We start from the raw sequence: 288,358 nt of genomic DNA, 5'->3' as shown, positions 1-288,358 counted from the left end.
TACTGTGAAAAAATGGTAAGAGAAAAGAATCCATTTATGCTCCATTTCAATGAAGATCTTACTCTGGTGAAGACTTTTCAGGAATGGGTTGCAGTCCAGTAAGACCTAAGTCTGGACCTGAATATGCCATCTTTGTGTTACTTGACAGTTCATGTTTCATGTGGCAAAAATTGCAGTGGAAAGTACATAATACCTTCCAAAGCCCCTGTCATTTGCCCAAATGACATTAATATCCCTACTAATCATGGTGATATGATATGTAAGACCTAAATAAGTTAAAAAAAATGGCAGACCAACATGGGTACTTAAATGCTAAATTTAAGAATGCTAAAACATAAGGATATATAAAAAATGAAGGTTAAGTATTTTTATAAGATGCATTCTATGCATCTTATATGCTAATATGCGTACAGTGATGTGAAATCTTCCCACTATAGAGACTATGCAGTAAAGGAGAGTTGGGAAAGGTAAGAGATTACTTTAGAAACTGGAGACTAATGGACACTTGGAAATAGTGGATGGCTTCTACACTCTGGGATACCTTTCTGTTTGCCCTGAACCTGTACTGGTTCCTGATAGTAGGGTCAACTGCTGGTACTAAAGGTACCAGCAATGACTTGCTGACTGAGTGTGGTCTGACAGTGTCTGAATGAGATCAGGCTGATAGCCAGGAAGCTTTGTTTGCTTTGTTCCCTGTTTCTCAGCATACAAATTTGTGTATCCCATATATATGCATACCTCTGCTGCACAGACTTCTGCCAGGTCAGGGAGAGGACGATAATATGACAATTTGGGTTCACGCTGCCACAAATTAAACTTCAGGAATCTCTTATTTTCCTGGTGATTATGTGTGTCCTTGTGAGTGATCATAATAGTTTGTCAAATGCCTAGAAGTCTCTTCCTACAGGTGTTTTATTATAGCCCCCTCCCCCCACACACACACTGATGAGGCTACCCAGTAAGGTCTCACACATCTGGTCTAGCCAGATATGAAGCTCTTATATGACCTTAAAGAACTCCCTAATGGAGGGGGTGGATGGCAACAAAGAGACAGTACAGTAATAGATAGGAAACTTGCTTTGCATATAGTTGATCTGGGGTTTGATCTCCTGCATCCCATTTAGATACCTGAACCCTGCCAGTAATGATTTCTGAATGCAGAACCCTGAACACTACTGGATATGGCCAATGCAAAACAAAAAGTACTCCCTGGAAAACAGGCACAGTGAGTTTCAGCCAACATTTACAATACCTTAAAATATTTTTTCAATCTAGAACTCAACCTTGGACTGCTCACATTAAGGCAAGTGCTCTAGAACTGAGCTCCACGACTGGCAACATCTATAGAATGTTAAAAGGCTCTCGTTCCAGAACATTCTGTGCAAGAACCCCTGATAACTGGAGTAAAGAGGAAAATACCTTTCCGCATGGAAAGTTTCTGGCCAGGGCCGGAGAGATAGCACAGTGGTAGGGCATTTGCCTTGCATGCAGAAGGATGGTGGTTCGAATCCCGGATCCCATACGGTCCCCCGTGCCTAACAGGAGCTATTTCTGAGCAGAGAGCCAGGAGTAATCCCTGAGCTTTTTTGGGTATGACCCAAAAACCAAAAAAAGAAAAGAAAAAGAAAGAAAAGTTTCTGGCCAAGGAGCAGTGCATGGGTTATGACTTAATTGGAGCTGATGACAGGGGTTCTAAGACTGTTGGGATATACCATGAATAAAGTGACTTCACTTCCTGTTGTCCCCATACCTGTAACAATCATCTATGCTACTGACTTTTCACCCTTCATTATACAACACCACGTGTGCACATTTACCCCAATGCCATCTCTCCACAACCCTCTGTGAAGACTTGCTCCAAGATTTAAGACATACCTGGGCACAGAACCAAGTCCTCATTCTTACGTTTTTCTAAGTCAATGGGCTTCTTAGCCATTTTTCTGCCTACACAATGGGACTATATGATAGCACCGGCATCCTAGGGTGGTACAGGGATAGCACATTTAAATTTTGAAGAAAACAACCGTAGATAAAGAGGAATGGTCAAGAATCTCATGAATTTAGGATTTCCAAGCTCCAAAGCAAAAGCATATGGGAAGGCTCAAACCTTGACTTAAAAAGTAGCAAACACTTTTCACCGAAGATTGCAGCCTGTGCTCAGCCAGTTCCTGCCTTTCTACAAGCCTGTTTCCCATTTGTACAATGTGAGGTTAAATTAAAACTTCAACCGTGAATTAGCATAGGGGTGACCATCCTGGGTGAGGTGGCACTCATAAGTCTAGGACAAAAACTACTCAGGTAAGACCTAGTCAGATTCTTGCCCAAGCTGCTGAGGGCCTACCTTCAACCTCATGCCACAGTTACCAACCCCCGCCCCCTGAGAAAGCCCAAATGAAGCCAGGGTCCCAAATTTGAGGTCACCGATATAAGTTCATAGCTATAGGTTCCACCTCTTGTCAGATTCGGGGAAATATATAGAAACTCTAGGGCATTACCTCTTTCCCGTGAATGGTATCCTACAAAGAGGTTTCCTTGTTCAAACGTCTCCCCTTGAGTTCGGCCTGGATTTAGTGGATCACTCCATTGGTTAAAAAACATCAGTTTTAACTGGTAGCTGCTTGCTTGCTATAGCTGATAATATATCAGATATGCTGGGGATCAAACCTGAGGCTTCCCCATGCAATTTGTGCTCCTCAGTCCTTTGAGCCATCTTGCCAGCCTGTACAGGAACAGTTTTTGTTTTTTTTTTTGTTTTGTTTTGTTTTGTTTTTTTGCGTTTTTTTGGTTTTTGGGCCACACCCGGTGGTGCTCAGGGGTTACTCCTGGCTGTCTGCTCAGAAACAGCTCCTGGCAGGCACGGGGGACCATATGGGACACCGGGATTCGAACCAACTACCTTTGGTCCTGAATCAGCTGCTTGCAAGGCAAATGCCACTGTGCTATCTCTCCGGGCCCATGTTTTTTTGTTTTTTGTTTTTTGTTTTTTTTAATCACATCCACTGTTAACACATTTCCCTTAATTCTCAAGGTAGCTTTTCATTTTATTGATGGGCTTTTTTGGCATTATTTCTGGTTATCTGTAGTCTTGCTTTTTATTTTTGTTTTTATTCTAGTAGCTTTTGGTGACAAAAAAATAATCTTCATTTTCAGTTATGAGCTCATTTATTTATTCTTTGATCTATACATATAGGATATCTATATTCTTAAAACTTTAGCTTAAATTATTCTGCTTTTCTAGATCTAGAAGGTATATGGTTTGTTAATGATTTTAGATCCTTTGTCTTTCTCACTATGGGTCTTTATTGCACTGAATTTTCTCTTAAAGTAGCTATTGCTCATCTTGTATATTTTTTCTATTTAAATTTTAAGATATAATTTTATTGCTCTCTTGATTTTTTCTTTCACCAAGAGCTTCTTTAGAAGCATTTTATGTTAGGACTGTTTATATTTCTTTTGTCCCCTTTTTCTTTGCCCTCGTCCTTTTTATTTAGTAACTTTCTACAGTTATATGCTCAATCTTTTCTCTTTCTCTTTTGTATTTCTACTCTCCGAGTTTTGGTTTTGTTGCTGCTTGTGATCCACATGCTAAATTTCAAGAGTCTATTTTCATTAAATAACAGCTTTGAACATATCTTAAAACTAAACACTTTATTCCAGAGATGCTTTATGTTTCATATAACATTTACATTTTTAAATTATGGATCTATTAATAAATTATTATAGGTATATTTTTAGGTATATTTCTTTTTTGTTTTTTTTTGGGGGGGGTCACTCTCAGCGGCATTCAGGGTTTACTCCTGACTCTGTGCTCAGAAATTGCCCCTCGCAGGCACGGGACCATATGGGATGCCTGGATTCGAATCATTGTCAGTCCTGGATCCATTGTGTACAAGGCAAACACACCCTACTGCTGTGCTATCTCTCAGGGCCCAAAGTATATTTCTTTCAGTACACTTGTCTTTAAACTTTCCACAATACATGAATAACTTTAGATAATATTGACATAGGCAATTTATGTTACCTAAGCCAGATCCAAATGTGAGCTACTGGTGGTGTGTTCTGGTGACAAAGTTATAAACTGACAAAGATCCACTTTCAAGCCCATTTTCCTGGATACAGTGAAATCTCTCTGTCTCACTAGTCCATCTTCTGGGATAGCACAGGTACAAGCACTTTCTGTCTTGCAATCTACCTTAGCTTGATTCTGTTATTTCCTGTCATCACCATTCATTAATAACTTTTCATAACAACCATTTTAAATGATATTTCTCTATCAACACTTATGATTAGACTCTGCATTTTCTAGTGGTATTCAGACCTCATTCTTTATTTCCAGAGTGCCTTGTTGTGAATAAAGCTATATGCCCCTCTCCCTGTTCAGATTGTCACATTCAGTCTCTTTGGAGTTAATGGTCCTCACCAATATTCACTTGCCTCATTTTGACTGTCAATCTTTTTTGACAGTATTTCCTGGGCTCTATCTAGTTCATTATCAAGTGTGTTCCTGTGAAATTTATCCTGAGTAAAGGTGCAGTGAACCCTAGAGAGTGGTTTCCTTGTAATACTGATAAGGGAAAAAATAATTTCCTGGAAAGGAAATTAATCTATGAATTTTCATACTCTTGCCAAGTCTGCCTGGGCTTTTTTTGTGTACTTGGGTTTCCTTCCACCATTCCCGGAGAGATTCACTGACATATCTTCATTTCCCAGTATAAGGAGTGTGTGAGTAAACCCTGCAATAAGTCCATGAAATTGGAGATAATATTTTGCAAGCCATAAATATAATAAGGAATTAATAGTCACAAGACATATAAAACTCAAGGTCAACAAAAGAAATTATTTCAAAAATAGACAAATGACTGAAATAAGCATTTCTCATTAAGAAATGTAAATCATTAAGAAAATGTAAATCAAAATTATACTATAATGCCACTTCACATTAATTAGCATGACTATTATAAAATTTGTTTACAAAATAAAAATGTTGTCAAAGATGTGGAGAAATTAGAAGTCCTGTACATTGCTGCTTGGAATGTACAATGTAGAATTCAGATACTATGGAAAGGTGTATGATAATTTATAAAGATATTAGACATAAAATTACCATATGATACAGTAATTTTTGCTTTTGGATATATGTCCAAAAGACTTCAAAGGAGACACTTGAATATATATATATATATATATATATATTTTTTTTTGGTTTTTGGGCCACACCCGGCAGTGCTCAGGGGTTACTCCTGGCTGTCTGCTCAGAAATAGCTCCTGGCAGGCACGGGGGACCATATGGGACACCGGGATTCAAACCAACCACCTTTAGTCCTGGATCGGCTGCTTGCAAGGCAAACGCCGCTGTGCTATCTCTACAGGCCCTTGAACAGATATTTGTACACGCATATTCATAGCAGTATTCTTCACAATATCCAGACAATGAAAATAATCAAAATATTTACCAACAGATGAATATACAAGCAAAATGTAACATAGTCTTTGAGAGGAAGGAAATCATGACACATGCTACAATGTGAATGAACCTTAAGGACATTACCATAAGTAAAATAAACCAGTATAAAAGGACAAATACTATTTCACCCATTTGAGTTACCTGGAGTAGTCAAAGGCATATAGACAGAAATCATAAAGAGGGTACAGAATTGGTGGAGTAGTGAAAATACTGGGTTCATGGGGGAGGAGAAGGGAGGGAGTGTAATGGGTACCAATTTTTTTTTTGAGGGGGTACCAATTTTCTGGTTGTAATTGTTGCACAATCATGTGAGTTTACCTAGTGGTACTGAATTTTATACTTAATAGTGATTAGAATTATAACATAATTTGGGGCCGGAGAGATAGCCGAATCCCGGCGCCTCATATGGTTCGAATCCCGGCGCCCCATATGGTCCCCCGTGCCTGCCAGGAGCAATTTCTGAGCCTGGAGCCAGGAATAACCCCTGAGCACTGTCGGGTGTGACCCAAAAACCACACACAAAATAAGAATTATAACATATTTTAATAATTTTTTTTCAAAATTCAGTCACTGTGATGTACAAAGCTGTCAAGAATAGTGAAGATATTTAAGTGAAAGGACTTAACAAACCCAATGAGCACTACATTACTTATGTCATCTCTCATGTTTCCACCAGATGGCAGTGTCTTGCTGTTTAATGCCAATGACAAGGCTCTATTTAAAAAGTATTAGCCTTCATCAGGACATGTTTTATACTAGAATTTTATTTATTTATTTATTTATTTATTTATTTATTTATTTATTTATTGGTTTTTAGGTCACATCCGGCAGCACTCAGGGGTTACTCCTGGCTTTACACTCAGAAATTGCTCCTGTCAGGCTCGGGGGACCATATGGGATGCCGGGATTCAAACCACCGTCCTTCTGCATGCAAAGCAAACGTCTTACCTCCATGCTTGCTGACCACTGGTCTAAGGCACCAACCCAAAGAATGCTCCGACCAATGAGTAACACGCATATACCGAATAAAATGGAACCTGATTAATTCAACACTTACCCATTAAACAAGGTTGCTATAGTTCTCCAACATCACATCCTCTACACAGAAATCTGAGTGAGGTCCAGGTGCTTCCACTCTTCCTGAGTAAAGCCCACAGTTGCATCCTTAAGTGATATTTATTTCAGGAATTCTGTTCAATTTGAAATGCTCAGAATTAGGTGCCAAGAAATGTTTATGGAAAGTAATCCATGTCATACTTGCTGTTTACTGATTACCAAATTGTTCACAGAAGTTTATTTTGCTTTATACTTACAGGGGAGACAAATCATAACACATTCTGTCATTTCATAAAGATACAATTCATTTGGAAAAATATCTATTCTTAAAATATGGTGAAAAATTTTTATTCAAGTGGTATATAATCTGGTAAGAAGGCATGCAATTTTATGCTGTGAGTGTTATGGGTGAAAGTACACATTGATATTAATAAAAATGAGGAGTGACATTATTTTATGAAGCTTAGCCAAGCTTAAGGAAAATGAGCAATTGAATAAAGAATACTGACTGTGCCTTTCTTCAAAAACAAAGAACCCTGGCACAAACATATCAGTGGGGGCTCGGAGAGATAGCACAGCGGCGTTTGCCTTGCAAGCAGCTGATCCAGGACCAAAGGTGTTTGGTTCGAATCCCGGTGTCCCATATGGTCCCCCGTGCCTGTCAGGAGCTATTTCTGAGCAGATAGCCAGGAGTGACCCCTGAGCACAGCCAGGTGTGACCCAAAAACCAAAAAAAGAAAACAAAACAAAACAAAAAACACACAACATATTAGTGGGACCTCTAACATACTGAACAAAAGAACAAACGGTATAGAAGTCAATAAATACAGCCTATATCTGTGATGAAAGGGGCTTGGAGACATTAAGGGAATAAATTAATGAGTAATTTTAATTAATGGTCTCAAAAATATTTCAAAAATATTTAGGGTGATAAGTTGTACTTTAGAGAATATTTTTATCATTATATTAGGTTTATAAATTATAGAAATAAACTGTCAGTATCTTTAATGTGAATTTTATTATTATTTTTTTTTTTTAGTAACACCAGGCAGTGCTCAGTGCTTACTCCTGGCTCTGCACTCAGGAGGAGTTTGAGGGAAGCATATTTGGTGCTAGAGATTAGGCTCATATTGGTAAGTATGCAAGGCAAGCACCTTACCCACTGATACTGTGGTCCTTTTATGTGGATCTTAATTTTACTTTTATTTAGTCATACAGAAAAACAATGTGATATTTTATATACTTGGAGACAATAATTAGAATGTGTAAAAAATGGGAAGAGTTTTAAACTTTAACTTTAAATGTATGCAGAAAAAATAGAAGATCAGAAAAAATACTAGATCATATTTTTATATTATCAAGAGTGCTTGTCTTCCTCAGGGCTTACTGTTTCACAGAAAAAGAGTTAAAGAAAAGATCTGAATGTAGACCCCATATTACCAGATTATTTACAGAAAGAAATACCCTGAAATAAAAAGAGAAAGAGCTAAAGAACAAACTATCACTACTTACAGATAACCATTATAGTAGAAACTAGGATGCAACTAGAACACTGATAAAAGGAGATAAACAAAAAAAAAACAAAGAGAGGAAGAAGGAAAGAAAAAGGAATAAAGAGAAAAAAACAAAGATAATACTAATACTAATTTCCCATCCTAATATACAAAGTTTTTTTCAAATCTCAAATAACCCATTGAAAAATGAAGTAGGGAATGAGCAATTTACCTAGAGAATGAGAAAAAAGAGGAAGAGAAAGGAAGGAAATAAGAAAAAGAAAGAAAGAAAATTTGGTCTTCTGTTGTGAGCTATTCACAAAAATTATGTCAAGAGAGATTAAATGCTTTTTTTTTTATTTTGGACCACACCCTGTGACACTCAGGGGTACTCCTGGCTCTGCCCTCAGAAATCACTTCTGGCTTAGGGAACCATGTGGACTCGGGGAATTAAGCTACTGGTCCATCCTGGGTCAGCATGTGCAAAGCAAATGCCCTACCAATGCACCATCGCTCAGGTTCTGAGAGATTAAATACTTTAACATGGCAGTCTATAATATCAACACAAAGAACTATAAAGGGCACTTTATATGCCAAAAAAATAGAAGAGAAAAAAATTTAATCCAATTTACAACCTTTTTTTGAAAGGATTTTGTTTGCTAAAATATCATTATATATTAGTTTGACAAACTGAATTTTTATTTATTTATTTTTTTTTGGTTTTAGTTTGACAAACTGTTATTAAAACTGCCAGATGGCAAGAACCACAAATTGCAATGCTGACATCAACATGTTAAATATCAGGCACAAAAGACACAAGACAAATATGCACCATTCACTGCTAGTGCCACATTTCACTGCATAATTGTCACATATTTTTGTTTGTTTTTTTTTGGGGGGGTCTATCTGGCAAGTGCTCAGGGCTTCCTCCTGGATTTGTTTTTTTTGTTTGTTTGGTTTTTTTGGTTTTTTTTTTTGCTCAGGGGATCCTATACTGGGGATCAAATGGGTATCAGGCAAGTGCTGTAACCCATGTACTAATCCTCTGACCATCATCATATTTTACTAGTTTTTTATTTTTTTGTAAAAATGTGGGGTATGACCATAATGCGAAGCTTTTTATAAAAAAAAAACACTGTACAGCTACATAGTAGCAATGATGATGTATGAGATATGGTATTCAACATAAGGTCTGGCAATCCTAAGCACACTAAATGATAACGGGCTAATTAATATAGATCTTTAACTTACCATTTTCTGTGAAGTTTTAAATCTCATACTAATTTCCCATCCTAATATACAAAGTTTTTTCAAATCTCAAATAACCCATTGAAAAATGAAATAGAGAACGAGCAATTTACCTTGGACTTGTTCATTTCCTGCATTTTTAGGAAAAGATAGGGTAGATAATTTTGAAGATATTATGGGTAGGAAGAAAAGAAACAGAATGATGAAAGATCTAACTTACCTGGTAGCTTCTGAATTCTGCTTTATAAAGCTACACCCACCCACCAGACAGAATGCCAGTAACCATGTAAATCACACTTTATTGTTTGGCACTGGACCCTACACTATCTAACCCTAGATCTAAAACAATATTATATGGGTCCGCTCACCAATGGTCCCCTGGAACATAATGTCTCTGGAAGGATCCCTCGCTGCTGGGTGTCGGGGACTGAAGTTGGTGGCAGGTCCTGATAAATCGGTCATCTGGTCCCATTGTACTTCCAAGGCAACAGTGGCAACACCTGGGCAGGGTGTCAATCTTCTGACAATTAGTTCAACAAGAAGTCACCTCTGTCTGTCCCTCCTTTCCCTTGTTTCTCTGCTAATTTGGTGAGCGGCCCTTCCTCATTTTTATTCTATTCGTTCACATTACAATGACTCAATTACTAAAAAAAAGTTCTCATTGGTGGCACCCAGCACCCTTGGGTGTTTTTCTATGAAATTCAGATGCCTGTTGGGTCCGCCCAAGGTTTTTCTCATAGCATTATCATTGATCCACACTGGTCAGCTCCTAGGTACTTCTCCTTAAGGCTGGAGCTTTCCTAATTAGTATATTTTTTCTTCACACTGGCTTGCCTGGGAAGGGTCCAGGCTGCTGTGAGCAAAATATTTTCATCTAGTTAGGCAAGAAAGCATGACTTTTGAAAAGCATCATTCAGAATTTTTTTTTAACACAGATATAAAACCATCACTCCTGTTGAAAACATTCGTTTAGTTGTAAACCTATTCATGGGTGCCTGAGCTGGAATCCTTTGAGTCCATTAGCTATTTCCAGGCATTCATTGCAACCCCAGAAAGGAGGACAGACTTGTTACAGGAGAATCCAGGTCCAGACCCTTGAAAACAGTAGCAGATGCCCCAAGTGCTGAAAAAGGAAGTAGGCATGCACAAAAGATCCCATATCCCAGGAGAAAAATCCCAGCAAAGCAGTTGAACTTCTTTGTGTTCAAGCTCTGCTATTTGCCTTTGGATTGTCAAATAAGTGAAGCCCTATTAAACATGTGGAAGGAGCTTGAAAGGGGCCCTTGAGATACTCATCCAAGAAATTTTGAGGCATGATTGTGGAGAGAGCTTGCTAAATTTAGGGATAACACTGCAACAGGTATGTAATTTAGACACAGTTGTCAAGGAAACCTGCACATCAATTTCACATTAAGTATTTTTATTTAATTAAAAATCGTGGTTTTGCAAAGTTATTGATAGCTGAGGTTTAGGCATGTAGTATTTCACCACCAATCCCACCACCAGTTTACTCCCATTAGAGTGAACCCATACTTCCTTCCACTCCTCTACCAATCTTTTCTAACCCCTGCCTGCCACATTGGCAGGCACCCTTAAAGTTTGGTAGTTTCAGTATAGATCTCATGTTTTCAGTATTGTTGAATCTGTGCTTTGGATGTAAACCATGCTCTCATTCTCTAGTTTGGGTTACTGAATAAGGGCCCCCTCCCCCATTGCTTTAGCCAATTCCTTCTGCATACTCCCAAGAGAAGCAGCAATAGCAAGATTACTAAAGAAAATATTGTGTCAGAGAGAAAGAAAGAGATCAGAATTTGAAAACAAGAGAAAAATAATCACAAAGTTGACAATGTCACAAGAGAGATTTCTAATAGCTAGTTTGGGGAGTAGTAAACACAAAATTGCTTCCACCACAAGATGGGGTAAAAGGAATGAAGATTATACTTAACAAGGGAAAACTAGTATAAATTAGGATAATCATTATGGAAAACATTATGGAGGTTTCCCCAAAGTATTAGAAATAAAGTGATCCTGTTGCCAGTGATACCACCTTCGAGGGTAGTGGACCATACTCAAGGGTGCTCAGAGGTTACTGCTAGTTTTCAGCTCAGAAATTACTCCTGGCAGGCTTGGGGGACCTTACGGGATGCTGAAGATTGAACACCGGTTTAGCTGAGTGCTAGGGTAAACACTTTACCCACTGTGCTGTATCACTCTGGCCTCTGCAGTATAGTAAAACTCGATGATAAAGGAGAAGGAAGAGGAGAAGGAGGAGGAGGAGGAGGAAGAGAAGGAGGAAGAGAAGACAATGTCTGACATGTTAGTAAACCCTTTGGACAACATTTTTCAAGTTTTTTTTTATTAGAAATTTGACATTTTTTGGTATAAAATTCAGGTATAGTATTGTAGAACTAATTTCTATAAAATTGTGACCAATTTATTTTTAATTATCTTAAGACTGAGAGAGCAGAGACATTTATAGTTCAGACTTGTCTTGCTGTTGATATTTTGCTCTCTGACCCTATTTCACTGGATCCTAAGTGTTATCTAGTTGTTGGAACCATTTTCCTCTCTCTCTCTCTCTCTCTCTCTCTCTCTCTCTCTCTCTCTCTCTCTCTCTCTGTTTCTCTCTGTCTCTGTCTCTGTCTTTCTCTGTCTCTGTCTCTCTGTCTCTCTCTTGGCCACCCACCTGGTGGTGCTCAGGGGTTACTCCTGGCTCTGCACTCTGAAGTTACTTCTGGTAGGCTCGGAGGACCACATGGGATGCCGGGGATTGAACCTTAGGTTGGCCGTGTGCTATCACTCTGGCCCCAAGGGACCATTTTTTTCTATGTTAAATTTTAGAAAAAACTACATTCAATAAAAAAACATAATAAATTGATGAAGAAATGACCATATCTCGGATATATGCAGAATAAACCAGGTCAACTTTTTTTCTACTGTGATTCCTTTCCAAAATTTTTTTTCTTTCTCTAAACTCCAGTGGTGTTCCCTCTCTCATCCATTTTATGTTTGAAATTTTCACCTTTACCTGGTTTGGAACATCTTGGGATTTTCTCCAGTTTAGAAATGCTGCTCTAAAACAATGTAGAACAGAAATGTTGTGAGTGAACATTCTTGCTATATTCTCAATTTCAGGAGAAAAGCATTCACTTTTTACCAGTAAGAAAGATGGTAGCATAATAAAGTAATAACAAATGGCCAAAAGCGACAGAACCTGAGAATGATCCACAGAACTGAGCATTTTACAGGGAGAAAGTGGAGGAGTGGACATATTTATTTCCAGGTGGACGGCCCCTATGACAATGATAGAGGGAAGCATTCACTCTGATGGGGGGCATGGGTTTGGTTCCATGTATACAAGGAACCTTATTACTAAAAACACTGTACATCAATGTTCCTGTTTGATGCTGCAAAATTGCTATCTGAAAAACCCATCCATATATCTGTGTGTGTGTGTGTGTGTGTGTGTGTGTGTGTGTGTGTGTGTGTGTGTGTGTGTATATATATATATATATATATTCCTTAGTAAACTGAGTCAAAATAGTTTATGCCATTAAAATAGTTTGGGTAAATTTTAATCATTAACCTTTCCTATTTTTCCTTAGAAATTGCTAAAGGCGGCACTCCTCTGGTTTTTGGTTTATGCATATTCCTCATCACACCCTTAAGGTATTATTTACGTGCCTTGAAAAGCTAAAGTCGGCTGCTATAGAATATAATAATATTTTAATGCACTCCACTACTTTACTTAAATTACTCATCAATATTCATTGCACCACCTCACTGTGATTTTCGGTTTCAAGCAATCAGATCACGGATGATCATTTCTCATCCTGAATATCACTCAGCGAGTGTCAAGAAAAATCCTTAGGCATTTGAGGTTTGGAGAATGTTGACATCCACAAAAATAGGGGACCGAGGCTTCTGGGAAGCGTAGTTCCAGAGTGGGCTGCGATGCCTCTTGCGCATGAGCAAATCCATCAGCTTTCAGTGTAGCCATTTCAGCTTCTCGCCTTGGGGGGGCTCGAAGGATTTAGCGCTGGCAGGTTTGCAAGGTTCTTTTGGGACCGTGCAGGCGGGGCCTGGAAGCTGAGCTGGAGAGGATCAAAGGCCAGATCCCAGCAGGTGATTTTATGGACTCGCAGCAGGGTAGAGGCTGGGGCCAAAGGGAGGCGGATTTCGCCTGCTGGGCGGACTTGAGAACTTGCAAAACCAATACCCGGGTCTGAAAGCTTCTCAAGGTTGGGAGGGAAATTGAGGAGAGGGCTGGCAAGGAGCCTAACCCCGGAGGCCAGTTGTTAGTGTTTGGGTTCCTGGCACTTCGGAAACCTTGGTCCTCGACCTGCCAGAGCGGGTAGGATTCTTGGAGCATATGTGGAAGGGAAAGCGGGATCTGATTGCGTGGAGGGAAAGACTGTGCGTGGACCCCAGAACTGCCAGGTGCTGTTGTTGGGTGTGCTGGCGGGACCTGCTGCTGCAGACGTGGCATTGAACAAGCTGCAGGGAGCTGCGTTCATTTGCAGCGCCTGGCGAATGGATAGATTCATATCAGCACAGATGAATCTGAATTCATCCGTGAAATGATAATAATCTCTAGGGTTGTTTCTGTATTCAGTAGGTGAAGACATTATAAAGCATGAAGACAAGAAAAGGAGACTGCTTTTCTTATCAGAAGGTCTGGATCTTTTAATCACCCGAATAATCATTGGGATTGGTATCCATCGCCTTACATTTTAGTCAGAGCACTAAGGATTCAGAAAAAAAGAGTTGCGTTTTCTCATTTTATTCTGTAGCTCATTCAGTTTCCCCACACGAAAATCCACAATATGGGTTGTAATAATTTAGTACATTAACACCACCTGAGCAAAACTGTGCTGTGGCAGGGGCCTAGTCTTACTCTGTAATCATCTATTTCCAAAATTTCTTGATGCTATCCTAAAATTCTCTGCATAAAGCTTAATTAGGGTCCTTTCTAAATTCTTCAGCCTGTTAGAAATTAAACATGTAAACACCTTCTTCACTTGAGCCCTACATTAGCTAAATTTTTACTGGGAATGCCCTGTAGATTATAGACTAGTTTCTAGGGAGGATAAATGCGACGTTTTATTTTTTTTAAAGGTGGAAACTAATTTCATTCATGATCCGTATTATGAAAGGAATATCACAATGCCTTTGATTGGCTTGTGTATGTGAATTTATCGAGGATTATTGTAAGCAGTATGGCTGCATGAAATTTTTGGTTATGTGTGGGAAGGGTCTCACAGTAAGGCATTTGTCTACCATTTGCTATGCACATGAAGAGCCTGTTTGGGGATTATGTTAGCAAATTAATATTTTAGAATTTAGATTTGTGTCACTGGTAACAGACTAGCTAACTTTGTCAACATATATTAACTTTAGCCCTAGGTCTAGCTCATGGTTGGCAAGAACAATGAGTTGCAAATTTGTGATGCTGAGTGAATGAAATGGTATATGACAGGTTATTCAGAATTATCTAATGCTTTCCTATATTGAAGATAATAGCATTGAATGGGCTAGATAGATAGTACAGGGGTTAAGGAACTTTCTTTGCATGAAGTGGAGCCAGGTTAAAGCCCTAGCATGAGTAGCCCTGAGCACTATAGGCCCCCCCCCCATCCCCACTCTACACACACACATACACACACACACACACACACACACATACACACACACAAAGATATAGTAGCATTGAAATTGAGACCGTCATTTGGGTTATTAATAGCAAGATCTAACAAAATTAAACTCTAGGTCACTATGTTATAATCTGCCCACTCAATTAAAAATATATTGAATGATTTTGGTGAAACTATAATTTATGAAGAGGCATGTTAATTTATGAAGAAACATTTATTTCATTTTGCTTTGAGTCTACATCTGGCTGTGCTCAAGTTTACATCAGATGCGTTCAGGTTTACTTCTCTCAGGAATCATTCCTGGTGAGCCTGGGGAATATATGATATATCTGATTTAAACTTGATTGACTATGCAAGGCAAGTACCCTACCCACTGTACAACCAGTAACATTTTACTTTTGAGAGCTCTGAAGTCTTTCAAATCCTGTAAGATATATGAAATGAATAGAAAAACTTGTTATAAATACTTTTACATTTCAATAGATATCTCTTCAATACCATTTGAAATGACAGCGCTTTTTATATTCTTATGTATTATATTTTTATATTTTATATTTATATATTTTATATTCCTATGTATTATATACTTGTTTAAAAAACCTTTGTTGGATGTTCACATTTTCATTTTTATATTTATAAGTTGGCACATAATTTTAAAACAACCCAATAGGAAACAACTGGTTAGAGTGACTAAAAATGATCCAAATTTTTGTAACTGAGAGATAGTACTATGATTAGAGCATATTCCTTGCATGTACCTGATCTGGGTTTGATTTCTGGCACCACATGTCCTAGGATCATTGCTGGGATAGCCCTAGAGGGCTCCAGGGGGTGGGCCATGTTTTTCTGGGTCAAGCAGCATCATATCTTTGGGGTCTTGTACTGATCTGCACCTTTTTTGGTGGTGAATTGCCTTTGGGGTAACCAAACTCCCTGAACACTATTGTGAGCTACATGCTCCCCATATTAAAAACATTTTTAATATGTATCAAGTTCATTAAGGTTATATTAGAATCATAAATGGACATTTTGATACTACTTTGTCATTCTTTCCTATTTCTTCTCATGAATCAATTTTCTAGAGGTTTATTTTTCACTAAAATGTCATATGGAAATTTCTCACAGGTCATTGCTGGAGCCACAGGTTAAAATCTCCGATGACATCTGTCTTTCAACTTTACCTATTCAGTATTTTCCCAAGTGCAGCAAAAAATGAACAAGTCCCAGGCAAGTTACTTATTTAGCCCTTACTTTGTTTCACCGTGTGTGTGTGTTTCCAATGAATTTAAGGAAAGAGAATTTATATTATTTATGTGGAAATAATTAAAATTTTTCTTTAAAGAATATACTGTTTATTTATTTATTTTTGTCTTTTGAGCCACACTCGGCAGTGCTCAGGAGTTATTCTTGGCTTTATGCTCAGAAATCACTCCTGGCAGGCTAAGGGACCACGTGGGTTGCTGGGGATTAAACCCAGGTCAGCCACTTGCAAGGCAAACACCCTACCTGCTGTGCTATTGCTTTGGCCCTGAGAACATACTATTGAAAAAAATCAATACAATTCACAAAGTGTGATCTGAAGATTCCTGAGACCCAATAATTTTTTTAAATGCCTACAAGGTAAAAAACATTAATACAGTGGCTGAAGTGATAGTACGGCAGGTAGGGTGCTTACATTGCAGCCAACCTGGATTTGGTCCCCAGAACCAAAAATGATCCTCTGAGCCCTCCATGAGTGATCCTTGTGACAAAGCCAGGAGTCATCCCAGAGCATTGCTGAGTGTGGCCAAAAAATTTAAATCCAGGAAACAAAAACATTCAAACTAAAATGCAAATTACACTGAAGGTATATTAAAAGCAGTGATTAATAGACAGCTGCTAGTTTGATATCAGTGAATTAAAGATACAATGACCATTGTATTCCTTTACAAGAGATGCACAATAAATAGTTTCAGGGGCCAGGGAGATGTCAAAGGTATCCCAGAAAAGAATCCCAGATTTGATACCTGGTACCACATGGTCCTTCATGCCTGCTGAGGATGATCAGGCACCACTGAGTTTGGCCCCAAACCACTCAAAACAAAATATAAATATAAGTTGCAATACTAAGGACTGTGAAGAAACAGTAAAAATTATTTTTATGAAATATTGATCCTTGAGGGTTGGAGAATTCGTATAGTGGCAAGGTGCTTGCCTTGCAAACAGCTATCTCAGGTTCTATTCCCAGTACTTTATATGATCTCCTGAGTATTGCCAGGAGTGAATCCCTGAGGAAAGAGCCAGGAGTCAGGTGTGATCCCCAAACCAAAATAAATATTGATCCTTGGATACATAAACTTATAGTATTCAAGGTGACATAAAGGGAAGTTCACACTTCAATTATAAACAAACATGATGGCTAATAATCTTTTTTTTTTTTTTTTTTTTTTTGCTTTTTTGACCACACCTGGTGATGCTCAGGGGTTACTCCTGGCTATACTCTCAGAAATCGCTCCTGGCTTGTGGTACCATTTGGGATGCTGGGGATTGAACCGTGGTCTGTCCTAGGTTAGCGTGTTCAAGGCAAATGCCTACTGCTTGTGCCACCACTCCAGCCCCATGAAGGTTAATAATCTTGAAGAAAAGCTTCTGTGTGGTTGTTTTATTTACGAGCTCATCTAGCCACTTCTTTCATGAAATATTATTTTCACCTGATAGAGCAATTGAAGACAAACTATTTTATTCATATTTGATATTTAACACATTTGTTTCTCAAAATGTGAGTGATGTAAGTTTGTCTCTTCAAGGAAAATAACTTACTATTTGTTACAAGTGTTAAATTTTGGATTTTCATTGTCATTATCTTGCCTTTCAGTTACCTTGATTTCTTTTGAAAGATCTACTTTAGTTTTCTTGAAGTTTGTACTAGTTAAAGATCACATGTCTTTGACTTTAGCAAATTTGATTATAATATGTTAGAGATATAATAATATTTTTGCTTTATTTTTGGGTTTCACCTGATATTGAAACAACTCCTTGATAGATCCTCAGGAATTTATTTTCATGTTTGTTTGTTTTTTTTTGGTTTGGAGTCACACCCAACTGTGATCAGGTCTTACTCCTGCCTCTGAGCTCAAGTATCATTTCTGATAGGCTTGGGGGACCATATTGGATGCCTGAGATCAAACTTGGGTGCAAGGCAAACATCCTACCTGTTGTAATATCAGTTAAACCCTCTTAATGGTGTTTGGAGTCATTATGAGGTACGAGGGATCAAACATGAGCAATCTGCACACAAAGTATACTGTCCTTTGAGCTATCTCCATAGTCTCTGTATGTGGAACTCAATAAGCTTCTCTGATTGGAGTTTATTGCACTCCCTGTTATTGTATCATGTAACTTGGAGCATAGCATTCTGAAAAATTTTGGAACATTTCAAATTGGGAAATTTTGGAAGTTTTGGTCATTATTTCTTAAACTATTCTTTTTTTTCTTTCCCCCATGTCTTCTGGCTTGAAAACTCCAATCATAATGGTGCCTGTTAGGCTCGTTAGCTTTGTTATGCTCTATTCATCTTTCTTAATTATTTTTCCCTGTTCCTACATAATTTCAGTTATCTTATATTCAATCTTTCAGATTTGCTCTTTTGCCTGCTCAAATCTGCTATTGATCCTTTGTAGTGAAATTTTATTTTTACTCACTGTAACTTTGAGTACAGTAATCCAAATATTTTTGATTACTTTAAAAATATTACAGACTACACAGATAGCATGTAGGGATTATACTTGGACTTCTTGGAGATCCATGTAGTGCTATGACTGAAATTTGAGGCGCCCATACACAAAGCATGTGTTCCAACCCTTCCCAGACTACCTTTTTGATGACCCCATTCTTATTTTCTCTTTATTTATACATCTCTTTTACTTTTCTTTACTTCTTTGTTCCCTGTCTCCTTTATCTTTGGGGGTATAGTTAAGATAACTGATTTAATTTGTTAATAAGTCCAGTGTCTGAACTATGCTTTCCCAATGGAATTTGATTATGTAGATTGAATTTAAATAAATCATCTTGGGGCCAGAGAGATGGCATAGAGATAAGGTGTTTGCCTTGCATGCAGAAAGGTGGTGGTTTGAATCCTGGCATCCCATATGGTCCCCCGAGCCTGCAGGAGTGATTTCTGAGTATAGAGCCAGGAGTAACCTCTGAGCGTTGCTGGGTGTTACCCCCCCCCAAAAAAAAAACCCAAAACCAAATAAATAAATAATCTTTACAGGAACCAGTAACCTTCAAAGACATTATTGTGGAATTCACTCCAGAGGAGTGGCGGTTGCTAGATGCTGCCCAGAAGACCCTGTACAGGGAAGTTATGCAGGAGAACTATGGTCTTCTAGTATCTATGGGTGAGAAAAATTTTCCAAATATAATTACTAGTAGATTATATTTTATTACCAATTGCTTGCACAGGTTATACAACTGTGCAAGTGATGCTAGTTTTGTTTTAAAGATCAAAGTTGATTAATCTATTTTCTGATAGTTTCAAATAAGATATTTTGTCTTCAATTTTCCTATTGGAATAATGTAAATTTGTTAAATTGGAATAGAACCTTTATTGCTCTCCTCTTCAACTTAAGTCTTCTTATCTTTAAGACCCAGATTTCTAACCATCTGTCTTATTTTCATCATCTTATCTTTGTTAATAGGTTATTGCATAAATAAGCCAAATGCAGTCTTCAAGCTGAGGCAAGGAAAAGAGCCATGGATATTAGAAGTAGAATTCCCACATCAGAATTACCCAGGTGAGTGTGAAATTATAGCCCATGTTATTAGTGACATGATTAGTGGATTTTGACATGATTTTTAGGAGTCTCTTTTTAAATACATCTTGGAAATGATAATAGTACACTTGGTTTGCATATGAAAGTAACAGATCTACACTTCGTATTCATTCTCTCTAGCCTTTGTTCAACGTCTTGGGTAAGGGACCCTAGTACTAGAATCCAGGGTTTCATTCATGCAAGTATACATCACTCTGTTGTTACCTTACCAAGTGGAGATTTTTTTTAGTTTATATCCATCCTTCCTTCCTTCCTTCCTTCCTTCCTTCCTTCCTTCCTTCCTTCCTTCCTTCCTTCCTTCCTTCCTTCCTTCCTTCCTTCCTTCCTTCCTTCCTTCCTTCCTTCCTTCCTTCCTTCCTTCCTTCCTTCCTTCCTTCCTTCTTTCCTTCCTTCCTTCCTCCCTCCCTCCTTCCCTTCCTCCCTCCTTCCCTTTCTTCCTTCCTCCCCTCCCTCCCTCCCTTCCTCCCTCCCTTTCTTTCTTCCTCCCTCCCTCCCCTCCCTCCCTCCCTCTCTTCCTTCCTTCCTTCCTCCCTTCCTCTCTCCTTCCCTCGCTTTTTTTCTTCCTTCTTCCCTCCCTTCCTCCCTCCCTCTCTCTTTTCTTTCCTTTTCTTTCCTATACCAGTGATGCTCAGAGCTTATTCTTGGCTCAGCTCTCAGGGATCACTACTGTGAGCTTAGGGGACCATATGGAATGTCCAGAATCCAACCTGGGTCAGCCACATACAAGACAAGTGTCCTACATGCTGTACATTATTCTGGATCCTTACATCTCTTTTTAAATCCAATCTAATTCCTGCCTAATCTTATATTGAGACTTTTATTAAAAAATAAAATTCTTTGCCACTGACATTTGTAAATAAAATCTTAAAATTTATAAATATTACATATACAGTGTTTTAAATGGCATTTCCCTATTTTGGTTTTGGGAACATATCTGGCAGTAGACAGTGTCTACTTCTAGCAGGGTGCTCAGGAGTTGCTGATTATTTGGTACACAGGTGATGTGATGCTGGGGATCAAACCTGGGCCTCTAGGATACAAAGCATGTATTTCATCCCTTTGAGCTATTTTCCTGGCCTGTTTCCCTCCTTTACACAATGGAAAATAGCTACCATTTTAATGTTCTATTCTCTCCTTAAACTCCAAAATTAGGTTACAAATTATGACTTTTTATCACTTACATTGTTTAGAATTAATAATTCCAGAAAATGTTTATCATACAAAATGCCGACTAACCTTTCTAATATTTTTTGTACTTTATTTCTGTGCTCAGAAATTACTACTGGCAGGCTTGGGGAACCATATGGGCTGTGAGGGATTGAACGTGGGTCAGCTGCATGTAAGGAAAATGCCTTACTCACTGTGCTATTACTCTGGTCCCAAAAGCTAATTATAAATATAAACCCTCATAGTTATATTTGAGTATTGCTGCATATTTTTATTGCTAATAGCTCATCATGCTAAACTCACTATTACAAAATGCTTGAAATTAATTTGTTATCAGTAACTAGTTTGGTCCTTTCTTGCCTGCTACATTTATTTTCTCCTGTGGCAACCAAACACATATTGATCTTTATATCTGCTATACAATATATTTTGCTCTCTTATTTCATATGTATGTAAGTTAGTCTTAAGTTCCTATAAAATAACATTTCTCTTTTTTTCCCCTAAGTAATATGAAATTATAGTCCTAAGCCTCTGCCAAAACCTTTTTATTTTAAGCATTTACAAAAAAAATAAAACTGTATAGACATTTACAATATTAATTTTAAATATCGTACAGTAAATTGAAACATAGGTGTGTTAATAAATATGAAAATCGAATTAGATATAGTATTAAGTAAGAGCAAAATTGCTTTGTAGATAATAGTATTTGGTGGTCAGGATCAAAAACCTCTGGTAGTATTACTGAGGGTTCATCTTGTTATATGAATGGCACACATCTTGCTTTTTTTGTTTGTTTGTTTTTGGGCCACACCTGATGATGCTCAGGGACTACTCCTGGCTATGTGCTATAAAATCGCTCCTGGCTTAGGGACCATATGGGACGCCAGGGGTCAGCAGCATGCAAGATAAATACACTACTGCTTTGACATCCCTTTTGCCCCTCACTCTGCTTTTTTAATTTTTTAATTCCTGGAAGGAATTACTCTGGCTTTGTGCTCAGAGAGTGCTTGTAGTGGTCTTGGGGAGACCAAATGTAGTACCAGAGAACGAACCTGGGCCAGTGGCATGCAAGATAAATGCCCTACCTGTTATGCTATTTCTCTGACCCTCTGATTTTTATGTTTAGTTTTAGGGTCATGGCAGTTACTCCTAGGTCTGCTCAGAAATTACTTCTAGCATTTTTGGGGGACCATATGGGATGCTGGGAATTGAACTCAGGTGGGCCATATACAAGGCAAACACCCATTGTGCTATTGCTCTGTCCTTTGACTCTGCTTTTTATTTTAGGACACACATATTTTGGTATCTGTTTTAGAAAAAATTAAGCCAAATAGATCGAGAATGAAAACCCAAATTAGGGCTCGGAGAGATAGCACAGCGGTGTTTGCCTTGCAAGCAGCTGATCCAAGAACAAAGGTGGTTGGTTTGAATCCCAATGTCCCATATGGTCCCCCGTGCCTGCTAGGAGCTATTTCTGAGCAGACAGCCAGGAGTAACCGCTGAGCACCACCGAGTGTGGCCCAAAAACCAAAAAAAGAAAAAAAAAACAAAAAGAAAAAAAAGAAAACCCAAATTATAGTACGATTTTTTAAAAACAAGACCAAGGTGATGGTTCAAAACATGTCACTTTAGTGTTGACATTTAGTTTGTATGGGTGAAAGGAAATAAAATGGGCTTTGTAACCACTAGAAATTCTAGCATAAAAAATTAGGTTTGAGTATATAAAAAACTGTACTTTAACTTCTTTGTTCAATTAAATTTCCTCGTGGTATTTCTAGGAAACACAGTTGTCTACCAGTTATTCTTATCATATTACTGTTTATTGTCATAGCATTGTTGAGACTGACATTTTTGGTTCATCACACTTCCTCTGTTATTGACAGCCTTTGTTATTTTCAAGTTGTGTGTAAGTTTTCACTTTCCTCACCAAGGTATTTTTTGGGTGAAATGATCTCCCTATCAGTGCTTGCGAACCCAGATGACACTCCTGGCAACTTGGTACAATGTTGCAGGCCTGAAAGTTCAGTGCTGGCATATATCTGTGTGATGCTGCTCAGATACTGTAAAGCCAGGAGCTATGAGGGTGACCATGGTGTTACTCAAGGGACAGCCGGGTTACACCCAGATGTATTGATGGTTCTGAGTGTGCCAGGCCTCAAACTTGGACCATGTATTTCAGCTTTTTTGAGCTATGGTCTTGGTCTGTTTTCTCCAATTTTGGGTGATTTTTTTTTATTTATTTATTTTTGTTTTGTTTTGGGGTCATACCCAGTGGCGTTCGGGGGTTACTCCTGGCTCTGTACTCAGAAATCACCCTTGGCAGGCTCGGGGGACTATATGGGATACCAGGAATCAAGCCAGGGTCTGTCCTGTGTTGGTGGTTGTGTGTAAGGCAAACATCCTATCACTGTGCTATCTCACCAGCCCCTGTTGGTTTGTTTTTGAACCATGCTTGTTAATGCTTAGGGATAATTCCTGGCTCCATGTTCATGGATTACTCTTGGCAGGCTTGGGGGACCATATAGGTGCTAGGAATTGAACCCACATTGTCAGTGGAAGGCAAGGCCTTGTTTGCCGTAGTATTTTTCTGATTCCTCTTCTCCAAGTTTTGTTTTGTTTTGGGTCATGCCTGGTGATGCTCAGGATTACTCCTGGCTCTGCATGCAGGAATATTTCCTGATGGTGCTCCAGAGACCATATGGGGTACTAGGAATCGAACTCTGGTTTGCTATGTGCAAGGCAAGTATACTATCTGCAGTACTGTCATTCCAGTATCCTCTTCTCCCAGTTTTCAAAATAGTATTTGTAAAGAGGTATTTCTTTTTTTTCTGTCAGCATTTGAAATATAGTTTCTCTAACTAAATTTCATAAAATAAATTTTTATTTAAAATTTTTTTATTTATAGTAACCTAATACTATAAAGCAAATGTGCTAATATTTAAATATTATTAAATCTTGGGTTTGTCTGTAGAATACCTGTGGAATATTCATGACCAAGGAACAAGACACCAGAAAAGCCAACCTGAAAATTCAAGGCAAGTTCAAGAATTTAATTTAGAAATAGAAGCTTTGTAAGAATCTTGATAGGGGACTGGAAATGAGGGAGAAAAGTTTATTTTAAATGTATATTTATATATAATTTATTATAAATTTATATTTTAAATATAATAAAATTAAGCAGAAAATTACAAAGGTTATAATCCAACCAATAAAGTCATCTCTGATCAGCTTTATTCAAGATCAAGAAATTCAACTATTTAAGCAGTCACTTGATTTCTTTGAATTATACAATAAGAAATGCTTTGTTTCTCAAAGTAGAGCTTGAGAAATCAATAAAAAGAAAATGAGAGTTTTTTCAGCCAAATGTTAAAATACATGTGTATTAAAGAATATTGCAAAGTAGAAATATGGAATCTAATGAAAATAGGAATATAGAAATAAGTGCTCGGAGTTTTTGGGAAAAGCACATAACAGATTTAAAAAAATAACCTGTACATTTATGGATCTGAAAATTTATCTCTAGGAATGGCAAACTCATAAAACATCAAAAAGCACATAATACAGAGAAAACCTATAAATGTGATGTTTGTGGAAAGTCCTTCTGCCAGAAGACTGCCCTCATAGTACATCGACATACTCATCCAAAGGAAAAGACCAGTGAACCTGGGAAATCTGTACCCAAGAATGGAGACCTCACAGTACCTCAGAAAACTAACACTAGAGAGAAAAACTACGCGTGTAAAGAGTGTCAGAAAACTTTTTACCATCTGTCGTCTCTCAGTAGACACTTAAGAACTCATGCAGGAGAGAAGCCCTATGAATGTAATCAGTGTGAAAAATCCTTCTATCAGAAACCACACCTCATTGAACATCAGAAAACACACACAGGAGAGAAACCATTTGAATGTAATGAATGTGGCAAGTTTTTCTATGTGAAGGCATACCTCATGGTTCATCAGAAAACACACACAGGGGAGAAACCATATGAGTGTAAAGAATGTGGGAAATTCTTTTCTCAGAAATCACATCTTACAGTTCATCAGAGAACACATACAGGAGAAAAACCCTATAAGTGTAAGGAATGTGGGAAATTCTTTTCTAGAAATTCACACCTCAAAACCCATCAGAGAACTCACACAGGGGAAAAACCATACAAATGTAAGGAATGTGGGAAATGCTTCTACCAGAAATCTGCTCTCACAGTACACCAGAGAACTCACACAGGGGAGAAACCCTTTGAATGTAACAAATGTGGGAAAAACTTCTACTATAAATCAGATCTCACTAAACACCAGAGAAAACATACAGGGGAGAAGCCCTATGAGTGTAATGAATGTGGTAAATCTTTCTCTGTGAATTCAGTCCTGAAACTACATCAAAGGACTCACACAGGAGAAAAACCTTATGAATGTAAGGAATGTGGAAAAGCCTTCTCACAGAAGTCACATTTTATCATACATGAGAGAAAACACACAGGGGAAAAACCTTATGAATGTAAAGAGTGTAAAAAAACATTTATTCAGAAATCTAAACTCACTGCACATCAGAAGACACATATAGAAGGTAAAAACTCATGAGTAGTATGAACTGGAAAATTCTTCCTTAATTTATACTTCAGAATACCATAATTTAGAAAAGATAAAATACTTATGAATATCACTAGTATGTAAAATTTTAGCTACAATATTTTTATGGAGGGCAAGTAGAGGGACATTCTATAAATATATAAGGAAGATATTTTTACCATATGTTTTACAGATAACAGAGGAAACCATACATTATAAAACATGAGGTAATCTTTTTGAACTTATTCCATAATAATGAAATAAATTAAATGGGAAATTATACAATTGAAGTGAATGCCCAAACTCTTACACTCAGTATCCTGTTTGCAGAAGTACTTTTATACCAGTAACTCTAATTTATTAAAACACTAAAAAAGGGGGACAGCTGAAAAGACTGCAACAGTCATAGACATTTTTTAATCAAGAATAAATGCTGGGGCCAGAGTGGTGACACAAACCTTAGGGCATTTGCCTTGCATGCGCTAACCTAGGACTAACCTAGGACAGACCACAGTTCGATTCCTCCCACGTCCCATATGGTCCCCCAAGCCAGAGGCGATTTCTGAGCGCAAAGCCAGGAGTAACCCCTAAGCATCACAGGGTATGGGCCATAAAAAGCAAAAAAAAAAAAAAAAAAAAAAAGAATGGATGCTGCAGTGAGTGCTACATGATTGGTAGTGGGAAAAATCTTTACACATGCTTTGACTATCTTGAAGCTTTATAACAAAATTTCAAGAGAATTTGTATTTAAGAAAGCAGTTATACAAGAAATCATTTTGATTATTGTAAGGGTTTATTTTCTTTTTTAAAAAAAACCTTCAAATATTTAGGTATATAAAACACTTTTTCAAAACACAAATGAATAAAAATGCAGCATGATTAAACACATATAAACCATCCTTTAATGTGTAGGTTAATGTATATATGTTAGTGTGTGGCTTCAAAATACACATTGTGTATGTTCAATGTTATGTGGATGCTCTCTTGAGTTGTATGTAGGGAAATGTTACCTTAGCTTAATATCCTATGATTATTATATGAAAACATTTCAATTTTAGCAGGAGTACTATTATTTAATAATGCATATTTTATTCTTTTAAAAATAGAATATAGTTTTTCTTCTATTTCCTGACATTTTAAAGTGAACATAAACATTGGTAAAGAAATAATCTTTGGGCCCAGAGAGATAGCACAGCAGCGTTTGCCTTGCAAGCAGCCGATCCAGGACCAAAGGAGGTTGGTTCGAATCCCGGTGTCCCATATGGTCCCCCGTGCCTGCCAGGAGCTATTTCTGAGCAGACAGCCAGGAGTAACCCCTGAGCACCGCCGGGTGTGGCCCAAAAACCAAAAAAAAAAAAAAAAATCTTTCAGAAAGAAGCTAGAAATGTTTTGTAAAATTTTCAATTTTCTCATAGCCAAACTTTATACTTGGGACATGTTTATTTGTAGCAAACACCCTACTTTGTTTTTTTAAAGCACTTGAAAACAGTGATGTGACACTAAATCATTTTAAATAGGGGACCAATTCACTGTCTCTCAGACTGTTGAAGGGACAAAATTTATGAACAAATTCCTATGAACACTGCATATATTTTATTTTAAAGTGAAGAAACAAAATGGGAACAAATACAATATATGGCCCACTGGCCATAGTTTGAGAACCACTGTGCTAAACAATAAAAAAATAAAGTGATGTAATAAATTATCTTACTGATGATGTTATAACAGGTTGCAAAGTTATCTCGGTATTTTGATTGAGTCCTGAATATTCACTAACTTTGTCTTCTTGAATAAAATAGCACAACTTAATGTATATGAATCTGGACTGTGAACTCCAGATGCTTAGTTCAAATTTCAGCAGAGGGCATGGCACTTAACTTCTCTGGCTCTGAGCTCTTTTTCGTAAAAAGAGTGGCTACATTTTAGAATTGCTCTGAAGCACAAATAAAAATAGTTTTAAAATACTTAGTGTGTGATATAAAAGAACTGTGTAAATGTTCTTGTTATAATTTGTATTTCTTGACATGCTGCAAAAGGCTGCTGAATACCAACATTCATTCCTCATTTTTTGATACAGTGCCTTGATTTGTTTTGATTGTTCATATTTCCATAAGTGACACATTCCTGGTCCACTGAACATTTTTTGTAGGCTGAAAACTAAGAATGAGTTTACATTTGTAAATGGCTGGAAAATACTTAATGTATTTGTGCCATGTTATTCTGAGAGTCAATTTTTAGTAGTCATAAATTTGTATTAGAACAAAAAGAAATTCTGTTTTGCCTATTGCTGCTTTCATACTACAAGATCAGAGTATAAACCATATTCAAGGCTTTATGGCTCACAGACATAGTTACTATCTGGTGCTTTACAAAATTAAGTTTTCTATTAGTTTTAGTTGAAACCATCACAATCAACATAGAGATATACTTTTCTACATTATATTTTCAGATATGATGCATATAAAATGTGAGTGGGTGAATTTGTGCAGTATATTTTATTTTGTGATTTATATATGTTAAAAATCTAGCAAAACTTTTTCAAAGAAAAGTGTTTTGGTTGCTGAATCATTGTAAAATTAAAATAGAAATTTCTTGATGGAATGTAGCAATTATGTATTAAATAAACATTTAAATTAAGTTGAATCGAATATTATTTTTACTATCATAAAATACCACCTTTCAGGGCCAGAGAGATCAGAGGTCAGGAATGCATATTTTGCATGCACAAGTTTTTGTTTTTGGAGGGGAGGTTTTGGGGATATACTTGGTTGTGCTCAGAGCTTCCTTCTGGCTCTGTGCTTAGGGGTCACTCCAGGAAGGGCTTGAAGAACATTTGCTCTGCTGGGGCTCCAGCCAGGGTTGGCCCTGCAAGGGAAATGCCTTACCTACTCTACTCTCTCTGGCCTAAATTATCAAGTTTTATCCCACTCTGTGTATGGTTCCTGAAGGATGGTTCTAGAGTTACCCTTAGTATTTTGCTAGGCCTGAGTCGTACTTTATCATTGCGCATTAACATTGAACCATCTGGCTTAGTTGGTTGAATATCTAGTATTCCTGGACCTCCCGAGCATTATGTGAGGGATATTCAAAAGATTCAATATTTATAAAAAACACATTATATCATATTAGACAAATATAACCAAATAAGAAGAATCGGTTACTCTGCCTGCTATATTATAGGAGCACTATAATACTAGTTACATTTATTTCATTTCCTTCACTTAATATAATTATAAAATGCTACTTCAATCTAAATTCTGCAGCCTTATTTCCTAATGAAGAGATGTTTGTGGACCCGGAGAGATAGTACAGCGGCGTTTGCCTTGTAAGCAGCCGATCCAGGACTTAAGGTGGTTGGTTCAAATCCCAGTGTCCCATATGGTCCCCCGTGTCTGCCAGGAGCTATTTCTGAGCAGACAGCCAGTAGTAACTCCTGAGCACTGCCGGGTGTGGCCCAAAAACCAAAAAAAAAAAAAAAGAGATGTTTGTGATTTTCAACTTCTTAAGCAGACCTCATTCTGATTTGTTTGATATTTTACAATGACAAGTACTTTATGTGATATTTAGTAGTTGCTTATTTCTGAATAATATAATTTGAAATGATAGAATTTGATTACTCTATGAAAAGTATTGAAATATTATATTATCAATATTCTACTTAGCTCTGAAATGAATATGCCCTTTTGGTAGAGATTTAAGGAGAAGTAATTATCTGTCTATCTGCCTTTAGAGTTGTTTTTTAAATTCACCTGCTGCAAAGGCAAATATGTTTTTAAATTTTTAAATATTTTCAATAAAAATGGAATAAAATAGTGTTGGGGATGTAGCTCCATGGTAGAGTACAATCCTCATAGGTATGAGGCCCTGATATAGATCCTCAGCATGAAAAAAATAAATGAATGAACAGTTTTTGGGTCAGTCCAATATCTGATAGATTTATTATTAGAAATAGACTCTGATATAATGAAAACACTAAAATAAACTTTTATTAGAATAAAATTAACAGTGTCCAAATTCAAGAAGGCTTAAGAAAAGGCTTCTTGTTTATACCTTCAAATCATTAATTGGAAACTCCCAGAATGGGTAGTGAAAGTGATTAGTCATTGACAGCAATTAATGTGAGAATATATCTCAGAACGTGCTTATGAGGGTCAGTCAATTGTGACTAATACATTTCTAAAAACCTTTGAAACAACAGTTTTCACTATGTGTATGATCTGGAAAAGTCAGCAAATAAACTACAAAAGTCATGCAGTCAAGCTCTCTCAGCATTTCTTTCAAAGGCTCACCAATTCCAAGAATAAAATATCTAGGAATAATTTTAGGGAGTTAAAGAACTTGAACAATGAAATCTATTTAATATTGTTGAAATAAATTTAAATGGACTGAAATAAAAAAGCTTTTTGTATTTATACTATGAGATAATTAAAATTGTGGTATTATCAAAATCATTTACAAATTTAAAGTAACCCCTATCAAAATTTCAATAGCCACTTTTTAAAATGAAAATGCTAATCTTTAAATTTATAAGAAAATACAGGTGTCTCAAATAGCCTAAACAATGTTGACACAGAAGATAAAAGTTAAGTGATTCACATGTAATGATTATTAAACAAGATTACTATTTTTATTATTAAATTTATTATTTTAATTAAATATTATTAAAGGTTATTAAACAAGATTGGCCAGACAAATTAAAAACAGGACCCAGTTATGTGCCTAGCTATTAAAAACTAAATATCTGGGGCCGGGCGGTGGCGCTAGAGGTAAGGTGCCTGCCTTGCCTGCGCTATCCTTGGACGGACTGCGGTTCGATCCCCCGGCGTCCCATATGGTCCCCCAAGCCAGGAGCGACTTCTGAGTGCATAGCCAGGAGTAACCCCTGAGCGTCACCAGGTGTGGCCCAAAAACCAAAAAAAAAAAAACAAAAAAACTAAATATCTAAGAAAGTGTATAGCCTGAAGGTAAAATGAATATTGTATTTTATTATATTTACAGCCAAAGAGAGCAGATAGGCTCTAATATCAAAATTGCTTTACAAAACAAAACTGTCATTAGAAACAACAACGGACTTTATATAATGGTAAAAATTGCAAACACCAAGTCTGAACACAGAATTGAGAATCTCGAGGGTAGGGAAGTGAGCTAACAGTGTCCAAAGAATGCTGTCATACAAATGTATTTTATAAAGATACAAATCATGTGAACAGACAAAATGAAATGAAAACAGACAATGAAAACCAAATTTTTTGGGGGGTCACACCCAGCAGCGCTCAGGGTTTACTTCTGGCTCTATGCTCAGAAATTGCCCTTGGCAGGCTCAGGGAACTATATGGGATGCCGGGATCTGAACCACCGACCCACTGCTTGAAAGGCAAACACCTTACCTCCATGCTATCTCTCCAGCCCCGAAAATCAATTCTTAAGCTTTCATCACAGAACTAAGGTTATAAAAGGGATCGGTAAGTATATTAAAATGCTACAGGAGGTCTAATCAATGGTGGTGAAGGATATCGACCATTTAGTTATGGGCTTTGTGTGGTAACATAGCACTTATAAATGATCTTAATACATATACTCTCTAAGAATGAGCATGAATCTCATAAATGTATTAAAATAAGCAAGTATCTCATATCAATGTGAACACAAAGTTATCCAACAAACTAATAGCAATCTAATTCTTGTAACAGAAAAACAAATGATCACAATAGAGAATCACTTCCCCATGAATATAGTATTGGTTTTATTTTCAAAAGATCAATGTACAGTACCATATTGATACTATGAAAAATAAATATATCATCATACAAAGCAATTGTGAAAGCTTTATAGGCTTTTATAATAAAAACTTTCCCAGAGTGATAGAATAACAGGTAAGGTGCTTGCCATACCATGGTCAACCTAGGCTCAATCCCCAGCACTATATATGGTCTTCTAAGCTCTACCAGCAGTGACCCCTGAGTGTAGAGCCAAAAGTAAGCCCTAACCACCTTGAGGTGAGGCCCAGAAAACAACAAAAATGTAAATTTGTAGTAAAAACCCTCTTGTACTCAACTCAAGCAACCCAAACAAACCCTCACTCAATCTCAAACAAGAGAAATAGAAGAAAAACCTGCACCAGCAAACAATAACACTGATTAAGGAAACTAAAAAAACTGAATTAAATAAAAAAAGCATTCCATTATTTTATAACATATTACCTAAATTTTTTTGAGATGGCAATGGACTTCCAAAGTAATGTATGGAATAGATGTAACTCCTATTACAATATCTAATTGCTTCTTCATAGAAATTGACAAGCTGTTTCTAAAATTATTTGGACTATCAAGGGACTCAGAATGGTAAAAACTTATTGAAAAAATTACAGGACCCAGAATTATCAATTTTAAATGTATTATTAAGCAACACTATTAAGACAATGTAGTGTGGACATAAGAATATGTATCATATAGTATATAGTCATAAGAAAATATGTATTACATATAATCATATATGGTTAATAGAATGATTGTGAATACATAAACACTGAAGTCTATTTAGTAAGTTCTTATAAAACTAGTAATTATCCAACTACATAGATAGAGATAACATAATAAGTCAATATATTGAAAGTTAACAGAATATCAATATCTAATGTAAATAAATAAAAGGTGGGTGGGAGGTGAGAATGAACTTGAGTTAGAGTAGGAGATATCAGTGTTATTGTCTACCATTTTTATTGTAATGAATATATATGTGTACATAATATTGTATACACAGATACATAAAATATAGCTTCTAACATGGAGTAGAGACATACATTTATCTCTTAGCTTTACAGAGTTCATAATGTGATAGAAAATTTCAATGAATTTCAAAAACTTTTTCTAAAGTTCAGATCTTTATTTCTCTTGCAAATAACTGTGGTTCTTTAGAAAAATGCTTGGAATTTAGAGGGTCAAACAGAAGATGCAGGACAAGGACAATGCATCTTGTAGTGTTAGAGGGAAATTTAAGTGATGCTAAGGATATAGTTAAGAGGATCCAAAAGCTGATAAATGGTAGTTCTCAATGCTGGAAAAATATGATCAATATGGTAACTTAATAGTATTGGATGAATTGCAAGGAGTGGTGTAAAAGTAGCTCACTTTAAAAAGGTCCAGAGAGGAGACAGTGTGGTTGAGGTTCCCCAAGGACATGGCCTTGTCTCAGTGTACCTGAATCCCTCTGCATGGTTGTGGGACTCTCAACTGACCCTGCCCATTTGGCCACTGCTGCTTCTTTAGACTGTAGCACACCCAGGTCCCATCACTATCAGAGCAGACAGGCTGGGGGTTCTATACGGATAGAAGTAAATGGTGGAATAAATAACTGGGGGAAATAAAAATGTTTCCTTATGTAAGAATCACAGCTAGCATATATATATATATATACACACACATATATATATATACATACATTCATACATACAGTGTGATATTCACTGTGATATTTTATTATTTTGTTGTATATATGTGTATCTACACACAGGTACATAAAATATAGATTAATATTGAATAGAGACATATATTTACTTCTTAGCTCTGGAACTAGTAAGTAGAAAAACCACCATTCAGAAAATTAGTTAATAAATTTAGTGGGTAAATTCACCAATGAAAGTTTAAATTAGAAGCAAAAATTCTAAGAAATATTTGCATAGCTTCAAAGGATCTTTCCCCATCTTTACTGATATTTGTGGTAATTTTAAAATATCTTAAATATGAGAGGGAACTAATTACACTTTTCTCTAAGTGTGTACTGGACTAGTAAACTTAAAGTGTAGAAAGGTAAATATTACTAAATATATCACAGAAAAACTGCCAGACATAAAATTAGATAAGTAATCAAGTTAATATAAAAATTATGATGATAGGGCTGGGATGATAATAGAGGAGGTGAAGAGCTACCTGGGTTCCATTCCCTTGACCCCATATATGCTTCGGAGTTCAGGAAAGATTCCTGAACACCAGAAGTAAGCGCCGAACATTTCCAGGCATGGTCTCTCAAACAAAAAATTATGATGATGTAATGTACCTTCCAGAATATTTGGGTTGGGCATAATCTCTCTGAAGAATTTTTCCAATCAGGAGAAAACATCAGAATGCTCACATTTAAGTACATTTTTCCAAAAAACTGACTATAAGTTATTTAAATAGCTGAAGAACAAACAAAGACCAAAAAAGTGTTAAGAGATTGGAAAAGACTAGAAACATAATGAGTAAAGTACTGTGTATTCTGCATTGAATTTTGGGCCAGTAAAAGTATTTTAGTGAAAAAAAAGTTGATCTGTAGTTCAGTTATTCGGAATGTAGCCATTTTTTAAATTAGTTTTAAGGTATGTATAATGTAGTTATGTAAAATGAAAACATTAGAGTGACAGATATATGGGAAAAATGCCTTTGTGACTTCTGAAAATCTGGATATTAGTTACTAAGGAAAGATATTGAGTAAATATTGCATTATTTATTATTTTATGGGAAGTTAATAGAATATTATGCTCAGGTGGGAAAATAAAATAATGTGTATTTGAAGATAAAGTATGGCTGGTTCTAAGAATCTGGTTTCTTTTTTTAGACTGGTATAACCGTTTTTCCTTTCTTCTTTCTTTCTTTCTTTCTTTCTTTCTTTCTTTCTTTCTTTCTTTCTTTCTTTCTTTCTTTCTTTCTTTCTTCTTTCTTTCTTCTTCCTTCCTCCTTCCTTCCTTCCTTCCTTCCGCCCGTCCGTCCTTCCGTCCTTCCTTCCTTCCTTCCTTCCTTCCTTCCTTCCTTCCTTCCTTCCTTCCTTCCTTCCTTCCTTCCTTCCTTCCTTCCTTCCTTCCTTCCTTCCTTTTTTTCTTTTTTTCTGGTGCCCCAACGGCGATACTCAGGGCTTACTTCTGGCTCTGAGTTCAGAAATCACTCTTCGAGGGCTTGGGGATCCCTCCCTCCCTCCCTCCCTCCCTCCCTCCCTCCCTCCCTCCCTCCCGTCCCTCCCCTTCCTCCCTCCCCCCTCCCTTCTCCTTCCCTCCTTCCTTCCTTTCTTCTTCCTTCCTTCCTCCTCCTTCCGTCCTTCCTTCTTCCTTCCTTCCTTCCTTCCTTCCTTCCTTCCTTCCTTCCTTCCTTTTTTTCTTTTTTCTGGTGCCCCAACGGCGATACTCAGGGCTTACTTCTGGCTCTGAGTTCAGAAATCACTCTTCGAGGGCTTGGGGATCCATATAGGGGTCGTTGGAAATAGAACCTGGGTCGACCATATTCAAGGCAAATGCCCCATCTGTTGTACTGTTTCTCAGGTCCCAAGTTTAAATATGAACGATTTCTGAGCATAGAGCCAGGAGTAACCCCTGAGCGCTGCCGGGTGTAACTCAAAATCCAATATATATATATATATATATATATATACAATTTAATTATTAATACTGAATTGCTAGCTTTTTACCCTTCCTTCCAGAGACTAACCATGAAACCATGCTGATCTCTTAGTATAGAAAATAAATGTATTTAAGGTTAGCTAGCAAATGTCCCCTTCAAAAATGAAATGTATGCCTGACCTTTTCTTGGCTTGCTCACACTGCTTTGATATACAAACTGGGCACAAGAAAATACTTTACTTGAATATCTCAGATACTATCTGCCAACTAAGTGAACAAGGCAGAAACTCTCCAACTATTTATTTTTTATTTAGTATCTTGCTTTACAATTGTATTAGTGATAGATGTTTATGCACACAATGTTTCAACACCACACCCTCCATCAGTAACCCCCCATCTCAATGCCCCCCCCCCCTTCTCCCACTTCATAGTAAACTCAATTTTGCAGGCCAGTTCTCAGAATCTGTCTTACAACTGATTTCCAAAAGAGCTGCTACAGAGAAGACGACACTGGCCAATTTTGGTGCAGACGCTAAGTGCTTTAACAATGCAAAGGCTTTCCATCTTCATAAAACCGTTCTTAGCTAGATGCCCCTAGAAGGTTTGTTTTTGCAATTTAGGAGAGTAGTTTGTCCATCTCCATTCTGAGGAACCCCAGTTCCAGCCCCTCCACCCCCCCTCCTCAAGCCGCGCGCGGTTTTTGCGCATGTGCATCCCCGCCTTCAGCCCGGCTTTGCCTTTCTGGGCCTCCAGCACCCCGAAGGACACAGGTTCTGGCCCCAGGACCGGCGGCGAGAAAAAGGAAGCATATCGGGTACTCCCGGGAGGGCAGGGACTCTGCGATCGCCCCATGGGCTTCGGCGATCTGGCAGGAGGCGACGGTGTCTCCGATGCACGGTTGGACTCCAAGCGTGGAGACAGACGGTAGGGCGTTTGCCTTGCAAGCAGCCGATCCGGGACGGATGGTGGCTGGTTCGAATCCCAGCCTCCCATAGGTTCCCCTGTGCCTGCCAGGAGCTATTTCTGAATGCAGAACCAGGAGTAATACCTGAGAGCCATCGGGTGTGGCCCCATCCCCAAATAGTAATAATAATAATAATAATAATAATAATAATAATAATAATAATAATAATAATAAATTAAGAGATCAAGCTGTAGGGACTGTGGGTGCAAGCATTGGTTTGCAAGGAGAGATCTGGCCCGGGAACTGGGCATGGATGGCGCCGTCGTGCGGTCCGGGGTGGCGAGTGCGGGGGCTTTGACGTGGGTGGGTGTGGGGGGCGTGGCGTGGGATGGGCCGGGCGAGTGCGCGCGCGGGTGCAGGGGGCGCGCGCGGCCTTGACGTGTTCGCTTGCGTGGCTTCTGCGCTGGGCTTGCTGGGGCGGCTGCGGGCTGCCCGGGTGGCCATGGATCCCTCGGACGCAATGAGCAACTTGAGACTTTTCTCCTTTCTGTCCGATGCAGACGTGACCAATGCCAGCCGCCCCCTGTCTTTCCGAGCACCCTGGCTTTCTTAAACTGGATCTGGGGGGTCGCTTGGCGTCTGTTATTTACGGCCGGAGCTGAGTTGGTTGGAGCCAAGTCTCCTGGGTTTTCCATTCTTCACTTATACCTCGTTGGAGAAATGGTGATCGAGCTCACCACTACGATCCTTTCTTTGCGCCGATAGGCCCCAGATCTCCAATTATGCGTTTTTTTTTAAAAAAAATTATTACTTGTTATGTGTCATCTTGACAGTATCCTGAAGCCATCGCAGGCTGGATGACGGTGGAAGGCCTGGGACACATTGAAGAAGAGACAGGTGAGCGGGAGCTGAAGAGGGTGGACGGGCAGGTTGACTGAGAAAATGTCATTTCTTTGGAGAGTTTTTGTGGGTATTTCGGAACAAAAGACTCGCCAGCTTTAGCTAAGGAGACTCATTTTTTCTCGCTGCTTAAATACATCCCATCTTAGTCTCTTTTAACTCTACTTTGTTCTATTGTTGATGGAAAAGTGCTACCCAGTTTTCTGGCCTTACAGACTCCACAGAATGGTCACCTATAAATAGATCTTTTATTTTTCTCTCTCTTTTGCCCCCCCCTTTATTTATTTATATTTTATAGATGAAAAAGAAATTGAGAAGGTGATTGAGAGGGACATAAATATTGTTAGTGACAAACCTCAAGCAAGTCAGGTCTATAGATTTCTGGGATACTTTGATTTTGGCTATTGTTAGGTCAAAGTCAGTTTCTTATGAAAAGATCCTTTTGTAGAGTAGAAGCAGGCTAGAAGAAACATTTTTTGGCCTGAAACCAAGAAAATTCTCTTGCCTTACAACACTGCTGATTCCCCTTTTTGAGAAGTTTTTTGGAACTTCCAAACTTCTGGGGAAAATGATGTTACCAGGTAAATAGAAAAAATAGTGGCTTGGGGTTCCTCCTTAGCCCCACGCATATAAATTTTGACAGTTCCACGTGTTTCCTCCTTTAGATTACTGTTATATGTTAAACTCATCTTCTCGTGTTTTTAATTTTTCTGTGTCACAGAACCTAAATTGGTAATAAATCTATAAGAAACAAATGTTTACATTCACTCAGTGAAAAGTATCATGTCTAAAATCAACATATATCGGATCCACACACGGACATGTAAGTATCTTGTGTGTGGAGCTCTGCAGGCAGGTGCATCCAGGAACTGCAAAGCAGGCCAAGTCTGACTTATTTCTTCCTTCTCCCTCAGCTCTTCCTTCTCCACCAAGACTGAAAAATGAACAAATTACAGGTGAGATTTTCATTTCTTCCCACACTTCTTTTAAAATGGGGCTCTGTATGGATTTGCGGTTTTTAGAAATGCATAATTAAACATTGGAATTTTGCAAGAAATGAACAGAAATTATGTTGGGGAAATAATAGTGAGAGCAGCAAATCCAAATAGTGAGAGTAGTTAGCAAGTATTAGATGCAGGATTGAAATTTGGCACATTCAGGGCCGGAGAGATAGCATGGAGGTAAGGGGTTTGCCTTGCATGCAGAAGGTCGGTGGTTCGAATCCCGGCTTTCCATATGGTTGCCAGGAATGATTTCTGAGCCTAGAGCCAGGAGTAAACCCTGAATGCTGCCGGGTGTGACCAAAAAAAAAAAAAAAAGTTTTGCATTTTCCAAATTAAATTATTGTGAAGCCTTACTAATAAAAGTCCTAGAGTGATAAAAAAATATTGTGTATCATTTCATAGTGGAAACAGAATCATAATCAAAACAGAACTTAGTAGGTATGATTTTCCTAAGGACCAAACAGAGAGGTAGATAGCTCTTCTGCCTGATTTAGGAATGAATGAACTCAATATAATCTTTAGAAATGTTAATATCAGCTCATTTATATTTCAACCTTGAAAGCAGGTACTTCTCTTTCTCATTGCATTTCAATCAGTAAGGAAAGGCATTCTCACTCTACTTACCTGAATCCCCACCAAATATTAGGCACATTTAGATTTTGTCTTATTCTTGTGCTGCATTTGTCAGTATTATCTAGGTTCTCCTTTGAAAAATTCCTCTTTTGCTATCTGTAGCTCTGTTGTCCCAACTTCTTTCTATGAGAGATTTTCTTTTTATTTCTATTGTTTTCTCTTTCTACAGATATTGCTTGGTCCTTCTTGGTACTTAGTTTTCCTATCTAGTTTGTTATTTTTTATGGAAACAAATAAGCTTGGTTTTAAAAAATAGTACAAAAAATATAAACAATTCCCTTCCTGTGGCCAGAGGAATAGTACAGCAAGTATGACATTTGCCTTGCACATGGCCTTAGGTTTGATCTGTGGTATCCCTTATGGTCCCCTGAGGCCGCTAGGAATAATTCCTGAGTGCAGATCCAGGTGTAACCCCTGGACACTGCTAGATGTGTCCTCAAAACAAAACAAAAATTTTCTGTTTATGACATTTTTATAAGCCTGTGTTTATATAATTTTGCTTGCTTGCTTTTCATTCCAGAGAAGCTCATCTCTTTCATAAACAACATTTCTCTTCCCCCCCACACCATTCTAAATAATAATAATAATAAGTATTATTATTATTTTTGTTTTTGGGGCCACACCCAGTGACGCTCAGAAGTTACTCCTGGCTATGTGCTCGAACATCGCTCCTGGCATGGGGAACCATATGGGATGCTGGGGGATCGAACCAGGGTCCATCCTAGGCTAGTGTGGGCAAGCCTTACCACTTGCACCACAGCTTCGGCCCCTAAATAATTATTTTTGTTTGTTTTGTTTTATTTTTGTGCCACATCCAGCAGTGCTCAAAGGTCACTTGTGGCTCTGCGCTCAGACATTACTCCCTGTGGTACTTGGAAACCATATGGGATGCCAGGGGTCAAACTTGGGTTGATGCATACAAGGCAAACATCTTCCCCACTATACTATTATTGATCCATATCTCTAAATAAGTTTTAAATAAAACTGTCTTTCTTTATAAAAAAGACTCATGTTCCCATGATCTCTACTTGATACTTCCTCTAGATAGATAAATAGATAGATAGATAGATAGAATGGTATTTTCATTTAAAGCAAGACACTTTCACAGAGAGTAAAATATGTTCTGTAAACAATTATGCTGAACAACTGGCATACATTGGTAGAGTCCCAGACAAATTTGAAGTATTTTTTTTTAGTTATTTTCCTCCAACTATTTCTCTCTTCTTTTAAAAGGAAATTTTTTTGGGGGAGGTGTAGGGCACACCTGGCTGTGTTCAGGTCTTACTCCTGGCTCTGCACTCATGATTACTCCTGGAAGAGTTCAGGGGTCCATATTACATGCATCTTTCCAGGGATTGAATCCATGTCGGATGCCTGTAAAATAAACATCCTACCTGCTGTATTATTGCTTTAGCTCCTAAAAGGAAATGCCTTTATATCTTTATGTGTATCTTTATATATTACTTCCCAGTACAAAAAAGAAATGTATTATCCTAGGGCCTCTCAAATTTTGATGCATCAAAATAAATTGGATATTTTATGTTTAAAAAAATCTCCATTTAAACTTACATTTAATAGATTTGAACTTTAAATATAACTGAATAAGACTCTGAATTCTACAATAGATAGATAGATAGATAGATAGATAGATAGATAGATAGATAGGTAGGTAGGTAGGTAGGTAGGTAGGTAGATAGATAGATAGTTGATTGATAGAGTTGACATATATAGTTGATAGAGTTGATTCTGCTACTTAGGAAAACACATATTAAGTAGCAAGTTTCTGGATTCTTTACCACCTCACCCATCTTTTTCTTAGCTTATTCTCTAGATATTTCTATAACAGAACATGGATTACTTCTTTGTTGTAGTTGCTTAGTGGTTCAAGTGTGTCTATAGTTTATTAAACTGGTTACTATTTCCAGTCTTTTGTTTCTACAATGTTTTAATGAACTTTGAATGGGAGTTGTTTTTTTTTTTGGCCACACCCATTTGATGCTCTGGGGTTACTCCTGGTGAAGCGCTCAGAAATTGCCCCAGGCTTGGTTGGGGGACCATATGGGACGCCCGGTGATCGAACCGCAGTCCTTCTTGGCTAGCGCTTGCAAGGCAGACACCTTACCTTTAGCGCCACCTCACTGGCCTCTGAAATAGGAGTTTGTATATGAGATAAATTCCTGGAAGTGGGATTGCCAGGTAAGAGGATAAATACAGTCCATAATTTAATCAGTTTATTGGGATTATAGTGCCATTTAGTATTCCCACTGGCACTGCATCAGAACACTTACTTAGAAAGCTTTTATCACCTTACTTTGTGTGTCTCTCAGCCTATTGATATTTAGTAGGGATAGGCTTTTAAGATTCTTAGGTTAGCAACAATATGCCTTGCAAAAATAACCTTTTGGAAATTTAAATTTAATATTAAACCTCATTACTTTCAAGGTCTGGCAATTACACAGCACCTCTGGGCCACAGTGAAAGAGGTGGTAGAGAGCCTAGAATGGGAGTTTTAGGATTTCATGGGTTTGCTCTTTCTTTATAGATGAATTCAAGAAAGTTATTAGAGCAGGGGGGTTGGAAAGAGACAAGAGGAGAAAGATATGAGGTTATACATAGTTAAGCAGCTATTTAAATCAACATGAATCTATAAAAAAATTAAAGATTAAAAATTAAAAATAAAATGGAGGCTCCTGGACATGAGGGGAGAGCGTTGTATTCGAATGAACCCTCTTTGAAGTAGATGTCCTTTTGCTGAGGATCTCTAGGCACCAAGTTTGGCTGAAGTACTTTGCTTATAAAAAGAAAAGTTACCTCTGGGCTTTTGGTATTCATGTCTCTTTCCATAATAATTTTTTTTTTTTTTTTGCTATTTAAAAGTATCTAGTTTGGGCTTGAGAGATTGCTTTACAGAGCTTTGCTTTGCACATGGAAGGTCGTGGTTTGATCTCTGGCACCCATTTTTCCCCATTAGTGGCCTTAAATCACTCCTTAAGTGAAACTTAAGAATAAACTTAAGAGGAAAGTTAAGCATTGAACCCTAGGAATAACCCCTGAATGTTGCTGAGTGTGACCTCCTAGAATAATAAAAGCTTTTTAAGCCTGTAAATTTTTGCTTTACAATATATTCCATGTGGGGCCGGAGAGATAGCATGGAGGTAGGGTGTTTGCCTTTCATGCAGACGGACGGTGGTTCAAATCCCGGCATCCTATATGGTTCTTCGAGCCTGCCAGGACCGATTTCTGAGCATAGAGTCAGGAGTAACCCCTGAGTGCTGCTGATGTGACCCCCTGCCAAACAAAAACAAAAACAAATAAACAACCCCAAAACAATATATTCCATGTATTGTTATTTAATATTAGAAATTTTAGTCTTAACAATATTTTGCACTTTTTACTATTCTTACTAGAATAGTTTTAGCTATATGGAAAAAGTGAGATTTATTATTCTCTTTGTCTTTCTCTTTAACTTGTGTTCTTGAGTTATTTAAAGTAGCTACCCAACTAATAATTTTAGGATCTCTCATTCATTGTTTCTTTCACAAAGAAACTTATATATGTGATGTATGCGTTATGACATTTTGACTGTTCTGTATAGAAAAATAATCTTTTTGTATTGGCTTTGTATCCTATAAAATTTTATATTCAGCAGTTTTTCATATATATATGTATACATATATCTACACACATTTTTTTTTTTTTCAGTTTTCTGCACAGATAATCATGTTAACTTTGGAAACCAAAGACCCAGGGGCAATTAAGGGCAACCAAGACAGTTGGTTTTGGGGCTGGAGAGATAGCATGGAGGTAAGGTGTTTGCCTTGCATGCAGAAAGACGGTGGTTTGAATCCCGGCATCCCATATGGTCCCCAAGCCTGCCAGGGGTTGATTTCTGAGCATAAAGCCAGGAATAACCCCTGAGCGCTGCTGCATGTGACCAAAAAACCAAAAAAAGACAGTTGGTTTTGGGGATCAAATTTAGGTCCTCACATAAAAGAAAGTGCTCTGTCATTCGAATGATTTAACCTTGATTAATTCTTTTAAAATTAAATGATTTAAAAATGACCTCTTCACATATTTTATTCATTTCTCTTTTACTCTGCCATGATAACAACAGAAGTTGTTTATTGTTCCCTTCCAGTTGTATGCTTTTAATTTGTTTTTGTTTTGTTTTGGTCTTTTGCACTGGCATGCTATTTAGAATTAGTATTGAAATAGGAAACGCTTGTTTCCTTCTGACTTTTTGTTGTTGTTGTTGTTGTTGCTGTTTTGTTTTTGAGCCACATCTAGTGGTGCTCAAGAGTTACTTCTGGCTATGCGCTCAGAAATTGCTGCTGGCTTGGGGATTATATGGGACTCTGGGTATTGGACCCAGATCTGGGTCAGCCGCGTGCAAGGCAAATGCCCTACCACTGCGCTATCACTCTGACCCTTTCCTCTGACTTTTAAGGGTAAATTCACTTAACATTAAATATATTGTTTGTAGGTTGTTTATTGATGTTCTTTACAAAGTTTAGAAAGATCACTATTACTCATTTGCTGAGATTTTTAGGCTTGGCCAAGTGCTTCTTAAAAATCATTTGATATTCTCATATGATTTTTCTGTTAAGAATTTTTATTCACTTTAATAAAGTGTTGACCCAGCCTCAAATCAATGAAATGTGGTTTATAATTTTTTAGTACAAGTCAGATTAAATTTGCCTGTATTTGCATCTATGCTAATGATAACATTAGCCTTTGGTTTTGTTGTCTAAATTTGATTTTGGAATTTGGGTAAATTTGGTTTCAAATGTATGAAGTTATGACATTTTGATTGTTCTGTATAGAAAAATAATCTTCTTGTTTTGGCTTTGTATCCTATAAATTTTTATATTCAGTTTTTTCATATATATATGTATACACATCTATACACATTTTTTTTCAGTTTTTTGCACAGATAATCATGTTAACTTTGGATACCAATTTGCATACAATTGTTAGTATTCCTAAATGCTAGAAAAATTCCTCAGTGATATCATACGGATTTAGTGCTATTTTAGTTCTTTTTGTTTGCTTTTTGAGGGGAGGTGGTTGGGACAACACTCAATTGTACTTGGGCTTATTCCTGTCTATAGGTTCATGGATCAATACCGACAATTCTTTTCTTTTTTGGTTTTTGGGTCACACCCAGCAGCACTCAAGGGTTACTTCTGGCTATGCGTTCAGAAATTGCTCCTGTTAGGCTTAGGGGACTACATGGGATGCCGGGATTCAAACCACCGTCCTTCTGCATGCAAGGCAAATGCTCTCCCTCCATGCCATCTCTCTGGCCCCAATAACGACGATTCTTAAGGAACCATATGTGGTGCTGATAATCAGGCTGGTATTGACCATGCATAAGACTAAGGCCTTGCCCCATATACTATCTCTCTGGCTCATTGGTGTTATTTTAGAAGTATTTTGTTGATTACTTAAAAAATATTACATGGATTTGTTTAGGTTATTTATTTCCCCCTATGTTCATTTGGTAGTTGAATTGTGTGTGTGTGTGTGTGTGTGTGTGTGTGTGTGTGTGTGTGTGTGTGTGTGTGTGTGTGTTTGCCATAGCTGGCACTGCTTAGTGATTACTCCTGGCTCTGAACTCAGGAATCACTACTGGTGGTGCTGCAGGAACTATACGTGGTGCCAGGGATTGAACACATGTCTGCTTTGTTCAAACCAAGTGCCCTATCTGCTGTTTTATTGGTCCAGACCTCATTTGGTAGTTGTGGCTTTTAAGCTGTCAATTTCACATAAGTTATCATTTTTTCAAGTATGTAGTTGTATTCTTTTCTTATTATTTTATTTTTTATTAATTTAATGTCCTTGTGATCAGTAGAGCTATTTGCATTTCTGAGATTTATAATTGGTTTCTTCTCATGTTTATAATATTAGAGGAGATTTATTAGTTTTTTTTTTTTATCTTTTCAAAGGGGTATCTTTTGCTTCTGTTGAATGTGCTCTCAATTCTATTAGCTTATTCTCATTTGTAGTATTTTATTTTGCTTGGTTAAGACTTAATTTGCCTTCTTCAGTTTACTAATGGAAACTTATGGTTTTGATTTTAAAATCATATAAACATTTAGTTTTGTAAGGTTTTCTCTGTGCTCTCTTATTACATTGCACAAATTTTGGTAAATGGTATTTTTACGTAAAATATTAGAAATGTATTTGAGACTGTAATGGTAATTTATAGGGTGTTGTTTGGCTTTCATTTCCTAGGATGATTATGAGCAATCGCTTGTCTATTAATTTTGTTCATTCCACTGGTATGAAATTTATTTTAAATGGTAGCTATTGTTTTAATTTTGTTATGTTGTGTTTAAATAGGATGGTAAAATTTGTATCTTATTATTTTGGATAGTTGATTTTACTACTTTTATTGGTACATACTTTTTATGTAGTATGAACTGTACTGATTTTCAGTAAGCTTGATCACAGTAATAACAAAGGGAAGTTTTAGGTCTATGACAGATTATAAATTTGCTTGGTTCTCCTTCCAGTTATGACAATTTCTTATTTTTATATTCTTTTGTTGGGTGCAAACATACTTCAGATTCTGTAATGTGATTTCAGTCCATCTATTGAGTTCTTAATTTCAGACAGTCTGCTTTCAACTCTAGGAAAACATCAGTTTTTTTTTTTTTTATGTATGTGTGTTTGTATCTGTATGCACTATCTAAGAAAATACCTAGACTCTCCTTAGGTTCAATGATTTACTATGATGACTCACTGAATTCTTTAGTCTGCTTGATTAGAGTGAAAGAATACACAATGAAAGCAGCTAAAAAAGCAGATGGGAAATCAGCTGAAGGACATTGTCCTGAAGGAAACAGGTACAAATGTTTAAGAGTATTTCTATTAATGAAATATCACAGAACACACTTAAATTCTCTAGCAAAGATATTGATAGGAAGGCATGATATGTCTTCTAGAGAAGATAAGGAAAACTGTGTTTCAGAATTTTTTCAGGAACTAGTCACACATGTATAATATGCAATAATATTTCACACCCCAGAAGAAACAAATATGTACAGCATAAGATGTATTGTTTGCACAGTTTAGACTTAGCCAGCCATTTTTTTTAAATCTAATTCTTTTTCTTGAAGTTTGGATATAGGGTTACAATAATTTATGGTATTGATGTACACTATGACCTAAGTTTTTCTGACTCTACATGCTGTCTCTCACCTCCAGAAGTACTACCCAAGTGTTCCAGGCTATTCAGACAATGCAGTTGTCTCTTAACCCCATCCTGGTACTTTTAAGTCTTTATTACAGTATCCAAGGTTTCAATTGATATTGTTCATACCTTTTATTTGTTTCTCTGTATACCACAAGTGAGTGACATCATTCTGTATTCATTCTCCTGCTTATGACTTATTTTTCTTAGAATCATACTCTTCAGTTCTATCCATGCTGCTGCTAACTGCACAGCTTTGTTTTTATTTGTAATTGAATAATATACCACTGTCTATCTATACCACAACTTTTTTTTTATTCATGTTTTATTGGACATTTAAGTTGCTTCCATATACTGAGTATTTGTTCTAAGAGCTTTAGTGAACATAAGTGTGTATATGTCTTTTCAAACTAATGCGCTTTTTTTTTTTTGTATTTTGGGCATAAATATCTAGATGTGGGACAACTGGTTCCAATGGTAGTGTCATTTTTACTTTTTTGAGAAATATTTATATAATTTTCCATAGAGGCTGGACCAGGTGACATTCCCAACAATAGTGAATAAGGGTTAATTTTTGGCCACACACCTGCCAACACTTGGTTTTATTTCTCACCTCGGAAGTAGAATACAGTTCTGCTCACTTTAAGCACTCATGGGTTACACACAATATAGACCTGTACTATATTTTCAGTCCCTGTTGTTCTTTTGTTTTGTTTCTGGGAATTGAGCACAGGGCTACACATATGTATGTGCTTACTTATTAAGCCATATCTTGCTCCCACTATTCATTCTTTTAAAAAAAAAATTGGTGCTCAGAACTTACTCCTGGCTTTGCATTTAGGGATCATTTCTGGCAGTTCTGGAAGAACGTATATGGCACTGGGGACCATTCGGGGTGTTGGAGATCTAACTTGGGTTTGCCTCATTCAAGGCAAGAGCCCTACCCACTGTTCTATCACTCTGATCTTATACTATACTTTATTAACAAGAATTTTTCTCCTTATGTGTAAATTAACTTGATAATACAGTATTATATGCCCCAAGCACCATTCCACTGAGACTTGTCCCTCTGTACCCTTTCCCAACTAATTGGTCTATAAAAAAATTAGAACATGTACAACAATGAAAAACTGTTCCTTGACAATCCACATGCTTTATGTATACTCTAGTTTCTGTAGTGTCTAAAAATAAATGCTAGTCTATGCTTCTTTTTTATAAGAATATAAGTATTTTGAGAGCGGTTTGACATCATCAGCAATATTCACATTCCCAAATATGACTAGCACATTCCCAAACCATTAATATAATCTTATCTCAAATTGTAACTTTTTTATCCAAAGTATAGTACAGACCAAAGAAGACACCTATAAGAAATGAGTTCTCTTTCATCTTTTTGACGTCATCTAGTTTCCACTGATCCATATTTAAAAATGTATTGTTGTAGGAACAAGTGTCTTTCAAAGATGTATGTGTGCAGTTCACTCAGGAAGAGTGGTATCTTCTGGATCCTGGTCAGAAGTTACTCTACAGGGATGTGATCCTGGAAAATTACAGCCACCTTGTTTCATTAGGTCAGTAAGCATTTATGCCATATGACCACCATTAGTATTCATTTCTTAGTTGGTGAACCATATAAGCACCCTGTAACATTTTCTGATGTGAAGCTCAAGAGGCAAGAGAGATGATGAGTTCTTTTTATGTATTATCAAGAATGCTATGTTCTTGTGTCCTCAAAGATTACATTTAGGAAACTCTTGCATATCTTTCTTTCTTTGCTATCTTTATTTTTTTCAGAGTTTCTGAAGCCAGAAATTATTTGTCATCATTTTCTGTTTTCTCTCAATAGGTTATTCCATTGCTAAGCCAGAATTAATCTTCAAGATAGAACAAGGAGAAGAGCCCTGGATATTAGAGGAAGGATTCCCATACCAGTGCCACTCAGGTGAGTTAGCAAGTTTATAGACAAATGGAAGTCAGAGATTTCAGATACTGGATTATCCTTTGGGATTAGTTTTTATCATCTTTGACTTATTTAGAATGCTTTTTCCCTCACAGAACTTTGGAAGTGAATCAATACAACAGAATTGGCTCACATTCCTTCAATATCTTATTAACATTTTTAATGTGTCGTTTTCATTTATTATTTCCTTTATTCTTTGATATTTTAGATATATTTACCTAACCAATAATCAAAACTCAACTTTTATCTTAATTTTTTTGTTTGTTTATTTTTGGGTCACACCTGGTGACACTCGGGATTTACTCCTGGCTATGTGCTCAGAAATCTCTCCTGGCTAGGGGACCATATGGGACACCGGGATTGAACCAGGTCCATCCTGGATTGGTCTCATACAAGGCAAACGTCCTACCACTGTGATATCACTCCGGTCACGTAACTCAACTTTTTGATCTTAGGTCATGGCCTTAGATAATTTTTCTTGGTTAATTTATCTTTAAAATGGTTCACTTTACTTTTACTATCTTTGGGCACCTTTTTTCCCAACAACTAGTTAACTGTTACATAACAAAGCACTTGTGTAAAAATCCAATTCTATTAGAAATGTTCAATAATTTATATGACATGGTATTTTTCTTATCATTTTCAGAAGATTGGAAAGCTGATGACATGATAGAGAACAGCCAGAAAAATCAAGATGAGAATTTTTGGCAACTTCCTTTTACCACAAGCAAAACAATTAATGTAGATAACCGTGATAAAGTAAAGAAAACTTTCAGTCTGAGTAAAGACTATATTCATTCAAGAAATTTTTCATACAAGATATGTGACTCATGTGAAATAAATTTGAAAAATATTTCAGGATTAGTTATTAGTAGGAAAAACTATTCCAGAAAGAAACCTGGTGAATTTAATGTGTATGAGAAATTGCTTCTTGATATTAAGCAAGAGAAAACGACTGGAGGGAAATATTATAAATATAGTCCAAAAAGGAATTTTCTTAGTCATAGCCAAGATCTTATACAGCCCATTTTTGACCAGTCTTTTGAGTATAATGGAAATAGACAAGACTTCCATGACGAGACAGCCTTTTTCACAAAAGGAGAGATACCTTGTAAATATAATGAGTGTGGAAGACCCTTCATCCAAAGTTTAAAACTGAATTTATCTCAGAGAACCAATATAGAATTGGAGCCATATGAGTGCAGCATTTGTGGGAAATCCTTGTATTTGAATTTAAGATTAGGACATCATAGAGTTTTTACAGGGGATAATCCTTATGAATATAATGAATATGGGCAAATGTTTTGTGACAGTTCAACTTTTGTCATTCGTCAGGGAACTTACACAAGAAAAAATCCTCGTGATTATAAAGTAAGTCACAAGACATGGGAAAAGTCAGCGCTCTTTAAACATGAAATAGAACACATGGGGGGAAAACCTTATGAATATAATGAAAGTGGAAATACGTTCAACAAGAAATCACATCTCACCCAACTTCGGAGAGTTCATTCAGGTGAAAAAACGTTTGAGTGTGGTGAATGTGGGAAAACCTTCTGGGAGAAGTCAAACCTCACTCAACATCAGAGAACACACACAGGTGAGAAACCCTATGAATGTTCTGAATGTGGAAAATCCTTTTGTCAGAAACCACACCTTACCAACCATCAGCGAACACATACAGGAGAAAAACCTTATGAATGTAAACAGTGTGGTAAAACATTCTGTGTGAAATCAAACCTCACTGAACATCAGAGAACACACACAGGGGAGAAGCCTTATGAATGCAAGGCATGTGGAAAATCCTTCTGTCACAGGTCAGCCTTAACTGTACATCAGAGAACACATACAGGAGAAAAACCTTTTATTTGTAATGAATGTGGAAAGTCATTCTGTGTGAAATCGAACCTTATCGTACATCAAAGAACTCACACTGGGGAGAAACCATACAAATGCAATGAATGTGGGAAAACCTTTTGTGAGAAATCAGCTCTTACTAAACATCAGAGAACTCACACAGGGGAGAAACCCTATGAGTGTAATGGATGTGGGAAAACCTTTAGTCAGAGGTCAGTACTCACTAAACATCAGAGAATCCATACAAGAGTGAAAGTTATTTCAACATCCTGAATGCTGAGAAGCCTTCATCTTTCATATTACTCAGTTTTTAAAATAAGGTGAATGAAATGCGAAGAATTCCACGATTGGCTAGAAAGTGTTCTTATTGTATTTCAGATAATGGTATATAAGATTTAAATGCTTCGAATGTGTGAAAGCTTTCAATAAAAATTAAAACGTTTTAGTAAAAACTAGTAAGGAATTTATTCATCAAAATAAAGTAAGAATCTTTATTGTGAACTAACAGTATCATATTCTAGAGTGATAGCAAATTTTTAAGCAAAATGATCTGCATTTATACCCATATTCACAGTGAAATTTGAGGCTTTAAAAATGTTGAACGACAGCATTAAACACATATATGAATAGTCCCTGATTTTACAGGCCTTATGTGAGTATGTTAATGTGAGAAAAAATTGGGGGTTATGCTTGATTTGTATATTGTAACCCAAAAATGTGTATTAAGAGAAAATGTAGGCCTTAGTTATATAACAATTAAGTTTTATATTAATATTTTCCTCACTATATGTCACCTGCGTTTCTTTCTATTGGTTGATATTTATATATACGTTTGTGTAAATATATTTATATATATCCATACACCTAATGCTGTGCTACATTAAGCTAAACTTGGCTTGCAAGTACTACTGATTGTTAGTTACCTTTTCAAGATAGTCATAACATGTCAGTTACTTAAACTTACAATTAAATTATATTTAACAGAATATATTAAATACTCTCATCACTTCCTAATTATTTTACTTTTTGCTGTTATGGTTGAATACTTATAAGTTTGGACACTTAAACCATGCTTCTTTGGATTAATTACATTATTTTATATGCATGGTGAAAGTACGACTTTCGACTCTGCATTCAATACCATTATTTTGGGATCTTTTGGGCTTTATTTAGTAGAACTATTTATACTATGTAAATTGTCCAACTCTAGAAGTTTGAGTTTTTATTTCTAAGCTGGAAAATTGAGAATTAGCATTAAATTACAGTATATATGTCCAAATTTAGAAATCCTAGATCACGAATCATAAATACTATTTTCTACCATGAATAAATGCCTATGGTAATTGTTGAATTGGCTCTTTGATAACAAATCCAGAGTAAATTTCTGAGGTTTTTAACTATCTCTGCATCAATTCCACTCTAAATACTACCAGAGTCTCCTTATAGTCTCCTTATAGAATATTATTTTATTTGCAATCACTTTGCTGACATAAATATGGCCTTTCTCACCAAGCTTCCACTTCAACTGAAAAGGCAAACTTTTTCTGAGTTTCTTTAACTGGCACTGGGTCAATCAGGAATGTTAGTCAATAGCAATGCTATTTAAATAATTTTTACAAAGGTTAACATTTATAATATTGTGCTAATTCTAGTGCTCTATAATAAATACTCACTTAAATAGTGGTAAAAATGTAAAAATACTCATCATTTTATTGTTATTTATTTAGATGTGATGTGTAACTTGAGTAGTGTGAAACTCAAATATGTATTTGTATTTAACAGAATGGAATGTCAGATATTGTCTTTTGTGCTACTCGTCCCCAGGCCTTTTTGGAAAATGCTGACAGAAGATGATGTCATTGAGCGACATACTGGACTGGCTCTCTTCCGTGATTTTATTACATATGAATTAGCAGTTTGTTTACTTTTAGGGCCATTATTTAGAACTGAAGATATCCATCCCCCTATAGAATTGGGTACTTTTCCAAGTTTTAATGACCGATAAAGAATTTTGGAGGAAGCGTTATGTATTTTGGCAAGTTATTATAGGAATAACTATTTAGCCATGGTTCTAATGAAAATAAAATACTGTAATTAAGAGTATTCTAATGACAGATTTAGCCCAGTGGTGTGGGCCAGGAAAAAGGATTTGAAGTAATCAGAGCTAGTATCAGCCAGAAGCTATTACCTTTAAAAATCCTAAAAGAAGGATGGATGAAAACAAGAATACTAGAGTCCAGAGAGACTGTTCATAAAGGAGGCGCCATCTTGTAGGAGATACTGTCTTTCTCTGAATTGTGGCACAAAACTGTTGGTGCCTCCCTTTGTAGAACCCAACCTGATGTCATATGTTGGTGAGCCTGAGTAGTCCCTCCAAATGAAAAGATCTGGGTAAAGGCAATGGAGAATAAGTAGCACAGTTCAGTTTTTAAATTTCTGTAAATTCCTATGTAGTTCAATATTAGAAATAGTTATTCTACTAGTAGAATGGTGTGTGTTTCTGCTTTGTTGTGCTTTGTATCATGGGTAAATTCCCTTTATTACCAAGCATTGGTGTATTTCTCTTTTGAATGAAACACATTAAATTGTATTGTTCAGCGTCACTATGGTGTACTTGCTTATATGTGGTATAAGGTAAAGAGCTCCAGTCATTCAAATAGCCAGTTATCCCTATATCCCTATTAAATGGTGAGTAATTCAGCCTTTGTTTTTTCTTTTTGGGCCACACCAGTGATGCTCAGGGGTTACTCCTGGCTATGCGCTTAGAAATCGCTTCTGGCTTGAGGAACCATATGGGATGCCAGGGGATCGAAACTCATGCAAGGGGATCAGCCACATGCAAGGCAAATAAATGCCCTGCTTCTTGTGCCACCACTTCGGCCCTTAACCTTTTTCTTATTGAGTCCATGAGGCACTTTTATTTGGTACTTAAATATTATGCCATAACTATTGTTTTTATTTGCTAAATGTAGCTCATGTCTTTCTAGTGATATAGCCTGTCCTTGTGAATGCGGAATTAATACTAACCTCTGAGTAGACCATTTGTTACTTGCCCCATGTTTGTTTTTACCCTTGAAGGTGATTTGTTAGAAGACAGCCAGCGAGGATCCATCTTAGAATAGTTTTATTGTGAATTGCCATGATGGGGAAATTTGTGTCTTTGCTGTTACCAGCAGCTATATTAAAAATTCATCTACAAAAGAGATGATAGCAAGTGTTTTAAAGAAACATGGTCAGGAAGATGATTTAATTTTACATAGTGTGGAGAAGGATAGCCATTCTCTAAGTAGAATGGCTATGGAGGGAGTTGAAGGAAGAGAAAGTGTGTGTAATACTATTTCTATAGCCAACACCTTTATTATGTCTAGTTTTTCATGAAACAATAACCTACTTTATTGTAATATGCTTGGATGTCTTACCTTGAGTTGTGCTATACTTTATTAAACATTTATTTCCATTTACTAAGTGAATTTTAAAAGCCACAAACAGCATCTTTTAATTGAAAATGAGTGCTCCACTGTATGAAATCAGACGGAAGAATTGCTGGATTGAAGTTTGACTTTCTGACCAAGAAATTACACTCCCATTGAAAAATATTTCTGATAAATTCCTAGTCCAATTTTCTGTCTTGGACTGGCCCCTTTGCCTGGTGTGAAAGTCTTACTTCACAATCAACCTGTACTTGGAAGGGAAATGTAGAAATACAGTGCCTGAGAGATTGTTATCTATATGGATTCTATATGTCCCCAGTTACTTCTCTTACTGAGTTCCAACAAACACTAGCAATAGCTTCTCTGGACCTACCACTTGATCTCTTTTTCTAGGAAAGCTTTATCCTGTTCTAATTCCTGTTATTTCCACTGAATCATTTGATCAGAGCTTTTTTTTTATAGGGCATTATTGAAAACTTATCCATATGGCTAGGTTTATCCAAAGTGCAGATTCAATAAAATGACTATACTACTTAAGTTCTTATATATATTTAATGAAATCCCTATCCAAATCCAGATGATATTCAAGGACCTAGAAAAGTCAATAAAAGTATATGTTGATTGAGTGTAAAAATAAGACCATAAATAGCCAAGGCCATATTAAAAATAAGAAATGTAGAAGTATCTCATGACCTAATTTGGAGCTGGGTTATAAAGCTATGGTGATCAAAACTGCAGGAATAAAAATAGGCTCTCTGATCAATGGGTCAAAGACAGAACCCCATATATATGGACAGTTACTTTTTGATAAAGGAGCTGAGAACATGAAATGGAGTAAAAATAGCCTCTTCAAATGTTGCTGGGAAAAATATAACTAAGAAATGAAAGCTCAATTTCACACCTTACACAACAGTTCAAAGTGGATCAAAGGTCTAGAGATTCTATCGGATATTATAAATTATATTGAGGAAAATATAGGCAGAACATCCAAAATTTGGTCCTGAAAGGCATTTTTTTTTTTTTTTTGGTTTTTGGGTCACACCTGGCAGTGCTCAGGGGTTACTCCTGGCTGTCTGCCCAGAAATAGCTCCTGGCAGGCACGGGGGACCATATGGGACACCGGGATTCGAACCAACCACCTTTGGTCCTGGATCGGCTGCTTGCAAGGCAAACGCCGCTGTGCTATCTCTCTGGGCCCCTGAAAGGCATTTTCAATGACTGGCAAAGGCAACAAAATAAAACATAAACAAATGAGACTACATCAAATAAAAGAGTTTATGGCAAAAGAAGCATGGGTTACAGACAAATGACATCTGACTGGGAAAATTATTTGCATTCATAATCAGATAAAAGATTTTGATATTCAGGATATATGAAGTACTCACAAAGATCAACAACAAAAAATCAAAGACTCTTATCAAAAATGGGGAGAGGATATAGACACTTTTTAGCAGAAATTAAGTCTATCACCAATAGGCACATGAAAACTGCTCAACATCACTCAGTGGGAAAATCCAAATCAAGAAAATAAGGAGATGCATCAATAAGACCAATAATAAGACCAATCTGCTGACAGGAACATAGCAATAGAGGAACTTTCAGCCACTAATGTTGTGAATGTTGTTTGGTTCAACCTCTGTAGAAAATGGTCTGGAGAGTTTTCAGTAAACATAAAATTGAGCTGCTATATGACCCAGAAATTCCGTTTTTTGAAATCTACCCCCAGGGTTTAAAAACATTAATTCTAATGGACATACAATCATTGCTGCACTTAACAATTGCCAAGATATAGAATAAATATTGGTGCCCCCAAAAGATGATTAGATTATGAAGACATGGTATATATGCAAAATGAAATATTATGCAGCTGCAAAGAGTGACAAAAATCACACAATTTGCTGCAACCTGGTTGGAAGTTAAACATATATTGATGGAAGTAAGCCAAAAGAAGAAAGAAAAACACAGGATATATATATGTATATGTTATATATGTATATTTATGTATATGTTATATATGTATATATGTATATGTTATATATGTATATATGTGTATATATACAAATACAGGATATATCTCCTGGCAGGCTCAGGGGACCATACAGGATGCCGAGGATAGAACCCAGGTCCAACCCAGGTAGGCAGCATGCAAAGCAAATAGTCTCTGTGCTATCGCTCTGGCCCCTATTCTAGTCACCTTTAAGATGCTGAACCAGGTACATAACAGTTTCTCATTAAGATACAAGATGTGAATGTGTTAGTGGCTACCAGATGGACAGGGTGGGATCTCATGGAATTAGAATTGCAGAGGTAAGCCTGAGCCATACACGTACAAATTACTCCGTATCTGTACTAAAATAAGGAAGACATAAAACAAAAGTTGCATGCCTTATTTACACTATGGCTTTGCAAAATCCCTCAAGCAATCTGTTGGCAATCTATTGGTAGATGTTACACAAACTGGGGGAAACGATTGTTCTCATCTAATAAGATGTAGCTCTCCTTTATACCTGGATCACATTTTCTCTTCCCAGTGCAGAGAATCATAATCCCAAGAGCCACTTTATAATATCCTTATAAGGGAGTTTGATTTCTTTGCAAGTTTAATCACAGGTTCACTGAATATTGTTCTAATCTCCAACAACTACACAAAAGTACTGTTGAGAAGAGAATTTTGGTTAAAATATGTACATATATGGGGCCGGAGAGATGGCATGGAGGTAAGGTGTTTGCCTTGCATGCAGAAGGTTGGTGGTTTGAATCCTGGCATCCCATATGGTCCCCCAAACCTGCCAGGAGCAATTTCTGAGTGTAAAGCCAGGAATGACCCCTAAGCGCTGCCAGATGTGATCCCCCTAAAAACCAAAAAAAAAAAAAAAAAAAAAAAAGGTACATATAACAAGCAAAGAAAACAGGTACAAATAATCACAAATTTTAGTCATAAAAATTTGCCAATTGGGCCCGGAGAGATAGCACAGCGGCGTTTGCCTTGCAAGCAGCCGATTCAGGACCAAAGGTGGTTGGTTCGAATCCCGGTGTCCCATATAGTCCCCCGTGCCTGCCAGGAGCTATTTCTGAGCGGACAGCCAGGAATAACCGCTGAGCATGCCGGGTGTGGCCCAAAAACAAAAACAAAAAACAAACAAACAAACAAACAAAAAAACCCAAAAATTTGCCAACAAAATACTGAATCCTCTGACTATTAGTTTTGTAGTAAATGGTTTTCACCCTAAACAGGTTATTTCCTTTTTGCATGTTCTTGCCCCACCTGGGTGGGAAGAACCTCTGGGTTGGCCCCCTACCCCTACCTGCTCTCCACCAGAGGGGGTGGTCCCACTCTTCCCAATAAAGACCTCAGGTCAGAGAAACTTCTGCAGATTTGGTTCCACAGCTTGCCTGTCTGCCTGCCTGTGTCCTTTTTCCTGTTTGTAGCTAGCTTGTGGTGGAAGTTCCTGAGCCAGTTTTATCTTCATAACCTGGTGTGGATTATTTTCTCTGTTAGCGGTGCTTCTGGACTCACGTTCTCCAATCCCCCTAGGAATGGAGTATGAGGCTTCCTCTACAATTAGTGACAATTGAATGTATTTCCAATCTTTCATGAGACATGCTTATATTTATAATGGGCTTTATTTTTAAATCTAAAATAGAAAAAAATAGCTGGGCATTTGTAATTTTGTTTTCTAGGTCTGGTGATCATAGCCATGAGGTTATAGTTGATATCTCTTTCCCCTTTCTTCCTCTACCCATTTGATATTTCTCTTGTCCTTCCTAAAACCTCACATGTTCCTGTATATTTATCTAGTATAGGAAGCAAGGGGCTTCTTCTTTTTTGAAGGCTTGAAATACTAAGACTAAAATGCTTAGTGTGTGATTTCTGTTTTTTAGTTATTACCTAGCAATTTCTAGCTATTTTATAGTCCATGTTTATATATTGATATGCAGGCCAGCTGCTATGAGCAAGGATACTTGAAGAAAGCAATGAACAACCAGCTGTCTTAAATCATTTTCTGTATAAAGAAGCACAAATAAATATCCCTTGATCCTAGCATCAAGACACATCATGATATCTCCTGCCATATTCATGGAATTTTTTAATTATAAAATCTTTATTTAAGCACCATAATTACAAGCATGACTGTAGTTAGGTTTAAGTCATAAACAAATTGGAGACATCAGTGGTGGGAATGTTACACTGGTGAAGAGAGGGTGTAGTGTGTGATTTCTAAATAAAATTTCCTTGCTCCCATTATGTACCAATGACCAATTTCTCCAAGGTAATCAGAGTCAATTATGCCAAAAAGTAGAATACCATCTTTTTCTGCCAGTTGGTTTCAATTCAGTAGAACCATGGGAGTGTCTCCTTATGGAAGCACAATTTTTTTTTGTATCTAAGATTCTCAGTTAGCTGAGCTTAAAGTTACTGTGACAAAAATTAAAGTTCTTTGAGTTCATTTAGGAAAATGAAATAATTTACTCTTATATTCATTGAATCTCAGACTTTTGGGGGGCTACATTCAGCAGTGCTCAGGGGCTACTCCTGCCTCTGTACTTCAGGGATCACTCCTGGCCAGGCAAGGGTGACCATATCCAATTCCAGAGATCAAATCCAGCTTGTGCAAGGAAGGCAAGAGCCCTACCCACTGTCCTTTAGCTTCTGCCCCAAATCTCAGACTCATGCACCATATTCTATTCCTCAAGGAACCAGCCACACCTTATTTATTTGGCCAATTCCTACTGAGCAGTGGAGTATGTTAGTTACTATGTTAGTTACTAGTGGAGCAGTCAATTCTATGTTTCACTTTACCATGAAATTAATTCATTGAAAAGGAATTTACGGTGGTAAATTCCACAAGAATAGTTAATAAATATCAATAGTTTAGGAATGGTGGTGCTATTAGAAACATTACAAACAAGTGTATGTTCAGAATTTGATCTCTCCAGTGATGAAGTGTAATGAATGACATTTGGTGTTTCACCTTGTTTGGTAGAACTTCACGCTGGTCTCTGCTCTTCACTGAATAATCACTAGATGGCAGCAGTAACCAAGTTATTGATCAGGCACTTTTTTTTTTAATATAATTTTTATTTTGATCATAGTGGCTTACATATTGTTGACAATAATATTTTAGGTACATATTTATATAAAATCAGGGGGATTCCCATCACCGAATTGTCCTCCCCCCACCTCCATTCCCATATCCTCCTCCCTCAGCTGCGGGGCTGCTAGAATATGTGGTCCCCTCTGTGCCTTGATTACTACTTAGTGATCTTACACCTGTTTGGTCTTGGTACCTCCCTTATTTCCCCCTCTAACTGGGAGGTGGGACTAGATAGTTCAAGTTATGTGGTTTTGTTTGAAGAAGAGAAAAGTAATAAACTGGGCTAAAAATCAAATACGCTGAAAATGGGCGGAGTCCTTCTAGAGGCTCTCATCATCGGTTTGAGAGATGAAGGGGAAAAAAGAAGGTGGAACACCCCAAGAGTACAAAAAGAAGTGTCAAATAAAATATCCAGTGAGCACTCCAACAATAAATATAAGCACCACAAAAAAGCCATGGTCTTGAGATAAAAAACATGGCAGAGCACATAAAGAAAAAAAAGAAAAGAAGGAAAAAAATATAAATGGAGACAACTTCAATAATAGCACCAAAACAAAGAAATCAACAAAACCTAGATAGGTAAATAAAAAAAATAAATAAAAGTAAAAAAAAAGTTTTGTGCTTTTTGCCTTTTTTTTTTCCTCCTGCACAGGTGCAGTAAATATTAGGGTCATTCGAAAAGGAATTCCCTTGGCCTAAGAGATACAGGGTTTCTCCACCCTTGGAGTATATTGTCATGGGATTAACTATAGACTCCATTCAGGTTCATTTACTCTCCCCTTGGTGCTTTCGTGGTGTTTGGAAGACTTCTTCTCCATCCTGGGTGATAAAATCAGACCTCTGTATCTACAGATTTCAGTATCTGCACAGGTCCAGGAGTGGAACTTATGATGAAGTCTTTCTTTGTGGTTCTAGAAATTCTGTTCCCTCAGTGTCATTTTAATCTGTCTTCTGTGGTTGGTGGACTTGGTCTTCCCGCTGATCTTAGGATGGAGCCTATGATAGCATCTTTCATTGTGTTTCCAGAAGACCCAATCCGTTGCAATTGTCTCAGCTGGACCTTTGGAACTGGAGATCATGGTTGTTGTGCAGGTCATAGCTCAAACCCTAGACTAGGGCTTTTTTATTGGTCACAGGATTCATTCAGTCCAGTCATGGTTCTATCAGCCAGTCATCTGTAAATCGCGCTCTTGGCTTTTGGACTGACCAAAGGGTGACAAGTCTTCTGATTTTGTCATATCGTCAGCTGGAGTGGTAGGATAACCTGCTCTTAGGTCAAGTTGTTCCCATTTTCCTTGTTGTCAGGATATCATATTAGAGCTGGCACTTGTTGGTGTCCGAGCAGTATTGAGGATGTCCTGGATGGGATTTGTTTCCTGTAGCTGTCGTGAAGAACTGTGTCGTTTCTATGTCTGGGATCCAAGGTTCAAGGCTGGACAGATGGTGTCTAATCACCTGGGGTCTAAGTTGGGTCCACGTGACATATTTTCAAGGTGGGAGTGTCCCTGTATTGTAAACAAGTATGAGTTCTTATCCCTAGTAGATAAGAACTCGTTTTTATATGTAAGATTTTCCCTTTTTTTAGTGTGCTTTGCAGGGGGAAATGGTGCTACATTATATTGCCTGTGCATTTGGGGGTGGAAAAAGAAGAAAACGGAAACAGGCCACACACTCAAAATAGATAAAAATAAAAATATAAATATATGTGCTTATATATATAAAAGGAACAAAGATTTTAAAAAAATGAAATAAAGTAATTAAAGGAACAAAATGGTGCAAGAGACTATCTTACATTTGGGGAAAAGCAGGTAAAGAGGTAGTGCTATACAGGTCTTATACTTACGATGGAACTATAGGTTTCCCCATTGTCTTTTGAGATTTTCTTGTGGTGTGTGGGTTCCCGGGGGCCTTTTCATCACCCTGACCTTCTTGAGATTGGCAAAAGCTTTCTGGCAGGAAGGTCTTGAGAAGAGTTCTTGCTTTGGGGATACTTTTAGAGCTAAGTCCGATTTCAAGTAACAGTCCACGTTAGGAGAGTTGGTAAGGAGGGCCAAGCAGCATGAGTCAGCAGGGGAGTTGGTTGCCTTTTCTTGCCGGGGACGAGGTGTGGGTTTAACTTGATGCCCCTTCACTTGGGTGCTGGTTACTGGTTTGTTGGGGGTAGGAGGTCAGTCTTGATGCCTAATAGATTAAGAACTGAGGGTGAAGAGTTTTAATAAAGTGGGAAATTTGGATGGGATTGAGGGGTGAAGGGATAGTCGGATTTCCAAAGGGGGGAAAGGGGAAATTATATGTAAGGGGCAGGAAAGAAGAGAAGAGAAAATACGTTAAAAAGAAAAAGAGAAGAAGAGAGAAAGAAGAAAAAGAAAAGAAAAAAATAAAGTAGTGAGAAGAAAGGAGAAAAGGGAAGGGATTGCAAGTCTCTTGAATATGTTCGATGAGTAGGGCCTGTAGAATTAAGTCTGTAGATCACAGTTGCTGCTTCGGTGTTCTGGCTGGTCCCATGCTTCAAGTCCTAAAAGAAGGTATAACCTAGCAATAAAGTGTATGTTAAAGAGTTTTCTCGGGACATTCTCGTAGTGCAAGCTGGGTATGGTATCTCGTGTGACTGGATCCCGAGATGCCATCTTAGTTTGTCCACCCTTTGTATCCAAGAACGCCTGTGGACAGAAAAGCTGAGAGGTTATTTTAAATATAGTAAGATTAAGGATTAAAACATTGTTATGAGATGTTCCCGTTGGAGTCAGTGATTTCCCATGATATTCTTTACCTGTAATCCAGTATAACATCCCTAAGGGATTATTATGGGCCTTTGTAGTAGAAGGCTGATTGTATTCCTGTTCTCTCTGTGCTGCTACTTCTGCTGTTGCTGGTTTCTTTGTGGTATAATGTGTAGTCAAGAGTTTCTGTTGTTCTTCTTTCATGTGTTTTGGGCACTGTTCCCCGGTGTATGTTGACTGTTACAGAGTTTGGAGTTTCTACCCTGTTAAAACTGTTATTTGATTGTTGAGTACTAGTTTTATATATGGTGTATGTTCTAGGTGCTTCAGAATAGTGCTATCATTCTGACTTTCGTCTTCTGACTTACTTCATTTAACATAATATGTTCTTGCTTTGGGGATACTTTTAGAGCTAAGTCTGGTTTCAAGTAACAGTCCACGTTAGGAGGAGTTGGTAAGGAGGGTGAGGCAGAATGAGTCAGCAGGGGAGTTGGTTGCCTTTTCTTGCCGGGGACTAGGTGTGGGTTTGACTGGGTGTCCCTTCGCTTGGGAGCTGGGTACTGGTTTATTGGGGTAGGAGGTCAGTCTTGATGCCTAATGAATTAAGAACTGAGGGTGAAGAGTTTTAATAAGGTGGGAAATCTGGATGGGATTGAGGTGTGAAGGGATAGTTGGATTTCCAAAGGGGGGAAAGGGGAAAGTATATGGAAGGGGCAGGAAAGAAGAAAAGAGAAAATACATTAAAAAGAAAAGGAGAAGAAAAAAGAAAAAAAAGAAAGTGAGAAGAGAGGAGAAAAGAGCAAGGGAATGCTAGTTTGCTTGAATGTGTTTGATGAGTAGGGCCTGTATATAAGTCTGTAGGTCACAGTTGCTGCTTCGGTGGTCTGGCTGGTTACGTGCTTCAAGTCCTAAAAGAAGGTATAACCTAGAGATAAAGTGTATGTTAAAGAGTTTTCTCGGGACATCTTGTAGTGCAAGCTGGGTATGGTATCTCGCGTGACTGAGCCAATCAGGGACTTCTTTATGAATGAACTCACGTCCAGACTCTGTTTTTTATCTCCATGACTCATTTGCTAACCCAGCAGGTCTTTTTCTTTCCTTCCAGTGGAGCTGCAACTGAATACCCCCCCCTTTTTTAAAAAAAAATTATATTTAAGCAACATGATTACAAACATGTTTGTAGTTGTGTTTCAGTTATTAAAAAAAGAACACCCCCCTTTACCAATGCAACCTTTCCACCACCAATGTCCCCATCTCTGTCCTCCCTCACCCCCTGCCTGTGTTCCAGACAGGCATTCTATTTCTCTAACTCACTGTCATTGTCATGATAGTTGTCAGTGTAGTTATTTCTCTAATTAAACTCACTACTCTTTGTGGTAAGCTTCATACCGTGGGCCGGTCCTTCCAGCCCTCATCTCTATTGTTTCTGGGTATTATTACAATAATGTCTTTTATGTTTCTTAAATCCCATAAACGAATGAGACTATCTGTGTCTATCTCTCTCCCTCTGACTTATTTCACAACTGAGTACCTTTGTGGTAAGCAGAGAGAAGGCAGGGTCATTGACAGTGTGTGTATCAATTATTCTGCATACATGTCCTAGAAATATAACTTATCCTCAAATATTGAACATAAAAGGTCACAAAATTCTGTCCTAGAAAGGCTGCTGGAAATGTCAAAGGTATAATTCTTCCTTATGCATAGTATAAATGCTTAGTACACATTTCACAAATGCATTTCATTTGTGAAGGAAGAAAGGCACTTGAGAAAGGTGCCTTATTTTTCAGGAATGGTGAGCTAAATGGGATTAAAAAAACAAATGAATAGGGGGCTGGAGAGATAGCACAGCGGAAGGGCATTTGCCTTGCAAGTGGCTGACCCAGGATGGACCCAGGTTTGATCCCTGACATTTCATATAGTCCCCCAAACCTGCCAGAAGTGATTTTTGAGCACAGAGCCAGGAGTAACTCCTGAGCACCCCTGAGTGTGGCCCCAAAACAAGCAAACAACAAAAAATGAATAGAAAAATCAAGTTCTGCCCCTCAAATATTAGTGTCACTATATTGATGTAAAACATAATTAATCTCAATATTAATTATATTATTTATTATATTATAGTATTACTATAAATTGCTTAAAAATAACAGAAAAGTTAAGACCAGAGAGCTAGTACAGTGGGTAAAGTGCTTACCTGCACCTTACTGAATCCAAGTTTAATCCCTGGCACTCAATAAAGCCCCCATAACTTTTTCTAAGCATAAATTCAGGAATATGCCCTGAGTACTAGCTGTATGTGACCTAAAAACCAAAATAAAAAGCAACAAAAAAGATAAAAATTAGAATTTGTCCAGCATTATAAAGCATATATTCCAAACAAACTAAAAAGAAATATTAGGAAATATGAACATATATTTTGTAAAAAAAAATCATGCCTAAGAAATTTTCAAATCTCAGCATGTGTTTAGTAAGTTAATTTGATATAAATAAGTAGCACACTAACTACAAAACCAATGATTTATTAGGCATACTTACATATATTGAAAAATAAATCTGCTTTCAATTATTTATAGAAGCATTCAATTTTGTAAACTAGATAATAGTTTAAAATAAATGGTAATGAAAGCACTATATAAAAACTCTGTGTGATGACTGGAGAGATAGTACAGGGATAAAGCACTTACTATGCACGTGGGAGAAGCGTATATTGATTGACCCCGGGCACCATATTTACTGTAGTCTCCAGAGAAAGGAGTAAGCCCTACACACCACTAGATGTCGCACCAAAACAAATAATTTTTTAATACTGGCTTGTAACAAAAAGCTAATCTTATATAAAAAAATAGAATGAAGCAAAGAATTAAAAGTAAAATAAATTCTACAGAAAAAATATACAATGGAGATGATAAAATATGAAGGTAAAAAGTTGATTCTTTTAATAGTCTTGTTGAAATTGGAAATTAAAAGATAAGAATCACCCATATCTAGAATGAAAATAGATTTTTAAAAAAGATATTGGATGCATACAATGCACAATACAAGTTCATCATAATTAAAATTATGTTAGTAGCTTCAAATTACATAAAAATTTTTTAGGAAAATGTAGTCAAACTTATAATAGAATCAAGAAGTGAGAATCTTAGTCTTTTAAAGACTTGGAATTAAGAGGCAAACACTTTTCCACAAAGAGAAAGAGCTCAGCTTTACTGGTAAGAATTTACAACCATAAAATTTTATAGAGAATAGGGGCTGGAAAGATAGCATGGAGGTAGGGCACTAGCCTTGCATGCAGAAGGACGGTGGTTCGAATCCTGTCATCCCATATGGTCTCCCGAGCCTGCCAGGAGTGATTTCTGAGCCTAAAGCCAAGAGTAACCCCTGAGGGCTGCTGGGTGTAACCCCAAAAAATTTCATAGAGGATAAAGCTATCCTTTTAGTGAATAAATAATGTCTTATTTTATGATGCCAACAGTATGCCAATTATGAAATATGACAAGAACAGGGAAAGGCAGATAATAGTCTCTCTTGCTCAAAAATATAGATGAAAATATTCTAAACAAGAAAATAATTAATTAAATTAGTTCATTAATTAAAATTTGATAATTATTTGGTCAATTAAGTGGGCAGTTCTATGCAAGGGCCCAATGAAATAGTATTGCTTCCACTCTGAAGAGTCATAGGGTACTGGGTTTTACAATGGCCATTCCTATACTATCTTTCTGGCTCTTGCATGATTTTTTTAACCTAGTAACCTTTTGTTTTTAGTGTGCTCAGGACTTATTCCTGATTTTGTGCTTAGGATCACTCTGGGTGGGGCTTGGGGGATATCATATCTGGCGCTGAAAATAAAACCAGAGTCAGCCACATTTAAAGTAAGAGCCACCTTAACCTCTGTACAATTTCTCTGGCCCCAATTGAATATATATTTTTGGGGTGAAGGGTTTGGGTCACACCTGACAGTGCTCAGGGGTTACTCCTGGCTCTGGGCTCAGAAATCACTCCTGGCAGGCACGGGGGACCATATGGGATGCTGGGATTTGAACTATACTGTCTGTCTTGGATCGGCTTCATGCAAGGCAAATGCCCTACTGCTGTGCTATCTCTCCAGTCCCTGAATATATTTTTAAAGAAAAATGATAGCAGGTTTTTATAATGAAATATTTGAAATTTTTTTGTGATAAGACAAAAATGCCATTTATACTGCCCACAATTGCAGTGGCTCTAGATACCAGCAGAGCAAAAAGGGCAAAGGCAGGCCCTGATATGCAAAAGACTTTCGAAGACAGTAAGGAGCTGCCATTCATTGACAATGTGATTAATATGCAGCACATCTAGAGGGTGTACAGTTGTACTTATAGAATCTATAGGAGGAAGTGGCTAAGTTACCAGATTCAATTTAATTATCTCTATGCATCCTGGCTGGATAAAATAGATCCAGTTTAAAAGTAACACTTAGGAGCTGGGCGCATGGTTGGCCTAGATTTGATCCCCAGCATGCTATATGGTCCCCTGAGCTAGCTAGGAGTAATTTATGAACGAAGAGCCAGTAGTAGCCTCTGAGTGCGGCTGGGTGTGACCTCCCCTCCAAAACAAAACAAAACAAAACAAAAGTTACACTTAAACCTGATCATTATTTACAACTGCCTTACCAATACCACTTATTCCTATCCACTGCTGGTGGGAATGCTGTTTGGTTGAACTCCTGTGGTATCCAGTATAGATATATCTTTGAAAAGTTAAAATAGAACTGGCATAAGACACAGCAGTTCTGCTTCTTAGTATTGTTTTTCAAGACATGGAAAGTATCCTTTCAAAAGGACATGTGAACAGCATTATTCATGTAGCGTTTAGCACAATAGCAGGGCTCTAGAATCAACCCAGCTGTCCAGTGCAGATGAGTGAACAATGAAGGTGTGAAATACTATGCAGCTGTCAGAAGTGGTGAAATAATGCAATTTGATGGACCTGGAGGATATCAACAGTAAGTGAAATAAGTCAGAAGAGGAAAGGAAAAGGGTGTGGTGGAGTAAGAGGTGAGATAATGGGTGAGCAGGAAGCAGGACTCTAAAGGGGTATAGATGTGTGGTCTATGTATATACCGAAACCACAGAATCAATAACACTGTAAGTGTGAGAACCAAACTACAATAAAAAACATAAAAATATTCCTGTTAAGGAGACAGGCTGAGGAGTGAGAGGAAACCATGGGATATTGGTAGAAAGATGTTGATATTGGTGAGATGTCGATATTAAAGAGGTGGTGGGATTGGAGTTGGAACATTGTATGCTTGAAATTCTATTATGAACACCGTTGGGAATCAAAGTTGTCTTAATTAAAATTAAAAATCTGTTACCGAGTATTATTATAAAGTATGTCCATGTGCTGGAGAGATAGTACAGTGGGGAAGACCTTGCCTACCATGCAGCTGATTTGGGTTTAATCTTAGACACCCCTAGGACTGATCATAGAAACAGGAGTAATTCATGAGCACAGCTCAGTATGGCCCTAAAACCTAAATAAATATATAACTAGGTCATGGGGAAAGTACCTCACTGAGTATTATTATAATCTATTAGTGGGGTGGGTGCTGAGAGATACTTCAATAGGTAGGCACTTGCCTTGCAGTTAGCTGACTGGGTTACATCTCTAGGATTTCATAGCTGAGCACTGCCAGGACTAATTCTTGATTACCAAGGATACTCAGGTTCGGCCCAAAACAAAACAAAACAACAAACAACAATTTATTAATGGGAGAAAGAATGCAGAAGATATTCATGGATTGAAAGTTAACTATGCAAGATTGTTAATTCTTCCTAAAATGATTGGTAAATTCCTTGAGAATTGGCTCAAAGTGGAAAATCTCTTCATTTTTGTAGAGAGGGGACAGAAGTTGAGCTGTCTGTAATTAAGAGATGCTCAGATCCTCGTGTTAGAGTTTGCCTTCTTTGCTGTCTAGGCAACTTAAATACTAAAACAAATACTACCTGTTTCTCTCTGTCTCATTCAGAATTTTTCCAATCTTGGGGCCAGAGAGATAATATAGTGGGTAGAGCATTCACGTTGCACATGGCAGAACTAGGTATGATCCTTGGCATTCAAAACCTGAGTTTTCCAGGTGTGATCCATGAGCTTAAAGCCAGAAATGTTGTGAGTATTGGGTGTGACCTAAAAACCAAAAAAGAAGAAAAAAGAATTTTCCTCATCTGTTGTCAAGTGCAAGGTAGCCCTATTTTCTATTGATAGGGTGACCCCATCAATGAGACTCCCCATTCTGTACACACTCCAAATAGCCTATACAAAGAGAGTAGATCCAAAAATCTCTGTGGCCATAATGGATTACCCAGCCCAGTACCCTCTTGTCCTGGCAATTCTACCCCAGCTCTGGAATTAATTCACCCAAGTCACCACCAGGATCTTTGTCACCTCATTGGAAAAATAAGGAGAGGTTCAAGTGACCCCTTCTTCCCTTAGAACCAGAAGAGCACTGAACTGGGACAGAGGGCTACCTGGCAATGCCATGTAGAACCTGAGCCTCAGAGACCAGGGTTATACTACAGGATCTTTTTTTACTGACCATCAAGTAATGCTGTTAGGCTTTAGATGAGTGAGCCACAACTTTTCAGCATCATCCATGGAAAAAAGGGCAAAAGTGTAGCTAAAGAGTCTGGGCTGTAGATTAATCCTTCTTCTCTGGAGACTGGGCTGCTGCTCAGAATAAACCTAAACATAAGTTCCTTGAGTCCCTGTAGTCCAGGTAAAGTGTGTGTCCTAGAGAAGAACAGTTGTGCACATGGTGGGGCAGTGTGCACTGAAGTACTCACAGGACCTTGGTTGTAAAAAGAGCTTAAATTGGGGCCGGCGAGGTGGCGCTAGAGGTAAGGTGTCTGCCTTGCAAGCGCTAACCAAGGAAAGGACCACGGTTTGATCCCCCGGTGTCCCATATGGTCCCCTCAAGCCAGGGGCAATTTCTGAGCGCATAGCCAGGAGTAACCCCTGAGCATCTAAAGGGTGTGGCCCGAAAAAAAAAAGAGCTTAAATTTCCCAAAGGTCATCCTTCAGGGACTGGTTGGTAATTTCATTTAGTCACTCACAGACATCAGTTATGTGGTTAAAAGCCAGTGTAGGGATCTATTAGAAAAATTAGAAGAAACACCATATGATGGCATGTTGTTCAGGTACACCTTTTCTGTTTGCCCCATCTCCCTTTCCTTTAGATCAGGCCATGCTGACCTCAGTCCTGTTCCTGAAGCTTGTCAGACATATCCCAATCTCATGCCTTTGTTCTTGCTGTTCCTCCTGCTGGCAGTCCTCATCTCTAAGCTGTTGGCTTTGCCTGATTTCCTTTCTTTAAACATGCCTCTACTATACCACTCTGCATAAGCCAATATTGTCAGTCTCTCCTTTTTAAACCTTCTTCTGACTCAAGAATACATCACATCACATATTCTAGCATGGTGAGTTCTTTGTACTAACCCAGGAAACCCACAGAAATTATGTTCAATATAGTCTCCGAGGCCACTATTATGTCCCCAGGCTTAAGCAGCACCAGTTTTGAGAGTTTTGATGAGTGACTATGTGCAGAATGAATGGTTCTAGTCTTCTCCCAGAGAATAATAATTTCAATAATAATGCATTTCCCTAATCATGAGTAACAATGATATGTAAATCTTTTGAGGGGAAGTGTATGTTCTCCCAATTATTTTTATCAGCACCCTTGGAATTTTTTTGTTGCCGAGTTTTATAAGTGTTTAGAAATCTCGAATATTAGTATTTTATTTAATGCATTCTGTACAAATATCAACCCATTCACTAGGGTGTCTTAGCCTCATAATATAATTCAAATCTGGAAAATGCAAGGCCTTCATAATTTTCTCCTTAGGTTATTTCCACAATGTTGATTCTTTCCATCCTTGTAGTGAGAAAGAAACTTTCATCCACTGTTGATGGGAATGTTGTCTGGTTCAACCTCTATATAAAGCAATATAGAGAGCTCTCATAAAAGTAAGACTAGAACTACTATGCAATGTAACAACATAAGAATATAACTTCTTAGCATCTAACTCCCAAGCACAAAAAACATTAATTCAAAATGATATATGTACATCTATGCTCATTGCAGCACTTCATATAATAATAGCCAAGATATGGAAACAACTCAAATTCCCAACTACAGATAAATGAACCAAGATGTGTGTTATATTCTACACAATGGAATGCTATGCAGCTCTAAGAAAAAACAAAATTATACAATTTTTTGTGACGATGGTTAGAGCTACATGTTACCACGTTGAGTGAAGTCAGTCAGAAGGAAAGAGATAGTTTCGAAATGATCTGTATCATATGTGGGACTTAAAGGTAGAGAGAAAGGTAGCAAGAAAGGTAGCAGCACAACAGGAGACTTGATCCACACAACTGAGTTTGGTGGGAAGTTGAAAGGAATGGGGCCTTGGGGACCTTGTGGGAGGGAGGTAGATCCACTGAGAATCTGGGATATGCACTGTTCGGATTATGCATATGTGAAACCATCACACAACAATACAAATCACAGTACTTCAGTCATAAAAGAGTGCAGAATGAATGAATATAAACAAAAAGAAGAGGAAAGAATGTGTTTCACTAAGGATTGAAAGTGGTAGACTAGGGACAAGGGAACTCTGACACGAACACTTTTTTTCCTTTAAGTTAAAGTTCTGAGCTAGTTTACTACAGTTTAACATTCATTGTAGGCACACTATATCGAACTTATATTTGGGAATTTCATGTTTTCATAGCCTGATCCCTGCCCTGACAAATGCTCTTATTTTGTACAAAGCACACTCATCTTCAGGACTCTCAGATCTTTTCAAAAGAAAAGTTCTTTTCTTTTGATGTCTTCTACCTGAATGGGTAGCTATATATCTAGCTTGTGAGGGAGTTTGACAAAGACTCCTCTTTCTCAGCAACTTTGCAGGAAAGGGTTCTTACTGACCTTTGGAATTGGGAATGAGCCTGAATCTAGGTAGAAATTTAAGGTACCACCACTTACTATGTAACCTCCATCAGATTATAACCACACATAGCCCTGTATTCTCTTCTTCCTGAAGGCTCCCAAAAGGAGAAAATAGTTTTCCCACCCTATTACACCCTATAAGCACTGTGAATACAAGTAACCAGAATTGAGTTTTTAGTCTTTTTCAGACTCTAGTTTAAGTGCTTATTAGGTCCTAATTTATTTCTTAACAAAAACTTTCTAAAAAAAAAAAAAAAAAAAGAGGATAGGGCCCAAGGGGTCTCAGGTGCATTGGTGGAGATAAAAACAAAAAGAAAAAGGACACAAGCCAAAGTAAACAGCAATAGAAACAAAAAATCTAAACTATAACAATATAAACTTAAAATGGGCCTGTTACACTGGCAGGCCAGGGGACTAAGGGGGGAGGTATAAGATGCACTCTGGAAACTTTGGTAGAGAGAGGTCAACACTGGTGGTGGGAATGGCTCTAATTCACTATCACTCTATGTCTGAAATCCAACTATGAAGAACTTGTAATTCACAATTGTTTCAATAAAAATAAAAAAAAAACAGTGTTTTTAGAGTTTTGCATAAATTATTTCTAATTTAACTCTCGTTATTATTAATTATTTTTCTTTTGGGCCACACCTGGTGACGCTCAGGGGTTACTCCTGGCTATGTGCTCAGAAATCACTCCTGGTTAGAGGGACCATGTGGGACGCCGGGGATCGAACCAAGGTCTGTCTTGGATTGGCCATGTGCAAGGCAAATGCCCTATCGCTGTGCTATCCCTATGGCCACAAAAATCCCAGTTATTAACTGATACCAGAGCAACCTTCAAAATGATTACAACTGACCAAGAAAAGACATAAAGGGCACTGTAGGAAATAACTTTGGTACACACATCTTAGTATGTATATTTGTATGAACCCCTGAGTGTGAGTGTGAGAGCTCTGTGCACATATGTGGATGTGTGTTATGAACACACGTGTATGTGAGATGGCACTGTACAAGAACTGGGATGTGTTTGTTGACCAGTAAATCATCCACATCACCTTTCTTTGTCCCGGGGGAAAAAAAAACAGAGGAAGGTGGTAACTTCCTCTGGAATGAAATTCCTGCCTGCTGCATGGTAACTGCCTGTCTGGGTTGTGGTTAATGCTACTTGAGGTCTCTGTGTTACTGTTAGGTTCACTGAGCTTGGTATATTACTATGTAATTTTCCCATCAGATTTCCTGTGATACTACTGAACTAACACAACTATAAAAATTTGAGGTATTCTAGAAAAACATAATGCCTTCCTTTATGTATGAAAGTAAATATGAATTCCAAAGTCTTTTTCCTCATTCCACATGCCACATGGATTACATACACTAGGAGCCTGAGGGACATGATCAACAGAGACATGAGCACTTTTCAAAGTAAGTCTCCTTAATACTACCAGGAATGATCTCTGAGCACATAACCAGGAATGGCCCTAAGTGCTGTAAAATGTGGCCCCAAAGCAAAAAATAAAGTAAAATATGTATTGAAGAGAGCATGCATGTATGGGGCATTAGTATGAAGCTGTTGAGCAATAATCAGCACACATTGGCTTTATATACTTATGAGTGTAAACTGAGCTAGAAACTGTGGGGAAAGTGGAGGATGTACAAGGGGGTGGATTTATCAATTTCCCCTCTGAATTTAGCTCTATTTCTCTATAGTGCAAGGATAAGAGGAGTGAGCCTGCTGGAAGAGAGAGAAGGAGGAGCCCAGAAGAACAGTATAGGTAGGAGATAGGAGGAGATGCAGATCTGAGAGATGGTTTCCTTGTAATTGGTCCCTGTAGCTACTGCCATGTCTGACAGCTTAAAGAAGCTTTTTCTCAGCTTTGTGCAAAATGAATGGTACTGTTTTTTTTCCTAGAAGTGGAAGAAGCAGTTCAGATTGGGGAGTGTGGTGGGGGAAAACAAGAGGAATCTGTCATGACCAACTTGTTTTTATTCTTCTTCTTCTTTTTTTTTTTACCAACTTGTTTTTCCTTTCAGTAAAATATATATGCTAGGTGGCTGCAGGTAAATATAGATTGTTTACTGAGTCTCTGTTAATAGTGTTTTCATAAGGTCCTACCATTTTAGTATAGATGAGACACATTTCAGGGCCCCTCTGGATTATTCACTTCTCTTACCCAAGATGCACAAAGTAAATGTATACCTTGTGATGTAACACATCCCCATTTCTCTATCCCAGTCTTATTGCAGTGAAGGGTTCTTGCTAGCCCTTGGAGCTGGTCCTTGGAACTAGAATCCAAGTTAGGGGTCAGAGGTCCATTAACTGTTTAGCCTTGACTAGATTAAATACACAAATATACTTGCAAATTATACTCCCCCAGGCTCCCTGAGTGAAAAGAAATAAGAAAATTATCTTCTCAGATTTTGTGTCAGGGATTTCCAAGGAACACTGCTGGTATTATTTACTGGTATCTCTGCAAACTTTTCAAGAAATTACTGTAAAGGCCACAAGAGGGCACTGTTGCCCTCTTTTGTGTGCACCGAAGTGTGTGAGTGTAAATCGGTTATATACCAGTTTGTGATTTATGGACCCACTTATGAGTGTTTATACATTATGGACATGTGTGAGTGTGTTTGCAATGTGGAATTGTACAAAGACACTGGGATGTATATCTGGGAATAATGCAGTCAATTCACTTCTATATATATGACTACAGGGGGACAATCCAGAGAAAGCATTTCCTTCCTCTAAGCATGGAACCTCTCCCATTTAGAGTCCCAAGTGCTTATCTGCTCTGTCCTTCCAGGCCAATTCCTGAACAGACCAAGCTCTTCTCCTGAAATGTAGTCTCAGGCCCTTGGACTGAGAAATAAACCTGTTCTGGGTCTGGACATGTTTATGGTCTATATAACAATAGGTTGACTTTGCTTCTCCAGTGTGGTACATGAACAAGAGGGGGTAGTTTCTCCTGCTAGATACCATGCAATTCTCAAGTTGGAAACTCATACTCACTAAACTCAATTTTCATAGTCTCCTTGATTTATCAGGACTTCATTAAGAGCCACTTATAGATGAGGCTCTCTAGGCCACTGTCCTTGAGCTGAACTTCAATTGGGGATCAGAAGTTCAGAAACTGGGATTTAAGTCTTTCTTAAGTCAGAGCACTGTGATTTTACAAAATTTTATAGTTGAGATTTAGACATTCTATGTTCCAGCACCAATCCCACCTCCAGTATCAACTTCCCTCCAAAATATTCCCAGGTTCCCTCCAAATGTTGGGTCTCATAATCTCTGTAGTTTAAATAAGTAGCTCTATTTGTCCTAAGCATCATTGATATACCTGAATCTCCTTGATCCTTACCCCTTGTTACTTCTCATCTGTCTTTCTTCCCTCCCTCTACTTCTTTCCTTCTTTTCCCTATATTCCTGGATCAGTGGTGATCTAGGTATTCCCCTCTTTAATCATTGCATTACCTCATGGGATTGGAGTCTTTTTAATTTTTTTTTAATTTTTAAATTTTTGGGGGGGATTGGAGTCTTAAAGACACATCAGCTATGCAGAACCAGAGGATAAAGACTGGGCCTGTGTGAATCAAATATGCTGTACCTTTTAACAGGAGACATGAAGACAACAGACCTGGAAGGGGAATGCTGGATATTACCCTTCTCTACAGATCTCTGAGGGAATCTTCTCTCAAAATGGATGATGTTGAGTGTCAGGGTTTAACCCTAGGGCAGGGACTGAGAAGAAAAAGGACCCCATTCAGGGTCAAGAACATGGATTGTCAAATGGGGAATGATTCTGGCTTTCAGTTTGGTGGCTGTGCACAGAGCCTAACTAAGAGTTAGTTCTTTGCCTCCTGTGGTCCAGTAATATGTGTATGATAAATGGGTGAAACTCCATAACCAAACCAAGACTCCATTTGAGTCTCCATAATGCCTCCACCCACTCTGTTACTTTTTGACTCCTGGAGTAGCTGTGCTGGGACCTTTGCTGGATCTGACAGCCAGTAGTTTAAAACAGATTCGGGAGGCATCAGATCCAGTTCCAGGATGTGCTGGAGCTCAGACTCCCCATGCCTCCTTACAGTGAGAGCTGCTACTCCAGGGAGGTCAGAGTGAAGATATTTGGCATCAGAAACAGAAGGGACAGCTATAATTTGGAACATATAGGCACTGACTGTGAAGGTTATTAAAGGGGTTTCTCATGTTCTCCAAAGTTCCACATGTGTGAAAGCCAAAGGCCCTAATCATAGTCAAGAGGCCTTATGCTACTTCTTCTCATAACACTTACTAGAAATTGAGTTTTTTCCCATTAAGAGCTCAGTGCTGCTATGAAAAGACACATAATAATTATGATGGAGGCTAGAGGATGTCTCTTGATGAATGATTAAAATATTTGGGAAGCAATCCCATGCCCTTTTCTGTCCCTACCTCACAGTGGAGCTGAGATCTGGGTGGGTTAGATTGGAGGGCAGTGTCCATTGGTGCCCATTTTCCTAAGCCTGTTCATGTGCTACCCATTTTTTAGAATCCAACTACTTGTCTTGGGCTATGAGAGATGGGGTGATTGTGCAGAGGAATTTGCTTTGAAGTTAGTCTATAACATGCCTCCAAAGCCTGAGATAGACACAGCCTTAAACCAAATTGGGAGTCAACCAGAAGCGAGTGTGAGGATTGTGCAGGATTGGAGACCAGGATATTCAGTTTTGCAGAATGAGCTGCCTGAAGTCATGATGGTTTCAGGGTCACACGTCTGACATTTGCTCAATTTTCCCATACAGCAATGAGTGTACGACTCAGTGACAACAAACAAAACAAATCCTCTCAAAACCATTTCTTTCTTTGTTCTTCCTTCCTTCCTTCCTTCCTTCCTTCCTTCCTTCCTTCCTTCCTTCCTTCCTTCCTTCCTTCCTTCCTTCCTTCCTTCCTTCCTTCCTTCCTTCCTTCCTTCCTTCCTTCCTTCCTTCCTTCCTTCCTTCCGTCCGTCCTTCCTTCCTTCCTTCCTTCCTTCCTTCCTTCCTTCCTTCCTTCCTTCCTTTTTCTTTCTTTCTCTCTTCTTTCCTTTTTTGGTTTTTGGGCCACACCCGGCAGTGCTCAGGGTTTACTCCTGGCTATCTGCTCAGAATTAGCTCCCGGCTGGCACGTGGGACCATATGGGACTCCGGGATTCGAACCAACCATCTTAGGTCCTGGATTGGCTGCTTGAAAGGCAAACGCCGCTGTGCTATCTCTCTGGCCCCACCAAAACCCAGTTCTATTGCTGTTTTCTTTTTCTCTCTCATATATGTTCATTTATATTGTCATTTTTCTTTTGTCATTTCTATTGTTTACACTGAATTTGGTCTGTAAGGATTCTCACCAGGTACACATGACATGTATCTCTAGGATGTGTTGGAAACTCTGCCACTGGACACTTCATTATTTATTTATTTATTTATTTATTTATTTATTTATTTAAAACTTTTTGTTTTATTTTGAAGGATGTTACACTGGTATTGCACAGGGTTCCTGGCTCTGTGTTCAGGGATCACTCCTGACAGGTTCAGGGGACCATATGGAATACTGGGGATCAAACCCGGGTCATAGTCACATGCCAAACAAGAGCTATATTTTTGTACTATCACTCTAGCCAATTACTTATTTTTTATTTTTATCTTTCATGTCTTTTTATAATTATAAAAATAATTAATCCCGGGCCGGGCGGTGGCGCTAAAGGTAAGGTGCCTGCCTTGCCTGCGCTAGCCTTGGACGGACCGCGGTTCGATCCCCCGGTGTCCCATATGGTCCCCCAAGCCAGGAGCTACTTCTGAGCACATAGCCAGGAGTAACCCCTGAGCATTACCGGGTGTGGCCCAAAAATAAAAAAAAATTAAAAAAAAATAATTAATCCCTATTCCTATTTGCTAAAGAAAAATCAAACACTTACTTCATGCTATAGACAGTGTTGGGGTCCTGCTTCTATGTGGACCTGTCAAATTTCCATCAGCAAGGGCACAACTACATGATGGTTCCTTCACATTCACAGTAACAGATATGTGAGTCAGTACAGACTGATATCAAAGACATGGTGTTGAGAGAAAAAAAATATTAACTCATTTAATGAGTTACATATTACATGTTAGAGGGCTTACATGTTAGAAGAGTTAGATGAAATTAAAGAAGTGCATGGAATTAAAATACAAGACATTCTGAAAACTAGTTGTCTCAAAGGCACACACAACAAAAATAAACTATAATGAAAAGCATAAATGAAGAACCCAGGGTTCCCGAGTACCTAATCATGTGCTTAGCCTCAAAAACTACATGATGATGGGGATATTTATTTGATATGAAAATTCCAATCATCGCACACATTCACAAGCTTGGGCCACCATCATCACTGTTATTACTTCTTAAGCTTCACAAATAAATTTTATATTTTGTTTGTGGTTATCACAGTTTACAACTAAACTAGCATCAACATCTTCATCAGTGATTCATCTAGGTAAACAGTGAGAAGACTAATATTTTTTTTCTGTTTTTCTTTTTTCATGTTGTTTACAGTCATCGCTTGTGGTAAAACTGAAGACTGAGACTAATCGATTCTATTTTAAGAGGAACTCAAAAAACAAACAAGGTGATTCCTTCTCATGCTCGACTGGCACCTGCGTTCCACACAGCTCAGCTACATCCTGGGGCTTCCACTTGGGACACCTAAGCCTTGTTATCTTGAGACAGGAGAGAAATATTTTCCAAGCTAGGCGCTTATTTTCCTGGCTATTCTGCTCCACATCCTTGGACTGAATCCTCGACAGACACATACTTGATCAACTCTTTTTTCTTCAGATGCTGTGTTTCAATTTGGGGATTTGTACAAACAAGAGAACTGCACGTCCCCTGAAGGAATGGATTGAGATGTCTATCTCTTTCCCCTTTAACGTTTTTTTTTTATTGAAGGAACTTTATTACTTCCTTGAGAGACAAATTTGAAAAGAAACTTAAATTCCTGAATTGCTCAGTTCAGATAGTGATGCCTGCTATTTTCATTCCCGTCAACTGATGCCCACTGCTTCAAAGTTGTAGTTATTTATCTCAGGCTGAGTATTCCAAGGCAGATTTCTGCTCTTAGTTAGGGATAGTCTCCCTTGGGACAGAATCCCTGAGTACCACTGAGTACTTTTGGATGTACTCAGTCACCGAAATGATGTGTTGGATTAGATCATATGAATAACTTTCTACAGGTTATTGCCCTCTTTCTACACAAATCCCTCAGAGCACAAATCCTCACACTCTACATGTATGCAGACACTTTTAAGGATTTTTTTATTTCCTGTGATATATTGTTTAATATATCTTGGTCTCCAGGGAACTCTGCAGTAGGAACAGAGGTTTGGGCTTCTTTTTTTTTTGTGATCCCAGAGGTAAGACATGAGATTTATTATAGCACTCCTGGTAGGTGCTGTATTTTCTAGCTATTTCCTGAGCTACGTAGTTCCTTATCACAGAGGAGAACAAACATAGTGTAGTCAGATGGCTATGGTTTCATATTTGGGAAGTGCTTGGACCAGGATTAAAAATTCCAGGCACTCTATTTAAGTTGCAAACTCAGGATCTTTTCACAAGCTGTGATCCAGCCCTGGAATCAATTAAAAGCCCTTCAACATTTAAGAGTTTTGAGAGGTAGTACAGAGGGTAGAGCTTGTCTTGCTGACAAGGTGGCTGACCCAGGTTCTATCTTCAGCATTCCATATGGTCCTCTCATGCCTGCTAGGTATGATCCCTGAGCAAAGAGCCAAGAGTAAGACCTGAGGACATCTGGGCAAGCCTTCTCCCAAAATAAAAAAGAGTGAATCTCTGTAAGATTTCAGAGTTCAGAGTGCTTATCATGATGCAATTTTCAATTACCTACTTATGAAGCAATGAAATTCTCTCTACCAGGTAGTTCCACCAAGATCTAAAGTTTCTGGAGCATCTTCAAGTACTCAATGTCTTTTTTGTCTTTCACAGCAGTTTCTGAGTAGGCAGGATTGGGACATTGCTTGTGGGAGATTAAGACAGAATAACGAGGGGATGGTCAAATCAGATCAGAATTGGGATTGGAATCACTCATACTTTATAAAATTCAAGTAGCTCCCCTCTATGACAATGTCAGGCATCAAAATCTCCTGGTTAGGATCTTTCCATCTGCCTTTTCAACTATCCATCTATTTATCATTTACTCACCAAATTACTCAGTTACCCATGCACCCTGGTCCTCACATAACATATCTTTCCACCTACCCAACTCCTTGTTTTTTCCTACATATTTATCAGGCTTCCTATGAATAGGTTATCCATCTATCTCCACATTGATTCACCCACCAAACCATCCATGCATCCAAACATCCACTCAAAGCCTTACTCAGCCATCTACCCAATAATCATTGAACTCATGCACAGATCTATCCACATTCCTATTTCTCCTTTATTTACTAAGTTGATATCTCTTGGCACTGACATTATTAGACACTGAAAAAGTGTGAGTCTGAAAAAGAGTTTTCAGACCTAGGTAGGGCCTTCATCTTGGGGCAGAAGTTTTTACTTTGTCAGTGATACACTAGAAAGCAGCAGATAAACTTGAGAATTGGCCTTAGAGTTCATGCTCTTTGGAGCAGGAGATCAAAGCACAGATTCTAAGAATTGGGTTTAAGTTTTGTATTGTTCTGAGAAGAGTGTGAATAACTTATGCATGTACATATGAAGTCTGTTCTCACATTACTTAGAGAACAGATGTTGACAATGGCCTAAAGTGGTGTTTCCTTACGTAGACATTTTATTTTGACTTTGTTTGTTTTGGGTTTTGGGCCACACACAGAAATCCTCAAGAGTTTCTCCAGGATCTGCACTCAAGAAATACTCCTGGCAGGCTCAGAGGACCTTATATAATGGATACCATTAGGTTGACTGCATTCAAAGCAAGTGCAGTTATGGCAGTTCTAGCCATAACATTGTATGAATATAAGAAGATAAAAGATGTATATACAAGGTATTAATAGCAGTACAAATAGAATTAAACTTGACAAATTATAAGTAGGTACAATATTAATATTAATATTAATATAAGTATTATATTATATTAAATAATATACCTACTTATGTAGGTACCTACTTATATTATCATAATATAAGTAGGTAAAATATTATTTAACCAATTCTAGCATTCTGTGAACTAGGTATTCTGTGGAAAGATTGATGCACATTCTTTTATACATTCCTTAAAATGGACCTGAGAGTCAACAATTAACATGTTAAAATAGAGTGGAACATAAAAGAGAGATTGATCACCAATGTAATTTGGGACTTATCTGACAGAATTTTGTTGATCTACACATTTCTCACATGCACCTAATTCAAACATGTAGCATGTCCAGACATGCCTCTAATTGAAGAAGTGTTGAAAACACTCTTCTGGTTTGATAACAATAACTGCTTTCCTTCACAATATCTACTAAAGCTGGACTATCCTCGTTCTATGTTTATTTGTAAAAAGATTTTTTTCTATTGTGTAAAATAGCCAATAATTTTTTTTGTTTGTTTTTGTTTTTAGGCCACATTCAGTGGTTCTGTGAGATTACATCAGGCTCTAAGGAATCACTCCTGGAGGGATCAGGAAACCAAATGGAAGCTGGGCCTTCCACTTGTAAAGCAAGCATTCTACCTACTGTACTATCTCTTCCTGCCACCCCCCCACCAAGAGCCTACAGTTTTGGTTTGTAGATGCTCCATTTTATATTTTAACAACTTTCATGTGCCCTTTTATTTTGATTTTTATTAAGACATTATGATTTACAAAATTGTTTATAACAGACTTATTTCAGACATATTATGTTCAACACCAGTCCTACTACTAGTGTCCCTGTCCCTCAATTAATGTCCCCAGGTTCCCTCCTCATCCTAAACCTGTCCCCTTGGCAGGCATATAACAAATTTATTTTTTGTTACTTCATCAAAACATTCTGTCATAAAGAAATGGCAAATGAAATTATAAGAAAATAAATTGATTATTTATTTTTGATTTGATATTATGATTTTTTGCTAAGTGATTTTAACCAATATAGTTAAGAGATTAATTTATTATTTAAAACATATAAAATTTTTGTAAGGTAGGAGTAAGCATATATTTTTTACTCTAGATGAAGGCAACCATTAGTGAGTACCATTCTCAATGCTATATGTTGGTCAGTTTGACCTGTTCTTTAAAGAAGTTCTTTTTATTCTTTCACATTTTAAAACAAGTTTTTTAATTGAATCACTGGGAGTTGATTAAGTTTCACTCATACAACATCCAACACCCTGAGTACATATCTAACCACTGAGCTCCCCAGTTTCCCTCCTGCCTCCCCTCTTCACCTTGCATGTCTCTGTGGCAGATATTATTTCTTCTCTCTCTCACTCCTCTTTTGTTTTATTTGACACTATGGTTTGCAATATTGTTACTGAATGGGGTATCATGCACATTTTATCTTCTTTTGCACCCAGTTCTTGTCCAGAGTAATCATTTCCAGTTATCATTGTCATAGGGGTCCCTTCTCTGCCCTAATGGCACATACCCACTTTGTGGCATTTAAAGAATCTTTTAATACCTTTTGAAAAACTTATTTCAAGGCTATGAATTCCCTCAACTATTGCCTGTCATGAAGTTCTGTGTCATTCCTTGAGATTTGAATGGTTATCTAGGTGGATAGAATATTCTTAACCCTCATACTCTTGCAGTTTTGTTCAACAATTATTTAAAGATAGTTTTTCTCTATTAATTGTTGCTGAATGTTTACTGCTAGGTACTCATTCATACTTTATGAAATCATGCAGTAGCCTCCACTCTGCCTCCTGTCTCTCTGTGGAACAAGAGCTATAACAGAGATTGATGAGTTTTGACAGGACCTATGATTTAGGAAAAAAGATCCATGTTGCTACTGCGATGATCTTTTTCCATATAAACTTCCCCCATTCTACCATGACCGAGGAAATATATAATCCTATGCATCTGTTGAATTAACTTAGTTGGAATAAATATATTTACTTCCTGTGAAAAAACATGACTTTTTTAAATTACCCAATAAGTGCTTAACATTGCAGAAAGTCATAAAAGTCAAATATTTGAAACGAAAATCATTATTATCAATAGCTTCACCCTGATAACCAATCCTAGTTACTATATCTGAACATGGACATAGATATAAACATGAAAATCAAAACATGTCACAGATATCTGTGATATCTTTGAGGTAATATTATGTTCAAGTATTTTTAGAGGTCATTCAAATATCCCAGAGTCTTTGAATCTTTTTTACTCATTTAATTTTTTTGGGTCCCAACTAAAAGCTCTCAATGATTACTCCTGGTTTTGCACCCAGGGATCACTTTTAGCAGGTCTCATGGAACTGAATGTGGTGATAGGAATTGAACCCAGGTCTGCCACATGTAAAGTCAGAGTCTTCCCTGCTGTACTATTTTTCTGGCTCAAAGGCTCTTAATTGTAAATCAGTTTATTTATTTTTAAGTTATGAAAATAAAAATAATATTCTTTCTCTGAGAAATGAGTAAAACACTATACAAGAAAAGAAAGCAAACATCCAATTTCCCAACCAGAGAGACCCCTATTAGTAAGTTGAGACAATCCTCACTGACTTTGCAGGCAGCCATTTGCTTTTCATGGTCTTAAATGAGACTTTGTCAACCTGTCTGTGTCCCATTATCCTCCACCATGGATGTCAGTCCTCAGAACAATACTAAGGTGTGGGCACTAGAGCACTGATTTCCATGGGTTGGATGTGTTTGTTAAGTATGGAAAAAACTACTGCACTAGATGATCTGCATTGCTGTTAGAGACACATCACAAGGTACACCTTGGCCTCTTTGTATATTTAGCAAGTGATTATGTAACTGATATGTCCTACCAGCTATATTGTCAGTCAAAGAGAATGTGTGCCCAGGCTGTGGGCACAGGGAGAAAATTCTTTCCTGAAATGCAGATCCCTACAGATCCCTGATGCTTCTTCAGAATCAAGAGATCTGGGGAAGTAGAGTACATGTGCTCACAGTACTTGTGCTTAACAGTTCATCTATTCATTATACTGCGGGGGTGTCTGGGGCTGGTGTGTGGAGCTAGAAAACCCACTGTACTGTTCTGACTCATTCTGTGATCCTGGTCATTCCTTCCCTGGGACCCTGCTGGAATAACAACTACCACTCACTAGCTCAGAGACCCTTTGGAAGGCGGCTAGGGGGCAATACTGAGTCCAGTTTGGGTGGGAGGGAGCAAGGGCTCTACTTCCCTCCTCCTTTGAACAACAGAATCATCCAACTATACCCTTAAAATGTCTCTGCCCTGTTGGGGCCACACCTGGCTCTGTTTGTCACCCTTCCCATGCCCTGCTGAGTACAAGCTGGGTTTCTCTTCCCCTTACTTCTCCCTTTTTTGTCACTCAGAATTTCGGTTTCAGCCACCTCAGGGTTAACTTTAGCTTTGGGTTTCCCATGAGTGGCCAGCTGCTGGCAGACAGACTACTCCTTCCCCTTTGATTTGAAACAGTCCCTCCCCCCTCCCATCCTGCTCTCACTGGGGCCTCTCTGCTCTGCAATTTGAAGGACTCTCTGCCCAACCTTTTCATACTAGAATCCTACTGTATGGATAATCTTATACTGTATGGATACTTCTGTAGGTCTCCTTGATCAGAAAGGAGGACTCAAGTCTAGAAAGAGAGGATGGGTCTTAGAATCACACAGCATATCAGAGTCTGGACTTAGACAGAACTTAAAAGGTGTCATCACTGACTGGATCAGGATCTTACAGGCACCATCTTGTCACCTTTAATATCCAAACACAACCTGTGGCAAGAGAATAGTTTATCTTTTGTTTGGAGGAGAAGATTGAGGTAAATAGAAGGAAAGCAAATCACTCAAGGTCAAGGATGTAAGAACTGAGCAGGGTGGAGGACTCAGGTTTGAGCTCCCACTACTTCCACTAGGCCCTTTGCCAGTCAGTCTTCCTTGCCTGAACTACCACTGGAATGTGTAGCCTTAACACGAATCAATATCCACTCTTGGGCTTTCTTCCTTACTTTTGAAGGCTAAACTGGACAGTGGAATAAAAACAGGCATAATGCCACCCATGTGAGAAGGTCTGGTGCTTGATAGAGGGCAATTATTCATGCAGGAACATCCTTGTGTGAGATCAAGCAGACCCCTGTCTGACTCTCCTGGACACAGTTTCTCCATCTATCAGATAGATGCCCTAAAATGGTCTTTGGAAAACCCAAAAGCTGGTTTTATCTGATTCTTTGGGATGTCAATTGTTTGGGGTCTCAATTTTCCTCTGTGAAGTGGGATAATGATTTTGGTCTTTAGTCTCTATTAATCTGTGGAATGCATGGCTGAATAATTCATTTTCCTGTGTTTTACAAAGTGTAAAGTGTATAGTGACAATAGATCTCTCAATAATTTCTCAGAAGATACTACCAGTTGGAATCAAAAGCCTGGTGTCAGTGTGAGATCTTCACTCCAATACTCTACTATTTTTAACATGCCCATCTATACTCTTGACCCACTTTGCTCCTGACTACAGCCTGAATTACTCATATACCCTGGAGCTCCTGGATGGCTGTGGGCCTCTCAGTGGGTCTTCAAGGCTCTTCTGCTTACCCCAGTTTCTAGCAGTTTCTACCTATATATGAGTCTCCTTTATGCCCAGCCATATGGCAAAGAATCCAAGGGATTCTGGGCTGTGAACAGTGTGACTTGACAAGTGGTAGGAAAGACTAAAGTCAAGAGATTTCAAAGCGGAAGGATCAATGGTACTTCAATGTGCCTGATGAGGGAGGGGTACTGCAATTGTCCCTTTGTGCCCTTTCTTCTTCTGCTTCTCCACTCCCCAGATCTAGCTTTTAGATTGTTTTGAAGTTGCCAAAATTGCTACAATCACCAAATAATCCTACTTTTCAGGATCCCTAGTCTATCCCACCCATTGTTTTCTCCATAAATTTATTTCTGGGGGAGATTCTTGTCTGTACTATAAGCTCCAGGAGAGGAAAAAAGCCTTCTGTTATCTTTGCTGGGCACATATATTATTTGAGCTTCTCACATCCTAGGCAAGATAGGATTGGCTCAGTACTGGTTTTCTAAATCCTCATCCTTAGGACATGACCTGGGTCAAACTTATACAATTCAAGAAGTGAGATGAATAAATAATGGTTGATAATTAACTGATTGACCATGGTAGGAGGTGGTCCACAGTCCCCAAAGCTGATGGCTGGGTGCACTTGCCCTAGGCTTTCACATTGAATACTTTACTTTTATTATGTGAGGTAATATGAGGTGATGACTTAGACTGTGGGCCTGGTACCTGGCTTTCCTAAACTGGAGTAGCTTTTGTATGAACGCCTAAAGAATAAGCTATTGAAATCTCACAGGTGGAAAGAACTTGTCATCTTTGGCAGCAAATTCTGACAATTGTGGCTAGTTACTTGGTTCTTAACTCCTATTACCACTCTCTTAGGATCACTGAGTCATAGAACTTTTCTGATAAGAGATGGAGAGGGAAAAGAGAGAATAGGGAGTTTATCCTGGAATACTGATCAACTAAGCTTATGATTGGGGTCTTACGGTGGGGATAAAGTTTGAATACTTAGAGAATATCAGGTATTATCGAGCTGGATTTCTTGTCACACCATTTCCTTAAGTATCTAGATTCAATGCCTAACAAAGGTGTAGTCTGAGAAGGAATGGGAACCCCAGTATTTTTATATTTTGGTTTTTGGGTCACACCTGGCAATGCTCAGGGATTATATAGAATAGCTATTATACATAGTTAATATATTAACATTAATATCTATACTAATAATTAATATATTGTATTTAATCTGCTGACCACTTTGAGATCTTATCCAGTAGGGATAGACTGTGAGGCTTCTTAGGGTACAGCTATGCTTATGAGTTACATTATTCTGGGCTACCTTGATCTTAGGTTCTTGAACAGAAATTATAAAAATTTACACATCCTCATCCATGTTCTAATGCCCTGAAGAATCCCAGTTATAGGGGTATCAAGAGATGTGAGACTCACAGTGCTCAAGATCATGTCCAGCAAGACTGTTCACCTAGCACTCCTCTAAGCAAGAAGTTTCTGATTGTCTGTCATGATTAGTCATGGCAATAGACTCATGATTTATAAAGGTTTCTAGAAATTTTGAACAGAGGGGCAGGATTGCTTTGAACTTGTTGGGATATGGAAACCCTTCCTAATTGAAGCCTGATCATAAGGACAACTTCAGTGTGAAGAAAAGGGCCCTTTCACCAGCTGGACTTGTGAAAGTTCCTAGATCTGAATCTCCCACCATCCCCTAAGAAAATGGGAGCACCTGTGGCAGTGCTATAATGAGTTGGGGGTTTCCCATGCTATTTTGAGTATCAGGGCCTCTTGGTTTCACCAGGCCAGCTGCATTAGGGTGAGGGTACCAGGAGACCATAGGGAGTACAGCTACAAGGAGGAGTACTGGACTAATTCAGTTTTAGGCCAGTAAACCTACCTAATAAACCACAGAGATGATTAACCACAGAGACAAAAAACATCATTTTCCCTCTTGACATACCCTCCAGGGAGTGAAATTCTATTATTATCAGCTTGGCTGCACTAAGGACAAACTAAGGCTCATAGTGGCCTTATGTAACTGATCCCAAGTTAGAGTTTCTTCCACATCCTGGCCAGTTATTCAGATATTACCACTCCTGAGACCTGACTCCATTTTCTCCTCCTTTATTTTCTCTATAGCATGGGTCTGGTTTCTGACATCACATCCTATCTTTAATAGTAGTACTTATTCCTGCACATTCCAGAAATGTGAGTGCTCTGAGCAGCATTGTACTTGCTTTGTTCACCATCGTGTCCTGACACATGGTAGTTGATGAAGAAAGAGATGTTGAATATGACTTTACTCTGGAGATGTTCACACGGATCTCATTCATCAAGACCTTAATCTACCTTGCAACTGAATTGAAGCTCCCATACAACCAGGGCCATGTGAGAATGGGGTTCTACCTTCTCCAGATTGTACTGTCCTTTAGTCACCCAAAGTCTATTACCCTCTTCTTAAGCAAGTCCTTTTTGATGAACTTTCCACCTTAGTTTTTCTGTACTCTTTGGGGAGCCAAGTCCAGACACAGTGTCCTCTCTATTTTTAGAACTATCAGTAGATCCCAACATCTCCCCATATGGATTTGTCACTGTTTCTGTCAGAGACTATTCATCCTAGTGAGGACTTTTGGGTTAAACAAACTGCAGTACCAAATATATCCCCAGGCAATAGTGGTCACTAGTGATATTAGTAATGACACAAGGATGTACTTGAGCCAGTTGTTGAAGAGCAGGAGGGACCTGGAGCAAAGTCATTAGTGTTGATGTGGCCATATGCAGAAGGAATTATCAAAAGATATATCCTGTTGGGTTGTTCTGATCATCCACTCATAAAGGACATAGGGACAACTATAGACCCCAGCTCTTTGATACTGGCCATAATATTTACCTAGAGATAGTACAGTGGGTAGAGCACTTGCTTTGCATGTGGCTTACTTAGCTTTTTCCCCTCTAGTATCCTATATGGTTTCCTGAGCTATCTTCAGGAAATATTCCTGAGTACAGAGCAGGAGTAACTTCTGAGTATCCCAAAACCTAGCCCATCTTGTGATTTCTTCCTGTTCTCCCCAAGTTATTCTCCCTGAATCCCTTCCCCATTTCCTGGGTACAAGGACTTCCAGAATACCTGATCAGATCATGCTGTACTGTCAAGGGGGAAAAATGGTGTCACTGTTATATCTACATTTATCTTGCCCTAGGATAGTGAGAAGTTACACCCAGAGGCTCCAGGCAGGCACACCCAGATCAGAATCCTAATAGTGACCCCTCATGACCTCTAGCTCTATCCTGGAACCTTTGACACAGAGTGTTCAATACTGGTAGTGGCCACAGTTGGCCTGCAGGCATGAACTTTCTTATCTTCTAGATCTTTCCTTATTTTCCTTCTACTCCTCATTTCACTATAGGTGACTTGTGTGAAGTGGAAAGATGAGTTGAAATAGCAAGAAAGGAGTTTATCACTTTCCTTTCTACCTAACTCAGACTGAGAGGCACTTCCTTACAGAAAAAAATTTCAGAAATTATAGAAAATTACAGAAATTACAGAAACTAAAAAAGAATTAAAGAAAAGAATTTTAGCTGGAGAGAAATAGTGAAGTTAAAACAGTTTTATTTAGAGATTATGAAGAAGGAAAACGAAAGCAAACTATGTTCAAGAGAGAACAAAAACTTCTCAGAGGCAAGGGAGTCCTGAATGGTTTGGGGAGGGGGATATATATTCTTCAAATTCCTTTGTTCTGAATTTTCAGTAGTCAGAAAGATTCTTTAGGGTATTGCTATAGAAGAAAAACTTTTTTGGTGGGTTCTTTCATAAATTTATCACATTCCTCTCTCTAAAATATTGGTATTGGTATCTGTTAGATTCTTATTGACCTCAGTTCTTGTGCCCACAAAGTGTGTCCAACATATCTGACTGTCTGCTTAATCATACAGCATTATTAGACATATTACTAAATAGCCAAATAATTCAGATCACCAAAAGCTAAGATCACCAAAATTTACAATTCAAGCTGGAATATTTCTGGGCTTCAAGGCCAGAAATTTAGCATTATGGCCTCAAGGCCATACTTTATCATTATGCCAGCACAAATTTATGAAATTTGAATGTTTGGAAAATCTAAAGTGCAGGTTATTCCCAGAGCCTATATAAGAATAAGAATTCTGGGAGAATCCATGTCGTGCCTCATTGAGGAAAAGCCTATCGTTAGAGTCACGTTTGTGTTAGGAGTGTCTGAGTTGTGTGCATGGGGAGGGAGACACAGAATGATGCTCTTCCTAACATTTTTTGACTTTTAAAAATAAAAACTTTTGTGATTCTTTTCCTTAGTCCTGACTCCAGGTTAACTGGAAGGCAGCCATTCCCCTTTCATATGGAAGAAAAATGAAGTTTATTAAGTTTTTATATTTTCTACTTGTTCATTTTATTAGTGCAAGTGTAAGGTTTTGACTTTACTTTAAATAGATGTTGTCTTTGAGATAATTTATCTTTATTGACCTCTAATCTTTCTACTCTTGCTGCCTACCTCTCCTTACTCCCAACCCTTCACCACTTTTTAAAAACTTGGTATCTGTTGGGTAAACAATTTAAGTACTATTTTCATCTGCTTTTAGAATGTGAGATATTTCCAGTACCTACTTTTTTGCTGAATCCAAAGATATATCAATATGAATATATATTTTATAAAGATCAAAGTGAAATAGAGGTTCATGTTTCTTCCTTTAAAAACACATTGTTAATGTTCATATTATGATGCCACTTTTCTGAATTGTGCATCTTGATGGGAAAAGTGTAAATATCAGTCAACAGAATCTGCTTAATCAGTATTTAATATCTAAGGTGAGTTGGGTGTTTAGGGGGTGGGTGGGGTGCTACAGAACATCATTGGCTTGCTGTTCTAGACATTATGAGCCAGAAGTAGATGCATCTGAGAGTACAGACCAGACTGCTAGTTGTCCACATGCCTGTCCAGGTCCTTCTTTGCAGAAGACATGGGTTCCATTTGGAACTCCACTGGTGTGAAGCCTCTGGATAGAGAAGAGTTCCTTGCTGTATGGAATAGCATGCTCAGTCAGAGGTCATTGCTTGGTAAAGGAGCAGAATGTTTTCTTCTCTTTTTCCACAAGGTAGAACTTTGAAGTAGATGGAAAGGTCATTCTGAGAGCAATATTTAAATTCTCAGGGATTGACTTACAGTATTGAGAATTCAGTTTAAATCAAGTTTACATTAATTAAATGTTTAAGAAAAAATTATAAACCATTCTTAACACTGAAAAGACTCTTAACTGTGTGGGGTGACTTATGAGAGGTTGAGAGGGTTGGGTGGTGAACACTGACTGGCTGCTCATCCTTTGTAAATAAAGGTTTCTATTTAATATGGAAAAAAAAAGAATTCTGGGAGAATGGGTTCCCAGAAATTTCTGCTAAAAGTTGTATATATGCTATAGTGTGATATTACCATAGGCTAATACCATATGCTATGGTCCCATGTGAGTAACTGGCTTTTCAAGAAAACTGATCTTAAGAATACCCGTGCTTGAGTATTGCTTGTCTGATCTGGGTTTGATCCCTGACACACATATGGCCCCTTGGTTCCACCAGGAGTGAGCACTGAGCACTCCTTTGTATGGTCCCAAAACAAATACATGAAAGACCACTTATGTTCCCCTTCCTCACACTCCCACACACCTCCAAAACCCCCACTGCCAAGGTCAATCTACAATTCTTCAAGGTGACCATAGGAGAGTGCAGGTTTTCACAAACCATTCCCCACAGAGTGATTCCTCACAAAGGTGTCTTCTATGAGACATATTTCTTGGGAACATTTTTATTTTAATATTTGGAACTTTTTATTGTAGTGTTTTGAGGGAAGATTTGTCTGCTCTGTGAATACTAGTTTGGAATGCCTACTCCTACGTGAGCAGCAGGGGCCCCTGATTCACTTGGCACAATTTCCCCCATATCCTGTTTGGAAATCACATGAAAGAAGTGACTCATCACTCATAGGCAGAGAGACACAGAAACTGATCAAGATGCCTGAGAGTCTCAGACACATTTCTTAGAAGAAGGTTGAAGAAAACATATCACCGCATTGTGTGGTGTCACTAAGCCAAAGGGCATTAGAGAGGGCAATTTTATGTTTTGTTGGCACCCTCATATATTATGTTTCAAAATGACTGGAAAGTGTTTTTTTTTTTTGCTTCATGGTGGGAAGGCCTGGTCTGTTTGCTAATGAGTCTGTGAATGTGAGAAAAAGGTCTGAGAGCAGAGACCCTCCTACTCAACACATATGTACTGTGGATGGGCACTGTCTTGTCCAGGCATGGCTCAGTAGCACTCACAATGGAGCAGGCAAAGTGGGGAGAATCACCCAGCTTACTCTTAGGTGCTATCAGCTGCTCTTCCTTCAGGGCCTCCATCCTTCACTCCCAGGGTCCTGAACACTCCTCCTCTCCCCTAGAGTCCTCCTTAGCAGTCATCCCACTTGTCTTCCCTTCCCCCAAGTCCTTGAACAGTCTCCTCTGAACAACCACCCCAAATAACCACTCTGAATAACCCTGAATAACCACCTCCCTTTTGGCCTTGAACAGTTTGTTGCCCTCCCCCAGAGCCTTTTGGCCCTCCCTGCCAGAGTCTATTCTGGGCTCTGATTTTTTTTTTTTTTTTTACTTTGGAGGAAGTCACAAAACTCTTCCCCCACCCAGATCAAGCATTACAGTTCCCTTGGGCCTCCAGTGAGAAAGAGGTTCAGCTGGGCTTAACTTGCCAGGACTGGGTGGGGCCAAATTAACTACTATGTGCAGCATTGTCACTCCTCTCTGAAGGGGTATCCTACTTTTAATTCTCCACCATCATATATGTGAACCTGACCATATATGAGCCCTGGGCATTCTGCCTTGACTCTGACTACTGATCTCCTTATCCTTCAGGCATGAGGAATATTACCACCTTCTAGTAGCCTGGAATGGCAGGAAATAAAGCATGCCAGATACCAGAGCAGAGCTTTCACAAAGCAGCATTCTACCAGGGTCTTTGGTAGTAGGAGGTGAGATAAGGCCTGCAACTAAGACAGAACACTCTCATATTGACATAGCTGGGAATAAGTTCATCTTTTCTCTCACCTGAAAACATTTTGTGGATGCAACTTTCTTTTTTATTTATTTTTGGTTTTGGACACATCCAGCAGTCTTCAGAGGTTACTCCTGGTTTTGCACTCAGGAATCACTCCTGGAAGTGCTCAAGGGGACCATATGGAACACCAGGTCATTCATGTATAATGTAGGCATCTTACCTGCTGTACTATCTCTCCAGCTCCATGTGGATGCAACCTTCTTCCTGATTTTTTAAAATTTTTTTTAACTTTTTTATTTTTAATTATGAGAACAATGATGCAAAGAGGACAAGGTAAAGTTACAGTGAAAGAACAATCGCCCATAAACAGAGTTCTCAGAAGAAATCCCCTTGCTGATGCCTAAATATTGAACTTACAGTCAAAAAAACATTAAGAAAAATAAGGCAGAACCCATGTACAATTACTTTGTCCACAAGTCCCCAGATTCCTGATTTTATTTACTGCCATTAACAGTTCTTTTCTGGGAGTTCAGAGATTCCATGACCCCTTTTCCTGCCTTAATTTGGATAGTGTCTCTGTCTCTCCATCTATTCTCTGCACTTAAAATTGTCTGTGATCTTTCAAGTGGCCTAATCCTATGGCTCCATCACTGTCTTTTCACTAGTTCCTCTGGATGAATTTGTGCACCACATATCATGGTTTCTACCTCAATTCTTCAGTCCTTCAGGGCAAGAGTGAAGAGAATAGATTGGTTCAGATATCCCTTCTTCCAGTGTCAGATGAAAAGATGCAGCATAGATGAGCCTGATGGTCTGTTTTGGAATGACTGGTAGTGCCTGGTAGCTAAAGGACATTAGAGATCAAAGGCTCTGCCAAAGTCAAAATGTAGAAAGTTTTCCCACATAACCCCTTTAAGAGTTGATTCACGAACACAGGTGACCCATTTTTTTTTCTATCTGTAAAATTGTGTTATCTTTTTTAAGATGTTGCCAGTTCAGTTTATTATAAATGGTGATCAATTGTAATAAATACATTATTAATGTAAATGTTGATGTAATAACTGAAAATTTTAATGTGATAATTTTAATATAACTTAACATAAATAATTTTAATGATAAATTACATGATATATTTTATTTCTGTGGAGCCACCATTATCTCTTCCCAACAAACTCATATCTGTGAGTTTATGATGACAATTGAAAGAGATACTGGTCTTTCACATTGAGATGCTCAGGTGCTAGGAAAACTGGTACTGGTACTGAATTGACTCTGATAGAGAATGGTGTGGGGGCCCCAAAATAGCCCTGACCACTGACCTGGCTTTTGGGCAGACACCTTCATCACTGGGGCTGTGGGGCTAGAACCAAGACTGGGTCACGAGCTGGAAGGGGACCCACACACAGGCACTTGGAAAACTGCTGTTTAATATTGGCAGGTTTTTGGGACTTGAATGTGGCTGAGATCCTACAAGAAACTGAGTCCCTTACAGTGTGGTTATCCAGACACAGCAGTAATCTTGGTTGCCAGAGATCTATGGGGAAGGGCTGAAGTAACAATTATTTACAATGATTATTTGAAATTGATTGTAACTGGAGATGTCCTTGGGGGTGAATCAGAAAGGATCAAGTTTTCCTATGTAATGATAGGCTGCCGAATATATCTATATATCTATATCTATATATCTGTTTTTGTAATATTTTTTATGTAAACACCTTGGTTACAAACATGATTATGGTTGGGTTTTAGTCATATAAGATGACGCCCCCCATCACCAGTGCAACATTCCCACCACCAATGTCCGAAATATCCCTTTTCCCCTCCCTGCCCCCACCTGTACTCTAGACAGGCTTTCTATTTCTCTCATACATTCTCATTGTTATGATAGTTCGCAATGTTGTTATTTCTCTAACTAAACTCATCGCTCTTTGTGGTGAGGTTCATGAGGTGGGCTGTAATGTCCAGCCCTCCTCTCTTTTGTCTCTGAAAATTGTTGAGAAATGTCTTTCATTTTTCTTAAAATCCATAGATGAGTGAGACTATTCTGTGTCTTTCTCTCTCTCTGACTTATTTCACTCAGCATAATAGATTACATGTACATCCATGTATAAGAAAATTTCATGACTTCATCTCTCCTGATGGCTGCATAATATTCCATTGTATATATGTACCACAGTTTCTTTAGCCATTCATCTGTTGAAGGGCATCTTGATTGTTTCCAGAGTCTTGCTATGGTAAATAGTGCTGAAATGAATATAGGTGTAAGGAAGGGATTTTTGTATTGTATTTTTGTGTTCCTAGGGTATATTCCTAGGAGTGGTATAGCTGGATCGTGTGGGAGCTCAATTTCCAGTTTTTGGAAGAATCTACATATCGCTCTCCAGAAAGGTTGAACTAGTCAGCATTTCCACCAGCAGTGGATAAGACTTCCTTTCTCACTACATCCCTGCCAACACTGCTTGTTCTCATTTTTTGTGATGTGTGCCAATCTCTGTGGTGTGAGGTGGTACTTCATAGTTGTTTTGATTTGCATCTCCCTGATGATTAGTGATGTGGAGCATTTTTTCATGTGCCTTTTGGTCATTTGTATTTCTTCTTTATCAAAGTGTCTGTCCATTTCTTCTCCCCATTTTTTGATGAGATTAGATTTTTTTCTTGTAGATTTCTGTCAGTGCCTTAAATATTTAGGATATTAGCCCCTTATCTGATGGGTATTGGGTGAATAGTTTCTCCCAATCAGTGGGTGGCTCTTGTATTCTGGGCACTATTACCTTAGAGGTGCAGAAGCTTCTCAGCTTAATATATTCCCATCTGTTAATCTCTGCTTTCACTTATTTGGAGAGTGCAGTTTTCTCCTTGAAGATGCCTTTAGTCTCAATGTCATGGAGTGTTTTACCTACATGTTGTTCTATATACCTTATGGTATCAGGTCTCATATTGAGGTCTTTAATCCATTTGGATTTTACCTTTGTACATGATGTTAGCTGGGGGTCTAAGTTCGCATTTTTGCAAGTGGCTAGCCAGTTGTGCCAACATCACTTGTTGAAGAGGCTTTCTTTGCTCCATTTAGGATTTCTTGCTTCTTTATCAAAGATTAGGTGATTGTATGTCTGGGGAACATTCTCTGATTACTCAAGCCTATTCTACTGATCTGAGGGTCTGTCTTTATCCCAATACCATGCTGTTTTGATGACTATTGCTTTGTAATACAGTTTAAAGTGGGGAAAAGTAATGCCTTCCATATACTTTTTCCCAATAATTGCTTTAGCTATTCGAGGGTGTTTATTGTTCCAAATGAATTTCAAAAGTGCGTGATACACTTCTTTGAAGAATGTCATGGATATCTTTAGAGGGATCGCATTAAATCTGTACAATGCTTTGGGGAGTATTCCCATATATATCTATATATCTTTCAGCCTGCTCCATCTCAGGACCATTGTCTATTCTGGAGTCTGAGGGACTGAGAAGTCAAGATTTTCTCTGATGGATACTCCTCTGAGCCTTCTCCTGGAGCTTTGTCTTTCTTAGAAGCTTTTGGACAGGAATGGGGGATAGTAAAGAAACTGGCCTCCTGTTGCAACTGGACTGACTCCCTACCAGGAGTTTCACTCGGGTCAGTGATGCTTTTCAGCATACATATTGCACCTCTGTACTTGGCAGTGGACCCAATTTCTATACCCCCTCTGGCCACAGCTCTGCTTTTTCCTCAGAGAATATATCTCCAACAGATATATTTTCGATGCAAGGTAGAACAATAGGGACCAGAGAATGAGGAAATGAGGTCAAGAAAAACCACTTACTAAGAATTATCTCTCTTGTTTTGGTTGGGGGGGGCAACCAAGTTTGAGGCCTGTAGTACCCCTCACCTCCCAGAACCATAATGAAGGTAATTTCTAAGAATGAAAAATGGAGGGCTGGAGCAATGCTACAGTGGGTAGGGCATTTGCCTTGTACAAGTATGATTTGGGTTCAATCCCTGACAGCCCCTCTGGTACCTTGAGATCTGCAGGAGTAATTCCTGAGCACAGAGTGAGGAGCTCTGAACACTACCAGGTGTGGTCCTAAAACAAAACAAAGAAAGAAAGAACGTGAGGAGGGTGATCTTCTCTTGGTCTCCCTACTAGCACACAAATCTTGATATATGGTTCAGAGGAGGGGGAAAAGGGCATGAAGAAGCCATCTACACTGACGGAATTTTTCATGCTCTTCAAACAATCTATTCTTCTAGAATCTAGAATGGAAGTTCTGGGACCATGTGAACTTAGAGGTCTCTAGGGTAAAAGCAGAAGAAATCAGGAAGTTCTGGTTAGGGTATGCAAAATGTCAAGGAAGACGAGGAACCTGGATCAGGAGCTAAATTTGGAGTTGTAGGGCAGTATATGAGGACTTTATAGCTCCATTATAGTTGAGGATCATAACAGAATTTTCTCCCAGAGTTCACTGATGAACTAATGAGAATTTAGCCAGGGGTCAGCAAGAAAAAACAAACCAACCTAAACTCTAAGATAAAATTAAAGTCCATCTGTATAACTCCAAGATAAGAGACTTAGGGAGAAAGGAGTGCTGTGCCTATGCTGGATAGGCCCCAGGAATAACCTAGAGAACAGAATATACAAAAAGGCAGCAAGGAGGATTAAGAAGGTTATTGAATGTCAAAACTATGGGGGATGGAGAGAATAGCATGGAGTAGGGCATTTGCCTTGCATGCAGAAGGATGGTGGTTCGAATTCCAGCATCCCATATTGTCCCCCTGAGCCTGACAGGATTTCTGAGCATAGAGCCAGGAGTAACCCCTGAGCGCAGCTGGGTGTGACCCAAAAGCCAACCCCTCAAAATAAACTGTGATCAATTAAACAAGGCACCCAAGAATATTCATGGTTTTTACTCCAGAACATGTAAATAAATTCTATCCTTCATTGAAACAACCATGTTTCATATGTGTGTGACGCATGGCAGGGATGTAGATGAAGATATTAGGGAACTTTATGTGTCATGGATCATTTCTCTTTGACAGAACTGGAGAGAGAAGGGATGTGGTATAAATGGTATGAATGTGGGATTATAAAATAAACAAATTATCTTGGAATATCTGAGTTGGTTACATGTAGGATCTTTATAAAAAAAAAAAAGGGAGATATAAGAGTTCCAGTGAGATAGATGTGGCAATGGAAGCATAGGTCAGAGGAAGGAAAGGGAGAGAAAAGGAGGGGAGGAGAGGGAGAAAGAGCACATTCTGAGTCACTCTAAGGAGGATAGGAAGAGATAGGAAGAGTTGCCTGGAATTGTCTTATTCAATCACCACCAAGTGCCTGAAAAGGGTACAAGGCAGGAAATAAACCAAAAAGCATTGAGGTCAAAGATTTCCAAAGATTCAGATCTAGACTGGTGGGAAAAGAAAGAAAATCATAACTAAGTTTACTGCTAGATCCAAAAGAAGGAGGAAAGGGGAAATACACCTTGGACTCTCAGTTATGTCTCTCTATTAAATGTACAACACAGTGGCATATTCTCAAACATTAACCTTTCTTAATCTGCACCCCACCCTTCTATAAACTGTCCAAGTCTATCTATGGCTGCATGGGGACTGATCTATCATATGGGAAAATTAAAAAAATTTTTACCAAATAGCCACTTCCCTTGGAGGGTGAGGTTCTTTCCATCTCCAATTGTTGAAGGCAAAGGTAATGTCTGCTTTAGTACCATATCTTGGCCATTTACAACCTAGTAGAAGTTGTGTCCCTGGCTCAGTTTTACTTTAGTAATGTAATGTGGAAGAAGAGAAAATTGCTGCTTACAGCACAGCAATGATGGACTCTGCAGAACTAAGACCCCTGAAAGATTGATCACAGCCCTAAAGACATGCTAAGCTTTGCATTGTTTGTGAAAAAATGGTATACATGCATGTGTCTGTGTGTACATGTCTAAGATCATATCCTGTATAAGTTCCAAGACAACAATATCCCTGGTTATCTTATCTTATTCCATTACCTATAAAGGTACTTCTGGGCATAGACATATTTCTAGAATCTTTATCTTGAATTTTAACCAAGGCTTATGGCCATCCATGATATTTGGCCATTTGTTTTTTTAGGGTTGTTGGTAGACTGGCCTTCAAAGGGATCAACAGAAAGTTGAGTCTTTTTTGTTATTGTTGTTTTTTGGGGGGGCACACCCAGTGATGATCAGGGGTTACTCCTGGCTATGTGCTCAGAAATTGCTCCTGGCTCGAGGGACCATATGGGATGCTGGAGATCGAACCCAGGTCCATCCTGGGTCAGCCATGTGCAAGGCAAATGCCCTACTGCTATGCTATTGCTCTGGCCCTTGAAAATTGTGTCTTTTTCTAGGATCATATGCATAGCATGGATCCAACCTACAGGGAAAGAGAACCAGGGAGTCTTTTCCAAGTGGAGTATTTCAATGAGTGATGAGGGGAAAGGAATGAAGAATTGAGGGCATAAGTATGACAAGCAGGGCCTGGGGTGGAGAAAAGAGGGCAATGCACATGGAAAGTAGAAGTAGTATAGACCAGTAAGGAAGGGGAGTGTGAAAGCACGAACATAAACATATAGAGTAGTGAGTCAAAGAGGCCATGAGTCCAGTGAAATTTCCATCTGATAAATACACTATTGAGATTAACAGTAGTTCTAATTGTAATAAGAAAATATCGATTTCTAGAGGGCCAGAGCAATAGCCCAGTTGTTGAGCATTTGCCTTGTACGCACAGAACCAGGACAGATGGTGGTTCAATTCTTGGCATCCCATATGATTCCTGACCCTAGGGAAGGGGGGAATGACAAGTAAGAGTGACCTAATTTGTTAGTACTACAAGTTCTTTGGATTAATGGATGTCAGAGAAAATATGCTGCAGCTCAAAGAGTATAGCTTTACTTCACAATGAGCAAAAGAAATTCTGCACTCATATGAGACTAAATGAACATAAGAGGGAATGTTGAACAAAAAAAGTGGAAAGCTTGATTTGTGATCAAGAATGAGGATATTTGATGAAGAATTGTATCAGAAGAAAGAACTGAGCTATGAGAGAAATTCCCTTTTGGAGTCCCCTGGCTTCAGGTACACAGGAGTGGTGTCACCCTGGATCCTATGAGCACTCTGCAGAAGCCACTGTCTTCTCCACGGTGCTGCCTTTGTACATGACCTGGCAGCTGAACACATGGTGAGGTTGCCACTTAGTGAGTGCCAGGCTTAGGTAGCTGCTGCCTGTATACTTGTTGTTGCTCTATTTAAATTGCTTGGTGGTCTCTGTGCCCTAATGGAGAGTGGTGCCATCTGCTTCCAGATCACTGTCACAGTGCCAGGGTAGAAGTTGTTTATCAGAAAACCATTGTGACCTTGTTGACCGTGGTCCCCTCACAGGAGGGCAGGAACAAAGTGACTGAGGATGTAGACTTGGGCTGACCTGTCTGGTTGGAAGGGCGTGGATGAGGGAGAGACAAGGGATTGGTGTTTCCAAGTGCATGGTGAAAGAGTTGGAGTAGTAGCACAGTGGTAGGGCATTTCCCTTGCACTTCTCTGACCCAGGCTGGAAAAGGGTCGATCCCTGGCATCCCATATGGTCCCCTGAGCCAGGAGTGATTTCTGAGTGAAGAGCCAGGAGTAACCCCTGAGTGCCGCAGGGTGTACTCTTCCACAAAAAGGAAACTCAACAAAGTGCAGTGACTGCTTTTGATCTCAGTCATTGTGTGGATCTCACTGCAAGAGATCCTTCCTAGGGACCTGGTAGTACTTGACCCCTGAAGAGAGGTAGCAGTGCCCTACCTTGGCAGTTCTGTTCCACCTTTGACATATGTCTTCACATCAGGCTCTCTTGTCCTCTCAAAACACACCATCAACTCAGCTCCTCTCAGCTGATCTGGTCCTGCTCCCATCTACCCCATAGGCTCATCTTTCTTCTATCTTTCTAAGATTTCTCCCAAAATGCTACCTCCCTATTCTCTCCCTTTAAGTCAAGTGTCTGTCCTGTTTTCAGGTTGTCTTCCCATAACTGATGGGGTCTTTTGCCCACACTTGCATGACATCTTTCTACAGCTTCTGCTCTACAGGAGCAGTGAAGAGAAGGGTGAAAGGATGCCACCCTGTACTGTCATCCAAGGAAAGTTCAGATTCTACTTTATAAGTAGAATGTTCTCTTCTGAGCTTGGGCTATATCTGCCTGAGAGGTTCTGCTTCCATGAAAAGATGTTCTAGAGAATGTGCTTGTGTTAAGAGGAGCTAGAGGTCTGATAGGATCTGACTTGGATCACTTGAATCACCCAGGAAGAAGTTTGCCCCTGGTTCAGCTTATCTGGGAAAACAAAGTGTGGAAGAGAGAAGTTCTGAATTTTACACAGACATGACAGAACCTGTGCTATCAGCAGAACTGAGACCCTTGGGTGGGTTTACCATGCCAGAACAATTCCAGTAGGAACATCAAGATGTTTGCAACAATTTTATGGGCTTCTATTAGTGTATAAGCATGTATTTGTGGGTGTGGTGTAGATAAAGTTATGGGTGAATGAAGATATGTGTATGGGTATATGTGGGAGAATATTTTGATATTTGATAATATTTCTATCTATCTATTTGATAGATACATAAATTTGATATTTGATAATATAGATATCATTTAATCATATCAATTCCTGTCTTTATTAGATCATTGGCAATAAACTCCCAAGTTTTTATGGAAAGCAGTTCTTTGAAGCCACTGCTACATATTACCATAACCTTCACACAATTCCAGAATTTTATTCTAGACTTAGCCCTGCAGACAATCAACTGTCCCTGGAAACTGGAATAATTGTGCTTATGGTGGTGTCCATGCAGATAAATCGTGATGGTATAGGATAAAAGAGCTGTTCTGTTGCCCAGCATTCTTCATTACAGTTGACTCTTCTGGTTCATGTGGGAGGACCCCCAGGGGAGATTTAGAATACAGAATGGATATAGGATTCAGGTTTCTGGTCTGATTGTGACAGAAGGACTGGGGTGGAGATAGAGGGAGGCAATAGAAAAAAGGAAACCTTTTAAGTGAGGCTTAGGTTTTAGGAATGAATCTAGACTCTGTTTCATCAAGGGGCCCAGTTATGACAGGTTTATTGGTCTACAGTTATGACAACACCATGGAAGTATGAAAAGGTTTAAACATTGCATCATAAAAGGAAATTTCTTAAATGTCCTGTGTGCATTAAAATATTGCCAGTTCCTACAGAAGACACTAAATGTATTATATCATAATAATTACACAAACTTGTTGATTATCCTGAATAACTCAAGGACTTGTATAGCATTAAATATTCCTGTTACTAGGTCTGGGAACTTAAGATAAAATTAAGACATAAGAAAGACTGGGCTTCTATTTTAATGTGACCAGTCAAAGTTAAGATAAGGGGGGTGGGTTGGGACCACAATCATGAGGATATTAAATTCTGAAGTTGGTTCTGAATGCAACTTTTTTTGGTTTTGGGGCCACATCCGGAGGTGCTGATGGGGTTACACCTGAGTCTGTGCTCAGAAATTACTCCTGGCAGCCTCGGGGAACCATCTGAGTTGCAGGGGATTGAATCCAGGTCTCTTCCGGGTCTGCAGTGTGCAAAGTCAATTCCCTATCCCAGAGCTATCACTTCAGCCTCTTTGAATGGAATTTTGAGGGATCTCTAGTATAACCAGTATGAGAAGGCACGCAAAATCTAAATGATTGAGAGTGTCATTGAGCACCGGGAAATCAGTCATTGTTCCAAGGAGAAAGTCAAATAAAATTCTTACAAAAATTTAGACATGGTTTCCAGGGAAACCTTTCTCTCCTGGATTTTACTCATCCCTGGTTCTTCCCCAGTTCCATTTCCAACCGGGTGCCAAAGACATGCTACCTTCCAGGTACATTCAGACTTGGTGTATTGCAGTGACATCTTGATCATTACAACCCCTTACTCTGTTCTTCCAGCTATTCTGAGTCATGGAGCTTCTTTACTGGTGCTTCTGGGAAGCTAGAATAGTCCAGTGACAAAAGCTGCAGTGAATGGAGCAGTAAGACAATAGAGGTGATATGAGAGAGATCACTTCGAGATTCATCCCAGCCAGCCTTTTCAAATGTCAGTCCAAGATAGAAGGGTACTTAAAGTTTAAAGAGTCAATATTATTTGACTGATTACATTGTGGGATGTAAAAACTGAGACTGCCCCAAAAGAGGTGAAGAACAGTCAGGTCTTTTCTCCTTAATGTGTAGAAAGCAACATCTACTAGAAGAAGGAGTCCTGTGTAAGACCTAGTGTTTCTTAAGCCCACTTATTCTTAGACAAAGTTTAATTATTTTGTTTTACCCTACAATATGGCTTTACTGCCCACAGAGACAGAACTATATCCTAGTCACTGTTGTGACTGATAGTGTCCTAATTTTGGTTATACATCCAATGGCATAAAGTTTTTTTATGGTATGTATAACATCAAATATAAATGCATGGCTATTAATGATAAAAAGTAAAAACACATACAGATTTTACATCAAATTTCAAATAATAAATGATTGTGCCTTTATTGAGGGCATTAGTTACAAGGAGAGGGAACAACCTGGATGAGCTGACCCGGGTAGGTATGTCCCAGGATTTGGGAAAATGGGGTATGTGGAAGGGTGTCCTTGGGTTTGAGTTTTCCCAAGAACATTATGCAGGAGACACTGTCTTCTCTACAGTTTTTCCGTCATGTATGACCTGGCAGCTGTACTGTTCAGCAGCGAGCCAATCAGAGGACGTCAAGCTAAGGTAGCTGCTGGCTGCATACTTGTTGTTGCTCAGTTTCGCTGGCTTGGTGGTATCGACTCCTTGAGTGATGGGTTTGCCATTTGTCTTCCAGGTCACCTTAATATTGCCGGGGTAGAAGTCATTTATCATACACACCAGTGTGGCCTTGTGAGTGCTGATCTCCTCAGAGGAGGGTGGGAACAGAGTGACCGTGGGTGCAGATTTGGGCTGACCTGCAGGAGTAGGGTGTGGAACAAAAGATCGGAGTTTCAGAGTCCACAGGAACCCCAAGACACCAATGGTTGTGTGTGGGATCTCTACACCAAGGAATCAGCCTGGCCCATCAAACATTGTGAGCCTGAAGGACCATGTGGCAGTATAATCTGCAAACCATTCTACTTTTTCCTGGGAAATTCTCCTACTGAGCACTTCCCATTTTTCTCCCAAAACCCTATTGGGTCTCTATGCCACATAATTGGCTGAAGATCATTGACTTGCCAACTCTTGTGGGTCAGAGAGTGAGAATTCACTGTCTTCAGCATCAATGATGTGAATATCTGTTTTCTTATCTCCTCCCATAAGTCTACTTAGAATCCTTCTTGGCATTTCTGCTCAATAATTTGTCCTGTGGTTTTTGCCTTTCTGTATGTAAAGAAATACACAATGTCTCATTCCATGCTCCTCTACCTGCTTTTCTGAGTCTTAGCATCCTCATTTCTCCATTCCCTTTTTCTGCAGAGTTCCCTGTTTCTCAAGCTATGTGAAGGCTCTCATGAAAGTCCCATGAGTCAGAGTGAGTTGATCCATAGTTGAATTTCACCAAATCTATAATATGGATCGCATCACTTGGTGCAACTCTTTTGAACCTGTAACCTGTCACTATTCTATTTCCTGGGTATTATGAACCCCTCTAAATCCTTCAATGGTCCTCAAACTATGGCCCACGGGCCACATATTGTATTTATTCCCATTTTGTTTCTTCACTTCTAAATAAGATATATGCAGTGTGCATAGAAATTTGTTCATAATTTTTGTTTTTACTATAATCTGGCCCTCCAACAGTCTGAAGGACAGTGAACTGGCCTCCTGTTTAAAAAGTTTGAGGACCCCTGCTATGTAGTATCATCCTAAATATTATTTTTTCCCTGTTTCTCAAGCAACTATTTCCCAAGACAATGGACCTTATTTCCAGAGAGATCAAGCTTGTCTACTACAAGTCCCCACTGGAGAAAGCATAGCAGAAAATACTGTAGCCAAGCATATCTCCTAGAAATGAATTTCCTTGTTTCATCCTGCCTATTTCTCTGACTCAGGAGAAGGACTGGAAATGGTGAGAAACAAACAGAATAATCTGAAGAGATCAGGCAATAGACCAGAGCTGCAATCCTGCTTTCAATCACTGACCACATTGAAACAGACACAAATGGGCTAATGCAATGAAATAAAATAGAATTGCAAGAAAGGAAAAACTTGAGAAGGTCAGGAAATTGTTGGAAAGATAAAACTCACCAAGGACGGTCAGCTGGGTTCCAGGGCCGAACACCCAACACAGTGACAAAGTCTTGAACAAAAACCCTTTTTGGGATGACCTGCCTCACCCCCCCCCCCGCCCCTAGGTCCCCCATTTGCAGCTGTGATGGAGGAAGTTAGGCACAAGGCTTGTTGCTATAAGCTTATGTCTACACACCTAATAGGCTCTATCTCTATTACATGTAGGACAAATGTGTCTGTAAGCTGCAATTCTACCTTTAGTTTCCTAAGGTTCTTAAGGTAGCTGGCTTGCCAGTCTGGATTTCCTGCTCCCATTGTTCTTGAAAGAATACATTTAAAGGACTATGTTTTTTTTTTTTATTAACATGCAAAATGTTCATATAAAGAGCACAAAATCACTTTAGGGTGATAAAGCCTAGATATTTTGAGTAAAAATAGGGTAAGATAGTAGGAGTCCTTAGTTCAATACAAATATCTCAGAATAATTTTTTAGGAGAGGTAAATTATCCTAATGCACATTTTTTCTTTTTTGGTTTTTGGGCCACACCCGGTGATGCTCCTGGCTATGTGCTCAGAAAACACTGCTGGCTTGGAAGACCATATGGGATGCCAGGGATCAAACTGTGCTCCTTCCTAGGCCAGTGCATGCAAGGCATATGCCTTACCACTTGTGCCACTGCTCCGGCCCCATGCATATTGTTTTTGAAATTTCTTACCAAACACATCTGATTCAATAGAATATGGTTGTATCCTCCCAGGGAAAATTTGTGTGTGAGCAATGTTGGTTAGTGAGGCATAATTTCATTTCCTAAAGCATCATCATCCTAAAGCATCATTCCTAAGACATCATAACCAGCAAGATAATTTTAGGAGCCTCTCTGATATATTCTCTGGTAGCTGATAGTGTCAAGTATCTGACTATTGCCATGCTTCATTCAAAGGGTAGAACACAGAGCCTATATTTAATCATGGACATAAACCACAGCTCTCAATAATTGTGTCAATTCAATGTAGAAAAATAAATGCACACCTAAGTGAGAATGGGTGATAACCAGCAAACAGGAGCCTATGAAACCCGAAGAGTGATATAAAGGTCCCCAGGAGCCACTCAGAGAAGATCCCACTGGAAGAAAGCACATTCATCATTTTCAGTCACACTGCCATCATCTGCTGGAGATTAACCACTTTAGATTAATGTAAGCTTACCCATAGGGTCAGCATGCTATCAACCACTAACTCTTCAACATGCTAGGAATGAAATAATTATTGTGTGTACATGTGAGCAGAGGAAATGCTACATTTATTTTGGTTACCACATATGAGACACTTTGCATTATTAACAAAGAGCAAAACACACTAGCTGCAAACCACTTGAGGTAAGAAAGGCCCAACAGGGCTTAAAATATAGCACAGTGGTAGGACATTTTTCTTGCGTGAGACTGACCTGGGATCGATCCCTGGCATCCCAAACGGTCGCTGAAACTTCCAGGAGCAATTTCAGAGTGTAGAGCCTGTAGTAATCCCTGAGTGATGTCCATGAGTGTGGCATAAAAACATAAAAAATGCCCATCATATTTTCATAACATAAGCAAATGGAAAAATTCATTAAATTTTAGAACAGTCAATGCCATTCAAAGATTGTAACTATACATGGGTCCATTACAAAAAGTAACCAACTTCCCTGGAAATCAGTTTTTCCAAAATCTTACCTATAGCTCATAAATTTTGATGCCATCACCATCATGTAGAAAGGTGAGAGAGAGAAGTATATACACAGTGCCTGGAAGGCTGCACCCAGACTGCAGAATAGTCCTTTAGGGACCAGCAACCCTACTCATCTAGCTGCTTCCAAGTAAGGCTGAGCTAGAGCTATTTCAGAGTACTTACAAACTCAAAGACTCTCAATATATCTGCTATCACAATTCCAAACCATAATCAACCCTCAGTTCATTAAAATGGAAACCTTTTTAACAGGACAAAATGTAGAGCATCATAACATCATGTGCATATGCCATTTTGGGGGGAGTGGTCACAGCTGACAGCGCTCAGGGGTTACTCCTAACTCTGTGCTCAGAAATCGCTCCTGGCAGGCTTGGGAGACCATATGGGATGCTGGAATTTGATCCACTGTCCTTCTCTAGGCAAGGCCCTACCTCCATGCTATCTCTCTGGTCCCTGCATATGCCAATTTTTAAGAAATGTATTAGCACTACCTTTTTTGGAAAAATTTGGGCTACACCATGGTTTCTGTGTGGTTGCTGCTGGTTCTGCTCCTAGAAGTTACCCCTCGTTTGGGGGACCACATGAGATGCTGGGGATCAAAGTTAGTTGGTCACTTAAAAAGCAAATACCTTACCCACTGTGATACAGCGGCAGCCCCAGAATTACCATTTTATATTGAAGAATTTTTGATTGTTAGTTTTATACTATGGGACGAATTATTTTATTTTGTTGCTGAGACACTTCAGGTGGTAAACTGCCTCTGCTTTCAAAGGTAAGTCTTCGCACTGCTTATGGCACCATATAGTGTACAGAGGTCGAACCCAGTTTAATTGCTTCCAAGATAAGAGCCCTATTGCTACTCAGCCCTGCTGTCATCCATATGTACTCTAGGCATATTGGGTGATGTGTTCATGGAGAAGAAGTAGCAAAAGAGCAAGCAAGTCACTCTGATTCTGAACTGACTTAGCCAGCTGTTTCAAGGATCCAGAATAGATCTTAGAAAGATGGTTGTATAAAGAAGGCTCCCTTCTTGACTCTTCAAGAACCTTATAACACTCTGCTATGGCATCCTCCTGCACATTCTGTGGGGTACTCTCCCAGGGTGGAAGGCGTGAACTCCCCAACATTCTGCCTGTTCTAGATTCTAACCTGAATATTCTCATCTGAATATTTTGTGCTAGGACTCTAACATTATTGCACTAAGGTGTCTGTATTACCTATTCTTGTTTCTACTGGAGGCTTTGAATGGGGAAAAAACCTCATTTAATTAAACACTAGTGCCAGTCATTAGTGAATGCTGAGTGCAGAGACAGACAAGAGTGAGCCTTGAACACCACCAGATGTGTTCCAAATAGCAAAACTAAACAAATGTAAACATGATTTCATGTTGGGCAATTTAGGAAAGGGTAGGGTGGTCCTTGGTCCTCTCTAAAAGGTTGCTAATAAGCTAGTGAGATGAGGAGACCTGAGTGGTCCCACCATAGAACATATAAAAAATTCATCTTCATGAATGGGAAGACAGAAAGGAAATTAAACACAAGTGATATTTAATACACACAAAAACAAACACACAATGTCTAGCTTATAGGGGAGAGGTAAGTGGCTAACCCAGATAAGGTCCTTTGCACATCCTAGCATCCTCAGAGCAACACTGAGTATTTCCTGAGTGTAGAGCCTGGAGTAAACCAGGAGACACCAGAATGTAACTATAACCAAGCCAAAGTAAATAAATGAATAAACACTCACTTGACATCTATTTCCATCTGCATCAGAGGTGTGCTTTTTATAAAAGGCCTGAATAAGGTCTAAAGGGAAGCAATCTACTGTGGCACCATAGAATCATGTTTTTTTTTTTTTGCAAGATCTGTTCATGTCTATGCTGCCACTTAACAGCGTTGGTGACAGGTACCCAGATAGTTTGCAGGCACAATGATGTTGCCATCAGAATGAGAAGTGCCTGGACTGGTATATGTGAAAAACTAACCAGGTCTGCACTCAGAATCATTTGAGTGATTTAATGTCTAACACCAGTATGTGCAGGTAAAGGAGGTGAGGAGTCACTACTGAGGAGTTAGGTCATCCACTCTCCACAGCAGATTACATTTGGCATAACCTATCGGTAACCCACACTTCATTCTCTCCTGGATTGTCTTCCATCCCTATACTACTTAATTAGCATTTACAAATTTTGCCTGAGACATCACTGCATGCGCATTCTCTGCTTAACTCAGTAGCCACTTCCAATAAGCCAGTTCTTCCAGGTCATCTCTCAGATGGATAAATATCAGCTCAATACATAAGCCAACCATACTTTTTTTCTGTATTCTAATTCAATTATCAACATGTATATGATTGATATTTCTGATCTGTACTAGGATGCATGAACTTGATTTTCTGTCCAGGGAATATACATTTAGTTTCTTTTTATCTCAGTGTCATCTCACATTTTCAACTGCAATAATGGGAGGCCTGAGTGTCAGAGAGTATCCCAGTGCTCTTTGAGTTGTTGGGAAGTCAAGGAGTTTGGACATTTTCTAATCTATATTAGAATGAGTCTCTCCCACAGAACATTTCTGGATTTTACTTTTGTAATGTAAATGGTTTAAATTTGTGAAATATCCCTTTTTAATGCTATTCTGGTTCTAGTTATATCTATTCATATCTCCCTGACTCCCTCTGACACCCTTGTGTCTCTCATCTAAATCTCCCATCAAAGAAGGTCTGAATCTCTAGCACAGTTAATTGATCTTCAGAACAAGATGTGTTTCTGGTTCCTAATAAGAATGAAATCACAACGAATCTGTCCCCTGAAATGATTGATTAATTAAATGGGCGGATGAGGATAAAATCTTTGGTGGAAACTAACTGACTCTTTAGCAATGAATTCTAAGCCCAAAAACACCACATAGACAGAAAGCGCCTAAGACTTCAGATGATAAATGATTATATCTTTATTGTGGGGCAGTAGTTACAAGGAAAGGGACCAACCTAGTTTGAGCTAACCCGGGTAGGTATTTCCCAATATCTGGGAAAATGGGGTATATGGAAGGGTGAGGAAAGTGTCCTTGGTGAGTTTTTCCAAAGACCTAAGAACATTATGCAGGAGACACTGTCTTCTCTACAGTTTTTCCGTCATGTATGACCTGGCAGCTGTACTGTTCAGCAGCGAGCCAATCAGAGGATGTCAAGCTAAGGTAGCTGCTGGCTGCATACTTGTTGTTGCTTAGTTTCGCTGGCTTGGTGGTATCGACTCCTTGAGTGATGGGTTTGCCATCTGTCTTCCAGGTCACCTTAATATTGCCGGGGTAGAAGTCATTTATCATACACACCAGTGTGGCCTTGTGAGTGCTGATCTCCTCAGAGGAGGGTGGGAACAGAGTGACCGTGGGTGCAGATTTGGGCTGACCTGCAGGAGTAGGGTGTGGAACAAAAGATCAAAGTTTCAGAGTCCACAGGCACCCCAAGACACCAATGGTTGTGTGTGGGATCTCCACACCAAGGAATCAGCCTGGACCATCAAACATTGTGAGCCTGAAGGACCATGTGGCAGTATAATCTGCAAACCATTCTACTTTTTCCTGGGAAATTCTCCTACTGAGTACTTCCCATTTTTCTCCCAAAACCCTATTGGGTCTCTATGCCACATAATTGGCTGAAGATCATTGACTTGCCAATCCTTTGGGTCAGAGAATGAGAATTTACTGTCATCAGCATCAAAGATGTGATTATCTGCTTTCGTATCTTTAAGTATCTCCTCCCTTAAGTCTACTTAGAATCCCCTCTTGGCATTTCTGCTCAATAATTTGTACTGTTTTTGCCTCTCTGTATGTAAAGAAATCCATAGTCTGTCATTCCTTGATCCTCTGCCTGCTTTTCTGAGTCATAGCATCCCCATTTCTCCATTCCCTTTATCCTGCAGGGTTCCCTGTTTCTCAATCTATGTGAAAGATTTCATGAAAGTCCCATGAGCAGATTGAGTTGATCCATACTTGAATTTCACCAAATCTATAATATGGATCCAATCAAATGGTACAACTCTTTTGAACCTGTACTCTGTCACCATTCTATTTCCTGGTGTTATGAACCCCTCTAAATCCTGTATGTAGTATCATCCTAAATATTATTTGTTTCCTGTTTCTCAAGCAACTATTTTCCAAGACAATGGATTTTATTTCCAGAGTGATCAAGCTCTCTTCTACAAGACCCCAATGAGGAAAACATTTCAGAAAATACTATAGCCAATCATATCTACTAGAAATGAATTTCCTTGCTTCATCCTGCTTAGTTCTCTGACTCAGAAGGACTGGAAATGGTGAGAAACAAACAGACTACTCTGAGGAGATTAGGCAACAGACCAGAGCTGCAATTCTGCTTTCAATCAGTGACCACATAGAAACAGACATATAGGTAGGCAAAGGGGCTAACGCAATGAAATAAAAGAGAAAAATTGCAAAAAAGGAAAAACTTGAAAAGTCCAGGAAATGGTTGGAAAGATAAAACTCACCAAGGACGGTCAGCTGGGTTCCAGGGCCGAACACCCAACACAGTGACAAAGTCTTGTACAAAAACCCTTTTGGGGATGACCTGTCTCACCCCCCCTAAGTCCCCATGTGCAGCTGTGATGGAGGAAGTTAGGCACAAGGCTTGTTGCTATAAGTTTATGTCTACACACCTAATAGGCTCTATCTCTATTACATGTAGGGAAAGTGTGACTATAAGTTGCAATTCTACATTTCGTTTCCCAAGGATCTTAAGGTAGCTGGTTTGTCAGTCTGGATTTTCCTTCTCCTGTTGTTCTTGAAAGATTACATTTAAAGAACTGTATTTTTTTTTATCAACATGCAAATTGTCCTTATAAGGAGCACAAAATCAATTTAGTTTGAAAAAGCCTATATATTTTTGGGAGTAAAAATAGGGTAAGATAATCAAAGTACTTAGTTTAACACAAATATCTCAGAACAATTCTCTAGGAGAGATGAATTATCCTAATGCACATTTTTTTTTATTTTTGGTTTTTGGGTCACACCAGTGACGCTCAGGGGTTACTCCTGGCTATGTGCTCAGAAAATGCTCCTGGCTTGGGGGACCATATGGGACACTATGGGATTGAACTGTGGTACATCCTAGGTCAGCTTGTGCAAGGCAAATGCCTCACTACTTGTGCCACTGCTTAGGTCCCATGCAGATTGTTTTTGAAATTTCTCACCAAACACATCGATTCAATGGATTATGGTTGCATCTTCCCAGGGAAAATCTGGGTGTGAACAATGTTGGTTAGTGAGGCATAATTTCATTTCCTAAGGCAAATGTCAGTCATACCCAGAAAGATCAAGTTAGGAGCCTCTCTGATATCCTCTCTGCTTTCTGATAGTGTTAAGTATCTGACTTTTGCCATGCTTCATTCAAAGGGTAGAACACAGGAGCCCATTTAACCATGGACATAGACTGCTGTTCCCAATAATTGTGTCAATTCAATGTGGGGAAATAAATGCATACCTAAGTGATAACTGGTTGATAACCAGAAAACAGGAGCCTATGAAATCCAAGAGTGATATAAGGGTCCCCAGGAGCCACACGGAGAAGCTCCTACTGGAAGAAAGCATGTTCATAATTTTCAGTCACACTGCCATCATCTACTGGAGATTAACCACTGTATATGAATGTAAATTTACCACGGGGTCAGTATGCTATAAACCACTAACTCTTCAACATGACAGGAATGAAATAATTATTGTGCATAATTGTGAGCTGTCATCCATATGTACTCTAGGCATATTGCATGATAAATTATTGTGTTCATGGAGAAGAAGTAGCAAAGAGCAAGCAAGATTCTGATTCTGAATTGACTTAGCCAGCTGTTTCAAGGATCCAGAATAGATCCTAGAAAGATGGCTTGTATAAAGAGGGCTCCCTTGTTGGCTCTTCAAGAACCTCAGAACACTCTACTATGGCGTCATCCTGTGCATTCCATGGGGTACAATCCCAGAGTGGAAGGTGTAACTCCCCAACATTCTGCCTGTTCTAGTTTCTCATCTGAATATTCTAGATTCTCATCTGAATATTCTCATCTGAATATCTGTGCTGGGCTCTAACATTTTTTGCACTAAGGTGTCTGTATTACCTATTTTTGTTTCTACTGGAGGCTTTGAATGGGGGGAAAATCTCATATAATTAAACACTGTTTATCTGTCTTTGGGTTTCTCTCTTTCTATAATCTATTCAGTGTTTCCTCTGGATTAATGGCCATGTGATTATTACTGTGTTTTGTCATGTGTATTTTATTAAGGAAATGACACAGGACAAGTTTATTTCCCATACATACATCTGTTGCTCAGGACTTTGAATCTGACACTTTCACCTTCTGGTTTATCTGCTCTCCTTTCCCCTGAGTTTTCCAGGTGTCTCAGGGTTCTGCATAGCAGCACCTAGTGACCAGGGGAAATGATTTCACCTCTGAATTTGGTGCTGGTTAGCATAGACAGTAAATTCTTAATTTGGGGAGAATGGCCGGTTAATAAGATCATGATGGTGATTTTTTATTATTTTAGGTTCCCAAAAAATCTATCTTAAAATTTTTCCATAATAAAACCTTACAAAAGTCAATACGAAAAGGTAACAGTAATAGTACAGCAGAGTTGGGTTCAATCCCCAGTCCCCAGATAGTTCCTAGTGCCAGTCAGTAGTGAATGCTGAGTGCAGAGACAGACAAGAGTGAGCCTTGAACTCTACCAGATGTATTCCAAAAAGAAAAAGTTAACAAAAGTAAACATGACTTTATGTTGGGCAATTTAGGAAAGGGTAGGGTGGTCCTTGGCCCTCTCTAGAAGGTTGCTAATAAGCTAGTAAAATGAGGAGACCTGAGTGGTCCCATCACAGAACATATACAACATTCACCTTCATGGATGGAGAGACAGAGAGGAAATGAAACACAAGTAATATTTAATACACACAAAAACTAACACACAATGTCTAGCGTATAAGGGAGAGGGCACTTCTTGTGAGTGGCTAACCCAGGTAAGGTCCTTTGCCCATCTTAGTATCCTCAGAGCAACACTCAGAGTATTTCCTGAGTATAGAGGCTGGAGTAAACCAAGAGACACCCAATTGCAACTAGCCAAACTAAAATAAATAAATGAATAAACACTCACTTGACATCTATTTCCATCTGGATCAGAGGTGTGTTTTTTAAAAAAGGCCTGAATAAGGACTAAAGGGAAGCAATCTACTGTGGCAGTATCATAGAGTCATGTTTTTTTTGCAATATTTGTTCCTTTCTATGCTGCCACTTAACAGCTGTGGTACACAGATAGTCTGCAGGCACAATGAAGTTGCCATCAGAATGAGAAGTGCCTGGACTGGTATATGTGAAAAACTAACCAGGTCTGCACTCAGAATCATTTGGATGATTTAATGTCTAACACCAGTATGTGCAGGTAAAGGAGGTGAGGAGTCACTACTGAGGAGTTAGGTCATCCACTCTCCACAGCAGATTACATTTGGCATAACCTATCAGTAACCCACACTTCATTCTCTCCTGGATTGTCTTCCATCCCTATACTATTTAATTAGCATTTATAAATCTTGCCTGAGACATCACTGCATGCTCATTCTCTGCTTAACTCAGTAGCCGCTTCCAATTAGCCAGTTCTTCCAGGTCATCCCTCAGATGGATAGATATCAGCTCAATACATAAGCCAACCATACTTTTTTTTTCTGTTATCTAAATCAATTATCAACATATTCATGATTGATATCTCTGATCTGTACTAGGATGCATGAAATTGACTTTTTGTCCAAGGGAATATACATTTAGTTTCTTTTTAGCTCAGTGTCACCTCACATTGTTAACTGCAGTAATTGGAGGCCTGTGTGTCAGAGAGTATCCCAGTGCTCTTTGAGTTGTTGGGAAGTCAAGGCGTTTGGACATTTTCTAATCTATATTAGAATGAGTCTCTCCCACAGAAAGTTTCTGAATTTTAATTTTGTAATGTACATGGTTTAAATGTGTGAAATATCCCTTTTTAATGCTATTCTGGTTCTATTCATATCTATTCATATCTCCCTGACTCTCATCTAACACCCTGTGTCTCTCATGTAAATCTCCCATCAAAGAAGGTCTGAATCTCTAGCACAGTTAATTGATCTTCAGAACAAGATGTGTTTCTAGTTCCTAATAAGAATGAAATCAGAACGAATCTGTCACCTGAAGTGACTAATTAAATGGGAGAATGAGGATAAAATCCTTTGCTGGAACCTCACTGACTCTTTAGCAATGAATTCTATGTCCAAAGACACCACAGAGACAGAACGCGCATAAGACATCAGATGATAATGATCATATATTTATTGTGGGGCAGTAGTTACAAGGAAAGGGACCAACCTAGTTTGAGCTGACCCGGGTAGGTATTTCCCAAGATCTGGGAAAATGGAGTATATGGAAGGGTGAGGAAAGTGTCTTTGGGTGAGTTTTTTCCAAAGACCTAAGAACATTATGCACGAGACACTGTCTTCTCTATATTGTTGCCATCATGTGTGACTTTGCAGATGTACACATTGTTAGATTCCCACTCCTGGCGTGTCAAGCTTAGGTAGCTGCTGGCTGCATATTTGTTGTTGCTCTGTTTCATTGGCTTGGTGGTATCGACTCCTTTTGTGAAGGGTTTGCCATCTCCCATCCAGGTCACTGCGATATCGCTGGGGTAGAAGCCATTTATCATACACACCAGTGTGGCCTTGTTAGTGCTGAGCTCCTCAGGGGAGGGTGAGAACAGAGTGACTGTGGGTGTAGATTTGGGCTGACCTGCAAGAGTAGGGGGTGGAGCAGAAAACAGAGTTTCAGAGTCTACAGGGACCCCAAGACACTAATGGTTGTGTGTGGGGTCTCCACACCAAGGAATCAGCCTGACCATCAAATATTGTGAGCTTGTAGATACCTACCAGGTCCATTTGCAGTGTGCTCTGCAAATAGCTCTAATTATTCCTGGAAAACTCTCTTACTGAGCACCTTCCACTGCTTTATCAAAACCCTGTGGATTCTGTTTGTCATACAATTGGCTGAGATTATTGACTTGATCACTTTTATGGGTGGTGGAATGTTGGTGAGTTGGGAGTTCAATGTCCTCAGAATCAACAATGTGATTAATTGTGTTGTCTCTGGGGACTCCTTCCCTAGAGTCTACTTTGAGTTTCTCTGGGCAGAAACCTTAAAAATTTTATTCTGTGGTATCTGCTTTTCTGTATGTACCAAAGCATATAGTCTATCATTTCAAAGTCCTCTGCCTGATTTTCTGAGATTTAGTGCCTCGTCTTTCCCCTTCCTTCCTATTGCAGGGTTTTATGTTTTCTCCCAAATCTCAAGGTTTTCAAGATAGTCCCATGAGTCAGGGAGGTGGGAGTTGATCTACCCTTGAATTACCCCCAAATCTGTAACCTCCATGCATTCAAGGGATGCAGCTCTTGAATTTGTATCCTCTCATTACTCTGTGCCGTGGGTGGTCTGAGCCTTCTAAAGCCTCTGTGTGGTCACATCCTGTATGTTCTTTGTTCCCTGATACTCTTGAAACAATTCCCCAAAACAATTGCCTATATGCTAGAGAAGATCAAGTTGTGTACTATAATTATGCCCAGATAAAAGAAGTCATATCAGAAAATCCTGTTGCCAAGATATATCTAAGAAAGGAATCTTATTTCTTCCAGTCATTCCCCTTCCTCAGAAGAATGACTGGTGATAGAAACAAACTGGAAAGTGAACTGTTCATGCAATTGATCAGAGCTACAATCCTGCTTTCAAATTGTCCACATAGAGAAGTAACACAGCAAGTGGAGGCACAGGGCTAGCACTATAAAATAAACAAAAAACATTGCACAAAACTTAAAAAGCTCAGGAAATTAAACGAAAGATGAAACTCACCAAGCACGGTCAACTTGGTTCCACCGCCGAACACATAACACAGTGACAAAATCTTCTACAAAAACCCTTTCTGGGATGACCTGCCCCACCCCCTAGTCCCCAACATGCAGCTGTGATGGAGGAAGTTAGGCACAAGGCTTGCTACTATAAGCTTGTGTCCATAGACATATAGTCTTCATCTCTATTACATACAGGCTAAGTGTGCTTTGAGTTGCAATTTTACCCCCTACTAAGGGGTAAAAGGGTCTTGAGGTAGCTGGTGTATCAGTCTGTATTTCCTTTCTCATAGTGTTATTGAGAGAAAATATTTTATGGATTGTATTTTTATCACCATGTAGGTAATGTCCAAAAAAAGGGGCACATTGTCATTTTAGGGTGTTAAAACCTAGATATTTGGAGTAATCATAGTTTAATAATGGGTGTCCTCTGTTAAACACTATCATCACAAATGACTCTCTGGGAGAAGTGATTTATCTTAATGCACATTGTATTACAAAAATTTTCCCTACAGTAACTGATTGAAAGAGATCACAGTTGCATCTTCCCAGGAAAAAAAAAACTGGGTTTTAAAATTGTAGGTTAGTGAAGCCTGACCTCATTTCCTAAACCAAATGCCATTCATATCCAGCAGGATAACCTGATTAGCCTCTCTTATGTCCTCTTATACCTCTTAATGTCAAATGTGTGATTCTTGCTGTGCCACATTCAATGAATATAGCACAAGGGCCTTATAACATAAACTGAAAGAACAACAAACACATGGACATAAGCCACAGCTAGTAATTATACCAATCTATTGTGAGGAAGAAAATGCACACGAAAGGGAGATTGGTTATATCTAGCAAGCAGGAGCTGAAGAGGCCTCACGAGTAATGTAAGAGACTTCATTTAGGAGCATTTAGGAGGATTTCCTATTGGAAAGCATATTCATCAATTTTAGTAACATTGACATCCATCATTTGTTGGCAATAAGCCAAAGTAGATTCATGGAAGCCCACGCACAGGGTAAGCATTTTATAAACTATTAACACTTCACCATGATTAGATTCAGATCATTATTGTGTATCATTGTTAGCAAAGGGAAAATCTACCTTTACCTTTTATTATCATATAAGAGACACTTTGCAGTATTAATGAAGAGCAAGGAATGCCCTTTAGATACATTCAGAAAACCAGTTGAGGGAAGTAAGACAAGTGTAAGATAATTCCATAACAACCCTTTTAGCAAATGGAAAGAATTACTGAACCTTAAAGTAGTCAATGACATTCAAAGATTGTAACCATACTTGGGTCTATTACAAAATGTAATTAAATTTCCCAAGTCCGTTTTATTTTTCAAAAAACTACATATATCTCAAAAAATTTTGATACCATAACCATAATACAGGAATGTGATAGAGAGAATTATATACACACTTTCTGAAAAGCTGCATTCAGATTAAAAATAGTTCCTCAGAAACCAGCAACACTATCCTCTAGCTGCTTCCAAGTAAGCTTGAACTAAAGCCATTTGGGTGTACTTAAGACTAAAAGTTCCTTAATACACCTTCTGTCAAAATCCCAAACTATACACAACCCTAAGTTCATTAAAAATAGAGTTCCATACAAACAGCCCAAAATATAGACTATAGTAACATCATGTGCATATAACAATATTTAAGAAATTTAAGAAATAAATTTAAGAATTTTATTATATAATCTTTGTTGGGGGATAGGTTGGATCAACAATGGTTTCTGAGGGGTTACTGCTGGCTCTGCTCAGAAGTCATTCATGGCTTGGAGGTCCATATGAGAGGCTGGGGAACAAATGGATTGGCAGCATGCAGGGCAAATGCTTACCCACTATGCGATGGCTGCAGCCCCCAAACTATCATTTTATATTTAAAAAATTTGATCATTGCTTGTTGGGTTTATCATATTGAACTAATTTTAATTTTTGTTTCTGGAATACATTAGGTATTATACAGGGATCTGCTTTCAAAGGTATCTCTTGACATGATCTGTGGCACCATATAGGGTACAAGAGATCAAACCCATGATGTTACTTCCCAGAGAAGATCCCTACTTGCTATTCGAGCTCTTTGGCCACCAGAGATACATTTTAGAAATATTGGGTGATATTTCATGGAGAAGAAGTAGCAACGAGTAAGCAAGTAAACCTAATTCAGAACTGACTTAGCCAGCTGTATCAACTATAGTGTTCCTAGCAAGATGTGCTAGTGTGAAGAAGGCTCCCTTTGTTAGATTCTCCAAGAACAGACCATGGGGTACTTTCTCCAGAATGAATAATGTGAGCTCCCTTCTATTTTCTCTATTTTATCATTTTTACATGGTTAGATTCTCATTTGAACTTTCTGTGATAGGTATCTCACATTCTTTGCACTAAGGTGTCTGTCTTACTTAGCTCTGTTTCTTCTGAATGCTCTAAATGGGGACAATCTCACATCATTAAATATTGTGTATCTGTTTTGCGTTACTCTCCCTTTATTATCGAATTGGTGTTTCCTCTGGCTTAATGCCCATATGACAATTATCTGTGTTGTGCCATGTAAATTTTATTTCAGAAAGGGCACAGGACACATTTAGTTCTCAAGTATCAGTCATCCCTGGACCTTTAATCTGATTTCCCTCACCTACTTTTTTTTTTTCTGCTCTCCTTTCTGCAGAGTTTTGTAGGTGTTTCAGGATTCTGCATAGTAGCTCCAGTAATTATGAGAAATGCTTTTACCTCTGAGAGTTGTGGCTTGTTAACACCAATTGTGAATTGTTTATATGAGGAGGATGGCCTTATGTATAATAATTGGTTTATTTTGTATTTTTTTTATTAATTAGGCTTCAAAAATTTTTGTCTCCAATGACATTCTTAATAGACCTTACAAAAGTCAATGTAAAAATACAACAGCAATAGTACAGACAGTTGGGTTCAAACCCTAGCACCCCATATGTTTCTTATGCCAACCAGTAGTGAATGCTGAGTGCAGAGACAGACAGGAGTAATCCCAGAGCACCCCTAGGTTGTTACCACAAAAAAACAAAAAACAAAAAACAAACAAAAAAAACCTCCAAAGCAAGCAAACATACAAAAACACAAAACAAAAGAAATGTGAAGTCATGTTGGACAAAACAGCAAAAGGTGTGGTGATCCCTCAATCTCTCTAGGAGATTGCTAAAAATCTAATTAGGTGAAGAAACCTAAGTAATTCCACCATCGAGAGTATACAATATTCACTTTTTGAGGTCAAAGACACAAAGGAAATTAAACACAAGTATCCCTCCACTTCTTTTTTTTTGTTTTGTTTTTGTTTTTGTTTTTGGGCCACATCCAGAGTTGCTCAAAGGTTACTCCTGGCTATCTGCTCAGAAATAGCTCCTGGCAGGCACGCGGGACCATATGGGACACTGGGATTTGAACCAACCACCTTTGGTCCTGGATCGGCTGCTTGCAAGGCAAACGCCGCTGTGCTATCTCTCTGGGCCCTCCACTTCTAAACACATACACAACCCATGGCAGTGGGATAATGTATGGGAGGCTATTGCAAGTGGCTATCCCAGGGGAAGTAATTGGCTCATTATAGGATCTCCAGAGTACCACTCTGAATACTTCCTGAGTGCAGAGATGGTATTAATCTCTGTGTACTATGTGTTTAAAAGTAAACCAACCCCCAAAATAAATCAATGATTAAACAATCACATGACACCTGATTCCATCTAAGTGAGAGGTGTGTTTTGTGAAGAAAAAAAAAAAAGAAAGACATCAATCAACTGTAAGGGAAGAAATCCACTTTGGCACAACAGACCCATGTTTTTGCAAGAACTGTTCCTATCTATGCTGCTACTTAGCAGATTTGGTGACAGGTACCACAGATAGTGTTCACGCACAATGCAGTGACCATCAAGGTTTAGAGATGCCTACACTGGTCTATTTGAAAATCAACTGGTTCAGGAATAACAGTCAGGAACCTGGAAATGAATCCATTGTGTGCAGGTGAGGGAGGTGGTAGGCTAGATGGGCATTAGATCATCTGGTGTTCCTAGAACTCAGACATCCCATAGCCATTAGCCTAGACTCTCTTTGTTCTCTCCTGGATAACCCCACAATCACTATCTTCTTTTATTTCCATTGGCAAATCTTATTTAAGATGCCACTGGATTCCAATTCTCTGCTAAACTCAGTATCCACTCCCATTAGCACAATTTTTTTCAAGTCATCCCTCATATGATGGACTTCAGCACAATATCTAAATCATTTATATTTTATTGTCTCAGTCACCCGAATTCAATGATCAAAATTCTAATTTTTTCCCCCTTTGGTATTTTGGTCACACCCAGTGATGCTCATTGGTTACTTCTGTCTATGTGCTCAGAAATCGCTTCTGGCTTGGGGGACCATATGGGAGTCCGGGGCTAGCGTCCTAGGCTTACGCCACCACTCAGGCTCCTCAACTTTCTTATGATTGAGATCTCTGATCTTTACTAGGGAGCACGAACTTGATACTTTGTCTAAGAGAACATACCTTTAGCTTCCTTCTGCCTCAATGTCACTTCACATTTTGAACTGCAATGATGGGAGTCCTGTATCTCAGAGAGTATCTGAGTGCTCCCTGAGTTGTTGGGAAGAGTCAAGGCATTTTAGGCATTTGATAATCTGGGTTTAATTAGAATGAGTGTATCTCACTCATTCATCCCACATTATTTAGCTTGGCTGAATTTTACTTATCAAATGTAAATAGTTTAATTTTGTACAAGTCTAACCTATTTTAACAAGTTCATCCTTGTAAAATGTTATCCTGGATCCCTACTAATTTCTGCGTGATCCCCTTCTGAGACTCTCGTGTTTCTTTTTTTTATTAATTTTTTTATTTTTAATTATGAGAACAAGGATGCAAAGAAAGAGGACAAGGTAAAGTTACAGTGGAAGGACAATCACCCATAACCTAATTCTCAGAAGTCCCCTTGCTGATACCTTAACTTTGAAATTTTAGCCAAAGAACATTAAGATAAATAAGACAGAATCCATGTACAATTACTTTGTCCCTCAAGTCCCCAGATTGTAACACATTATAATATTTTTTAACAGCACACAAGGCAATCTAAAGCCATAAAACTTACGTAACTCCTTAAACATTACAGGCATAGTATTTTTTTACATTTCCATATACATGCATATTAGCTTAAGTTAACCTCAAATTTTAAGTGGGTTCTTTTTAAGGATTAGAGTCAAAGGAGCACAGTAAAAATGGTGTTAGAGTGGCAATTGTTGTTTGCATAGGCCCACCAAAATATGAGGGACATGGAAAGAAATAACCTTGGCCTAAATACAAAGAGACCTGATCCCTGAAGTTTCCTGGCACAAGACCAACTCTAGGCTCCAGGCAAGCTAGATCGTCCAATCCAAGACACTGTAGTGCCAACACACTTTTATTTTTCACACAGTCTCTGTTGTTGGTATCATGTTTCTGTATTAAAGATCCTGGAATCTTCATATCCTACATTGAAGTCAGGATGTGGAGCGTCCTCTCGTTTCACCTCACAATCAAAGGGCAACGCAGGGAGCCCTGTCCTGTAAGCAGGTCGTTGTTATTGTTAAGTCTTCTCAGCTTAAGGGAAGTCTCTTTTGAGCAGGTTGATGTCTGAGCAGTGTAGGGTCTTCCGTGGTAGAGGATTGGTTCCAGGTGATGTTATAGACCAGCCTGGATGTTTCGTGAATGGCTTCCCTGGTTCAGGGGTGAATGGAAAATGCCCTTTCTTCAGAGGTCTGTGCCAGGTCATTATGTCAATGTTCAGGGTGTAAGGTCCCTTTGCACTACAAGATTTGTGTGTACCAATCTCTATTAGATAGGATCTTATTTGTATGTATAGTATTTTCCCATTTTAATGTGCCTATGCAAAAAAGGAGCAATGCCACGTGGTGTTATTGGCGCATATGGGGGCCATAAGAACAATTCCAACGATTCCCATAATATGGTTCAATCATAAGCAATTAACTGGGGGACTCTTTCACCAAAATTCCTTGTTAAACAGCTCAAAAAGAGAGGATAAAAAGTGGTTAGAATCGTCACTGCATAAGACAACATTTAGTAAGAATTATAGCTGTCAGAGAAAGAACACAAAATATTCTAAAGATATACGTGTCCATTTTATGTATCTTGAAACAGTTTGGGGTTGTTACACACAATGCATGGCTTTGGTCTGTGATTAGGATTGTATACTACTGAAGTTAAAAAGAGTAATGTAGGTTAGTGAAGTTTGGGGGGGTTAGAGAGTTAAGGAGTAAAAAAGAGCTTTGTAGGGGTGTGTGAAAGGGCAGAATGAAAAATGAATATTCTGGATATGCAAAACATAACATAAGAATAAGGAATACTCTCAATACATGTAGTTTTTAGATGCTTAGGGAGGAATTTCTCACCCACTCCACCCAGGGCCAGATTAACCAGGCATGGCCCTGAAGACCCACCTGGTGTGGGGGAGATCTTGTTCCCCTGGACTAAGTGGTCAGCCCAGGGGGCCTATGGCTAGCTGTCCTGCACTGAGCCCCCAACATACCAGTCAAAGATGCCCAGAAATCCTGGCATGCGGAGTGTTCTGAGCCCAGCCGTGCCTCTGTAGTTTTTGGATGCTCAGGGAGGAATTTCTCACCCCTCCCCCCAGGGCCCGATTAACCAGGCCTGGCCCTGAGACTCTTGTGTTTCACAGGAACATCTCACATTAAAGAAGATCTAGAATTCTGACACAGTTATCTGATCATCAGGACAAGATCTGATTCTGTTTCATGGTTGCCAAAAAAAAAAAAAAAAAACCACCCCAAAACCCTCATGAGCTCCTGAAATAATTAAACAAATGTACTGATAAGAGAAAAATCACCAATTGGAACCCCACTTGACCTTTAGCAATGACTCCTAAGTTTAAAGACACCACATATATGAAATGCACATCAGACACCAGATGATTAATGATTATATCTTTATTTAGGGGCACTAGTTACAAGGAGAGGTACCAACCTGGTTTGAACTGACCTGGGTAGGTATTTCCCAAGATCTGGGAATAAGGGGTGTTTGGGTGGGTGAGGAAATTGTCTTTGGGTGATGTGTAGGGGTTACTCTTGGCTATGTGCTCAGAAAACACTGCTGGCTTGGAAGACCATATGGGATGCCAGGGATCAAACTGTAGTCCTTCCTAGGTCAGTGCATGCAAGGCAAATGCCTTACCACTTGTGCCACTGCTCCGGCCCCATGCATATTGTTTTTGAAATTTCCCACCAAACACATCTGATTCAATAGAATATGGTTGTATCCTCCCAGGGAAAATTTGTGTGTGAGCAATGTTGGTTAGTGAGGCATAATTTCATTTCCTAAAGCATCATCATCCTAAAGCATCATTCCTAAGTCATCATAACCAGCAAGATAATTTTAGGAGCCTCTTGATATCTTCTCTGGTAGCTGATAGTGTCAAGTATCTGACTATTGCCATGCTTCATTCAAGGGTAGAACACAGGAGCCTATATTTATTCAATATATTGTGTCAATTCAATGTAGAAAAATAAATGCACACCTAAGTGAGAATGGGTGATAACCAGCTAACAGGAGCCTATGAAACCCAAGAGTGATATAAGAGTCCCCAGGAGCCACCTGGAGAAGATCCCACTGGAAGAAAGCACATTCATCATTTTCAGTCACACTGCCATCATCTGCTGGAGTGCTTACCCACAGGGTCAGCATGCTATCAACCACTAACTCTTCAACAAGCTAGGAATGAAATAATTATTGTGTGTAATTGTGAGCAGAGGAAATGCTACATTTATTTTGGTTACCACATATGAGATACTTTGCATTATTAACAAAGAGCAAAACACACTAGCTGCAAACCACTTAAGGTAAGAAAGGCCCAACAGGGCTGAAAATATAGCACAGTGGTAGGACATTTTTCTTGCATGAGACTGACCTGGGATCGATCCCTGGCATCCCAAATGGTCCCTGAAACTTCCAGGAACAATTTCAGAGTGTAGAGCCTGGAGTTATCTCTGAGCACTGCCCATGAGTGTGGCATAAAAAACATAAAAAATGCCCATCATATTTTAATCACATACTCCTTTAAGCAAATGGAAAAATTCATTAAATTTTAAAACAGTCAATGCCATTCAAAGATTGTAACTATACATGGGTCCATTACAAAAAGTAACCAACTTCCCTGGAAATCAATTTTTCCAAAATCCTACCTATAGCTCATAAATTTTGATGCCATCACCATCATGTAGAAAGGTGAGAGAGAGAAGTATATACACAGTGCCTGGAAGGCTGCACCCAGACTGCAGAATAGTCCTTTAGGGACCAGCAACCCTACTCATCTAGCTGCTTCCAAGTAAGGCTGAGCTAGAGCTATTTCAGAGTACTTACAAACTCAAAGACTCTCAATATATCTGCTATCACAATCTTAAACCATAATCAGCCATTAGTTCATTAAAATGGAAACCATTTTAAGAGGACAAAATGTAGAGCATTATAACATCATGTGCATATGCCATTTTGGGGGGAGTGGTCACAGCTGACAGCGCTCAGGGGTTACTCCTAACTCTGTGCTCAGAAATCGCTCCTGGCAGGCTTGGGGGACCATCTGGGATGCTGGAATTTGATCCACTGTCCTTCTCTAGGCAAGGCCCTACCTCCATGCTATCTCTCTGGTCCCTGCATATGCCAATTTTTAAGAAATGTATTATAAGAAATTTTTGGGTAAAATTTGGGCTACACCATGGTTTCTGTGTGGTTGCTGCTGGTTCTGCTCCTAGAAGTTACCCCTCGTTTGGGGGACCACATGAGATGCTGGGGATCAAAGTTAGTTGGTCACTTAAAAAGCAAATACCTTACCCACTGTGATACAGCGGCAGCCCCAGAATTACCATTTTATATTGAAGAATTTTTGATTGTTAGTTTTATACTATGGGACGAATTATTTTATTTTGTTGCTGAGACACTTCAGGTGGTAAACTGCCTCTGCTTTCAAAGGTAAGTCTTCGCACTGCTTATGGCACCATACAGTGTACAGGGGTCGAACCCAGTTTAATTGCTTCCAAGATAAGAGCCCTATTGCTACTCAGCCCTGCTGTCATCCATATGTACTCTAGGCATATTGGGTGATGTGTTCATGAAGAAGAAGTAGCAAAAGAGCAAGCAAGTCACTCTGATTCTGAACTGACTTAGCCAGCTGTTTCAAGGATCCAGAATAGATCCTAGAAAGATGGTTGTATAAAGAAGGCTCCCTTCTTGACTCTTCAAGAACTTTAGAATACTCTGCTATGGCATCCTCCTGCACATTCCGTGGGGTACTCTCCCAGGGTGGAAGGCGTGAACTCCCCAACATTGTTCCTGTTTCAGATTCTAATCTGAATATTCTCATCTGAATATTTTGTGCTAGGGCTCTAACATTATTGCACTAAGGTGTCTGTATTACCTATTCTTGTTTCTATTGGAGGCTTGGAATGGGGAAAAAAACCTCATTTAATTAAACACTAGTCAGTAGTGAAAGCTGAGTGCAGAGACAGACAAGAGTGAGCCTTGAACACCACCAGATGTGTTCCAAAAAGCAAAACTAAACAAAAGTAAACATGACTTTATGTTGGGCAATTTAGGAAAGGGTAGGGTGGTCCTTGGCCCTCTCTAGAAGGTTGCTAATAAGCTAGTAAAATGAGGAGACCTGAGTGGTCCCATCACAGAACATATACAACATTCACCTTCATGGATGGAGAGACAGAGAGGAAATGAAACACAAGTGATATTTAATACACACAAAAACAAACACACAATGTCTAGCCTATAGGGGAGAGGGCACTTCTTGTGAGTGGCTAACCCAGGTAAGGTCCTTTGCCCATCTTAGTATCCTCAGAGCAACACTCAGAGTATTTCCTGAGTATAGAGGCTGGAGTAAACCAAGAGACACCCAATTGCAACTAGCCAAACCCCAAAATAAATAAATGAATTAACACTCACTTGACATCTATTTCCATCTGGATCAGAGGTGAGTTTTTTTTAAAGAGGCCTGAATAAGGTCTAAAGGGAAGCAATCTACTGTGGCACCATTGAGTCATGTTTTTTTTGCAAAATCTGTTCATGTCTATGCTGCCACTTAACAGCTTTGGTACCCAAATAGTCTGCAGGCACAATGATGTTGCCATCAGAATGAGAAGTGCCTGGACTGGTATATGTGAAAAACTAACCAGGTTTGCACTCAGAATCATTTGGGTGATTTAATGTCTAACACCAGTATGTGCAGGTAAAGGAGGTGAGGAGTCACTACTGAGGAGTTAGGTCATCCACTCTCCACAGAAGCTTACATTTGGCATAACCTATTGATAACCCACACTTCATTCTCTCCTGGATTGTCTTCCATCCCTATACTATTTAATTAGCATTTACAAATCTTGCCTGAGACATCACTGCATGCGCATTCTCTGCTTAACTCAGTAGCCACTTCCAATAAGCCAGTTCCTCCAGGTCATCTCTCAGATGGATAGATATCAGCTCAATACATAAGCCAACCATACTTTTTTTCTGTTATCTAATTCAATTATCAACATATTCATGATTGATATCTCTGATCTGTACTAGGATGCATGAAATTGACTTTTTGTCCAAGGGAATATACATTCAGTTTCTTTTTAGCTCAGTGTCACCTCACATTGTTAACTGCAGTAATTGGAGGCCTGTGTGTCAGAGAGTATCCCAGTGCTCTTTGAGTTGTTGGGAAGTCAAGGCGTTTGGACATTTTCTAATCTATATTAGAATGAGTCTCTCCCACAGAAAGTTTCTGAATTTTACTTTTGTAATGTACATGGTTTTAATTTGTGAAATATCCCTTTTTAATGCTATTCTGGTTCTATTCATATCTATTCATATATCCCTGACTCTCATCTAACACCCTGTGTCTCTCATGTAAATCTCCCATCAAAGAAGGTCTGAATCTCTAGCACAGTTAATTGATCTTCAGAACAAGATGTGTTTCTAGTTCCTAATAAGAATGAAATCAGAACGAATCTGTCACCTGAAGTGACTAATTAAATGGGAGAATGAGGATAAAATCCTTTGCTGGAACCTCACTGACTCTTTAGCAATGAATTCTATGTCCAAAGACACCACAGAGACAGAACGCGCATAAGACATCAGATGATAATGATCATATATTTATTGTGGGGCAGTAGTTACAAGGAAAGGGACCAACCTAGTTTGAGCTGACCCGGGTAGGTATTTCCCAAGATCTGGGAAAATGGAGTATATGGAAGGGTGAGGAAAGTGTCTTTGGGTGAGTTTTTTCCAAAGACCTAAGAACATTATGCACGAGACACTGTCTTCTCTATATTGTTGCCATCATGTGTGACTTTGCAGATGTACACATTGTTAGATTCCCACTCCTGGCGTGTCAAGCTTAGGTAGCTGCTGGCTGCATATTTGTTGTTGCTCTGTTTCATTGGCTTGGTGGTATCGACTCCTTTTGTGAAGGGTTTGCCATCTCCCATCCAGGTCACTGCGATATCGCTGGGGTAGAAGCCATTTATCATACACACCAGTGTGGCCTTGTTAGTGCTGAGCTCCTCAGGGGAGGGTGAGAACAGAGTGACTGTGGGTGTAGATTTGGGCTGACCTGCAAGAGTAGGGGGTGGAGCAGAAAACAGAGTTTCAGAGTCTACAGGGACCCCAAGACACTAATGGTTGTGTGTGGGGTCTCCACACCAAGGAATCAGCCTGGACCATCAAATATTGTGAGCTTGTAGATACCTACCAGGTCCATTTGCAGTGTGCTCTGCAAATAGCTCTAATTATTCCTGGAAAATTCTCTTACTGAGCACCTTCCACTGCTTTATCAAAACCCTGTGGATTCTGTTTGTCATACAATTGGCTGAGATTATTGACTTGATCACTTTTATGGGTGGTGGAATGTTGGTGAGTTGGGAGTTCAATGTCCTCAGAATCAACAATGTGATTAATTGTGTTGTCTCTGGGGACTCCTTCCCTAGAGTCTACTTTGAGTCTCTCTGGGCAGAAACCTTAAAAATTTTATTCTGTGGTATCTGCTTTTCTGTATGTAACAAAGCATATAGTCTATCATTTCAAAGTCCTCTGCCCGATTTTCTGAGATTTAGTGCCTCGTCTTTCCCCTTCCTTCCTATTGCAGGGTTTTATGTTTTCTTCCAAATCTCAAGGTTTTCAAGATAGTCCCATGAGTCAGGGAGGTGGGAGTTGATCTACCCTTGAATTACTCCCAAATCTGTAACCTCCATGCATTCAAGGGATGCAGCTCTTGAATCTGTATCCTCTCATTACTCTGTGCCCTGGGTGGTCTGAGCCTTCTAAAGCCTCTGTGTGGTCACATCCTGTATGTTCTTTGGTCCCTGATACTCTTGAAACAATTCCCCAAAACAATTGCCTATATCCTAGAGAGATCAAGCTGTGTACTACAAGCCCAGATAAAAAGAAGTCATATCAGAAAATCCTGTTGCCAAGATATATCTAAGAAAGGAATCTTATTTCTTCCTGTCATTCCCCTTCCTCAGAAGAATGACTGGTGATAGAAACAAACTGGAAAGTGAACTGTTCATGCAATTGATCAGAGCTACAATCCTGCTTTCAAATTGTCCACATAGAGAAGTAACACAGCAAGTGGAGGCACAGGGCTAGCATTATAAAATAAACAGAAAAAAATTGCACAAAACTTAAAAAGCTCAGGAAATTAAACGAAAGTTGAAACTCACCAAGCACCGTCACCTTGGTTCCACCGCCGAACACAACACACATTGACAAAGCCTTGTACAAAAACCCTTTCTGGGATGACATGCCCCACCCCCTAGTCCCCAACATGCAGCTGTGATGGAGGAAGTTAGGCACAAGGCTTTTTGTTAAAGCTTGGGTTCAAACTCTGATGGTTTCATTTCTATTACATGCAGGACAAGCGTACTTTGAGCTGCAATTCCAATCCCTATTACTCCAAGAGTCTTTAGGTAGCTGGTGTATCAGTCTGAATTTCCCTTTTCCTAGCGTCTCTGAGAGAATGTATCTAATGGAGTTTCTTTTTTTTTTTATCACCGTGTATGACATTTCCAAAATAAAGGGGGGCATATTGTTAGTTTTTGTAGATAAAACCTAGATATTTTGTGGAATCACAAAGTAATTAGTGGGTTTCCTCTACTTTTCACAACCATCATGAATGATTCTCTGGGAGAGATGATTTACTCTAATTCACATTGTTTTTAGAAAATTTCTCCCTAAAGTGACTGATTGAAGGAGATCACAGTTGCATCTCTCCAGGAAAAATCTGTACGTTAGCAGTGTTAGTTAGTGAGGCATGATCTCATTTCCTAAAACAAATGCCACTCATGCTCAGCAGTATAACCTGATTAGCCTCTCTGATGTCCTTTCTGATACCTCATAGAGTCAAATGTCTGATTCTTGCTGTGCCTCTTTCAATGAATAGACCACAAGGGCCTTATAACATAAATTTTATGGACAACTAACCCATAGACATAAACCACAGCTCCCAATAATTAATAATAACAGATAACAATCAGATTTGAGGAAGAAAATACACATGTAAGGGAGAACTGGTTGATACCCAGCAAGCAGGAGACCAAGAAGCACAAAGAGTGATGAAAGAGACTCCAAGAACACTTGGAGGATTTCCTATTGGAAAGCACATTCAGCATTTAAAGACACACAGCCATCATTGCTGGAGATAAGCCACAGCAGATTTATGTAAGCTCAAACACAGGGTCAGTATGCTATAAGCCATTAACTCTTCACCATGATTGGAATCAGATCATTATTGTGTGTCATTGTGAGCTATACTAGTTCTTTGGCCTCCAGAGAGGCACTTTAGAAATACTGTGTGATAAATGAGTGCCGTCATAGAGAGGTAACAACAGAGTAAGCAAGACACCCTAATTCTGAACTGACTTAGCCAGGCATATCAGGATCCATAAGATATCCTAGCAAAAATGCTAGTGTGAAGAAGGCTCACTTGGTTATTTACTCCAAGAACCTAAGAGCACTCAATGGAAGGAAAGTGCACAGTTCAGGCAATAGACCAGATCTGCAATCCTGCTTTCAAACTCTGACCACATAGACAAGAAATACAACAAGAGTGGCACAGAGGCTAGCGATGAAATAAACAGAAAAAAAATTGTACAAAACTTGAAAAGGTCAAGAAATTGGAGGAAAGATAAAACTCACCAACCACAGTCAGCTTGGTTCCACTGCCGAAAATAATACACAATGAAAAAGCAGTGTACAAAAACCCTTTCTGGGATGACCTGTCCCATCCCCTAGCAGCTGTGATGGAAGAAGTTAGCACAGGGCATATTGCTCTAAGCTTATTGCCACATATCTTATAGCCTTCCCCTCTCTTAGATGTGCGACTATATGCTTGTGAGCTGTAATTCTACCTCTATTTTCCCAAGGGTTTTAAGGTAGCTGGTGTATCAGTCTGGATTTCCCTCCTCCTAGTAATCTTGAGAGAGTATATTTAATAGAGTGTATTTTTATCACCATGTAGGAAATGTACAAAAAATGTGTACAATGTCATTTTAAGGTGATAAAACCTAGATATTTTGGAGTAATCATGGTGTAAGATAGTGGTTGTCCTCTGTTCCACCCAATCATTGTGAATAATTCTCTGAGATAGGTGATTTATTCCAATTCATAATTATTTTAAAAAATTCTCAATAAAAGAACAGATTTAAAGATATCAAACTTGCACTTTCCAGGGAAAGTATGGACTGCAGCAGTTTTGGTTAGTGAGTCGTGATCTCATTTCCTAAAGCAAATGCCAGTCATACCCAGCAGGATAATCTGAGGCTCCACTCTTATGTTCTCTCTGATAACTCATAGTGTCAATTGAGTTGTTTTGTTACTGATTGTTACTGTGCTTCATTCAAATGGTAGGCCTCAGGGTCTTTTAACATAAATCACATGGACAACAAAACCATGGACATAAATCACATCACCCAATAACTGTACCAATCTGGTGTGAGGAAGAAATGCACACAAAAGGTAGAGATGGTTGGATACCCAGCTAACAGAAGCTGAAGAAACACTAAGAGTGATATAAGGTCCTCCTGTAGCTACCTGAGGAAGCTCCCTTTACAAAGCAAAGTTCATCATTTTTAGTCACACTGTCATCATTTGCCATAGATAAACCACAGTAGAATCATGTAACACATGAATGTAACACAGTGTCTACAATGTAGACTCTACATGCTATAAACCATAATTATTCACTATGACTGGAATCAGATCACATAGTGTCATTGTGAGTAAAGGAAACGTCTACATTTCATTTTGCTTACCACATAAAAGACATTTTGTGGTATTAACTAAGAGCAAGAAATGCCCCTTATACATGTTCTGAAAACCAGTTGAGGGAAGTAAAACAAGCCCAACATATTTCCATAACATATTCCTTTTCAGCAATTGTAAAGAATCATTGAACCTTAAAGCAGTAAATGCTATTCAAAGTGTGTAATCATACTTGTATCCATTACAAAAAGTAACCAACTTTGGGGCTGGAATGGTGGCACAATGGTAGGACATTTTCCTTGCACGAGGCTGACCTAGGACGACCCAACTGCAGTTTGATCCCCCGGCATCCCATATGGTCCCCCAAGCCAGGAGCAATTTCTAAGCACAGATCCAGGAGTAACCCCTAAGCATCACCAAGTGTGGTCCAAAACCAAAAACCAAAAAAAGAAAACAATTTCCCTGGAAGTTAGTTTTTCAAACAGCTATGTATTTCTCATAGGATTTGGATGCCATCGCCATGATGCAGGAATGTGAGACTGAGAAGTATATAGTCACAGCATGAAAGGCTGCATCCAGACTGAAAACAGTCCTTTAGGGTTAGCATCCCCACTCCTCTAGCTGCTTGCAATTAAGGTTGAACTAGAGCCATTTGGGTGTACTCACAAACTCAAAGTCTCTTAATACATCTTCTGTCAAAATCCTAAACCATACATAACTCAGTTTATTAAAATGGAATTCCATACACACAGCACAAAATGTAGAATATAATAATGTCATGTGCATATGACAATATTTAAGACATTTATTATATAATCTTTATTGGGAAGGAGGTTGGGCCAACAATGTTGGGCCAACAATGTTTCTGCTCTCAGAAGTCAGTACCTTATGAGATATGGGTTGGCAGCATGCAAGGCAAATACTTACTCACTGTACTACAGATGTAGCCCCCAAACTATCAAGTTATATTTAAATTTTTGATGATTGCTTGTTGGCTTTATAATATTACACCAATTTTTTTCATTATGAAACACATCAGTTGATATACAAGGCTCTGATCTCAAAGATAACACTTGGCATGGCCTGTGGCATCCTATGGGATACATGGGATACAGTGGTTCAAACCCACACCATTTGCTTCCCATATAAGAGCTCTACTTTCTATACTAGCCCTTTGGCCACCAGAGATACACTTTAGAAAAATTGGGTGTTAGAGGATTATCTTCATGCAGAAGAAGTAGCAAAGGCAGCTTAATTTGGAACTGACTGAGATAACTGAATCAAGTATCCAGAATAGATCCTAGAAAGAAGTGCTTATGTGAAGAAGTCTACCTTGTTAGCTTCTCTAAAAACCCAAGAGTGTCAACTGATGTCTTTTTCTGCACATTCGAATACTCTATCCAGTGGGGTGGTGTGAGCTCCCTGACATTCTTCTCATCTAACCTTCATTGCACTAAGGAGTCAGTTTTATGTATTTCTGTTTCTTCTGGATGCTCTGAATGGAAATAATCTCACATAATTAAACATTGGGTAGATCTGTCTTTGGGTTCATCTCCTCTATTATCTAGTTGGCGTTCCCTCTGGCTTAATGCCCATATAACTATTAATTGTGTTGTGCCATATGCATTTCACTATAGAAAGTGTAGAAGACAAGTTTAGTTTTCAAATATCTGTTATCCAAGGACCCTTTACCTGACCTCCCTCACCTACTGTTTTCCCTGCTCTCCTTTCTGCAGAGATTTCCAAGTGTCTCAGGACTCAGCATAGTAGCTCCAGTAGCCATGAGAAATACTTTCACCTCTAAGTGTTGTGGCTTGTGAACATCAACTGTGAATTTTTATATGAGGAAGATGGCCTTATAATATGATCTTGGGTGTCATTTCTATTATATTATGCTTTAAAAATTGTGTCTTCAGGGGCCGGGCGGTGGCTCTAAAGGTAAGGTGCCTGCCTTGCCTGCGCTAGCCTTGGACGGACCGAGGTTCGATCCCCCGGTGTCCCATATGGTCCCCCAAGCCAGGAGCAACTTCTGAGCGCATAGCCAGGAGTAACCCCTGAGCGTTACCGGGTGTGGCCCAAAAACAAAAACAAAAACAAAAAAAATTGTGTCTTCAAAGACCTCCATAATAACACTGTACAAAAGTCAATGTGAAAATGCTACAGCAACAGTACAGACAGTTGGGCTTAATCCCCAGAACCCCATATGTTTCTTGTGCCAGCCAGTAGTGGATGTTGAGTGCAGAGACAGGAATAATCACAGAGCAACTCTAGATTGTCCTCAAGAGAAAAAAAAACAAACAAAAATAAATTTGAAGTTATGTTGGGCAAAATAACAAAGGGTGTGATGTTCCCTGGTCCTCTCTAGGATGTTGCTAAGAAGCTAATTAGATAAAGAGACCTAAGTGGTCCCATCATTGAGAGTATACAATATTCACTTTCATGAATTAAAGTACACAATGCAATCTAAGGCCATAAAACTTATGTAACTCCTTAAACATTGAAGGTTTAGTATTTTCTTACATTTCCTTGCCCATGCATATTAGTTTAAGTTAATCACAAAAGTTTAAGTGTTTTTTTTTAAGGATTAGAGTCAAAGGAGCACCATATAAACGATGTTAGAGTTGCAGCTACTATTTGCATAGGCCCACCAAAATATGAGGGACACGGAAAGGAAAAGCCTTGGCCTAAATACAAGGAGACCCTACCCCTGAAGTTTCCTGGCAGAAGACCAATTCTAGGCTCCAGGCAAACTAGTTTGTTTAATCCAAGTCATTTTCTGTAGTGCCAATACACTTTTATTTTTTACAGTCTCTGTTGTTGGTATCATGTTTCTGTATTAAAGATCCTGGAATCTGCATATCCTAAATTGAAGTCAGGATGGTGTAGAGCATCCTCTAGTTTCACCTCACAATAAAAGGGCAATGCCGAGAGCCCTGTCCTGTAAGCAGGTCATTGTTGTCAAGTCTTCTTAGTGTTGAGGGAAGTCTCTTTTGAGCAGGTCAATGTCAGAGCAGTGGTAGGGTATTCCCTGGTAGAGGATTGCTTCCAGATGATGTTATAAATGACCTTGGATGTTTCTTAGTTAGCTTCCCTGGTTCAGGGGTGAATGGAGAATGCCAATTCTTCTGAGGCCTGTGCCAGGTCATTATGTCAATATTCAGGGTGTAAGGACCCATTACTCTACAAGATTTCTGTGTTCCTACCTTTATTAGATAGGAACTTATTTGTATGTATAGTATTTTCCCATTTTAATGTGCCTATGCAAACAAGGAACAATGCCACATAGCGTTATAGGTCCATATGGGGACTGCAAGAACAAGTCCAAAAATTCCCATGACATGGTTAAACATAAGCATTAATTTGAGGGAGTCTTTCACCAAAAATTTCTTATTGAATAGCTCACAGAGAGAAGAAAAGATAAAAAGAGGGGAAAATCTTCACTGTATAAGAGAATATTTAGTAACAGTTATAGCTGTCAAAGAAAATAGACATAAAATATTCAAAAGCCATATGTGTCCATTTTATGTCTTTTGAAATAGTCGGGGGTTATTAAATACAGTGCACCACTTTGGTGTGTGGTTGGGACTGTGAAGTACTGAAGTTAAAAAGGGTAAATGGGGGGGTACTGATGCTTTGGGGTGATAGAGTTAAGGAGTGAAAATGAGCTTTACAGGGGTGTATAGAAGGCAGAATACAAGATGGACATTCTACATACACAAAACATAACTGAAGGATAGAATATACTATTAATATTTACTGTGCGTGTGGGGGCTATTGCCCCCTCGAGGTTTAGAACATGTAGACTGGTAAGAAATTGCCAGAGACTGCCTTAATAAAAATGAGCAGCTCTCAGCACACTCCAATATGGACCCACCTTTTCTGGCCGCCTGGGCTGGGTCCCAGGGAAGGCCTGGAGGCCAGGGGGCAGGAGAGGGGACAGCTGGGGCCTACCAAGGCTCCCATCACCCCCAAGCTAGGGACAAGGCCTTCGAACTGGGGTCTCCCCAGACCCCATGCTGACTAGAGCTAGCCTCCAGATCAAGAAAGGATTTGGTAAAGAACCAGAAGCCAGGATCTACTCACCCTCCTCCCTGTGCCCTCCCCCTTTCACTGGGGGAAGGGCGGGGAAAGCTTGGGATCCCCTCCAGGAAAGACCACCCGGCACCCACCTTTTTTGGCTGCCTGGGCTGGGTCCCAGGAGGCTGGGGGGACAGGAGAGGGGATGACTGAGGGTCTACCAAGGCTCCCAGCACCCCCAAGCTAGGGACTTCGAACTGGGGTCTCCCCAGACCCCATGCTGGCTAGAGCTAGCCTCAATAAAGGATCCACACCCATCATTTTTATATACATTGATATATATATATATATATATATATATATATATATATATATATATATATATATATATATATATCATCCTATTGTTTCAGTTAGCCACAATACATTTCTGTAGCTGACATAAACTGTCACTATCTCTGGAAGTCAATTTTTCCAACTTGTAGAGCATTGAACTCCAATGCCATAACTATGAATCAAGAACATAAAACAATAGAGAGTAGATAACACAGGCTGAGAGGTTGCATTGAAAATGAGGATCAGTCCTGGGAAGGTAAGACAAACTTAAAATATCAAATTCTTTATATCAAAATTAAAATATCAAATTCTTCTCTGCATGTACATTGACAATAAGACACATTACTTGCTTTATTTTCCAGTTCCACATCCATATTTTATTCCCATAACTACTATTCATAACATGTACCATAAATTATGTACCTCAAATAAATTTAATTAAAATGAACTACGATATATATACACAATGGAATACTACTTAACTATCAGAAAATATGAATCATGCAAATTGTTGCTCCATGGATGGAACTAGAGGGTACCATGCTGAGCAAAGTCAGCCAGAAGGAGATGAATAGATACAGAATGATCTTTCTTGTACATGGCATATAAACATGAATAGAAAAATAATAACAAATGGTTAGACCCAAGAATTAAGCTTACCATGGTGGGGAGAAAGAAAGTAAGAGTGGTGGGTGTTGTATCTCAGGAACAGAGATGGTTTCAGGTAAAGGGAAACCCAGAGACAATGGTGCAAGAAAGCAGACACTGATAGTGGGTATGGTGTTGAAATAGTTTATACATAAATTCCTATTAACAGTATTATAAATCACAATAGCTCTACAATAGAATTTTTAAAGAAAGAAAATAAAAATAAAAGTCAGAAATGGGGAAAACTCAACTCAGAAATTAAACAAAATTAATTAAAATTTTCTGAATTAAAACTACATTATAGGGGCCGGAGAGATAGCATGGAGGTAAGGTGTTTGCCTTTCATGCAGAAGGTCATCGGTTCGAATCCCGGCGTCCCATATGGTCCCCTGTGCCTGCCAGGAGCAATTTCTGAGCATGGAGCCAGGAGTAACCCCTGAGCACTGCCGGGTGTGACCCAAAAACCACAAAAAAAAAACAAACTACATTATATTCATATAAAGGAAAGATAGATATAGACATTAAAAAAGAAAGAAAAAGGGTGTAGAGAAACAGTAGCAGATAGGGCATTTGCCTTGTACATGGTGACTTGGGCTCAATTTCCAGAACACCATAGTGTCCCCGTAATACAGTCCAGAGTGATATCTGAGTGCAGAGCCAGGAGTAAACACCGAACACTGCTCAGGGTTTAAAATAAAGAAAAAAAAGAAGGAAGGAAGGAGGGAAAGTAGGAAGGAAGGAAGGAAGGAAGGCAGAAAATAAAAGAAAAAATGATAGAGGAAGAAAGGAAGGAAGAAAGAAAAAAAGGAAAGAAAGAAAAAGAAAGAAGAAAGAAAGAAAGAAAGAAAGAAAGAAAGAAAGAAAGAAAGAAAGAAAGAAAGAAAGAAAGAAAGAAAGAAAGAAAGAAAGAAAGAAAGAAAGAAAGAAAGAAAGAAAGAAAGAAAGGGGCCGGGCGGTGGCGCTGGAGGTAAGGTGCCTGCCTTGCCTGCGCTAGCCTAGGACGGACCGCGGTTCGATCCCCCCGGCGTCCCATATGGTCCCCCAAGAAGCCAGGAGCAACTTCTGAGCGCATAGCCAGGAGTAACCCCTGAGCGTCACAGGGTGTGGCCCAAAAACCAAAAAAAAAAAAAAAAAAAAAAAAGAAAGAAAGAAAGAAAGAAAGAAAGAAAGAGAGAGAGAGAAAGAAAGAAAGAAAGAAAGAAAGAAAGAAAAGAAAAGAAAGAAAGAAAGAGAGAGAGAAAGAAAGAAGGGCCAGATGAAAGCTCAGCAGTAGGGCATTTGCCTTGCACATGGCTGACCCAGGAATGACCTCGGTTTGATCTCTGGCATCCCATATGGTCCCCTAAGCCAGGAGCGATTTCTGAGCACATAGTCAGGAGTAACCCCTGAATGTCACTGAGTATGGCCCAAAAACCAAAAATAAGGAAAGAAAAAAAGAAAGAAAGAATGAGGAAGGAAGAAAAGGGAAGGAGAAAAGAAAGTAAGAAAGAAAAGGGAAGTAGGAAAGGAAGAAAGGAAGGGAAGAAGAGAGTGATAAATGAAGGAAGAAAAAAGAAAGTCAGAGAGGAAGGGTGGAAAGAAGAAAGAAATGGAGGAAGGGAGGAAGAGAGGCATAAAGAAAGGAGGGAAGAGAGGAATAAAGAAAGGAAAAACAAGGAAGATAGGCAGGGAGGAAGAGAAAGATAAAGGAAGGAAGGGAACAAGGAAGAGAGGAAAGAGAGGGACAGGAGGGAGGAAGAAAAATCAAAAGAAAGAAAAGGAGGGGAGGAGAAAAGAAGGGAGGGAAGAAAGGGGAGGAAGAGAAAAAGGGAGTGCAGTAGAGAGGAAGGAAAAAAGAGGGGAGGAAGAGGAGAGGGGAGTGCAGAAGTGAGGAAGGGAGGAAAGTAAGAATGAAGGATGTAATGGAGGGAGGCAGAGAGGGAGAAAGAAAAGAAGGGATGAAGAAAAGGGAGAGATAAAGTAGAGAGGGAGGAAGAAGTATGAAAGGTAAGAAGAGAGAAAGAGGAAAATGGAAGAAGGAAGGGAAGAAAGGGAGGAAGCAAATTAGAAAGGAAGAAAGGATGGAGGCAAAGGGGGAATGAGGGATTAAGGAAGAGAAGAAGAACAGAAGAGAGGGAGGAAAGAAGGAAGAAAGGGAAGGAGGGAAAAGAAAGTATAAAGTAGGGAAAGTAGGACATAAGGGAGGGAGGAAGAAAGGGAGAAAGAAGAAAAAAGGAAAGGAGGAAAAAGAGGGGCACTGTATTTCCCTTGGGACATTAGTAAAGGGAAGGGGTTACTCTGGTGGTGAGTGTGGGGTTGAAATGATGTATGCATAAAGGTATCACTAAGAGTATTATAATAATAATTTCAAAAAAATGGAGAAAAGGGGGCCAGAAAGATAGTACAGCAGGTAGGGAGTTTACCTTGTACACATTCAACTCAGATTTGATTCCATTCTCCTATAGACCCCTGAGCACAGCTACTAGTAATTCCTAAGCACAGAGCCAAGAGTAACCCCTGAGCATTTCCAAGTGTGGCTTCCAAACCAAAAAAATGTAGAAAAAGCTAAAATATTCTCAAATGCATTCTTCACACCTAATGGAAGAATTTATTACACATCAAAGCACTCAATGCCACTTAATTGACTTAAAGATGGTCAACCTACATTTGTCCTTGGTTAAAAATAATTATGACTGCTAGAGTTCAATATGCAACTTATTGAACTTTGATGCTATAACCATGAAGCAGGAACAGGAAACAGAGAGAAGCACTCACAACCTGAAAGGTCACATCCAGACCTAGGGACAATCCTGGGACCAGCAACTCTATTCTGTACTGCCTCCAAGTAAGGCAGAGCTAGAACCATTTGAGAAAAATTTATATTATGGTCATCACAACACTATTTCCAATAGCCAGAACCTGGAAACGACCCAGGTACCTGACAACACATGAGTGGCTAAAGAAACTGTGGTACATCTACACAATGCAATACTATGAAGCCACTAAAAAAAATGAAGTCATGACATTTGCCTATACATAGTTGGACATGGTGATTATTATGCTGAGTGAATTGAGTCAGAGGGGGAGGGATGGAAATAGAATAGTGCCATTCATTTGTGGAATATAAATAAAATAAAAGATAGTATGGTAATAATATCCAAAGACAAATGAGATGAGGGCTGGAAGGATCAGCCCATGATATGACGCTTGCCACAAAGAGTGGCAATACAATGATAGTGACTGGGAGAAGTAGAATGCCTGTCAAACAGGCAGAGAGTGGGGTGGGGGAACAAAAGTGGTGGTAAAGCTGCGGTGGTGAAGGGCGGTGTACATTCTTCTATGACTGAAATCCAACTATGAACATTTCTGTAACTACAGTGCTGAAATAAATTATATAAAAATAAAAAAGAGATATACTTATAGACATGAAACCTTGGCAATACTTTTGTCATCTCAGTTCCAAACTGCAACCAATCCTAAAATTATTAAAATGGAAAACCTCAAAATTACTATAGCACCAAATATAGAATCCAGTAAGTACAGCTATTATGAGGCAGTTGATGAAATTATGTCTCTGATACTTATGAATTATTTATAACTTCTGTGTAAGTTTGATAATAAGCTATTTTTAGATCATTTTTTTCTCATTAAAATGTAGAAAGCCTGTCTAGAGTACAGGCCTGTGTGGGGTGGGGAGGAAGGACACTTGGGATATTGGTCATGGGAATGTTGCACTGGTGAAGGATTTTATATATATATATATTTTTTATATGTTTTATATATATATATAAAAGAAAAGATAAGGCCTCCCAATTCTTACCACAGGCTGTGTTCTTTACACTGACTGTATAGAAAGAGGAGGTACAGTAAATGCACCCCATATACACCTTAACCCAGGCCCTTTGCCTGATCTGTATTGTGAACTGGGAGACAAAAAAAATATCTGGTCATGAAAATATCAAACACTGGATTTGCTTCATAAGAACATTGCACAAGAGAAGAACCATGGTGTTGTGGATGTGTAAGCATCATAATTGAATTGGTTATTTGGAACTTAATTAACTTGGAACCTTTTATAAATAGACTCTAGTAGATTATTTGAAATTTATTGTAAATACTTGATTATTTGGAACATATTTGGTACTATTTCCAGATAAATTGTTTGTTTGATAGGAGCAAGAAAATATTATTATTCCTGTTTTATTTTTAATTTTTTATTAAAAAAATATTAGAAGAAAACAAACAACAAAGTATCTTGGGGCAGCATTAGTGCTAGCTAGCAAACTTTTTTTTTTTTTACTCGCACTCAGAAAACTATTTTTTTTTAAGGCTTTTGTTTTGTTTTGTTTTGGTTTTTTGGATCAGGAATTACTTTTGGCTATGTGCTCAGAAATCGCTCCTGGATTGGGGGACCATATGGGTCCTTGGGATTTGAACTCAGGTCTGTCCTGGGTCAGCCACATGCAAGGCAAACCCTCTACTGCTATGCTAGTGCTCTGGCCCCAGCAGAATATTTTTTAATTTGAGACACACCAAAGTGTAAATGTAAAACAAACCTAAAAATAAATAAATGATATAAACTATCACATGATACCTGATTCCACCTGAATTAGAGGTGCGTTCTGTAAAAGAGACCTAAATGAGCTCTAAGGGGAAGCAATCCACTCTGACACTACAGGTCCATGTTTTTTGTTAAGATCTGGGAAAATGGGGTATGTGGAAGGGTGAGGGAAGTGTCCTTGGGTGAGTTTTTCCAAAGACCTAAGAACATTATGAAGGAGACACTGTCTTCACTACAGTGGTGCCATCATGTGTGACTTCACAGCTGACGCTTCTCTTAGATTGCCACTCTTGGGGCGTCATGCTCAAGTAGCTGCTGGTCGAATACTTATCATTGCTCAGTTTTGTTGACATGCTGGTATCCACACCATTAGTGATGGTTTTGCCGTCTGCCTTCCAGGTAATTTTAATATCTTTGGGGTAGAAGTCATTTGCCAGACACACCAGTGTGGCCTTGTTCTTTTTGGTCTCTTCAGAAGAAGTGGGAATAGAGTGACCTGGGGTTCAGACTTAGGCCCACCTGTGTGTACAGAAGAGGAATGTGAGATGCAGACTAGAGTTCAGGATTTCCCACCACCCTTCTAGTTGTTTGAGCATTTTCCTTTTCTGGAGCAGATAAACCCTACTTTTTCATTAGCTCTTCAAGTCACTTCTCTGAGGTGAGTTGTATAAACTATCTTTTAGTTTTTCTATACTTATTTTTATTTATGTTTAGTTTTTGTCCACACCTAGTGATGCTCAGGGCTCACTCCTGGCTATGCACTCAGAGATCCCTCCCATCTGTGCTCAGGGACCATTTTGTATGATGGGCATCAAACCTGGGTCTGCTGTATTCAAACCAAACCTCGTACCCACTATGACATCTCTTCAGTCCTAAATTGTTCTATGTTCAGCTAGGGTAAGATGCTCTCTCCTATTTCTTGCACCGGAATTGAATTTGGACTTTGATTCCAACCATCTAAGTCCTTAGTCTCACCTTTATGCTCCAATTCATTTCATTATTTTGAACCTCAGGGTCTATCCTCTGTGCATTAGTATCTTCTACTCAGACTTTCAACATAGTCAAATGCAAAGCCTGGAGTCTCTTCCATTTCTGGGGCTAATGACATTTTCCCTGCCAAGTTTGATCTCTGACAGAGTTTGATTCTTCCATCCAAAGCCCTGGAATCTCCTCCCAACTTTGTATAGTCCCTCTTCTTATAGCTCCTCATAGTTGCAGGATCCCTTGCCTAGGCTATATGCCTAGAGGAGACACACAGTTATTTTTATCTGAAAGCTATATATTTTTTTCCTGAGTTACCTGTTCTTTCCATTTTGGGTAAACTCTTAAGTCTAACATCCCTTTCTAGAAAGGTAGAGACTGACTCTTGGATCCATGAAACTCATGTCTCCGGAGTAGAATGGGACTCTAGAGAGAAGACTTTTCCCAGGTCCCATTTTTTTTTACCACTCTCCTGAGAAGGCCTTTCTCTGGTCACTTCATCAAGTCTTTCCCATGTGCCTAATTTCTGTGTTCTCATTCTACTATTATAGAGGCCAGAAAAAAATTAGACTAGAGGAATATGGAAGCTTTTTCTAATACCTCAACAAGGCATAGTCTAGTTGCCTTCTGTTATCAGAGGCTTAGATCACAATCCTTCTGTGTGACCCTAGCTCCAGTAAGTCCCTCACATCTTAGATGGACACTGAACTCTCAGCTTAGACCCATGAAACTTAGGGAGTAACTACAAGACCTATAGCCTGATAGAATCAGCCTTCACTCAGACATGTCTTTTTTTTTTTTTTTTTTTCGGATTTTGGGCCACACCCGGCGGTGCTCAGGGGTTACTCTTGGCTGTCTGCTCAGAAATAGCTCCTGGCAGGCACGGGGGACCATATGGGACACCGGGATTCGAACCAACCACCTTTGGTCCTGGATCGGCTGCTTGCAAGGCAAACGCCACTGTGCTATCTCTCCGGGCCCCAGACATCAGTCTTAACAATGGAAGGCACCCAATTCCTGTGTCAGACTGTTAGCCCAGACCGTAAAGAAAGACCTGATGGAATCACACTGCCAGGCAGCTGATCCTTCCATATAAGTCCTACTAATAATTATTGTGAAGCCAACCTACTTCTAAACTCCATTGAATAAGGTAAGGATCAATCCTTAAGTCTGAGGTGGGAGCAAGGAGAAATTCACCCCCAGAGAGATAAAAGTAAAATTTCTAAAATAACAAAATAAGACAGGTAGAAAATGGTAGTAAGAGGCACTTATCTATGTTGGAGAGCTCAGGCCCGGACCGAAGATATAGCACAGTGACTGAAGCTCGAACTAAAACCTCAAAGGCCAGCACCTGGGGTCACCCTGCCATGTGGGATGAGCCTGAGTGGGAGTCTGTTGTGCATGACCTGCATGAGCTTGTGCAATGAGCTGCAGTAGGAGGAACCGTATCTAGGCTGCTAATTAGCTTGAAGTAAAGTTGCTTTTGAAGTGAACTGATTTTGAAGTCAGTTGATTTTTCAAATATATAAGTCCAAGTCAGACTCCAAGCTTTGGAGTCATTCAAAGTACACTTTCTATTTCTCCAAAGTTCTCCTAGTTACCAGTCATTCCTCAGTGGTGATTGTAGATACTGAATATCCTAGCACCTCAGGTCTCATTTTAGAGATTTTGAGTGTTCCTTCTAAACTATTTTCCTAGACTCAGGAAATTTCTCTCCAAGCCAAAAGCCATATGTCATCCCAAAATGATTTCATTTATCACCCTCTGTGCTTTATACAAATATTCTATAGTACAAAATGTCATTCAAATACTTAGAAAAATTAAAAGCAATGCCAAAGCCACATGCCTATGACAATAATTCTCAGGTTTTCCATGTCTGATATTATTACCAATACAATTTATTAAAATTGGAAAAAATCCACTGCATAAGGATCAAGTTTAGTTTTCACTTCAGCACTAGACAGTTTTGTTGAGATATATTTAAGTTGTGCACTCTTAAGGGGGCCCTTGAGCTACAATAGTGGGCAGATTTGTTTGTACTTGTTCAACCCAAATTCAATCCCAGGACTACATATAGTATCCCAAGTCCTGACAGGAGTGTTTCCTCAGCATAGAGTGAAGAGTAAGTTCTGGGAACTGCTGGTTTCCCAGAAACAAAAGAAACCCTCCCCCCAAAAAAAACATTTGTGGAGAAAATTTAATATTAGAGTATTATAAATTCTATACTTGTTTTTTTATTTAGACATAAAATATTCAGCTTTTATTAAGGTTAGTAAATAAGGCAATTTCCTTCCTATGTTCTCCAAAAACTTAGAGCGACCTTTACATTAAAAGCAGAATCTCTGTCAAATCCAGCTCACCCATTTCTCTTTTTTAATTAACAGATATTACAAAATTTGGCCTATGAACTTAGCCAAGAAAGTTATAAGCACCACAGAACAAATGACAACATTAAATCTTCAAGTGAATTAATCATCTTATAAACATCCACAATATCCACAACAGGGCTAGAGTGAGAGCGTAGTAGATAGCATGCCTTGCACACCGTCAACCCCAGTTCAATCTCTGGCACCATAGATTTTTACCAGCAGTATTCCCTGAGTACAGATTCATAAGTAAGTCTTGAATAATACCAATTATAGCCCAATTACTCACAAAAATAAATGAAAATTACCCAGGATAATACTCTGGGATATTGTTTAATTAATATGAAAGTTAAATAAAGCCAATAAATAAAAGAACAGCATTCCTCAATAGTTTTTTCTCATTATATACAAGCAGTAAAGTAATTTGTACAATATAAAAGTGATGTTTAAAACAATTATCAATTAAAATCATATTAAAATTTCTAAGAAATATAAAATTAAAATTTGCAGACATCTAAAATAAAACCACTTTTATACTGGCCATATAGAAAAAAGAACAAGTGGGAATGTATTATCTCTGGTCTCAAAATGCTGAATACTGCAAAGATGGCAGTTCTTCCCAAATAACTCAAATATCTCATGAAATGTTCAAACAATAAATTTTCAAAACCACTTATTTGATACTGGAATCCAATAGTAAGAGTAATGATCAATAATAAACACTGATATTTAGGAAATATTTAGGAAATCTATTTATAGTGACAACCTCTTTATCAGGCACCAATACATATTGTAAACTAAAATAATTAAAATTGGAAAGAACTGATGAAAAATAGATTGCTAAAACCATAGAAAAATGTAACAACAATAATTTGGCATTTGGACAAAATTATACTGTACTTCATAAAGATGGAACAATTGATTTCCCATTGGAAAAGAAACACTTTATATTCTTTTTCTTTAACTTTTATTCAGTTACTGTACTTTATGATACCATTAATAATGGAATTTCAGGCATACAATGTTCTAACACCACACCCACAGAGTGCCAGCATTCTTTTACCAATGTTCCCAGGTTCTCTCCTATTCCCACAGGTAAAGTTATATTTGGGGGGGGGGGGTTTACAATAGGTGGCTTTCAAGTCCAGGTTAGCTACAGTGTCTGAACCCATGTTGGCTGCATGCAAGACAAGTGCCTTACAATATACTATCTCTCTGGTCCCCAGTTTTATACTTACTATGCAAAAATAGGTAGACTATCTATGCCAAAGGAGAAACAAACACCAAGGCAATACAATCATCAGAATATATAGAACAAAGCCTTAAAATAAAAGTTTCCTTTTCCTATGTATGTCACAAATTAAACTATAAGAAACTATAAGAAAATTAGCTAATCTGACACATAATAATTTGATTTATAATGAAAGATATCACATAAAAATATACAAATAAGAGCAGGGAAAATAATTACATTTTAACTTAACCAGAAATAAATATACTACTGTGTAAAATTATGACCAATGAAGAAAAATATGAAAAGAAAGACAAAAATGCTATCATTTTGGCTCATTAGATAAGCTTTGGCAAAAATAATTATCAATGATATCATATTATTGATGAGTAAGGTAAGGAAAGTGCATTGTCATCCATTGTAGGGAATGTGAGTCCCTCCCAACATTTGGAGTAGGACAATTGAGCTCTTTCTAGAATATCTCAAAAGCTTATTTTTTTCCTAATCCAGCAATCCCATCTTTAGGCATCCATCCCATGATGATTTAGAAGCACACTTTATACAAACATACAACACGTAAATTTTCATTGTCACATCATTGGTAGTTTATATTTTTAAATAGAAACAACCTAGAGGTCCGTTAACAAGAGAATAATCAAATTAATTGTCTCCTCTCAACTTTGAAGCCTTATAAAACCATTATGAGATTATAGGAGTGATTGAGAAATGCCATAATGATTTTTAAAAATACTAATTGCATGATAAATATGTAGAACACAATTTAATTTTTGATAAAGGAAACTCTAATACCATCTAGGTGTGTGTATGAGTGTGTTTGTGTGTATGTGTGTGTTTGTGTGTGCTTATACACAAGAGAAGGTCTGAGTGTGGACTAATCCCGAGAGTAGTTTATCTCTGGGGAGTGGGTTCAATGTAAAAGGTGTGGGCATGATGAATGGAAACAATTTCAATTCTATAAACTTCTCTGATTAGTTCTTTTTAGTAAGTACATATTTTCCTTTGGTTATAATTTATTTTAGCAATGTAAAAATGAAATGTATTTTTATGCAGCGATACTACAGCAAGTAAAGTGTTTATCTTGTACATAGCAGATCCTGATTCAATCCCTGATAACATGTATAGTTTCCTGAACTCTGCAAAGAGTAATCCCTGATCATAGAGCCAGGAGGAAGATCTAAACGCAATTGAATGTAACCCCAAAAGCAAACAAACAAAAAGAAGTGAAATGTATTCTCCTAGCAATAAAATTTTCATAACTACCTTAAACATAAATTTTAACAGGCCACAGACACACGATTGAGATTTATCTGTATTTTCTCACAGACTTTTGAAAAGCCTCACAAACTGTAAAAACTCAGCTTCAAAAACATAATTTTTGAGCTCTGTGTGTGATTCCTTTTTTTTTTTTTGGTACAAGAAGTAGGGTATTTTTTTATTTTTTTATTGTAAATTATCCAATGTTTTTAATATTTTGAGGAGGAAAGATATTAGGCCATCTTGGAAGTTGTAAAATTCACTAACAAAGGCATATTTTCCTGAACTTTTCTTTTAGGGAATATTATTATTTTTAATATAATTTTTATTTTAATCATAGTGGCTTACATATCGTTCACAGTAAGTGTGTGATTCCTTTTGATAGATATTATACACTATGGTTACACCCTTTCTGCAAGCTAATTGTATGATTTCTAGGTTTTTTACCCCCTCGCTGCTAATAATGTTGAGTTAATCATCATAATTTGTGAAGTTTTGTTACATCTTACATTATTTCCCCCCTCACTATGGGGTCCTAGAAGGTCTATGCACTTTCTTTTATACATGACTACATATTGCAAAAACGGCCATATGTTTTAGACTTCTGCAGACAGTCCATAAAAGTGACAAATCCTCCCTGGTCACTTCTATGGCACCATTACTTTAAATTTACATTCCAAGTTTTTAGTATTTCATCCTTTCTCTTTAACCCCAAGGCACAGTATAAGGTAGCATATCTTCCACCGAAAGTCAGTGGTACAAATCAGACTTAGAAGTAAGTACCCTGCTTAAATCCTTCAAAATCGTCTCTTGGGCTCCACGATAAAAGATGAGCACATGAGGGCGCCCTTCTCCCCTGCTGAACAAGCACCTCACTCTCCTCTCACTACAAGCTGCTTCCTACACTTGGAGTGCTTCCCTGACAATTCTATTCTTCATCTGTATGGCTGGGGCATCCCAGTATCCTAGCTTCTCTGTATCCGTTACTGCTTCTAAAATAGCCACTAGGTTTGCCCACATATTCTTCATATTCATCTTCCCTTAATTTCTAATCTCAGTTCCATAAACATTTAGGATCTGGTCAGGAATGGAAACCATTGGGGAAATGAGGTGAATCCTTCTTCCCCTCTCTGGGTGCCCATCTCTTGGGCTGATTATGGTAAGCCATAGGTCACACTTCTGGGTGCTCTGTCCTGAGACTTCTAACTGACCTGGAGCTATTCCATGTGCTGGGTGACCCTGGCAGTTCTACTCACTTCTATGGTCTTTTTACTCCTGCTTGTAAAATGGGGTGACAGCAAGGCCTGTCTTATGGAAACATTGTAAAGAACAATCTTCCTTAAAACCAATAACATCAGTACATCTAGCTTCTACATCCTACTTTCTGCCCTACCTACAATTTCAGGGTTAGGTGAATAAGGAAAAAAATTTGGTGGGCAAATTTAAAGGGTACCAAGATAAATTATTAAGATAAATTACATCTTAATAAATTAAAAAATAAAGATCTGTAAGTGCAAATAAATCCATGATGGGCAGAATATCATGATTTTTAAATAAACCCCACTCTCCTCTCTGATTCAGTCTTTATTCTCACTATCTGCCCCTAAGCAAACTTCTCTTCCTCATGGCTCTTGCCTTGGAGAACTCCCCATCCTCCCCATATGATTATCAGGGCTCCTTACCTGTCAGTCAGGCTTCTTAGGCTGGACAAACTGCTTTCTTCTGGGATTCTGCTGCTCCAAATTCCACTTAAATTTTCCTTCTTGGGAACATCACGGGCCATAGGCATGAAAAGCCAGGCACAGCTGCCCAGGACCAGAGCTTCCTGGGGCCAGGGTTCTGCTTTCACAGCCCACCTGATCTGTCCCGGGCTTCATCTAGGCTCAGGTATGTTCTGGCTTTCTGGAGAGAAAGGGGGGGGGTGCACTGTTGACCTTGCCCACTACTACTGGCACCATCCAGCCTTTATGCCCTGTATGTATGCCCTGCATGGTCTTTTCCTCTGTACGAGCTTCTCTGACTCCAGTTCCCAGAACCTACCCTCTTCAGGGCCCATAATTATTACTTCTGGGGATGTCTCTCAATGGCATCTGTCAGTTGTCCTGCTGTAGTTAAAATCTAGGATTCAATCTCCTCTCAGAGAAACAGCTCAACTAGCTCCGCCCCTGGTTTCCTGGCCCTGAAGAAGGGGAAGGGGAGGTGCAGCACATGCTGCTCAGTCTTTCCTTAAACCCTGTGCCTTGCCAGATGTATTATCTTTCTGGCTCCAACCATTCTTTAACTGAACACAGAAAACATGGTATGAGAATCTACTGTCCCCCTACCCCACCATTCCAGTGCCCACTAGGATATGACTGGAAGTAACACCCACTTCAGGAAACACTGTTCTAGTTAGTGATAATAGTGAAGAGGAAGAAAGATCCGAAGATGCTGATGATAATTATGACTTAATGATGACCAAAGTCATCAGGGCAGCTTTCTGGGAACTTCTGACTAGAACTTTGTCCTCTTAAATACTGGTTGGGAAACTTCTGAAGTCTAAACCTAGGGTCAAGGTATGGGCCACTCAAAGTACAGAAACACACACAAATATGCACAAATATGGACAAAACACTAAATTGTAAAGAGAATTACCCTAACAGACATCATGCAAGGCTGGGATAACCCCTGGAAAATTCTTGATCTAGTTCACCTTCTCCCTATCGCACTGCTTGGCTCTCTCCTGCCGCTCTTTCACATGAGTTTCTTGAACCTAAAGACTGAGAAAAGAATTAGAATAATAGTACAGTGGGTGGGGTGCTTGCTTTGAACACAATCGACTTGGTTTCTATCTCTGGCATCCTATTTGGTCCCCTATGCACTTCCAGGAGTAATTTCCCAGTCCATAGCCAGGAGTATCCATCCCCTAAGCTTTAACAGGTCTGGCCTGAAAACAAAAAAGACTGAAGGAAGTTTGCCTGACAGTAAGAGTTCCTGAAACTACTCTCTCCTGAGCAACTCTGTGCAAATATGACATTCACTGCCTTGGGTCCAAAGGCTGTGGTTGCCATGGTACAGCCCCAAGTCTTGAGGCGAAGAAGGGACTGTCCCTAATTTTAGCGTCAACAGCTGCCGCTCTACCACTCTTGCACCTGCCATGACCTCTGGGCAACCACAGTGGGAGACCACATCCTCTTGTGGTGGATGTGGTTGGAAATCTGAGTCTCGTTGAATCTTGGGGATTCACCGGAGAATGCAGCTGGGCTTCCCCCAGAGAGTACAGAGGTGTCTAGGTCTCCAAAGCCCCTCCAAGACCTCTGGTCCAGAGTGGACAGGTATCCTGCTTAGTTCAGGGTCTCTGGCGTCTTGGTATCTGACTTTAGTCCTTTGGAGAAAAGGTTCAAATCCTGTTTTTTATTTGTTTTGGGGCCATACCCAGCTATGCTCAGGGCTTACATCTGTTCTGTGCGCAGGCACTCCTGGAAGGGCTCAAGGGATTATATGGAGTGCCAGAGATCAAAACTATGTCAGCCACGTGCAAGGCAAGCACCCAACCAGCTATACTATTTCTTTGATCATGAGGACTGAGTCCTTATCCAGTCGTTTTTCTGCTCCTTATTAGGAAGAGCCCTGTCTCCAACTTGATCCTTGCCTCCTCTCCATCCCACAGACTCCAAGAAACTGTAGCTTCCTCTTTGCTTAGCTCAATTCTCCCCAACCCCTGAATTCCTCTTTCTCATAGTCAAACTGACTGGTTCTCTTTCCCTCATTTTGAGTGTCCCATAGTTGGAACTTGGCAGGTCTAGTTAAGTGGCTGACATACTCTCTATCTGGTGACACATCAATGGTTCTGAAATTTCTCAAGCTTTCTAAAGTTGGGTTCCTGAGACCCCCCATGAGGGATCCCCAAGAAAGATCTGCCCAAGAAGCTGAACCATCATCTTTCGTTCCAATTTGGAAGATGGGGAGAGAATCTTTTTCCTTCTGTAGATGACTTGTTATCCTATCAGGGATCTTCTAGATTTTTCTACTAATGAGTGCAACTAAGCGAAGGAGAAAGTTTCTTCCCCAGGAAACAGAAACTTAGTGTAAATATTATGTTTTAGACTTATCTGCTAGAGACCTGGGAGCAACAGCCATCTGAGACATGAAGAAAGGCTAGTTAGGGGCCGGAGAGATAGCATGGAGGTAAGGCGTTTGCCTTTCATGCAGAAGGTCATCAGTTCAAATCCCAGCATCCCATATGGTCCCCCATGGCTGCCAGGAGCAATTTCTGAGCCTGGAGCCAGGAATAACCCCTGAGCACTGCCGGGTGTGACCCAAAAACCACACACACACACAACAAAAGAAAGGCTTGTTGGAAGTGAAACTGGGAGAGAAAGCCTCAGCAAGAACTTGAACTCAGAGAGGAAGATAATGGGGTGGGGCGCCCAGGAGGAATGCTGAGCCATGGCACCAGTTCAGCATCTTCCCTTGTACTCATCTGACCCTAGGAACAGGACAATTTTGATACTTTCTGTTCTTCTTTATTTTTTTTTTATTACTATGGAAAAATTTGGGGTCACACCCTACAGTGCTCAGAGCTTATAAGCCCATATATGGTGCCAGGGATAGACCCAGACATGCCAGGGCAAGTGCCCTAGCCCCTGTTATAGTTCTCATTAATCTCTTTCTTTCTTTCTTTCTTTCTTTCTTTCTTTCTTTCTTTCTTTCTTTCTTTCTTTCTTTCTTTCTTTCTTTCTTTCTTTCTTTCTTTCTTTCTTTCTTTCTTTCTTTCTTTCTTTCTTTCTTTCTTTCTTTCTTTCTTTCTTTCTTTCTCTCTCTTTCTTTCTTTCTTTCTTTCTTTCTCTCTCTCTTTCTTTCTCTCTCTTTCTTTCTCTCTTTCTTTCTTTCTTTCTTTCTTTCTTTCTTTCTTTCTTTCTTTCTTTCTTTCTTTCTTTCTTTCTTTCTTTCTTTCTTTCTTTCTTTCTTTCTTTCTTTCTTTCTTTCTTTCTTTCTTTCTTTCTTTCTTTCTTTCTTTCTTTCTTTCTTTCTTTTTCTTTTTTTCTTTCTGTTTTCTTGTTTTTGATTTTAGGTCACACTTGGCAGGGCTCAAGGATTACTACTGGCTCTGCACTCACCCACCCTGGTGGGCTCAGGAAACCATATGAGATGCCAGGTAGTGAACCTACCCTACACACTGTAGTATTTCTCTGGTCCTTGATATTTCTTTATGGTGAAATTTTTAGCATTGATCCGGGTTTTAAAAACATTTTATTTTATATTATAACTGTAGGGATAACCAAGGATCATTTGATGTGCAAGGCAAGGGCCTTGCACATGCCAGGACTGTGCTCTACATGAAATTTATATCCCTAGCCCCACTATTATTTCTTTTTATAATATAATTTGGGGACACTCCCTTAAATTGAGTGTTTTACTTGACTCACTCTAATTCTAACTCTGTTGGAATTTATGAAACCTCCTAACAACCAGCACTTGGAACTGCCCTTGACAGGGTCTCCATGGGAGGAGGTATGGAGTGGGGCTGGATTAAGAGTGGCCAGCACCCAATAGGTTCTGGCTCAGGTGGGTTTGCACTGGCAAGATGTAATCCTGTTTATTAGGTCCTTAGACATTTAGGAAGCATCTGCACTTATCACAAGAAGATCCTGGGAGGCAGATGGTAACTTGGTAGGTAGGTGCTGTTACTGGACAGTTCCTTTCAGTGTTCACCAAAAATAATGGATCTGCTTGATAATAATTCAGAATCCTTAGCAAGTGTCCAATCTTCATAACATTCATTTGTGAAGTACTTAATGAGATGAAAGCATTTTTGTTTGTATTGCTTGGGAGGAATAGTTTCCTATAGTACTCAGAAAACCCTCCAGGCAATGCTTGGAGGACCATATAGTATCAAGGATGGAACAAGGGTAAAAAACATGTAATGTAAGAGTCTTAAACCTTGTGTTACCTCCTCTGTCCCTGAAAGCATTTTTTCCCCTCAAGAGCTTGTAATAAAAAAAAGGTGCAGTAAAATCATAGAAAATTTAATTGCCCCAACTTTCAACATAATCATCTTACACAAGGGGTCTCTTGGTAAGGAAAGAATTCTTGACAATTATTCTTGGTAATATCCTAGGAATCAAGATAGCAGATGAAAAGTGGCTGAATGACTTGGGATGAAGCTATCTTGTAGGAGGTCTATAAATGCTCTATAAATGGGACAGGTAAATGGCAGGATGGGGTGAGAGAGAGCCGAAGCAGAAAGGGATGATCCTCATTGATTCATTGGGCATCTGCTTCTGAAACTGTTCTTTTAAATTTTTCCATACAGAAAAAGGACAAAGCTTTCAAACTCTTGCAAGTAGTATGATATGGAGCTTTGGTAATGTTGTAGAAAATGTGTCTGAAACCTAAATAGACCTGAAGAAATATAAGCCTTTAACTTAAAGGAGCCAGAAAGCAATTAAGATATAGATACAGGCATCTGAAAATAGTACAAAGGTTCTATTAAGAGAGGTGTCTAGTCCCTGTGGAAGAGATACTTCACCACTGATACAAAAGATCATGAGAATATCAAAAGAAGACCATCAACTGCTCCCAGCTCTTCCCTCTCGCAGCCACCCTAGCAACACTGGGCTGAGTTATGATGTTCCTGAACAAACTCACAAAATAGGCAACACATAGCAGCTAGGATATTCTGACAGACTTGTGACATACATTACTTTCACTATAATTTTGGGAAGCTCTAATTTTGTCTTCCCATCTGGGAATTATGTTTGTTCAAGGCTAACTTTTAAGATGGGGACTATTCTCACAAAGGAAAGTTTCCCTGAGATTCATATAAAAGTGAAAATCAGAATAGAACTGAAGAGGAACATAATAGCAAGTACAGTAGAGAATAACTTAACACTTAAAACAAAAAAATAAAGTGATTATTTTTTACTTGTTGTATTGTTTTGTTTTTAGACCTTACCTACTGATGTTCAGGGACTATCCCTGGCTCTTTGCTCTGCGGTAATGCTTGGTAAAGCTCAGGGAATCATATATGGTGTTGGAGTCAAATTTGGGCACAAGGTAAAAACTGTAAACCCTGTATTACCTCTCTGGCCCCTAAAACTATTTTAACTTTTAAAGAATATTGTTGTCACAAATGTATGGCACAATAATGAATGGATGTCAACAAATGAGAGAGTTTCAATTATAAAAATGTATGAGCAGATCCAATTCAGTAAGTGATGTGGCCTGAAAAATAATTTCTTCTCATTTTTTTCCTTCAAGAAGAAGGAAAAATGGGAGGGGAATATAAAATATTAGGAAGAATCCTCCATGAGTGGATTTATAATTTAACAAATCAGGTAACATTTGTTTCTACTCAGTATATGTGATGCGGAAGTTTTACAAACTTGTGGTAAAAATTCTTAGCAACAACCAAAGATTTCAAGAGCCATGAATGTGAGTTCTTTTTTGGAGGATGGGTCACTCCTGATGGGATTACACCTGGCTCTGTAAGGGGACCATATGGTATGCTGAGAATCAAGCCTTGGTTGACTGGGTACAAGAAAAGCACTGTGCACTATGCTATTGCTCTGATCTTGCCATAAATCTCAATTCTAAAAAAATTGTAGCCAATCTCTCTCCTCCCAAGTAGATACTTCTTAGCCCTAAAAAACTTAACGGTCTTAGTAAAAGACAAAAGTAAAGGGATAATAAGAAAGGTCATCGTGACTTAGAGACCACTCAGGGTCAAGGGATGTCTTTCCTATGCCTGGAATTCTCATACAACTGGGATGAGGCAATGAGGACTGTGAAGGGGTACAGACATCCCAGGACTCAGTTAAGAGGAGTCCACATCTAAGGATGCTGCGAGAAATTACAGAACTCAAAACGTTAAGAATTTTGTGTGTTCTTTAGTTTTTGGCCATATCAGGTTGTACCTAGGCCTTCCTCCTATACTCAGGAGTGTATGTGGGGCTCAGGCGACCATGTTAGGTTTCAGTATCAAACCTAAAACCTGAAATCCAGGTCTGTCTTGTGCAAGGCTGATGTCCTACCTGCCATATTACTGCTCTTGCTCTAGCACTGAAGGTTGTTTTCTTTTCTTTTCTTTCTTTCTTTCTTTCTTTCTTTCTTTCTTTCTTTCTTTCTTTCTTTCTTTCTTTCTTTCTTTCTTTCTTTCTTTCTTTCTTTCTTTCTTTCTTTCTTTCTTTCTTTCTTTCTTTCTTTCTTTCTTTCTTTCTTTCTTTCTTTCTCTTCTTTCTTTCTTCCTTTCTTTCTTTCTTTCTCACTCTTTCTTTCTTTCTTTCTCTCTTTCTTTCTATCTTTCTGTCTTTCTTTCTTTCTTTCTTTCTTTCTTTTTTTCTTTCTTTCTCTTCTTTCTTTCTTCCTTTCTTTCTTTCTCACTCTTTCTTTCTTTCTCACTCTCTTTCTTTCTATCTTTCTGTCTGTCTGTCTGTCTTTCTTTCTTTCTGTCTGTCTGTCTGTCTTTCTTTCTTTCTTTCTCACTCTCTTTCTTTCTCTCTTTCTTTCTATCTTTCTTTCTGTCTTTCTTTCTTTCTCTCTGTCTTTCTTTCTGTCTTTCTTTCTTTCTGTCTTTCTTTCTTTCTTTCTTTCTTTCTTTCTTTCTTTCTTTCTTTCTTTCTTTCTTTCTTTCTTTCTTTCTTTCTTTCTTTCTCTTCTTTCTTTCTTTCTTTCTTTCTTTCTTTCTTTATTTCTTTCTTTCTTTCTTTCTTTCTTTCTTTCTTTCTTTCTTTCTTTCTTTCTTTCTTTCTTTCTTTCTTTCTTTCTTTCTCTTTCTTTCTTTTAGAAAAATGAACATCATGGGATATGAGCACCAGCTCTTGTCTTTGATCAGGGTCAGGTCAGGTCAGGGCAATAAGATTGTCAGACTCACAGGCTTCTTCTGAGCACAGTGTGAGTGAGGACCAGGTCAGAGAAAGAGGTTCTTAACCACTTCTCCATGCATCTGTGTTCACTGTGGTTACTGCCAGTTGCTACCACTGCCATGGTTTACTCCACAATAATAGTAAGCCTCATCCTCAGCCTCGACATTTGTGATGGTCAGAGTGGCCAGGTTGCCTGAGTTGGAGCCAGAGAAGCGGTCAAAGATCCCTCCAGGCTTTGTGCTATCAGTCATAACGAGCACAGGGGACTGGCCTGTCTTCTGCTGGTACCAGCCTGCAAATTTGTTTCCAATATTGTTGCCTTCACAGGTCAATCTGATTGTTTCTCTCAGAGTGACAGACACTGAAGGAGGCTGAGTCAGCGTGTAAGCCATCACAGAACCTGTAAAGGAGAAAGTAAGGGGTGGTTTAACAACAAAAATCTCACGTGAGGTTGAGCTCAAGGGAATCCAGTGAGCCTTATGATGCTCCAATCCAAGTTTCAACTACTAGATTTGAGCCTGGCTTAAGGCTGGCAATTTGATGAAAGGAGAAAATGTCCCCATGACTCACTAATGAGGGTCTCAGTCCTACCAATCCTGCAGCAGACCTTGAGTCTCCAGCCCCCACAGGCTAAACTGCTGAAGGGACTGAGCCAGGAGGCACTACCTGTGCAATGAGTCAGGAGACTGAGGATGAAAGAGATCCAGATCATGGTGAGGTTCTCAGGTCCTGCTCTCAGAGACTGAGGCTGGTTGTGTCTCTCCTTTTTCTCTCTTATGACTTTATTGAATTAATACTGTGTATGCAAAGCAGCCAGGCTCAGGTGTTATGGGAGGTGCTGCTTGAAGAACCCTATGGTTTTACAAAGGAATTCAAATCGATGAGACACGAAGAGAGGATTTTTCTGCTGCAAATTTCACCTTCAGCTTGAATATCCTTTTCCTGTTCATATCACAGTCTGGTTGGCTTCTTTGCCCTGATGATTCCAGAACTATAGTTTCTCTGGACTGGCCTGCTCAGTAGAGGTGAATTCACCAGAGAGGTGAATAATCTGTCTGCAGGACAGAATTCGTCTTATAGAGAATATTACCAGCCTTACACAGGATTATTCCAGTTTCTAAGAAGCAGAGCCTAACTCAAGTTTGGACTTGTTAAGCACACATGGAGTCATTGAAAGGTTTTAGGTTTTTGTCTTTTTGCCTTTTGTGTGCCCCTGGGCCAATCATAAGAATGGGTTTTAGTATCACCAAGTATACTGAGGATCATTTTCAGTTCCTGTGTTCTGCTTTAAAGAAATGCTATGCAAAAATAATAAAGATACCATGTAGTAAAGTGGTTTTAGTATCTCAGGTAGGCACTTGCTTTGTACTTAGTCAACCTAAATTTGAACCTCAGTGACCCAATTGATCCCTTGAGTCATACCAGAATGGCTCTGTGGTATGCTAGGCATTTATATAAGGAAAGGGAAGCATCTGGAAGACAGGGAGATCTCTCATCATATGAAGAATGAGAATGGTATTTGTGGACAGTGAGAGAACCTTAGCAGGTGGGATAATAGTGGCCAATCCCTTGGCAGAGCAAGAGATAATGTCCATAATAGATCAGCAGACACTTTCAAAAGAATCTGTACATCATTATTAAGGAAAACATGACAGAAAGTTATGACACCTTTACATCATGTCTGGATATTGAGCATCTCTGTCCTTTCTTTGGAGCATCTGCTGTTCATGTCTAATATTCTCTAGTGGCCTTTGCATTTAGGAGTTGGATGTTTGCGGCTTCTACTGCCCCCTAGTGTCTGCTTTGGAAAGATGTTGAAGACAAATTGGGGTCTTTTGTCCAATTTGTATGTTAACAAATTCCATGTATTGGTGATACACTGATCCCAGAACCTCTGGTTCAGGGGAGGAATTATTCTTTTCCTAGTGGTTCTTCCTGCCTCACCTATGAATCAGATTAAGCAGGGATATATGAGTATACTTTATTGAAAAAGGAGGGAGTCAATCTCACTAAAGGCATCCCTGCACAAACCTATAGATTACAGATGGCCATGGAGCTTGGATCTAGGTCACAAAGGAGTCAATGCATGTCCCTTCTCAGGATACTTGGGGATAAAAAGACTTCCCAGTAAATCTACGATACCAAAAAAGGTGACAGGGAATACCCATCCAGTAATACCCAGGATTTTCTGATACCTTTTGTTCTGGCACATTCCATCACAAGATTGTCACAAATGAGACACAGTCCTTGACACCAGGAGTTTCCATTCTATGTGTGACCAGTGTGCCTTCGTGCATCTTAGTGCATTTGGAGACTCATTAGGCAGCTTCAGGACCTTCTCCCTGTGCACAATCCCTCTGGGTTTTAAAGTCAGACACATCCACTTTGTAGCCTAGACTGGCCATGTGTTCCATTACTGTCTGAGGTGTGTAAAGATGAGTTTTATGGCATTATTTGCACTTAAAGAGTCTCTCCTTGAAAATTGACTAAATTGATATAGAACCTTTTCCCTTGAATATGTGATAGCTGTAGTTATAGTAGATATCCTGAGGTACTTAGCAGGAAGACTAAAAGTCAAAATTTAATAGTAGTGATGTTGAAACAGAACATGAAATGACCTAAGATTTTGGTTATGACAAGTATTTGTAGAATGATCATCTTTCTCTGGCATAGTTTTTGTACTGAGTGTATAGGTTTTTTGTCAATTCATGAGTGTGTTGAATTGGAGGGGAATTCTATTTGGTGAAGTAGTTAGATACTATATCTAGTAATATTATGGTTTGCAAGTAATTGATTGAGGTCAGAAAATATAAAGGGTAATGGTGGGAGATTGGCAGAAACCTCTCAGTAGGAGAATCAGGAAGATAAGATACAATAATAGGTATAGCATGTTTTTCAAAGGGAGCATAGACAGTGACATCTGGAGGAAGATTTTTGTAAAAGGATGTCTTATTCTCCCCTGCTCACATTTCATCTGTCCCCATTGATTCAATGCAATTTTCATTCCACTAGCATTGACCTAATACAACTTACATTCCCAAGGGCCTGGTAAATATTCTTCTCATAGTCTTGAGACTATGGAATTCTGCTGTATCAAGGAGAAGAAGATAATAGACAATGCCTTAGACAAATGGCCAAACCCAAAGGGCTCATACCAGCCAGACCACTCTGTAGGATCTTTGCATCCTCTGTAAAAAAAATACAAAGAGTAATTAAAAGTCTATACAATGACTCTAGTCTTTCCCATAAAACCCTCTACAAAACATGCCATATTAACTTAGTCCTATAATAAGTTCCTTCCATTTCTTTCCATTCTTTATTTTCCTACATTCTAACTTTGAATCTGCATTTTAACTATTCTGCATTCTAACTTTGAATCTGAATATCATTACTACTCAATATTTTCACTCTTGAAAATATTAAAGAATGTGGGAACCACGGACAACCACAGAGACCAGCCCTTACCGTAAACTCCTGCATCAGTTTGACTTGTCCTGGATGAATAACAATGAGATTAACATGTCTGTTGTGTGGCTGGTGAGAGTACAGCAGGGAAAAAGCTGGCCTAGTATGCTGCCAAACATGTTCATTTCATGACATCCCATATGACTCAGTGACCATTTAAAGAAGTGATAGGAATTATAGAACCTATGTCTGTGACTCAAGATAAAAATGTATTTTTCTATTGATATACATCTTTTTTGGAAGTCACATCTAGTGGTGCTCAGGGGTTACTCCTGGCTATGCACTCAGAAATTGCTCCTGGCAGGCACAGAGGACCATATGGGATGCCAGGATTCGAACCACCATCAATTCTGGATCAGCTGCATGCAAGGCAAATGCCCTATCACTGTGCAATGACACATTGTGGAGCTTCATAATCTCAAAAGTTAATTCTGCATAACAGATCTGAAAGGTGGCAAGATAGAAGAGACAGAGACAAGATTTGCCCAACTGGGGTCTTTATTGGGGAGGCACACAGGCAAAGTCTGACAGTCTCCACAGAGTCTGTCAGAGTTCCTATTGCCTGTACCCTGTTGTAGGATTATGTAGCATGTATCTGGTGGTATAGATGTAAAGAGAGGTATATGCTGACAAGTCCATAGGTTATAAATTTTCCATCCACCCTGAAGACAGGTCAGTTGGGGTCAGTTCTTATGACTTATGGTATGCACTAACATCTTGCTATTCTGCACTCATTGCTCATGTCTTAGTTATGGGCAAAATGTCCTGTTATTCTTTTTCAGTTCCAACCATTATATGATGCCTTCAATCATGACCAGTTCTTCTCCTGGTGGAGTTTGGAACTGCCTGATTTTGAACCCCAGAAAGTCTTACAAGATTCATTTACACATGCTACATACACACATATTCCTCTGGTGAAACAAGATCAGAGACTTGGTAGGAATGGACTGTGAGGAGGCACACCATCCTGTTTAAATTCTCAGCCTACAAGAATAGGGTTTGGGAAGGGGAGATGACCCAGGCTCTGGGAACTAGTGGTTGAGGGAAGGCACTGGCAATGGCAAAAGCCAAAGGCTGTGAGCAGCGGTCACTAGGTTACAGTAGTTGGTATTTCCTGACCATACCTAGTTTCTGAGATCAGACATGATCAGGCACATTCAGAAGTGGCATAGTAATAGAGTGAGGCAGTGCACTCTTCAGGCCTCAGGACTCTGAAGCACTTCTAGTCCCTGGACCTCTTTTGCAAGTTTGCTGGTCTCAAAAGCCTGCCCACAACTCTGCTATCCATCAGCTGCCTCTGACATCTACCTCCTTTTCTTCCACCAGCTCATCTGCCCAGTGGCTGCAGATGCACCTATGGCTACTCTGTCCTGAGTCTCCTCCTGAACAGCTTCTTACAGATCCACAGAGGCCTCTTGGGCATGCATGTGCTTCTGTATGCATGTGCTCATGTGTGTGGATGCATGTGCAGGTGTGTTTTGGGACAGAATATGAAATGATTTGAGACTTTTGGACTTTTGGCCTTGGTAAGTATCAGTAGAAACATCATCTTTCTCTGGACTCAATATTGCATTCTGGGCAAAAATGAGTTTGTCTTTTAATGAGTAAATTGAAAGAGAATAAATTACCAACTAGTTCAGGATGTACTTTTATTCTTTATGACTGTGTTTATACATAAACACAAAAGTTCCAAGGCCTGAGATAAGTTTTACCTTGTGCTTAGAGGGACACTATATTTGGAAAGAATATAGAATTTCTTGTTGTCACCAATGACTTTTTTAAAATTTATTTTAGTCACCATGATTTTCAATTTTACAGTTTTATCAATGAGAAGGTTTTGTGCATAAAATATTCCAACACCAAACTTACCACTATTGTGCCTGTTTCTCTTTATCATTTTTGCTTGACCTCTCCACACCACACCAACTAGTTCCACGTCCCCCTCCATCGTTTACTGCCTAAACTCTATTCTGTAAATTTGTTCTTACATTCAGTTGCTTTTGATCATTTGTTGCATTTTCACTATTTCACCAATGTCACACTGTTATGCTGGATATATGAACATTCTTATGTGATAAAAATCACAGACTGTTAACCACCAGACAAATACATCATTTCATTTAACCTTTAGAAATATGAAATTGAAAGTTGGCACCACTTTGCTTTTTTTTATCAGTCTAATACAATGATATAAAAGAGAGATAGTGTAAAATTATAGACATCTGTAAAATAACTTTTTTCTTTTTCCTTTTCACTTGAAAAGCCTGGAACTATTGATCATCCTTTCTTTCATATTCTGATCACAACCTATAGAGTTTCCTGTATCTTCTCTTTTTGTTTTTTGAAGGTCTATCATTTCTTTGGTGGGTCTTGGTATATGAATCTGGGTTGTATCTCAGATTTTCCTGAGCCTCAACAATTTGAGATCAAATTTGAATCTTAAAGGGATGTGTTCTTAATGCCCTTTAGATTACTACAGGGCTAGGCAATTTCCTCTTTTTTTTAATTCATTTTTTAGTTTGAATGTTTCCTGAGCCTCTGCAGAAAAATGGTCAAAGAGTGGAAACTGTAGAGAAATCAAATATAATTTATCTAGAAACTACCTAACAGTTGATGCCTTAAGAGTTTCTTCTTCCAAATGGACATTAAGAAAACAACCCCATTCACAATAGTACCACACAAACTCAAATCTCTTGGAATCAACTTGACTAAATATGTGAAGGACCTATACAAAGAAAACTATAAAACTCTGCTCCAAGAAATAAGAGAGGACACACGGAAATGGAAACACATACCCTGCTCATGGATTGGCAGGATTAACATCATCAAAATGTCAATACTCCCCAAGGCATTATACAGATTTAATGCCATCCCTCTAAAGATACCCATGACATTCTTCAAAGAAGTGGATCAGACACTTTTGAAATTCATTTGGAACAATAAACACCCTCGAATAGCTAAAGCAATCATTGGGAAAAAGAATATGGGAGGAATTACTTTTCCCAACTTTAAACTGTACTACAAAGCAACAGTTATCAAAACAGCATGGTATTGGAATAAGGATAGGTCCTCAGATCAGTGGAATAGGCTTGAATACTCAGAAAATGTTCCCCAGAGATACAACCATCTAATTTTTGATAAAGGAGCAGGAAATCCTAAATGGAGCAGGGAAAGCCTCTTCAACAAGTGGTGTTGGCACAATTGGATAGCCACTTGCAAAAAATTAAACTTAGACCCCCAGCTAACATCATGTACAAAGGTAAAATCCAAATGGATTAAAGACCTCGATATCAGCCCCCAAAACCATAAGATATATAGAACAGCACATAGGCAAAACACTCCAGGACATTACAGGCATCTTCAAGGAGGAAACTGCACTCTCCAAGCAAGTGAAAGCAGAGATTAACAGATGGGAATATATTAAGCTGAGAAGCTTCTGCACCTCAAAGGAAATAGTGCCCAGGATACAAGAGCCCCCCACTGAGTGGGAGAAACTATTCACCCAATACCCATCAGATAAGGGGCTAATCTCCAAAATATACAAGGCACTGACAGAACTTTACAAGAAAAAAACATCTAACCCCATCAAAAAATGGGGAGAAGAAATGAACAGACACTTTGACAAAGAAGAAATACGCATGGCCAAAAGACACATGAAAAAATGTTCCACATCACTAATCATCAGGGAGATGCAAATCAAAACAACGATGAGATACCACCTCACACCCCAGAGAATGGCACACATCACAAAGAATGAGAATAAACAGTGTTGGCGGGGATGTGGAGAGAAAGGAACTCTTATCCACTGCTGGTGGGAATGCTGTCTAGTTCAACCTTTATGGAAAGCGATATGGAGATTCCTCCAAAAACTGGAAATCGAGCTCCCATACGATCCAGCTATACCACTCCTAGGAATATACCCTAGGAACACAAAAATACAATACAAAAACCCCTTCCTTACACCTATATTCATTGCAGCTCTATTTACCATAGCAAGACTCTGGAAACAACCAAGATGCCCTTCAACAGATGAATGGCTAAAGAAACTGTGGTACATATACACAATGGAATATTATGCAGCTGTCAGGAGAGATGAAGTCATGAAATTTTCCTATACATGGATGTACATGGAATCTATTATGCTGAGTGAAATAAGTCAGAGAGAGAGAGAAAAACGCAGAATGGTCTCACTCATCTATGGGTTTTAAGAAAAATGAAAGACACCCTTGTAATAATAATTTTCAGACACAAAAGAGAAAAGAGCTGGAAGTTCCAGCTCACCTCAGGAAGCTCACCACAAAGCGTGATGAGTTTAGTTAGAGAAATAACTACATTTTGAACTGTCCTAATATTGAGAATGTATGAGGGAAATGTAGAGCCTGTTTAGGGTACAGGCGGGGGTTGGGTGGGGAGGAGGGTGATTTGGGACTTGGGTGATGGGAATGTTGCACTGGTGATGGGTGGTGTTCCTTTTATGACTGAAACCCAAACACAATCATGTATGTAATCAAGGTGTTTAAATAAAAAAAAAATTTAAAAAAAAAAAAAAAAAGAGTTTCTTCTTCCAACACTCCTATTTATTTGAAAATCTAAAGGAAGTAAATTTAGGCTTTGGGGGGGAAAGGTCAAAATGAGGACTACTGTTGTTAGATTTAGGTTTTAGGGCAAGTATATATGCCACTGTCTACTCTTGATCTTTGGTCAAGTTTCAAAGCCATCCTTGTAGAGAATAGTAAGGTGTCTAGAGTCAAGATAATATTTCTGATGATCAGTGTTGCACTCTTGAATGATGAACAAAATATAGCTTTGTGACTTACTATGGGTTTATGGAACTTATCTTCCCACTGAAAGGGATATGCTGCCATTTTGGGGAAGTGGGGACCACACTTAGTGACTCTGTGTTTCAGAGTATATTTCTGGTTTCCTTGATCTTTATTTTGTTTTATTTTTTCTTTATTTTGCTTTATTTCTCGCAGCAATGCTCTGGAAGGGATAAGGGGACCCACTGTATAATCTCATCTCTCCTTTTTACTATTTCTTAATTTAAACATTCATGTGGATTAACCCATTCATAGTTCTGATTTAATAATGCAATAATTGATGCTGAGATGCATGTTTAAAATAATACTTTTATTTGATAACATAATTTTAATCATGGAGATAGTGTGAGACTCATAGAAATCTCATTTTTGAATCCTTTCAATATCTTGATTTGCATGAAAAGAAATAGTTACCGGGAGATTCCTAAAATCACCAATATCTTAGTTTGGATGGGTAGTCAAGTAATTATAAGAGCAAACAGGGTGGGTATATTTTAAAATGTACTACTTATAAGAAAAATGATCACTTTAGATCACATTTTATAAATGAATTATAAAATCAATGATATCACAAATTTCTAGTAGATCAGTATTTGCATTGCTTCTATATGATAATTACTCTAAGAAGCACTTTAATGAATGCAGGTGTGTGCACATATCCTTTCAAGTGAGTGGTTTTGTGTTTTGCACATAGGTGCCAAGAAGTGGAATTGCTCAATTGATTTCTTATTCATTTATGGAGAAGTCTATATTCGTTTTTACACAGAGGCTGGAACAGACAACATTCCCACAAATAATCAATGAGATTTCCTTTTATTCTTAACTCTTTAGTGTTTCTTTAACTCCTGGCAGTGCTCAGGCAATATATCTGACTCTGCGCTGATGAAAAGCATCTTGCAGATGCTGGTGATCATATGGGATGCCAGGGTTCAAACCTTGTTCAACTCTGCGCAAGACAAATGCCCCACCCACTGTGCTCTCACTGTGGTACCTAGAGACTTTCTTACCCAACACTGGGTATTTCCTTTCTTCTCACTGGTATGGAATGGTATCTCATCATTTTGATTTGTATTTCCTTGAGAATAATTGGTGAGGAGGACTTGTCAGATAAGTAACAAGAACAGGGAAGAGGGATTTGAAGGAGTTGATGCTTATCTTTTTCTTTTCTTCCTTTTTGTGTTTTGCAAAATATGATTTGGGACTTATTTATCACTTCTTGAAATCAAACATTTCTGCAGAACTGTTGGCAAGTTATTGAATCCTGCACCTTCTTTTCTTGGAGATTAGAAACCACTTCATTTTTAAAACCATTAGTAATATTACTATTAGATAGAAAATTATTATTCAGTTTCAAATATATAGGGTATTTAGAGAAAGGTCAGCATTTACTGCTGTTGCTTTATTCATGGCTCATCTGGGTTTGATCCCTAGCACCCCAAATGGTTTCCCATTGAATGCAAGAAGTAATCCTTGAGCACTTAATGTTGTGTCTCTCCCAAACACAAAGCTGTTTCAAATGTACCGTGTAAAAAATGAAGCAGTGTGAAGATACATCACATTTGTTGACAACTTCAGGCTAGTCTCAGCTGCGATGAAAAACAGGTACCCATTGGGACCAGAGCTATAGTTCAATAGTTATGAGTCTTATCTGCCTGGAGCAATCTTGACTGAGTACTCAAAACTCTATATGGTCTAGTAGTTCAGTCTTTATTGATACCTGAATGCAGAACCAGAATTGAGTCCTGAACACTTCCTGGTATGGACTAAAAACTAAACTAAAGTAGTTTCTCAGAGATGGGGAAAAAAGAGAGATTCAAGAGAGAGGCAAGTCATCGAGATTGGTAGAAAGAAATTTTATTGTATTTTAATTAAAATACCATTACAAGGTTTTTCACAAGACATTTGTTTCAGCATACTATAACATAAAGAAAAACTCATAACCACTGTTACCCTCACTCCATCAAGGTCTACAAATTCTACCCTAATTCACAATAGAGTAAAATCATAACAGTTCTACCTCTGTTGCCTCTACCTTAATTTTTTCCCTGTTGACTCTTGTGTAGGGCCTGAATACACAAGATTCAACAGGGATGAATTTGGGGTAGAGGCAACAGAGGTTGAACTGTAGGGTGGAGGTGGGGAACTTTGATACGTTATCTGGGATCAGAACCAAATTAGCTCATTTCTGGATCAACAAGTCTCCTTGGTCTGGAGTTAAGTTTGACATAGATGGGGAAGAAGTTTGTGTCTCAGTTCCCTATATATTTATTGTCACCGTTACCTCTATTACCACTGTCATACAACTGACAGTAGTAGATAGAGGCATCATCAGCTATTGCACCTCTAATGGTCAGAGTGGCTGTGTTCCTGGAGTTGGAGCCAGAGAATCTGTCAGGGATCCCAAATAGCCTGTTCTTATCATTACACATTATCAGCCTTGGAGCCTAGTTTGTCTCCTGCTGGTATCAGTGAACATTATATCTTCCAATGTCATTTCCCCTGCAGGTCAAACTGGTCACCTCTCCTGGGCGCACAGACAATGAGGGTGGCTGATTAATGTCATAGGAAGGTACAGAACCTGCAAGAGAGAGAAAGAGAGAGAGAGAACACAGAGCTCAAATAACAGTGAAAGTCAACTGTGAGCAGACACTCATCTTAATGACCTCACCAACCAAATCCCACAACAAATCTCTGAGCACAGAAACAAGGCGAGGATTACTCCAGAGCACTTGGCTTGGAATTCTGTGGGCGTGGACACATCACCTGTGCAGTGAGCCAGGAGGACCAGGAGCAGTGGGGTCCGGCCATGGTGGAAGTTCTTGATACTGTTTTCTGAGGCTGAATTCTTCTAGGTTCCCTCTTATCCTCTGAGGAGAAAAGTAGCTGGATTATGCAAATCAGCATGTCCCAGGGCTGCTGGTGGGGATGTATGGTATTAGAAAAGGCCCAGACACAAGAAATACCAGAAGTGGGGGAATTCACCTTGCAGTCCCCACCTGCTTCTCATTGGTTTCTCCCAAACGCAATGAGGTACGTTGTGAGTTGTTTGTGTGTCTGTTGTCTGTCCCTTTGGGATAGTTGTGTGTAGTTTGGGGCATTGACATATCATCAGAAGAAATAACAAGAAAGGCAATGAAATCTGACTAAAATCATAAGAATTTATCACTTAAATTTATTTACAATACATTTCTTCAGTTAAGAAAAATATATTTAATAATCAATACTGTCTACTAATTATTTCCAGTAAGAAATAAAATATTTTTGACATTGCTGAAACAAAGGGGAAATAAATAAATGCTGCCTCAAATGGATGGAGAATAGCTTTTGCCTAACCATAGATTGTCAGATCCAGTAGTAGGCAGGAAATTTGGTCTCACATGCACAAGAGGTTTTTAGACAGTGACTATGTTTTAGTAGAACTGAGCTAAGTGGGAGCTGAAGTGTCTGTATGTGTTGCTGAGCAATTGGCAGTTATTTTTTTATAAGATTCCAATTAAAGAGAAATATAACAGATTTTACAGATTCGTGTCAGAGATAATAAACCAAACACAAACCTTGTTCTTTAGGTTGGTTACTAAATATCATGGTCCCTGGACACTCACATTTCACAGCAAATGAGTTCTTGCCTTGATCCACCAAGTTTAAGAGCCTCTTCCAGGTTGTTGTTTGCTGCCCTCTCATGGTCATTCTGGGTTGGCAGCAGAAAATGCTGGGAATTCATTGGTAAAGGGGAGATCAGATCCCCATCCCTGGTTCAGAACCTTTCACTATAAGGTGACCTGGCTGGACAGGCTCAATAGCCCAGAAAAAAAGTGAAGATGTGAACAAGCTCATTTGGATGTGAACCAGTAGGGGTGATGAGAAAATCACTTTGGTACTGGTATGCCTGAAACATTCACAATGTCTCCAATGGAGAATGTGGTGTAGTGACTAAGCCAAGGTCAAATGGCACAACCTAGGTCAATCTAGTAGGAGACTGTCCAGGATCCAAATTATTTTGAATATGTTGCTAGGCAAAAGTGAATTTGAAAAATCTAGAAATCAGGCTATCCTACCTCTTACTATCTTAACTTTTGTGCAAGAATTAGAGTTGGTTGACCACGAGTACAGTATTGTTTCTTTTTATCACTATTTTGATATACATTTATATATATATACAATCACACCCCTAATAACATAAATAGTAAATTTTGAAATAAATGGACTAGAATAAAACTTTCATTGAATAAGTAAGAGACCAACATAGATTTCATCTACCAAGAGTTGAGGCCTTAAATGCAAGACGTAATCCCTAAGCACCTATGTTGTATAAATATAAAATATAGAGTCCTAGTGTTGGAGTGAGGCCTTCTCAACAGGGTGCCTGTAGTACCTTGGCTGTTGGGTCTAAAGGTTACAGGATAAGGGCGGATTTACAAACAGCCAGAAGAAAGCCAGGTTTATTACTGTTAGAATTACAAAAATTGAGGCAAGTCAATCAGTGAATTTTTGGAGGTTGCTTTATTCAGGCGGGCCTGGGTTTGAGCACAAAAAGTTTTCTCGAACCCCGAGTTCAGGGGAGAGCAGGTCTTTATACTTTTCAGATAATTCCATTACATCTTAGTCAGTTACACAATACTATAAAGGGTGATATTTCAACATTCCACAGGTCCACATAAATTCTAATACACACCACACGGCCCCCTTCCCTGGTGCCACTCAACTAGCTTGGCTGCCTGCAGGAGCAGAAGTGCCTGGAGGTGCCTGAAAACCTAGGAGCAGCAGGATAATGTCAGCTGCCTTTAGCATCAGGGGACCCTAGGAATGGTAATGAATTGCTTTATTACTTTTTCAGGGGTCAGAGGTGCCTGGGGCAGTAAATCTTAGAAAGCAAAAGCTAACAGTGTAGTTATCTCTAATCATACTTGTTAAATAGAACAAGTAAAAAGAACTTTAACACTTCTAAGCTAAGCAGCCTCTTTCCTGATGCCCTCTATGAACCCTTGCTGCCTTTCTCTTTCTCCCTTCCTGCTCCTTTCTCCTTGTTCTTCAATGCTTCTCTCCCTCAACCCCAAGCAACACCTTTACTACCAACCGAAGACCCCTCCCAGTTGTGGGTGGGTTTGACCATCCAGTTGATATCAGCATATCTAATTGGGGGAGGAGTAACACACCTAATGTTGTGTCATTCCCAAACACAAAGCACGTTCAAATGTACAGAGAAAAAAATGAAGCAGTGTGACATTTGGTAACAACTTCAGGATAGTCTCAGCTGATATGAAAACAGATTCCTCTTGGGGTCAGAGATACAGTACAATAGTTAGGAGGCTTATCTGCAGGGAGCAACCTTGGCTCAACCCAAAACTCCATATGATCCAATAACTCTGCCTTTAATGATACTTGAGTGCAGAACCAGGATTGAGTCCCGAGCACTTCCTTGTATGGACTAAAAACTATACTATAAAAATTATACTATAAAATAAAATAGTTTCCAAGAGATGGGAAAAAGGAGAGATTCAAGAGAGAGGCAAGTCATCCAGATTGGCAGAAATAAATTTTATTGTACTTTAATAAAAAATAGCACCATTTACAAGGTTTTCACAATATAGTTGTATCAGCATACCATAACATAAAGAAAAACTCATAACCACTGAGACCTTCACTCTAGCAGGGAACACCAATGGTACCCTAATTCACAATAGAGTACAGTTATAACAATTCTACCTCTGTTGTTTCTACCCCAAATCTATCCCTGTTGACTCTTGTGTAGAGCCTGACAGGAGGATTGGAGGTGGGGAATTTTGATAATTGATCTGGGATCAGAACCAAATTAGCTCATAACTGGACTAATGAGTCTCTGGAGGTGTGACATAGATGAGGAAGAAGTTTGTGTCTCAGTTCTACATCTATTTAAGTTAGTGTGACCTCCATTATCACTGTCCCACAACTGACAGTAGTAGATAGACACATCATCAGGTATTGCATTTCAGTCAGTGTGACTGTGTTCCCAGAGTTGGAGCCAGAGAAGCGGTCAGGTATCCCAGAGGGCTGGTTGTTATTCTTATACATGATCAGCCTAGGGGCCTGGCTTGGCTTCTGCTGGTACCAGTGAACATCATAACTTCCAATGCTGTTTCCCCTGCAGCTCAAATCGATCACCTCTTCTGGGCGCACAGACAATGAGGGTGGCCGATTTATATCATAGGAAGACACAGAACTACAAAAGTGAGAGAGCAGAGAGGTCAGATAACAGTGAAACTCAACTGTGAGCAGACTCATCCAACCAAATCCCACATCAGTCTCAGAGCACAGATACAGGATGAGGATTATTCCAGAGCACTTGGCTTGGAATTCTGTGGGCATGGACACATCACCTGTGCAGTGAGCCAGGAGGACCAGGAGCAGTGGGGTTCAGGCCATGGTGGAGGTGCTATTGAGATTACCTGATGCTGGTCTCCTAGTTCTCTCTTATCTCCTCAGGAAAAGAGCTGCTGGGATGCAAATGAGCAGGGCTCAAGGCAGCCTGTGGGGATTGTGGTATTAGAAAAAGAAATACCAGAAGTGGGGAAATGCATCCTGCAGTCCGCACCTGCTTTACATTGGCTTCATCAAAATCAAGTGAGGTCCAGAGTAGGTTCAGTCCGTTGTCTGTTCCTTCAGGGTAGTTGTGTGTAATTTGGGGCATTGATAGATCATCAGAAGAAATAACAAGAAAGGCAATGAAATCTGACTAAAATCATAAGAATTTATCACTTAATTATTTCCAGTAAGAAATAAAATATTTTTGACATTGCTGAAACAAAAGGGAAATAAAGTGCTGCCTCAATTGGATAGAGAATAGCCTTTTGGCTAAACCATATATTGTCAGATCCAGTAGTAGGCAGGAAATTTGGTCTCACGTGGACAAGACGTTTTTGGACAGTGACTATGTTTTAGTAGAACTGAGCTGAGTGGGAGCTGAAGTGTCTGCATATGTTGTTGAGCCATGAGCAGTTTTTTTTATAAGATTCCAATTAGAGAGAAATATAGCAGATTTTACAGATCAGTTTCAGGGATAATAAACTAGACAAACACAATCCTTGCCCTTTAGGTTGGTTACTAAATATCATGGTCCCTGGCCACTCACATCTCACAGCAAATGAGTTCCTGCCTTGACCCACCGAGTTTAAGAGCTTGTTCCAGGCTGTTGTTTGCTGCCCTCTGGTGGCCATTCTGGGTTGGCAGCAGAAAATGGGTGATTCATTGGTGAAGGGGAGATCAGATCTCCATCCCTGGTTCAGAACCTTTCACTATAAGAGACCTGGTTTGACAGGCTCAAAAGCCCAGGAAAAAAGTGACAATGTGAACAAGCTCATTTGGATGTGAACCAGTAGGGGTGATGAGAAAATCACTTTGGCACTAGTCATCATGCATGTTTTACTTGACAGTGGTGACAAAGGATCTATCTCTTGTGGGCACACAGTGACTAATGTTACAAAGATAGGGACTGAAGACCAGCACAAAACCAACACCTCTTCACATCACTTTGGCCTAGCATATTTCTCATAGGGAATAAGTGTGTGTAGACTTGGCATGTGTCACAGAATTTCTATACTGTATATGCAGAAGTCAAATGGACACACTCGTTAAATGACATCATCATATAAACCACCTTCTCTTTATATGTCAGATTCCATTTTCATTAAATACTAAGTAATTCTTCTCAAACAACTATGTACTTAGAATAATCTCATATTTTCAACTTAATTTTATTTTTATCAAAGTTTACATTTTAATATTATTAAAATCATTGTGATTTACAAAGTCCTTGATTGTTGGCTGCGTTTTACAGCCCCTGCGTGGGCAAGCCTACTTGTGTAAGCCCCTGCAATGGCCATTTCCTTATCATAAGAACACCAGTATGCTTTGAAACTTATTTGCCCTTATCTTATGGTTCCTGATGTGGTTCTACTATGCCAGTGCCACCCTTAAGCTTGCTTTGACCCTCATAAAAAGTAATGACTAAGAGTGACTTTCCTTTTGCCTGAAAAGTATATAAGCTGAATGGTCAAGGGCCTTGGGGTCTCTTGCCTCTGTCTCGTTGTGGACATGCAATAGACCCTGACCGGCCAGAAATAAAGGACACGCTTGAGCATTTGCCTGAGCGTCAGTCTCTTCATATCTCTGCGTCGGGCAGCTGGTATTGGGACCTCCGGACCTTTCATTTGGCGAGCCAGCCAGGAGTCCTCACCCTGCCCGGAGCAGAGCGGTAAACAGGCGGCCTGGTGCTTTCTGGGGTGGAGGGGTGTTCTTCTTTGCATCTGTTTATTTTAAATCTATGTTGTTTTTCTCTGTGCCTCTTTAATTCATAGTTATAATGTGTTTTGTGAATACTAAGAAGCAGACTTTGTGACTGAGGGTTTGAGTCCCCTACTCGATCAGGTTCCAAGTAGTAGTGAGTTGACGGGCTCCAGTGCTATAAGTCACAACCCTGGAGGTGCCCCAGGAGATCGTTAAAAGCAGCTGGAAGACATTCCCGGGTTGCTGGGAGAGGTTGTCTGCTTGTGATTCGTGAAGTACCATTGGCTTACTTATTGTTATTGCCTTTTGTTTTGGATTCATTGTTGGTTTACTGAGTTGCAAAGTTCTATATCTGTGCCTTTAAATATATCTGCTTCTTTTTGCCTACTTACCTTTCTAACAAAACTAAGTCCAACTCACAAAAGCCCCCCTGGTGCAGGTACCTCATTTAAAAGCCAAAGGGTGAGGTCCGGTGTCAAAAACTCTGTGACAGGATAAGGGGGTCTCGGCCAAGACTCTCCAAATAAAGGCTTGTCCCCTGTAGAAGAAAAACTGAGCATCAAATAGGAGCACATTAGTCCAAGCAAAACAAAAAGCCCCATCATAGTAGTCGGACACCTCTTCACACTTTGTTTTCTCTATGGTTAGCCTTGGTTGCGTTTTAAATTGCACTTCTCAGATGGAGGATTTTAATACTTTTGTTGGATTGCTTGCCCTTCGTATTGTTATTGGCCTTGGAATACTTTTTCTCTTAATAATTTGCTGTATTAGCCGTTGTGGAAGAGAATTTCAAACTTCTAAGTAATATGGGTCAAAATCAGTCCACAATGCTTACTCTAACTCTAGAGCATTGGACAGAAATTAAGAATAAGGCAAAAAGACGGTCCTTTGTAGTTAAGAAGAGCAAATGGCAGACATTGTGTTCATCTGAATGGCCCACCTTTCAAGTGGGCTAGCCACCAGAGGGGTCTTTTCATCTTCCTCTGGTACAGAAAGTAAAAAGTGTTGTTTATCGCACTAAGCCACAAGGGCACCCTGATCAGGAACCCTATATCCTTACTTGGGAAGATCTATGCGAAAATCCTCCTGATTGGGTTCACCCGTTTTTACCTCCCATTGCCCCACCGCCTGATTCCAGCCCCACTGCTAATCCAGAGTTACTTTCTCTGCCGTCACCCCTAGAACCCAGCATACTCCCCATGAAAACAAAAGAAGAAAGTGAGCCGAAGACACAACCGAAGCCATCCCACATCTATCCAGATACAACTGACCTTTTTCTCTTTGACCCTCCTCCTTATAGGCCCCCCGCCAGCACCCCGACAGCTCCATCTGCTCCCCTTTTTTCTTCCCCCGCTGGGTCTAGACCCTCCTCACCCCCTCTACCACCTTCACCTCCGGACCTTTCACTAACATCTCCTAATTGGCTTTATAGAAAAACAAAGTAATTCACATGCCATGGTTCAAGAAAGGGTAGTTGCCTCTAAATAAAAGGTAAAGATAAAGGTTGGCAATATATTGCATAAGTGCAGCAAAAGTTGGGAAAATAGAAAAAAAATTGTTCTAAAAAGGGGGAATCCATCCCATGAAGCATCCTGCTCTAAGATGAACTACAGACTTCAGGCACACTAATTTATCTAGCCACAATGTCTATTTTCATAGTTCCAGAAATAGTTCTCCTCAATCATAGTTTTCACTATTAGGTTTTGTTAATTGGCGATATTGATGTTAGCACATATCTCATGTCAAATTCAGAATGTCTTGATGAATCTCCTCATTTTATCTCACCGTTATGTGGCAAGGCAGGGAAATCTGCCTTCAAAACAGTATTTGCCAAGACAGTTCCATTTATTGAAGATCTACAATTTCCCTAGACCAATCTATTTGTCATGGTCGGGGTCACCAGACTTAGCTAATGTAAAGATGCAAATGTCATATCAACACAATAAACAGGAAGGTAGCCTTGGCCCTCTTATTTTCTGTAAGAGTATCCTGGTAGGAGGGGATCTGTCCCACCCCTCTTCAGATTTGGTAGAGATTCTGATCTCTGGAACTTTTCTTGATTTTGAGAGCAGAGCCCAGACTTTGGCCAGTCGGTGCAGATAAAAAGTCCATATTGGTAGAGGGTCGATTTCTGGTGTAGGTGCAGAGAGCCATGCTGGACCCAAGGTTTGGGGGTAATTGGCCAATGTCCAAGTAAATAAATTGTAAGTCAAGTCACTATGACAAATGTACAGAGTGGAAAGCCCCTTTTCATAATGAATTACCGAGCTCTCATGCCTAATGAATAATAACTCCTCTTAGTATCTAATATTTTTCCATTTTAATGTGTCCAAGCAAAAGGAATTGTGCCATAGGATACTATTGGGACCTAATAGGAAGATAATAAACCAAACAATCCCTAATCTGGCTCTATGAAACACACAAAAATTCAGGGGACTATCTATACTATCTTCTAAGAATTCCTATTAGCAAATCTAAAGGGACAGGAGAAAACTGTAACTACACAATGAAATACACCATACAGAATATACATGTTGAAGAGATGCACTTAAGAAGTATACAAAGGAGGTATACATATTCCCTAAGTCTTTTGAGATAGTCTGAGGAAAAGATAAATTCCAGATCACAACTTCAGTAGGCAACACAGTCTTTTGGAGTCTGAAAAAATGGCTCGTAGCAATCACAGATCAGAAAATGACTTAGAGCCGAAGATCTTTCCAAAATCTAAAACCAGTTGTGAACAACAGTTTATGGTGAAATGGAGTGGTAGTAAGTGACCACCAAGAACACACCAGCAACAGTGTGTTCCTACCTTTTTCTTTGAGGATGACTTGCAATTCAATGACTCGAGTGGCTCCAACAGCAGCAGCAGCAGCAGCCAGAGTGATGACAGAGCAGGAGACCTTCATGTAGGATGAGACACTGGAGAAACTGCCTGAGCCCCGCTCTCCATACAGTGGGGGGTGGGGGGGTCTGCAGCAAATCCAGGTGGGCTGATTTATATGGCTCATATTCATCTCCAGTGTTATTTCCACTACATGTCATCATGCCTCACAGGCTCTTAGATAATGAGGGTGGTTGATTTAGCTCATAGGAAGATACAGAACCCATAAAAAAGAGGAGAGGCCAGGAAATGATAAGACTCATATCTGAGAACATGTCACTCTTCATGACCTATAGAAATTCTATGAGACCTCACCAACCTCATTCACATTCTCCATTAAGATACTGAGCATCCTACAACCAGTGCCCTGCTGAGCTCAGAGTCAAGGCCAGGATTGTGTCAGAGCACTGGGGGTCTGGGTGCTCTGAGCATGGACACATCACCTATGCAGTGAGCCAAGAGGCCCAGAGAGCTTGGCCCAGGCAATAGTGGAATTGCCTAATTTAGTTACCCAAGGCTGAGCTCCACCAGGTCCTTTATTATACCCTCAGGGAGAGAGCTGCTGAGGATGCAAATGAACCAAGCTTAAGGTGCCTCTTGGGGTGTGTGACTTCAGAAATGAGCTGAATCTCAGGAGATCCCAAAAGGAAAGAGGCTGACTCTGAAGTTTCCACCTGCTACTTTCTGTTTCATCAGTTCTCCATGAAATTCTTTTGAGTAGATTTTGCTGTGTTGTGCTTCCATGTGTATGCTGTATAATTGTCAGATGATGTTCTTGGAGGACATATCTGAGTATTGCAATGCAATTTAATATCAATTGTAAGACTTTCTCATTAAAGTGTATTTATAATAAATTTTCTCCAGTCAAGGGAGAAGTACATTAAATATTAAGAATAAATACATTAAATAATAATTTACCCAATTAAGTATTGAGGATTCTTAGTGTTAAAAGCAAAGGGAATAAATATTATACTGCTTCATCCTGGAGAATATTCTGCTAATTAGACCATTATATTTCAGATCCAAAAGGATCCAGGAACAATTGTTATCTCAAGGACAAGGGGTGTGTAGATAATAACCAGGTTTTAGCATAAATTGTTTCTGAAAATAAGACAATTTCTACAGGATTCCAAATAGAAATGTAGACAGAGTTTGCATTACACTGTCAGAGATGATATTTTAGCAAAACATTAGCCTGGTAACTAAATTCTAGGATCCATGGACATTCCCATCCCGCAGCAAGTGCCCTCAGTCCTGACCCACCCCAACTCTAGAAGGTGGTTCCTGTTCAAGATTGTTGTTTGCTGCCCAGCAGCAGCGGGAACTGATGGGAAGTAATCAATGAGGAAGAGATTCAGATTCAAGATTTAGAACCTTTCACAACAAGGAAACTTGGCCGGACAAGCTCAATAACCCAGAAAAAAAATGTGGAAATAGAAACAGGTCTACTTCTTTCTTTGTAAAATTTAATCTGGTGAATTGCAAAGTTAACATTACGTGTGATTGAGTTTCAGTTGTACAATGTCTTAACACCAGTTCCTTCACCAGCGTTCCCTTTGCCCCACTGATGACTGATACTTTGCAGATGCATCTCTGACGAGAAAGTTGTATGACTTCATCTTAAGATGAACAGGCCCATTTGGATGTGAATTGGTAGAGTTGGTGAGACGACTCTAGATCTCAGTGGTGCTGATCATCATGCATATTTCCAACTTGTCAGTGCTGGTTCAGTTCTACCTCTTATGGGTACCCCATGCAGTCTAAGATCACAATGAGTTAAGAGCAGGTATTGTTGCAAAGATAGGAACAGGAGACCCTTCACTAAACCATTACTCCTTCAGACCAAAATTAATATGAGTTAGGCAGGGCCCTCGTTTCAATTTCCATCATATCTACGGAGAAGTAAAATGAACACAGTTATTCAGTGACACTTTGATCCACAGCACCTTATGGTCAAACCTGGTGATCTATTTTGGATCCAAGCATTGAACTGCCAGCCCTGTTGGGTGGAGAATTGTCAGGAGAAGATCTAGGCTCTTGAACACCACCTGAAAGACCCCCTCCCACCTTGCCAAATAGAAAAACAAAAAGACAGTAAACAATAATTGTAAATAGGTGAAGTGAATATCTTAAAGGCTATTAGATAATATATAGCTAGTGTGCTGATAGGGAGAGGTAGAGGTGACCTTTTTGGAGAGGGGACATTGGATTATCTGTAGCTTCTAATCTGTTATGAAGATGAGATGAACAAAATATATGACGTGTATTGTGGGGGACAAAGAATAGAGCCCCATGGAAAGGCCCTATCAACTTGAGCTTGAATAACAATGAGACTTATGTTTGATCTATATAGAGAATTTTAAGTTTCAAGTACTTTCTTTGATTGAATGAAAGATTTTTCTTCAGTGTTCCTTGTGTATCTCTTACCAGTATGTTTTTCACTGTTCAGAGAAATTCTTTCTCATACTATTAAAGTGATTTGTAGGGGTCCATATTCTTGTCTCCTCTTATCCCCTTAGATAGACCTGCTAGGGATGCACATAAGCAGAACTCAAGCCACTACTTGACTTCAGAAAGGAGCTGATCTCCAGGATATCCGAGAAGGGGAAGGGCTGGCCCTGCAGTCCTCGCCTGCTTCTCAGTGGCTCCTCCTTGATTTTTTGGGGGGGAATCTCAGTAGTTATAAAAGCACTGTATGTTCAGGTATCAGGTATCAGGTTTAGGACAGGACACATCATATTTTCAGAAAAAGTAACTGGGGGCCAGAGCAATAGCACAGCCTTGCACGTGGCTGACCCAGGACAGACCTGGATTCAATCCCTAGCATCCCATATGATCCCCCGAGCCAGGAGCGATTTCTGGGTGCATAGCCAGGAGAAACCCTTGAGCATCACCAGGTGTGGCCCCAAAACAAAACAAAACATAAACAAAACAAAACAGAATTAGGAACAGAAATTTCGGTTAAGTTACAGGAATGTATCATTAAAATGCTTTTTATAATTGATTTCCTCCAGTTTTTGTAAAATTATTAATTATGAAAATAATTTTCTATTATGTGATTTAAGTAAAGAATAGAGGATCCTTAGAACAACTGATAATATTGCAGTGATATTGCAGCAGGTAAAGTGCTTGCCTTCCACATGTTTTGCTTGCTCAGTTTCAATCCCTAGCACCTATATTATCCCTTGACCTAGTTAGTAATGGTTAATGAGTGAAAAGCCAGGATAATACCACAAGGATAGTTGGGCATGACACAAACAAAGAAACAAAAATATAATTTCAAACCTTAGATTTCTTTTCTGAGAATATCCCCCCTCCTTCCCAGAAACTCCCTAGAATTGTTGGAGGCACCCTCACCTCAGGCATTCCCCACACACAAAAACCTTCAGTTTCTTAAAGAATCAGTAAAAATTGAGTGGATTGTCAGATATGAAATCCAAGAACTCAGCGGTTCTCATTGTCTGTGAGTGGGGGAGGGGAGATGAAGGATGACTTGTAGAGGAAACAACATTGGAGATAAAGAAGTTTACTTGTACCAGCAGAAGCCAGACTAAACTCCTGTGTTGGTCATCTATGATGGTAGTGATCAGCCCTCTAGATTCCTGAGTGCTCCTCTGACTCCAAATCTGAGGACACGGCTGGCCTGCATACTATTGGTTTGCATACTATTGATCATGCTGACTGTCAGTGTGGAATATTAACAGCATTTTCACAGTGGTATGGGCAGATGAGAACTGAGACACAAACCTCTTCCCCATCTGTGTAGCACTCTTCAGGCCCAAGACCAACAATGAGCTAGTCTATCCTCGATCTAGATCACAGCACCAAGTAAGTCACTAGATCCAGCTCTGTAGTCAGGCTCTGTATGGGAATCATATGGATTGATTATAATTCTTTGGGCAGACACAACATGTACATGTGGACAGCAGAACAATTAACATGGAAAGCTGAACTCCAAGTAATAACTACAGTTTTCTGTCCTGTTCCCCTCACATATCCCAGTATATCTTGTCTATATAAGCATTGTTTGAGTAGTCTTTGGTTATCAGCCAGGACCCATTCCTTGCAGTCTTCAGCTGGGGGAAATATCATTGTTTTCTGAATGTATTGGGGGTGGGGTGAGGAAGAAGTTAAACCTGGACTGCAGACAGGATAAGCACATTTTCAGGCCTCTGAAGAGGAGATAATGCTATCATTTGCAGGGTCGTCCAGGAAATTGACAAAACAGAAATACTCCCAAATATTTTCTCTGTAGCTAAAATCATCCTAATACCAAAAGAAGACAGAGACACCACAAACAGGAAAATTACAGACCAAAATTCTTGATGAATACAGATGAACACAAAATATTAGTTTATAATTTCAACAATTTTTCAAAAAGATCATACCCATGACCAAGTAGGATTCATCCTTGGAATGCAAGGATAGTTTAACATATGCAGGCCAATCCACTTAATAGACCATATTAATAAAAAAAATCGTGTAATCAAATCAATTGATGCAGAGAAAGTATTTGGCAAGATCCAGAACTAAGTCATTTTAGAAGTTGTCTACAATATGGGAATTATCAGGAACTTTCCTCAGTATAATCAAAGCCATTTAGCACAAACCCACAGTGAACAGTAGACTCAGTAGGAAAAACTAAAAGCCTTTCATTTAGTAACAAGAAGGACAGGGTTGCCCACTCTCACCACTTCTATTCAAAATTGTATGGAACTACTTGCAATAGAAATTAAGCCTGAGGTATGCAAACAGAGAGTGCACCCCTTTGTCAGTGAAGTAATCCGCCCTCTGTGTGACTGTTGACTGGGAGAAACTGAGGGAACGTGTTGGCTTTGAGTGTTTCTCTTTTCTGATTTCCTGAAGCTACTCAGAAGACTAGGAAGGGCCCTCCAAAAGCTGTCTCCTGGAGACCCCAGAAGAGCATGGCTGCTCTGCTTCGCTTCGTGGTGCATGCTCTTTCCAACTAATGAACCCCACAACACTCAGAAAAAAATCACACTACAAGCGTGACAATGGGGAAATCTCACAGGCAAACACCATGCACTGAGAATGAAAATGATAGCTCTGATGACCCAAAAAATACAAACATCTGATTAACCTCTCAGATAAGGAGTTTAGTATAGAAATATGGAAGATCTATTCTGCGTCTCTCAGAATAGTCTCACTCATCTATGGATTTTAAGAAAAATAAAAGTCATTTTTGGAACAATCCTTAGAGACAATGAGAGGAGGGCTGAAACTTCCAGCTCACTTCATGAAGCTCACCACAAAGAGTGGTGAGTGCAGTTATAGAAACAACTACACTGAGAACTACCATAATCATGTGAATGAATGAGGGAACTGGAAAGCCTGTCTAGAGTACAGGTGGGGGTGGGGTGGGATGGAGGGAGAATTGGGACATTGGTAATGGGAATATTGCACTGGTGAAGGGGGGTGTTCTTTACATGACTGAAACCTAATCACAATCATATTTGTAATCAAGATGTTTAAATAAAGAAAAAAGAAAGAAAAATATGGAAGATCCTCATGGAAATAAAAGAAAACATAGCTCTAGCTGAACGGAACACAAAGACAGAAATCAGAAAACTCCAAACTGAAATAACAGATCTGAAAAACACGGTAGCTCAATTTAAAAAATTAAGTGGACAGCCTCTTCAGCAGGATAACAACAACTGAGGACAGAATCAGTGAACTGGAAAATCAAATGCAGAACAACTCCATATAGCAGAAGAGATTGGAAAAAAACCTTAAAGCAAATGATCAGACAATGGAAAAAGTATTCAAGGAATGTTAACAGATAAAAATAAAAGTCTTTGATAAACTCAACAGAAACAACATAAGAATCATTGGAGTCCCAGAGCCCAGGAAAGAGATCCCCAGAAAGAATCAACAGTCAAAGACATCATCACAGAGAAACTCCTAGAGCTAAAGACTGCATGCAATCAAATTATCTAATACAATTATTGACCAATTTGAAAGAGGACATCAATAATAACACAATAATTGTGGGAGATGCAAATCAAAACAACTATGAGGTACCATCTCACGCCACAGAGATTGGCACACATCACAAAGAATGAGAACCAGCAGTGCTGGCGGGGATGTGGAGAGAAAGGAACTCTTATCAATGCTGGTGGGAATGCCATCTAGTCCAACCTTTATGGAAAGCAATATGGAGATTCCTACAAAAACTGGAAATTGAGCTACCATACTATCCAGCTATACCACTCCTAGGGATATACCCTAGGAACACAAAAATACAATAAAAAATCCCTTCCTCACACCTATATTCATTGCAGCACTATTTACAATAACCAGACTCTGGAAACAACCAAGATACCCTTCAACAGATGAATGGCTAAAGAAATAATGATACATATACACAATGGAATAATATGCAGCAGTCAGGAGAGATGAAGTCATGAAATTTTCTTATACATGGATGTACATGAAATCTATTATGCTGAGTGAAATAAGTCATATGGAGAGAGCTAGACACAGAATAGACTCACTCATCTATGGTTTAAGAAAAATAAAAAACATTCTTGCAATAATTTTCAGAGACAAAAGAGAAGAGGGCTAGAAGTTCCAGCCCACTACATGAAGCTCACCACAAAGAGTGAGTGCAGTTAGAGAAATAACTACATTGAGAACTATCATAACAAAGTGAATAAATAAGGGAAGTAGAAAGCCTGTTTAGAGTACAGGTGGGAAGGAGGGAGATTTGGGACATTGGTGATGGGAATGTTGCACTGATGAAGGGGGGTGTTCTTTACATGACTGAAACCTAAGTAAAATCATATTTGTAATCAAGGTGTTTAAATAAAGATATTAATAACCACAGTCCTGAAATAAAAACAAAACAAAGTACAAAAATAAAAAACCCCAAGCAACATCAACAATAACAAAAAAATAATTTCTGGTTTGTTTTTGTTTGTTTTGCATAGGCACGGTACATATTGGGAGATTAGAAAGGGGATTACCTTGGCCTAAGAGATACAGGGTTTCTTCTCCCTTGAAGTATACTTTATGGGAATAACTACAGGCTCCTGTTCCCAGCATGCATCCCATATCCCCCTCCTTTACCACCCAGGTTGCTTGTATAAGTGGTCCCCTCTTGTATAAGTGTCTAGCATGTTGTAGATTGGGTGTCAATTCTGTTGTCTTTGGCTTCGGATTTGGTGTTTGAGTCTGATAATTTTTTTATTTCTACTTAATGTTCATATGACAGTCTGGTCTTGGTAACCTCCATTATTTCCCCCTCAATTTGTGAGGCAAAATAAGGTGGTTCAAATTATGTCATTCTGCTTAAATAAAATAAAATAAAATGGGGAAAAAATCTAACAAGCATAATATGAGAGGAGTCTTTCTAGATGCTATAAATATCAATTTAAGAAAAGAAAGGGGAAAAGGGAGAAACATAACAGCAATACTAAAAAAAATTTTTTAAATCAAACAAAAATTTCGAAAAGCACCACAGCAATAAAGACACCAACCATACAATAACCACGGTTCTGAAGTAAAAAACAAAACAAAGTACACACAAAAAAAGAAAGCTTAAGGGAAAAAACAAGCAACAAACAACAACAATAGCAAAACAAACAAAAAGTTAATTTGTGTTTCTCTCTCTCTCTCTCTCTCTTTTTGCCTAGGAACAGTAAATATTGGGGAAATTAGAAAGGGAATTCCCTTGGCCTAAGAGATACAGGCTTTCTCCACCCTTGGAGTATACTGTCATGGGAATAACTACAGGCTCCATACATGCTCTTTTACTCTCCCCTAGGTCCTTTTGTGATGTCTGAAAACTTTCTGCTCAGTCATGGATGATAAAATCAGGCCTCTGTAACTAGATATCTAGGTATTTGCACAGGTCATAGGATGGAGCCTAGGATTGACTCTATTTTTATGGTTCTAGAAGTTCTGTTCCACCACTGTTATTTTCATCAGTCTTCTGTAGTTGGTGGTCTTGGTTTTTGCACCAATCCTAGGATGAAGCCTAGGATAGAGTCTTTCATTATGTTTCCAGAAGTTCTGCTCAGTTGCAGTTGTCTCAGTCACACCTCTGAAATTAGAGATCTTGGTTGTTGTACAGATCGTAGGCCAAAACCTAGACTAGCAGACCCACATTTTTTAAGGCCTCATGTTGAACAGCACTTTCAAGAGCTTATACTCCAGGGATATCTTTCATAATATGATGGGCACTCTCAAAGTACCCAGATCTTTTCATCTTTCTCTTATTCATTCCCAGGGGGTGAGATTAAGTTTACCAAGGCTTTATGGAACTTCTTCCCTTGTAAAAATACATTTGATTTGTATTATGCAAAGAAGTCTTCTTCCAGTTCCAGAATTATGCACTGCTTCCACCTCTCCAAATAGAAAATTTGTTCTAAAGTCATGGTCTGCTGAAGAATCCCAGTAACGCTTGGTATTGTACTCCTGTGCAAAGGTATTTTTCAAAGGACTTGCAGAATTATGTGATGAATTTGTTTCCCTACTTTTTCTGGATTGAAAAGAGGAAAACAATTGCCTTCTTCTTCTTTTGCTGGGACTTACTCACAGCTTTATAGAGGATCATTTTCCTTGAATAGTGACTTGGGCCTGGTCTGTGAATTAAATTTGAGTATTTTTCTTAAATAACTTCTTAGTATGGGTTCACTTTCTTCTTCTTGTTCTTCATAAGAACAAGAAGAGATGGAAAAACACATTTGTGAGATTAATTCTGACCCATCTTAGCTTCTGAGCAGCTTGAAGAGGGTCTAAAAGACCTTCATATTTAGAGTATCTATTTTACTTGCCTCTAACTAGTTGCAAGGTCAGGTGCCTCTAAATTGTTCCTGCGAAGTTCTATCGGTTCACTTATCTCCTGGGACCCATACTAGGGTCTCAAGTAACCTATTTTCAAAAAATTTTAAACACTTATTACCACCTCCATTTCTTCCCACTCAGTGTCACTGATTTCACGCAATTACACTGAATAACATTATCAAGTAAATAACAAACTTGGGTCATTGATTTCATGAATATTCTTGCCATGTTTTATCTTGAAAAACTTAAATACTGAATTATTAATGTCACAACCTGACAGAAATAGTGAGCATCATCTTCAGCGAGAACATTTTGAATGATCAGAGTGGCTGTATCCCCAGAGTTGGTGCCAGAGAAGCGGTCAGGGATCCCCGAGGGTCGGTTTTTATCATTATAGATGACAAGTCGAGGAGCCTGGCTTGGCTTCTGCTGGTACCAGTGAACATTTCTGCTTCCAATGTTCTTTCCCCTGCAGGGCAAATTGGACACTTCTCCCAGGCGTACAGATGATGAGGCTGGCTGATTTAGCTCATAGGAAGATACAGAACCTGCAAGAGAGAGGAGTCAGGTAACAATTACACTCAGCTGTGAGGAGGACCCACCATCATGACCTGTGGCTCTTCCATGGGACCTCACCAACTCTACCCACATCGTCCATCATTAATTACAATGAGCACTCTATGGTCTTGCTGAATATAGAGTTAGAATCAGAATTGTCCCAGAACTGGACCTGGCATACTATGAGCCTGGATACGTCACCTGTGTAGTGAACCAGGATGCCCAGGAGCAGCGGAGTCCAGGCCATGGTGGAGGTGCCTGACCTGTTACTTGTGGCTAAACTCCTCCTTGTACCCTCTTATCCCCTCAGGGGAGAGCTGACGGATGCAAATGAGCCAGGTTCAGGGCTGCTGTTATAGTGTGTGGTTCAGGAGAGAGCCTAAACCAAATGACACATAAATGAGAGGGGCTAAACTACAGTTCCCACCTGCTTCCTAGTAGGCCCTCTGAGACTCAATGAGATTCTGCATAGGCTGTGAATATGTTGTGTTCTCAGTTGTGTGGCTTATAGCACTTACAGTTTATGTTTCCATAAAACATAACTGGTATATTTAGTATAAAGTCTGTCTTAAATGATAATAGTTACTTATTAAAATGCATTTATAACTGATGTCCTTCATTTCTAGAAAGATACATAAAGAACAAAGATCATTCTCCATTAATTGATTCAAGTAAAGTGTAGAGAATCCTTGGTGTTAACAATTAACAATTAACAATGAAAGTGTTAAACCTGCTAGATGAAGCATCTCTTCATACTAAACCAAAAGATCTTCAGATCCTTCAGATCCTAGGGAACTTGGATGGATGTGACCAATTGTGCTTAGATTCCCAGCACCACGTGTTCCCAGACTGTGCATGCTTGACTCATCAAGCATGGCACTATGTCCAGTCAATCTCTGTACCACAAGTGTGATCAGCATCATATCCTTGTGATGAGGTCACCATTTTACCCCAGGCCTCCTGAGAAAGTTTTTGGAATCTCATGTCCCTCTCTCCACATCTACCAGCACTACCATTCCAACCAGCCACAGACACACAGAGACACACAGACACTTGCTTGCTAGCAATTTTATATCCAAGAGTATCTAAGAAAAATTGTGGACAGATCTTTTCTATGTGGGATCCAGGAGAAAGACAGGCAAGGGGTAGGAAATAAGGGAAATGTGGGGCATTGGTGGCAGGACAATTGCACTAATGAAGAGAGAGTGTACATATTTTGACTGAAATCCAACCACGAACATGTCTTTAACCAGAGTCTTTACATAAAAAATTATATTTAAAAATGTTTTCAGAGAACTAGGCAATTTCTATCAATTCAGATAAGGCAGAATTTTTTGTATAGATAGAAAGGCAGATTTTGCTTGCCAGTGTCACGGACTAAATGCAGAAAAAAATGAATAACTTTCTTTGAGTATGAGGCCGATTACTAAACCCCAGTACCTTGGACTTTTTAATCCTATTGCAAATTAAACCCTCGGAGCCCTGACTCACCCCAGGTCCATTGCGTTGACCCAGTGATCCTCTGCCGCCCCCTGCTGGTCATTTCGTGAAGTGGGCCTGCTGGGTAATGCCTGATCAGTGGAGTTTCAGATCCGAAGGCTCAGAGATGAGTCCCTGATTTATAGGAGGTACCAAAGAGGAGGAAATAGGTTTTTCTCTATTAACCTTGCCATGACAATAGTGCATCAGGGCTGAATTTAATCAAGTCAAAGACACATGAAAATATGATCATGCTTACTTGACGAGGACCTGGCAGGGTTGATAAGACAAAACTCTTAAGATTTCTGTGGTGTTTGATTCTCATGCATATTTTTCCTTGGGCAGAGATGAAACAGGGGACAGTCTCTGTGGGTAGCTAATGCCAATCTAGACTGAGAATGAGTATTTAGTAAATTCGGTACAAAGAGGGACGGAACAATGCACCCCTCTAAATTTCTCAATCCCGCTAAAAGCCCATTTTGGTTGAACACTGTGAATAAGACATGGCCTAAAAATGTCTTATTCACAGTAATGTAATGTCTTAAATTTCCATATTGTATATGGAGAAGTAAAATGCACACACCACTATCTCCAAATCCATATTGTTCCATTTTCATTTCAAAGCCAGGTTATTCATCTTCCTAAGTACCTTTACCCTTAGATTAACTTGTCTCTATTTGGGGGCCATGGATACTTTGTGGCCAAGGTCTATAAAGTAATTTATTCTCTCTCTTATGAAGGAATACCCAGATGACATTTATGCTGTGCCTGTCTTTTTTTGAACAAGAATGATAACAGCGGTCCGGAGAGATAGCATGGAGGTAGTGCTTTTGCCTTGCATGCAGAAGGTCGGTGGTTCTAATCCCGGCATCCCATATGGTCCCTGAGCCTGCCAGGAGCAATTTCTGAGCCTAGAGCCAGGAGTAATCCCTGAGCACTGCCAGGTGTGACCCAAAAACAAAAAAACAAAAAAACAAAAAAAAAAAAAGAAAAGAATGATAATTGGACATTTAGCAGCCAATTGTGATAGAAAACCCTTCCTTAAGTCAAATAAAAACCATACATTTAGAAAACAGTAAGAATATTCAACAATAGCCTCTCCATCTTTAGACCAAATTGCCTCCCTAAAGATGAGCTTCTTATTTTTAACAACGTGGAATATTATTTGGGACATAGTTAGATAAAGATCTATACTCAGGGAGCTTGGGTGACAGGAGTTGAGATAAACCCTGCAGTAGCAGATGAACTGATAGATGGCTCAGACACCCAAGCCTTTTTGTCTTGTTGAATTTAGGTATATTCTAAGTGTTTTATTTTTAATTTTATTGAGACCAATGACTCTGTGCTCATGAAACCCATAAATGAGTTCTTCCTGAACCATATGGGATGCTAGGGATTGAGCATGTGTCGATCACATGCAAGGCAAATGACCTATCTACTGTATAATAGCTCTGCTGACACTGGTGTCCCTTTAGAAGACATTTTACTTTTACAACTTTGTTGTATTGTCCTCCTACACTATTTCTGTTTAGTAAAAATAATTGTTAAAAATCTCTGAGCTAAGTTTTTATTTTCATCCAGTAAAATCTTTTCATAATAATTTCAAAATACTCTATCCAGTAGTTTCAACTTCCATCTTTTCTCCTTCCATGCCAGGACTCCCACATTTAGGCTGAAGGAGAGTATCCAGTATAAAATATGTTTGGGTCATTGTTTTCATGATAAATCTTTCTGTTTGAGTTTGAAAACAGTTTACTATACATGATCAAGTTTCTAAATTTTGAAGGCCTCCTCAGTGATGCTTAGGAAGCATGGAGGGTGGGAGGCCCTTGCTTTTCTCAGCCAACTGGATAGGAAGATCAGTTCAGGGACCCAAGCATTCAATTTAGTTCTATTCTCATATTTCTAATGATTCTTGGACCACTCTGTGTGTGAGAGGCCTCCAGTGACACATGGCAGTTGCTTAGTGTCAATAGTACTTGGCATACTTGAGGTACTCTGTTATTTAGGAAGTAAACTCATGATTGGTCTATGTCTTGCATTTCCCCTAAGTGCTGCTCTAAATTTCATATACTCTTTTTTCATTTGCAGCATCAAATTGCTCACATTTTAATCCGGGCAGTAGTGTAGCTATTACTAGGAGTTCATCTTCCTATGCTCACTCCTCTTGACGCTCCCGCTTATAAATAGAACATAGCTACAATAAATTCACCTTTGTTGTGTCACCCCCAAATCATCCCTGGTGAATACTGCATGGAGATTGACTGCAGGGGTGGGGAGTTGAGGGCGGCCAAGGAAAAGCAAGGTCCAGGCAATGGTGGAGGTACCTGCTCCTGTAATTTAAGGTTGAACTCTTGTTCTCCTCTTATCCCTTTAGAAAGAGCTGCTGGGGATGCAAATGAGCAAAACTAAAGCCACTACTTGAGCTGTGTGACTTCAGAAAGGAGCTGAGACCATTACATCCCAGAAGGGGAGGAACTGAACCTACAGTTCTCACCTGCTTCTCAGTAGCTCCTCCCTAATTTTTTTTTTTGAGAATCTCCGTGGTTATGGGAACACTGTATGCTCAGATATCTAGATTGGGACAGTGATACATCATATTTTCAGAATAAGTAACTAAATGCCTGGAAAAGAAATGTGGGTTAAATTATAAGGATGTAACATTAAAATGATTTTATTTTCCATAAATAAATACAATGTTTTTATTTCCATCATTATGGGTAAATTTGTTAAATTACAAAATTAATTTTCTATAATGTGATTAAAGCAAATGATAGAAGATCCTTGGAATAACTGACTACCAAAGAAGGAGAAAAAATTAAAGGTTAAACAAATTAGACCGTGAATCTTCTTTCTCTGGAACAAACTGTATTCTTGTCTTGGGACTGGAGTAATATTACAGCATGAAAGGTGTTTGTCTTACACTTGACTTGCTCAGGTTCAATCCCTAGTACCTCTATAATTTCTTGGCCTGATTATTGATTAATAATTAATGATTAATGAGTGCAAAGCCAGAATAATACTACAATAATAGTTGGGCATGACCCAAACAAAGAAACAAAAATATAATTTTCAATCTTAGATTTCTAGCCTGAGATATATCACCCCTCCTTCTCATGAGCTCCCGAGAATTGTTGGAAACACCCTCACCTCAGGCATTCTCCCCCACACAAAAAAACTTCAGAAACTGAAAAGGTCAATAAAACAATTAATGGACTGTTGGATATGAAGATATCCAAGAATTAAATGGGTTTAGAAAGAGAGTTGATAGCTAGAGGGGAAGGCCATAAAAAGGTACTATAAAGACTCTTTAATTGTTGAATTAATAAAATGCTGTAATTCATGTGGGATGGGGTTCTGTATTCACTTTTCTGACATACTACCTTCCCACAGGAAGATCATCCACAGAGATCTTTACATTAGTTTACTCTTCCATACACACCCCTCTTTGAGATACAAAAATGTCTTTTGGGTTGATAGGCCCTTCCTCCCTTGTTGATTATCCCTGAATAATAAATACTGTAAGTGAAAGTCAGATAGGGCTCTTAGTATCTGAGAGCCCCCTGGCTCCATGCTTTTCTCTATTCTGTTTGTCTTGTTTTTTTAATCCTTGCAAGTCCCAGCTTTAAGCCTGTACACCTGGGAATGGATCCCTGGCAGTGAACACTGAAAACAATGACCAGAACTGAGCTGTGTGGATACCTGGAAAATCTGAATGTGTTTTCAGAGAAACAGGAAATTTCTACAAGATTCAGGTCAGAGAGAAAGTCACAATTTGTTCACCAGTATCAGGGATAAGATAGGAAAATGCATATCTTTTTCTTAGATATCAGTTTTGTCACTAAATAACAGTAGCCTGACCATTCTCATACTACTTCAAATTAAACCTTCTGTAGCCCTGACCCACCCTAGCTCCACTAGACTTTACTCAGTGATTTTCTGCTTCCCCTGAAGTTCATTCTGTGCAGTGGGAGGTGTTGGGAAGTCCTAGTTAATAGAGCCTCTATCACGGGGTTTAGGAATGAGTCTTTGATCCATGAAGGCAACCAAGGAAGAGGAGTCAACTTTTTTTCTCTGGATCCTGTGTGTATCCAGACTGAGACTTTTGAACTAAGTTCCCAGTGAGACATAAAAACATGAACAGGACCATTTGAATTGGAACTGGCAGGGCTGGTAAGATGATCCTCTGTAATATGGATCTGGTCCCAGGAGTAGAATTACTTCTGCATAGTCAAGTCATTGACTTGGCCTAATTATCACATTTGGAACAATTACCAACTTCATTGTGTATGAAAGACAGCAAGTCTTTTTGTTTAATAGAGGAAAAATTTATGGATTTGGATACAGTACTGCAGAGGATAATACAACTTTTCTTTAACAAATAATGAGACATTGCATACAGATTGCGTGAAACACTGAAGTACTATCTATGTGCATAGGAAAAATAATCCCATCTGTTCACTCCCCTCTGCCGGATCTAAACCCTAATTGTAGCTGGGACTGGGGCTCTGCAGGAGCAATTGTCTTGTGTACTAAGGATGTGGTTTTGAACCTCAAACTCAAAGAGGCAATTAAAAATTTTAATCACAGTGCTATGCAAAGCGTAGTTATAATGCTTCATGCAAACAACATGCCAACACCCTCTCAGAATGTTTGTTTTCTTCCAACATTGTTAAAAGTGTCTCATTCTATTAGCCCCTCCTCATATCCCCGCACTATGACAAGATTATAAACAAAATCTAACTGGCTACAAAATTGAAATTGCAGTGCATTTAGATATGGATGATAAGAAAAGGGGGGGATAGGGGCACTTTGGTAGCAGGTATTGTGTTGGAATGTTGTACATATGTAGTCTTACTTTTGACTGCCTAGTAATTGTGAATCACCTTGACCAAGAAACAATCATATACCTTCAAATCTGTTCTTTCTGTTACTGACATCTAATGTTATTCCAATGTGCTGCAAAAAATGCTTTATGTATTTTAATGTAACTATTTCTTTTATTAAAGTGGACTAGGATATGCCAGTGATGGTAATTCCAGAAAAACATGTGTTCTGTGCTGGAGAGTTGGTTTATAATGATGTTCAAATCTCTATTTCTATATTTATGCTCTGTTTCAATATTTATCCATGGCATTACCATATTGTTGTGTGTTTTTTGTAATATTGTTTTGCCTGTCGTCCCACCTGGATCTTCCAGGTGGGGGTGATTAAGGAAAAAATAAAATAGTTTGTTGGGGAGGCATAAGGGACTTTTTTTTGCTAGAACTGACGGCTAGTTCAGTTGGCTTTTTGGAGCTGGCTGAAGACTGTCAAAAGACTCTCTTTGCTGAACCTTTGGTCCCCTAATCTTTTGTCTGTGTTGATTATTTACTCTGGAATGGATCCTGGCAGTGAACACTGAAAACAATGAATACTGTAAGTGAAAGTCAGATAGGGCTCTCAGATACTGAGAGCCCCCTGGCTCCATGCTTTTCTCTATTATGTTTGTCTTGGTTTTTTTTTAATCCTTGCCAGTCCCATCTTTAAGCCTGTACACCTGGGAATGGATCCCTGGTAGTGAACACTGAAAACAATGACCAGAACTGAGCTGTGTGGATACCTGGAAAATCTGAATGTGTTTTCAGAGAAACAGGCAATTTCTACAAGATTCAGGTCAGAGAGAAAGGCAGAATTTGCTCACCAGTATCAGGGATAAGATAGGAAAATGCATATCTTTTTCTTAGATATCAGTTTTGTCACTAAATAACAGTAGCCTGACCATTCCCATACTACTTCAAATTAAACCTTCTGTAGCCCTGACCCACCCTAGCTCCACTAGACTTTACTCAGTGATTCTCTGCCCCCCTGAAGTTCATTCTGTGCAGTGGGAGGTGTTGGGAAGTCCTAGTTAATAGAGCTTCTATCACAGAGTTTAGGAATGAGTGTCTCATTCTATTAGCCCCTCCTCATATCCCCGCACTATGACAAGATTTTAACCAAAATCTAACTGGCTACAAAATTGAAATTGCAGTGCATTAATCATTCTGCTGTCCACATATACAGGAAAACTGCAGACCCTTGTGTCTGCCCAGAGAATCATCATCAATCCATATGATTCCTGTACAGAGCCTGACTACAGTGACTCTCTTGGTGCTGTGATCTAGATCAGAGATAGACTAGCTCATTGCTGGTCTTGGGTCTGAAGAATGCTACACAGATGTGGAAGAGGTTTGTGTCTCAGTTCCCCATCTGTACTACCACTGTGAATTGCTTTTAATAGACCATACTGAACAGTAATAGTCTGCCTCATCTATAGCTTGCAAACCCTAATGGTCTGGGTGCCCATTTTCATGAATTTGGAGTTGAAAAGCAGTCAGAGCTCCTGAGGACATTCACTACCATCATAGATGATCAATATAGGAGTTTAGCCTGGCTTCTGCTGTAAACTTCATTAGCTCCAATATTGTTTCCTCTACAGGTCATCCTTGTTCTCCCCTTGAAACTTACAGACTATGAGCATGGCTGATTTAGTTCATAAGAAGACATAGAACCAACAAGAGAGAGGAGTCAAAAGGTAACAATGAAGGTCATACCAGAGGAGACATTCATACTAATGTTTTGTATCAATTCTGTGATGAGGTCCAGATGAGCTTGTTATTGTGTTGAAAGGCTTCCTGAACCTGGAGAAGATTGTGATACAAATGGGAGAGAGGTTTTTGTCTCAGTTCCCCATCTGTTCATGTCACTGTGAGCTCCAGTACCACTGTCCCACACCTGACAGAAATAGTGAGCCTCATCTTCAGCGAGAGCATTTTGAATGATCAGAGTGGCTGTGTCCCCAGAGTTGGTGCCAGAGAAGCGGTCAGGGATCACCGAGGGTCGGTTTTTATCATTATAGATGACAAGTTGAGGAGCCTGGCTTGGCTTCTGCTGGTACCAGTGTACATGTTTGCTTCCAATGTTCTTTCCCCTGCAGGGCAAATTGGACACTTCTCCCAGGCGTACAGATGATGAGGCTGGCTGATTTAACTCATAGGAAGATACAGAACCTGCAAGAGAGAGAAGTCAGGTAACAATTACACTCAGCTGTGAGGAGACCCATCATCATGACCTGTCACTCTTCCGTGGGACCTCACCAACTCTGCCCACATCCACCATCATTACAATGAGCAGTCTATGGTCTCGTTGTTTATAGAGTTAGAATCAGGATTGTCCCAGAACTTGACCTGGCATACTATGAGCCTGGATACGTCACCTGTGTAGTGAACCAGGATGCCCAGGAGCAGCGGAGTCCAGGCCATGGTGGAGGTTCCTGACCTGTTCCTTGTGGCTAAACTCCTCCTTGTACCCTCTTATCCCCTCAGGGGAGAGCTGACGGATGCAAATGAGCCAGGTTCAGGGCTGCTGTTATAGAGTGTGGTTCAGGAGAGAGCTCAAACCAAATGACACATAAATGAGAGGGGCTAAACTACAGTTCCCACCTGCTGCCTAGTAGGCCCTCTGAGACTCAATGAGATTCTGCATAGGCTGTGAATATGTTGTGTTCTCAGTTGTGTGGCTTATAGCACTGACAGTTTATGTTTCCATAAAACATAACTGGTATATTACTATAAAGTCTGTCTTAAATGATAATACTTGGGGCCGGAGAGATAGCATGGAGGTAAGGTGTTTGCCTTTCATGCAGAAGGTCATCGGTTCGAATCCCGGCGTCCCATATGGTCCCCTGTGCCTGCCAGGAGCAATTTCTGAGCATGGAGCCAGGAGTAACCCCTGAGCACTGCCGGGTGTGACCCAAAAACCACAAAAAAAAAATATTAAATGATAATACTTATTAAATGCATTTATAACTGATTTTCTTCATTTCTAGAAAGATACATAAAGAACAAAGATCATTCTCCATTAATTGATTTAAGTAAAGGATAGAGAATCCTTGCTGTTAACAAATAACAAAGGGGATGAAAGTGTTAAACCTGCTAGATGAAGCATCTCTTCATACTAAACCTAAAGATCTTCAGATCCTTCAGATCCTAGGGAACTTGGATGGATGTGACCAATTGTGCTTAGATTCCCAGCACCACGTGTTCCCAGACTGTTTATGTTTGACCCATCAAGCATGGCACTGTGTCCAGTCAATCTCTGTACCACAAGTGTGATCAGCATCATATCCTTGTGATGAGGTCACCATTTTACCCCAGGCCTCCTGAGAAAGTTTTTGGAATCTCATGTCCCTCTCTCCACATCTAACAGCACTACCATTCCAACCAGCCACAGACACACAGACACACACAGACACCTGCTTGCTAGCAATTTCATATCCAAGAGTATCTAAGAAAAATTGTGGACAGATCTTTTCCATGTGGGATCCAGGAGAAAGACAGGCAAGGGGTAGGAAATAAGGGAAATGTGGGGCATTAGTGGCAGGACAATTGCACTAATGAAGAGAGGGTGTACATATTTTGATTGAAATCCAACCACGAACATGTCTTTAACCACAGTCTTTACATAAAAAATTATTTTTAAAAATGTTTTCAGAGAACTAGGCAATTTCTATCAATTCAGATAAGGCAGAGTTTTTTGTATAGATAGAAAGGCAGATTTTGCTCGCCAGTGTCACGGACTAAATGCAGGAAAAATATGAACAACTTTCTTTGAGTATGAGGCCGATTACTAAACCCCAGTACCTTGGACTTTTTAATCCTACTGCAAATTAAACCCTCGGAGCCCTGACTCACCCCAGGTCCATTGTGTTTACCCAGTGATACTCTGCCGCCACCTGGTGGTCATTTTAGAAGTGGGACTGCTGGGAAATGGCTGGGTCAGTGGAATTTCAGATCCGAAGGCTCAGAGGTGAGTCCCTGATTTACAGGAGGTACCAAAGAGGAGGAACTAGATTTTTCTCTATTGACCTTGCCATAACAATAGTGCATCAGGGCTGGATTTCATCAAGTCAAAGACACATGAAAACATGGTCATGCTTACTTGGACGAGGAACTGGCAGGGTTGATAAGACAAAGCTCTAAGATTTCTGTGGTGTTTGGTTCTCATGCATATTTTTCCTTGGGCAGAGATGAAACAGGGGACTTCTCTGTGGGTAGCTAATGCCAATCTAGACTGAGAATGAGTATTTAGTAAATTCGGTACAAAGAGGGACGGAGCTCTCCACCCCTCTAAATTCCTCAATCTCTCTAAAAGCCCATTTTGGTTGAACACTGTGAATAAGACATGGCCTAAAAAGGTCATGTAATGTCTTAAATTTCCATATTGTATATGGAGAAGTAAAATGCACACACCACTATCTCCAAATCCATATTGTTCCATTTTTCATTTCAAAGCCAGGTTATTATTCATCTTCCTAAGTACCTTTACCCTTAGATTAACTTGTCTCTATTTGGGGGCCATGGATACTTTGTGGCCAAGGTCTACAAAGTAATTTATTCTCTGCTCTTATGAAGGAATACCCAGATGACATTTATGCTGTGCCTGTCTTTTTTTTGAACAAGAACGATAACTGGGGTCCGGAGAGATAGCATGGAGGTAGTGCTTTTGCCTTGCATGCAGAAGGTCGGTGGTTCTAATCCCGGCATCTCATATGGTCCCCTGAGCCTGCCAGGAGCAATTTCTGAGCCTAGAGCCAGGAGTAACCCCTGAGCGCTGCCTGGTGTGACCCCCCAAAAAAAAACAAAAAACAAAAAAAAAGAGAAAAGAATGATAACTGGACATTTAGCAGCCAATTGTGATAGAAAACTCTTCCTTAAGTCAAATAAAAACCATACATTTAGAAAAGAATAAGAATATTCAACAATAGCCTCTCCATCTTTAGACCAAATTGCCTCCCTAAAGATGAGCTTCTTATTTTTAACAACGTGGAATATTATTTGGGACATAGTTAGATAAAGATCTATACTCAGGGAGCTTGGGCGACAAGAGTTGAGATAAACCCTACAGTGACAGATGAACTGATAGATGGCTCAGAAACCCAAGGCTTTTTGTCTTGTTGAATTTAGGTATATTTTAAGTGTTTTATTTTTAATTTTATTGAGACCAATGACTCTGTGCTCATGAAACCCATAATTGAGTTCTTCCTGAACCATAAGGGATGCTAGGGATTGAACATGTGTCAATCACATGCAAGGCAAATGACCTATCTACTGGATAATAGCTCTGCTAACACTGGTGTCCCTTTAGAAGACATTTTAGTTTTACAACTTTGTTGTATTGTCCTCCTACACTATTTCTGTTTAGTAAATATAATTGTTAAAAATCTCTGAGCTAAGTTTTTATTATCATCCAGTAAAATCTTTTCATAATAATTTCAACATACTCTATCCAGTAGTTTCAACTTCCATCTTTTCTCCTTCCATGCCAGGACTCACACATTTAGGCTAAATGAGACTATCCAGTATAAAATATGTTTGGGTCATTGTTTTCATGATAAATCTTTCTGTGTTTGAGTTTGAAAACAGTTTACTATATATGATCAAGTTTCTAAATTTTGAAGGCCTCCTCAGTGATGCTTAGGAAGCATGGAGGGTGGGAGGCCCTTGCCTTTCTCAGCCAACCGGACAGGAAAGTCAGTTCAGGGACTCAAACATTTAATTTAGTTCTATTCTCATATTTCTAATGATTCTTGGACCACTCTCTCTGTGTTAGGCCTCCAGTGACACATGGCAGTTGCTTAGTGTCAATAGTACTTGGCATACTTGAGGTACTCTGTTATTTAGGAAGTAAACTCATGATTGGTCTATGTCTTGCATTTCCCCTAAGTGCTGCTCTAAATTTCATATACTCTTTTCTCATTTGCAGCATCAAATTGCTCACATTTTAATCCGGGCAGTAGTGTAGCTATTACTAGGAGTTCATCTTCCTATGCTCACTCCTCTTGAGGCTCTCGCATATAAATAGAACATAGCTACAATAAATTCACCTTTGTTGTGTCACCCCAAAATCATCCCTGGTGAATACTGCATGGAGATTGACTGCAGGGGTGGGGAGTTGAGGGTGGCCAAGGAAAAGCAAGGTCCAGACAATGGTGGAGGTACCTGCTCCTGTAATTTAAGGTTGAACTCTTGTTCTCCTCTTATCCCTTTAGAAAGAGCTGCTGGGGATGCAAATGAGCAAAACTAAAGCCACTACTTGAGGTGTGTGACTTCAGAAAGGAGCTGAGACCATTACATCCCAGAAGGGGAGGAACTGACCCTACAGTCCTCACCTGCTTCTCAGTAGCTCCTCCCTAATTTTTTTTTTTTTTTAGAATCTCAGTGGTTATGGGAACACTGTATGCTCAGATATCTGGATTGGGACAGTGATACATCATATTTTCAGAATAAGTAACTAAATGCTTGGAACAGAAATTTGGGTTAAATTATAAGGATGTAACATTAAAATGCTTTTATTTTTCATAAATAAATACAATGATACATCATATTTTCAGAATAAGTAACTAAATGCCTGGAACAAAATTTGGGTTAAATTATAAAACTGTAATATTAAAATGCTTTTATTTTCCATAAATAAATACAATGTTTTTATTTCCATCATTATGGGTAAATCTGTTAAATTACAAAATTAATTTTCTATAATGTGATTAAAGCAAATGATAGAAGATCCTTAGAATAACTGGCTGCCAAAGAAGGAGAAAAAATTAAAGGTTAAACAAATTAGACCGTGAATCTTCTTTCTCTAGAACAAACTGTATTCTTGTCTTTGGACTGCAGTAATATTACAGCATGAAAGGTGTTTGTCTTACACCTGACTTGCTCAGGTTCAATCCCTAGTACCTTTATGATTTCTTGACCTGATTATTGATTAATAATTAATGATTAATGAGTGTAAAGCCAGGATAATACCACAATAATAGTTGGGCATGCCCCAAACAAAGAAACAAAAATATAATTTTAAATCTTAGGTTTCTTGCCTGAGATATATCACCCCTCCTTCTCATGAGCTCCAGAGAATTGTTGGACGCACCCTCACCTCAGGCATTCTCCCCCACACATAAAAACTTCAGAAACTGAAAGGGCCAATAAAAAAATTAATGGACTGTTGGGTATGAAGATACCCAAGAATTAAATGGGTTTAGCAAGAGAGTTGATAGCTAGAGGGGAAGGCCATAAAAAGGTACTATAAAGACTCTTTAATTGTTGAATTAATAAAATGCTGTAATTCATGTGGGATGGGGTTCTGAATTCACTTTTCTGACATGCTACCTTCCCAAAGAAAGATCATCCACAGAAATCTTTACATTAGTTTACTCTTCCATACACACGCCTCTTTGAGATACAAAAATGTCTTTTGGGTTGATAGGCCCTTCCTCCCTTGTTGATTATCCCTGAATAATAAATACTGTAAGTGAAAGTCAGATAGGGCTCTCAGATATTGAGAGCCCCCTGGCTCCATGCTTTTCTCTATTACGTTTGTCTTTTTTTTTTTAATCCTTGCAAGTCCCAGCTTTAAGCCTGTACACCTGGGAATGGATCCCTGGCAGTGAACACTGAAAACAATGAACAGAACTGAGCTGTGTGGATACCTGGGAAATCTGAATGTGTTTTCAGAGAAACAGGCAATTTCTACAAGATTCAGGTCAGAGAGAAAGGCAGAATTTGCTCATCAGTATCAGGGATAAGATAGAAAAATGCATATCTCTTTCTTAGATATCAGTTTTGTCACTAAATAACAGTAGCCTGACCATTCCCATACTACTTCAAATTAAACCTTCTGTAGCCCTGACCCACCCTAGCTCCACTAGACTTTACTCTGTGATTCTCTGCTTCCCCTGAAGTTCATTCTGTGCAGTGGGAGGTGTTGGGAAGACCTAGTTAATAGAGCCTCTAACACAGGGTTTAGGAATGAGTCTTTGATCCATGAAGGCAACCAAGGAAGAGGAGTCAACTTTTTTTCTCTGGATCCTTGTGTATCCAGACTGAGACTGTTGAACTAAGTTCCCAGTGAGACTTAAAAATATGAACAAGTCCATTTGAATTGAAACTGGCAAAGCCGGTGAGATGATCCTCTGTAATATGGATCTGGTCCCATGAGTAGAATTACTTCTGCATAGTCAAGTCATTGACTTGGCCTAATTATCACATTTGGAACAATTACCAACTTTATTGTGTATGAAAGACAGCAAGTCTTTTTGTTTAATAGAGGATAAATTTATGGATTTGGATACAGTACTGCAGAGGATAATACAACTTTTCTTTAACAAATAATGAGACATTGCATACAGATTGCGTGAAACACTGAAGTAGTACTATATATGTGCATAGGAAAAATAATCCCATCTTTTCATTCCCCTCTGCTGGATCTAACCCTAATTGTAGCTGGGACTGGGGCTCTGCAGGAGCAATTGTCTTGTGTACTAAGGATGTGGTTTTGACCCTCAAACTCAAAGAGGCAATTAAAAATTTTAATCACGGTGCTATGCAAAGCGTAGTTATAATGCTTCATGCAGACAACATGCCAACACCCTCTCACAATGTTTGTTTTCTTCCAACATTCATTCTATTAGCCCCTCCTCATATCCCCACACTATGACAAGATTTTAAACAAAATCTAACTGGCTACAAAATTGCAATGCATTTAGATATGCATGATAAGAAAAGGGAGGATAGGGGCACTTTGGTTGCAGGTGTGGTGTTGGAATGTTGTACATATGTAGTCTTTCTTTTGACTGCCTAGTAATTGTGAATCACCTTGACCAAGAAACAATAGTATACTTCCAAATCGGTTCTTTCTGTTACTGACATCTAATGTTATTCCAGTGTGCTGCAAATAATGGCTTTATGTATTTAAATGTAACTATTTCTTTTATTCCAGTGGACTAGGATATGCCAGTGATGGTAATTCCAGAAAAACGTGTGTTCTGTGCTGGGGGGTTGATTTATAATGATGTTCAAATCTCTATTTCTATATTTATGCTCTGTTTCAATATTTATCCATGGCATTATCATATTGTTGTGTATTTTTTGTAATATTGTTTTTGCCTGTCGTCCCACCTGGATCTTCCAGGTGGGGGTGATTAAGGAAAGAATAAAACAGCTTGTTGGGGAGGCATAAGGAGCTTTTTTTTTTTTTTTTTTTTTTGCCAGAACTGATGGCTGGTTCGGTTGGCTTTTTGGAGCTGGCTGCAGACTGACAAAAGACTCTGTTTGCTGAACCTTTGGTCCCCTAATCTTTTGTCTGTGTTGATTATTTACTCCGGATATTATTACCAAGGTCTTCCCAAAAAGGGGGGATGAAAGAATGGGATTTAATTTATCTTTCTGGGAGCTATTTGTGGACTCAGAAATAATAAATAAAGAGTTCAAATTCCACCAACACCATATTTGATGTCTCTTATTTATTTCTATTGATTCATGTTTCTTTCTTTCTTTTTTTCATTTACAACACGATTCACATTTCTAACTGGCCTCATTAGTCTTTTGTCTGAGATAAAGATTTTATTATTTCTTGTGTGATGATGTGAGAGTGACTAGGTCTCACTTTTTCACATGTCTGGTAGTTGTTTTACTAAAAATTTTGGAAAGGTGTTTGATTTACATAGACAATTTATAGTTTTTGTTTTTTGTTTAATTATTTTAAATACTTTCTCCATCGTTTCTTGCTTATACTGCTTTTCAAGGTATTTGCTCTTCGGATTTTGTGTTTCACCAGAAAAAATATTCTGTTTTTTTGATACTTTTTTAAAAAATTTTCTTGAGCCATCTGTACATACCACTGTGAATTGCTTTTAATAGACCATACTGAACAGTAATAGTCAGCCTCATCTACAGTGTGCAAACCCTAATGGTCTGGGTGCCCATTTCCATGAATTTGGAGTTGAAAAGCAGTCAGAGCTCATGAGGACATTCACTACCATAATAGATGATCAATACAGGAGTTTAGCCTGGCTTCTGCAGTAAACTTCATTAGCTCCAATATTGTTTCCTCTACAGGTCATCCTTGTTCTCCCCTTGAAACTCACAGACTATGAGCATGGCTGATTTAGCTCATAAGAAGACATAGAACCAACAAGAGAGAGGAGTCAAAAGGTAACAATAAAGGTCATACCAGAGGAGACACTCATATTAATGTTTTGTATCAATTCTGTGATGAGGTCCAGATGAGCTTGTTATTGTGTTGAAAGGCTTCCTGAAGCTGGAGAAGATTGTGATACAAATGGGAGAGAGGTTTTTGTCACAGTTCCCCATCTGTTCATGTCACTGTGAGCTCCAGTACCACTGTCCCACACCTGACAGAAATAGTGAGCCTCATCTTCAGCGAGAACATTTTGAATGATCAGAGTGGCTGTGTCCCCAGAGTTGGAGCCAGAGAAGCGGTCAGGGATCCCCGAGGGCCGGTTTTTATCACTATAGATGACAAGTCGTGGAGCCTGGCTTGGCTTCTGCTGGTACCAGTGAACAGCTTTGCTTCCAATGTTCTTTCCCCTGCAGGGCACATTGGCCACTTCTCCCAGGCGTACAGATGATGAGGCTGGCTGATTTAGCTCATAGGAAGATACAGAACCTGCAAGAGAGAGAAGTCAGGTAACAATTACACTCAGCTGTGAGGAGTCCCCATTATCATGACCTGTTGCTCTTCCATGGGACCTCACCAACTCTACCCACATCGACCATCATTACAATGAGCACTCTATGGTCTTGCTGAATATAGAGTTAGAATCAGGATTGTCCCAGAACTGGACCTGGCATACTATGAGCCTGGATATATCACCTGTGTAGTGAACCAGGATGCCCAGGAGCAGCAGAGTCCAGGCCATGGTGGAGGTGCCTGACCTGTTACTTGTGGCTAAACTCCTCCTTGTACCCTCTTATCCCCTCAGGGGAGAGCTGATGGATGCAAATGAGCCAGGTTCAGTGCTGCTGTTATAGTGTGTGGTTCAGGAGAGAGCCCAAACCAAATGACACATAAATGAGAGAGCCTAAACTACAGTTCCCACCTGCTGCCTAGTAGGCCCTCTGAGACTCAATGAGATTCTGCATAGGCTGTGAATACGTTGTGTTCTCAGTTGTGTGGCTTATAGCTCCTCTCTCTTGTTGGTTCTATGTCTTCTTATGAGCTAAATCAGCCATGCTCATAGTCTCATAGCACTGACAGTTTATGTCTTCATAAAACATAACTGGTATATTAGTATAAAGTCTGTATTAAATGATAATAGTTACTTATTAAAATGCATTTATAACTGTTTTCCTTCATTTCTAGAAAGATACATAAGGAACAAAGATCATTCTCCATTAATTTATTCAAATAAAGGATAGAGAATCCTTGGTGTTAACAAATAACAAAGGGGATGAAAGTGTTAAACCTGCTAGATGAAGCATCTTTTCATACTAAACCAAAAGATCTTCAGATCCTTCAGATCCTAGGGAACTTGGATGGATGTGACCAATTGTGTTTAGATTCCTAGCACCACGTGTTCCCAGACTGTTCATGTTTGACCCATCAAGCATGGCACTGTGTCCAGTCAATCTCTGTACCACAAGTGTGATCAGCATCATATCCTTGTGATGAGGTCACCATTTCACCCCAGGCCTCCTGAGAAAGTTTTTGGAATCTCATGTCCCTCTCTACACATCTAACAGCACTACCATTCCAACCAGCCACAGACACACAGACACCTGCTTGCTAGCAATTTTATATCCAAGAGTATCTAAGAAAAATTGTGGACAGATCTTTTCTATGTGGGATCCAGGAGAAAGACAGGCAAGGGGTAGGAAATAAGGGAAATGTGGTGCATTGGTGGCAGGACAATTGCACTAGTGAAGAGAGAGTGTACATATTATGACTGAAATAAGGGAAATGTGGGGCATTAGTGGCAGGACAATTGCACTAATGAAGAGAGGGTGTACATATTTTGATTGAAATCCAACCACGAACATGTTTTTAACCACAGTCTTTACATAAAAAATTATATTTAAAAATGTTTTCAGAGAACTAGGCAATTTCTATCAATTCAGATAAGGCAGAATTTTTTGTATAGATAGAAAGGCAGATTTTGCTCGCCAGTGTCACGGACTAAATGCAGAAAAAAATGAATAACTGTCTTTGAGTATGAGGCCGATTACTAAACCCCAGTACCTTGGACTTTTTAAATCTACTGCAAATTAAACCCTCCGAGCCCTGACTCACCCCAGGTCCATTGTGTATACTCAGTGATTCTCTGCTTCCCCCTGCCGGTCATTTCTTGAAGTGGGCCTGCTGGGTAATGCCTGATCAGTGGAGTTTCAGATCCGAAGGCTCAGATACAACTTTGTTGTATTGTCCTCCTACACTATTTCTGTTTAGTAAAAATAATTGTTAAAAATCTCTGAGCTAAGTTTTTATTTTCATCCAGTAAAATCTTTTCATAATAATTTCAAAATACTCTATCCAGTAGTTTCAACTTCCATCTTTACTCCTTCCATGCCACAACTCACACATTTAGGCTGAATGAGACTATCCAGTATAAAATATGTTTGTGTCATTGTTTTCATGATAAATCTTTCTGTGTTTGAGTTTGAAAACAGTTTACTATACATGATCAAGTCTCTAAATTTTGAAGGCCTCCTCAGTGATGTAACTAAATGCCTGGAACAGAAATCTGTGTTAAATTATAAGAATGTAACATTAAAATGCTTTTATTTTTCATAAATAAATAGAATGTTTTTATTTCCATCATTATGGGTAAATTTGTTAAATTACAAAATTAATTTTTTATAATGTAAAAAGCAAATGATAGAAGATCCTTGGAATAACTGACTACCAAAGAAGGAGAAAAAATTAAAGGTTAAACAAATTAGACTGTGAATCTTCTTTCTCTAGAACAAACTGTATTCTTGTCTTGGGACTGGAGTAGTATTACAGCATGAAAGGTGTTTGTCTTATACTTGACTTACTCAGGTTCAATCCCTAGTAACTATATGATTTCTTGACCTGATTATTGATTAATAATTAATGCTTAATGAGTGCAAAGCCAGGATAATACCACATGACCTAAACAAAGAATCAAAAATATAATTTTAAATCTTAGGTATCTTGCTTGAGATATATCACCCCTCCTTCTCATGAGCTCCAGAGAATTGTTGGAAGTACCCTCACTTCAGAAACTGAAAGGGTCAATAAAAAAAAAATTAATGGACTGTTGGGTATGAAGATATCCAAGAATTAAATGGGTTTAGCAAGAGAGTTGGTAGCCAGAGGGGAAGGCCATAAAAATGTACGATAAAGACTCTTTAATTGTTGAATTAATAAAATGCTGTAATTCACGTGGAATGGGGTTTTGTATTCACTTTTCTGACATACTACCTTCCCAAAGAAAGATCATCCACAGAGATCTTTACATTAGTTTACTCTTCCATACACACCCCTCTTTTTTTGGGGGGGGGGGTTTTGGGCCACACCCGGTAATGCTCAGGGGTTACTCCTGGCTATGTGCTCAGAAGTTGCTCCTGTCTTGGGGGACCATATGGGACACCGGGGGATAGAACCGCGGTCCATCCAAGGCTAGCGCAGGCAAGGCAGGCACCTTACCTTCAGCGCCACAGCCCGGCCCCAACACACCCCTCTTTGAGATACAAAAATGTCTTTTGGGTTGATAGGCCCTTCCTCCCTTGTTGATTATCCCTGAATAATAAATACTGTAAGTGAAAGTCAGATAGGGCCCTCAGATATTGAGAGCCCCCTGGCTCCATGCTTTTCTCTATTATGTTTGTCTTTTTTTTTAATCCTTGCAAGTCCCAGCTTTAAGCCTGTACACCTGGGAATGGATCCCTGGCAGTGAACACTGAAAACAATGAACAGAACTGAGCTGTGTGGATACCTGGGAAATCTGAATGTGTTTTCAGAGAAACAGGCAATTTCTACAAGATTCAGGTCAGAGAGAAAGGCAGAATTTGCTCACCAGTATCAGGGATTAGATAGGAAAATGCATATCTTTTTCTTAGATGTCAGTTTTGTCACTAAATAACAGTAGCCTGACCATTCCCATACTACTTCAAATTAAACCTTCTGTAGCCCTGACCCACCCTAGCTCCACTAGACTTTACTCAGTGATTCTCTGCTTCCCCTGAAGTTCATTCTGTGCAGTGGGAGGTGTTGGGAAGTCCTAGTTAATAGAGCTTCTATCACAGGGTTTAGGAATGAGTCTTTGATCCATGGAGGATCATTGCTCATGCTTAGAGACCATAGGGAATGCCAGAAATTTAATGCCAGTCAGCCACATGCAAGGAAACAAGCCCTACAAGTTTTATTGTCTCTCTGGCAATGTGAATGTCCATTTTTAAGAAATTTTAGTATAACTTTAGTGTCTCCTCTTCTTCCACTATGATCATCTTATACGTAAGAATTTGTTAAAGATCTTACATAGTGCTTAAAGTTTCCAAATGTTACAATATTTGGTTATCATTTTTTTTTAAAAATTGTAACACTAGGGAACAATTTAACCTTTTCCAACACAGTATAATTGATTTCACACATTTAGTCAGAATAAGTTGTCCTGCAAAAAACATGAAAAATTTTGCTGCATTACTCTAAAAACTGTCAGTACAAAATCATTAAGATTATACATTTAGGACCGCCTAAGTAATGCTCAGAGTGTCCTGGATGTGGGGCACCTGCAATTCTCTGCAAACATGAGTGTTGGCTCAGTTGCAAGGGCCTGAGGATGTGAAGGCTATTCTGGTCTTGTTCAAGTGATCATGTGAATCCAGGAAACAATCCCCACATTTGGTGAATTCTTGGTATTCTTGGATTGTGCTCTAGTCACTTGTGGGGTCCCGTTTACTCCTTTATTTGTTATTTGTGTATCCTCAAAGAGCTCCCAGAATGAGAAATTTATCCCCATCCCTTCTCCCCTTTTGTGGGGAGATCTTGGTAATATTTATCTGCAACAAATGATCCACACAGACAGGAGGGTTAAGGGGAAAAAGGTTGGGCGCAGAGAGTCCTTTTTCAGCCTGCTGCTAGCTCCAAAAAACACCTGGAGCCACCCAGCAAACTGGCAAAAGACCCCGAAAACCTCGCTCCCAAACGATTTATTCAGCTCTCCACAGCGCCCCCACCTGAAAGGTCATGGTGGGACAACAGGCAACGAATAATCCTATGGAAATGTTTTCATATACAACAGTCACTGTTTTTCCTGGCTTAAGTTAATTTTTTATTTTCATTTGGAGGCTCTAATCTCTCAGTCTCACACAGTGCACTTCAATAAAAAAAACTGTAGTTATTACTTGGAGTTCAGCTTTCCATGTTAATCATTCTGTTGTCCACATATACAGGAAAACTGCAGACCCTTGTGTCTGCCCAGGGAATCATCATCAATCCATATGATTCCTTTACAGAGCCTGACTACAGTGACTCTCTTGGTGCTGTGATCTAGATCAGGGATAGACTAGCTCATTGCTGGTCTTGGGTCTGAAGAGCGCTACACAGATGGGGAAGAGGTTTGTGTCTCAGTTCCCCATCTGTACATACCACTGTGTATTGCTTTTAATAGACCATACTGAACAGTAATAGTCAGCCTCATCGATAGCGTGCAAACCCTAATGGTCTGGGTGCCCATTTCCATGAATTTGGAGTTGAAAAGCAGTCAGAGCTCCTGAGGACATTCACTACCATAATAGATGATCAATACAGGAGTTTAGCCTGGCTTCTGCAGTAAACTTCATTAGCTCCAATGTTGTTTCCTCTACAGGTCATCCTTGTTCTCCCCTTGAAACTCACAGACTATGAGCATGGCTGATTTAGCTCATAAGAAGACATAGAACCAACAAGAGAGAGGAGTCAAAAGGTAACAATAAAGGTCATACCAGAGGAGACACTCATGAATGTTTTGTATCAATTCTGTGATGAGGTCCAGATGAGCTTGTTATTGTGTTGAAAGGCTTCCTGAACCTGGAGAAAATTGTGATACAAATGGGAGAGAGGTTTTTGTCACAGTTCCCTATCTGTTCATGTCACTGTGAGCTTCAGTACCACTGTCCCACACCTGGCAGAAATAGTGAGCCTCATCTTCAGCGAGAACATTTTGAATGATCAGAGTGGCTGTGTCCCCAGAGTTGGTGCCAGAGAAGCGGTCAGGGATCCCCGAGGGTCGGTTTTTATCATTATAGATGACAAGTCGAGGAGCCTGGCTTGGCTTCTGCTGGTACCAGTGAACATTTTTGCTTCCAATGTTCTTTCCCCTGCAGGCCAAATTGGACACTTCTCCCAGGCGTACAGATGATGAGGCTGGCTGATTTAGCTCATAGGAAGATACAGAACCTGCAAGAGAGAGAAGTCAGGTAACAATTACACTCAGCTGTGAGGAGACCCATCATCATGACCTGTTGCTCTTCCGTGGGACCTCACCAACTCTATCCACATCGTCCATCATTACAATGAGCACTCTATGGTCTTGCTGCATATAGAGTTAGAATCAGGATTGTCCCAGGACTGGACCTGGCATACCATGAGCCTGGATACATCACCTGTGTAGTGAACCAGGATGCCCAGGAGCAGCGGAGTCCAGGCCATGGTGGAGGTGCCTGACCTGTTACTTGTGGCTAAACTCCTCCTTGTACCCTCTTATCCCCTCAGGGGAGAGCTGACGGATGCAAATGAGCCAGGTTCAGGGCTGCTGTTATAGTGTGTGGTTCAGGAGAGAGCCTAAACCAAATGACACATAAATGAGAGGGGCTAAACTACAGTTCCCACCTGCTTCCTAGTAGGCCCTCTGAGACTCAATGAGATTCTGCATAGGCTGTGAATATGTTGTGTTCTCAGTTGTGTGGCTTATAGCACTTACAGTTTATGTTTCCATAAAACATAACTGGTATATTTAGTATAAAGTCTGTCTTAAATGATAATAGTTACTTATTAAAATGCATTTATAACTGATGTCCTTCATTTCTAGAAAGATACATAAAGAACAAAGATCATTCTCCATTAATTGATTCAAGTAAAGTGTAGAGAATCCTTGGTGTTAACAATTAACAATTAACAATGAAAGTGTTAAACCTGCTAGATGAAGCATCTCTTCATACTAAACCAAAAGATCTTCAGATCCTTCAGATCCTAGGATACTTGGATGGATGTGACCAATTGTGCTTAGATTCCCAGCACCACGTGTTCCCAGACTGTGCATACTTGACCCATCAAGCATGGCACTGTGTCCAGTCAATCTCTGTACCACAAGTGTGATCAGCATCATATCCTTGTGATGAGGTCACCATTTTACCCCAGGCCTCCTGAGAAAGTTTTTGGAATCTCATGTCCCTCTCTCCACATCTAACAGCACTACCATTTCAACCAGCCACAGACACACAGAGACACACGGACACCTGCTTGCTAGCAATTTCATATCCAAGAGTATCTGAGAAAAATTGTGGACAGATCTTTTCTATGTGGGATCCAGGAGAAAGACAGGCAAGGGGTAGGAAATAAGGGAAATGTGGGGCATTGGTGGCAGGACAATTGCACTAGTGAAGAGAGGGTATACATATTTTGACTGAAATCCACCACGAACATGTCTTTAACCACAGTCTTTACATAAAAAATTATATTTAAAAATGTTTTCAGAGAACTAGGCAATTTCTATCAATTCAGATAAGGCAGAATTTTTTGTATAGATAGAAAGGCAGATTTTGCTTGCCAGTGTCACGGACTAAATGAAGGAAAAAATGAATAACTTTCTTTGAGTATGAGGCCGATTACTAAACCCCAGTACCTTGGACTTTTTTTTTTTTAATTTAATTTTTATTTTGATCATAGTGGTTTACATATTGTTGACAATAATATTTTAGGTACATATTTACATAAAATCAGGGGGGATTTCCATCACCAATTTGTGCTCCCTACACCTCTTTTTTTGTCCTGCCTCCCATATACATTGGACTTTTTAATCCTACTGCAAATTAAACCCTGGGAGCCCTGACTCACTACAGGTGCATTGTGTTTACCCAGTGATACTCTGCCTCCACCTGGTGGTCATTTTAGAAGTGGGACTGCTGGGAAATGCTGGGTCAGTGGAATTTCAGATCCGAAGGCTCAGAGGTGAGTCCCTGATTTACAGGAGGTACCAAAGAGGAGGAACTAGATTTTTCTCTATTGACCTTGCCATAACAATAGTGCATCAGGGCTGGATTTCATCAAGTCAAAGACACATGAAAACATGGTCATGCTTACTTGGACGAGGAACTGGCAGGGTTGATAAGACAAAGCTCTAAGATTTCTGTGGTGTTTGGTTCTCATGAATATTTTTCCTTGGGGAGAGATGAAACAGGGGACGTCTCTGTGGGTAGCTAATGCCAATCTAGACTGAGAATGAGTATTTAGTGAATTCGGTACAAAGAGGGATGGAACAATGCACCCCTCTAAATTTCTCAATCTCTCTAAAAGCCCATTTTGGTTGAACACTGTGAATAAGACATGGCCTAAAAGGGACCATTTTAGGCCATGTCTTATTCACAGTAATGTAATGTCTTAAATTTCCATATTGTATATGGAGAAGTAAAATGCTCATACCACTATCTCCAAATCCATATTGTTCCATTTTTATTTCAAAGCCAGGTTATTCATCTTCCTAAGTACCTTTACCCTTAGATTAACTTGTCTCTATTTGGGGGCCATGGATACTTTGTGGCCAAGGTCTATAAAGTAATTTATTCTCTCTCTTATGAAGGAATACCCAGATGACATTTATGCTGTGCCTGTCTTTTTTTGAACAAGAATGATAACAGCGGTCCGGAGAGATAGCATGGAGGTAGTGCTTTTGCCTTGCATGCAGAAGGTCGGTGGTTCTAATCCCGGCATCCCATATGGTCCCCTGAGCCTGCCAGGAGCAATTTCTGAGCCTAGAGCCAGGAGTAATCCCTGAGCACTGCCAGGTGTGACCCAAAAACAAAAAAAAAAAACCAAAAAAAAAAAAAAAAAACCAAAAAAAAAAGAAAAGAATGATAATTGGACATTTAGCAGCCAATTGTGATAGAAAACCCTACCTTAAGTCAAATAAAAACCATACATTTAGAAAACAATAAGCATATTCAACAATAGCCTCTCCATCTTTAGACCAAATTGCCTCCCTAAAGATGAGCTTCTTATTTTTAACAACGTGGAATATTATTTGGGACATAGTTAGATAAAGATCTATACTCAGGGAGCTTGGGTGACAAGAGTTGAGATAAACCCTGCAGTGGCATATGAACTGATAGATGGCTCAGAAACTCAAGGCTTTTTGTCTTGTTGAATTTAGGTATATTTTAAGTGCTTTATTTTTAATAATGACTCTGTGCTCATGAAACCCATAATTGATTTCTTCCTGAACCATATGGGATGCTAGGGGTTGAACATGTGTCGATCACATGCAAGGCAAATGACCTATCTACTGTATAATAGCTCTGCTGACACTGGTGTCCCTTTAGAAGACATTTTACTTTTACAACTTTGTTGTATTGTCCTCCTACACTATTTCTGTTTAGTAAAAATAATTGTTAAAAATCTCTGAGCTAAGTTTTTATTTTCATCCAGTAAAATCTTTTCATAATAATTTCAAAATACTCTATCCAGTAGTTTCAACTTCCATCTTTTCTCCTTCCATGCCAGGACTCCCACATTTAGGCTGAAGGAGAGTATCCAGTATAAAATATGTTTGGGTCATTGTTTTCATGATAAATCTTTCTGTTTGAGTTTGAAAACAGTTTACTATACATGATCAAGTTTCTAAATTTTGAAGGCCTCCTCAGTGATGCTTAGGAAGCATGGAGGGTGGGAGGCCCTTGCTTTTCTCAGCCAACTGGATAGGAAGGTCAGTTCAGGGACCCAAGCATTCAATTTAGTTCTATTCTCATATTTCTAATGATTCTTGGACCACTCTGTGTGTGTGAGGCCTCCAGTGACACATGGTAGCTGCTTAGGGTCAAAAGTACTTGGCATACTTGAGGTACTCTGTTATTTAGGAAATAAACTCATGATTGGTCTATGCCTTGCATTTCCCCTAAGTGCTGCTCTAAATTTCATATACTCTTTTTTCATTTGCAGCATCAAATTGCTCACATTTTAATCCAGGCAGTAGTGTAGCTATTACTAGGAGTTCATCTTCCTATGCTCACTCCTCTTGAGGCTCCCGCTTATAAATAGAACATAGCTACAATAAATTCACCTTTGTTGTGTCACCCCAAAATCATCCCTGGTGAATACTGCATGGAGATTGACTGCAGGGGTGGGGAGTTGAGGGCGGCCAAGGAAAAGCAAGGTCCAGGCAATGGTGGAGGTACCTGCTCCTGTAATTTAAGGTTGAACTCTTGTTCTCCTCTTATCCCTTTAGAAAGAGCTGCTGGGGATGCAAATGAGCAAAACTAAAGCCACTACTTGAGGTGTGTGACTTCAGAAAGGAGCTGAGACCATTACATCCCAGAGGGGGAGGAACTGACCCTACAGTCCTCATCTGCTTCTCAGTAACTCCTCCCTAATTTTTTTTTGAGAATCTCAGTGGTTATGGGAACACTGTATGTTCAGATATCTGGATGGGACAGTGATACATCATATTTTCAGAATAAGTAACTAAATGCCTGGAACAGAAATTTGGGTTAAATTATAAGGATGTAACATTAAAATGATTTTATTTTCCATAAATAAATGCAATGTTTTTATTTCCATCATTATGGGTAAATCTGTTAAATTACAAAATTAATTTTCTATAATGTGATTAAAGAAAATGATAGAAGATCCTTAGAATAACTGGCTGCCAAAGAAGGAGAAAAAATTAAAGGTTAAACAAATTAGACCGTGAATCTTCTTTCTCTAGAACAAACTGTATTCTTGTCTTTGGACTGCAGTAATATTACAGCATGAAAGGTGTTTGTCTTACACCTGACTTGCTCAGGTTCAATCCCTAGTACCTTTATGATTTCTTGACCTGATTATTGATTAATAATTAATGATTAATGAGTGCAAAGCCAGGATAATACCACAATAATAGTTGGGCATGCCCCAAACAAAGAAACAAAAATATAATTTTAAATCTTAGGTTTCTTGCCTGAGATATATCACCCCTCCTTCTCATGAGCTCCAGAGAATTGTTGGACGCACCCTCACCTCAGGCATTCTCCCCCACACATAAAAACTTCAGAAACTGAAAGGGTCAATAAAAAAATTAATGGACTGTTGGATATGAAGATATCCAAGAATTAAATGGGTTTAGCAAGAGAGTTGATAGCTAGAGGGGAAGGCCATAAAAAGGTACTATAAAGACTCTTTAATTGTTGAATTAATAAAATGCTGTAATTCATGTGGGATGGGGTTCTGAATTCACTTTTCTGACATGCTACCTTCCCAAAGAAAGATCATCCACAGAAATCTTTACATTAGTTTACTCTTCCATACACACGCCTCTTTGAGATACAAAAATGTCTTTTGGGTTGATAGGCCCTTCCTCCCTTGTTGATTATCCCTGAATAATAAATACTGTAAGTGAAAGTCAGATAGGGCTCTCAAGAGCCCCCTGCCTCCATGCTTTTCTCTATTACGTTTGTCTTTTTTTTTTAATCCTTGCAAGTCCCAGCTTTAAGCCTGTACACCTGGGAATGGATCCCTGGCAGTGAACACTGAAAACAATGAACAGAACTGAGCTGTGTGGATACCTGGGAAATCTGAATGTGTTTTCAGAGAAACAGGCAATTTCTACAAGATTCAGGTCAGAGAGAAAGGCAGAATTTGCTCACCAGTATCAGGGATTAGATAGGAAAATGCATATCTTTTTCTTAGATGTCAGTTTTGTCACTAAATAACAGTAGCCTGACCATTCCCATACTACTTCAAATTAAACCTTCTGTAGCCCTGACCCACCCTAGCTCCACTAGACTTAACTCAGTGATTCTCTGCTTCCCCTGAAGTTCATTCTGTGCAGTGGGAGGTGTTGGGAAGGCCTAGTTAATAGAGCCTCTATCACAGGGTTTAGGAATGAGTCTTTGATCCATGGAGGCAACAAAGGAAGAGGAGTCAACATTTTTTCTCTGGATCCTGTGTGTATCCAGACTGAGACTGTTGAACTAAGTTCCCAGTGAGACATAAAAACATGAACAGGACCATTTGAATTGGAACTGGCAGGGCTGGTGAGATGATCCTCTGTAATATGGATCTGGTCCCATGAGTAGAATTACTTCTGCATAGTCAAGTCATTGACTTGGCCTAATTATCACATTTGGAACAATTACCAACTTAATTGTGTATGAAAGGCAGCAAGTCTTTTTGTTTAATAGAGGAAAAATGTATGGATTTGGATACAGTACTGCAGAGGATAATACAACTTTTCTTTAACAAATAATGAGACATTGCATACAGATTGCCTGAAACACTGAAGTAGTACTATATATGTGCATAGGAAAAATAATCCTATCTGTTCACTCCCCTCTGCTGGATCTAAACCTTAATTGTAGCTGGGACTGGGGCTCTTCATGAACAATTGTCTTGTGTACTAAGGATGTGGTTTTGACCCTCAAATTCAAAGAGGCAATTAAAAAAAATTTTTTTTTGTCATTGGGGGTAGAATTTTCTTTTTTTTTTAAATTGATTTAAACACCTTAATTACATACATGATTGTGTTTGGGTTTCAGTCATGTAAATAACACCACCCATCACCAGTGCAACATTCCCATCACCAATGTGCCAAGTCTCCCTTCGCCCCACCCGACCCCCGCCTGTACTCTAGAAAGGCTCTCCATTTTCCTCATACTTTCTCATTATTAGGACAGTTCAAAATGTAGTTATTTCCCTAACTAAACTCATCACTCTTTGTGGTGAGCTTCCTGAGGTGAGCTGGAACTTCCAGCTCTTTTCTCTTTTGTGTCTGAAAATTATTATTACAAGGGTGTCTTTCATTTTTCTTAAAACCCATAGATGAGTGAGACCATTCTGCGTTTTTCTCTCTCTCTCTGACTTATTTCACTCAGCATAATAGATTCCGTGTACATCCATGTATAGGAAAATTTCATGACTTCATCTCTCCTGACGGCTGCGTAATATTCCATTGTGTATATGTACCACAGTTCCTTTAGCCATTCGTCTGTTGAAGGGCATCTTGGTTGTTTCCAGAGTCTTGCTATGGTAAATAGTGCTGCAATGAATATAGGTGTAAAGAAGGGGTTTTTGTATTGTATTTTTGTGTTCCTAGGGTATATTCCTAGGAGTGGTATAGCTGGATCGTATGGGAGCTCGATTTCCAGTTTTTGGAGGAATCTCCATATTGCTTTCCATAAAGGTTGAACAAGACGGCATTCCCACCAGCAGTGGATAAGAGTTCCTTTCTCTCCACATCCCCGCCAACACTGTTTATTCTCATTCTTTGTGATGTGTGCCATTCTCTGGGGTGTGAGGTGGTATCTCATCATTGTTTTTATTTGCATCTCCCTGATGATTAGTGATGTGGAACATTTTTTCATGTGTCTTTTGGCCATGTGTATTTCTTCTTTGTCAAAGTGTCTGTTCATTTCTTCTCCCCATTTTTTGATGGGGTTAGATGTTTTTTTCTTGTAAAGTTCTGTCAGTGCCTTGTATATTTTGGAGATTAGCCCCTTATCTGATGGGTATTGGGTGAATAGTTTCTCCCACTCAGTGGGGGGCTCTTGTATCCTGGGCACTATTTCCTTTGAGGTGCAGAAGCTTCTCAGCTTAATATATTCCCATCTGTTAATCTCTGCTTTCACTTGCTTGGAGAGTGCAGTTTCCTCCTTAAAGATGCCTGTAATGTCCTGGAGTGTTTTGCCTATGTGCTGTTCTATATATCTTATGGTTTGGGGGCTGATATCGAGGTCTTTAATCCATTTGGATTTTACCTTGGTACATGATGTTAGCTGGGGATCTAAGTTCAATTTTTTGCAAGTGGCTATCCAATTGTTCCAACACCACTTGTTGAAGAGGCTTTCCCTGCTCCATTTAGGATTTCCTGCTCCTTTATCAAAAATTAGGTGGTTGTATGTCTGGGGAACATTTTCTGAGTATTCAAGCCTATTCCACTGATCTGAGGACCTGTCCTTATTCCAATACCATGCTGTTTTGATAACTGTTGCTTTGTAGTACAGTTTAAAGTTGGGGAAAGTAATTCCTCCCATATTCTTTTTCCCAATGATTGCTTTAGCTATTTGAGGGTGTTTATTGTTCCAAATGAATTTCAAAAGTGTCTGATCCACTTCTTTGAGGAATGTCATGTGTATCTTTAGAGGGATTGCATTAAATCTGTATAATGCCTGGGGAGCATTGCCATTTTGATGATGTTAATCCTGCCAATCCATGAGCAGGGTATGCGTTTCCATTTCCGTGTGTCCTCTCTTATTTCTTGGAGCAGAGTTTTATAGTTTTCTTTGTATAGGTCTTTCACATATTTAGTCAAGTTGATTCCAAGATATTTGAGTTTGTGTGGCACTATTGTGAATGGGGTTGTTTTCTTAATGTCCATTTCATCCTTATTACTATTGGTGTATAGAATGGCCATTGATTTTTGTGTGTTAATTTTGTAGCCTGCCACCTTGCTATATGAGTCTATTGTTTCTAGAAGCTTTTTGATAGAGTCTTTAGGGTTTTCTAAGTAGAGTATCATGTCATCTGCAAACAGTGAGAGCTTGACTTCTTCCTTTCCTATCTGGATTCCCTTGATATCCTTTTCTTGCCTAATCGCTATAGCAAGTACTTCCAGTGCTATGTTGAATAGGAGTGGTGAGAGAGGACAGCCTTGTCTTGTGCCAGAATTTAGAGGGAAGGCTTTCAGTTTTTCTCCATTGAGGATAATATTTGCCACTGCTTGTGGTAGATGGCCTTCACTATATTGAGAAAGGTTCACTCCATTCCCATCTTGCTGAGAGTTTTGATCAAGAAAGGGTGTTGGACCTTATCAAATTCTTTCTCTGCATGTATTGATATGATCATGTGGTTTTTATTTTTATTTTATTTTATTTTATTTTATTTTATTGATGTTGTGTATTTATTTTATTTTATTTTATTTTATTGATGTTGTGTATTATGTTGATAGATTTACGGATGTTAAACCAGCCTTGCATTCCTGGGATGAAACCTACTTGATCGTAGTGGATGATCTTTTTAACGAGGCATTGAATCCTATTTGCCAGGATTTTGTTGAGGATCTTTGCATCTGCATTCATCAGTGATATTGGTCTGTAATTTTCTTTTTTTGGTAGCATCTCTGTCTGGTTTCGGTATCAAGGTGATGTTGGCTTCATAAAAGCTATTTGGAAGTGTTTATGTTTGTTCAATTTCATGAAAGAGTCTTGCCAAGATTGGCAGTAGTTCCTCTTGGAAAGTTTGATAGAATTCATTAGTGAATCCATCTGGACCTGGGCTTTTGTTTTTCGGCAGACATTTGATTACTGTTTTAATTTCATCAATGGTGATGGGGGTGTTTAGATATGCTACATCCTTTTCCTTCAACCGTGGAAGATTATAAGAGTCCAAGAATTTATCCATTTCTTCCAGGTTCTCATTTTTAGTGGCGTAGAGTTTTTCAAAGTAGTTTCTGATTACCCTTTGAATCTCTGTCATATTAGTAGTGATCTCTCCTTTTTCATTCCTGATACGAATTATCAAGTTTCTCTTTCTCTCTTTCTTTGTTAGGTTTGCCAGTGGTCTATCAATCTTGTTTATTTTTTCAAAGAACCAACTTCTGCTTTCGTTGATCTTTCGTATTGTTTTTTGACTTCCCACTTTGTTGATTTCTGCTCTCAGCTTTGTTATTTCCTTCTGTCTTCCTATTCTTGGGTCCTTTTGTTGAGCATTTTCTAGTTCTATTAGCTGTGTCATTAAGCTACTCAGGTAAGCTCCTTCTTCCTTCCTGATGTGTGCTTGCAAAGCTATAAATTTTCCTCTCAGTACTGCTTTTGCTGTGTCCCATAAGTTCTGATAGTTTGTGTCTTTATTGTCATTTGTTTCCAGGAACCTTTTGATTTCCTTCTTGATTTCATCTCGGACCCACTGGTTATTGAGCATGAGGCTGTTTAACTTCCAGGTGTTAAAGTGTTTCTTCTGAGTCCCTTTGGAGTTCACAAATAATTTCAGAGCCTTGTGGTCAGCGAAGGTAGTCTGCAAAATTTCTATCCTCTTGATCTTATGGAGGTATGTTTTATGTGCCAGCATGTAGTCTATCCTGGAGAATGTCCCATGTACATTGGAGAAGAATGTGTATCCAGGTTTCTGGGGATGGAGTGTCCTATATATATCCACTAGGCCTCTTTCTTCCATTTCTCTCCTCAGGTCTAGTATGTTCTTGTTGGGTTTCAGTCTGGTTGACCTATCCAGTGTTGACAAAGCCGTGTTAAGGTCCCCCACAATTATTGTGTTGTTGTTGATATTATTTTTCAGATTTGTCAACAGTTGTATTAAATATTTTGCTTGCCCCTCATTCGGTGCATATATGTTTAGGAGAGTGAATTCTTCCTGCTCTACGTACCCCTTGATTAATATAAAATGTCCATCTTTGTCCCTTACAACCTTCCTGAGTATAAAGTTTGCATTATCTGATATTAGTATGGCCACTCCAGTTTTTTATGGGTGTTGTTTGCTTGGATAATTTTTCTCCAGCCTTTTATTTTGAGTCTATGTTTGTTCTGACTATTCAGGTGCGTTTCTTGTAGGCAGCAGAAGGTTGGATTGAGTTTTTTGATCCATTTAGCCACTCTGTGTCTCTTAACTGGTGCATTTAGTCCATTGACGTTGAGAGAAAGAATTGTCCTGGGATTTAACGCCATCTTTATTTCAAAATTTGGTGTGTCTTTTGGGTAGTCTTGTCTTAGATTAGGTCTTTCAGTTTTTCTCTTAAGACTGGTTTTGTGTCTATGAAGTTTCTGAGCTGTTTTTTGTCTGTGAAACCATGTATTCTTCCGTCAAACCGGAAAGTGAGTTTTGCTGGGTATAGTATTCTGGGTGAAGCATTCATTTCATTCAGTCTTGTCACAATATCCCACCACTGCTTTCTGGCATTGAGTGTTTCTGGTGACAGGTCTGCTGTAAATCTCAGGGAAGCTTGCTTGAACATGATTTCCCCTTTTGATCTTGCTGTTTTCAGAATTCTGTCTCTATCTGTGGGATTTGTCATTGTGACTAGGATGTGTCTTGGTGTGGTTTTTCTGGGGTCTCTTTTGGTTGGTACTCTTCGGGCATGCAGGATTTGATCACATATATTCTTTAGCTCTGGAAGTTTCTCTTTAATGATGTTCTTGACCGTTGATTCTTCCTGGAAATTTTCTTCCTGGGTCTCTGGGACTCCAATGATTCTTAAGTTGTTTCTGTTGATCTTATCATAGACTTCTATTTTCATCTGTTCCCATTCTTTGACTAATTTTTCCATTGTCTGCTCATTTGCTTTAAGTTTTTTGTTCAATCTCTCCTGCTGTATGGAATTGTTATGTATCTCATCTTCCACAGCACCAAGTCTATTCTCAGCTTCTGATACCCTGTCCCAGAGCTTATCCATTTTGTCATTCACTTCGTTTACTGACTTTTTCAGTCCGGTTAGTTGACATGTTATTTCAGTTTGGAGTTTTGTGATTTCTTTCTTCATATTTTCTTGGTTCTTATTAGTGTTCTTTTCAACTCGGTCCATGGTTTCTTGGAGTCCGTTGAGCATCTTCCATATTGCTAGTCTAAAGTCCTGATCTGAGAGGTTGATTAGTTGGTTGGTCATTATCTGGTCCTCAGAATTGTCATCTTCATTCTCTATGTCTGATGCTGGCCTGCGTTGTTTCCCCATTGTCACACTTGTATTGTGGGTTTTTCTACGTGTTGTGGTGGTATTCATTGTCTATATGATGCAGGCAGCACACTCCTCTGGCTCCTCTCTTTCTGGATGGGCTGACTTGCCTCTAAGGGAGGGGAGTCCTCCGTGGATGAAGCCTCACACACTGGGTCAAATCTTAGGCCCGAGCATGCAACAGAGAAGACAGTCCGGAGAGAAATGTTTGCTTCTGTGATATAGCGCCGTTCTTATTGTGATTTTTCCTTCTTGTTGCAATGGAGTTCTTTCCTTAGAAAGAGTGCACAGCCGCGTAGTGAAGCGGAGCGTCCGTGCTCTGCTGGAGCCTCTTTTTGCCCCACTTGCAAGAGTTTCACACAAGAGGACAGTAGACAGACATAGACAGGTCACACTCACAGTTTTTCACAGTTGGGCCCCACTGGGCCGGTGTACTTTTGCGGATTTTCCCCACCTGGTGTCACACACAGGGAGCCGGCTTTTGCCGGGGGTAGAATTTTCTACCTGGAGCTTGTTTTTCCTTTAAAAACTAGTCTCTCATTGACTGGTGGAACCAGAATTTGACATCAGCTTCTAACCCTTGAATATTTTTCATCTCAAAAGAATATTCCCATCTGTAGAGGCTTATGGAAGTCTAAGCCGGCATTGCCATTGTCCCCCGCCATCTGTTGGAGGCCAACCTGGACGGAATCCCGGGCGCCAGCTCCAGGAAGCGTCCAGCTAAGACCAGGTGTCTGACCTCAATTAAAAATTTTAATCACAGTGCTATGCAAAGCGTAGTTATAATGCTTCATGCAAACAACATGCCAACACCCTCTCAGAATGTTTGTTTTCTTCCAACATTGTTAAAAGTGTCTCATTCTATTAGACCCTCCTCATATCCCCACACTATGACAAGATTTTAAACAAAATCTAACTGGCTACAAAATTGAAATTGCAGTGCATTTAGATATGGATGATAAGAAAAGGGGGGGATAGGGGCACTTTGGTGGCAGGTGTGGTGTTGGAATGTTGTACATATATAGTCTTACTTTTGACTGCCTAGTAATTGTGAATCACCTTGACCAAGATACAATAATATACCTCCAAATCTGTTCTTTCTGTTACTGACATCTAATGTTATTCCAATGTGCTGCAAAAAATGCTTTATGTATTTAAATGTAACTATTTCTTCTATTCCAGTGGACTAGGATATGCCAGTGATGGTAATTCCAGAAAAACGTGTGTTCTTTGCTGAAGGGTTGGTTTATAATGATGTTCAAATCTCTATTTCTATATTTATGCTCTGTTTCAATATTTATCCATTGCATTACCATATTGTTGTGTGTTTTTTGTAATATTTTTTTTGCCTGTCATCCCACCTGGATCTTCCAGGTGGGGGCGATTAAGGAAAGAATAAAATAGCTTGTTGGGGAGGCGTAAGGGGCTTTTTTTGCTAGAACTGATGGCTGGTTCGGTTGGCTTTTTGGAGCTGGCTGCAGACTGACAAAAGACTCTGCTGAACCTTTGGTCCCCTAATCTTTTGTCTGTGTTGATTATTTACTCCAGATATTATTACCAAGGTCTTCCCAAAAAGGGGGGATGAAAGAATGGGATTTAATTGATCTTTCTGGGAGCTATTTGTGGACTCAGAAACAATCAATAAGGAGTTCAAATTCCACCAACACCATATTTGATGTCTCTTATTTATTTCTATTGATTAATGTTTCTTTTTTTTTATTTACAAAACGATTCACATTTCTAACTGGCATCATTAGTCTTTTGTCTGAGATAAAGATTTTATTATTTCTTGTGTGATGATGTGAGAGTGACTAGGTCTCACTTTTTCACATGTCTGATAGTTGTTTTACTAAAAATTTTGGAAAGGTGTTTGATTTTCATAGACAATTTATAGTTTTTGTTTCTTGTTTAATTATTTTAAATATTTTCTCCATCGTTTCTTGCTTATACGGCTTTTCAAGGTATTTGCTCTTCGGATTTTTTGTTTCACCAGAAAAAATATTCTGTTTTTTTGATACTTTTTTAAAAAATTTTCTTGAGCCACACCAATTGACGCTCAGGGGTTATTCCTGGCTATGCCACACCAGTTGATGCTCAGGGGTTACTCCTGGCTATGTGCTCAGAAACCGCTGCTGGCTTGAGGGGACCATGTGGAACGCCAGGGGATCAAACCATCCTAGGCTAGCACTTGCAAGGAAGACAGTCGCCTTACCTCTAGTGCCTCCGCTCTGGCCCCCTTTTTCTCTGGTACTTTTATATGTGCCCTCACACCCATTTATCTTCTGTATTGCTTAAGGTTTACTTCTGGCTCTGCACTCTTTCATCACTCATTGCTCATGCTTAGAGACCATAGGGAATGCCAGAAATTTAATGCCAGTCAGCCACATGCAAGGAAACAAGCCCTACCAGTTTTATTGTCTCTCTGGCAATGTGAATGTCCATTTTAAAGAAATTTTTGTATAACTTTAGTGTCTCCTCTTCTTCCACTATGATCATCTTATACGTAAGAATTTGCTGAAGATCTTACATAGTGCTTAAAGTTTCCAAATGTTACAATATTTGGTTATTATTTTTTCAAAAAATTGTAACACTAGGGAACAATTTAACCTTTTCCAACACAGTATAATTGATTTCACACATTTAGTCAGAATAAGTTGTGCTGCAAAAAAAATGAACAATTTTGCTTCATTACTCTGAAAACTGTCAGTACAAAATCATTAAGATTATACATTTGAGGCCTCTTAAATAATGCTCAGAGTGTCCTGGATGTGGGGCACCTGCAATTCTCTGCAAACATGAGTGTTGGCTCAGTTGCAAGGGCCTGAGGATGTGAAGGCTATTCTGGTCTTGTTCAAGTGATCATGTGAATCCAGGAAACAATCCCCACATTTGGTGAATTCTTGGTATTCTTGGATTGTGCTCTAGTCACTTGGGGGTCCCGTTTACTCCTTTATTTGTTATTTGTGTATCCTCAAAGAGCTCCCAGAATGAGAAATTTATCCCCATCCCTTCTCCCCTTTTGTGGGGAGATCTTGGTAATATTTATCTGCAGCAAATGATCCATACAGACAGGAGGGTTAAGGGGAAAAAGGTTGGGCGCAGAGAGTCCTTTTTCAGCCTGCTGCTAGCTCCAAAAAACACCTGGAGCCACCCAGCAAACTGCCAAAAGACCCCGAAAACCTCGCTCCCAAACGATTTATTCAGCTCTCCACAGCGCCCCCACCTGGAAGGTCATGGTGGGACAACAGGCAACGAATAAACCTATGGAAATGTTTTCATATACAACAGTCACTGTTTTTCCTGGCTTAAGTTAACTTTTTATTTTCATTTGGAGGTTCTAATCTCTCATTTTCGCACAGTGCACTCAATAAGAGAACTTTAGTTATTACTTAGAGTTCAGCTTTCCATGTTAATCATTCTGTTGTCCACATATACAGGAAAACAGCAGACCCTTGTGTCTGCCCAGAGAATCATCATCATTCCATATGATTCCTGTACAGAGCCTGACTACAGTGACTCTCTTGGTGCTGTGATCTAGATCAGGGATAGACTAGCTCATTGCTGGTCTTGGATCTGAAGAACGCTACACAGATGGGGAAGAGGTTTGTGTCTCAGTTCCCCATATGTACATACCACTGTGAATTGCTTTTAATAGACCATACTGAACAGTAATAGTCAGCCTCATCTATAGCGTGCAAACCCTAATGGTCTGGGTGCCCATTTCCATGAATTTGGAGTTGAAAAGCAGTCAGAGCTCCTGAGGACATTCAATACCATAATAGATGATCAATATAGGAGTTTAGCCTGGCTTCTGCAGTAAACTTCATTAGCTCCAATGTTGTTTCCTCTACAGGTCATCCTTGTTCTCCCCTTGAAACTCACAGACTATGAGCATGGCTGATTTAGCTCATAAGAAGACATAGAACCAACAAGAGAGAGGAGTCAAAAGGTAACAGTAAAGGTCATACCAGAGGAGACACTCATATTAATGTTTTGTATCAATTCTGTGATGAGGTCCAGATGAGCTTGTTATTGTGTTGAAAGGCTTCCTGAACCTGGAGAAGATTGTGATACAAATGGGAGAGAGGTTTTTGTCACAGTTCCCCATCTGTTCATGTCACTGTGAGCTCCAGTACCACTGTCCCACACCTGACATAAATAGTGAGCCTCATCTTCAGCAAGAACATTTTGAATGATCAGAGTGGCTGTGTCCCCAGAGTTGGTGCCAGAGAAGCGGTCAGGGATCCCCGGGGGCCGGTTTTTATCATCATAGATGACAAGTCGAGGAGCCTGGCTTGGCTTCTGCTGGTACCAGTGAACATCTTTGCTTCCAATGTTCTTTCCCCTGCAGGCCAAATTGGACACTTCTCCCAGGCGTACAGATGATGAGGCTGTCTGATTTAGCTCATAGGAAGATACAGAACCTGCAAGAGAGAGAAGTCAGGTAACAATTACACTCAGCTGTGAGGAGTCCCCATTATCATGACAGGTAGCACTTCTCTGGAACCCCATCAATTGCACCCACATCATCCATCAATACAATGAACAACTTGCTGAACTCAGAGTTAGAGTCAGAAATGTCCCGGAAACTGGGCCTGGAATGCTATAAGTCTGGACACATCACCTATGCAGTGAGCCAGGAGGCCTAGGAGCAGCGGGGTCAAGGCCATGGTGGAGGTGCCTGACCTCTTACTTGTGGCTAAACTTCTCCAGGTCCCCTCTTATCCCCTCAAGGGGAGAGCTGATGTATGCAAATGAGCCAGGCTCAGGACTGCTATTAGAATGTGTGGTTCAGAAGAGAGCCTGGACCAAATGACACATAAATGAGAGGGGCTGATGTACAGTCCCCTCCTGCTGCCTAGTATGTCCTCTGAGACTCAATGAGATTCTGCATAGGCTGTGAATATGTTGTATTCTCAGTTGTATGGATTAGTGCATCAACAGTTCACCTTTTAATAAAACATAACTGGTATTTTGGAATAAAATCTGTATTAACTGATATAGTTTTATTAATTATTAAAATTTATTTATAACTGTTTCCTTCATTTCTAGGAAAATGAGTAAAGAACAAAAGTTATCCTCCATTACTTGACTGACATAAAGGATAGAGAATCCCTAATATTAACAAATAAAAAAGGGGATTAAAGTGTTAAACCCGCTAGATGGAGAATCTCTTTGTGCTAAACCAGAAGATTTCAGATCCGAAGGACCTTGAATGTGACCAATTGTGCTTAGATTCTTAACACCACGTGTTCCCAGCATCATGGACCCTCAAGCATGGCACTGTGTCTAGTCAATATCTGTACCACAAGTGTAATCAGCATCAGATCCTTGTGAGGAGGTTCTCATTTCAGCCTAGGCCTCCTGAAAAAGATTTTGGAATCTCACCCCCTCACATCACATCTACCAGTACTACCAACCAACCACAGGCACACACACACACACACACACACACACACACACACACACACACACACACACACCTGCTTGCTAGCGATTTCATATCCTAGAGTAAGAAAAATTGTGGTCATCTGTGGTATGTGGGATCCAGGAGAAAGGCAGGCTAGGGGTAGAAGAGGAGAGAAATGTGGGACATCGGTGGCAGGAAAGTTGCACTGGTGAAAAGAGGGTGTACATTTGTTGACTAAAATCCAACCACGAACATATCTTTAACCACAGTCTTTACATAAAAAAAAAATACTTTTTTAAAAATCTGTTTTAAGAGAATTAGGCAATTTCTATAAATTCAGAAAAGGCAGAATTCTTTGTATAGATAGAAAGGCAGATTTTGCTCACCGGTGCAACGGGTTAAATGTAGAAAAAACGAATAATTTTCTTTGGGTATTAAATTGATCACTAAACTCCAGTACCTTGGATATTTTATTCCTACTGCAAGTTAGATTCTCTGTAGCACTGACTCACCCCAGAGCCATTGTGTTTTACCCTATGATCATCTGCCGCCCCCTAGTGGTCATTCTGTGAACTGGGATGTGCTCTGAACTTTTGGATCAGTGGAGTTTCAGTTCACAAGGCTCAGGAGGTGAGTCCCTGGTTTGACGGAGATACCAAAGAGGAGGAATTAGATTTTCTCTATTGACCTTGCCAGGCCAATAGTGCATCAGGGCTGAGTTTCATGATGTCAATCCCCAGGGAGGCATGAAAATATGATCATACCTACTTGGAAGAGGAACTGGCAGGGTTCCTGTGGTGTTTGGGTCTCATAGATGCTTTCCACTGGGCAGTGATGAAACAGGACTCAGGAACAGTTTCTGTGGGTGCTCAGTGTTAGTCTGACTGAGAATGAGTATGTAATAAATTTGGTACAAGGAGGGACAGAGCTCTCCACTATACCAATTCCTCCCCAGACCCATTTTGGTTGAACACTGTGAATGAAACATGACCTTTGTCTCAACATTTTCATCTTGTATATGGAGAAGTAAAATGCTCTCTAAAACATCTCCAAATACCTATTGCTTCATTTTCATTTCAAAGTCACAAAGTAGTTTCTTCCCTGGGAACTCCTGCTCTTGTGAAGGAATAACCAAATGGCATTTATGCTGTGCCTGTCCTCTTGAACAAGAATGATAACTGGACTTATTGCAACCACTAGTAATAGAAAACCCTTCATTAAGTCAAATAAAAATCAGATATTAGGAAACCAAGTGGAATATTCAACTATAGCCTTTCCATCTTTGGCCCAAACAGCCTTCTAAAGATGAATTTCTTATTTTTAACAATGTGGAATATGATTTGGGACATAGTTAGATAAAAAATCTATACTCAGGGAGCTTGGGTGGTAAGGAGTTGAGATAAACCTTTCAATGGCAGAAGAATTGATAGATGGCTCAATCTCTTAAGGCTTTTTTTTTTGTTGTTGTTGTTGTTGTTGTTGTTGTTGGATTCAAAAGAATGGTGACCTTACCCGATCAAAGGATGCCCTCAAAATTCTGTTTTCTCAGACACCACACAAGTGAGGAGAGGTGTGAAAGTACCTTTTTTATCTGGCTGGTAACCAAAAAGAGGGCCAAATATGAAAAATGACTTAGTTTTCCCTGTCACCAAGACACCTTGGGAACAAGTCCCTCCCCCTCTCTGTTTGGCACATTAGTAATACTAGTCTATTAGACTCTTCAAATAAGACAAGGAAGAGGGCCCGGAGAGATAGCACAGTGGCGTTTGCCTTGCAAGCAGCCGATCCAGGACCAAAGGTGGTTGGTTCAAATCCCGGTGTCCCACATGGTCCCCTGTGCCTGCCAGGAGCTATTTCTGAGCAGACAGCCAGGAGTAACCCCTGAGCACCGCTGGGTGTGGCTCAAAAACCAAAAAAAAAAAAAAGACAAAGTAGAAAGAACATGTTGTTTGCTGGTATCCAAGGTAAGTAAAATTGTTTCTTTAGTTCATTCTTTAGTGATGTGGCATGTCCAAAAGATGATTCCAGGAGACAGGATTTTTAATGTGACTTCTGCTTCAATTCAGGTACTGGTGAAATTTCTCTAGCACCCATATACTTAAGATGCTTATTTAAGGCAGAACAACTCTAAGTCCTGGCCAAACAACATGTATGTATGAATTAGGATCCTATGAACATGGGCGAAAGGAAAATTTGATACCCTATGCTTTATAGATGCTTTATAGTAGGTGCTTCCTTGATGACTCACAAGTGCTACAAAATGGAGCTGAGCAGGAATAATTTTGGCTTTTTGGAATGGGTTCTATGATAGTACTTGATGGGGCTTTGGCTTTTTCAGGAATCAATTAGCTCCATTTTGTGGCTCGTGACAAGGTAGCTTTGGTCACTAGAAATTCCAGTATATCTGTATTTCTATTCACTGAGACTGAAAAGGCAATGTGACTTCCAAGATATCAGTCTCCCCAGAATAGAGAACAACACTGAGTTCTCACCATTGTGATGCCATTTCTTTGGGAATATCTCATGGAAAAAAGCATAGAGACATATTAATCACTTTAGACTTGCGATCTAGGAAGACACAGTTCTGCTTATTGGGATAGAATTTCAATTTAAATAAGTATTTGACGATTTTTCCTACAGAAATCTCATCCCAAAGCTATTCCTCATGGATATACAGAATGTTCCACCAACTGTTATGGTATTTTGCATAGAGATTCTGACTCTAAATTCACTTTTCCAGAAAATGATTTCACTTTAACCTGAAGAGTAGATTGAGTCCATAATGAGTTCATATATTTCTCAATCCTTCCAAAAGAGAAGTCCATGCTGGAATGGGTGAAAATGTCTTTGGAATGTTCAATTAATATTCCATCAGGATGTTAGAATGCAGAGACTGAAGAAACATTACAGCTAGTAGGGTGCTATTCATTCACATAGCCAACATCATATGGAACCTGAACACTGCCAGGGATGATTCCTGAGCTCAGAGTTGGAAATTAAGTCCACAGAGCAGGTATGAACAAAGAAAAAAATCTATTTCATAATAATCAGCTGCAGCTCTGTCTTTAAGGGTTACTCTTAGTCATGCTCAGGGAACAATATCGGGCCATCGGTGTTGAAACTGGGTCTGACAGATGCAAGGAAAGTCTTGTTATAATATCTCTCTAATACCATGAATCTCTTTATTAGAAAAATTTGGATGTCCCCTCCTCCCCCACCCTTTTGTATTGTATTTGAGACTTTTGCAAAAGATCTGAGATATCTATTTTTAGTTTTTATTAGGTATGAAATATTTGGGCCATTATTTTCAAAAACTATTTTTTCTCACTTCATCTTTTCTCATTGGGTGCCACTAATCCCACTTTTTAGACTAATGAAGTTGTCTTATAAAAATCATGCTTAAGTCATTGCCTTCTAAATACTCATGCTGTGTTCCATTTATATTAAAAAGAATTTCAGCATTGCATCATCTATTCATCAATAGTTTAGTGAGCCTCTTAAATAGTGCTCAGTATACCCTTGGGGTGAGGGAAAGCTTTAGTCCCAGCCAACCAGTCTGCTGTCTCAGTGCAAGGCCCAAGGTCTCTGGTCTCACAGTGTTAGGGATACTTGGGATGCTCTGTATCAGGTGCTAGAAATCTCAATGGTCACATTGGTGGTTGCTTGGGCAGCTCCAAAGCTGCACCTGGAAATATTCTGAAACTGTAATTGTAGAAAACACATCTGGGTAGGGTGCCAACCCGGATTTGTTATCTTCCCCTGATTTAACCCTCTTTACCCTCAGTTCTTACCTAGTTAGGCACCAAGACCGACCTCCTGCCCCAACAGATCACCATCCAGCTCCTCAATGAAAGACACCCTCTCGATCCCCCATCTCGTGTCTCAGCAAGAAAGCACAACCAACATGCCTGCTGACTCAAGCTTTGTGGCCCCTCTCACCCCCATCAAATCATGAACTGTTGCATGATACTGGAATCAGCTTCAGTAAAACCTTCATCTCAAGGACACTATAGGACTCCAAAATGCTGCAAATCATTTCTCAAACTCCCAGCGGTCTCAAACTCAATTTACCTGGGGGCCGCAGGAGGCAAAGTCGCGGTGGTCCTTGAGTGCAAAGTCAGTAGTAAGCCTTGAACATTGGGGGGTGTGACCCAAACAACTAAAACAAAACAAAACAAAAAGATTTCTTTAGGGCAGGGCCACAAAATGTTGTACGGAGGGTCGCAAATGGCCTGCGGGCCACGAGTTTGAGACCCCTGCTAGACCAAGGTCTGTGATACGAAAAAGTGCCTTGGCTTTCATTCCCCACAAGAATATCTCAGAAGACCTAATTGGGAGGCCTATATTGCCTATGTAAGCTTAATACCTTTATAATAATGCATCTTAAGATATGTATTCCTAAACATACAGATAGCTTCCCCCATCACTTGTTTTCTTAAATACCTTTTTTGCCCTTTTTTAAATTTACTTTTTTTTTTATCTCAGTTTTATCTATTTGTTCTATTTTTTATATATACATATTTTCTCTATCCTCACCAGTTTTGGTGCTGCTTGGTACAATAATCAAGAAAAAGTCTTACCTGGGATAAAAGCTCAGACCACACCACAGATACTGTGTGTGTAGCCTGTCATCACCCAGAATACAAATACTAGCAATACAAAAGGACACCATACGTTTTTGTATAGGCACAGTAAATAAGGGGAAATCATAGACACAGAAACAAGATCTTATCTTTTAAGGATAAGAACTCACACTTTTTATACAAGGGTGCCTCCCATCCTGAACATATGTCATGTGGATACAACTCAGTCTCCACGAGATTGGACAGTGTTAGTTCATTCTCAAATTCCAGATCCCAGACTTAGAACTGAAACAACTTCCTGCAACAACACCAGGAACTAAGCTCCGTTGGGAGATTTACTTGTGCCAGTGTTAATATGACAACGAGGACAGCAAGGAAATGACAACTTGATCAAAGACCAGGAGGTCCTATCACATCACCTAACACTAAGTGGAAATCAGAAGATGTATCATCCTTTGAACTATGAAAAATAAGAGCGCTAACTACAGAAAACTGGCTTTGACAACTGTGACTGTGCAGAACTTACCTTGAGACCATTAAGGAAAACCCTACCCTAGGCTGTAGCCCAGGACTCTTACAAAAAGCAAGATTTCTTAGTACAGAGGCCCAATTTTGACAACAGAGACTGAGCAGAACCTTTGGAACCATAATTTCCTAGACTTTGGCTTAGGGAACGAGCAAAACTATAGAGCACAAGATACAGAAAACTGAACACACCAACAATGATGAAACAGAACCTCTAGAACCCTAAAGACTCTGTCGTAGACCTTATCCTAGGACCTGCACAAATACCAAGATTGCTAGCTACAGTGGCCTGATTTTCTCATCCACAACCGAGAGGAAAGTTTCCTGACACCACAAAAAAGTTCCTGGGATATGGCAATGAGTATGTATGGAGCCAGTGGTTGGTCCCATGACAATATGCTATAAGAGTGGAGAAACCCTGAGTCTCTTAGGCCACAGGAATTTCCTTCCTTCCCCAATACTTACTGTGCCTATGCAAAAAAAAAAAAAGTGGGGGAACACCAAACCCTGCCACTCCAGCATTCCTTTTTCATGTTTTGTTTGTTTTGGATATTATTTTCCTTCTTCTTTTTCTTCCACTTTTTCTTTCTCTTTCACTCTTGTGGATATTGTTTGGTGATTTTTTTTAGTAGTTGATATCAAATTTTTCTTCTCTTTTCCTTAACCTTTTTATATCCAACAGAATAGCATAACTTGAATCATTCAGCCTCATACATTGAGGAAGGAAAATGATGATACCAGGACCAGTCATTTGAACATGTAGTGCGAATAAAAAATGACCAGACTGGAACACCAAACCCAAAGTCAATGACAGAACAGATACCCAATCTAAAACAAGCTGTAAAGTGGAGACCAGTTACACTAGTATTCTGGGGGGTAAAGGAGGGAGGTATGGGAGACATGCTGGGAACAGGAGTGGATGGAGGACAACATTGGTGGTGGGAATGCCCTTCATTCATTGTCACTATGTACTGTAAATAATTCTGTGTAATGCACTTCAGTCACAAAAAAAAATGAATGACTTTCTTTGAGTATGAGGTTGGTTACTAACTCAGTACCCTGGACATTTCAATCCTACAGCAAATTAGACCCTCTGTATCCCTGACTCACCCCAGTTCCTTTGGATTTTACCCAGTGAATCTGATTCCCCTTCTTCTCATTCAGGTCTATGCTCGTAGTTCTGATCAAGTAAAAAATAAGTTAGTCATTATTTATTTATTTATTTATTTATTTATTTATTTTGGTTTTTGAGCCACACCCGGCCACGCTCAGGGGTTACTCCTGGCTGTCTGCTCAGAAATAGCTCCTGGCAGGCATGGGGGACCATATGGGACACCGGGATTCGAACCAACCACCTTTGGTCCTGGATAGGCTGCTTGCAAGGCAAACGCCGCTGTGCTATCTCTTCGGGCCCAAGTTAGTCATTATTTTTAAAAACTCTGTACACTTATCTCCACCTTCATTTATTCCCATTCAGTGCCACTGATTTTATATATCTATACTGAATTAAGCTGTCAAATAAATAACATATTTTTATGAATATTCTTGCTGCAGTGCTATATTTTGAAAATTTAACTACTAAGTCATCAAGTTCAACAATTTTGGTACTTTCTCAGTGGTTCTCAGGGAAAGATCCTGAGTTTTGGGAGCACCTGCAGTTCTTGGCCAATTGGGGTCACATCATTACACAGTCTTGATATGATGCTACTCTGGTTTTGCAGTGTCAGGAATAACAATACCACTAGAGGTACAGGAGGCCTCCTGGGACACACATTTTATTGATGGAGGACTCTAGGGCTGAACCCAGATAATTCCTGCCAACAACTGTTGGGAAAAATAACTATGTTTATCACACACTTGTGTTGCCATACTACTGCGCTATTTTAAGTTCACCTATTTTTTTTTAATTTACAGAATCTAATAAGTCTCCAGTCTTATTTAATGCACATTTTAAAAAGGGTACTGTAGTTATTATTGAGAGTTTAGCTTTGTATGTTCAATTATTCTCATGTGCATGTAGATTTCAGTTTCCTTAATTTTATCCTAGTTGTGGCTCAATCAAAACCATTCCCCACGATGCATCATGATCAGGGCCTGAAAGCAGGTCTGAGAGTTGTGGAATACTTGATTCTTGATCTGAAATCAGGGGCAGATGAGCTCATTGCTGTTTTCACTGGTATTCTGAGCTTGGAGAAGACTGTGATGAGATGGGCAAGAGGTTTGTGCCTCAGTTCCCCCATAGGACTATGTCACTGTGAGAATAACTGCTCAGACAGTAATAGTCAGCCTCATCTTCAACTTGAGTATTTCTAATAGTCAGCATGGCTGTGCTCCCAGAGTTGGAGCCAGAGAAGCGGTCAGGGATCTCTGACGGCCAGTTGCTATCTTCATAGATGACCAAACTAGGAGCCTGGCCTTGTTTCTGTTGGTACCAGTGAGAATAACTACCTTCAATGTCATCTCCCTGACAGGACAAACGGATCACCTCTCCCAGGCACCCAGACAATGAGGGTGGCTGAGTTAGCTCAGCGAAAGGTACAGAACTTGCAAGAGAGAGAAGTCAGTTAATAGTAAAGCACTTCTGTAAGGAGGCCTCAAAGTCATGATCTGTAGCACTTCTGTGGGACCACACCAATCCCACCCAGATTTGCCATCACTGCAGTGGGCACACTCCAAACTTGCTGAACTCAGATTTAGAGTTAGAAAGGTCCCAGAGTACTGTGCCTGGACAGATCACTTGTGTAGTGAGCCAGGAGGCCCAGAGCAGTGGAGTCCAGGCCATATTGGGGTTTCACAATCTGTTGCCTGAGGCTGAGTTCCTCCTGGTCTCCTCTTACACCTTCAGGGAGATAGCTGCTGGATGCAAATAAGCCAGCTCAGGGCTGCTATTGGGGCTTTAGAAGAGAGCCCAGACCACGAGACACATATATGAGAGTGGCTGACCCACCAGTCCCCACCTGCTACTTAGTGGGTCCTTGGAGACTCAATGAGATTCTGCATAGGTTGTGAATATGTTTTGTCCTCGGATATATGATTTGAGATAAAGATAGATCATGTTTCCATAATACGTAACTTTTATATTGCTATTACATATATTTTAAATGATAGTAGTTTCTTGTTAAAATGTGTCTATAACTGATTTTCTTCATTACTAGGAATATACATTAAAAACAAAAATTATCTTCTATTACTTTATTTAAGTATAGGGTTGATAATCCTTGGTATTAACAAATAACAAAGGGAGTAAATGTTAACCCTGCTAGATTGAGAATTTTTTTTCTTTTTGCTAAATCATAAGCTTCAGATCGTAGGATTCTTGGATGTGACCACTTCTGCTTAGATTCCCAGCACCACATGTTTCCAGACTGAGCATCATTGACTCTTCAAGTATTGCATTGTGTCCAGTCAATCTCTGTACCACAAGTGATCAGCATCATATCCTTCTGAGGAGGCCTGCAATTCAACCCTGGCCTCTTGAAAATTTATTTGGAATCTCACACCTCTGACTACATATCCATTATTACCACCATACACCCTCATCACACACATAACCAAATTTGGAATCATTTTTCATACCCTAGAGAATTTATGAAATATTATAGATATTATTCATTGCTGAAGATCTATACTCTTTCTGATCCTGGAGAGTTTAATTCTGTTTTTAGAAAATAGACATATTCTATAGATTTTGAAAGAGAGAATTTCTTCTATAGATAGAAAGACAGAATTTACTCAACAATGCCACCAATGAAATGCCAGAAAAAACGAATAACACTCTTTAGTTGTTTGTTTGTTTCTTTTTTTTTGCCACACCCGTTTGATGCTCAGGGGTTACTCCTGGCTCAGAAATTGACCCTGGCTTGGGGGACCATATGGGACGCCTAACGCTTGCAAGGCAGACACCTTACCTCTAGCGCCACCTCACCAGCCTCAAATAACACTCTTTAATTCTGAGCTTGGTTACTAAACCCCAGTACCATGGACATTTTAAGCCTACTGCAAGATAGAACCTCTGTAGCCATGACTCACCCAACTTCTATTGGTTTTACCCAGTGATTATTTGCTAACCCTTAGTGGTCATTCTGTGCAATGGGAGATGCTGGAAGTTCAGTGTCAGTGCAGATTGAAATCACATGGCTCAGAGGGGAAGTCCCTGTTTCATAGGCAGTGGCAAAGAGGAGAAATTATATTTTCTCTATTTTCCTTGCCATGCCAGTATTGTATCAGGGTTGAATGTTTGGAAGAGAAGAGAATTCTGTAAGAAATGTAGCCAGGGCTTGCAAATTGGAGTGAAATGGTGTTAGGGAATGAATGTAAAAGAATGTGCAGAAGGTTTGAGGATGTTTACTATGGAAATAAATTGTATGGCCATAGGGGTTGTTGTTAGCATGTTTCTAAATTAAAAGTAATCTTATGTCTTTAAATAGAGAAATCTATGGAAAAGGTTAGATGATCTAAACTCATGTTACAGTGCTCTTAGAAAATTGGACCTTTAGAAATGGCAGGAAATCAAGTTTTCCAAATGGATTAAAAATGCATATGTATAATAGTTGTTCTGTGTATTCTGTAAATTGAAAAACATTTCCTTTTCTCTTTTCTTGTCACCTTCAGTATTTCTTATGTTTCATGACACTATGTTAATTTGCATAAATACAGGCAGGAAGTTTTTCTCTGTGTAGTGAGAATTATTTATTATGCAGACAGGAATTTTTAAAAGTCAGCTAGGGAATCTAGGCCACTCTTTCAGGGGCCTGAAATACAGATTTCACCAGTCTTACTGGATTTATGGAAATGAGTAAGCCAAGTTTATATATCATTCTAATAAGTTTCAAGGTGAAGATAGAGAGAAAAACTATTTTTTTTTCTCTAAGTGACTGAATTATATATTCTAGTGGATTTACTGGTTGTAATAGACTTGTCGTGCAGGAACCAAAAGCTGTACATGCTATCACTAGTCTGACTGGAATAGTGGAGACCAGAACTTTATCAGGAAGAACTTTGATTGAACAGGACAGTAGGCAAATTCTATTGAACTTAGTGGGATTCCTGAGCCTCCTCTCTCTGCAACACTTGTATAGCATTAGAGAAAAAGCTAAGGTAGTTTGAAAGTTTAGCCTTTTCTTACAGGTAGAATCTATAGTCTTTTGCCAGCCTGAAGAACTTACAGAAGATGGACCTTCAGCCACACTCCCCTTAAAGACCTCTAAGGTGGTGAAATTTCTAGAGAAAATGTGAAGGTCAAAAGGAAAGCTTACAGGAGATTAAAGGCAAGAGAGGCCACAGATACTAACAAAAATTTGGTAGAAATTACCTATCCTAAACTATCTATTCTGAGAGATTTAGCACCAGTTATGGGAGGCATTTCTGTCAGAACCAGTGCAGGGAGGGCAACAACCCTCACAAGTTGCCTTTCCAGACAATTAGAATCTAGGCTCCATGTTGTCTTCTTTACTCCATACAACAGCTAGTAAAATTGCAGGATTGAAGAAGATGCAGAAACTTCCTTTTTACTTGACATGGGAAGTCACCTGCCCAGATAAGATGGCCCTTCTGCAAATTCAGTTGACTCAGCTCTCAAAACCAGGGAAGAATGCAGGTCATCCTGCTACTCTTGCTGATGGCAGTGACCATGGGCTGACTGGCTGAATGAACACTCTCATGTGGACTATACTTTGAATCTTATCTGGACTGTAGACTGAGGGTTTGTGGATCAAACTGACACCCTGGATATCCCTCTCCAAATACTTGACACCTGATTTGTTTGGAATTTCTTATGCTCCACAAGATCTCCTCACCTGTTTTATTCAGGCTCATGTAAGTGCAATTAAAATGTTTGTGATAAGGTATGGGCCAATAGGTAGAAATGGGGACAAGAAATTTGACTCAGATCCAAAAGAAGAGGTAATGTGAAGTCTAGAGCAAAAAGAACTCCATTTTTTTTTCAAACCAAGGCTAAGTTTCCATTCAAGGTCAAGTTTCTACCCCAACAATAATGACACAGACCCCAAGGGTCTGTAAACTACAATATACCACTCTAGACATCTAGCCATAAAAGAAAATAACGAAACACCCACAAAACCCCTAGACAACAGCAAATCAACTTAAAGGTCAAGACTTCCTGCTTCTAGCCCTATATAATTGGCTTGTGGCTCCTGGGCATGGGATAGAGCTGGGTTCAATTCCTGACATCCTATATAGTCCCTTGTACCTGCTAGGAGCTATTTCTGAGCAGAGTCAGGAGTAATCCCTGAGCACTGCTGGGTGTGGCCCAAAAACCTATGAAAAAAATCATTATGGGGCGGCGCGGGATCGGCCAGGTAAGGCCCGGTCCCCCGCGGCTGCCAGGCCGAGCCCCTTCCCCTGCGAACCCGGGAGGTGCGGAATCGGCCACGTAAGGCCCGGTCCCCCGTGGCTGCCAGGCCGAGCCCCTTCCCCTGCGAACCCGGGCGGCGCGGAATCAGCCAGGTAAGGCCCGGTCCCCCGCGGCTGCCAGGCCGAGCCCCTTCCCCTGCGAACCCGGGAGGCGCGGGATCGGCCAGGTAAGGCCCGGTCCCCCGCGGCTGCCAGGCCGAGCCCCTTCCCCTGCGAACCCGGGAGGCGCGGGATCGGCCAGGTAAGGCCCGGTCCCCTGCGGCTGCCAGGCCGAGCCCCTTCCCCTGCGAACCCGGGAGGCGCGGAATCGGCCACGTAAGGCCCGGTCCCCCGCGGCTGCCAGGCCGAGCCCCTTCCCTGCGAAACCGGGAGGCGCGGAAACGGCCTTGTAAGGCCCGTTCCCCCGCGGCTGCCAGGCCGAGCCCCTTCCCCTGCGAACCCGGGCGGCGCGGGATCGGCCAGGTAAGGCCCGGTCCCCCGCGGCTGCCAGGCCGAGCCCCTTCCCCTGCGAACCCGGGAGGCGCGGGATCGGCCAGGTAAGGCCCGGTCCCCTGTGGCTGCCAGGCGGAGCCCCTTCCCCTGCGAACCCGGGAGGCGCGGAATCGGCCACGTAAGGCCCGGTCCCCCGCGGCTGCCAGGCCGAGCCCCTTCCCTGCGAAACCGGGAGGCGCGGAAACGGCCTTGTAAGGCCCGTTCCCCCGCGGCTGCCAGGCCGAGCCCCTTCCCCTGCGAACCCGGGCGGCGCGGAATCAGCCAGGTAAGGCCCGGTCCCCCGTGGCTGCCAGGCCGAGCCCCTTCCCCTGCGAACCCGGGTGGCGCGGAATCAGCCAGGTAAGGCCCGGTCCCCCGCGGCTGCCAGGCCGAGCCCCTTCCCCTGCGAACCCGGGAGGCGCGGGATCGGCCAGGTAAGGCCCGGTCCCCCGCGGCTGCCAGGCCGAGCCCCTTCCCTGCGAGCCCGGGAGGTGCGGAAACGGCCTTGTAAGGCCCGTTCCCCCAAGGCTGCCAGGCCGAATCCCTTCCCTGCGACCCCGGGAGGCACGGAAACGGCCTTGTAAGGCCTGTTCCCCCGCTGCTGCCAGGCCAAGCCCCTTCCCCAGGAACCACAAGCGCTGAGGAGAGTGGCTTGAGGGAAGCCCTTCCTCTGGGTGGGCACCTGGAAGGGCAACTTGAACAACCCGAATAGACAAGGGAGATAGGGCCAGTCGTCTGGCCCCTCAGGTGACCTAGAACAGTCCATCCCCTAGGGCCCTGGAGTGGACCAGGGACTCCCCAAGGATGAGAGCTCTGGGTTGGGCGGAAGGAACTCCTTCAACAGAGGCTTGGAGGGGACGGAGCTCCATTGACTCTCGGAGAGAGGAGGGGGGACAGAGAACTAGGCTCAACAGCGCCAGCAAACATTGTGGCCAGGAGCGGAACTGCACCGCTGACAGAACTAAGGAGCAGAAAAGGGACAGGACCCACAGGGAAGGCTGACCCCTAGGCAGCAAAGGGGAGGAGAAAGAGCTAGGTTCAACAAGCTCACCCAACAGGCCCCTCTAGAACCACCTTCAGGAAGGGGAACAAGCAGGCCAAAAAAAGAAGCCACAACACTCCAAAACACACCATTAAATACAAAGAACCATGCGCAAATCAAGGAAATCCCTAATAACTGGAGACACCATGACAAATCCTAGCAAGTTCCCAAGTCCACCAAATCGCACAGATCCAGGGGAAGAAGACTTAAAAACGGTAATGAGGAAGGAAATGCAGGAATTACTAACAGTAATGAAAGAAACCCTAGCTACCGAATATAAGAAAACCATGGAAGAACGAATCAGCCAAATTAAAGAAGAAATATCAAAGAACATGAGAGAGACCATACAGAAAGAAGTGAAGGACTTAAGAGACAAAGTAACAAGCCTTACGAGCAGAAACACAGAGTTGGAGAAGCACATCGAAGAACTCGAAGGAAAACTACAATCAAAAAAAGATCAAGAAACCAACCAAGAAATAAAAGGCAAAGCACTGGAAGGAAAAATCCAATATCTAATGAATAAAGACAAAAGGAACAATCTAAGAATTGTGGGTATACCAGAAGGGGAGGAAATAGGGAAGGGGGAAGAACAGGTAGTCAGGGAGATAATAACAGAGAACTTCCCCACACTCTGGAAAGACACTTCAGGACAAATCCAGGAAATCAAGAGGGTTCCTAATAAAATAGACCCTAATAAGCCAACACCAAGACACATAATAATCCAAATGGCAAAAAACAAAGAGAAAGAGGAACTCCTGAAAGCAATAAGGGAGAAAAAAAACCTCAAGTACAAAGGAAAGGACATAAGAATCAAACCGGATCTCCCATTTGAAATAATTCAAGCAAGAAGACAGTGGAATGACATATTTACACGACTGAATGAAAGAAATTTCCAACCCAGGGTACAATACCCAGCAAAACTATCATTCATATGGGAGGGCAGAATAAAAACATTCTCAAACATGAACGAACTTGAACTATTTGTGCAAACCAAGCCGATCCTAAACGACTTACTCAGAGATGAATTACATAATCCAAACCCCCGATTGTAACAACAACCACTCCACACAATACAACGGCACAACAGTCCTCTCTATCAATAATTTCCCTAAATGTGAATGGACTGAACTCTCCAATTAAAAGACACATAGTAGAGAACTGGGTTAGGAAAAATAAACCGGACTTCTGCTGTCTGCAAGAAACACACCTACAGTTACAGGATAAGCACAGGCTTAGAATAAAAGGATGGAAAGTAATTATTCAGGCCAATGGAAAACAAAAAAGAGCAGGGACAGCCATTCTTATATCAGACCAAATTGTATTCAACCTCAAGAAAGTGATCAGAGACAAAGAGGGTCACTACTTACTGATCAGGGGAACATTAGATCAAGAAACACTAACCCTGGTCAATATCTATGCACCTAATGTAGAGTCAGCAAAATATGTGAGGCAACTACTGGCAAACCTGGAGAAACACATGAAGGGAAATGTGATAATAGTAGGGGACCTCAATACTTCACTATCACCATTGGACAGAACCACCAAACAGAAAAATAGCAAAGAAATAAGAGCTCTAAATGAAAAATTAGAAGATTTAGGGCTAATAGATTTATATAGAGCCCTCCATCCCCAGAAAGCAGAATACACATTCTTCTCAAACCCACATGGAACCTTCTCCAGAATAGATCATGTCTTAGGATACAAAGCCAACCTATATAAGACCACAAAGGTAAGGATCATAAGAAGTACCCTTTCAGATCACTATGCAACAGAGGTTAAAATTGATGTCAAGAAGAAGCAATGGAGAAAAACTAATACCTGGAGATTAAACAACATGCTGCTCAACAACAGCTGGATCAAAGAACAACTCAAGGAAGAAATAAAAAGATTCCTTGAGACAAATGACAATGAAGAGACAACATGTCAAAACTTATGGGACACAGCAAAAGCAGTAATTAGGGGGAAACTCATAGCAATACAGGCCTATGTCAAGAAACAGGAAAACAACAAAACCAACAGTTTAAAAGATCACCTCAAAGAACTGGAACAACAGCAACAGAGGAATCCAACCACAACCAGAAGGCAAGAAATAATAAAAACCAGAGCAGAAATAAACAACATCGAAACCAAGAAAACAATACAAAAAATCAACGAGACCAGGAGTTGGTTTTTCGAAAAAATAAACAAGATAGACAAACCATTGGCAAAACTCACCAAAAAAAAGAGGGAAAACACCCAAATTAGTAGGATCACAAATGAAAGGGGAGAGATTACAACAGAACCCCTAGAAATACAACACATCATGAGATCATATTATGAACAACTATACTCAACTAGGTTAGAGAACCCAGTAGAAATAGACAGATTCTTGGACAAACACCCTATTCCAAGACTGGAAAAGGAGGATCTAGAAAGACTAAACAGACCAATCACCTCAGAGGAAATTGAAGATGTAATTAAAAAACTCCCTAAGAACAAAAGCCCAGGCCCAGATGGATTTACAGGTGAATTCTATCAAACATTTCAAGAAGACTTACTACCACTTTTCCATAGGCTTTTCCAAACCATAGAAAAAACAGGAATCCTCCCCAACTCCTTTTATGAGGCTAATATCACACTCATTCCCAAAGAAGGCAAAGACACCACCAAAAAAGAAAACTACAGACCAATCTCACTAATGAACATAGATGCAAAGATACTTAACAAAATCTTAGCAAACCGAATCCAACACTTCATCAAAAAGATCATACATCATGACCAAGTGGGATTCATACCAGGAATGCAAGGTTGGTTCAACATACGCAAATCAATCAACATTATACACCACATCAACAACATGAAAGACAAAAACCACATGATCATATCAATCGATGCAGAGAAGGCGTTTGACAAAATCCAGCATCCTTTCATGTTAAAGACACTCAGCAAAATAGGGTTAGAAGGAACTTTCCTCAAGATAGTTACAGCTATATATGAAAAGCCTACAGCCAACATTATACTTAATGGCGAGAAACTAGAAGCATTCCCACTAAGTTCAGGAACTAGACAAGGCTGTCCACTCTCTCCACTCTTATTCAATATAACCTTAGAAGTCCTAGCAATAGCAATCCGACAAGAGAAGGGAATCAAAGGAATTCAAATAGGGAAAGAGGAACACAAGCTATCTCTATTTGCCGACGATATGATGATATACATCGAAAACCCTAAAGAGTCCACAGTAAAACTCCTAGAAACAATCAACCAATACAGCAAAGTGGCTGGATACAAAGTCAATACACAAAAGACAGTTGCGTTTCTATATACAAACAATGAAGCTGAGGAGAGAGAGATTAAAAATACAATCCCATTTAAGATAGTATCAAAAAATATCAAGTATCTAGGAATCAACCTTACAAGAGAAGTGAAAACCTATACCAGGGAAACTTCAAAACGCTTCAGAAAGAAATTGAAGACGATCTAAAGAAATGGAAGAACATCCCATGCTCATGGATAGGTAGAATTAACATAGTCAAAATGACTATCCTACCCAAACTTCTATATAGATTTAATGCAATCCCTATCCAAATCCAGACACAATTCTTTAAAGAAATAGAACAATCAATCACAAAATTCATCTGGAACCACAAAAGAGCCAGGATAGCCAAACACATACTCAAAAACAAGAAGCTGGGTGGAATCTCCTTACCTAACTTGAAACTATACTATAAAGCCATAGTAATCAAAACAGCATGGTACTGGAACAGAGACAGGACCTCAGACCAGTGGGTTCGAACAGATTTCCCAGACATAAACCCCCAGATATACAGCCAACTAATATTTGATAAAAGAGGCAAGAATCTGAAATGGAACAAAGAAAGCCTATTCAACAAATGGTGTTGGCACAACTGGAAAACCACATGTACGAAAGTGAAAATCAACCCATACCTCACTCCTTATACAAAAGTCAACTCAAAATGGATCAAAGACCTTGAAATCAGACCCGAATCTATAAAATTTATTGAGAATAAAATAGGGAGAACACTTGAAGACCTATATATCAAAAAGGTCTTCGAGAATGGAACACCAATGGCAAGAACCTTAGCAGCAAACATAAACAAATGGGACTACATCAAACTGAAAAGCTTCTGCATGGCGAAAGAAACCTTACTTTATGCAAGAAGACAGTTAACAGAATGGGAAAAAATCTTTTCACTAGACATATCAGATAAAGGGCTGATATCTAGAACTTACAAAGCACTCAGAAAACTGAGCCCCTCAAAACCAAACAAAGCCATTAAAAAGTGGGGAGAAGAAATGAATAGACACTTCTCTGAGGAAGACAGAAGGATGGCTAACAAACACATGAAAGCATGCTCACCTTCACTCATCATCAGAGAGATCCAAATCAAGACAACAATGAGATACCACCTTACACCAGTAAGGATGGCTCACATCAAAAATACTGAGAACAATCTTTGTTGGCGGGGATGTGGTATGAAGGGAACCCTCATCCACTGCTGGTGGGAATGCCCCCTAGTCCAACATCTATGGAGAACAGTCTGGAGAGTGCTCAAAGAACTCAGAATTGAGCTCCCTTTTGACCCAGCAATTGCACTTCTAGGTATATACCCCCAAGGTGGAAGAACATTCATCCCAAAATACGTGTGCACCCCACTATTTATCGCAGCACTCAGTATAATAGCCAAATCTTGGAACCAACCACGATGTCCAACAACAGATGAATGGATCATTAAGATGTGGTATCTATACACAATGGAATATTACATGGCAGTCAGAAACGATACAATCACAGATTTTGCAGCAACGTGGATGGACCTAGATCATGTTATGTTAAACGAAGTAAGTCAGAAGACAAAAGATAAACACAGAATGGTAGCACTATTCTGAAGCACACAGAACATACATCTTAATCACAACTAATACTTAACAATCAAATAACAGGGTCTAACAGGATAGAAACTCCAAACACTGTAATAGTCAACATATACCTGGGAACAGTGCCCAAAACACATGAAAAACTAACAACACAAACTTTCGACTACACATTATACCACGAAGAAAACAGCAACACCAGAACAGCAGCATAGAGAGAACAGGTACGTAATCAACCTTCTACAACAAAGACTCATAATAGTCCTGTAGAGATCGTATACAGGAACACAGGTAAAGAATACCAAGGCAAACCACTGACTCCAATGGAAACATCCCATAACACTACGTATTAATGCCTCTATCTTACTATATGTAAAATAACCTCTCAGCTTCTCTGTCCACAGGCGTTCTTGGATACAAAGGGCGGACAAGCTAAGATGGCAGCTCGGGATACCACACGAGATTCCATACCTAGTTTGCACTACGAGATGACCCCGAGAAAACTCTTTATTTTTTTTATTTATTTTTTTTTTTTTTGAGAAATCTCTTTAACATACACTTTATCTCTAGGTTTACCTTCTTTTAGGGTTTCAAGCACGTGACCAGTCAAACCACCAAAGCAGTAACAGCAACGAACAGACTCAAACTACATACTCTATTCACTGAACACATTCAAGCAAACTAGCATTCCCTTGTTATTCTCTCCTCTCTTCTCACCACTTGCTTTTTGATTTTTTTCTCTTCTATTCTTTTCTTTACTTTCTATCTTTTCTTTTCTCCCTTTCTTTCTAATGTATTTTTCTCTTTTCTCCCTCCCTACCCCTTCCATACACCTTACCCTTTCCCCCCTCTGGAAACCCAACTATCCCTCCACCCCTCAATCCCATCCAGACCTCCCTCTATATTAAAACACTTCACCCTCAGTTCCTAATCTATTAGGCAACAAGATCGACCTCCTACCCCAACGAACCAGTACCCAGCACCCAAGAGAAGGGACACCCAGTCAAACCCACACCTCGTCCCGGACAAGAAAAGACAGCCAACTCCCCTGCGGACTCATGCTGCGAGGCCCTCCCTACCTATTCCCCCTAATGTGGACTGTTACTTGAAACTGGACCTAGGTCCAAAAGTATCCCCAATGCAAGAACTCTTCCAAGACCTCCCTGCCGCAAATTTTTACCAACCTGAAGAAGGTCAGGGGGTGGGATAGGAAGATGCCTGAGAACCCACACATTACAACAAAAACCCAAAAGACAATGGGAAAAACTGTACTTCCAACATAGGCATAGGACCTGTAATACACCACCTCGTTACCTGCTCTCCCCCAAATGTAAGGTAGTCTTTTGCACCACTTTGGCCCTTTAAAACCTTCGCGAACTCATTTTTCTTCTTTTCTTAAATTTATTTATTTATTTTTTAAATGTTGGTCCTACATATACATTTGCGAGCACATACATTTTTATTTATTTCTTCTTTCTTTTTTTTTTAATTTTAATTTTTATTTTTATTTTTATCATTTTTGGGTATGTGACCTGTGTCTGTTATACCCTCTCTCCACCCCCAGCTACACCGACAATATAATGTAGCACCACTTCCCCCTGCAAAGACACACTAAATAAAGGGGAAATCTTACATATATATATATAAAAAACAAAAAGAGCTCTTATCTACTAGAGATAGGAACTCATAGTTGTTTACAATACAGGGATATCTCCTACCTTGAAAATATGTCATGTGGAATCAGCTTAGACCTCAGGTGATTAGATACCATTCATCCAGCCTTGAAATCTTGATCCCAGACAAAGGATTGGCACAGCTCTTCACAACAGCTACAGGAAACAAACTCCATCTGAGCCAGCCTTAATACTGCGGGGTCAACAACAAGGGCCAGCTCTAACATGATATCCTGACAATGAGGAAAATGCGAACAACTTGTCCTGAGAGCAGATTAGCATACCTTACCAGATAACGACAAGACAAAACCAGAAGACGCGGCACCATTTGGTAGGCCCAAAAGCCAAGATCGTGACTTACAGATGACTGGCTACTAGAACCACGACCAGACAGTATACACCTTGGGCCCAATATAAAAGCCCTAGTTCAGGGTTTGCACTATGACTTGCACAATAATCATGATCCCTAGTCCCAAAGGTCTGACAGAGACAACTGCAACAGAATGGGGCTTCTGGAAGCACAAAGAAAGATGCTATCCTAGGAGCCATCCTAGGTTCAATGCAAAGACCAAGATCACCAACCACAGAAGATGGATTAAAACGACACTGAGGCAACAGAACCTCTAGAACCACAAAGACTGACTTCATCATAAGTCCCACCTCAGGATCTGTGCAGATACGGAGACCTCTACACACAGAGCTCTGATTGTATCACCCTGGACAGAGCAGAAGTCTTCCACACACACACACAAAAAAAAAAAACACCACCGGGAGAATAAATGATCCTGAGCAAAGTCTAGAGCTGATCCCATGACAGTATACTCCAAGGACGGAGAAACCCCATATTTCTTAGGCCAAGTGAATTCCTTTTAGAATGACCCCAATATTTACTGTGCCAGGGCAGGAGGGAAAAAAAAACAAAAATACAAAAACCACAAAACCTTGGTTATTTCATATATACATATATTTTTCCCTTCATTTATTATTGTTATTATTATTTTTATATACCTATCTATTTTGGTCGATTTCTCTGTTTGGGTGTGACTACTGAAATCGTGGTCCCCAATTATACTTATTTTTTTTTCTCTCTTCTTTTCTCTTCTTTCGTTATGTGCTATGCCATGTTTCTTATTTCAAGACCATGGCGTGTTTTTGGTTTGTTTGTTTGGTTTTTGGTTGTTTGTTTTGCTTTGTTTTTCATCTGTTTTTTTTTGTTTTTGTTTTTTTTTTTTTTTTTTTTTTTTTTTGGTGCTTACCGATATAGATGAAGTCCCCACTGGATAATTGACTCTTTTTTTTTTGGTACTGGTGGAGTGTTTCAACTTCTTTTTCTCCTTCATCTCCCAAATCGATGATGAGAGCCTCTAGAAGGATTCCATCCATTTTTGGAGTATTAGACTCTTACCCCAGTTTATTTATCTTCTCTTTTTCAGGCAAAATCATGCAACTTGAATTAGCTAGTCCTGCCTACAATTAGAGGGGGAGATAAGGGAGGCATTAAGACCAAACATGGGCAAGACTACTAAGTAGTGGGTTGGATACAGAGGGGACCACATATTCTAGCCGCCCTGGGGGTGAGGGAAGAGGAAATGGGAGGTAGGACAAAAACGGAGGTGTAGGGAGGACAAATTGGTGATGGGAATCCCCCCTGATTTTATGTAAATATGTACCTAAAATGTTATTGTCAACAATATGTAAGACACTATGATCAAAATAAAAATTATATATATTAAAAAAAAATCATTATAGATGACCATGGGCCTGGCCTGGTTTCTACTATACCAGTGAACAAATTTATCTCCAATTTTGATTCCCCTGCATGTCATCCTGGTTTCTCTTCCCAGGCTAACAGACAATGAGGTTGGCCAAGTTAGTTCATAGGAAGATAGAGACCTTGCATGAGAGACAGAAGAGAGGTCAGAGTGTTCAAAATACAGCTATGAGGATATCCTCCTTGTCGTGACCTGTAACAATTCTGTGGGACACACACACCCCAGCACCACCAAAATCTACAGCATGGTTCTACTGAGCTCAGTGTTGGAGCCAAGATTGTCCCAAAGTACTGAACCTGAAATGCTAAGATCCTTGACACATCAAGTATACAGTGAGTCAGGATACCAGGAGAAGTGAGGTCTAGGCCATGCTTTGGGTGTCTAATGCTGTTACCAGTGGCTGAACTCCTCCTAGTCTCCTATTATCCTCTCAGGGAGAGAGCTGTTAGGAATGCAATTGAGTAGGGTTCAGGGCTGCTAATGTGGTGTGTGATTTCCCAAGAAGACCTAGGCTCAAGAGATCCCAGAGAGTGAGAGTCTCCTGCAGCCCCCATTTTCTGGTCTGTAACTCCTAACAGATCTTTTGAGGTTTCAATAGGTTATGGAAACTTTCTATGTCATGTACATGGTTTGGAGCATTGACAGAGAAAGCTTTCTAAATAAATAATCTAGATTTTTGGGACAGAAATTGTGTTTAAATTATAAAAATTTATCATTAAAATGTTTTTTGATTGATTTCCTTCAGTGTTTGGAAAATTATAAAATAATAAAAATTTTTTCGTTACTTAATTCAAGTAAAGAATAGGGGATACTTCGTGATACCAAAGGCCAAGGATAATTAAAATGTTAAACAGATTAGATTATAAAATTTCTTTTTTTGGACCAATGCATTTCTTATCTGGGGTTTAATTGATAGCTCAGCGGGTAAAGTTCTTGCTTCGCAAATGTTGTGGCCAGGTTTGATCGCTGGTATCCCATATGACACCCTATCCCTGCCAGCAGGGTATAGAGTTGGAAGTAAGTCCATAGCACAGTCAGGTGTGAGCAAAGAAAAAAAATCTATTTTAGAAAGCTTGAAAAGCAGATCCAATGCTGCGGGGTCCTGCAAGCCCCCCGGAGGGGCCCGGCCAGCAGGAATCAGTCGAGAGGCTCACAGACGACCGCACCTTTATTTAGCAGGGCTAGAAGCACAACCACACCTGTAAAAAATCTAAGAGAGGTTAGTAATAATGACCTTTGGCGATCAGACCGTTCAAAGGTGACTTTATTAGGGTCCTGCATCTCTTATATAGAGAAGGAGAAGGGGGCAGGTAAAAGGTGGTGTCAATCATACTTTTTGGCGCGAAAGCCATGAAACAAAGGCAGTAAATCATTTTCCAGAAGGGAGGGAGAAGCAGTGACAATTTTACAATCATTCCTAAGTCAGCAGCTTTCAAGGAATTGCCCTATGACCCTAAAGTAGGGTTTGCAGACCACTTTTCGGAACTCTCAGTAGGTTTTATGGTGGGGCAAGCTTTGTCGCATTTAGCTATTAACTCAGGAATGTAGTTAAGGGAGTAAAACCTTATTTCTGGGAATGGTACCGGGCTATATTGCTCTTTCTCCGGGCCACAGAGTTAATTATCTCCTGCAGCTGCAAATGCTTTTCCTGTTAACTCAAGGGCTTACAGCAAAACTGCACGTAGGCAGCTTTTAGGTGAAAAGCTGGGCTAAGGCAGAAGACAGCAAAAATGATTTCTGACAGGTCACAGTCTCCAACATCTCCCCCTTTCTCTTCTAATAAAAGAAGGAAAGTCGTGAGTGGGTGGAAGATCCGTGTCTTAGGCTACAGGGTTTGACCAGGTCGGACATGGCCATCAGCCGCATTTAAAATGATGACTACGGACGCAGTGGGTGTGCGCAGAGGTCCGAATTATACGCCGTAGCCTTTTGGGGCCATGCCCTAACTGGGACCCTGCTAATCCCGTCATAGGCATCTCCACAGCCGAGAGCACAAAGATCGGAGCGAGCTCCGTTTGTTAGCGATGCGCTCAATCTCCTGGAAACTTAGTGGCTGGAAGGGCGGCTTGGTGACTATAGCCAAGTTTTCACAGGAGTCACGTGGGGCTAATTGATAGTGAACCTGAACAGAGGTTTTTTCCTTATCATCTGCCAGATTTTTAACAAGGTCCGTGAGTTTGCGAAGAGCCCATGGGCCAAGGGAAAGGAGCAGCATAAGGCTAATAAGGGGGCCCAAAACAGTGGACAGTATTGTGTGGAGCCAAGGAGAAGAGAAAAACCAGCCCTGGTACCAACTTTGTTCTTGATTAAAACGGTTCTGAAATTCTTTCATACCATCGCCAATGTGTCGAACACTGTCCCTAACTAGTCCAGTTTTGTTTTTGAATATACAACATTGTTCCTTGAGGGCTACACAGATTCCCCCTTCCTAAAAAAAAAGAAACCAAATTAAACCACAGTGGTTTAGCTGCACTATTTTTGCTAGGGATACAACAGTGTGCTTTAAGTAGTGTAAACTTATTGTAAGTTTGAAACATTTGTAACAACAGTTATACTTAACGCAGTAACAGATTTTTAAGTATGAACCAATGAATAAATTATTGTGCCCACACCAGTAACACCTAGGCCTTTCAATAAGGCTGGGGTGGAGGCAATGTTTGTTTTTATACAGCAGCGGGAGAGACACAAGGTTATATTTAAGAGGTAATAAGGCAATTTTTGATTTAACAGTTAATTTAGGCATTAAAACAACCAAAACACAGTAGTTCTAGGACTAAAGAAACAAATGTAAAACAATGGGGGAGATAAACCAGTGAAACAGGCAAAAAACGTTAAATTGGGGGCAATTATGAACTGAAAGGAGAAATTAACAAGAATTTGATTACAATTTTCAATAGGGGGAATTATATTGGGTACCAAGGGGCAAAGTTCAAGTTTCACCACTAGTTTTAAAGTTAAGCCATGTTGAAGTTTCATACCGCATCGCAGAAGGTTGGTGTTGTTGGTGAAGTGAGGCAGTTCAAGGCAGCAATTTAGGACGGTGAGGTGGGTGAATAGCAGGTACCGAAGGCGTCTGGGCGGAGGCGTTGATCATGACAAGGATGAGCTGAGAAGAGGAGGGGTGTCCGGAGGACCGCGTGGGCTGGAAGGGTGAGGAAGCAGGCAGAGTTTTGAAGAGCTGAGGGCATGGGAGAGGTTGAGCTGACATTGCCAGGGGAGTTGGCTATGTTTCCGGCACCATAAAAGGGGAAGGGAAGGAACTGGAGGTGTTGTCATCGTCTTGCAAGGGAGAGTCAAGTGGAGCAAACAAATTAATGAAGCCTTGGTTTGAAGGGGGTGGTTGGTGGCAGCCAGGCAGAGTACCAAATTCAGCATTGTTAAAGGTGGAGCCAGTTAGAAACAGGTTCGCAGGAATGGCAGCTAGCAGGAGGGGTGGCAGGCTCTTTTGAAGTGAATGAAGAGATGACTGCAAGAGGCTAAGGAAACTGCTTGGCAGGAGGCAAAATGGTTATTTTTGAATGCCACGGGAATGCCTCCTGACTACTGTTAGACTTCAGCACAAAAAAAAATTTTTTTTAATAAGTAAAATTGCCAATGTTTCAAAAAGTTTTAAACTGAACCTAAATGTTTTTTGTTAAAAAATTTTTTTTATTTTTTTTTTTATTTTAAAGCTAGATGCTATTTTTTAGTTACAAATTTATATTCTATAGGCCTTAACTTACACATAGCAGGAAAGCTGGGGATTGCAAAGTCCAGAAATTCTCCAGGGAAAACTTATCCCTGATGGCCATTTGAGAAATTTGGGGTTTACCATCCCCTACTCCTTCGGCCATGCTGATAGGACAAAGCTAGCTTAGCACAGGATTTTTTAGCAGGATTTCACAGTTAGATGACCAGACTAAGTCAGGTTAAAAAAATTAATTGAAAATTTCAAAAATGGATAAGGCTTTAAAAATTGTATTTATCATGAAATGCAAAAATAACAAATAAACAGACAGAACAAAAACAACATGGAACACAACATTGTGGCCACGTTCACTCATAACACGCATACATGAACAAACAAAAGGATGGAATAAAAACTTGCATTAGAAAAATTGACAAGCGCTTTCAAAGTATTTAGCCGGCATGTTTGTGAGAGAAAAACAATTATTTTAATGTAGCTGGGGTGGAGCTTTGCTGAAAATAAATTTTAAGTTTTAGCTTTAACACAAAACATTTTTAAAACAATTGTAACATGAAGTAAAATGTTAGCAGTTAAAAAAATTTTTGTTAAGTAAAATGGTTAGTGAGTACTGCAGAAGGAGTTTTCACTTTGAAGCATGATATTATTTGCTGTAAATGAACAGGTTTGTGATAAATTGGTTTCACATTAGAATAGCAAGACAGCTGTAATACAGTGTTAAAATTTTTATGATTGAACACAAGAGCATGAACTATGATTATTAAAGGTATAAAAAACTGACTTTAAAAAACAAACAACTGATTTTACTATGAAGACTTTAAGTGAATAATTTGTAAAAATATTAGATACCAAATTAACAAGATGTTTAGACATTATAAAATATAGTTAAAGGCATTTGAGGCATTCTCACACCTAGAGCTGAAGACCAAAATTATATTTAACACTTGTTAATTTGCTTATAAAATTTAATTATTTTTATAATACTAATTAACAATATTAATTTAAAAAGGGCTAACCACAACATGAACAGAGACAATTTAAGATTAAACTTGGAAAATGCAAAATTATTTTTACTTACCTTTGAGTTTAAAATTAGGCTTGAAATTAAGAAAAAGGACAAAGCTACTTAAGGTTTAAATTTATGAACATTAATTTATGAACAAATTTATTTAATTAGTTATTATATTGTTTTTTTTTGTTTTTAAAATGGCTTTTATGCCACTGTTTGAACTGCCTAACTGCCTCCGAGGTTCAGACTATTTGGTCCAAGTTTTTTAAATAGCAATGCTATTCTCCTATATTTATTATGCATTTAAAAGAGCTTAGGCTTAGCTCAGAGTTTTGGAATGTTTACACATTATTGTCAAGGAAAGCTGACCAACTTCTTTTGCTGACTTGTATTATTTTAGTTGTTAAAAAAATTAACTTTCTAAACATGTGCAGTAATTTTAACAAAGGAGTTTTGCTGTTTTTTCCAATGCAGAGGTAAAAAAGACACCTGTGTTATATTTACAAACTATTCCTCAAAAACAAAGTTAAAAATGTTACAAAATGTTATTTGACCATTAGATTTGAATAGCAAACATGGAGAGGAAAGAGCAATTAAAAAGACAAAATATAAGAAACATTTAAATGCAGATTAAGGAGCCTAAGCTACGAAAAAATGCCCATGACATGAACCACTTTACAAACTTCATATATTCTTAAGATTAAAAATAATTTTTTTTATGTTTGCACACAGAAATTTACAGTTTTAAAAACAGGTACAAAGTATGCCACATATACGCTACCTTTGCATAGGTTAAAGGACTTATTATGACATTTTCTAACACATTTAAGACTTTTTAATTTTACCAACTGTGGCCTTTATCTTTAGAAAAACATTTTAACTCATGCATTTTGACTTAGGAGAAAGGAACGCTTGTAACAACAGAGAGACAGCCATAAAAACCTAAGGGAAGGTAGGGCTGCATTTTTATCCTAAGGGATGGAGGGGGGGGAACCGTTCTGCTCGCTGAAATCGCTGAAGCGGCCTGAAGTTTCTTTACAGGCAACGGCCACTGGCCAACCCAGACAGGTGTATTTGAACGCCAGGTAATTTTTTCTGCTTGGGGGTAGGTTAAAAAGCCGGAAAAGCGTGTGAATAGCCTGATTTCAGGCGTTCAGGAATGGGGGCGGGCTAAGTGGGTTTGGAAATGCCTTGTAAATTTTTACCTAGGCCTCTAGAGGGCATGTAGCCCTAACGCATTATTTGTTTCAAAACCGCAGAATTTTTGCACTTAATGAAAAAGACACCCATTTGCTTCATGATGTCTCTGCCCCACAAGTTAATGGGCAGATCAGGGATAATATATGGGCGAATAAAGCCAGTGTCTCCATACTCGTTCTGCCACACCAATTCAGTGGCGCTGACAAGGGCTTGTTTGGCGGTGCCTGCGACCCCAAAGATAGTGTCATGGGAGATTGTTGTAGGCCAATTAGGGGGCCAGTCAGTAGAGGAGAAACAGGTAATGTCTGTACCAGAGTCAAGAAGGCCTGTAAAGGGTCTGCCTCCCACCGTAATGGCAAGGTGAGGCCTGGTTTTGCACCTGACACGAGAGATGGTATAGGGTGTTTGCGTGCCATAGGTTTTGTTTGCTTGAAGCAATTCAGTGAGATCTTTTTTATTTATAGGTTTGTTACGCAGGAGCAATTCCTGCAGCACCTTACCCCTGGTTGATTCAGCGCCGCTGGGTAGAGCATTCTCTGTTTCTGAATCAGAGCTGGAATCTGGGAGTGGAATTGTGGCCGCGGAGGTAGACCGGTCGCAGTGTCCATAGCCTGCAGCTACGTGTGCTTTTCGCTCCACCGCACTGTGCCCCGCGGGGGGCTGTGGGGGGTGCAGGCGTAGGAGAAGGGAGTGGCGACGGGGGTTAGTAGAAGTTAGTTGCCGCGTGTGGAGGAGCTGTAACACGGACTTTGGAGAGCGACTTTTAGGCACAGAGCTGCTGACAAGCTGGGACCTGGAAAATGTGTGCTGCGCCTTTAAGAGCTTAGAGATCAGAATTTTTGCCCGCCCGCCGGCAAGAGTTTTACAGCACAGGAAAAAAAAAGCGGCGTTTTTTTTTTTTTTTTTTTTTGGTTTTTGGGCCACACCCGGTGACGCTCAGGGGTTACTCCTGGCTATGCGCTCAGAAGTCGCTCCTGGCTTGGGGGACCATATGGGACGCCGGGGGATTGAACCGTGGTCCGTCCTAGGGTAGCGCAGGTAAGGCAGGCACCTTACCTTTAGCGCCACCGCCCGGCCCTTTTTTTTTTTTTTTTTTTTTTTTTTTTAGGATTAGCACAGAGGTTGCAGCGGCAGAAGTGAAGGTGAAGGCTTAAAGGAGGGAGGAAACTGAGAGATTTAAAGTGATAGGGAGCCCCGGAACACTAGATTTCTGGCAAACATCATGAACAAAACATTAAGAAATTACAAATATCTTTTTTGGTAACCTCTGCGTTTCAATTCAGACTGTATATCTTAAATGAATTTAAGTTCAGTACTCAACGTGGCACCCATGGTAGCGAATCCTATGGGTGAATATTCAATGCGGCACCCATGGTAGCGAATCCAATGGGTGAAGCCCCAAAAGCCAATCAGGGGCAGCGGGGGGAACGACTTGAAAAAACTGCAGTTTGTTAAGGCTAACTATTTCTACGCTACCCAGATGGGGTATACCTGCGTTTTACGAAACAGCTCCGGACACGCCGCCCTGTAGTCGTTCGAGTGTGGTGGTGGTCTTCGGGCCCAGCGTTGGGCGCCAAAATGTGGGGTCCTGCAAGCCCCCCGGAGGGGCCCGGCCAGCAGGAATCAGTCGAGAGGCTCACAGACGACCGCACCTTTATTTAGCAGGGCTAGAAGCACAACCACACCTGTAAAAAATCTAAGAGAGGTTAGTAATAATGACCTTTGGCGATCAGACCGTTCAAAGGTGACTTTATTAGGGTCCTGCATCTCTTATATAGAGAAGGAGAAGGGGGCAGGTAAAAGGTGGTGTCAATCATACTTTTTGGCGTGAAAGCCATGAAACAAAGGCAGTAAATCATTTTCCAGAAGGGAGGGAGAAGCAGTGACAATTTTACAATCATTCCTAAGTCAGCAGCTTTCAAGGAATTGCCCTATGACCCTAAAGTAGGGTTTGCAGACCACTTTTCGGAACTCTCAGCAGGTTTTATGGTGGGGCAAGCTTTGTCGCATTTAGCTATTAACTCAGGAATGTAGTTAAGGGAGTAAAACCTTATTTCTGGGAATGGTACCGGGCTATATTGCTCTTTCTCCGGGCTACAGAGTTAATTATCTCCTGCAGCTGCAAATGCTTTTCCTGTTAACTCAAGGGCTTACAGCAAAACTGCACGTAGGCAGCTTTTAGGTGAAAAGCTGGGCTAAGGCAGAAGACAGCAAAAATGATTTCTGACAGGTCACAGTCTCCAACACAATGCCTTGTATTAAGTGAATCTGGCCTTCAATATGAAGCCAATGTTTTTGCATATCTAAGACTAAGCTTGGAAATGGGATTAGTTCACTAATAATTATCTCTACGTTTTCCCCCCTACTCTGAAGCCATATATTTTTCTGGTACAGAGATCTAGTTCTGAGAAAAAAAATGCAGTTTCATCCAAAAATACAATATTTGTCATGTGATTCCATTTCTTGCTGTCACTTTGACTTTGTGTGCCTTCATAGATGGCAGACTGTCTATTCTCCATGCAGGTCTATCAACTCAAAGAAACACCCAGCCCAGGCAATAGTAGGGAGCCTCCACCTCCTGTGAACCCTGAAAGAAACCACAATTACCTCTGTGCAGACTTGTCTGCCAGGATTGGAGGAAGTACACTTAGATGCCAAATGTAGGTCTGGGCCATATTGCACAGTATTGCCCACAACCATCTGGGGCTGGTAGAGAATAAAACACAGATGTGAAAAAGTTGTTGTCTTACTTCTCACTACCCTGTAACACTGTGGTTATTACCACTGCTGTTCCATGAGTGACAGTAATAGTCAGCCTCATCCTCAGCTTGAGCTCTGCTGATGGACAGGGTGGCTGTTTTCCCAGATCTAGAGCAAGAAAATCAGTCAGGGACTCCAGAGGGCCTCTCACTATCTTCACAAATTACCAGCACAGGAGCCTGACTTGGCTTCTGCTGGTACCAGTGAGTATAACTCTCATCAAGTAATTCTCCAGAGCAGGTGATTTTGACTGTCTGACCCAGTTTCACTGAGACATGAGGTGTCTGAGTCAGTGTGTTGGAGGACACATAATCTGAAATGAAAAAAGAGATGTTGTAGCACATTAAAAGGTTCATTTAACATTCCTCAGAACTCAGTTTGACTAGGCTGAGAATAGGATGGAGCTTGTTGTGCTCAAGATTATTGAGTCCTGAAGCTACAGATAGGCCCTGAAGCAGCACCTGTGCAGAACATGAGCAGAAGCTTGGAAGACATGGTGGAAACTCTGCAGAGCTCTGTCCTGACACCTCTCAGTATGGCTAGGCTCTCCCAGGTCTCCTTATTCCCTTTTCAGGCCACTAGGCCTTGTGGGGATTGGTTTATGCAAATCAATTTCTCTAGAGGTTAATGCCTCAGACCAGTTATAATGAAAGTAGTAGTCAAACAATGGGGGAGGGGGGGAGAATAGTTCAGCTTCCCTAAGCTTTTTTCTCCTGATAAAAGCAGTCTGGTCTGTTTGTGATGATCGCAGGCACATGCAGGTTTTAGCACATAATTGTTGTCTCTAGCCTCCCTTGTCTTTGGAAATTTCTGGGCTGTTGTCATTGGGGGCTCTGAAGTTTCTGGAACCTTATCATGGGGATCCTGTGAAAATGAACAATAGTGAGCCCTGAAGTAACGAGGGGCATCCTGTGCCCTCCATATTTCCTGCTCCTGCTGCTTCTACCAAAGATCATCATCATCATCACCATCATCACCACCAATATCATCATCATCTCTCTCTCTCTCTCTTTCTTTCTCTCTCTCTCTCTCTGACATTCGACTACATTCATTGTACACTGGACTCTTCGGGGCTTCTCTAATTATTTGTGTGTGAGCTTTTTTTGTTCAACCACCACCTCCTATAGGATATTTATAGAACATTTTATTTTGGTTTCAGGGTGTTTTTGTCTTTAACAAAATGCGTCCTACAGTGTAAATGGAGCTGCTTCAACTTAGATGGAGAAAATTTTGTTGACTGAATCATTGGATTCAGATCCAATAGGAGGCAGAGAAAATTTATCACAAGGACAAGTGGTATGTAACCAGTGACCAGGTTTTAGCAAAGGTAAACTGAGTTCAGTTCTGAGTTGAAATGCCACTTCAGACCCCCCCCCACCCTGATGTCTCTTGTCCCATCTCAGGTTTGTATGCAGAGAGGGACATTAAGTTCCCTCCCATTTAACCTTCCTCTTCCCAAACCATGCAGACACACTAGACATTTCAATTTATATCAGACATTTTCAGATTAGACCTAGCACTTCTTTCTTTTAGAAATTATGCAACTCGGAACTCTGCTGCAACTCAGATGCCAGCACTTATCTCTGACTGTCTCCTGTGCTGTGCTGCATTCTTAGCCTGATTTCATTCTGTGTGTGGCTTCATCTGCACACGGCTAGCCTTCCCTAGAGCCTAATTTAATCCAGTGTGTGGCTTCATCTGCACACGCCTAGCCTTCCCTGGAGCCTTCCCTGGAAGTGAGTTGAACTCCCGGAAAAGGGAAAGCTGCTGAACTCTGTTGGAACTCAGATGCCAGCACCTATCTCTGTCTCCTGTGCTGTGCTGCATTCTTGGCCTGATTTCATTCTGTGTGTGGCTTCATCTGCACATGGCTAGCCTTCCTTGGAGGTGAGTTGATACACCCAGAGAGGGAGGAGCCAGAGGAGCACAGCCAAGCACATCATTTAGTCAATGAATACAACCACAACACGTAGAAAAACCCACAATACAAGTGTGATAATGGGGAAACAACACAGGCCAGTGCCAGACATAGAGTGTGAAGACGGAAACTCAAATGAGCAGAATATGGCCAACCAACTAGTCAGTCTCTCAGATAAGGAGTTTAGAGTCAAAATATGGAAGATGTTCAAAGAACTCAAAAAAAGTATAGAAGAGAACACTAATAAGAATTAAGAGAATATGAAGATATAAATGAGAAAACTCCAAACTGAAATTTCAGGTCAAATAACAGGTCTGAAGAAACTCAGTAAAGTAAATGAATTGAAGAAAAACATGGATGAGCTTTCCCACGGGTTAACAGCAGGTAAGGATAGAATTAGTACACTGGAAGATGAGATGAATAACAGTTTCATACAGCAGAAGAAATTAGAAAAAAGCCTTAAAGCAAACAATTAAACAATGGAAAAATTACTCAAAGATTGGGAACAGATGAAAATAGAAGTCTATGATAAGCTCAACAGAAACAACTTAAGAATCATTGGAGTCCCAGAGACCCAGGAAGAAAATCTCCAGGAAGAATCAACGGTCAAGAACATCATTAAAGAAAAAATACCAGAGCTAAAGAATACATGTGATCAAATCCTGCATGCCTGAAGAGTACCAACTAAAAGAGACCCCAGAAAAAACACCCCTAGACATATCCTAGTCACAATGATGAATCCCACAGATAGAAACAGAATTCTGAAAACAGCAAGATCGAAAAGAGAAATTATATTCAAGGGAACATCCTTGAGATTTACTGCAGACCTGTCACCTGAAACACTCAAGGCCAGAAAGCAGTGGTGGGACATAGTGACAAAACTCAATGAAATAAATGCTTTGCCTTGAATACTGCACCCAGCAAAATCACTTTCAAGTTTGAAGGAAAAATACATGGTTTCACAGACAAACAGCAGAAACTTCACAGACTCAAAACCAGTCTTAAAAGAAAAACTGAAAGACCTACTTTAAGACAAGACTGACCAACACACACACCAAACTTTGATATAAAGATGGCACTAAATCCCAGGACAATTCTTTCTCTCAATGTCAATGGACTAAATGCACCAGTTAAGAGACACAGAGTGGCTAAATGGATCAAAAAACTCAATCCAACCTTCTGCTGCCCACAAGAAATGCACCTGAATAGGCTGGAGGAAAATCATCCAAGCAAACAACACCCATAAAAAAGCTGGAGTGGCCATACTAATATCAGATGATGCAAACTTTATACTCAGGAAGGTTGTAAGAGACAAAGATGGACATTTTATATTAATCAAGGGATATGTACAGCAGGAAGAAATCACTCTCCTAAACATATATGCACTGAATGAGGGGCCAGCAAAATATTTAAAACAATTGTTGACGAATCTGAAAAATAATATCAATAACAACACAATAATTGTGGGAGACCTCACCATGGCATTGTCAACACTGGATAGGTCAACCAGACTGAAACCCAACAAGAATATACTAGACCTGAGAAGAGAAATGGAATAAAGAGGCCTAGTAGATATATATAGGACACTCCACCCCCAGAAACCTGGATACACATTCTTCTCTAATGTACATGGGACATTCTCCAGGTTAGACTACATGCTAGCACATAAAGCATACCTCCATAATATCAAGAGGATAGAAATTTTGCAGGCTACCTTTGCTGACCACAAGGCCCTGAAACTATATGTGAATTACAAAGGGACACAGAAGAAAAACTTTAATACATGGAAGTTAAACAGCCTAATACTGAATAACCAGTGGGTCTGAGATAAAATCAAAGAGAAAATCAAAACCTTCCTAAAAACAAATGACAATAGAGACACAAACTATCAGAACCTATGGGACACAGCAAAAGCGGTACTGAGAGGAAAATTTATAACTTTGTAAGAACACATCAGGAAAGAAGAAGGGGCATACCTGAAGAGCTTAATGATGCAGCTCATAGAATTAGAAAGTGCTCAACAAAAGGAACCAAAAAGAGGGAGACAGAAGGAAATAACAAAGTTGAGAGTAGAAATCAACGAAGTGGAAACCTGAAAAACAATCCGAAAGATCAACGAAAGCAGAAGTTGGTTCTTTGAAAAAATAAACAAGATTGATAGACCTCTGGCAAAACTAACAAAGAAAGAGAGAGAGAAACTTGATAACTTGATAAATATTAGGAATGAAAAAGGAGAGATCACTACTGATATGGCAGAGATTCAAAGGGTAATCAGAATCTACTTTGAGAAACTCTATGCCACTAAAAATGAGAACCCAGAAGAAATGGATAAATTCTTGGAAGATTATAAATCTTCCACGGTTGAAGGAAGAGGAATTAGCATATGTAAACACCCCAATAACTATTGAGGAAATGAAGACAGTAATCAAATGTCTGCCCAAAAACAAAAGCCCAGGCCCAGATGAATTCACTAATGAATTCTTTCAAATTTTTCAAGAGAAACTTCTACCAATCCTGGCAAGACTCTTTCATAAAATCAAAAAACCAGGAACACTTCCAAATAGCTTTTATGAAGCCAACATCACCTTGATACCTAAACCAGACAGAGATGCTACAAAAAAAAAAAGAAAATTACAGATCAATATTGCTGATGAATGCAATAAAATCCTGGCAAATAGGATTTAATGCCTCATTAAGAAGATCATCAACTATGCTCAAGTAGGTTTCATCCCAGGGATGCAAGGCTGGTTTAACATCCGTAAATCTATCAACATAATACACAACATAAACAACAAGAAAAATAAAAATCACATGATCATATCGATAGATGCAGAGAAAGCATTTGATAAGATCCAACACCCATTCTTGATCAAAACTCTCAGCAAGATGGGAATGGAAGGAACCTTTCTCAATATAGTTAAGGCCACTACCACAAGCCAGAGGCAAATATTGTCCTCAATGGAGAAAAATTAAAAGCCTTCCCTCTAAATTCTAGCACAAGACAAGGCTGTCCTCCCTCACCAGTCCTATTCAACATAGCACTAGAAGTCCTTGCTATAGTGATTAGGCAAGAAAAAGATATCAAGGGAATCCAGAGAGGAAAGGAAGAAGTCAAGCTCTAGCTGTTTGCAGATGACATGATACTCTACTTAGAAAACCTTAAAGTTTCTACCAAAAAGCTTCTAGAAATAATAAACTCATATAGCAATGTTGCAGGTTACAAAATTAACACACAAAAATCAATGGCCTTTCTATTCACCAATAATAATAGGGAAGAAATGGACATTAAGAAAACAACCCCATTCACAATAGTGCCACACAAACTCAAATATCTTGGAATCAACTTGACTAAAAATGTGAATGACCTATACAATGAAAACTATAAAACTCTGCTCCACGAAATAAGAAAGGACATGTGGAAATGAAAGCACATACCCTGCTCATGTATTGGCAGGATTAACATAATCAAAATGGCAATACTCCCCAAAACATTGTACAGATTTAATGCGATCCCTCTAAAGATGTCTGTGACATTTTTTAAAGAAGTGGATCAGGCACTTTTGAAATTCATTTGGAATGCTAAAGTAATCATTGGGAAAAAGAATATGGGAAGAATTACTTTTCCCAACTTTAAACTTTACTAAAAAGTGATAGTTATCAAAGCAGCATGGTAATGAAATAAAGATAGGCCCTCAGATCAGTGGAATAGGCTTGAATACTCAGAGAATGTTCTCCAGACATACAATCACCTATTTTATTTTTTATAAAGGAGCAAGAAATCCTAAATGGAGTAAAGAAAGCCTCTTCAACAAGTGGTGTTGGCACAACTGGCTAGCCACTTGCAAAAAATGGAACTTAGACCCCCAGTTAACCTCATGTATGAAGGTAAAATCCAAATGGATTAAAGACCTCGATATCAGACCCAAAACCATAAGATATATAGAACAACACGTAGGCAAAACAGTCCAGGACATTGAGACTACAGGCATCTTCAAGGAGGAAACTGCACTCTCCAAGCAAGTGAAAGCAGAGATTAACAGATGGGAATATACTAAGTGGAGAAGCTTCTGCACCTCAAAGGAAATAGCGCCCAGGATACAAGAGCACCCCACTGAGTGGGAGAAACTATTCACCCAATATCCATCAGATAAGGGGCTAATCTCCAAAATATACAAGGCACTGACAGAACTTTAAAAGAAAAAAATATCTAATCCCATCAAAAAATGGGGAGAAGAAATGGACAGATCCTTTGACAAAGATGAAATACAAATGGCCAAAAGACACATGTAAAAATGCTCCACATCACTAACCATCAGGGAGATGCAACTCAAAACAATGAGGTACCACCTCACAGCACAGAGATTGGCACACATCACAAAGAATGAGAATAAGCAATGTTGGCCAGGATGTGGAGAGAAAGGAACGCTTATCCACTGCTGGTGGGAATGCTGTCTAGTTCAACTTTTATGGAAAGCAATATGGAGATTCCTCCAAAAACTGGAAATCGAGCTCCCATACGACCCAGCTATACCACTCCTAGAAATATATATACCTTAGATACACAAAAACACAATACAAAAATCTCTTCCTTACACCTTTATTCATTGCAGCACTATTTACCATAGCAATAATCTGGAAACAGCCAAGATACCCTTCAACAAATGAATGGCTAAAGAAACTGTGGTACATATACACAATGGAATATTATGTAGCTGTTAGGATGAAATGAAGTCATGAAATTTTCCTATACATGAAATTTATTATGCTGAGTGAAATAACTCAGAGAGAGAAAGATGCAGAATGGTATCACTCATTTATGGGTTTTAAGAAAAATTTAAGACATTCTTGCAATAATAATCTTCAGACACAAAAGAGAGTAGGGCTGGAAGTTACAGCCCACCTCATGAAGCTCACCACAAAGAGTGATGAGTTTAGTTAGAGAAATTACTACATTGTGAACTATCCTAACAATGAGAATGTATGAGGGAAATAGAAAGCCTGACTAGAGTATAGGTGGGGGTAGGGTGGGGAGGAGGGAGATTTGGGACATTGGAGATGGAATGTTGCACTGGTGATAGGTGGTGTTCTTTACATTGCTGAAACCTAAACACAATCATGTATGTAATCAAGTTGTTTAAATAAAATATATATTAAAAATAAATTATGGAACTCAAAACTCAGTTGAACAAACCAATGAATTAGATGACAATCTTTTTTAATCATACTTAGGTAACCTTGTGTGTTTAGGAAAATAACCTATAAAGCAGATATATCCACCTTTATATATAGCCACCTTTTATATAATCAATTCAATATATCACTTTCTTAATTAACCTGAAAGACCCTAATTTCAACCCAATAATGCAAAGAACAATGGGGAAACTAAGGAAGACAATTGCTAGTGGGAGTATGGAAAGAAACCCTGGCAAATTTCCAAACCTATCAAAATTCCTAGCCTTATAGATAAGGACCTAAAATTAACACTTAATGTTTTAGCAACAGAAATAAAGGAGTCACTAGCCTGCAGAAGTAAGCAATCTATGGATGAACAGTTCAACCAACTCAAAAAAACTGTTTCAGAAGATGAGGGAATTCATATAAATAAAACTGAAGGAACTAGAAATATGCAATTTCTACAAGATTCCAAACCGAATAGAATTCAGAGTTTGCGTATCACTGTCAGAGATGATATGCCAGCAAAAAGCATACCCTGTCTTTTATCCTGGTAAGAGTCCTTGGACACCCCCACCCCACTTCAAGTGGCCCTGCCCCCACCTGTTCCAGCTCCAGTTTATTGTTTGCTGCCCCCTAGTGGCCGTTCTGGTAGGGCAGCGTGAACTGTTGGAGAACGAATGGAAAGGGGAAGGAAATTTCAGATCCTAGTTTCTCTGATCCATGGCCATAAAAGGATTTAATATTTTTTTTCTGAACAATACTGGTCTTGATAGGCTCAATAATTTAGAAAAACATAAAATATAATCAGTTATTTTCTCCTTTTTAAAAAAGTGGATCATGTCCCTAACATTTTCCAGATGCATCTACATAACAGGAAATTACACGACTTCATCTTTTATTATGTTGAACAGAATCATTTGTATTCTGTTGATTGAATTGGCAGTGTTGATGAGAAGAGTTTAGATCTGTGATACTTGGTTATCATGCGTGCTTCCAACTTGATAGTGCAGACTCAGGACTTAAGGAATTGCCTTGCATGTTTCCACTGCTAGTCTAGGATTACAATGGATCATTAGCAGCTACAGTCACAAGACAGGGACAGGAGACCCTTCACTAAATCATTACCTCTTCACAACCTCTTTACCTAGCACATTTCCTCCTGGGAAATCAGTGAGGATAAGACATGGCCCTGATTTCAGAGTTTCAGTCATATCTACAGAGAAGTAAAATAGACATTACTTGTTCAATGTCACAGTCATCCCCCAGACCTTTTCATCAGACCTGGTTTTCCATTTTCATTTCAATCCAGCAATTTATTATCTCAAGTAAGTTAGGCTTAGACTGGCTTCCTATTCCATTTTAGGTCCATGGATAGTATAGTATGTACAGTAATTTTTCCTTGAAACTATTTTCTTAGGAAAGAATAAACAGCGTATTAATGCAGTGTTCCTCTTCTTAATGTGAGTATGAGAGGTGGGCATAGAGCAGCCACACTGAGGCCTTAAATACTTATATTAAGAAGGGCAAAATATTTTTTCTTCCAAGTCTCTGCTAAAAAGAACAATAGTTGATCTGTGATTAAAAGCAATAAAATTATAATGAAGATTTTATACTGTGCCTGAGTGATAGTACAGGGTTTGAGATCATGCCCTGGGACCAGTGACAAAATACAGGTGTCAGGCATGTATCTGTGATACATATACATGATGGAATACTATGCAGCTGTCAGAAGAGATGAGATCATGAAATTTTTCTAAACATGGATGGACATGTAATTTATTATGCTGAGTGAAATAAGTCAGAAGGAGATAGATATAGAATAGTCTCTCTCATCTATGAGTTTTAAGAAAAGCAAAGATTATTATTGTAATAATACACACAGACAATAGAGATGAGGGCTGGAATGTCCATTCCATGATATGGAGCTTGCCACACAGAGTGGTAAGTTAAATTGGAGAAATGACTACATTGACAACTACCATGACAATGGTCATGAGTGAGAGAAATAGAATGCCTTTTTTGAATGCAGGCAAAGAGTGGATGAGGAAGATGGAGGGCATTGGTGGTGGGAAGGTTACACTTGTGAAGGGGAATGTTATTCTTTTTATTTATATAACTGAAACCCAACTACAAACATGTTTGTAATCATGGTACATAAATATATGTATTAAAATATAAAAATAGAAGGAGGGGGCAGAAAATAATATAAAAATAAAAGACTACATTATTTAAAAAAAGAAATGATATCGCTTCACTGATTAATAGCCCTACTTTTTTCTCCAGAAAACTTCTGAAGTCCTAAAATTTTCTGAAATAGAGAAAATATGTTTTGAAGAAAAAACATTTAATTCAAAGATAAAATATTTGTGATTTGATTCGATATTTGCCATTACTTTGGCTTTATATGCCTTTATCACTCTCAGACTGTTTTTTCACTCAGGTACCATCAATCCAAGAAACAACATCCTGGGCAATAGTATTGAGGTATGCCCATATTCTCTGAGACCTAAATATAACCACAATTATTCCTCTACAGACCTGTCTGCAAGGATAGGAAAAGAGACACTTAGATGACAAATGTGGGCCTGGGCCACATTTCTCATTATTGCCCACAACCATCTGGAGCTGGTAGAGAATAAAACAGATGTGGAAAAGTTGTCTTACTTCTTCACTAATCTGTAACACTGTGCATATTATAACTGTTGTCTGCTGACTGACAGTAATAGTCAGCCTCATCTTCAGCTTGGGCTCTGCTGATGGACAGGGTGGTTGTTTTCCCAGAGCTAGAGCCAGAAAATCGGTCAGGGACACCTGAGGGCCTTATACTATCCTCATAAATTAGCAGTACAGGGGCTTGGCCTGGCTTCTGCTGGTACCAATCCGTATATATCTTATCAAGTAATTCTCCAGAGCAGGTGATTGTGGCTGTCTCACCCAGTTTCACTGAGGCTGAGGGTGTCTGGGTCAGTGCATAGGAGGTCACATAACCTGAAATGAAAAGAGAAAAGATGTTGTAGAATATTAAAAGGTTCATTCAGAAGTCCCCAGAACTCAGTATGTCTAGGCTGAGATAAGACTTTGGAACATGTTGTGCTCAAGGTTATTGAGGCCCTCAGCTACAATTGGGTTCCAGAGGCAGCACCTGTGCAGAACATGAGCAGGAGCAGAAGTTTCCAAGGCATGGTGGAGACTCTCCAGAGCTCTGTTCTGACACCTCTCAGCACTGTTAGGCTCTCCCAGGTCTCCTTATTCCCTTCTCAGGCCACTAGGCCTTGTGGGGGCTGGTTTTATGCAAATCAATTTCCCTAGAGGTCTCAGCAGGTGGGGAATGCTTCACACCAGTTATGGTGACTATCATGCAATGGGAAGAAAATGACAGCAGCTTCATTCAGCTTTTTCCTCCTGGTGATCGATCACATAACAAAATCAATCTGGTCCCCCTTAATCCCAGACACTTGCAGGTTTTAACCACATAATTGTCCCAGTCTTCCTGCCTGTGGAAAGTGCTGAACTGGTGTTAGTCAAGGCTCTGAACCCTCCTGGAGTCTAGCCAGAGTGTTCAGTTGAAACTGATCAAGAGCCCTGAAGCAGCTGAAAGGCTCCTGTGCACTCCATCCTTATTCCTGCTGCTTCTTCAGGGCATCTCTTTCTCTGTCTCTTTGTCTCTGTCTCTGTCCTTCTCTCTTGCATTTGGGCTCTGCATTCGTTGGATTGCAGACCTGTCTCTTATGAGCTTTTGTAATTATCTGTGAGTAAGCTTTTTTTATCCAATCACCACCTGCTATAAGAGAATTTATAACTTTTCATTTCACTTTCAATGGGTGTTTTTGACTTTAAATCCTTTAAATTCTTTAAATCCTCTCCATATTGTAGATGGCCTCTTCCTGACTTTTTAATCTTTTATCCTAAACATCATGTAGCAAGGTAAAGTATCGAGGAACCATACAAGAAAGATCTAATTTTCAGTCAGTCTCTGTGGTCTCTGATGAATCCCAGGTTCCTCAGAGTCTATGAGCCTGGGGCAGGATGGTTCTTTGTCCCCCCAGGACGTGGATCCTGTCACTGAATCATGATGTTCTGTGATCAGATCTATGCCCTGGGAGTGGAATCCACTTCTGTCTAGAGAGGATCTGCTGAGGGAGGTTGTATTGGTCTCAGTAAGCAGCAGGAAACTCAAAGAGACTGGCTCACCCTAGAGGTGAAGCTGAGCATAGGAGCTGCTGCCCAGGGAGGGAAGGAGGACAAGGGGCACAGGTAGGGTATCTGTGGCTGTGCCCTGATGCAGTCTAGGCAGGAGGCACAGTCTAGTCATTTCCAAGATGAGGGTGTCACTGTGTCCTGACACTCATCAGTGCCCAGGGTGACACTGGCTTCTGACCCTGTCTCAGTAGCTATTGGTCATCACTTAATTAAAATTCCACCGAAGACTGAATTAAGAACCTGATCTGGCAGGTCAGGAGCAATAATGCAGTGGATAGGGCACTAGCACTGGATGTGTCCAACCAGTATTGTATCACAGCACACCATATTATCTCCTGAGCTCACCAGATCTTAGAACCAGGTGTCATCCTTGAGCACCACCTGTTGTGTCCTAGAAACAAATATTGAAAGAAGAAACAACCTGATATTTCAGCCTCTCCCATTTTGATCCTCACCATGACCATGACTTCCTCCTTTCCTTCTTTATCCAGTCCTGTCACTGCTTCTTTCTTTATTTTCTGTCTGCTCTACCCCAAATCTGAAGTGTATAACCACTTAAATTCTCACTTTGCTGAAATTTGTTATTCTCTTTGAATCAAGGGTCCATGTGCTCAGAAGTGGGGTCACTGTCATTTTTTTTTGTCTCTGATAGATACTAAAGTAGCCTTTATTAGCAGGACGTCAGTTCAGATACATTTGGGGTCCTCATCATCTTGGCTGATCTACTGACAAGCTAGGATTAGCCTTATTTTTTATTTGTCATGGAAAGGTCATTGAGTTGGCATAATTAACACATTGGGAAATTAGGATGATTTAAAAAGTTATTTAAAAACGATGGCTTGTAAACCATGATATTGACAACTGAGAAAAAGGCACATATTATTTTAAAATCAATCCAACCAGCAGTGTCAACTCCCATCACCATTGCTCCCTTACCTTTCACCCTCCATTCCCTCAACAAACATTTTCTACTCCCATGGCAGACACATTGAACTGTGAAGTTTTCATAATATATCTCATGTTTTCAGTGTTGTTGAATCTGTACTTTAAATTTATAGCTATAACAATTTCCTACATCCCCGATATAATCAAAGTCCAGACCCTGCTTCCCACAACTTCCCATTCTCTTCTTCTTCCTTCTCTCCTTGATTTATTTTATTTTTTGTCCTCCACAGACTGAAAAACAGAAGTTTTTTAATATTAATATACACGATAGGCAAGAAAGCATTTTTTATAATTGATGAATAAATATATGTATATAATGTATAATAAATATATGTATTAAAACAACTCTCTTGAATAGGAGCCTTCCACACGCTCCAGTCAGCAACCTCTACACACTCCCTCTGGCCTGTCCCGGGAACTCAGGTTCCCTTGAATGGGTGCCCTCCCCCCCCCCAACCCCCGTGCTTTGGTCTGTGACCTCTATACACTCCTTCTGGCCTGTCCTGGGAGCTCAAGTTCCCTTGAATGGGCACCCTCCACGCAATCCGGTTGGTGACCTCTACACACTCCCTCTGGCCTGTCCCGGGAACTCACAGCTCTCTTGAATGGGGGCCTTCCACTTACTCCGGTAGGTGACCTCTACCCACACAGGTTATTGTTATCTGTACACATATCCAGGACTGGAGTGGTACCACATTTCTGTGTGCAATGTTCGGGACTTTAAAGGAATTTGTTTCATTCTCAGCAGTGTGTGGAGGTCGCTGACCGGAGAGCGTGGAAGGCACCCATTCAAGAGAGCTGAGTGAACCTGCACTGTCTGGCAGGAAGTGGGTGGCGATTGACCAGGCTTGTCTGGAGGACAAGGGAAGGACCAAAGTTCAGCGACATCACCCAACATACTCACATAGAGCCACACCCCGAGAAGGGACCCAACCCCACGCCACAGGAGGCAAAAGCAGGCTGAAACCTGAAGGCACTGCACTCCAAGCCAAGCCAATGAATGCAAAGAAAGATGGGTAAACCAAGGAAAACATTAACAACAGGGGAGATGTAAAGAAATCAGAACAAGTTTCCACGTCCACCAAAACACACAGACCCAAGAGAGCAAGACCTAAAAGCAGCCATGAGAATAGAATTCGAAGCCACACTGGCCAGAAATTACAAGAAATTAATAGATGAGCAAAAGAACCAAATTAAACAAGAATTGCTACAAAATATGAAAGACTCCATACAAACAGAGTTAAAAGAAATACATAAAACCACAGAAAGCCAGGAGAGCAGAATAGCACAGCTCGAGAATCACATAGAACAACTCAAAGATATACTGCAAACAAAAGACAACAAAGAAGCCAACAAAGAAATAGAAGGAAAAGCACTGGAAGTAAAAGTCCAGTATTTAATGAACAAAGACAAAAGAAACAATCTAAGAATTGTAGGTATATCAGAAGGGAAGGAAACAGGGAAAGGGGAAGAACAATTAGTCAGGGAAATAATAGCAGAAAATTTTCTCACCCTCTGGAAAGACGCTTCTGAGCAAATCCAGGAGATGAAAAGAGTCCCCAACAAAATAGACCCCAGCAAACCAACTCCAAGATACATAGTAATTCAAATGGCAAGAAACAAAGAGAAGGGCAACCTACTTAAAGCAATAAGGGAGAAAAAAACCCTCACATACAAAGGAAGGAACATTAGAATCAAACCAGATCTCCCATATGAAATACTTCAAGCAAGAAGACAATGGAATGACATTTAAATGACTGAATGAAAGAAATTTTCAACCTAGAATCCACTATCCAGCAAAACTCTCATCATATGGGAGGGAAGGCTAAAATCATTCTCAAACAAAAATGAACTCGCATTATTTGCGCAAACAAAACCGACTCTAAATGACCTATTCAGAGATGACTACAAAATCCAAATCCCCGATCGTAACAGCAACTACGCTAAACAACACAACCGCACAATAGCCCTCTCTATCAATAATCTCCTTAAATGTTAATGAACTAAACTCTCCCATCAAAAGACACATAATAGAGAACTGGATTAGAAAACATAAACCAGATTTTTGCTGCCTACAAGAAACACACCTACAAGTGCAAGATAGGCACAGGCTTAGAATAAAAGGATGGAAATCAATTATCCAGGCCAATGGAAATTAAAAAAAAGCAGGGACAGCCATTCTTATATTAGACCAAATTGCATTCAACCTCAAGAAAGTGATCAGAGACAAAGAGGATCACTACTTACTGATCAGGGGAACACTAGACCAAGAAGTGCTAACACTGGTTAATATCTACACACCTAATGCAGAGCCAGCAAAATACGTATGGCAACTGCTTGCAAAACTGAAGAAACACATGAAAGGAAATGTGATAGTAGTAGAAGATCTTAATACTCCACTATCACCACTGGACAGATCCACAAGAGAGAAAAATAACAAAGAAATAAGAGCCCTAAATGAAACATTAGAAGAACTAGGACTAATAGACCTCTATAGGGCCCTCTACTCCTAGAAAGCAGAGTACATATTCTTCTCAAGTTTACATAGAACCTTCTTCAGAATAGACCATGCCTTAGGATACAAATATAATCTGCATAAAATCACGAAGGTAAGGATCATTACAAGCATCACTATGCAACAGAAGTAAAAATTGAGTGTAAAAAGAAGCAATGGAGAAAATCCAACACCTGGAGATTAAACAACATGCTGCTTAAAAACAGCTGGATCAAAGAGGTGTCAAGGAAGAAATAAAAAGATTCCTTGAGAAAAACGACAATAAAGAAACAACTTGTCAAAACTTGTGGGACACAGCAAAAGCAGTAATTAGGGGGAAACTCATAGCAATACAACCATATGTCAGGAAAGAGGAAAACGACAAAATTAGCAGCTTACAGGACCATCTTAAGAACCTGGAACAACAGCAACAAAAAAACCCAAACAAAACCAGAAGACACGAAATAAAAAAAACCAGAGCAGAAATAAACAACATATAAACTAAGAAAACAGTACAGAAAATCAATGAGACCAGGAGTTGGTTTTTTGAAAGAATAAACAAGATAGACAAACCACTGGCCAGACTCACCAAAAAAAAGAGGGAAAACATCCAAATAAACAGGATCACAAATGAAAGGGGAGAGATTACAACAGAACCCCAAGAAATCCAACACATCATGAGGACATATTATGAATAACTATACTCAGTTAGGCTAGAGAACCCAGAACAAAGTGACAGATTCTTGGAAAAAATGCCAGCTTCCAAGACTAGAAAGCTTAAACAGGCTAATCACCACGGAGGAAATTGAAACAGTAATTAAGAAACTCTCCAAGAACAAATTTCCAGGCCCAAATGATTTTACAGGTGAATTTTATTAAACATTCCAAGAAGAATTACTTCCACTGATTCACAGGCTCTTCCAAAACATTGAAAAGACAGGAATCCTCCCCAATTCCTTTTATGAAGCTAATATCACTCTGATTCCCAAAGAAGGCAAAGATACCACCAAGAAAGAAAACTAGAGACCAATCTCACTAATGAACATAGATGCAAAAATACTCAACAAAATCTTAGCAAACCGAATCCAGCACTACGCCAAAAAAGATTATACACCATGACCAAGTGGGTTTCATCCCGGGGATGCAAGGAAGGTTCAACATACGCAAATCAATCAACATCATACACCACATCAATAATAAAAAACACAAAAAACACAGGATCATATCAATCGATGCAGAGAAAGCATATGACAAAATCCAACATCCATTCATGTTGAAAACACTAAGCAAAATAGGTCTGGAAGGACCCTTTCTCAAGATAGTAACAGCTATCTATGAAAAGCCCACAGCCAACATTATCCTTAATGGTGAAAAACTGAAAGCATTTCCACTAAAGTCAAGAACAAGGCAAGGATGTCCACTCTCTCCACTCTTATTCAACATAGTCTTAGAAGTCCTAGCAATAGCAAACAGACAAGAGAAGGGAATCAAAGGAATTCAAATATGGATTGAGGAATTCAAACTATCTCTTTTTGCAGATAACATGATGATATACATGGAAAACCCTAAACCCTAAAACTCCTAGAAACAATAAACCAATACAAAAAAGTGGCTGGTTACAAAGTCAATACACAAAAGACAGTAGCATTTCTCTATACAAATAATGAAGTAGAGGAGAGAGAGAGATTAAGAATACAACTCCACTTAAAATAGTATTAAAAAACATCAAGTACCTAGGAATCAACCTTACAAGGGAAGTGAAGGACTTATACCAGGCAAACTTCAAAACACTTCAGAAAGAAATTGAAGAGGATCTAGGGAAATGGAAGAACATCCCATGCTCATGGGTAGGTAGAATCAACATAGTCAAAATGACTATCCTACCCAAACTTCTATATAGATTTAACGCAGTCCCCATCCAAATTCAGACATCATTCTTTAAAGACTTAAAACAATCATTGTTGGAAAGTTTGGCATAACTAAAAGCCCTTTTTACTAAAATCAAAATGGAGTCTCTGAAAGTCTGAGCAAAAGTGCCTACGTGACAATTAGCAGGAGCTGCCAGCCTGAGCAGCTAGCAGATGTGGCCTTTGCCCTTGGACCTAAATAAAAGGGGAGTTACTGCATACCTCAGAACTAGGGGAGTTGACCACAGACACCAAAATGTTCCCATAAAGATAGAAGCTAGTGGGCCTAAGCGGAGATTAGATCTTATACTTTGTTGCTCTAACACAATGTGGGCCTCATGATTGATGAATGCCAGCCTCATGATGTATAACCTTGTTAATTTTGAAAAAACAAGATGTGCCTATGGAAAGTTACAGTTATTCCAGGAATGCCTTGCCCCCTTTCTCTTTCTTTGCCCTGACTATATAAGGCCTACCTCTCCCCATAATAAACGGACTCTTGATCAAAACCTTTTGCCTTGAGTCTCTTTATTTCCCAGCCCCTCTTCTCTTTCAGGCCGGAATCCTCTTCGTGACTCGTGAATAACTGTTGTGATCTCCAGCCTCTTCCACGGGTCAGAATTTCTGGGAGCCGCAATCAATCATAAAATTTATCTGGAACCACAAAAAACCTAATATAGCCAAACACATACTAAAAAACAAGAAGTTGGGGGGCATCTCTTTACCTAACCTGAAACTATACTATAAAGCCATAGTGATCAAAACGGCATGGTACTGGTACAAGGACAGAGCCTCAGAACAGTGGGTTAAAACAAAATTTCCGACATAAGCCCCCAGATATACAGTCAACTAATATTTGACAAAAGAGCCAAGAACTTGAAATGGGACAAATAAAGTCTTTTCAACAAATGGTGTTGGTACAACTGGAAAACCATTTGTAAGAAATTGAAAATGACCCATACCTCACCCCATATACAAAAGTCAACTCAAAATGGATTAAAGACCTTGAAATCAGACTTGAATCTATAAAGTTTATTGAGGAAAAAATAGGTAGAACACTCGAAGACCTATATATTAAAAAAGTCTTTGATGATAGAATGCCACTAGCAAGAACTTTAGCATAAAATATAAACAAATGGGACTACACCAAACTAAAAATCTTCTGCATGGCAAAAGAAACCCTACTTAACACAAGAAGACAATTAACTGAATGGGAAATAAATCTTTGCATTCAACATGTCAGATAAAGGGCTGATATCCAGAATATACAAAGCACTCAGAAAGCTGAACCCCCCAAAACCAAATAAAGCAATAGAAAAATGGGGAGATGAAATGAATAGACACTTCTCTGAAGAAGACCGAAAGATGGCCAACAAATACATGAAAACATGCTCACCTTCACTCATCATTAGGAAAATCTAAATCAAGACAACAATGAGGTACCACCTTACACCAGTGAGGATGGCTCACATCAAAAATAATGGGAGCAATCTCTGTTGGCTGGGATGCAGTATGAAAGGCACTCTCATCCACTGCTGGTGGGAATGCCCCCTAGTCCAACACCTATGGAGAACAGTCTGGAGAGTGCTCAAAGAACTCAGAATTGAGCTGCCATTTGACCCAGAAATAGCTCTTTTAGGTATCTACCCCCAAGTTGGAAGGACATTCATCCCAAAGTATGTGTGCACCCCACTATTTATCTCAGCACTCAGTATAATAGCCAGGTCTTGGAACCAACCTCGATGTCCAACAACAGATGAATAGATCATTAAGATGTGGTATCTACTTCCTCTTCCTCTTCTTCTGCTTTCTTATTCTCCCTTCTTCTCCTCCTTCCTCCTCCTCTTCCTCTTCTTCTTCCTCTTCTCCTCCTCCTCTTCTTCTCCCTTCTTTTCCCTTTTTCTTCTCCCTTCTCTTCTTCCTCTTCTTTCTTATTCTCCCTTCTCCTCCTCCTTCCTCCTCCTCTTTCCTTCTCCTCCTCTTTTTCTTCTCCCTTCTCCTCCTCTTCCTCTTCTGCTTTCTTATTTTCCCTTCTCCTCCTTCCTCCTCTCTTCCTCTTCTTCTGCTCCTCCTTCCTTCTCCTCTTCTCCCTTCTCTTCCTCTTTTCTGCTTTCTTATTCTCTCTTATTCTTCTCCTTCCTCCTCCTCTTCCTCTTCTTCCTCTTCTCTTCCTTTTCTCCTCCTCCTCTTCTTCTCCCTTCTTTTCCCTTTTTCTTCTCCCTTCTCCTCCTTCCTCCTCTCCCACTTCCTCTTATTCTCCTTTTCTTCTCCTCCTCCTCCTCCTCTTCTTCCTTCGTCCTTCTTCTTCCTCCTCCTCCTCTTCCTCCCTCTTCTTCCTCCTCCTCTAAGGCCCCTCAGCATCCTCTGCCGGGAAGCCCAAACTTCCCTCCAGGCCCTCCCGGAGCCTCTGGACCGCCCTTGAGCGCGGTCGCCTAGGCGACGGCACCACTTCTGGGAGGGCGGGGCGCCCGCCGAGGCCCCGCCCCTTCGCGGTGGGCGGCCCCTGATTGGCCGGTTTGAAAAGCGCCGGCGGGAGCGAACTCACCTTGGGGGCTCTGTCCGCTATGCTGCCGCTGCCCGCCGGGCTCTTCCCGGAGCTCTGGCCTCCTCCGGCCAGACGGAGTCTCTCCCGCCCGCCCACACGCCCTGCGGCTCTGCTCGCCGTTGCGCTCTCTCCTCTGCCGGTCGGGGACCACGGGAGACTCGCCTGAGCCATGAAGTCCGCGAGAACTAAGATGTCCAGGAAAGTAATGATGAAAAAAGGATCCCAGACAAGTCTGAAAGATCCAGTTGAGGTATATTGTAGGGTGCGCCCACTGAATTTCCCTGACCAGGAGTGTTGCATAGAGGTGATCAATAACAAAACTGTCCAGCTACACACTCCTGAGGGTTACAGACTGAACAGAAATGGTGACTATAAGGAGACTCAGTATACATTCAAACAAGTATTTGGTACTCATACCACCCAGAAGGAGCTCTTTGATGTTGTAGCTAATCCCTTAGTAGAAAACCTCATTCATGGCAAATTGGTGTACTTTTCACATACGGTGTGACTGGAAGTGGAAAAACACATACAATGACTGGTTCTCCAGGAGAAGGAGGACTATTTCCTCGTTGCTTGGACATGATATTTAACAGTATTGGTTCATTTCAAGCTAAACGATATGTTTTTAAATCTAATGATAGGAACAGTATGGACATACAGTGTGAAGTTGATGCTTTATTAGAACGGCAGAAAAGAGATGCCATGCCCAATCCAAAGACACCCTCCAACAAGCGACAAATAGATCCAGAGCTTGTAGATATGATAAATGTACAGGAATTTTGCAAAGTAGAAGTTGATGAAGATAGTGTCTACGGTATGTTTGTTTCCTATATTGAAATATATAACAATTACATATATGATCTTTTGGAAGAGGCACCGTTTGATCCCATAAAGCCAAAAATTCCACAATCTAAAGTGCTCCGTGAAGATAAGAACCATAACATGTATGTTGCAGGATGTACAGAATTAGAAGTTAAAACAACTCAAGAGGCTTTTGAGATTTTCTGCAGAGGACAGAAAAAGAGACACATTGCAAATACGCATCTGAACCGTGAGTCCAGTCGTTCACATAGTGTATTCAACATTAAATTGGTTCAGGCTCCCTTGGATGCAGATGGAGATGATGTCTTGCAGGAAAAAGAACAAATCACTATAAGCCAGTTGTCTTTGGTAGATCTTGCTGGAAGTGAAAGAACTAACCGGACAAAAGCAGAAGGGAATAGATTGCGTGAAGCAGGTAACATTAATCAATCATTAATGACATTGAGGACTTGCATGGAGGTCCTGAGAGAGAATCAAATATATGGAACTAACAAGATGGTTCCATATCGAGATTCAAAATTAACGCATCTGTTCAAGAACTACTTTGATGGGGAAGGAAAAGTACGGATGATTGTGTGTGTGAATCCAAAGGCTGAAGATTATGAAGAGAGCTTGCAAGTCATGAGATTTGCAGAAGTGACCCAAGAAGTTGAAGTGACAAGACCAGTAGACAAAGCTATATGTGGTTTAACGCCTGGAAGACGATACAGAAACCAGGTTCGGGGAGGTCCAGTTGGAGATGAACTGTTGGTTACAGAAGTGGTTCTACAGAGTTTTGCACCTTTGCCAAGTTGTGAGATTTGGGATATCAATAACAATCAGACTCTTCCCAAACTGATTGAAGCATTAGAGAAACGACACAGCCTATGGCAAATGATGATCAGTGAGTTTAACAAACAAGCTATTAATTTTAAAGCTTTATTGCAAGAACTTGAAAGTAGTGTTTTAAATAAAGAAAACTATGTCCAAGAAAAACTAAATGAGAAAGAAAAGGTGATCTCAGGACAAAAGATGGAAATAGAACGACTGGAGAAGAAAAACAAAACTTTAGAATATAAGATTGAAATTCTAGAAAAAACAACTACTATATAAGAAGAAGATAAACGCACTCTGCAACAGGAACTTGAAACACAGAATCAAAAACTTCAGCGACAGTTTTCTGACAAAAAGAGGTTGGAAGCCAGATTGCAAGGCATGGTGACAGAAACAACGATGAAGTGGGAAAAAGAATGTGAACGTCAAGTGGCAGCCAAACTGCTGGAGATGCAAAATAAACTCTGGGTCAAAGACGAAAAACTTAAACAGCTGAAGGCTATAGTCACTGAACCTAAAGCTGAAAAGCCAGAGAGGCCCTCTCGGGAGAGGAATCGAGAATGAATTACACCAAGATCTGTTTCTCCATCCCCAGTACCTCTTTCTAGTAACTATATTGCCCAGATCCCCAACATCCAGCAACTCATGAGCCAGCCACAGCTACATAGGCGCTCTAACTCTTGCAGCAGCATTTCTGTAGCTTCCTGTATTTCGGAGTGGGAGCAGAAAATTCCTTCATACAACACACCTGTCAATGTCACATCTATTGCAAGGCGTAGGCAGCAGGAGCCAGGACAAAGTAAAGCTTGTATCATGTCAGACAGAAGGTGAGGGATGTACCTGACTGAAGGCAGGGAGGTTGTTCCCACATTCAGAAATGAGCTATAAATAGAAGAGGATCATTCCTGCAGAAATGCACCACCAATCCATCAACGACACAGACGATCACGCTCTGCGGGAGACAGATGGGTAGATCATAAGCCTGCCCCTCATGTGCAAACTGAGACAGTCATGCAGCCACATGTCCCTAAAGCCATCACAGTGTCTGTTGCAAATAAAAAGGCACTAGCTAAGTATGAGAAGTACATGCTGACCCACCAGGAACTAGCCTCCGATGGGGAGATAGAGACTAAATTGATAAAGGGTGATGTTTATAAAACAAGGGGCAGCAGACAGTCTGTACAGTTTACTGACATTGAGACATTAAAACAAGAATCACCAACTGGTCGGAAATGAAGATCTTTCATAATAGTGTCTGCCCAGCCAGATGGTACCGAGTCTGAATGGACTGATGTAGAAACAAGGTGTTCTGTGGCTGTGGAGATGAGAGCAGGCTCTCAACTGGGACCTGGGTATCAACATCATGCACAACCCAAGCGCAAAAAGCCATGAGTTGACCATCTTAATATGAAACATTTCCATCTGTGTTGGTGATATCTTCAGAGCCTGCTAGACTTTGTTGAATATCATGGACTTCATATATCATACACTGGCCTTTGATCAAATATTCCCTATTGTCCCAAAGACATCTTTGATTCAAATGACTTCATATTATATGCCTTGCTGTATTTAATATTAATAGTGAAGAAAGACTTTTTTTATTGCCATATGAACTTTTTGTAATGCTACTCTTTTGTATATGATATGTAACTAATTGATGCATGTTTTATTTTCTGTGATTAAGGAAGAATTTATCTATATTACACTTCATTTTTGGTTGTGACTTTCCTTGCTTTGAATATTAAGGTTTTATAAACAAAACAGATGCTATTGATTAGCTGCAAGAATGCACTTTAGACACACTTAACAATTGAAGCAATGTTGTCACTGGCCAATTAATAGGGAAGTTGTTACTGTGCATGTATATATTCACTTTCTGGCATTTAGATATGCCAAAAAATTGAAACAATAAAGTACTAAGAAATACAAAAAAAAAAGATGTGGTATCTATACACATGGAATACTACATGGCAGTCAGAAATGATACAACCACAGATTTTGCAGCAACCTGGATGGACCTAGAACATATTATGTTAAGTAAGTCAGAAGACGAAAGATAAACACAGAATGATAGCACTATTCTGAAGCACCTAGAACATACACCTTATATACAACTAAAACTCAACAATCAACTAACAGGGTTTAACAGGGTAGAAAATCCAAACACTGTAACAGTCAACATACATCGGGGAGCAGTGCCCAAAACACATGGAAGAGGAACAATACAAATACTTGACTACACATTATACCACAAAGAAACCAGCAACAGCAGAAACAGCAGCATAGAGAGAACAGGTATGTAATCATCCTTTACTACAAAGGTCCATAATAATCCCTTAGGGTCCTTTACAGGACCACAGGTAAAGAATACCATGGGAAATTACTGACTTCAACGGGAGCATTTCATAACAATGTGTTTTAATGCCTTATCTTACTATATTTAAAATAACCTCTCAGCTTTTCTGTCCACAGGCATTCTTAGATACAAAGGGTGGACAAACTAAGATGGCATCTCGGGGCTCAGACACATGAGATACCATACCCAGTTTGCACTACAAGAATGCCCTTAGAAAACTCTTTAACATACCCTTTATCTATAGGTTATACCTTATTTTAGGACATGAAACACATGACCAGCCAGACCACCAAAGCAGCAACTGTGACCTACAGACTTATATACTACAGGCCCTACTCATCGAACACATTCAAGCAAACTAGCATTCCCTTGCTCTTTTCTCCTCTCTTCTCACTACTTTCTTTTTTTCTTCTCCTTTTCTTTTTAACTTATTTTTTCTTTTCTTCTCTCCTGCCCCTTCCATATACTTTCTCCTTTCCCCGCTTTGGAAATCTGACTATCCCTTCACCCCTCAATCCCAGATTTCCCACCTCATTAAAACTTCACCCTCAGTTCTTAATCCATTAGGTATCAAGACTGACCTCCTACCCTAACGAACCAATACTCAGCACCCAAGCGAAAGGATAACCAGTCAAACCCACACCTGCAAGAAAAGGCAACCAACTCCCCTGCTGACTCATGCTGCACGGTCCTCCTTACCAACCCTTCCTAACTTGGACTGTTAACTTGAAACCGGTTTTAGCCCTAAAAGTATTACCAATGCGAGAATTTCTCCCAAGACCTCCCTGCCGCAAAGCTTTTGCCATTCTTAAGAGGGTCAGGTTGTGTGATGAAAAGGCGCCCAGGAACCCACACATTACAAGAAAACCTCAAAAGATAATGGGAAAACCTATACTTCCATCACTACCTCTTTACCTGCTTTTCCCCTAATGTAAAGTAGTCTCTTGCATCACTTTGCTCTTTAATTACTTTTTTACCTCATTTTTAACACCTTTTTTCTTTCTATATGTATACGTGAGCACATATATTTTTATTTCTATTTTTATCTTTTTTGGGTGTGTGACCTATTTTTGTTTTCCTCTCTTTCCACCCTCAAATGCACTGGCAATATAATGTAGCACCATTTCTCCCCGCAAAGGCACACTAAAAAAAGGGGAAATCTTAAGTATAAAAATGAGCTCTTGTCTACTAGGGATAAGAACTCATACTTGTTTACAATACAGGGGCATCTCCCACCTTGAAAATATGTCACGTGGACCCAATTTAGACCCAGGTGATTAGACACCAACCGTCCAGCCTTGAACTCTGGATCACAGATATAGAAATGACACAGTTCTTCACAACATCCACAAGAAACAAATCCCATTTGGGACATCCTTAATACTGCTTGGACACCAACAAGTGCCAGCTCTAATATGATATCCTGACAATGAGGAAACTGGGAACAACTTGACCTAAGAGCAGGTTATCCTACTTCACCAGCTAACGATAAGAAAAAATCAGAAGGCTTGTCACCCTTTGGTCTATCCAAATGTCAAGATCGCAATTTACAGATGACTGGCTGATAGAACCATGGCTTGACTGTATGTATCCTGGGACCAATAAAAAAGACCTAGTCTAGGAATTGAGCTATGACCTGCACAACAACCATGACCTCTAGTTCCAGATGTCTGTCTGAGACAATTTGCAACAGAATGGGTCTTCTGTAAACATAACGAAAGACGAAAGAAGCTATCCTAGGCCCCACCCTAGGATCAGCATAAAGACCAAGACCACCAACCACAGAAGAAGGATTAAAATGACACTGAGGGAACAGAACTTCTAGAACCACAAAAAAAGACTTCATCATAAATTCCAATCCCTGACCTGTGCAGACACCAAGATCTCTAGATACAGAGGTCTGATTTTATCACCCAGGCTGGAGCAGAAGTCTTCCATACACCACAAAAGCACCAAGAGGAGAGTAAATGAACCTGACAGGAGTCTATAGTTAATCACATTACAATATACTTCAAGGGTGGAGAAACCCTGTATCTCTTAGGCCAAGGGAATTCCTTTTCAAATGACCCCATTATTTATTGTGCCTGTGCAGGAGGGAAGAAAAAAGAAGAAAAAAGGCAAAAAAGCACAAAACAATTTTCTTTTTTATTTATTTATCTAGTTTTTGTCGATTTCTTTGTTTTGGTGTGGTTATTAAAGTTGTTGTCTCCATTTATATTTGTTTTTTTCTTCTTCTTTTCTTTAGTTCCTTTATGTGCTCTGCCATGTTTTTTTTTTTATCTCAAGACCATGGCCTTTATGTGGTGCTTGTCTTTATTGTTGGAGTGCTCACTGGATATTTTACTTGACACTTCTTTTTGTACTGTTGTGGTGTTTCACCCTCCTTTCCCCCTTCATCTCTCAAACCTAGGATGAGAGCCTCCAGAAGGACTCCGCCCATTTTCAGCATATTTGATTTTCCCCCCAGTTTAGTATCTTTCTCTTCTTCAAACAAAATCACATAACTTGAACTATCAGTCCCATCTCCCAATTAGAGTAGAAAATAAGGGAGGTGCCAAGAACAAACAGGTGTAGGACCTCTAAGTAGTAAGTTAGGCACAGAGGGAACCACTTAATCTAGCAGCCCCAGGGGTGAGGGAGGAGGATATGGGAGGTAGGACGGGAGCGGAGGTGGAGGGAGGACAGTTCGGTGATGGGAACTCCCCTGTTTTTATGTGAATATGTACCTAAAATATTATCGTCAATGATATGTAAGCCACTATGATTAAAATAAATATTATATTTAAAAACAATAACCTATGTTCTCACTCCTCAGAGTGGGATCTAAAGCTGTAATTAAAGAGCTGGGATTGTGGCTCAGAAGTAGGCACTTGTTTTGCATGGATAAAGCCTCACCAACACAAAACAAAGATATCATATTTAATAAAAAATTTTTAGTGACAGTGATATATAAAGCTGTCAGTGACATTGTTTCATACTGACAATATGCCAATCACTCCTATCAGAAAACCTGTTTTCTTATACCATTGTTGTAAGTGTCCAATTCACTCCTCACAATATCCTTGGGGTTGGGGACAACTTCAGTCTCAGCCAACCCATCTCTTTTCTCTCAGTGCAGGGCCCAAGGATGTGATGTTGCTAATTTCACAGTGCTAGTGATAGTTGGGCCAATCAGCTTCAGGTGCTGGAAATCTCCATGGTCACACTGGTTGATAGCTTGGGCACCTCCAGAGCTTACCTGAAAGGTTCTGAGGACTGTATAGATGGGGAAAAACAAGTCTAGGCAGATTGCCTGCCTGGCATGTGTTCTAATTCCTGTGATTTTCCTGGCTGAAGTTCAACCTTTGTTTTTGTTTGTTTCATTTGATTTTTTTTAAATTTTCAGCATCTACTGTGCTCTCTGTCCCACCAGATGTACATTTCAATAAAGGCAATGCAATTATTGCTAAAAGGTCAGAACTTCATTTTAAATCATTGTTATCCTCTTGTACAAGGATAACAGAATTTTCTTTTGTTTGTTTGTTTGTTTGTTTTTGGGCCACACCCGGCGATGCTCAGGGCTTACTCCTGGCTGTCTGCTCAGAAATAGCTCCTGTCAGGCAAGGGGGACCAATATGGGACACCGGGATTCAAACCAACCCCTTTGGTCCTGGATCGTCTGCTTGCAAGGCAAATGCCGCTGTCCTATCTCTCCGGGCCCGGATAACAGAATTTTCATAATTCGTCTAGCATTGTGTCTGTCCCAAAAATATCCTTGATGATTCTTGTGCAGAGCCTGACTACAGTGCTGGAAGTAGATAAATCCTAGAATATCTGATCAGGATTCAGGGAGAGTTCAGCTCTTCGCTGGGTCTACTGACTCTGGGCTTGAAGAGAGTGTGACACAGATGGGAAAGACTTTTGTGTTTCAGTTCACTATTGGTCCTTGCCATCTTGAGCATTACTACTACCTCACACCTGAAAGTAATAGTAAGCCTCATTCTCAGTATTTTCAACACTAATGGTCAGGGTGGCCAGGTCCTCAGAGATGTAGCCAGAAAAATGTTCTGGAATTTTGAGAGCTAGAGGACATTACTCGAATGATCAGCACAGAGGTATGACCTGGCTTCTGCTAGTACAGTGAACAGTATAACTTTCAATATTATTTCACCTGTGAGTCATCCTGGCTACCTCTCCCAGGCTCATAGACAATGAGGGTGGTTAATTTAGCTCATAGAAAGATGCAGAGAGAGAAGGAGAGAGAGAAGGAAAGGTCAAGTAACTGTGAAACTCAGTTTCAGTAACTGTGAAACTTATCTTCATGATCCCACCACCCAAACACATATCTCACACTAGGGTACTACTGAGATAAAATCCAGGGCCATGATGGATTCAGAGTATTTGGCCTGGGGTGTTGTGAGCCTGGGCAAATCACCTGTGCATTGAGCTAGGAGTGCCAGGAGCAGTGTGATTCTGGTCATGGTGGAGGTGGCTGATCCTGTTACCTATGACTGAACTCCTCCTGGTCCCCTCTTATCCATTCAGGGAGAAAACTGCTGGACACAAATAAGTCAGGGCTGCTATTGTGGTCTGTGGCTTCAGATGAGGGCCCAGACCAAGTGGCCCCAAAATGAAAAGGGCTGACCCTATAATCACCAACTGCTGCTTAGTGCATCCTCTGAGATTCAATAAAATTCTGCATAGGTTTTGAATATGCTGTGTTCTCAGTTGTGTGATTTGTGGCATCGACAAATGATGTCTTTATAAGATGTAATTGAAATATTGGTATAAAGCCTGTCTAACATGACAAGAATTTCTTGTTACAATTTTTATGACTTATTTCCTTCATTTCTAGGAAAATATTCAAGAACAAAAATTATCTTCCATTACTTGTTTCAAGTATACAGTTGAGAATCCTTGGTGGTAACAGATATCAAAGGGGAGTAAATGTTATCCTTGCTATATCACCTGGAAACATAATGAAGAACTCTATCCTAGGCTCGTCTGAGGATCTGTGCAAAAACCAAGACCACCAATTACAGAAGACAGTGATGGAACAGAAAGAACTGCTAGAACCATAAAGAAAGATGTTATCCTAGGCTTCATCCTATGACTTGATGCAAATACCAAGATCTCTAGTTAGAGGCCTATTCTATCATCCACAACTGAGCAGAAAGTTTCCTGGCACCATTAAAAAATCCTTGTGGTTTGAAAAGGAGCATGTACGGAACCTGTAGTTATTCCTATGACAGTATGCTTCTGGGGCAGAAAAACCCTGTATCTTTTAGCCCAAGGGACTTCTCTTTTGAATTTCCTCAATATTTACTGTGCCTATGCAAAAAAAAAAAAAACCCAAAAAACAAAAAATTAATAAATAAATAAAACCTTGCCACACCAGCCCTCTTTCCTTTATTCTTTTCTTTCTTTCTTTTTTTTTAATTTTTAACCTTGTGGTTATTGCTTGGTTGTTGTATTTGTTGCTGTGGTGTTTTTTTGTAGTTGCTGGTTTTGGTCTTTTTTATTTTTGTTTATTTTTTGTTTTGTTTATTTTGTTGTTGTTGCTTTTTGTTTTTTTGTGTTTTTTGTTTTGTTTTGTTATGACTTTTTTCTTTTTTTTTCCTTTCTTCTTTTTAAATTGATATTTATAACCTCTAGAAGAATCCTCCCAGTTTTTTGTTTGTTTGTTTGTGTGTGTGTGTGTGTGTGTTTCTTCTTTTGTTTTTTTTTGGGGGGGACACACCCGGTGACGCTCAGGGGTTACTCCTGGCTATACGCTCAGAAATTGCTCCTGGCTTGGGAAACCATATAGGACGCTGAGGGATTGAACCATGGTCCATCCTAGGCTAGCATGTGCAAGGCAGATGCCTTACCGCTTGTGCCACCACTCCGGCCCCTCTTTCTTCTTTTTTTTTTTTCAAACAGAACCATATAAATTGAATCACCTTGTTCTACCTCATAAATTGATGGGAGGAAATGGATGGTGCCAGAATTAAACAGTCATATGAACCTTGAGTAGAAATAAAAAAAGATCAGACTTGAACACCAAACCCAAAGTCAATGATAACAGAATCGATACAGAATCTTCAACATGCTATATGGAGAGGGAACCAGTTACACTAGCAGCCCGGGGGGACAAAGAAGGGGAATGCTGGGAACAGGGTTGGAGGGAGGACAACACTGGCAGTAGGAATACCCCTGATTCAATGTCACTATGTACCTTAAATATTACTGTGAAAGACTTGTAATTCATGTTAGTCACAATAAAAATTATTAAAAAATAAAACATGCAGATACAACTATAAAAAATGTTATCCCTGCTAGATGGAGAATCTATTTTTGAGAAACTATAATATTTTAGATTTTAGGAGCCTTGGATGTAAATAATTCTGTTTAAATTTCTAGCACCACCAGTTCCCAGACTAAGCATCATTGACCTATCAAGTACTGCTCTGTGTCCAGTCAACCTCTGTGCTACAAATCTACTCAGCATCATATCCATATGAGGTCACCAATTTATCCCAGGCCTCCAGAGAATGTTTTGGAACCTCACACCCCTCACCACACATCTATCATCACCACCAACCATCCTCAGACACAAACGCAACCACAAGCTAAGACTCAATTTCCTATCCTAGGGGATCTAGGCAAAATTGTGGACAGTGATCACATTGTCAAAAGAACTGTGCTACATAAGGCGCAGGAGAGTTTACATCTGTTTTCAGGGAAATGGACAATTTCTATAGATTGAGAATGGCAGAATTCCTTCTATACATAAAAGGGCAGAATTTGCCTACTGACAAAATGAATGAAATACAAGGAAAAAAATGAATGACTTTCTTTGGGTATGAGGTTGGTTCTTAAACAATTTACCCTGGACATATCAATCTTACTGCAAGTTAGACAGACCCTCTGTGGCCCAGTTCCATTGTTTTTCCCCAGTGATTCTCTATCAAGTAGGACATAAGTTGGATATTATTTTTAAAAATCTCTAAACACTTATTCCCACTTTCATTTTTTTCCCATTTAATGCTACTGATTCCACATATTTTCACTGAATGAATAACAGTAAATAACATTCTTGGGTCATTGTCCTCAGGAATATTCTTGCTGCAGTGTTTTATTTTGCAAAACTATAACTTTTGAATCATCAAGCTCACCAATTTGGTGCCTTCTCAGTGGTGCTGAGGATAGCCTGGGCTTTGGGGCACCTGCAGTTCTTGGCCAATCAGGGTTCAGCTTAATACAAGGGCTGATATGTTGATGTTCTCTTCTTGCAATGCTTGTAATATCCAGGCCACTGGAGGTGTGGAAGAACTCTAGGGCCATGCAAATGGTTGACAGGGGGCCTACCGAGTTGCATCCAGAATGTCCAGGCAAACATGGGATATTGGGAAACAAACCAGTATTTGTCATGCACTTGGAATGTGCATAACAGCTGTGTTAATTCAAGTTCACCTAATATTTTTTGAATTTGCAGAATCTAATTAGTTTCCACTCTTGTACTGAGTAACCCTCAAGGGTTATTCCTGGCTCTGTGATCAGAAATCACTCCTGGCAGTCTTGGGGGACCATCTGGAATGACAGGGATTAATCCCTGGTCCATGGGGCACCATGTGCAAGGCAAACACCCAACTGCTGTGCTATTGCTCCAGCCCAAACTTCCAATCTTATGTGGTGCATATTTCAACAGGGCATTGTAATTTTTAAGAGTTAAGCTTTATATGTTCAATCATTCTCTTGTACATGTAGATTTTCATTTCATTAATTTTATTCTAGTTATGTCTGAGCTTAAACCATTCCCAGTGCCTACTACTGAGCAGGACCAGATTGCAGTTCTGGAGTTGGGAGATCATTGATTCTTGATCTGGGATCAGGGCCAGATGAGCTCATTGTTCATTTACTAGTTTCATAGGTCTGTAAAGACTGTAAAGAGATGGGAAAGACATTTTGTCTCAGTTCCCCATCTGTTCATGTCACTGTGAGCTTGAGAATCACTATTCCCCACAAGACAGTAATAGTCACCCTCATCTTCAGGTTGTATATTTCTAATGGTCAGAGTGGCTGCATGCCCAGAGTTGGAGCCAGAGAAGCGGTCAGGGATCCCTGATGGCTGGTTGCTATCTCCATAGATGACAGGTCGAGGAGCCTGGCCTTGCTTCTGCTGGTACCAGCTAGCATAATAACCTCTAATATCGTCTCCCCCACAGGAAAAATTAATCTCCTCTCCCAGGCGCCCAGACAATGAGGGTGGCTGAATTAGCTCATAGGAAGATACAGAACCTGCAAGAGAGAGAAGTCAGGTAACAAAAAAACTCAGCTGTGAGGAGTCCCCCATCATCAAGAACTACAGCATGCTACAGGATCATCTGGGGACCACACCAACCCCACCCAGATCATCCATCAGCGCAATGAGCACCCTAAAGTCCTGCTGAGCTCATAATTAGAGACAGAATTGTCCCAGAGTACTGGGCCTGGTGTGCTATGAACCTGGACATATCACCTTTGCAGTGAGCCAGGAGAACCAAGAGCAGCAGATTCCAGACCATGGTGGAGAAACCTGATTCTGTGACCTGAAATTGAACTCCTCCTTGTCCCCTCTTATCCACTCAGGGGAAGAATTGATGGATGCAAATGAGCTAGGTTCAGGGCTGCTATTATAGTTGTATGGCATGAAGAGAGAGCCTAGCCCTAGACCAGTTGGCACATAAATGAAACAGATGGGCTGAACCTACAAACTGACCTGCTTCTTTGTTGGTCCTCTGAGACTCAATAAGATTTAGCATAGGCTGTGAATATGTTGTCTTCAAAGTTCTGTGATTTGTGGCACCTACAGATCATGTTTTCATAAGACATAACTAGTATATGGGTATAAAATCTGTCTTATATGATAAGAGGTTTTTTTTTTATTTTGTTACCATGTATTTATAACTGATTTCCTTCATTTCTAGGAAAATTCAGTAAAGAACAAAAATCATTCTCCATGACTTGATTCAAAAAGGATAGAGAATCTTTGGTGTTAACAAATATCAAAGGGGAATAAAATGTTAACCCTGCTAGATGAAGAATGTCTTTTTGCCTAACCATTAGATTTCAGATCCTAGGGGTCTCTGATGTGACCAATCAAATTTAGATTTACAGCACCAGATGATCCCAGACTGAGCATCATTGACCCCTCAAGAACTACACTATATCCAGCCAATCTGTGCCAAAAGTTGGATCAACATCATATCTTTGTGTGTAGGCCACTAATTAACCCAGGAGTCCTGAGAATGTTTTTTGATGATCATGCCACTCACTGCACATCCACCAGCACCAGGAACCTCCCCAGACATAATCACATCCACATGTTTGCATACAATTTTATATCCTAGGGGATCTAGGAAAAACTGTGGACGGTTACCACATTGCCAAAGAATTGTGATATGTGTGGGGTCCAAAAGAATTTAAATATGTTTTCAAATAATTAGGTAATTTCTATTCATTTAGTAAGGCAAAACTCTATAGATAGGAAGGCAAAATTTGCTCACTGGTGATATGGATAAAATGCCAGAAAAAAACAAATAACTTTTTTAGGTTACATTGGTTACTAAACCCCGTACCCCCAGACATTTCAGTCTTACTGCAAGTTAATTCCTCTGTAGCCCTGACTCACTCCAGTTCCATTAGGTTTTACTGAGTGATTGTGTGCTGCCCCTTGGTGGTCATTCTGTGCAGTAGGAGATGCTGGGAAGACCTGGATTAATTCAGATTCAAACTACAAGGCTCAGAGGTAAATCCCTGTTTCATGGGCAGTGCCAAAGAAGAGGAATTATATTCTCTTGCATGCCTTGCATCATGGCTGATTTCATAAACTCAATTCCCAATTCTCAGGAAAAATGAAATTATGAACATGCTTAGTTGGACTTGGAGCTGGCAGAATTAAATAGAAGAATCTCTAGGTTTCTGTGGTACCTGTGGTATTTGTTTGTCCAGCATTCCTTCACACCGTTATTCTAAATACCACCTATAAGTGATATCACTCTATATTTTCCCTTTTGCTTCTGGCTTAATTCATTTAACATAATATCTTATAATTCCATCTATGTTGCAATAAATTGTATTCTCTTTTCCCAAGGGTTGCTTTAGCTATTTGTGGGTGTTTATTGTTCCACATAAATTTCAGGAGTGTTTGATCCACTTCTTTTTTTAAATAATATTTTATTTAAATACCTTGGTTACAAACATGATTGTGGTTGGGTTTTAGTCATGTAAAGAACACCCCGCATCACCAGTGCAACATTCCCACCACCAATGTCCCAACTATCCCTCCTCCCCACCTCTAGACAGGCTTTCTATTTTCCTCATACATTCTCAGGGTTAGGATAGTTCGCAATGTAGTTATTTCCCTAACTAAACTCATCACTCTTTGTGGTAAGGTTCATGAAGTGGGCTGTAACTTCCAGCCCTCCTCTCTTTTGTCTCTGAAAATTATTGCAAGAATGTCTTTCATTTTTCTGTCTTTCTCTCTCTCTGACTTATTTTACTTAGTATAATAGATTCCATGTACATCCATGCATAGGAAAATGTCATGACTTCATCTTTTCTGATGGCTGCATATTATTCCATTGTGTATATGTACCACAGTTTCTTTAGCCATTCATCTGTTGAAGGGCATCTTGGTTGTTTCTAGAGTCTTGCTACGGTAAATAGTGCTGCAATGAATATAGGTGTAAGGAAGGGATTTTTGTATTGTATTTCTGTGTTCCTAGGGTATATCCCTAAGAGTGGTATAGCTGGATCGTATGGGAGTTCAATTTCCAGTTTTTGGAGGAATCTCCATATCGCTTTCCATAAAGGTTGGACTAGACGGCATTCCCACCGGCAGTGAATAAGAGTTCCTTTCTATCCACATCCCCACCAGAACTGCTAGTTCTCATTCTTTGTGATGTGTGCCAATCTCTATGGTGTGAGGTGGGGTTACCTTATTGTCAAGGTCAGAGATGATATAGCAATGGCTCATTCTTCACCTTAGCATCATTGAGCTCCTCTGACTCCTCTTGTAGGCAATCAGCATGACATCCAATTTTGTTTATATTATGTATTTATACATATTGACATGTATGGCCATATTAAGGAGTGTGTGCATATATAGTTGTATGTATATATACTCATTTATGTGATCTGTGTGTATGTAGATATTTCAGAATATATATATTTGTATTCTAGAATTGAATGAATTTTATCATGGTACTTGATGGGGTTTTGGATTTTTAAGTCATCAATTGGCTCCATTTTTTATCTACGGACAAGGTGGTTTTGGTTACTAGAAATTCCAATCTATCTAGATTTCTACTCACAGAGACTGACAAGACCAAGTTACTTCTGAGAGACTGGTGTTGCAAGGATAGAAAAAAACACTGACTTCTCACAGTGATACAAATTCATTGTGACTTAAGGATGGAGGTATATTAATTGCATTTGATTTGTGATCTGCTCATTGGGGGTAGAGTATAGATAAGTATCTGCCTTTTTTATACAGCAATGCCATTCTTAGGGCTATTCCTCAGGATAAACAATGTGTTGCTCCAACTGTTATGGTATTTTATAGAGAGATTCTGACTCTAATCTGACTTTTCAAGAAATTAATTTCACTTTAAATTAAAAGCTAGACTGAGTCCATTATGGATTCATATATTTCTCTATTCCCTGCAAGAACAGAAGTCCATGCTGGAATGGGTGGAGAAAATGTCTCTGGAATGTTCAAGTAACATTCCAGCAGGATGTTTGAAAGCAGAGGCTGAGGCAATAATACAGCAAATATGCTGTTCTTCATTTACCAGTCAACAGCACTATATAGAATCTTAACACTGCCAGGGGTTATTCCTGAGCATAGAGTTGGAAGTAAGTCCACAGCACAGCCAGGATGAACAAACTTGAGAACAGATTCAATACCTTGTACCAATTGAATCAGGCTTTCTATCTGAGGCCAATGTTTTACATTAGAAAGGGAATTAGTTCACTAATAAGTAGCCCTACAATTTTCTCTGCTCTGAAGCCCAATATTTTCTGTCATATTGATATAATTTTGAGAAAAAATGTTTTATTTAAAGATACAATGTTTGTGATTTGATACAATTTTTTGTTGGCACCTTTTCTTTGTATGCTTTTAACACTATTCAGATTGTCGTTCCATGCAGGTCCCATCAACCCAAGAAACACTGGCCCGGGCAATAGTATTGAGGTACCCCCACATCCTCTGAGACCTAAATAGCACCACAATTATCCCTCTGCAGACCTGTCTGCAAGGATTGGAGGGGGGCACATAGATGCCAGTTGTAGGCCTGGGCCACATTGCTCATTACTGCCCACAACTGTCTGGGCTGCTAGAGAATAAAACACAGATGTGAAAAAGTTGTTGTCTTACTTCCCCACCATCCTGTAACACTGTGGTTATTACCACTGCTGTCATATGATAGACAGTAGTAGTCAGCCTCATCTTCAGCTTGGGCTCTGCTGATGGACAGGGTGGCTGTTTTCCCAGAGCTAGAGCCAGAAAATCGGTCAGGGACACCTGAGGGCCTCTCACTATCCTTATAAATTAGCAGCACAGGGACTTGGCCTGGTTTTTGCTGGAACCAACTTGTATATTTCTTATCAAGTAATTCTCCAGAGCAGGTGATTGTGGCTGTCTGACCCAGTTTCACTGAGGCTGAGGGTGTCTGGGTCAGTGTGTAGGAGGTCACATAACCTGAAATAAAAAGAGAGAAAATGTTGTAGCATATTAAGGGTTCATTCAACAATTCCCAGAACTCAGTATGTTTAGGCTGAGATCAGGCTTTGGAGCATGTTGTGCTCAAGGTTATTAAGGCCTGACACTACAGTTGGGCCCAGAGGAAGCACCTGTGCAGAAAATGAGCAGGAGCAGAAGTTTCCAAGACATGGTGGAGACTCTCCGGAGCTCTGTTCTGACACCTCTCAGCACTGTTGGGATCTCCCAGGTCTCCTTATTCCCTTCTCAGGCCACTAAGACTTGTGGGGGCTCTTTTTATGCAAATCAATTTCTCTAGAGTTTTTAGCAGGTCTTTAGATCTTCACACCAGTTATGCAATGGGAGTAAAATAACACCTGCTTCCTTCAGTTTTTTCCTCCTGGTCATCACATGACAAAATCAGTCTGGTCTCCTCTTGATGATCCCAGGCACATGCAGGTTTTAACCACATAATTGTCCCCAGTCTTCCTGCCTATGGAAAGTGCTGAACTGGTATTAGTCAAGTCTCTGAGCCTTCCTATACTAAAGTTTA

At 39.6% G+C, this 288,358-nt stretch overlaps 3 protein-coding genes, 1 long non-coding RNA gene, 1 other non-coding gene, 2 pseudogenes and 1 gene segment (V, D, J or C); 5 read left to right on the top strand and 3 right to left on the bottom strand.

Annotated features, from left to right (window-relative positions):
- Window positions 1-13,279: 13,279 nt before the first annotated feature.
- Window positions 13,280-25,754, top strand: LOC126030805 (zinc finger protein 25-like). The gene is made up of 6 exons (XM_049789043.1): window positions 13,280-13,386; window positions 16,041-16,142; window positions 19,168-19,294; window positions 19,595-19,690; window positions 23,868-23,931; window positions 24,420-25,754. Exons 2-6 carry the CDS (start codon window positions 16,128-16,130, stop codon window positions 25,471-25,473), a joined length of 1,356 nt encoding a protein of 451 aa, XP_049645000.1. The 5' UTR covers window positions 13,280-13,386; window positions 16,041-16,127; the 3' UTR covers window positions 25,474-25,754.
- Window positions 25,755-35,636: 9,882 nt separating this feature from the next.
- On the top strand, window positions 35,637-36,619 carry LOC126030808 (uncharacterized). The gene is made up of 2 exons (XR_007503185.1): window positions 35,637-35,749; window positions 36,563-36,619. It is a non-coding gene; the product is annotated as an uncharacterized LOC126030808 (long non-coding RNA).
- An 8,436-nt stretch (window positions 36,620-45,055) lies between these two features.
- Window positions 45,056-49,632, top strand: LOC126029821 (zinc finger protein 248-like). Its single transcript, XM_049788089.1, has 4 exons — window positions 45,056-45,133; window positions 46,909-47,035; window positions 47,311-47,406; window positions 48,071-49,632. Exons 1-4 carry the CDS (start codon window positions 45,056-45,058, stop codon window positions 49,549-49,551), a joined length of 1,782 nt encoding a protein of 593 aa, XP_049644046.1. The 3' UTR covers window positions 49,552-49,632.
- Window positions 49,633-100,881: 51,249 nt separating this feature from the next.
- On the bottom strand, window positions 100,882-102,765 carry LOC126029820 (immunoglobulin lambda constant 6-like). The segment is given in 3 exon segments: window positions 100,882-101,192; window positions 102,469-102,520; window positions 102,670-102,765. Coding segments are annotated over 3 exon segments (459 nt in total).
- Window positions 102,766-107,258: 4,493 nt separating this feature from the next.
- On the bottom strand, window positions 107,259-287,997 carry LOC126030769 (immunoglobulin lambda-1 light chain-like). The gene is given in 4 exon segments (XM_049789019.1): window positions 107,259-107,578; window positions 114,083-114,134; window positions 287,501-287,805; window positions 287,958-287,997. Coding segments are annotated over 4 exon segments (717 nt in total).
- Window positions 125,388-199,606, bottom strand: LOC126030770 (immunoglobulin lambda-1 light chain-like; annotated as a pseudogene).
- Window positions 138,138-138,270, top strand: LOC126031927 (small nucleolar RNA SNORA51). The gene has a single exon (XR_007503733.1). It is a non-coding gene; the product is annotated as a small nucleolar RNA SNORA51 (small nucleolar RNA).
- On the top strand, window positions 271,278-274,135 carry LOC126030730 (kinesin-like protein KIF23; annotated as a pseudogene).
- Window positions 287,998-288,358: the final 361 nt, after the last annotated feature.

Source organism: Suncus etruscus, chromosome 15, assembly GCF_024139225.1.
Source record: "Suncus etruscus isolate mSunEtr1 chromosome 15, mSunEtr1.pri.cur, whole genome shotgun sequence".
NCBI lineage: Eukaryota > Metazoa > Chordata > Mammalia > Eulipotyphla > Soricidae > Suncus > Suncus etruscus.
The sequence above is the reverse complement of the archived record's forward strand: the minus strand, read 5'-3'. Positions and strand labels throughout refer to the sequence as shown.

Coding starts and splice junctions, on each gene's coding strand:
- LOC126030805 (XM_049789043.1), top strand. Junction 19,691..23,867: donor CCCACATCAGAATTACCCAG/GTGAGTGTGAAA, acceptor GTTTGTCTGTAG/AATACCTGTGGAATATTCAT. Junction 23,932..24,419: donor AGCCAACCTGAAAATTCAAG/GCAAGTTCAAGA, acceptor ATTTATCTCTAG/GAATGGCAAACTCATAAAAC.
- LOC126029821 (XM_049788089.1), top strand. CDS start 45,056: ATGAAAGCAGCTAAAAAAGCAGATGGGAAATCAGCTGAAGGACATTGT. Junction 45,134..46,908: donor ACAGGTACAAATGTTTAAGA/GTATTTCTATTA, acceptor GTATTGTTGTAG/GAACAAGTGTCTTTCAAAGA. Junction 47,036..47,310: donor CAGCCACCTTGTTTCATTAG/GTCAGTAAGCAT, acceptor TTCTCTCAATAG/GTTATTCCATTGCTAAGCCA.